Consider the following 263,686-nt stretch of genomic DNA (forward strand, 5'->3'; position numbering starts at 1 on the left):
GTATCTTCCAAGTTTTTTTATAGCGGGCGTCACCAGTGAACACCCAGGGACGGGACATTGAGAGAGTGGACTCATACAAGTACCTGGGTGTTCATCTGAACCACAAACTGGACTGGACTCATGGCACAGGAAGCGCCAGAGTCGGCTCTACCTCCTGAGGAGACTCAGGTCTTTTGGAGTGACAGGGCCACTTCTGAAGACCTTCTACGACTCTGTGGTGGCATCAGCTCCTGTAGGTGTGGCCTGCTGGAGCAGCAGCATCACAGAGAGGGAGAGGAAGAAGCTGGAAAAAAGTCATTAGGAAGTCCTGCTCCGTCTCTGTTTTTTTGCTCTGGACTCGATGCAGGAGGTGGGGGACAGAAGGCTGGACCATGAGTGTCGCCCCCTGCAGGACACTCTGTCCGCTCTGGAGAGCAGCTTCAGTGAGAAACTGATCCACCCTCGTTGTGTGAAAGAGGTTTCACAGGTCTTTCCTTCCTGCTGCTGTCAGACTGTATAACAAACACTGTTAGACCTGAACACGTGCAATACTGACTGACTTAATCATGTGCAATACCGTCATATTCATGTGTAATTACTGTCATACTCAAAAGCAATTAAGGTCATATTCATGTGCATATAACTGATGTAAATAAGAGTGTTTACTTACCATTAATATTAGTATTATTTAGTCTTATGCTTTTTATTCTTTATCTTTATATATATATATTTTTTTTTAAATATTTCTTTATTTTTTATATATTTTTTTGTATTTTTTATTTTTATTTAATTTCATTTATTTTATTTATTTTATTTTATTTATTTTATTTATTTTATTTATTTTATTTATTTTATTTATTTTATTTATTTTATTTATTTTATTTATTTTATTTATTTTATTTATTTTATTTATTTATTTTTTATTTATTTTTCCCTCCATTCCCTATTAAGATATGAGAGGAGTTTTGTTAAAGAGTTTTTTGTTTTGTTTATAAGAGTTCATGAGAGACATCCAAAGACATGCATGTGTTAGGTAAAACATTGGTGACTCTAAATTGGCCCTAGTGAATGAATGTGAGAGTGAACTGTCTGTAATGTCTGTCTCTGTGTCAACCCTGCGACGAGTTGACCACTGTCCAGGATGTACCCCGCCTAAGGCCCAAAGTCACTGGGATAGGCTCCAGTCACCCGCGACCCCGAAAGGGAACAAGCGGTAGAAAATGGATGGATGGATGGAGTTTATGAGAGTGTTTTTTTTTCAAACTATATGTTATCTGTCCTTTCCCCCTGTATCTACTGCGTTGTAACACCGAAATTTCCCCATGTGTGGACAATAAAGGATTATCTTATCTTATACCGGTCAAATCTGATTTTCAAACTGTTATTTTAGAAGTACTTATTTAAAATCTAACTGGTTATTAGAGAGGGAGTTTTGTGGCAGTTTGAACTATGAGCAAAAAATTAGATCTCAGACGGGTCAAAGTCGAGGTCACGTTTGATGTTTTGACTTGCAAATCTTCCCATGTTCCTCCAATTCGAATGTTTATCCAACATATTCCGACCCCTCCTTCACTTTCTATAATTTTACATAGGATGGCTAAAAAAGTAAGTCTAAAGAATAAAGTCTGTTGGTATCAAAGTCTCAAGAATTAATTCTAAAGAATACAGTCTACTACAGTAGGTGGCGGTAATGTATCACTTGGATAGCAACTGCCATAAAACGCCAAAGAAGAAGACTATTCAAGCGAGAAGCGTAAAACACATACTTTGAAGACTTACAACTACAGTAGGTGGCGGTAAATGCACTTTTTCAGTTTGCTGCCAGCCACCATCAAAAGTAACACAACAACGACACGTGTTTTATGGCGGTTGGTATCCAAGTGTTACATTACTGTCACTTACTGTTTTACGTCTTAGACTTTAAGAGTCATTTGTATAAACTTTGGCTGGGATTTTGGAGTCGTTGAGATACTGGACGGCATCTCTATCAAATACAGGGTAGTGTTGGTCCATGCAGATCCATGGGCAGGATTGCATGAGGATGGGCCATACTGGACTCAATTGGTCACTGAGTAGGATCATAGGCAAGCATCAGACCGGTCTGTGTAATCACAGTGTAATTCACTGTGCGGCTTATGAAAGAGAAAGGACCAGGTTGGCCTTAGGGTGTCAGAATAATAGGCAGGAATTCAATCTGCGGAATAGTCTTACATTCCTTACTTCCTTGCTTACTTATATAACACAGGATTGGGTGGACGTTTATGTTGCACTGCTGTGGTTGTTGTTGTTGTTGTTGTTGTTGTTCATCGTCCTCTCCCTCCCCGACGCTCAGTGCCTCCACCGCACAGCTCCACTCCCGAGGCTTCACTCTATAGGCTTCAACATTTCCACTGATGTCGCTGCTTGGCAGTCGCGCATCCACGAGACTGGACCACCCCCACCCCCATCTCGCCACCCCGATCACTCCGACTCCCCAAAAGCAGACCCCCATCACTCCGACTCCTATCCAGCGCCCCCAGCCCGCTCTCTATATCTGCCCAATCAAGCTCCCCCGCTCCAAGGAATCTCCCCGCAGCTCCAGCAACGATCCTGATCCTTTCAGTTCTGCCCCGAGTCTGAGCAGCACAGCCCACAACATCCACCATAAAGAGCACAAAATCCTCTCTATCCACAACCAGGGCGCTGTTTTATGTTGTTGTTGTTGTTGTTGTTTTATGGCGGTTGGCATCCAATTGTTGCATTACCGCCAGACTTTATTCCTCAGACTTTTCGTAGTTGTTGTTGTTGTTGTTGTTGTTGTTTTATGGCGGTTGGCATCCGAGTGTTGCATTACCGCCAGACTTTATTCCTCAGACTTTTCGTAGTCCTCAGACTCTGTCGAAGTCCTCAGACTCTGTCGTAGTCCGTAAAAGTACTCTTTCCATTGCTTTGGTGTTACAAAGCCCATGAGGTCATGATATGTCTTTGTGACTAGAATAGTTGTTGTTTCAGAGACCAACCGGCTTTGTTGTTGTTGTTGTTGTTTTATGGCGGTTGGCATCCAATTGTTGCATTACCGCCAGACTTTATTCCTCAGACTCTGTCGTAGTCCGTAAAAGTACTCCTTCCATTGCTTTGGTGTTACAAAGCCCATGAGGTCATGATATGTCTTTGTGACTAGAATAGTTGTTGTTGTATCAGAGACCAACCGGCGCTTTATTCCAGGCGTGTGGTGGTGGTGTGGCACTAGGGCTTGGAACTCTTGTGCTTTGAACTCATGGGCTTTGAACTGAAGAATGAAGTCTGAAGGATGAAGTCTGGCGGTAATGTAACGCTTGGATACCAGCCGCAGAAGAAGAAGAAGAAGAGCTAGTCTCCGGTCAAGTAACGAGGTTAAAGTAAGAAGAAGAAGAAGAAGAAGAAGAGCTAGTCTCCGGTCTGGAGAGACGGGAGATGGCGGAGGAGAGTGGATCGGTGGTCGAAGACGTTCTGGACGGCGTGGAGGAGCAGCCTTTTCTGGCTGCACGTGCCCGGAAACGTAAAAAGTCCCTTAGCTCGTCCGAGGGTTCTGGGAATGAGCAGCAGGATGAGGCTGAAGCAATTGATATCCGGAGTGAGAGCAGAGACTGTAAGGTGATCATAAAGCTTGCACAGGATAGTGCATCCTTTAAGGAGTGGAATTCAGTGGCATTGTCAAAGAGCCTAACTGTAGCTGTGGGAGTGATCAAGAGTGCGAGTGTCCTTAGAGATGGCTCGCTGCTGGTCGTGTGCAAGGACGCGGCTCAGCAACGGAAGGCGATTGGAACTAAACGTCTGGGTGGAAAGGACATTCTTGTGTCTGATGCTGAAAGAAACACGGTCAGGAGTTATCGTAGGTGTCCCTACGGCGACGTCTGTGGATGAAGTTAAGGAGAATTTGACTGGAGCTACGGTGGTGGACGCTAGGCGGTTGAAGGTGACCCGGTCTGGGGTAAGATGTGACAGCTTGTCGGTAATGGTAACACTTGAAGGGAGGTGCCTGCCTAGTAAGGTGTTCATTGGGTTCATGTGCCATGACGTTAGGCCATATGTTCCACCGCCCCTGCGTTGCTTTAAGTGCCAGCGCTTTGGGCATATTGCAGCGGTCTGTAGAGGGAGGCAAAGATGTGGTAAATGTGCAGGAGATCACGAGTATGGGAAGTGTGACGTGGGAGCAAAACTGAAGTGCTGTAACTGTGGGGAAGAACATAGCTCTGCCTATGGGGGATGCAGGTTTAGCAAAAGAGCTGCTGAGGTGCAGAAAATAATGGTCTCTCAAGGTATATCCTATGCAGATGCAGTCAAGAAAGTTTCAAGTAACGAGTTTAGAGTAAATACAGAGAGAGGAGCCAGCGCTGCTCCCAGCCAGGGCGAAATGAGAAAGGCCAGCGTGGCTCCCAAGAAGTGTGAAGGTTTCAAGAGTGGAGGTCCCAAGTGTGCAGGTTCCAGAATTAATGAGAATACCCTGGTTGTGGATAGAGAGGATTTTGTACTCTTTATGGTGGATGTTGTAAACTGTGCTGCTCAGACTCAAAGCAGAACTGAAAGGATCAGGATCATTGCTAAAGCTGCAGGGAGATTCCTTGGAACAAAGGAGCTTGATTGGGCAGATATAGAAATCAGGCTAAAGGCGCTAAATGGGAGTCGGAGTGATGGGGGTCTGCTTTTGGGGAGTCAGAGTGATCAGAGTGACGAGATGGGGGTGGGGGTGGTCTCCTGTCCTCGTCCAGTCTCGTAGACGCACGGCTACCAAGCAGCGACATCAGTGGAAATATTAAAGCCTATAGAATGAAGCCTAAAGAATAAAGCTGTACGGTGGAAGCACCGAACGTCAAAGAAGGAGAGGAAGATGAAGAAGAGTCTCCCTGGAATAAAGCCGGTCGGTCTCTGAAACAACAACAACTATTCTAGTCACAAAGACATATCATGACCTCATGGGCTTTGTAACACCAAAGCAATGGAAGGAGTTCTTTTACGGACTACGACAGTCTGAGGACTACGAAAAGTCTGAGGAATAAAGTCTGGCGGTAATGCAACAAAAAGCCTATAGAATGAAGCCTGAAGAATAAAGCTGTACGGTGGAAGCACCGAACGTCAAAGAAGGAGAGGAAGATGAAGAAGAGTCTCCCTGGAATAAAGCCGGTTGTTGTTGTTGTTGTTGTTGTTGTTTTATGGCGGTTGGCATCCGAGTGTTGCATTACCGCCAGACTTTATTCCTCAGACGTTTCGTAGTCCTCAGACTCTGTCGTAGTCCGTAAAAGTACTCCTCCCATTGCTTTGGCGTACAAAGCCCATGAGGTCATGATGTGTTTTTGTGACTAGAATAGTTGTTGTGTCAGAGACCAACCGGCCTTATTCCAGGGAGACTCCTCCTCACCTTCCTCGCCCTCTTTGACGCTCGGTTAGAAGTCCTTCTTCCATCACTTTGGCGTTTCTAGGCCCACGAAGTCCAAGCGCGTTAGGACATCCTCTTGCTCCTCATCCTCGGCTCAGTCTCCAACACCCCCCACCTCTATAAACGTTTACCCAGCCCTGTGCTACATAAGTAAGCAACCACAGCCTGACACAAACCCTGTGACTGGATCGCCAGAACGTTCCGCAGATTGAACTCCCGCCCATTATTCCGAAACCACAAGGCCAACCCGGCCCTTTCCCTATCATAAGCCTCACAGCAAATCAGCACATGCTCGACAGTCTCTGGCACCTGACAGTGACCACACAGACCGGTCGGATGTTTGCCTATCCTACTCAGTGACCAATTGAGTCCAGTATGGCCAATCCTCATGCGAACGAAGGCCCTTTCCTCCCACGCGTTCCTGCCCATAGACCCGCAAGGACCCACACTACCCTGTATGTGATAGAGATGCCGTCCAGTAACACAGTGGCTCCAAAATTCCTGCCAAAGGCCGACCACATGACTCTTGATAACGGGCTTGATTTCAGACTTGCCCAACTCAACCGCCACATCAATTGATGGCCGCCGAAGGGAACGTTTAGCCAGTGCATCAGCCATTTCGTTACCATCCACCCCCACATGCGCAGGGACCCAAATGAAGGAAACCCTCACATCCTTCCTGGACAGGGAGAGCATCAGACAGAAGATGCCATTCAACACATCCTGTCTGCAATCCGATTTCCCAGATTTAATGCTTTGCAATGCAGAAAGGCTGTCAGAGGCCACCACAATGCCGCAACACTGCAAAGCAGATTCCGCCCATTCCAACGCCAACCGTATCGCTATGAGTTCCGACGTGAAAACAGAAAGGCGATCTGTCAACCTCTTCTTGACCGCTAGCCCCAGGTCAGGCACAAAATAAGCGGCGCCAGTACGCCCACTCTCAGGATCCCTAGACCCGTCGGTATAAATAAACACATCACCTGAGTGCTTATCGATGATCGCTTGAACGGCAAACTGCGGTGCCCTCCCAGCGACTCCTCTAAGCTTGCCATGCAAGCTAACATCAACAGGAGCCGGGACAAACTTCCACGGAGCTATAGCAGACAAAGCCACCGACGGGCTCACACGCAGATCACCAACCCCCGCAAGCCGCGCCTTCGCATTTCCTACCTGGCTGAAAACCATACCGCCAGCCTCACTCTGCCCCCCATCAACCCTGAGAAAGTCCCTCACCGGGTGAGAGCTCGTATGACCTTGCACATTCACCCAGTAAGCCAACAGAAGTTCTAGCCTCCGGAGCCGTAACGGCAATTCCCCCAACTCAACCTGCAGCGCCGAGACAGGGGAGGTCCTAAAAGCCCTACAGCAGATGCGCAAGGCCTGGGCTTGCTCCACATCAAGCTTCTTTAAGTTAGTCTCAGCCGCAGACATGTAGGCTATACAGCCATAATCAATAGCCGCCCTCATGACGGCCCGATAAATACCCAGGAGCGACCTTCTGCTGGCCCCCCAGTCCTGGCCGGATAGACAACGAAGCAAGTTATTCACCCTTTTGCATTTACCACTGACCTCATCAATGTGCCGACGCCAACTAAGCCTCTCGTCAAAGGTGACCCCCAAGAACCTCACCTCCCTGACCTGTTCGAGCACCTGCCCATGCAGTCGAAGGGAGACGTCCCTATGCCCATTGAAGAAACAGATCACTTGAGACTTCCGTACGGACAGTTTAAACCCCCACTTCAGGGTCCACTGCTCCACCTGCTGTATTGCCCTTTGCAGTTTCGCCTCGTAAAACCGGAGATTCCTCCCTCTCACCCATAGAGCGCCATCGTCAGCATAAAGGCTCCTCCCAACAGACCCATCCACGTCGTCAAAGATGTCCTTAATCATAACATTGAACAAGATAGGGCTACACACACTCCCCTGCGGGATCCCATTCTCCACCCCATAGACCCCAGAGTAAGCAGCGCCCACTCTGGTTTGGATACGCTGGCCAGACAGAAAGCTCCGGACCCAGTTAAACAGTTTACCCTTCACACCACACTTCCGCAGCTTAATGAGGAGCCCATCCTTCCAAACCATATCGTACGCCTTCTCCACATCAAAGAGCACCGCAATAACCTTTTCTTTCTGAGCCCTGGCCAGCTGGATATCAGATTCCAAACACAACACGGAATCCATGGTGTTCCTGCCCCTACGGAAACCACTCTGGTGCGCAGGAAGCAAACCCCGACTCTCCAAGAAGTAATCCAACCGCTCGGTAACCATGCGCTCCATCGTTTTCCCGAGCTGCGACGTCAAGGCAATCGGCCTATAACTTGAAGGGTCAGACGCTGGCCTACCCGGCTTCAGAACCGGCACCACCGTAGACTGTTTCCACGCAGATGGAACACAACCTGAATCCCAAACACGGTTGAAAAGACCCAGGACTAGCCCAAGCGTGTCATCAGTCAAATGAGAGAGCATGTCATAGCACACCTCATCTCTACCCGGGGCTGTCTGTTTCGCCTTAGAAAGTGCTCTCCTTAGCTCAAACAAACTAAACGGAAGGTCAAGGTCATCTTGAGTCGAAGGCTGGTGCCCAATCAGCTCAGAATTCTGGGCCAAAGTACTCTCCCTGTAGTGCCTTTCCGCAGGTGAGAGATTGTCAGAGCTGTGCACCGACACAAAGGTGCTGGCCAACAGTTCAGCTTTGTCAACGTCGCTGACTGCTTCAACACCATTCAGTACTAGGACCGGGGTCCCATGACGGCGCTCAACCCCATGCATCCGCTTAATCATCCCCCAAACATCCCCGAGACGGGTTTCTCTCCCAATTTTGGAACAATACCGCCTCCAATAGGCACTCTTGGCCGTTCTCACAGTTTTCCGCACAACAGCGCGGGCCCTCTTGTAGTCAATGAGGGCACCCTCAGTGTGGGCAACTCTTAGCCGGCGAAACGCCGCATTTCTCGCCCTAACAGCATGACCACATGCTTCAGTCCACCACGGCACCCGCTTCCTATGTCCACTACCACCACTCTTAGGAATCGTGCCTACCGCTGACTGCGTGATGAGCGAGACAATTGCACTATTGAGATCATCCACCTGAGTCAATCCTCCTTCCTGCAGAACCCTAGAACCATCATCAGCTTTCCTCAGGAAAGCCCCCCAGTTCGCCCTTGCCAACTGCCACCTCTGGATCCTCGTCCCCCTGACCACACAGCTCCCAAAGCCAATCACGGTGCGGACTAGATAGTGATCGCTACCAAAAGAAAGATTACCAAGAACCTCCCAACTACAAACACCAGCTAACTCCTTGGACACAAGTGTAAGATCTATTGCACTTTCCGCACCGGTCCCCATATCATAGCGGGTCCCACCCCCATCATTCAGACAAACCAACTCCCTTTGATTGATAAAACCCTCTACCACCTGCCCATGCCTATCGGTACCACTACCGCCCCACAAAGCGCTATGCGCATTAAAATCCCCACACCACACGGCCTTTCCCCGAACATCCTTACCGATACTATGCAAGGACTCTAACGTTAACTCACCACACGGATTATAAAGGTTAACCACAGTAACAGCTTCACCACCCAGCCAGACCCTCACCGCCAGGGCCTCCGGCGCTTTACTCACACTGACAACAACGTAATTTAGGTCATCTCGGACAAACACAGCCACACCTCCGCCTCTACCCTGCTCCCTATCATTCCTAACACACACATACCCTTGTATCCCAAAACCCCACCTAGGTCGTAACCAAGTCTCCTGCACGCACATAACGTGAGGCTTGTTCAACAAGGTAGAGACAAAATGCTTAAATTCCTGGCCATTAGCACGAAGACTACGCGCATTCCATTGCAAGACAACCACCGCCATTATGAGCCCCCGGAACCTGACGGCGCATCGGGAGCCCCCCCACTCCCACTGCCAGAATGGGGCAGGGCGCCCTCCCGCAGCGCATCCTCTATCTCCGTCCACTCGGGGCCCCCAGCTCCAAAGTACTTCCCTGCAGCCTTAGCGATGATCTTAGTCTTTTCGGATCTCTTCTTGGTTTGCCCAGTACAGTTAATCACTTCCACTATAAAGAGGAAGAAATCTTTCCTCTTCACAACCAGTACATCCTCCGCACCCACAGGGCCTCTGCCCGTGGAAGGCACACTCACAGGCATCCCAGTGAGGACCTCCCCCTGGCCGCGGGCAACGCTGCCCCCTCCCCTGTCGCCTAGGACACCAGCAGCACTGGCAGCCCCCACTGCATCCACCGTCACCTGACTACCAGACACCTTCTTGACCGCATCCGCGTAGGATATGCCTTGAGAGGCCCTAACTTTTTGCACCTCAGCAGCCCTCTTGCTGAACACGCATCCCCCGTAGGCAGAGCTATGCTCTCCCCCACAGTTACAGCACTTGAGTTTTGCTCCGTCGTCACACTTCCCATACTCGTGGTCTCCTGCACATTTACCACACTTCTGCTTCCCTCTACAGACCGCTGCAATATGCCCAAAGCGCTGGCACTTGAAGCAACGCAGGGGCGGCAGAACATATGGGCGTACGCCATAGCGCATGTACCCAACGCACACCACACGAGGCAGGATCCCACCTTCAAATCTAATCATTATCGACAGGCTGTCACACCTTACCCCATCCCGGGTCATCTTCAACCGCCTAGCATCCACCACCTTAGCTCCAGTCAAATTCTCCTTTATGTCATCCACAGATGTCGTCGTAGGGACGCCTACTATAACTCCCCTAACCGTGCCTCTTACAGCATCAGACACAAGAATGTCCTTCCCCCCCAGAGACTTAGCTTCAATCGCCTTCCTTTGCTGAGCCACGTCCTTGCACACGACCAGCAGCGAGCCATCCCTAAGGACACTCGCATGCTTGACCACTCCCACAGCTACAGTCAGGCTCCTTGTCAACGCCATCGGATCCCACCCCTTAAAGGACGCATTATCCTGCGCGAGCTTTATGAACACCTTACACTCTGAACTCACATCCCCGACATCTGCAACCCCCTCGCCCTGCTCCTCACTGAGAGAGCCCTCCATAGACGAGCAAGAAGACGCCCTACGCTGCACAGGATCAGTGGCTCCAGGGGGGTCCTCCCCGCTGTTCATATCGTCACCGACCAGGTCACGCTTCCTCTTCTTCTTCCCCGTCATACGGACCGAGGCGTTCCTCTATGTTGCCGTAATATCCAAACTGTTGTCGTTGTTGTTTTTTATAAAGCCGGTTGGTCTCTGAAACAACAACACCTATTCTAGTCACAAAGACATATCATGACCTCATGGGCTTTGTAACTCCCACCCCTTAAAGGACGCATTATCCTGCGCGAGCTTTATGAACACCGTGGATCGGGGATGGAAGACGTTCTAGACGGCGTGGAGGAGCAGCCTTTTCTGCCTGCACGTGCCCGGAAACGTAAAAAGTCCCTTAGCTCGTCCGAGGGTTCTGGGAATGAGCAGCAGGATGAGGCTGAAGCTATTGATGTCCGGGGTGAGAGCAGAGACTGTAAGGTGATCATAAAGCTTGCACAGGATAGTGCATCCTTTAAGGAGTGGAATTCAGTGGCATTGTCAAAGAGCCTAACTGTAGCTGTGGGAGTGATAAAGAGTGCGAGTGTCCTTAGAGATGGCTCGCTGCTGGTCGTGTGCAAGGACGCGGCTCAGCAACGGAAGGCGATTGGAACTAAACGTCTGGGTGGAAAGGACATTCTTGTGTCTAATGCTGAAAGAAACACGGTCAGAGGAGTTATCGTAGGTGTCCCTACGGCGACGTCTGTGGATGAAGTTAAGGAGAATTTGACGGGAGTTACGGTGGTGGACGCTAGGCGTTTGAAGGTGACCCGGTTTGGGGTAAGATGTGACAGCTTGTCGGTAATGGTAACACTTGAAGGGAGGTGCCTGCCTAGTAAGGTGTTCATTGGGTACATGTGCTATAGCGTCAGGCCATATGTTCCGCCGCCCCTGCGTTGCTTTAAGTGCCAGCGCTTTGGGCATATTGCAGCGGTCTGTAGAGGGAGGCAAAGGTGTGGTAAATGTGCAGGAGATCACGAGTATGGGAAGTGTGACGTGGGTGCAAAACTGAAGTGCTGTAACTGTGGGGAAGAACATAGCTCTGCCTACGGGGGATGCAGGTTTAGCAAAAGAGCTGCTGAGGTGCAGAAAATAAAGGTCTCTCAAGGTATATCCTATGCAGATGCAGTCAAGAAAGTTTCAAGTAACGAGTTTAGAGTAAATACAGAGAGAGGAGCCAGCGCTGCTCCCAGCCAGGGCGAAATGAGAGAGGCCAGCGTGGCTCCCAAGAAGTGTGAAGGTTTCAAGAGTGGAGGTCCCAAGTGTGCAGGTTCCAGAATTAATGAGAATACCCTGGTTGTGGATAGAGAGGATTTTGTACTCTTTATGGTGGATGTTGTAAACTGTGCTGCTCAGACTCAAAGCAGAACTGAAAGGATCAGGATCATTGCTAAAGCTGCAGGGAGATTCCTTGGAACAAAGGAGCTTGATTGGGCAGATATAGAAAACAGGCTAAAGGCGCTAAATGGGAGTCGGAGTGATGGGGGTCTGCTTGTGGGGAGTCAGAGTGATCAGAGTGACGAGATGGGGGTGGGGGTGGTCTCCTGTCCTCGCCCAGTCTCGTAGACGCACGGCTACCAAGCGGCGACATCAGTGGACATATTAAAGCCTATAGAATGAAGCCTGAAGAATAAAGCTGTACGGTGGAAGCACCGAACGTCAAAGAAGGAGAGGAAGGTGAAGAAGAGTCTCCCTGGAATAAAGCCGGTCACAAAGACATATCATGACCTCATGGGCTTTGTAGCACCAAGGCAATGGAGGGAGTACTTTTGCGGACTACGACAGAGTCTGAGGACTACGACAAGGTCTGAGGAATAAAGTCTGGCGGTAATGCAACACTTGGATGCCAACCGCCATAAAACAACAACAACAACAACAACAACAACAACACCTTACACTCTGAACTCACATCCCCGACATCTGCAACCCCCCCGCCCTGCTCCTCACTGAGAGAGCCCTCCATAGACGAGCAAGAAGACGCCCTACGCTGCACAGGATCAGTGGCTCCAGGGGAGTCCTCCCCGCTGTTCATATCGTCACCTGGGGATCCGATGGCGTTGACAAGGAGCCTGACTGTAGCTGTGGGAGTGGTCAAGCATGCGAGTGTCCTTAGGGATGGCTCGCTGCTGGTCGTGTGCAAGGACGTGGCTCAGCAAAGGAAGGCGATTGAAGCTAAGTGTCTGGGGGGGAAGGACATTCTTGTGTCTGATGCTGTAAGAGGCACGGTCAGGGGAGTTATAGTAGGCGTCCCTACGACGACATCTGTAGATGACATAAAGGAGAATTTGACTGGAGCTAAGGTGGTGGATGCTAGGCGGTTGAAGATGACCCGGGATGGGGTAAGGTGTGACAGCCTGTCGATAATGATTAGATTTGAAGGTGGGATCCTGCCTCGTGTGGTGTGCGTTGGGTACATGCGCTATGGCGTACGCCCATATGTTCTGCCGCCCCTGCGTTGCTTCAAGTGCCAGCGCTTTGGGCATATTGCAGCGGTCTGTAGAGGGAAGCAGAAGTGTGGTAAATGTGCAGGAGACCACGAGTATGGGAAGTGTGACGACGGAGCAAAACTCAAGTGCTGTAACTGTGGGGGAGAGCATAGCTCTGCCTACGGGGGATGCGTGTTCAGCAAGAGGGCTGCTGAGGTGCAAAAAGTTAGAGCCTCTCAAGGCATATCCTACGCGGATGCGGTCAAGAAGGTGTCTGGTAGTCAGGTGACGGTGGATGCAGTGGGGGCTGCCAGTGCTGCTGGTGTCCTAGGCGACAGGGAAAGGGGCAGCGTTGCCCGCGGCCAGGGGGAGGTCCCCACTGGGATGCCTGTGAGTGTGGCTTCCACGGGCAGAGGCCCTGTGGGTGCGGAGGATGTACTGGTTGTGAAGAGGAAAGATTTCTTCCTCTTTATAGTGGAAGTGATTAACTGTACTGGGCAAACCAAGAAGAGATCCGAAAAGACTAAGATCATCGCTAAGGCTGCAGGGAAGTACTTTGGAGCTGGGGGCCCCAAGTGGACGGAGATAGAGGATGCGCTGCGGGAGGGCGCCCTGCCCCATTCTGGCAGTGGGAGTGGGGGGGCTCCCGATGCGCCGTCAGGTTCCGGGGGCTCATAATGGCGGTGGTTGTCTTGCAATGGAATGCGCGTAGTCTTCGTGCTAATGGCCAGGAATTTAAGCATTTTGTCTCTACCTTGTTGAACAAGCCTCACGTTATGTGCGTGCAGGAGACTTGGTTACGACCTAGGTGGGGTTTTGGGATACAAGGGTATGTGTGTGTTAGGAATGATAGGGAGCAGGGTAGAGGCGGAGGTGTGGCTGTGTTTGTCCGAGATGACCTAAATTACGTTGTTGTCAGTGTGAGTAAAGCGCCGGAGGCCCTGGCGGTGAGGGTCTGGCTGGGTGGTGAAGCTGTTACTGTGGTTAACCTTTATAATCCGTGTGGTGAGTTAACGTTAGAGTCCTTACATAGTATCGGTAAGGATGTTCGGGGAAAGGCCGTGTGGTGTGGGGATTTTAATGCGCATAGCGCTTTGTGGGGCGGTAGTGGTACCGATAGGTATGGGCAGGTGGTAGAGGGTTTTATCAATCAAAGGGAGTTGGTTTGTCTGAATGATGGGGGTGGGACCCGCTATGATATGGGGACCGGTGCGGAAAGTGCAATAGATCTTACACTTGTGTCCAAGGAGTTAGCTGGTGTTTGTAGTTGGGAGGTTCTTGGTAATCTTTCTTTTGGTAGCGATCACTATCTAGTCCGCACCGTGATTGGCTTTGGGAGCTGTGTGGTCAGGGGGACGAGGATCCAGAGGTGGCAGTTGGCAAGGGCGAACTGGGGGGCTTTCCTGAGGAAAGCTGATGATGGTTCTAGGGTTCTGCAGGAAGGAGGATTGACTCAGGTGGATGATCTCAATAGTGCAATTGTCTCGCTCATCACGCAGTCAGCGGTAGGCACGATTCCTAGGAGTGGTGGTAGTGGACATAGGAAGCGGGTGCCGTGGTGGACTGAAGCATGTGGTCATGCTGTTAGGGCGAGAAATGCGGCGTTTCGCCGGCTAAGGGTTGCCCACACTGAGGGTGCCCTCATTGACTACAAGAGGGCCCGCGCTGTTGTGCGGAAAACTGTGAGAACGGCCAAGAGTGCCTATTGGAGGCGGTATTGTTCCAAAATTGGGAGAGAAACGCGTCTCGGGGATGTTTGGGGGATGATTAAGCGGATGCATGGGGTTGAGCGCCGTCATGGGACCCCGGTCCTAATACTGAATGGTGTTGAAGCAGTCAGCGACGTTGACAAAGCTGAACTGTTGGCCAGCACCTTTGTGTCGGTGCACAGCTCTGACAATCTCTCATCTGCGGAAAGGCACTACAGGGAGAGTACTTTGGCCCAGAATTCTGAGCTGATTGGGCACCAGCCTTCGACTCAAGATGACCTTGACCTTCCGTTTAGTTTGTTTGAGCTAAGGAGAGCACTTTCTAAGGCGAAACAGACAGCCCCGGGTAAAGATGAGGTGTGCTATGACATGCTCTCTCATTTGACTGATGACACGCTTGGGCTAGTCCTGGGTCTTTTCAACCGTGTTTGGGATTCAGGTTGTGTTCCATCTGCGTGGAAACAGTCTACGGTGGTGCCGGTTCTGAAGCCGGGTAGGCCAGCGTCTGACCCTTCAAGTTATAGGCCGATTGCCTTGACGTCGCAGCTCGGGAAAACGATGGAGCGCATGGTTACCGAGCGGTTGGATTACTTCTTGGAGAGTCGGGGTTTGCTTCCCGCGCACCAGAGTGGTTTCCGTAGGGGCAGGAACACCATGGATTCCGTGTTGTGTTTGGAATCTGATATCCAGCTGGCCAGGGCTCAGAAAGAAAAGGTTATTGCGGTGCTCTTTGATGTGGAGAAGGCGTACGATATGGTTTGGAAGGATGGGCTCCTCATTAAGCTGCGGAAGTGTGGTGTGAAGGGTAAACTGTTTAACTGGGTCCGGAGCTTTCTGTCTGGCCGGCGTATCCAAACCAGAGTGGGCGCTGCTTACTCTGGGGTCTATGGGGTGGAGAATGGGATCCCGCAGGGGAGTGTGTGTAGCCCTATCTTGTTCAATGTTATGATTAAGGACATCTTTGACGACGTGGATGGGTCTGTTGGGAGGAGCCTTTATGCTGACGATGGCGCTCTATGGGTGAGAGGGAGGAATCTCCGGTTTTACGAGGCGAAACTGCAAAGGGCAATACAGCAGGTGGAGCAGTGGACCCTGAAGTGGGGGTTTAAACTGTCCGTACGGAAGTCTCAAGTGATCTGTTTCTTCAATGGGCATAGGGACGTCTCCCTTCGACTGCATGGGCAGGTACTCGAACAGGTCAGGGAGGTGAGGTTCTTGGGGGTCACCTTTGACGAGAGGCTTAGTTGGCGTCGGCACATTGATGAGGTCAGTGGTAAATGCAAAAGGGTGAATAACTTGCTTCGTTGTCTATCCGGCCAGGACTGGGGGGCCAGCAGAAGGTCGCTCCTGGGTATTTATCGGGCCGTCATGAGGGCGGCTATTGATTACGGCTGCATAGCCTACATGTCTGCGGCTGAGACTAACTTAAAGAAGCTTGATGTGGAGCAAGCCCAGGCCTTGCGCATCTGCTGTAGGGCTTTTAGGACCTCCCCTGTCTCGGCGCTGCAGGTTGAGTTGGGGGAATTGCCGTTACGGCTCCGGAGGCTAGAACTTCTGTTGGCTTACTGGGTGAATGTGCAAGGTCATACGAGCTCTCACCCGGTGAGGGACTTTCTCAGGGTTGATGGGGGGCAGAGTGAGGCTGGCGGTATGGTTTTCAGCCAGGTAGGAAATGCGAAGGCGCGGCTTGCGGGGGTTGGTGATCTGCGTGTGAGCCCGTCGGTGGCTTTGTCTGCTATAGCTCCGTGGAAGTTTGTCCCGGCTCCTGTTGATGTTAGCTTGCATGGCAAGCTTAGAGGAGTCGCTGGGAGGACACCGCAGTTTGCCGTTCAAGCGCTCATCGATAAGCACTCAGGTGATGTGTTTATTTATACCGACGGGTCTAGGGATCCTGAGAGTGGGCGTACTGGCGCCGCTTATTTTGTGCCTGACCTGGGGCTAGCGGTCAAGAAGAGGTTGACAGATCGCCTTTCTGTTTTCACGTCGGAACTTATAGCGATACGGTTGGCATTGGAATGGGCGGAATCTGCTTTGCAGTGTTGCGGCATTGTGGTGGCCTCTGACAGCCTTTCTGCATTGCAAAGCATTAGATCTGGGAAATCGGATTGCAGACAGGATGTGTTGAATGGCATCTTCTGTCTGATGCTCTCCCTGTCCAGGAAGGATGTGAGGGTTTCCTTCATTTGGGTCCCTGCGCATGTGGGGGTGGATGGTAACGAAATGGCTGATGCACTGGCTAAACGTTCCCTTCGGCGGCCATCAATTGATGTGGCGGTTGAGTTGGGCAAGTCTGAAATCAAGCCCGTTATCAAGAGTCATGTGGTCGGCCTTTGGCAGGAATTTTGGAGCCACTGTGTTACTGGACGGCATCTCTATCACATACAGGGTAGTGTGGGTCCTTGCGGGTCTATGGGCAGGAACGCGTGGGAGGAAAGGGCCTTCGCCCGCATGAGGATTGGCCATACTGGACTCAATTGGTCACTGAGTAGGATAGGCAAACATCCGACCGGTCTGTGTGGTCACTGTCGGGTGCCAGAGACTGTCGAGCATGTGCTGATTTGCTGTGAGGCTTATGATAGAGAAAGGGCCGGGTTGGCCTTGTGGTTTCGGAATAATGGGCGGGAGTTCAATCTGCGGAACGTTCTGGCGATCCAGTCACAGGGTTTGTGTCAGGCTGTGGTTGCTTACTTATGTAGCACAGGGCTGGGTAAACGTTTATAGAGTTGGGGGGTGTTGGAGACTGAGCCGAGGATGAGGAGCAAGAGGATGTTCTAACGCGCTTTGACTTCATGGGCCTAGAAACGCCAAAGTGATGGAAGAAGGACTTCTAAAGGATAAAACGACAAAGACGTCCCATGACCTCATGGGCTTTGTAAAACAACAAAGACGTCCCATGACCTCATGGGCTTTGTACTTCCAAAGCAATGGAATAAGAATTTTTAAGGACTACGACAAAGTCTGAGGGGAGGAAGAACTTCTATAGGATACAATGACAAATGCATCTCATGACTTCTTGGGCTTTGTCAAAGCACTGGAAGTCAAAGCACTGGAAGAACAACTTTTAGGACTACGACAAAGTCTGGGGAATAAAGTCTGGCGGTAATACGACACTCGGCTGTCGACTGCCATAAAACAATAACAACAGCAACGACAGTCTAAGGAATAAAGTCTGGCGGTAATGCAACACTCGGATGCCAACCGCCATAAAACAACAACAACAACAACAACAAGAAGAGTCGCCCTGGAATAAAGCCGATCGGTCTCTGAAACAACAACAACAACTATTCTACGACAAGTCACAAAGACACATCATGACCTCATGGGCTTTGTAACACCAAAGCAATGGAAGGAGTACTTTTACGGACTACGACAGAGTCTGAGACATCTCATGACCTCTTGGGCTTAGTCAAAGCACTGGAAGTCAAAGCACTGGAAGAAGAACTTTTAGGACTACGACAAAGTCTAAGGAATAAAGTCTGGCGGTAATGTAACACTCGGATGCCAACCGCTATAAAACAACAACAACAACAACAACAACCATAGAAGAAGAAGAACTGAAGAATGGAGTCTATAGGATAAAGTGTAAAGAATAAAGTCTGGCGGTAATGTAACACTCGGATGCCAACCGCTATAAAACAACAACAACAACAGAGTCTGAGGACTACGACAAAGTCTGAGGAATAAAGTCTGGCGGTAATGCAACACTTGGACGCCAACCGCCATAAAACAACAACAACAACAACAACAACAACAACAACAACAACCATAGAAGAAGAAGAACTGAAGAATGGAGTCTATAGGATAAAGTGTAAAGAATAAAGTCTGGCGGTAATGTAACACTTGGATACCAACCACCATAAAAAACAACAACAACAACAACCATAACAACAACAACCATAGAAGAAGACTATTCTTTAGACTTTATTCTTCTGAAGCACAGAAGTCTTCTTCTTCCTGCTCCTTGGCGCTCCACGGCAGCCGGCATCCGAGAATGAAGTCTAAAAGTGTAAATAATAAAGAATAAAACAAAAGTAAGTCTAGTCTACGTACACGCCCCTGTGATACGTCACTTCCGCTCCGTCTTTCCGTTAAAGCTAGCAGCGTTAGCCTGTTAGCCCCGAGGAGCAGCTGTCGGTGGCACTCACTCCGACCGCCTCTCTCCCGCCGCTGTCAGTCCCCTCGCTCCACCGGGAAACCGCCCTCCGGAGTCGCCACGGTGTTTTGGTCTTGACGACGAGCCTCACCTCGCCTGTCCTTCCGCCGCAAACCTTTCTTCTGGAGGGGAAGAAGCCTGGGACATGGCCAGACCTGATCAAGTCCTGGCGCTAGAGCCGCACGACGAGCTACGATTCCGAGGTACCGCCGCGGGCCGTCCGGGACCGGGGCTCCGAAGCTCGAGACAAACCCCGCGGGAAACGATACGCGCTCGGAGTTGACCGTAGATTGGAGTGTTATTAGCTTTATGTAGCTAATGTTACGTATTTGACACAGGTGTTGCGGCTATGCTAACCGCTAGCCGTCTTTGCAACGTCAGAGCAGGCCCACTATCAACAACCTGTTCAATATTGTCCAATTAACTATTCATAACGTGCCGTGTGCCCCGAGTACTTGGCCATTGCGTTATATTTGTGCGCTATAACTGCATGGTGGGTTATTAATAGGCGTAAGCGTTAAGGCATCTTTAGATTCCATGGATTTCTTGAATGATGAGACATTGAGGACAGTTGCTATAGCGATTAAGACAATATTGGAAGTGTTGGAGGGGAATACGTCCTCCAGAATGTAACGGGAAGCTAAACTCATGAATGTCAAATACAGTCTGTTAAAGTAATCGAGGTTCTCACTCACCCTCGATGTGTAATAATCGATTATAGAATAGAAATGGGACAGGTCCGAGCACGAGGGCTGATGCAGCTATGATTTAATGGTTTGAAGGTGCACCGTGAGGAGGGTCCATCACGTGCTCGTCTCCATGGAGATGTTATTGCTTTGCCTGGAATGTTCCACTGTATGGGAACAATAATATTTACTCGATTTGAAATGTTTTTGGGGCTACAAGATATTCTGTTCACTTGCTTGTTTCCATGGAGATAGCCTAGATGGTTTGTAATGCCATACTGCAGAACATTCCAGATGACCTCTTCACACCCTCTATTAGAGAGGTTGCATAGTGTGACTTTAATATAACTAATCCATGACAAAGAGTCTGCGCTAAAGTCACTGATGCCTCTTGAATCATACACATTTTAGATGCATAATAATGATAATAAATTATTATTATGTTGCCCACTCCTGTGATGGTTTCTGGTTGCATTTGTGATTGAAGGGGAGCTGTAAATAATGGTGTTTATTATATTGGCTTATGATGGCATAATAACAACTTCTTAATCGAGCTGGGACTCCAATAAATATATATATATGCTATAATCAATATATTGCACGTGATGATCTGCAAGATAGCAATATTTGTTGAGAATACAAATTTAAAACGACAGTATTTCTTTGCTGGGCCACAACCTGCACAAACGTAATCTTAAATACATCAGTATTGGCCTGTTATAAAGCTATGAAACATTGTAATATTGTATATCGTTTAAAGTAAAAACTGTCACCACAAGCAGATTAGAAAATAATTGAAAATGGAAAAGTAATGACATTTCACATTTGTCTGATTTAAACCTCATCTAATATGTTTAAAGACATATTTAATATTGTTTTGACATGATATCGTCTGACTATCTGCCCTGTATAAACTATCATTGACAATACTTATAGATTCTTGTTTATAGGTGCCATTTTGAGGACTTTTCACCTTCAAAAGATGACCGCTCATAAATATATTGAGTACAATCTCTGCGCACAGTTGTACGATTCTGACTGTACTTCCTCTCCTCTTTGGCACAGGCCCCTTCACAGACGTGGTCACTGCCACCCTAAAGCTCACCAACCCCACCCACAGAAATGTGTGCTTCAAAGTCAAGACCACAGCGCCGCGCAGGTACTGTGTGCGGCCCAACAGTGGAGTCATCGACGCGGGCGCCTCCATCCACGTGTCCGGTGTGTACCTCTGCACTCACTGCTACTGCTCACAGCAACATTTGAGCTGCACGTGGACATCTCGGGGCTCATGTCAATATTGGTTTTGGGGAAACTTCCACCATGTGTAGGGACAATATTTATGCTAAGCTAAGTCTCCGTGTCCTATGTAATTCCCAGTTTGGACTCACAACCAGTAAGAAAACCACACTGTGTAACAACGCATACATTACATTATATTATGTAAGGGTTTGCCACAGATGCGAGTGTGAAGACCAATCCGAGAAGCCCTCGTCCGGGTCCTCTCCTCTGAAGACTTTCACCTCAAAGACCGTTTACTTTGATGGTTTTGTAACCTTCAGCCTTTGGGCTCACGGATGGTCAAGCGGAGCTGGAATAATGAGGACAAATTCAGCGCCAGGTTGTTAGAAACCATAGCTGCAAAGTGTTGTTGCTAATGCTTAATCACTAGACGACACTCTTGAATGTCTCTCAGCTCCGTTTAGCCTCATTTGTTCTTTTTGCAGCTGTAGACTGGAACCAGAGTGCCCTGACGAGTTTTGTGGTTTAGCACAGTGGTTCTCAACCCTTTTTAGTCTTGACCCCCATAATGACAACTGCTTGCAGCCCCTAAACACAAAACATGGGTTAATAAAGTAGGCTCTCGGATTGATTGATTTATTTTAATAGACCAACAAAACAGAATGTACTAGTGGTGCGCCGATGAGGACATTTTAGGCCGATAACCGATATTAGGCCGATAGTTTCTATACTTTGTTTGGACATTTTTAACACCTGCATTTAAAAATGTATATATGTATAACAAAAATGTTGGTGTTTATTGAAATAAGGATCAAATCTATTTTAAAATGTTAGAACGCATACCCTTCATTTAGGGGAAAAAAGGACAAAGTTTGAAAATTAAAGCTTTATTTAGCTCTGTGTTTAGATATAGTGTTTAGAGTTATTTGTTTCTAAATGCAGCTATATATATTAATATTATATTATATAATATTAAAACGCAACGCCACAAAGCGAAGTAGTCCACATACCCATCGAGTACTTTTTACGGGCAATGTTAATTGGTTGTGTATAGTATATTTTATGTTTTAACAAGACGTGAAGACAGTGTTTTCTGCCTTAAAAACATTAACATGGTCACGACCGAGTCCAGAGAGTTTAGAGTCAACCTTTCCTTTTATTGCCTTTTTTGGCCTCTCGTTCCGTCTCATCGTCGCGTCTCTTTCGAATTGCATCTCTGGTCGTCGAGGCTCTCAGGTCGTCGAGGCTCTCGGGCCGTCGCGGCTCTCGGGCCGTCGCGGCTCTCTCGTTATCGCGTCTCTCTCATCGTTGCGTCTCTCTCATCGTCGCCTCTCTCATATTGCGTCTCTTCTCGCTCAGTGATGCTGCAGCCGTTCGAGTACGACCCCAACGACCGGAGCAGACACAAGTTCATGGTGATGTCGATGCTGGCGCCGGACAACATGACCGACATGGAGGCGGTGGTGAGTTCAGCCTCGTCCCTTTTTCATCGACGCTGCGCACGCGGTAACGCTTAACGATGTCGTGTGTTCGCAGTGGAGAGAAGCCCGGCCCGAGGAGCTGATGGACACCAGGCTGAGGTGCACGTTCGAGATGCCGCCGGAGAACGAAGACGTGAGTGTGTTTCCCGGGGGGATCGCGGCGCCCGCAGGAGACCGTGACCGGGCTCCATATTCCATATTCGGAAGTTTAAAGGGCGTTTCGTAGCATATGATTTCTTATGTAAATGAGTGACGTGGTTTTCATAAGAGTGCGTCAAGAACTCTGCTCCAAACAACATGCTTTTATAGAGGATTGTAATACTTCCTCCTCTGATCTTTGAGGATTTAGAAATTATTGAATTGATCATTTTTATTTTAGATCTTTATTCACTAAACGTCTCTGTAATCCTTTGTATTTGTACTTGAATAGAACCTCTAGTGTCAGGCTGTGCTCTGATCATAACATAACTTTTTATATCATGCATGAAAAGCACATTTATTTGGGCTGAATAATTTCTACTTGATTTGAGATGTTTTGCTGTAACTTTAATTGTTTATAATTATTAATAATTGCACAGCTTAAAATCTAAATGACTAAACGACATTTGACAGAAAAGTAGTTGCAGTCTTGGTGAATTGTTCAGCCCGAACACATTTACAAACATAATGGGACTGATGAGCTCCTTCTGTATTTAAAATATTGTTTTAGAAGTATTCTCACTTTTTCCTCTTAAAGATGAGATGAAGCCCGCATTTCTGTTGTTTGTGAGTCCGTTTCACAAATCAAGTAGAAATAATGTTTAATTCTAGACTCAAATGGGCCAACTCAGTTTCCTGTTCCTCCCCTCGTCTCCTCACTCCTTTCCTGCTGAGGGTTAGCCCCTTGTTCAGAGCTGGGGCCTAAACATCCTATCATTAATTAGAAAAGTACAATTGGTTTGTGGTTACAAAGGGTGTTTTATTATTTAAAAGCCACTTAAAATATTATAGTAATGTTACGTTTCAAACACACATGAATATCACACATGAGGCGTTTCCCTAAAGCAAATGCAGTCATAAGTATAAGTTTGTATTTGAGCATTTGGAGAGTAGTTCTTTTAATTTGACATTTAGTCATTCAGTAAACAAATTAAATAAATGTTATTGGGGCCGTGAGCTCATTTTAACTTGAAGCCTGTCACCACAGTCTGTTACCGTGGTAACTGACTGTGGTCACTTACGATCCCATTATCTCTTCAGGATGTCCACATTCCACACTCCACCTTTTTATTTGCTCATCTGCTATTTTGTTATACTGACATCTCCCTCCCATCTCTGCATGCCCCTCCCCCGCCTCACCTCTGTCTCATCCACCCCTCCCTCCTCCTCCTCCACAGCCTGAGGGCGAAAGCACCAAATCCCTGTCTTCTTCCTCTGCCCCCTCCCTAAAGAGTGAGGCGTCCGCGCTGCCCAAGTCCTCCAGCGCCTCCCTGGACGACGGCGAGGCCAAGAAGATCCTGGAGGAGTGCAAGCGGCTGCAGAGCGAGGTGCAGCGGCTACGGGAGGAGAACAAACAGATACGGGTGAGAGACTCTATGGCGGGCCTTAAAGTTCAGGAAACGACCACAGGAAGGAGGCTGCGAGAGGTAGGGGGGAGTGAGAGAAGGGGGAAAGAGTGAGAGAAGGGAAAAGTTCTTTGAATGTCAAATGTGGAGAGTGAAATTAATCACCAAAGTGCAGAAATATCACATTATGCTCTTATTTTGAAAGAGTGTAAAGTAGATTATTTGAGCTCTTTTGGCCCTTTGTACATTCAAACTTCTAATGCTGCGACTACAGAACAACAAATTAAAACATATTTATATATTTCCCAGTGCAGAAGTGATGTCAAAAAGCACAAAAGTAATTTAGGCACTTTTATAAAATAAAATTTGTATTAACACACCCTTAACTCGACACGGAACGGTGCATCTTAATGGCTTTATAGTACCACTAATCTAAAGATGCAAGATGCCACATCAGCTCCATTCAGGGCCCGGGTCCAAAACTAAACTGTATCTACAAAATGATAGGACTAGGACCAGGACCATGAGCAGCCAAAGTGATTTTTAGCGTTTCTGGCAAGAGAGGAACCAGCTCAGGGCCAGATCTGCGTTGAGTCAGCGTGTGGCAAGGAAAAGGAGAAAAATGTGTATCCACGTAGTGATAATACTTTCATAAAGGCCATTCTAGAGATAGCAGAGATTACAGACCAAATATTTCTTATATAGAAGTGGTTTTGCTTAATGCATCTCAAGAGCCTTGAGGTAGAACTCGATGAAGAAACACGAACGAGTCCAATTTCTTCCTCCCAAAGTCAAAACTCAAACACGGGCCAAACCGGCTCTGTGCACACGACGGGTCATTTTGGTTTTCTAACGTTGACTTTATTTGGTCTTATTTAACATCGATGACAGTTTTACACCAGTAGCAGTTTGTGAAGATGAGCGGTAAATGACAGGAAGTAGAGCCGAGTTCCTAACCATCACACTGGGGAGACCCAGAATTCCATCGTTCCGTGAATTCGGCACAATTTGCGCAAAAGAAACGTGTTTTTCCTGACCCTTCCGAACGCTAACGTCCCGTGTCTCCCAGGAAAACGACGGCCTGAGGAGGAGACACGTGGGCTCCTCCTCCGTCTCCAGCTCGTCCGGCGTGGCCTCCCTCCAAAGCGACTCCATGACCGGACGAATCCTGTGCGTGGTCTTCCTCCTCGTGGGCGTCGTCGTGGGTCGGTTGTTCCTGTAACCGTCGGGGGTCGCCGGCACCGCAAACGTCCCCGGAACGCTCCCGGCCGCCGCCGGGCCAAACGTCGAGGAGGAACTGTCGGGCGCTGGCGTGACGGAGGAGGCATAACCCGCGTCACGTTCTGTTCTTCTTTTTAATGTCACAGGCAATATCCAATTGACGGAAGGCACTTCGGATCATAACTTCAGCCTTTTTGTGAATTAAAACTTGATTTTGCTGTCTGCTTTCTTCCTCAGAGAATCAAAAGTTACGCCGAATGCGGTTGGAATGTCCAGATATTCTTATTTAATACCGATATGTCATTTTCTTAAGGCTCACCTCGTCTTAACTGAGCCGGAAGGAGCTGCATGTTGATTTTCTTTCCCTCTTTCAGGGCGGCTTCTTGCCTGGTGGGAATGTTCTATAGCGAGTTAGATTAAAATTACAGAATGTCTATTAAAAAAAAGTATTTCCTGTATGTTCGACTAGAGGCTGGTTCAACAACTCTTTCTTTTCACAGTCCAAAATGTTTCTGCGGTTAAAAAGTATTGTCGGAATGTTTGTCAGTTTGAAAATGCGCCATGGTAACCTCTGTAAATGACATCTTCTGGTTGCCGTAGTTTCATTTGAATCTCTTTCGCAGATGGCGGCAGGTTTGCGCTTCTTCACGACTGTACAACACTGTGCATCGGTTAAATGAAATATTCACTTGCACTATACGGAAAATGCTGTCTGTATCAACTGACCTCAACAGTTTATTTTGAGTGATAAATATAATAGAAACCATATTCACTTTGAGTTGTTTCTTCTATTCAATGTTTTTTTTCCTTGACTGTCTTTGTGATAAACCATTTATCTCATCCTTTAATTAAAAACGTTCAAACCGTGTGGGATGATGTCTTAACACTTCAATTTGAATACAATTAGTCGAGGTTTGTACTGCGTAATCTGATCATAAATGTTACTTAGTCCAACTTGTATTAACCCCTGTAATGTTTGTAAACGTTTTAATTTCCATTTTATTAGTTTGTTGCTATTACTGCACTACCTTCAGTGTCCAGCAGAGGGAGGCAGACCACTGCACTTAAAGTCAGGCTGTTTTAGCAGTATTCAAAACAAAACATACAATACTCACAGTTCTACAAATGGCCAGAAATAAAATTGATGGAATCCATAATTACATTTTTTAAAAACGGCTTTTATTAATTTTACTAAATATTTGTATTATGTACACTATAAAGAGATTCAGTTGTATCATCTGGACACTGTTTTCATAAACTACAACTGAATCTCTTCTACACTGGAAAACTCCTGAATGAATGAGAATCACAGACTGGTATCTGTATCGGTGCATCCGCAATAATGAGCCACTGAAATGATCCTTGTCACGCTTCACAGATGAAATGTTTGTACGACAGCGTTTCTATTTTTAATATTTAGTCAATATGATTATTGTGACCGAGTTAAGATCCGAGTCAAATCCTTTACACTTCTGTAATCATTCGCTTTTCACTTATTGCTCTTATTTGATTTAAAGTTTTAAAGTGACACTAGTCGAGTTAAATAGAGCTTTTGTTTTTTCATTGAACATTTAATAAAGGAAGTGTCTACCCGCGGCAGTTCTCCTGAAACTGCTGGGTTATTCCTGCAGCTACGGCCTTTTAATAAAACACACTTTACGGCAATTAGCTATTGTACTTTTCTAATTAAACAAATCTTACTATCTACTTCCACTTCCTATGTAAGCGCTGGGTGGTTGTCAGAGTTCACAGTGATTTACGACTGTTTGTTTACATCGGTCAACAGTAATTCCTTGGACACATGATCAGGGGAGAGCGCGGACGCAGTCCCCCACTACCATAAATTATGCAGTCGAGATTCCCACATTTGGGGAATTCGCAGGGGTCAGCACAACCGGAGTGCAATGGCTGAACCTCGCCCTGGGTGAACCACGTTCATGATCATGGTATCTCCCTGCCAGGTAAGTATGAATTGTACACGGACCAAGAGAGAAACAGACTCAGAGACATGTGGTCCTCAGTCAGAGTGCAGCACCGCGCCAACGTTGGCTGACTATAATTTCCCATGATGCTTTGTAAGCTCATATGCCGTTGATGATGCTACTTCCTGTTGGGGGTTAGCCGCGTGTTTAAGTGTTTAAAAGTCACAGCAACTTTTGGTTCTGTGTCAGAAACGACAATAAAAGCATTTACAGATAGTAGAAAGAGGAGCTTTCAGCACCACAAACTTAATTGTATTAATTCTGTAAGAGCAGACCATAGATCCATGGAGCAGACGGAGACCCGAAGTCCGTCCTTCAACTCTGTCCCACTAGAAACAAGCAGCAGAAATCCTCACTCCTCCATGTGCATACCACACTAGTAGAAACAATAAAGCATCTAGCATCTGTATAGTTGAATACAAATATAATTTTGAAAAATGAATTAAAAAAGCTATTTTATGATTTAGTTATGGATTCGATCTATTTTATTTCTAGCCATTTGTAGAACTGTAAACTGGACGGTTTGGACGCCCTAAGTGCAGTTGTCTGCCTCCAGAAGGTAGTGCAGTAATAGAAATAAACTAATAAAATGGAAATAGATGAAAACATTTACAAACATTACAGGGGTTAATAAAAGTTGGACTATGTAACATTCTTGATCGGGGGTCCACCATGTGCTTGTTTCCATGGAGAAGGTATTACTTTGCCGATAAAGTTCCACAGTATGGTGTAATGGTGCAAACTCTTCGTCACTCGAAAGACAGGACACAGTGAGGAGTTGATCAACTTTACCCCTGTAACAGACATAAAAACACTTCAAATTTGTCTTCACATTAGCTCACACTAGCTCCCCTCTGCAGACTGCAACACAGCACTGAGAGGGGGAGCTAACAATATATACTGGCCGTGTTATTACCATGTTATACACAGGATTTACTTATGTTGACTCTTAATTAAAATAAATCACATGAACAATGACACTATTTATAATTTACATTAATGGCAGTTTTGAGTGAGTATGCACAAATAAAAAAGTTTTACCTTGCAAGTAAAAATAAAACATACATGTGACAGAAATAAAAACTTTACAAATATGTCTTCACATACAGCAGGCAGATGAGAACAGCACGTGAGATGGCTGCACACATGTTAGCTGTCCAGATAAAATATATAAAACTTTAAATTAACTCATCAACTTGCACAAAACAACATCCATATCCATGTACAAATGTTGTCCTATCAACATTCGTGTGTGTTTTGTTGGATACAGAGTGTTAATTTATATAATATATTAATTTTCCACGGAACAAAACCCAACAAAACTCACCCTCTGCAACGCAGCATTGAAAGGGGAAGTGAACCTACCGAAATAAAACACCCAGAAGTTGTGTGCACTTCCGTTTTTTTTAAATAAAATGCCAAAATGATCAAATTCACATTTGTATACTAAACACTTAAATGCTCACAGGAAATGAAACCAAACTGTAATACGTGCATTTTAACTCCGTTACAATGGTGTTAAACTAAACTTATATTTATTCAATTACAAGAGGTTTTTTTTGTTCCAAAAAATGCAGAAAAATAGGATCGCCTGTAACTTGCTCTGGTCGTGCCCTGGAGATCGCTAGCTCTAATGCCACACTGTGGAACATCCCTAACAAAGTCTACGAAAACAAGCAGGTTGTGGGCACGCCTCCAGAAAGAGTTATATAGTGCACCTTTTACATGTTTATATCTATTGAATCGCACGATTACAAGAAAGATAATTCTGTTAAATTCAATGTGTAATTCAAATGTGCACTATGTAACTTTTCTGATTCAAAATGCCTTTAAATCACTTCTTTCTTTTTGAGTGCTTCTTCTATACAATAGTCAGACATCCGTAAGTTGACCGATGATCATAAAACATCCAAAGAAATTGAGTTAAACAGCCACGCTCACATTTAAATGCCCCGTGACGTAGAAGGCCTAATGCGGAAGTACAGATCACAACGTCAACAAACCAAACCCCGAGCTCCGAGCTCCCATCGTCGCTGTCGTCACCATCCGCGTGAAATAACGAGCCTGAGAGAGGACACGTTCACCCCGTAAAAACAACTAACTTTACCTCCATAGTCCGAGAGGTGAAGCGTCGTGAAGATGGCGCTGATCGCGAAAATGTTCGGCGGAGGCAAAGGAGGCAAAGGACCGTCCACACAGGAGGCGATCCAGAAGCTCCGAGACACCGAGGAGATGCTCGGCAAGAAGCAGGAATTTCTGGAGAAGAAGATCGAGCACGAACTGGCGCTGGCCAAGAGACACGGCACCAAAAACAAACGCGGTGAGGAGGGATTACGGGACATTCCCCCGTTATCCTGACGTTAGCATCGATGTTAGCTGTGGTCATGGATGTTAGCTGTGGTCATGGATGTTAGCTGTGGTCATGGATGTTAGCTGGTATCATGAATGTTAGCTGTTATCTGTTATCATGGATGTTAGATGTTAGCTGTTATCATGGGTGTTAGCTGTTATCATGGGTGTTAGCTGTTGTCATGGATGTTAGCTGTTGTCATGGATGTTAGCTGTTGTCATGGATGTTAGCTGTTGTCATGAATGTTAGCTGTTGTCATGAATGTTAGCTGTTATCATGGATGTTAGCTGTTATCATGGATGTTAGCTGTTGTCATAGATGTTAGCTGTTGTCATAGATGTTAGCTGTTGTCATAGATGTTAGCTGTTATCATGGGACACCTGCCCGATCTGTCGTTTGCCCACTTTCTAATTCTCTCTGCCATGATTTAGTCCTGGTTCAGATCTGGCTTGAACACGTGTAAATGGAGTCAAACTTTGTCCTCTTTTATATATCAGTATATTAGTAATAAAGATAAGGGTTTACTGGTCAAGGGTTAATCCCGTTTAATCCCCACAGGAAATCAACCTGTGGGGAGATCTTGTTTTTGGTTGAATTAAATTTCAAGTGCGTATGGTAGGTTCTTTTTTTTTCAAATTATGATTTAGTTTGGTGAGATAAAACCCGAGGTAAATGTTTATCATAGTTTTACATCCGTTAAATTGCAGTCTGTGAAGAAAAAAGAAAAAAATAACAGACAGGAAGTACATCTGCGGGAACAAAATCCCCCTGTGATGTCATCAGTGAGCGACACATGCCCTCAAAAATGACAATTTACACAAGGAATAACGTTTGAAGACCACAACAAAACTGATAAATTTTTCTGAGTTTAATCTATCATTTAACAAAGTAAAGGTGTTATCGAGTATTATAATTTGTCAAATCTAAATTATTGTGTGATTGATAGTGGTTGCTAGGTAACGGAAACCTATTACCTCTACCTATGTCAAATAAACGTCACCAAAATTGTCAGACTGTCAAAACTGGGCAAAATGTGGAGTCAAATCTTAAAAATTAAACATGTTCAGTACGTTTTTAGAGACGTGTACTTTCTAACCTGCCATATTCACTTATCGTCAGCTGTGGAAAATACATACACTGTAGGAAAGCGCACGTAAATGTTCTCGTATTTGTGCTTCTGCGTGTTCAGCGGCAATACAGGCCCTGAAGAGGAAACGACGCTACGAGAAGCAGCTGGAGCAGATCGACGGCACATTGTCCACCATCGAGTTCCAGCGCGACTCCCTGGAGAACGCCAACACCAACACGGAGGTGCTCAAGAACATGGGCTACGCTGCCAAGGCCATGAAGGCGGCGCACGACATGTGAGTGACTCGTTTCTGCTGCTATGGCAGCAGTCATCACCATTCCACAAAATGTACCACCGGTGATTTAATATCTTCTCTTTTTTATCACGCCGTGCAATACTTGAACCTCCAAGACATTCGAAGGCGTGTTTTAGCACATCTCTGATAAATTGCAAACGTATATTTTATAATAACAATAATAATATTCATCTCGGGAACCATAACGACTACTAATGATCACTCTAATTCTATTATAATGATAAAAACAGCCCTGGCTCATTAAACAGACTTCATCTTACGTTTTCCCACGTTAAAATGTTTCTGTTGTTATACAGTATATAACTATATTACCTTCTGTCTGATATAATGCTTCCAGTGGGCGGGAAATCTACATCCACCTTTGCTGTAGAAGAACTACACTATTACTTAAGGTTTAAGAGGTCGAAAGGTTCCCCCAAAGCACAGCTCAAATGATGAATGATGTTTGGGGCGAGCTTGTACACGTCGTCCCAGTAGAAACGGCGACACCTGATCCACGGCTGTGTTTGTGTGTGTGATTCAGGGACATCGATAAAGTGGACGATCTGATGGCGGACATTTCCGAGCAGCGGGAACTGGCCCAGGAGATTTCAGAAGCCATTTCCAAGCCTGTGTCCTACGGAGAGGACTTTGACGAGGTCAGTCACAAATACTATCGTATGAAAAACAAGACATGGATAAATGGCACCCTGATGACCAAAGTTAAAAGAAAATAACTATGGAACACTCCTGGACAAATGGGACTACACCTACTGTTAAACCAAAAAACATTTATATTTACTTCATTCATTTTTGCTGTTTTTAGCTGTTGAAAACTGGCTCACTCCCCTCTGTTACCAGCAGAGGGCGTTAGACATCCAACTGCAAGCTTAATTCTTACTCGCACGTTCCTTTATACATAAACAATAATACGGTTTCCAAAAGTATTTTTAAAAGTCACTGTAAAGTTCATGTTTCCCTGTGAAGTGTGGACCTATTAGCTGTTAGCATCGACCAATCCCAGAGCAGCTCTTCTTCACCACAGACACTGATGGACATCTCTCTCTCCTCTCTCCTCTCACTTCTCTTCTTTTCTCTCTTTATTTTCCCTTTCTCCCCCCTATTTCCGCTCTCTCTCTCTCGCTCTCTCTGTCTCTCTTCTCTCTCTCCCCCTCCTTCCCTCTCTCCTCTCTCCCCCTCTTCCCTCCCTCTCTCCCTCTCTCCTCTCTCCCCCTCTTCCCTCCCTCTCTCCCTCTCTCCTCTCTCCCCCTCTTCCCTCCCTCTCTCCCTACTCTCTCTTCTCTCTTTCTCTCTCTTTCTCTCACTCTCACTCTCTCTCTCCCTCTCTCCCCCCCTCTCTCCCTCTCTCCTCTCTCTCAGGATGAGTTACTAGCCGAGCTGGATGACCTGCAGCAGGAGGAGCTGGACAAAGACCTTCTGGAGATCGGCGGTCCAGAGACGACGCCTCTGCCCAACGTGCCTTCGACCTCTCTACCAAACCGACCAGGTCACAGCTTATTTCTTGTTATTGCTGCTAATATAAAAGTGCTAAATAACAGCACTGGCATGGAGTATGTAAAGGGGACATATTATTCTAGATTAATTTAAATGTCGTTTTAGATCAACATGCCGGTTTACTATGAAAACATGTTAAAATGATGATCTACTTTAGTTCTAGTTTGTTATTTAGCACCTAAAAAAGCATAATATGTTTCCTTTATAATACAGTATACACACCCACGATATTATTGAGACTTTTGGCAATATGATGTCACAATGTTTTGGTTATTGCTATTTTATTAAGCGTAGAATTTGAGAGCACTATATTCACACGGATATCATCATTTACCCCCAGTTTTCCGTGACGTTTTTCTCGTCTTCTTCTTTGTTAAAACAGTCAAGAAAGATGAGGATGAGGACGACATGGAGGGTCTGCAGCGCTGGGCTCTGGAGGCCATGTAACTCTCAGCATCCAAATGAACCACACGCGACTTTACACAGAGGAGGAGAGAGAAGAGAGGGTTTCCTTTTCATTTCTCCAGCACAACGCTAGAAGATATCTCTCACCTTTGATATTATTTGATCGTGTTTTAACCCTCTGTGTCTAATACATACTAGCACTTCAAGGCCCGTTCCCCTGGGCCCCTCGAGCACCCGCTGTGGTCGAAAGATGGCAGCTTTTGGACGTTTTGTGCGTCCGAGGAAATGTGAACTAGTATTATTCACCACTTATCTAATTGTATTGTTGTTTCAAACGTTCTGTTCCTTTTTAAGTCTGTGGTTTTTGAACGTTTTACAAAGCGTCGCTCCACTACTTTTTACATTCAACTTAATTTAAGCCTATATCTATCTGGTAAGAGCCATGTTACAAATGTGTATTTATATCCATCCATCCATCCATTTTCTACCGCTTGTTCCCTTTCGGGGTCGCGGGTGACTGGGAGCCTATCCCAGTGACTTCGGGCCTTAGGCGGGGTACACCCTGGACAGTGGCCAACTTGGATGGTGGGAGGTAGCCGGAGAACCCGGAGAGAACCCACGATAACACGGGGAGAACATGCAAACTCCACCCAGAGAGATCATGTGATGTTGGTCTGGTCCAGGAATCGAACCCATGATCTCCTTCTTGGGAGGCAAGAGCGCTAACCGCCTTTGCCACCGTGCACCCCCATATATATTTATATATACATTTTAAATCTAATACTTTGATAGAAACCATTTAGACTCTGCAAATCTCTTGAATGGCAAACACAAATATATTGAATATATTTAGTTTGCTACAATATGAATATCTCCAGGTCAGTTGGGTGACTTTTGCTCTAAAGCCATGGTGTTATGTTAACATGTTGGCATGGTGATTTAGACTTGTGTTGACCTTCTGGTTTGGATGATAATTTCCTGCTCTGACCCTGCTCTGTTCTGCCCTTTGGCAAGACACTTCTCCCTCTGTGCCTGCTCCATTCACAGTCACAGCTTGACTGGTTATGCTGGAAGGGCATCTGACATATAAAAGTGGCATCTTGTTCCCAGACCACTGTGTGAGAACCACTGTCTGATCATTTTGTGACTTCTGAACAAATGAAGCATGCACTTCTTAAATAAGCTAAAACTTAGATTTTACCTTCTGTTTGTGTTTTTATTGTTGTGTCTTTATTTCAAACATTCCTAATGATTGTTTTGTAAATATAATCCATTTTGCCCCTATTTTCAATTATTGTTTGATTTTGATGAACTGTTGGCAACATGCAAAGGCAGATAATGTAACCTACCCTTGGGTCAAATGCACTGCTGGATTAGAAGACATTTTTGATTTGTCATGAAAGAGATCAAATTTGTCACATAAAAAACCTTCTGTTAAACTTGTACAGTGGACATATTTGTTTTAGTTTGTTTAAGCCATAACTATGTCTATTCAAGGTTAATGGACAGACTCATGAGCAAGCATGTTTACAATTCTGTTTGAGAGAGTGTTATTTTCAAAATCATTAAAATAATTTAATTGTTACTGGGGTTTATGTTTCTTTTACCCTTCCCTGTTCTTTCTTAAATTTACAGGGCCATACAACTATAAAATGTATAAAAGAATTATGCAACATTAGGAACTTCACCATAGCAATTCACTATTTAAAACACAATATTTTATGTTTTGAATGGGAAACATTTCCCTAACGTTGCACATAACACGAAGCTGAACCCCCAAGGACTAATATCCTAAACTAAAAACTAACTATATTAATATTTTCATTGTCATTTGAATGATTGTTATATAGTCGGATTGAGGCAAAGTTTAGTCTGGTATATGGATATCTAATAAAACGACGTAAACGATGCTCAACATAATGTAAACCCGGTGTAAACCTGTTGCAACCGCTGGCTCTTGAACGCGCCCTTGCTGACTGACCGTGCGTCGTGCGTCAGGACCGTGGGCACGCACGTGACGCATGCGCACTGGGGCTGTACGCTGATGCAAGACTTCTGCAGCAGCAGTGTGTGTGGACCTGACCTGATCCGGAGCACTAAAAGCGGCACATCCCAGACTTCAAATCGCAGCAAACATGTCCGGAGACGAGGTAAGCGCTTACAGAGGCCCCGGTGTTCTGTTCTTTTGATTTCGGCTCGTATTCCAGGGATATATGCCCCTGATTCCGGCCAAACCGGAGGAGTTCGGGCCTCTCCTCACCGCGGCTCCTCTCACATGGTTGTAGCGCCGTGGTTGCTAACAGCGGCCCAGCCCGACCACTCATCCGCGGAAATGCGACTGAAGACACTCTATTACGATTGTGTCCGTGTAATATTGTGTTAAAACAAATTGGAACTTTATAAATTTGGTCTGACGGAAGCAAAAAATAAATTGAGCCTTGAAAGCTTTGACTCCAGAGAGCTAGAGCTAACGTTAAGTGCTAACAGTTATCTTTATTAGCTTTAGCTGTTACTGCAGCTATTCATTAGCAAAAAGAGCTGTTCTCTGCTTAAATGTATGTCTCCTTGAAAAATGTAACTTATGTTAAAGACGTCATGTTAATAAAAAGCTAGTTTACAACAATATTCAATGTTCTACTTTGGACATGTAGTGTGGAATGTTTTATTTCAGCAGTACTTTTATTCATTTTGGGCTGAAACGACAAGCGTTAATCGATTAATTGTGAACCAATTTAGTAATCGAATTCTAATTGTCGGGTCTATACAAACCCCAAATCTAAACATGTCAGGAGAGGACAGGTTTATGACTTTGTCGAAACAGTAATTGAGTGTCTGCGTCATAAAGCAGACACTATATGACGCAGACATGTTCTTGTTCATGTTCTGTATTCCCATTTATTTTTCCATATCAGGTTTTTTGACGCGTTTCAACCGATTTCAACAAGTTATACCTGTTTTACACAAATTCAAATTTACAGGGGTGCACGGAGCGGTTAGCGCTCTTGCCTCCCAAGAAGGAGATCATGTATTCGATTCCCGGGCCAGACCAACGTCACATGATCTCTGGGTTATCTTGGATTCTCTCCGGGTTCTCCGGCTTCTTCCCACCATCCAAAGACATGCTTACAGTGTTCATTGTAAAGTCGACAGCAGCACAGGAAACAATTTTCTCTATAAATATATTCTATCTGGACATCCTCATTTCATAATATCCGTCTCGGTCAAACTTGTTTTAATTTATATGCACTAGATTAGTGAATTAGCAAATGAATAGTTGGTTGCAGCCCTAGATTCATCCCCAAGGGGCTGCAGAAATAAGAAATAAAGATTAATAAACTAAATTGTATATCAATTTCTCGGTAAAGAGAAAACGCAGTCAATCTTCTTATCAGCTAGTGATAAAAGTTGTGAAGTTAAAAGTTGACGTAAAATGTAAAAAAAAAAAATTGTCATACTAAATTTGGTGATACAGTATTGATATTGTGGGTTGCTGACTGTATGAATATATTGCCTTCATTTATACGTTTCTAAATTATTTAGTTTAGTCCAAATCCTGTTGTTAAAATGTAATTTTGTCTTAAAAAGAGAATAGAATATCATGTGCAATATACTGACAATCGCCTGTATTGCAAAATTGTGATGTCTTCATGTGAGCTGTGTATTGTATGAAATCCTGAGGGACCCTGTGCTTCCCAGCCTCACTGAAGGTCACAAACACTCCATGATGAAATGTTTGGGATGGGTTCTGTCTTTTCCTGAGTAAAACCAGCTTTATTTACAAATCAATGTTGCCTCCTTCAGATGATTTTCGATCCAAACATGACCAAGAAGAAGAAGAAGAAGAAGAAGCCTTTCATGCTGGAGGAAGATGGAGGAGATGGTCCGGGCGCAGCAGAAGAAGCCAAAGAGGTGGAAACCAAGGAGGCGGAGCCCGAGGCTGGAGAGGACAAGGAGATTGACTTTGATGACGATGACGGCAGGAAGAAAGGTTTGGACTAACTACATAGACCCTTTAAAAACGCTTTATAGGCCCTTTAAAACGCTCTGGCATCAGAATGTTACCGATCCCGAATGAAGGCGACTGGGGGGCAAAATTAAGTAAAACATGTTCAGTTATTCATTGACATCAGATCTAAATACTGGTGAATTTCAAGTTTTGCGGAAGTAAAACTAATGCAACAAGCTTCCAGAAGAATAAAATTATATGGATTTCTAGACTCGTCGTATTTGAGCTTCACAAAAAGTATAGTTCATGTTAAAGTACGTAATGTATCTGTAGAAAATATGAATTATTGTGCGCTCAATGTTTTTGTGAATATACGCCCAGTAAAACCTAAAAATCAGGATTTTCTTTCTTAAAATAAAATTGTACTTTCAGAAGTTTAGGGTGTTCACAGGCTTTGAAAGGGTGTCTTGCCATTGTCAGAAAACAAAGTTGACAAAGTAAGATGTGCTGTGGCGATATGATGCAACAGAGAACAATACGTTGTTATGATAAAAATGTAGACGAGGGAAAAAAGCTAGATTAAAGAATGAAATCTTATCCACGGAGGAAATTAGTTTTAAACGAGCAATGACATGAATATAACAATAACAGTGAATTGTTATATCAACGATTTTGTGCAGAAACTTCCAGCTACCAAGTTTGAACGTTTTTGTTTTGTTTTTACACTAACATCAGCCTTAAAGGAGGAACAGGAAATGCCCAACCAAAGAATGTATTTATTGCGCTTGTGTCTATGTAAATGATGACTCAAAACCACAAGAAATTACTTTTTGAGAACTGCGAAATATTGTTGTCTTGGGGTTCCAACAATGTTTCTGAAATTACAACACAAACGCTGCATGACAATGGGACATGTGTAACTGCCTCTAAAACTGTTGTATTCTTCTGTAGAAACCTCAGATGATTTGAACGACCTAAACTTCTTCAATCAAAAGAAAAAGAAGAAGAAGCCGAAAAAAGTCTTTGAGAATGAGGTGGAAGAGGGAATGAAGGTGAGGACATTTTTGAACCATCTTTTCCATCGGTTTCTGTATTTAACCGTAGTCTGTCTTCCCTCACAAGGAGCTGAAAATCGAAGGGGAGCAGACCGAGGCCTTGGAAGAGGACAATTTGGACCTCATGCTTCCCGCCAAGAAAAAGAAGCAGAGGAAAGTAGAATTTGACGAAGGGGAATTGGAGAAGGATGACGGTAAGATGAGCTCACTGCAAAATCCTGTTGTTGTAGTGGCATTTTGTGAAAGTGTTTGCGACCCGTTTCAGCCCTGGAGGACGACGACGGCAAGAACAACGACGGCATCTCCTTCAGCTCGTCCACTGGACCGGCCTGGGCTGGCACCGAGCGGGATTACACCTACGACGAGGTACAACTGCACTTTACCTCAAACAGAATTATTTCGTGACTGTTTTGTCCCTTGCTTGCTTAAAGAAGGGAAACGCGTCCCTCCATTGGTCTAATGTCTGTGTTTTCTGTCTGTTGCTGTTTTTAATTCTTGTAACAATAACAGTAATTTTTTTATATCTACTATTGTTGCTTTTTTGTAATAGAGTCAAATAAAAAGTTTCAAGTTTCTCTTTCTCTTCACAGCTTTTAAATAGAGTCTTCAACATCATGAGAGAGAAGAATCCCGACATGGTGGCAGGGGAGAAGAGGAAGTTTGTAATGAAGCCTCCTCAGGTCGTCAGAGTTGGAACCAAGAAAACCTCCTTCGTCAACTTCACAGATATCTGCAAATTGTACGTTTTCTCCTTCTCCACGCTCCAGTCCATTCACTGAGAGTGCCATTGAATTGCTTTTGTCTCCTTTTCCAGGTTGCATCGTCAGCCCAAACATCTCCTCGCGTTTCTTTTGGCTGAGCTGGGTACAAGGTAAGGAGCCGTTTGTGCCGACACAAACAGTAAGCCCTGGTTTTATGATAATTTTAAGGGATTAATATCACGTGTGTTTCTCTCTCCAACAGTGGCTCCATAGACGGAAACAACCAGCTCGTGATCAAAGGCAGATTTCAACAGAAACAGATTGAAAATGTGTTGAGAAGATATATTAGTAAGTATTCTGATGGAACTAATGTGATCACAATGTACTCGGAGGTCACAATTTACATAATACAGTCTGTATTTTACCGTGACACGTTTTGGCAGATAGCAGCCCAAACATGTTAAGGTGAATACTCACAAAAAGTTGTTTGACTAAAAGAAATAAGATGTATAAAACATTGAAAAGAGATAATTGACCAAATTTACGGCACTCGACAAAGTTTGACATTTCCTGAACATTTTTAGAAAGATTTTTGGCTTTATCCGAACAAGACCAAAAGGTTTTATAAAGAAAGTATCTTTGTGTATTATCTCGTATTAAACAGTTAATTGTCCAAAACCTTGGAAAAAAACATCTTTTTAATTATCATTGTGGTGTCAAAATCGGTATTGAGAATGACGTTGATTCTTTCGTATCGAGTTAGAAATGTTAGTATCGTGTCAACTCTAGCCTGCAAATGAATCAAGCTAATTAGATTTATCACCCAGTTATCTTTATTTAGTTCACACATTGATTGATATAGTTGTGTTTTTCCCCCGCTCACGTCAAACCTTCTCCCCACAGAGGAGTATGTGACGTGTCACACCTGTCGCTCGCCAGAGACCATCCTGCAGAAGGACACTCGCCTCTACTTCCTCCAGTGCGAGACGTGCCACTCCCGCTGCTCCGTCGCCAGCATCAAAACCGGCTTCCAGGCCGTCACTGGCAAAAGGGCACAGCTCCGGGCCAAAGCCACCTAAAAAGCCTGTTGAGCTGGCTACAAGGACTCTCTGTATGGAACTGTGGGGGTTTATCTGGTGTTTGGGGCCTCACCAGACGGGAGTGAGAGAGGATCTGAGGCGCTAACACACACACGTTGGTTGGATGCATTTGTTTTTATGAACCCTGCACCACTTAGTTTTTTTTTTCATTTTGCTGTGAATCTTCGCCTGCAAAAGTTCACATAAACATGGCTTGAATCTTCTCATTCTTTCTTCAAAATGTTGTTAAAAATACATTAATTTCATTTTACATGCAAAATCGACTGTTCAGAGCTTTTAACCTTACAGTGGTATTGGTACATCTTGTATGTGCCCAAAGTGGTTTTTCGATTGATTCCTGCAGTCTTTAGAGAACAATTTCTATCTTTCCCCTCGGATGAGCAGACAAATGGGGGCTACTCAACTGGATGAGTCGCCAGTCCCTGACCGGCGCACGCCTCTGCCTCGGATTACACCCCCCAACATCTACACGCAAGGTTACATCACGTGTTGGGCGGGCGAGGCGGAACGCTCTTTGCGAGGGTGCGGTCGAATCTCAAACTAAGGCATTTACATTTCCGGGTTTGTGAGCGGGGTCCAAGATATGGGTGATATTTTATAACTACTATGTTATGGGTGTTGCACAACACTTAAATATACCACGGGTTAGGGTGTGTCCAAACCTTTTTTTTTACCGAGGGCCGCATTTTGAAACTTTGAAACAACCCGCCAATGTCTAATTTGTCAAATGATGAAGTGAATCATTTGAAATGTAGCATTTGTCATAGTTTCGATGAGCCTCCACACCTTTTAAGACTTGGAACATAAACATCAAATTGCTTGAATATTTCAAATTTTAGAGTAAAAAGTACTGCTTTTCTTTAGTCTGGACCAATTAAGCAGGATGCCAGCGGGCCTACAAAATGGGTCTGAGGGCTGGATTTGGCCCCTGGTCTGCAGTTTGGACATACCTGTAGGGTAGACTATGAAATGGGGGAAAACGGCATAATATAAGATCTTTTAAATAAAGGAATTCTTTTACATGGCTCTTTAAATTTGCTTCTTTAAAATGTACACAATGGACCATGTAGTTTGAGTCTACGGACTAACTGGGATAGAAAAGCTGTTTTTCATAATTTTACAGTACAATTATCAAAAATCTTAAGCTCATATTTGACTTCTGAGCAGGCAATTTGGTTCTATGGCCACTTTCTCATAAAGAATACATCTATAGGATTTAAAAGCAGACCATAAGACTGAACTTGTTTCGTGTGAAGGGAAATTATAAGATCCGGCTGAAGTTCTTTTGAAATGAGATTTTTCCAGAAATAAAATATTAAAATTCCATTTTTGTCTCTGTGGTTAAAGTTAACGGTTAAGCATTTGAGAACAGTTTGTAAACATGTATTAAGTGTTTTTACTGCTCAACCCAATAACAGATTATGCCCAAAAACAAGATATTGCCCCCACAGGTAATATCTTGTTTTTAAATGAAAGATTCAGATTTTGATGAAATGCTAAAATTCAATATGGTTTTTTAAAAGGGATTTACCATGGGCGAAATAAACAAAAGTTAGCTTTGCTCCCCACAGTAATAAGATAATCCTTTATTGTCCACACATGGGAAATTTCATTGTTGCAACACAGGTAGATGCAGAGGAAAAGAACAGATCACTTATAGGAAGATTAAAAAACACTCAAAAACTATAGACAAAACCTCCCATTTCCGAACAAGGGATGGAGGGAAAAATAATAAAGATAAAATAAATAAATACCATTGCATGTGATCACAACAGTAATTGCACATGAATTGCACATGAATCACGACAGTAATTGCACATGAATATGACAGTATTGCAAGTTTTCAGGACTAACAGTGTTTGTTATAAAGTCTGACAGCAGCAGGAAGGAAAGACCTACGAAACCTCTCCTTCACACAGCGAGGGTGGATCAGTCTGAAGCTGCTCTCCAGAGCGGACAGAGTGTCCTGCAGGGGGCGACACTCATGGTCAAGCATAGATGTAAATCTAGCCAGGACCCTCCTGTCCCCCACCTCCTGCACCGAGTCCAGAGCACAGCCCAGGACGGAGCTGGACTTCTTGATGACTTTGTCCAGCTTCTTCCTCTCCCTCTCTGCGATGCTGCTGCTCCAGCAGGCCACACCATACAGGAGGGCTGATGCCACCACAGAGTCGTAGAAGGTCTTCAGGAGTGGCCCTGTCACTCCAAAAGACCTGAGTCTCCTCAGGAGGTAGAGCCGACTCTGGCTCTTCCTGTACAGTGCGTCTGTGTTATGAGTCCAGTCCAGTTTGTGGTTCAGATGAACACCCAGGTACTTGTATGAGTCCACTCTCTCAATGTCCCGTCCCTGGATGTTCACTGGTGAGGGGGCAGTGGGGTGGCGTCTGCGGAAGTCCACCACCATCTCCTTGGTCTTCCCCGCGTTGATGAGGTGGTTCCGCTGACACCAGTCCACAAAGTCCTGCGCCAGTCCTCTGTACTCCGCGTCATCATCGTCCGTGATGAGTCCGATGATGGCAGAGTCGTCAGAGAACTTCTGCAGGACACAGCTGTCCGTGTCATGTCTGAAGTCTGCAGTGTAAAGGGTGAAGAGAAAGGGCGCGAGGACAGTGCCCTGGGGCGCCCCCACACTGCAGGTCCGAGTGTCAGACACACAGTCCCGGGCTCTCACAATCCGGGGTCGGCCCGTGAGGTAGTCCAGGATCCACTCTGCCAGGTCATACTCCACACCAGCCGTCTCCAGCTTGTCCCTCAGGAGCAGCGGCTGATGGTGTTGAAGGCGCTGGAAAGATCGAAGAACAGGATCCTCACAGAGCTGCCAGGCTTCTTCAGGTGAGAGAGAGAGCGGTGCAGCAGGGAGATGACGGCGTCCTCCACTCCGATGCCAGGCCGATATGCAAACCGCAGCGGGTCCATGGCTGAGCTCACAGTGGAGAGGAGGTGGTCCAGGACCAGCCACTCCTGTGTCGCCCTCTGCAGGACACTCTGTCCGCTCTGGAGAGCAGTTTCAGTGTGAGACTGATCCACCCTCGCTGTGTGAAGAAGTTTCGCAGGTCTTTCCTTCCAGCTGCTGTCAGACTTTACAACAAACACTGTTAGTCCTGAACATGTGTCATTCATCTTCATAATCATGTGCAATACTAAGACATAATGTCAATCATCTTGGTGCCACGTTCTCTGTCCATAAGAGTGTCACTTTTGTTATTATTATATAGTATAGGAGCTTTTTTATAAGAGCTTTTCTATAAGAGTTTTTTACAAGTTATCTGTTTTTTATTATTTACTTCTGTACCTACTTTGTGTTGCAACATTGGAATTGCCCCATTGTGGGACAAATAAAAGCTTATCTTATCTTAAAATGAACCCCAAACAGGCTGAAATATTTGGTTGTGTTTCTCTTCATTCTCTTCTCAGCTGTTAAATAGAATCTTCAACAACATGAGACAGACAAAGTTTTTGATTAGGCGTCAGGTCTTCCGAGTTGAAAGAAATAAATCCTTTGTCGTCAAAGTTTTCTCCTCCTCAACGCTCCAGTCCATTCACTGAGAGTGCCATTAAACTGTGTTTGTTTCCTTTTCCAGGTTACATTGTGAGCCTAAACATGTCTCTTTTCTGTCGGCTGAGCTGGGTACGAGGTAAGGATCCGTTTGTACCGACACACACAGTAAGCCCTGGTTCTATGATCATTTTATTACGTGCCTTTTCTCTCTCTCCTTCATCAGTGTCTTCATAGACAGAAATGATCAGCTAGTGATCAAAGGCAGATTTCCACAGAAAGTGATAGAAGATGAAATGAAAAAATATATTGGTAAGTATTCTGATGGAACTAATGTGATCACAGTGTACTCAGAGGTCACAATTTACATAATATAGGCATTATATATTTCATATCTTTTTAGGTTTATTGATTGATAGACTGTTGTGTTTTCCCCCGCTCACGTCAAACCTTCTCCCCAAAGAGAAGTATGTGCTGTGTCATTCCTGTGGCTCGCCCTTGACCAGCCTGCAGAAGGACTCTACTCGCCTCTACTTCCTCCAGTGCGAGACGTGCTACTCCTGCTGCTCCGTCGCCAGTATCAAAACTAAAGCCACCTAAAAGACCAGAGGCTTCCGGACCCCTGCTTCACTTCAGACGGGACAGCAGCCATGGAGAGGCCCGTGGAGTTCTTAAATTGAATTTGACATGTTTTTACAAGTTTTTTAAATTGAATAAAAAAAAAAATCCAAGTTCTTAAATTGAATATTACATATTTTTACAAGGGTGCAGAGAGATCTGGGCGGCAGTCGACGGCAGGGGCCTCCACGACCAGATCTCCGGACACAGAGGCTAACTCTGGAGACATGGAATGTCACCTCGCTGGGGGGGAATGAGCCTGAGCTTGTGCGGAAGGCCGGGCGGAAGGTTGAGCGATATCGACTAGATATAGTCGGCCTCACCTCCATGCACAGTTCGGGCTCTGGAACCCATCTCCTCGAGAAGGGCTGGACGCTCCACTTCTCTGGTGTTGCCCGCGGGGAGAGGCGGCAGGCTGGTGTGGGCTTGCTTTTAGCCCCTCAGCTCAGCCGCCACGTGTTGGAGTTTACCCCGGTGGACGAGAGGGTCGTGTCCCTTCGCCTTCGGGTGGGGGACAGGTCTCTCACTGTTGTGTCGGCAGCAGTGCAAAGTACCCGGCTTTCTTGGAGTCCTTGGGAGGGGTACTGGACAGTGCACTGACCGGGTACTCCGTTTTTCTACTGGGGGACTTCAACGCCCACGTGGGCAATGACAGTGACACCTGGAGAGGGGTGATCGGGAAGAACGGCTTCCCCGATCTGAACCCGAGCGGTGTTCAGTTATTGGACTTCTGTGCTAGCCACGGATTGTCCATAACGAACACCATGTTCAAGCACAAGGGTGTCCATCAGTGCACATGGCACCAGGACACCCTAGGCCGGAGGTCAATGATCGACTTTGTTGTCGTGTCATCAGACCTCCGGCCGCGTGTCTTGGACACTCGGGTGAAGAGAGGGGCAGAGTTGTCAACTGATCACCACCTGGTGGTGAGTTGGATCCGCTGGCGGAGGAGGAAGCCGGACAGACTTGGCAGACCCAAACGCATTGTGAGGGTCTGTTGGGAACGTCTTGCGGAGCCCTCTGTCAGTAGGGTATTCAACTCGCACCTCCGGGAGAGCTTCTCCCATATCCCGGGGGAGGCTGGGGACATTGAGTTTCTTAAATATCAATTTGTATTTTTCTTTTACTGGGCTCTTTAAGTGTACTTCTTTAAAATGTATAGAATGGATCAGATTAACTGGAACAGAAAAGCTGTTGTAACATTGATGGAAGTTTTTCATATTTTTACTGTACAATTATCAAATATCTTTAGCTCTTATTGTTGTTGTTGTTATTGTTATGGCTCTTATTCAAAAGGTACATTTAACGCCATCTACTTTATTCTTTAGACTTCATTCTTTCGTTCCTGGTTGTTTTTTTAGAACCAGAAAGTGCATTCTATAATACAATAATAACCATGAATAACCCGGAAACCCCTCTAGAGTCTCGTCTCTGATTGGTGGATTGCCTCTGCGCCAGGGCTCGTTAAGCTTCCGTTGTTCTTTCTCGGAGTTGGACTTGTGCTGCAGCGTTCGGCGTGAGTCCAGGCCGCCATCATCCACACCGCATCCATTTCCGACCCGAAACATGCCTCGAGTCTACGTCGGCCGACTGAGCTACCAAGTCCGCGAGAAGGACATCCAGAGGTTTTTCAGCGGGTATGGAAAGCTCATGGAGATCGACCTGAAAAATGGGTAAGTTGGGCAACACGCCGTGACTGACTTAGCGTTAGCTTGTTAGCTTCTGCAACGCGAATTCATTCTTGAATGTTCTAATGCTAAGTGGGTATTGGTGTTAAATAATCCGTCATGTGCATGTTTAAAAACGTAACAAAAGTCATATATAGGTTGCATCACACGTCTGGTGTGTTGGACTATTAATTAGTACGAGTTAATTCGGTGTCGCATGGCCAACATGGCGGCTTTGTATCTGCTTTGGAGTTTGTACCGACCACATTTGTAACACTAGCGCAGTGGGGGGGGGGGGGACTTACGTAGCAAACAAACCAAGAATATACTTGCAGCCATAATGGAATTAGAAGACCGGTATTTTTTGTTGATAATCGTGCTAATAAAACTAGTCTTCACGCTACATCACACACGTTGGGTAGCTAACGGGGCCTGGCTAACACATTGGTTAGCCGTCGCACCGTTATCTCGTGTGTGTTTTTAAAAGTAGGGCTGTCGTTGACTAAAGATAGGATCAAGCTTATTCGACTGCACTCGCAAGACTACAGCTGCACACGGGTTCAGTCAAACAACTATTCAAACAGGCAAGATCAGAAAACTTGATATTAAAGGAGACTCATATGGCGTTTGAGGTTACTTTATATTGAACGGGGACAGACCCGGGGTATATGCTGATTTTTTTTTTTTTTTTTTTTTTTTTTTTTTTTTTTTAAATATATATACATATGTATGTGTGTATGTATGCATGCATGCACTATTATTGAGGATATGGAACCAGAACCAGTGTTGGAATTAGCATAGTTCCCATGTTCATAGAAAAGTGGGAACATTGATAATAGGTATATAGGTACCCGTATACAAGTATCGATGATCATTCATTTTTCCCCCTCATTGTAAATCGCAATTGATCTAAACCGTCTTGGTAATAGGATCCAGTGACTTCCTGTTAAAGTCATTTCATGGTTGTTTCAAAATTAAACGTGTTAAACTCCATGACAAATATATGTGCATACAGTGTCCACAAGTAAATTTACGCGCCTACAGACCGCTCTGGGAAAAATGGCAAACAACTCTACGTTTTATTTAATGTCATACGGTCACAGGGACTTTAGATGTACTGTTTTTATCATCATCACTCTTATTTTCATTGTCAATACATCATTTTTAAAGATTGTTTTTTCAACTGAACGAATATGTCATTTGAAATTGTCAACTCTTTTTGGGAAGTTCATGGTTACGCTCAAGTTTACACATTTTCACATGCATTGTTTTTAGCAGTTATAATGGGTATTTGTATCCAAAACATCGAAATGTATTTTTATCATAGACGAGCTAGAATTGTGGCACAGTTTTCACAAATTTGGATAACTTGTTTTCCGAATATACTTTTTGTTACAAAAAGGTCAAAAGCACCACAAGGCCAATTCCTAGAGATCTGAAACTTTACACAGTTGTTGTCAACAATATGAACATGTACAGTAAATAGCATAATTACACAATGAAGTATGTCTTGCAAATTTACAAATTGACAATATTCATGTTTTGTTTTAAATGTTTGAAAGGCTTCTGTAGTGTAAGTTCAATTGACAGTGTTTTTATGCACATCTGCAGAAACTAGAAAGCCTAAGCTTTCTAATGATGCATCACACTAGATACTGTGCACAGGGCAAAATGTTTGTAAAGGGTTAATATCAACGTTGTGGTTTTTAGCCATGGTAAGATGTTTTTTTTTTATGCCGGAGTTGCATCTCTGCAACTAGAAATTACAACATTAATTGGTGTTTGTTAACAATTTACCATAGTAGAAGATACAGTTGTAACTTGCCATAATTCCCATACCACATGAAGGCAGCATTAAGCGGCGTTCACACCGCTGTGACAAAGTAATCAGTTTACATTCAGTATATGTGGGCGTCAGGTGTGAATTTGGACGCCGCAGTCTGAACGCAGCTCTAGGGGGTGGGATAGATAAGGGGACCTTTTTCGTAGGGTGATGTTGATTTTTGAATGTCCCTTTTTAAACTCTCAATTAACTCTCAAACCTTCAGCTTGCTCACGCCATGCAGTCTTTTCTGTTGTAACATTTCTCATCTGAATAGAAGAGAAGGTCAACATGTGCAAATTGAACTAAATGCACTGTTATTTACCATAATCTGTGTTTGTTTGTTTGCAGGTATGGGTTTGTGGAGTTTGAAGACAATCGTGACGCAGATGATGCGGTGTACGAGCTGAATGGGAAGGAGCTGTGTGGGGAGCGGGTGATTGTGGAGCACGCCCGCGGACCGCGCAGAGATCGAGATGGCTACGGTGGGGGTTCATGGGGTGGTGGGCGCAGTAAGTGCGGTTCTTTACATGTTCCTCTCTAGTCCCCTTACCCCTGGGGTGAGGTGTCAATGTGGACTGCATATGCTGTAGAGTGATTCTGTGAAGCAAACCTTTTTCAACAATGAATCGTACGAGAAAGTCTGTATAGTTTGTGGTAGTTCACATCCAATACCTAATGTGACGTATGTAAGAATACATCTTAGAGGCCAAAGTTTTAGATTTACTCTTCCATTCCAGACAAAACTTTTTTTTTTTACTATTATAATTAGCATTTTTCATTTTTTTTTTTTAAGTGGGTTTTCCATTGTTTTAATTCATTCACATTTAAATGACTCCACCATTTTTGAAATTGTCCACACGTTTTCCCAAAATATTGCTAGAGCAGCGTTGGTGTTAGATCACTAGACTACCTGTTGTTGTGGTATGTGTTACTTTTACTGGTCTATATTTTCAACATTAACAAAGTCCTTGATGTTTCAATTTGAAAGAGTCCAGTTGCGGGCTGAGGCTGAGTCCATTGAGGCTAAAGATGACTGGCTAAGATGACTGCCTGTCCCGTTTGGCCTTGGCTTTCACCTTACAATGTGTGTGTGACCTTTGCCCCCCCTTGATCCTTGGCTGACCTAACCGGAAGCCATGATGACATCAGCCTTTTGCCAATAGTCCAGGGGCGATGGTGAGGATTGCCATTGGTTTCTATATTGACATCAAACATAAGTGGAGCGGCTCTTTTTAAAAAGAAAAGAAAGAAAAAAGACAACTTGCAATCCAGATAATTGTTGTAAGTGAAAATTGTAGTATGTGCAGCCTAGAATTTCTGATTGGGCAGCATTTAAAAACTTTCCAAACTGTTGTGGATGCCCCCTTTCTGTTTGTGTTCCAGGATTCAGCAATCTTGAAAGAACATCACTGCCCATTTGTTTACGTGGATTTCTAAAGGCAAGCTTTGAATGGCCAGAAACAGATGCAGTGGTGTTCTTTATAGCAGAAGCCCAATAAATAATACTGAATTAAACTTAAAGCCTCTGGCAATGATACATATTTTACCCAAAGCTCTGTTTGAAAACGGGACTCTAAGTGATCTCGGTGTGGTTCCTTGTTGGTTTTAGTGGGCAGGTGTTCATATGATCCACTTGATTTGTACATCCAGTCATTTTCTTTTTGTAACTTGCTGTTGTTTTTTGTTAAAGGTAGTGGTGGTGGTGGTGGTGGTGGTGGAGGAGGTGGTAGTGGTGGTGGAGGAGCAGGATACAGCAGCAGCAGGAGTCGCACTGGCAGGGACAAGTATGGGCCCCCGGTCCGTACCGAGTACCGCCTCGTTGTGGAAAACCTGTCCAGTCGCTGTAGCTGGCAAGACCTAAAGGCAAGTGGATTAAACTGCATATTACGGACCAGGGCTGGGAGTCACGGGGCCCCTCACGATAATATCATGATTTTTGCGACGCATGCGATAATCAATATATTGCTCATGATATTCTACAATATATCGCGAATTTAATTTTTTTATTTTTTACGAACCCATTATATTTGAAAACGTTTTTCTTTGTTAAACCTTGACCTGCACAAACTGTAAAAAAAAAGCACCAATTTTAACAAGGAAAATGGTCAAATATTTTGCGTAAACAATTGTCTTTTCTATAAACGAGCAACGAAATTGTAGCAGTCAGGAAATTATACCAAAAACTACTCATGGTGATATCAATACAGCAGCCCGCGATATTGATATTTTGGCGCACCCCTATTACGGACACATTTTTCTACTTTGGTCTGAAGTCTGTTTTTGTCCAGGACTTTATGCGACAGGCTGGAGAGGTGACTTATGCAGATGCCCACAAGGAACGCACCAATGAGGGAGTGATCGAGTTCAGAAGTCACTCAGACATGAAGAGGGCTCTGGACAAACTGGATGGCACGGACATCAACGGCAGGAAGATCCGCCTGGTGGAGGACCGTCCCAAGAGGAAAAGGTCGTACTCTGGCAGCCGCTCCAGGTGGGTCCTTCTCACACTCTGCGACTTAAGACTGCTGCCGAGTGCTGCTTTTATTTATTTGTCGTTGTTTTGACTCGTCTGACTTGTCTTCAGATCTCGCAGTCGTCGCCGCTCTCGCAGCAGGAGCCGCTCAAGATCCAGGAGCCGCTCCAGGTCTCGCTCAAGGTAAAGTCCTAATGGACACAGACTTGCACCTCATACTATTGTGAGCCTTCAAAAAGGTTGGAGAAGGATTATAGATGCAGTCTGCAGCGTGCCTTTAGGGGGCGTGCTCTGGTGTGGTGGGGGAAACTCTGTAGGAAACTAGAACTTTTCACTCTTAAGAAGTTTCCTGGCAAATGATGTGTATTTTCAGCACAACTAATTCAAGTAGTCAGAAGTGAGTCTTGATGTAGGTTCTTGACCTGGTATTACTTCAGAAAAATAAACAGATTTCTCTGTAGATTTAAAAACACAGCGGGAGTCGCTAGCATAGCATTTGCCTGAAGCTGCTGTTGGTCTTCTAGGGTTTTTTAAAATTTGGGCTGTTCAGCCACTGACTCGTCTGTGTCTTTGTTTTTATTTGGCTCAATGTCTGTACTAAAGTCTGTTTGAAGCTCTTCTACATTTGAACAAATGGATTGCCAACTGTATCTATTCAACCAAAATATCTGTATATTATTTAAAAACATGTGGTCTGTTTGGCTTTTCTGACTAATTGTATTAAAATATCTTTTTTTCAGATCTCGTTCCCGCAGCAACAAGAGACGCCGCCATTCTCGCTCTAAATCTGGTGGGAAGTCCCGTTCCAAGTCTGCAGGAAGTAAATCTCGCTCCCGCAGGTCCAGGTCTCGTTCCAACAAGTCCCGGTCCGGGTCGCGTAAGTCTAGGTCTGGTTCAGGCGAGCGCAAGTCCAAGTCTCGCTCCAAGAGCCGCTCCAAGGTCAAGTCTGAGCGAGACTCACGCAGCAGGTCCAAGGAGCCTTCAGGAGACAAGAAGTCCCGCAGTCGCTCTGCTTCTCCGATGGAGAATGGTAACGGAGACCACGCGAAGTCCACCTCCCGCTCCCCGTCACCTCAGGAGGCCGAGCGCAGATCCAAGTCCAGAGAGAAGCGCTCTGCTTCACGCTCCAAGTCCAGGTCCAGATCTAGGTCCAGATCAGCTTCTAAGGATTAGTTGGGATTTAACTCTTTTGGTTTTTTATGCTGTATATAATGGGCTGTGCGGTTGAACTAGGTATTGCTTCCCAATTCAACAAACTTTGCCTTGAGGGTGCATTTGACAGAATTTGTCATGGCTCTAATCCATTACATCTGAAATCCTTGTTTTGCTTTCCTAGAGCTTTGCCGCACATGTGCACATTTTCCATCTGGCCTGTCAGGCAAGTGTAATGACGTTACCGAGTGCCCCCTTGCTAACCACTTAAAGTCTAGGTTTCCTTCGCTAAACAGTGTTTTGTACTTCCGATTTGAACGACCTCACACGATTGTTGGGCTCAAATACCCTTAGCCCTTTTTATCTTTGTAGATTGTGTTACGCAGCTAAATGCCTTTTTTTGCTTTTATATTTCAATGAGCTTTGCAATATTCGATAAACTTTGCTTCTCATCTATTGCTCAGATGTAACGGCAGGTCTTGATTAAAATTACCATGTCCTTTTAATTTAGCCATGCCAGTGTAGCTGCATTCATCCTGGGATTACCTAAAACAGGCTTTCACTTCATCTGTGGAATATGTTTTTCATGCGTACATGTCCCATCTCACCGGACATTTTTTTCATTGTATGTTTAAATAAAAAGTCTAAAAGGAAATTGCTGTCTTTTGTGTGACTTGCTTACATATTAACCGCAGTATTGACGTGACCTATATCCAGCTAATTATATAAAAACTCAGCAGCATTTAAGTCTTAGTAAATGTGTATTCATGAGTCACTTATTTTAGTACGCCCAAAAGTAGTAAATCACTCGTAGAATCAAAGGTAAATGTACAATAAATGTGTGTTTACCGCTTTTTGATGGGGACTGTACAATAACGGCGTTGGTGCACGGCTGGTCCGCGCATGCGCAGTGGGAGCTCCGGAGCCGCAGGAGATCAGAGATGGTAAGCCCAAAATTCAGTCCCAAAAACCTGCTCGAAATGCGATTGATTTTCTCATTCATCATCTCGAAGAAGGGTGTGCGATTTAAAGAAGCTCGTGCGCGAAGCCGCCGTCCAAGCAGACAGTGAATTATCTGTCGTTAACACCTCTTTATCGACGCTGTGATGATAAAATACTAAAGCTTTTTCACGTTAAAATACATAGCATTGATCATGGCAATTGTCCCGACTGTCATTAGCTCCGCTCCGTAAATGTCTGTGTAATTAATCCGATAAAAGACGCCGCTTTTTAGAGACGTGAAGCGGGCGTGTGACAGGGAACATTTATCTAGGGGGGAAAAAAAAAGAGAATTTACACATTTTGTTGTCTCAACGTTGTCACATCTTCCGCCATTTTAACCGAATTTCCTTTCTTTAGGATAAATATTGGAGCTTCACCGTGTTTTGTGTTTGCAGGCGCTGTTAAAGTCATTCAGGGTCATGCTTATTAACATTTAATGGCTTTCACTAGACATAAATGAGGGAAAACGTGTTTATTGCATCTGGTTTTCAAAATGAATTGTTTTTCTCATGTGTTTACTCATTTACATTTGTGTAAACTGACTGGGATATCACATTTAGACTTATTATTTCACATTACAAACCACGATTGAATGTAAACAAATGTCCACTAACTCGATAAGTCAAGTCCAACTGTGAATGACCTTGTTACCAATGATTTGCTGCTTTTATTTCATTATTATGATCAATTTCTTATTTACAATGTTGGCCTTAAGTGCAAGAGAGGGACAGAACTGTGTTATTCTTTCTCCCCATGACTTTTTAAACGTTTTCTTCCTCCAAAATTCGACTCAGCGGTGCACAAAAAGGCCTATGTACACTGTTCTTTAGAATGTTCTTTATTTTCAACAAAGACGTGTGTAGAATGAGTCCCTTGTGTCCTAGACTGTTATAAAAGACAAGAAGTATATGGTCTTTACTAAAACCACACCGTTATGCTAAAAAGACGTTAAATGCTTTAATCCAAAGTGTGTATTTCAGTAAACGGCTACACAAATGCCTCATCCGTCATTTATGCTCCAGGACAAGATGCCACAGATCAAAATAAATAATTTTATTACTATTCACTTTACTGCGAAATTCTGCTTTGAACTTGAACTTGCACCGGTTTGATGTCCTGCGGTGTGGTGGCTGTATATGCTGAGGAAAGGACTATTCAAATTGTTACAAATGTCCCTTAGAATGAGAAACGTTACATAATTATTTAACTAAAACCGTAGACTTATGTGAGTTTAGCTTCTTCATTGTGTTGAAATGTTATTTAAATCACAAGCGGCACACACAAAATGATGTAATGCTACCTTTTTCTGCAAAGTAAGAACAAAAGTATATGGACAGTTGTTGTTGTTGTTGTTGTTTTTTGGACAGTAGGAGACAGAGACAGAGTAACAAACACAAAAACATGATGAAAATTGTGCATAAAACAACAACGGTATTGTCAAAAGACTGGACCACAAACACGAGACAAACTAAATCATGTCTTAATATTTGTGCTACTTACAGGCTGAACATCTGGTTTGTCCTTAACCAGTCCACGTGTGTTTGTCAGCGCTCCGGAGTGAGGGACAGTGACGTGGACATGAGTGCCAAAGTGAACGCAGAGGCTCCTCCAAAAGAGCCCGAGCACTCCCCTCTGGACCCGCCTCTTCCTCCTCCGGGCACCTCCTCCTCCTCTACCTCGTCCTCCTCCTGCGCTGAAACCATCCTGCTCTGTGGCACTGACACTGTGGCCAAAAGCAAGCCCAGAGCCCCGCCCCACACCACCACCCTGCCCCACACCACCACCCTGCTCCTCCCAGGTACCAGCATCCGCAATCAGTTATAGGAGACATATTCTGCTAAATCCACTTTAATGAGCTTTAAATCTAGTTACAGCAGTGTTTCTTCATCATTAGTTTACTCAACGTTGTATTTGGATTGATTCCTGCATGTTTGAGTTAACCATTTATGTCCTCCAACTGAGGTTTCAGTTTTAGTAGTTTTTTTATTTAAGAAAAAAATATTTTTTTATATCGTTTACTCGGAATGTTCCTTTAAGCATATATGGCCTTATAAAGTAAAAATATATACATAAAATATACACAGTTCATACATATATGAGTAGAGTGATGCAGAGATCTGAGTTTTGAAAGTAGAAATATTAATCTGTATGGATTAATATTAATATTAAGTCTGTTTAAAAGAGTAAGTCTTCTCCTTCCGAGCCTCAGAAAATGAGATCAATCGAGATCCTCAGTGCACTAAATCATCATCACTTTGTAAATCCCTCTTCTGCCAGTAGATGGAGATCTAACTCCATTCATGAAGTGGGAAACGCCACACTGTTGTGAAGTTAATATTTGTAGACCAATTGTTTAAGGTCTAAAACATGAGATGAGAAGTTAAGAGCGTATTTAAAGGCCAAAGTTTATATCTGTGTTTTCATGGCCTCCTCCACAGCTCCAGTCCCCAGTCATCAGAAAAGAGATTTGACCCAGGCTGTGACTCTGGGGGACCCGACTAAAGCCACGCCCCCCACCCTCAGAGCACATGTGGGAGGAGCCTGCAGCATCGTCCACGTGCTGGAGTGGAAAGAAGGCATGACCATCCTGCCCAGCGCCAACCTCAAGGTGAGCCAAATGCTCAGGAACTGAACTTAAAGGCGTAATGGACGATTTTTCGAGACTCAGATTTGGGCCAAAAAAAATCGTCCATTCCACCTTTAAAGCATACGTACAAAACAGTCCCAGTCAGTGCTAAGTGTAGACGGGAACATACATTTAGAATACAGAATAATAGATACAAATCATACCTGAAGGTGGTAAGGTGTAAGAGTTCGAAACATCTAAAGTTGTTCATATTGTCACTATTGACCGCCACTTTTTCCTCTTTTTGCCACGGATCATGACTTCAGTTGTCATGGCACTTCCGGTCGAGCGAGAACTCCGTTCACTTAAGTGGAGAACGAGGGAAAAGCCTGGCCACTAAAATATGCTCTAAAGTGGATTTATTTGTGTAAAATGTCCAATGTTCATGTGACTAACGAGTCAACAATGCACCGATTCCATGGACCTGAAAACCACTGTTTAGTCTGAGTAGAAGTTATTTTCTCTGGAGGTCGCAGCTCTGTGTTCACGAATACAACCAGAAGGCAGCGCTCAGACGATACGATTACTCACATTTGTAAGAATAAGTAAAAAGAGTAATGTAGTTTTAACACTCTTCAATCAATCAATCAATCAATCACTAAATTAATCCGATTTATTGGCAGTGATAAAACATTTTCGTTGCGATTAATTGCAGGTCAATAAACATTATAATAAGGCTTTTTTGGTCTGTCAATAGCTTTTCTTTTACCTTTTAGACCTAAATATGTTATAGAATTTACCCAGTGCTTATTTTGACTTATTTTGAATATTTGCTTTGTATCTGGGACCAAATTAAATAAAGACACAGATAAACAATGGGCCTTTTTCATGAAACTGAGCGGCTGGTTCATCTTGCCTTAAAAATGCAGAGCTCCTCTTCCTGCTGCATTCATTCCTTTTGGGGGAAATAGCCGAGTCTCACTATAATAAATCAATAATAAATAAACACAAATCAGAGAGTGAGTTACAGAAGGATAATCACAGGCAGCATGTTAAGACCTTTATGTACCATGTAAATACTTCACCTGGAGAAAGTGCTTTTGTCTCTAAAATAAATGCTAACATGCAATAAATGTAATCAATAATAAACAAATAACACCACAAACTGAACTGACCTGTTTACAAAAACACTCCACTTGTGTTCTACTATGTACTTTTATCAAGTTTGTCTGGTTTATATTTAAGTTCATGTATGTTAGCCTTTAGCTTTGAGACAAAACCACTTAAGCCTACTTTTATAAACACGTAGGTTTCCTCAGGTGACATATTTACATTGTACGTAAAAGTCTGTCAGGGATTATCCATCTGTAACTCGCTCTCTACTGTCTTCTCATCTTTTTATTCTGATTTATTTGAGCAAGAATCTGCTAATTTCCACAGAGAATGAATGGAACAGCAACTGGGAACTAGCCAGGTGAGGGTGACACCGGGAAAAGAGCCAAAGTCTATATTCAAATGAGATATTTTTGGATTGGAATGTTCTTTAACCTTTTGAAGTCTAAGTCTAATGCTCACTATCAAGGCAGGCAGAGTCCTGGTTAAGTCCTGGTTTACTCCTGGTTTACTCCTGGTTTATTCCTGGTTTATTCCCGGTGCAGTCCCGGTTTAGTCCTGGTTTAGTCCTGATTTAGTCCTGATTTACTCCTGGTTTAGCCCTGGTTTAGTCCTGGTTTACTCCTGGTTTACTCCTGGTTTAGTCCTGGTTTACTCCTGGTTTAGTTCTGGTTTATTCCTGGTTAAGTCCTGGTTAAGTCCTGGTTAAGTCCTGGTTTACTCCTGGTTTAGTCCTGGTTTAGTCCTGGTGGTTTAGACCTGCCACTGATCGATCGCTGTTGGCAGCCTGCATATTTTTTAACATTTATTTATTAACCTTTATTTAACCAGGTAAGACTGCACACAAATCATAAAAAAACTCAGAGACATTTAAAACAAAAAAAATGTATGGGATGTTGTTGTTTTATGGCGGTTGGCATCCAATTGTTGCATTACCGCCAGACTTTATTCCTCAGACTTTTCGTAGTCCTCAGACTGTCGTAGTCCGTAAAAGAACTCCTTCCATTGTTGTTGTTGTTGTTGTTGTTGTTGTTTTATGGCGGTTGGCATCCAATTGTTGCATTACCGCCAGACTTTATTCCTCAGACTTTTCGTAGTCCTCAGACTGTCGTAGTCCGTAAAAGAACTCCTTCCATTGTTGTTGTTGTTGTTGTTGTTGTTTTATGGCGGTTGGCATCCGAGTGTTGCATTACCGCCAGACTTTATTCCTCAGACGTTTCGTAGTCCTCAGACTCTGTCGTAGTCCGTAAAAGTACTCCTCCCATTGCTTTGGCGTTACAAAGCCCATGAGGTCATGATGTGTTTTTGTGACTAGAATAGTTGTTGTGTTGTTGTTGTTGTTGTTGTTTTATGGCGGTTGGCATCCGAGTGTTGCATTACCGCCAGACTTTATTCCTCAGACGTTTCGTAGTCCTCAGACTCTGTCGTAGTCCGTAAAAGTACTCCTCCCATCGCTTTGGCGTTACAAAGCCCATGAGGTCATGATGTGTTTTTGTGACTAGAATAGTTGTTGTGTCAGAGACCAACCGGCTTTATTCCAGGGAGACTCTTCTTCACCTTCCTCGCCCTCTTTGACGTTCGGTGCTTTGGAAGTACAAAGCCCATGAGGTCATGGGACGTCTTTGTCGTTTTATCCTTTAGAAGTCCTTCTTCCATCACTTTGGCGTTTCTAGGCCCATGAAGTCCAAGCGCGTTAGAACATCCTCTTGCTCCTCATCCTCGGCTCAGTCTCCAACACCCCCCACCTCTATAAACGTTTACCCAGCCCTGTGCTACATAAGTAAGCAACCACAGCCTGACACAAACCCTGTGACTGGATCGCCAGAACGTTCCGCAGATTGAACTCCCGCCCATTATTCCGAAACCACAAGGCCAACCCGGCCCTTTCCCTATCATAAGCCTCACAGCAAATCAGCACATGCTCGACAGTCTCTGGCACCCGACAGTGACCACACAGACCGGTCGGATGTTTGCCTATCCTACTCAGTGACCAATTGAGTCCAGTATGGCCAATCCTCATGCGGGCGAAGGCCCTTTCCTCCCACGCGTTCCTGCCCATAGACCCGCAAGGACCCACACTACCCTGTATGTGATAGAGATGCCGTCCAGTAACACAGTGGCTCCAAAATTCCTGCCAAAGGCCGACCACATGACTCTTGATAACAGGCTTGATTTCAGATTTGCTTAACTCAACCGCCACATCAATTGATGGCCGCCGAAGGGAACGTTTAGCCAGTGCATCAGCCATTTCGTTACCATCCACCCCCACATGCGCAGGGACCCAAATGAAGGAAACCCTCACATCCTTCCTGGACAGGGAGAGCATCAGACAGAAGATGCCATTCAACACATCCTGTCTGCAATCCGATTTCCCAGATTTAATGCTTTGCAATGCAGAAAGGCTGTCAGAGGCCACCACAATGCCGCAACACTGCAAAGCAGATTCCGCCCATTCCAACGCCAACCGTATCGCTATAAGTTCCGACGTGAAAACAGAAAGGCGATCTGTCAACCTCTTCTTGACCGCTAGCCCCAGGTCAGGCACAAAATAAGCGGCGCCAGTACGCCCACTCTCAGGATCCCTAGACCCGTCGGTATAAATAAACACATCACCTGAGTGCTTATCGATGAGCGCTTGAACGGCAAACTGCGGTGCCCTCCCAGCGACTCCTCTAAGCTTGCCATGCAAGCTAACATCAACAGGAGCCGGGACAAACTTCCACGGAGCTATAGCAGACAAAGCCACCGACGGGCTCACACGCAGATCACCAACCCCCGCAAGCCGCGCCTTCGCATTTCCTACCTGGCTGAAAATCATACCGCCAGCCTCACTCTGCCCCCCATCAACCCTGAGAAAGTCCCTCACCGGGTGAGAGCTCGTATGACCTTGCACATTCACCCAGTAAGCCAACAGAAGTTCTAGCCTCCGGAGCCGTAACGGCAATTCCCCCAACTCAACCTGCAGCGCCGAGACAGGGTTGTGTCAGAGACCAACCGGCTTTATTCCAGGGAGACTCTTCTTCACCTTCCTCGCCCTCTTTGACGGTCGGTGCTTTGGAAGTACAAAGCCCATGAGATCATGGGACGTCTTTGTTGTTTTACAAAGCCCATGAGGTCATGGGACGTCTTTGTCGTTTTATCCTTTAGAAGTCCTTCTTCCATCACTTTGGCGTTTCTAGGCCCATGAAGTCCAAGCGCGTTAGAACATCCTCTTGCTCCTCATCCTCGGCTCAGTCTCCAACACCCCCCACCTCTATAAACGTTTACCCAGCCCTGTGCTACATAAGTAAGCAACCACAGCCTGACACAAACCCTGTGACTGGATCGCCAGAACGTTCCGCAGATTGAACTCCCGCCCATTATTCCGAAACCACAAGGCCAACCCGGCCCTTTCCCTATCATAAGCCTCACAGCAAATCAGCACATGCTCGACAGTCTCTGGCACCCGACAGTGACCACACAGACCGGTCGGATGTTTGCCTATCCTACTCAGTGACCAATTGAGTCCAGTATGGCCAATCCTCATGCGGGCGAAGGCCCTTTCCTCCCACGCGTTCCTGCCCATAGACCCGCAAGGACCCACACTACCCTGTATGTGATAGAGATGCCGTCCAGTAACACAGTGGCTCCAAAATTCCTGCCAAAGGCCGACCACATGACTCTTGATAACAGGCTTGATTTCAGATTTGCTTAACTCAACCGCCACATCAATTGATGGCCGCCGAAGGGAACGTTTAGCCAGTGCATCAGCCATTTCGTTACCATCCACCCCCACATGCGCAGGGACCCAAATGAAGGAAACCCTCACATCCTTCCTGGACAGGGAGAGCATCAGACAGAAGATGCCATTCAACACATCCTGTCTGCAATCCGATTTCCCAGATTTAATGCTTTGCAATGCAGAAAGGCTGTCAGAGGCCACCACAATGCCGCAACACTGCAAAGCAGATTCCGCCCATTCCAACGCCAACCGTATCGCTATAAGTTCCGACGTGAAAACAGAAAGGCGATCTGTCAACCTCTTCTTGACCGCTAGCCCCAGGTCAGGCACAAAATAAGCGGCGCCAGTACGCCCACTCTCAGGATCCCTAGACCCGTCGGTATAAATAAACACATCACCTGAGTGCTTATCGATGAGCGCTTGAACGGCAAACTGCGGTGCCCTCCCAGCGACTCCTCTAAGCTTGCCATGCAAGCTAACATCAACAGGAGCCGGGACAAACTTCCACGGAGCTATAGCAGACAAAGCCACCGACGGGCTCACACGCAGATCACCAACCCCCGCAAGCCGCGCCTTCGCATTTCCTACCTGGCTGAAAATCATACCGCCAGCCTCACTCTGCCCCCCATCAACCCTGAGAAAGTCCCTCACCGGGTGAGAGCTCGTATGACCTTGCACATTCACCCAGTAAGCCAACAGAAGTTCTAGCCTCCGGAGCCGTAACGGCAATTCCCCCAACTCAACCTGCAGCGCCGAGACAGGGGAGGTCCTAAAAGCCCTACAGCAGATGCGCAAGGCCTGGGCTTGCTCCACATCAAGCTTCTTTAAGTTAGTCTCAGCCGCAGACATGTAGGCTATACAGCCATAATCAATAGCCGCCCTCATGACGGCCCGATAAATACCCAGGAGCGACCTTCTGCTGGCCCCCCAGTCCTGGCCGGATAGACAACGAAGCAAGTTATTCACCCTTTTGCATTTACCACTGACCTCATCAATGTGCCGACGCCAACTAAGCCTCTCGTCAAAGGTGACCCCCAAGAACCTCACCTCCCTGACCTGTTCGAGCACCTGCCCATGCAGTCGAAGGGAGACGTCCCTATGCCCATTGAAGAAACAGATCACTTGAGACTTCCGTACAGACAGTTTAAACCCCCACTTCAGGGTCCACTGCTCCACCTGCTGTATTGCCCTTTGCAGTTTCGCCTCGTAAAACCGGAGATTCCTCCCTCTCACCCATAGAGCGCCATCGTCAGCATAAAGGCTCCTCCCAACAGACCCATCCACGTCGTCAAAGATGTCCTTAATCATAACATTGAACAAGATAGAACTACACACACTCCCCTGCGGGATCCCATTCTCCACCCCATAGACCCCAGAGTAAGCAGCGCCCACTCTGGTTTGGATACGCCGGCCAGACAGAAAGCTCCGGACCCAGTTAAACAGTTTACCCTTCACACCACACTTCCGCAGCTTAATGAGGAGCCCATCCTTCCAAACCATATCGTACGCCTTCTCCACATCAAAGAGCACCGCAATAACCTTTTCTTTCTGAGCCCTGGCCAGCTGGATATCAGATTCCAAAGACAACACGGAATCCATGGTGTTCCTGCCCCTACGGAAACCACTCTGGTGCGCGGGAAGCAAACCCTGACTCTCCAAGAAGTAATCCAACCGCTCGGTAACCATGCGCTCCATCGTTTTCCCGAGCTGCGACGTCAAGGCAATCGGCCTATAACTTGAAGGGTCAGACGCTGGCCTACCCGGCTTCAGAACCGGCACCACCGTAGACCGTTTCCACGCAGATGGAACACAACCTGAATCCCAAACACGGTTGAAAAGACCCAGGACTAGCCCAAGCGTGTCATCAGTCAAATGAGAGAGCATGTCATAGCACACCTCATCTTTACCCGGGGCTGTCTGTTTCGCCTTAGAAAGTGCTCTCCTTAGCTCAAACAAACTAAACGGAAGGTCAAGGTCATCTTGAGTCGAAGGCTGGTGCCCAATCAGCTCAGAATTCTGGGCCAAAGTACTCTCCCTGTAGTGCCTTTCCGCAGGTGAGAGATTGTCAGAGCTGTGCACCGACACAAAGGTGCTGGCCAACAGTTCAGCTTTGTCAACGTCGCTGACTGCTTCAACACCATTCAGTATTAGGACCGGGGTCCCATGACGGCGCTCAACCCCATGCATCCGCTTAATCATCCCCCAAACATCCCCGAGACGCGTTTCTCTCCCAATTTTGGAACAATACCGCCTCCAATAGGCACTCTTGGCCGTTCTCACAGTTTTCCGCACAACAGCGCGGGCCCTCTTGTAGTCAATGAGGGCACCCTCAGTGTGGGCAACCCTTAGCCGGCGAAACGCCGCATTTCTCGCCCTAACAGCATGACCACATGCTTCAGTCCACCACGGCACCCGCTTCCTATGTCCACTACCACCACTCCTAGGAATCGTGCCTACCGCTGACTGCGTGATGAGCGAGACAATTGCACTATTGAGATCATCCACCTGAGTCAATCCTCCTTCCTGCAGAAACCTAGAACCATCATCAGCTTTCCTCAGGAAAGCCCCCCAGTTCGCCCTTGCCAACTGCCACCTCTGGATCCTCGTCCCCCTGACCACACAGCTCCCAAAGCCAATCACGGTGCGGACTAGATAGTGATCGCTACCAAAAGAAAGATTACCAAGAACCTCCCAACTACAAACACCAGCTAACTCCTTGGACACAAGTGTAAGATCTATTGCACTTTCCGCACCGGTCCCCATATCATAGCGGGTCCCACCCCCATCATTCAGACAAACCAACTCCCTTTGATTGATAAAACCCTCTACCACCTGCCCATACCTATCGGTACCACTACCGCCCCACAAAGCGCTATGCGCATTAAAATCCCCACACCACACGGCCTTTCCCCGAACATCCTTACCGATACTATGTAAGGACTCTAACGTTAACTCACCACACGGATTATAAAGGTTAACCACAGTAACAGCTTCACCACCCAGCCAGACCCTCACCGCCAGGGCCTCCGGCGCTTTACTCACACTGACAACAACGTAATTTAGGTCATCTCGGACAAACACAGCCACACCTCCGCCTCTACCCTGCTCCCTATCATTCCTAACACACACATACCCTTGTATCCCAAAACCCCACCTAGGTCGTAACCAAGTCTCATGCACGCACATAACGTGAAGCTTGTTCAACAAGGTAGAGACAAAACGCTTAAATTCCTGGCCATTAGCACGAAGACTACGCGCATTCCATTGCAAGACAACCACCGCCATTATGAGCCCCCGGAACCTGACGGCGCATCGGGAGCCCCCCCACTCCCACTGCCAGAATGGGGCAGGGCGCCCTCCCGCAGCGCATCCTCTATCTCCGTCCACTCGGGGCCCCCAGCTCCAAAGTACTTCCCTGCAGCCTTAGCGATGATCTTAGTCTTTTCGGATCTCTTCTTGGTTTGCCCAGTACAGTTAATCACTTCCACTATAAAGAGGAAGAAATCTTTCCTCTTCACAACCAGTACATCCTCCGCACCCACAGGGCCTCTGCCCGTGGAAGCCACACTCACAGGCATCCCAGTGGGGACCTCGCCCTGGCCGCGGGCAACGCTGCCCCCTCCCCTGTCGCCTAGGACACCAGCAGCACTGGCAGCCCCCACTGCATCCACCGTCACCTGACTACCAGACACCTTCTTGACCGCATCCGCGTAGGATATGCCTTGAGAGGCTCTAACTTTTTGCACCTCAGCAGCCCTCTTGCTGAACACGCATCCCCCGTAGGCAGAGCTATGCTCTCCCCCACAGTTACAGCACTTGAGTTTTGCTCCGTCGTCACACTTCCCATACTCGTGGTCTCCTGCACATTTACCACACTTCTGCTTCCCTCTACAGACCGCTGCAATATGCCCAAAGCGCTGGCACTTGAAGCAACGCAGGGGCGGCAGAACATATGGGCGTACGCCATAGCGCATGTACCCAACGCACACCACACGAGGCAGGATCCCACCTTCAAATCTAATCATTATCGACAGGCTGTCACACCTTACCCCATCCCGGGTCATCTTCAACCGCCTAGCATCCACCACCTTAGCTCCAGTCAAATTCTCCTTTATGTCATCCACAGATGTCGTCGTAGGGACGCCTACTATAAATCCCCTGACCGTGCCTCTTACAGCATCAGACACAAGAATGTCCTTCCCCCCCAGACACTTAGCTTCAATCGCCTTCCTTTGCTGAGCCACGTCCTTGCACACGACCAGCAGCGAGCCATCCCTAAGGACACTCGCATGCTTGACCACTCCCACAGCTACAGTCAGGCTCCTTGTCAACGCCATCGGATCCCACCCCTTAAAGGACGCATTATCCTGCGCGAGCTTTATGAACACCTTACACTCTGAACTCACATCCCCGACATCTGCAACCCCCCCGCCCTGCTCCTCACTGAGAGAGCCCTCCATAGACGAGCAAGAAGACGCCCTACGCTGCACAGGATCAGTGGCTCCAGGGGAGTCCTCCCCGCTGTTCATATCGTCACCGACCAGGTCACGCTTCCTCTTCTTCTTCCCCGTCATACGGACCGAGGCGTTCCTCTATGTTGCCGTAATATCCAAACTGTTGTCGTTGTTGTTTTTTATGGCAGTTGGCATCCAAGTGCACGAGGTAGTCGTATTGCGAGTGTTCAGGACTAACAGTGTTTGTTATAGTCTGACAGCAGCAGTGTTGTGTCCATGAGGTCATGATATGTCTTTGTGACTAGAATAGTTGTTGTTGTTTCAGAGACCGACCTGCTTTATTCCAGGGAGACTCTTCTTCATCTTCCTCTCCTTCTTTGACGTTCGGTGCTTCCACTGTACAGCTTTATCCTTTAGGCTTCATTCTATAGGCTTTAATATTTCCACTGACGTCGCCGCTTGGTAGCCGTGCGTAAACGAGACTGGACGAGGACAGGAGACCACCCCCACCCCCATCTCGTCACTCTGATCACTCTGACTCCCCAAAAGCAGACCCCCATCACTCCGACTCCCATTTAGCGCCTTTAGCCTGTTTTCTATATCTGCCCAATCAAGCTCCTTTGTTCCAAGGAATCTCCCTGCAGCTTTAGCAATGATCCTGATCCTTTCAGTTCTGCTTTGAGTCTGAGCAGCACAGTTTACAACATCCACCATTAAGAGTACAAAATCCTCTCTATCCACAACCAGGGTATTCTCATTAATTCTGGAACCTGCACACTTGGGACCTCCACTCTTGAAACCTTCACACTTCTTGGGAGCCACGCTGGCCTTTCTCATTTCGCCCTGGCTGGGAGCAGCGCTGGCTCCTCTCTCTGTATTTACTCTAAACTCGTTACTTGAAACTTTCTTGACTGCATCTGCATAGGATATACCTTGAAAGACCTTTATTTTCTGCACCTCAGCAGCTCTTTTGCTAAACCTGCATCCCCCATAGGCAGAGCTATGTTCTTCCCCACAGTTACAGCACTTCAGTTTTGCTCCCACGTCACACTTCCCATACTCGTGATCTCCTGCACATTTACCACATCTTTGCCTCCCTCTACAGACCGCTGCAATATGCCCAAAGCGCTGGCACTTAAAGCAACGCAGGGGCGGTGGAACGTATGGCCTAACGTCATGGCACATGAACCCAATGAACACCTTACTAGGCAGGCACCTCCCTTCAAGTGTTACCATTACCGACAAGCTGTCACATCTTACCCCAGACCGGGTCACCTTCAACCGCCTAGCGTCCACCACCGTAGCTCCAGTCAAATTCTCCTTAACTTCATCCACAGACGTCGCCGTAGGGACACCTACGATAACTCCTCTGACCGTGTTTCTTTCAGCATCAGACACAAGAATGTCCTTTCCACCCAGACGTTTAGTTCCAATCGCCTTCCGTTGCTGAGCCGCGTCCTTGCACACGACCAGCAGCGAGCCATCTCTAAGGACACTCGCACTCTTGACCACTCCCACAGCTACAGTTAGGCTCTTTGACAATGCCACTGAATTCCACTCCTTAAAGGATGCACTATCCTGTGCAAGCTTTATGATCACCTTACAGTCTCTGCTCTCACTCCGGATATCAATTGCTTCAGCCTCATCCTGCTGCTCATTCCCAGAACCCTCGGACGAGCTAAGGGACTTTTTACGTTTCCGGGCACGTGCAGCCAGAAAAGGCTGCTCCTCCACGCCGTCCAGAACGTCTTCGACCACCGATCCACTCTCCTCCGCCATCTCCCGTCTCTCCAGACCGGAGACTAGCTCGTCGTCCTAAAAGTTCTTCTATTCCTCAGACTTTTCGTAGTCCTCAGACTCTGTCGTAGTCCGTAAAAGTACTCCTTCCATTGCTTTGGTGTTACAAAGCCCATGAGGTCATGATATGTCTTTGTGACTAGAATAGTTGTTGTTTCAGAGACCAACTGGCTTTATTCCAGGGAGACTCTTCTTCATCTTCCTCTCCTTCTTTGACGTTCGGTGCTTCCACCGTACAGCTTTATTCTTTAGGCTTCATTCTATAGGCTTTAATATTTCCACTGATGTCGCTGCTTGGTAGCTGTGCGTCTACGAGTCTGGCGGTAATGCAACACTCGGATGCCAACCGCCATAAAACAACAACAACAACAAGTCAACAAGAGAGACGGGGAGAGACGGGAGATGGCGGAGGAGAGTGGATCGGTGGTCGAAGACGTTCTGGACGGCGTGGAGGAGTAGCCTTTTCTGGCTGCACGTGCCCGGAAACGTAAAAAGTCCCTTAGCTCGTCCGAGGGTTCTGGGAATGAGCAGCAGGATGAGGCTGAAGCTATTGATATCCGGGGTGAGAGCAGAGGCTGTAAGGTGATCATAAAGCTTGCACAGGATAGTGCATCCTTTAAGGAGTGGAATTCAGTGGCATTGTCAAAGAGCCTAACTGTAGCTGTGGGAGTGATCAAGAGTGCGAGTGTCCTTAGAGATGGCTCGCTGCTGGTCGTGTGCAAGGACGCGGCTCAGCAACGGAAGGCGATTGGAACTAAACGTCTGGGTGGAAAGGACATTCTTGTGTCTGATGCTGAAAGAAACACGGTCAGAGGAGTTATCGTAGGTGTCCCTACGGCGACGTCTGTGGATGAAGTTAAGGAGAATTTGACTGGAGCTACGGTGGTGGACGCTAGGCGGTTGAAGGTAACCCGGTCTGGGGTAAGATGTGACAGCTTGTCGGTAATGGTAACACTTGAAGGGAGGTGCCTGCCTAGTAAGGTGTTCATTGGGTTCATGTGCCATGACGTTAGGCCATATGTTCCACCGCCCCTGCGTTGCTTTAAGTGCCAGCGCTTTGGGCATATTGCAGCGGTCTGTAGAGGGAGGCAAAGATGTGGTAAATGTGCAGGAGATCACGAGTATGGGAAGTGTGACGTGGGAGCAAAACTGAAGTGCTGTAACTGTGGGGAAGAACATAGCTCTGCCTACGGGGGATGCAGGTTTAGCAAAAGAGCTGCTGAGGTGCAGAAAATAAAGGTCTCTCAAGGTATATCCTATGCAGATGCAGTCAAGAAAGTTTCAAGTAACGAGTTTAGAGTAAATACAGAGAGAGGAGCCAGCGCTGCTCCCAGCCAGGGCGAAATGAGAAAGGCCAGCGTGGCTCCCAAGAAGTGTGAAGGTTTCAAGAGTGGAGGTCCCAAGTGTGCAGGTTCCAGAATCAATGAGAATACCCTGGTTGTGGATAGAGAGGATTTTGTACTCTTTATGGTGGATGTTGTAAACTGTGCTGCTCAGACTCAAAGCAGAACTGAAAGGATCAGGATCATTGCTAAAGCTGCAGGGAGATTCCTTGGAACAAAGGAGCTTGATTGGGCAGATATAGAAAACAGGCTAAAGGCGCTAAATGGGAGTCGGAGTGATGGGGGTCTGCTTTTGGGGAGTCAGAGTGATCAGAGTGACGAGATGGGGGTGGGGGTGGTCTCCTGTCCTCGCCCAGTCTCGTAGACGCACGGCTACCAAGCGGCGACATCAGTGGAAATATTAAAGCCTATAGAATGAAGCCTAAAGAATAAAGCTGTACGGTGGAAGCACCGAACGTCAAAGAAGGAGAGGAAGATGAAGAAGAGTCTCCCTGGAATAAAGCCGGTTGTTGTTGTTGTTGTTGTTTTATGGCAGTTGGCATCCAAGTGTTACATTACCGCCAGACTTTATTGTATAATGGCGGTTGGTATCCAAGTGTTACTTTACCGCCAGACTTTACGTCTAAGACTTTAGACTTTAGTGGTCTCTGAAACAACAACAACTATTCTAGTCACAAAGACATATCATGACCTCATGGGCTTTGTAACACCAAAGCAATGGAAGGAGACATGTCATGACCTCATGGGCTTTGTGGCGCCGGAGCAGTGGAGGGAGTTGTTGTTGTTGTTGTTGTTGTTGTTGTTGTTTTATGGCGGTTGGCATCCAAGTGTTGCATTACCGCCAGACTTTATTCCTCAGACTTTGTCGTAGTCCTCAGACTCTGTCGTAGTCCGTAAAAGTACTCCTTCCATTGCTTTGGTGTTACAAAGCCCATGAGGTCATGATATGTCTTTGTGACTAGAATAGTTGTTGTTGTTTCAGAGACCAACCGGCTTTATTCCAGGGAGACTCTTCTTCATCTTCCTCTCCTTCTTTGACGTTCGGTGCTTCCACCGTACAGCTTTATTCTTTAGGCTTCATTCTATAGGCTTTAATATGTCCACTGATGTCGCTGCTTGGTAGCCGTGCGTCTACGAGACTGGGCGAGGACAGGAGACCACCCCCACCCCCATCTCGTCACTCTGATCACTCTGACTCCCCACAAGCAGACCCCCATCACTCCGACTCCCATTTAGCGCCTTTAGCCTGTTTTCTATATCTGCCCAATCAAGCTCCTTTGTTCCAAGGAATCTCCCTGCAGCTTTAGCAATGATCCTGATCCTTTCAGTTCTGCTTTGAGTCTGAGCAGCACAGTTTACAACATCCACCATAAAGAGTACAAAATCCTCTCTATCCACAACCAGGGTATTCTCATTAATTCTGGAACCTGCACACTTGGGACCTCCACTCTTGAAACCTTCACACTTCTTGGGAGCCACGCTGGCCTTTCTCATTTCGCCCTGGCTGGGAGCAGCGCTGGCTCCCCTCTCTGTATTTACTCTAAACTCGTTACTTGAAACTTTCTTGACTGCATCTGCATAGGATATACCTTGAGAGACCTTTATTTTCTGCACCTCAGCAGCTCTTTTGCTAAACCTGCATCCCCCGAAGGCAGAGCTATGTTCTTCCCCACAGTTACATCACTTCAGTTTTGCACCCACGTCACACTTCCCATACTCGTGGTCTCCTGCACATTTACCACATCTTTGCTTCCCTCTACAGACCGCTGCAATATGTCCAAAACGCTGGCACTTAAAGCAACGCAGGGGCGGCGGAACATATGGCCTGACGCTATAGCACATGTACCCAATGAACACCTTACGAGTGCTTTTGCGGACTGCGACAGAGTCTGAGGACTGCGGAACGTCTGGTGAGTCGAGTCTGGCGGTGGTGCAGCACTCGGATGCCAGCTGCCGTGGAACAACAACAACAACAACACCAAACACCAAAGAAGGAGAGGAAATCGAAGAAGAGTCAACTCTGGAATAAAGCCGGTAGGAATCTGAAGAATGAAATCTAAAGGAAAGAATAAAGTCTAAAGAATAAAGTCTAAAGAATAAAGTCTGGCGGTAATGTAACATGTGGATACAAACTGCCATAAAACAACAACAACAACAACAACAACAACAACAACAACGGACTATGACAGAGCTGAGGACTACGAAAAGTCTGAGGAATAAAGTCTGGCGGTAATTCAACAATTGGATGCCAACCGCCATAAAACAACAACAACAACAACAACTGGGCGAGGACAGGAGACCACCCCCACCCCCATCTCGTCACGATCCTGATCCTTTCAGTTCTGCTTTGAGTCTGAGCAGCACAGTTTACAACATCCACCATAAAGAGTACAAAATTCTCTCTATCCACAACCAGGGTATTCTCATTCATTCTGGAACCTGCACACTTGGGACCTCCACTCTTGAAACCTTCACACTTCTTGGGAGCCACGCTGGCCTTTCTCATTTCGCCCTGGCTGGGAGCAGCGCTGGCTCCTCTCTCTGTATTTACTCTAAACTCGTTACTTGAAACTTTCTTGACTGCATCTGCATAGGATATACCTTGAGAGACCTTTATTTTCTGCACCTCAGCAGCTCTTTTGCTAAACCTGCATCCCCCGTAGGCAGAGCTATGTTCTTCCCAACAGTTACAGCACTTCAGTTTTGCTCCCACGTCACACTTCCCATACTCGTGGTCTCCTGCACATTTACCACATCCCTGCCTCCCTCTACAGACCGCTGCAATATGCCCAAAGCGCTGGCACTTAAAGCAACGCAGGGGCGGTGGAACATATGGCCTAACGTCATGGCACATGAACCCAATGAACACCTTACTAGGCAGGCACCTCCCTTCAAGTGTTACCATTACCGACAAGCTGTCACATCTTACCCCAGACCGGGTCACCTTCAACCGCCTAGCGTCCACCACCGTAGCTCCAGTCAAATTCTCCTTAACTTCATCCACAGACGTCGCCGTAGGGACACCTACGATAACTCCTCTGACCGTGTTTCTTTCAGCATCAGACACAAGAATGTCCTTTCCACCCAGACGTTTAGTTCCAATCGCCTTCCGTTGCTGAGCCGCGTCCTTGCACACGACCAGCAGCGAGCCATCTCTAAGGACACTCGCACTCTTGATCACTCCCACAGCTACAGTTAGACTCTTTGACAATGCCACTGAATTCCACTCCTTAAAGGATGCACTATCCTGTGCAAGCTTTATGATCACCTTACAGTCTCTGCTCTCACCCCGGATATCAATAGCTTCAGCCTCATCCTGCTGCTCATTCCCAGAACCCTCGGACGAGCTAAGGGACTTTTTACGTTTCCGGGCACGTGCAGCCAGAAAAGGCTGCTCCTCCACGCCGTCCAGAACGTCTTCGACCACCGATCCACTCTCCTCCGCCATCTCCCATTCCCAAACTCTCCTGATAGTCAAATCCACCTAAGACTGGGGAGTCCATTCTGAGCTTCTCTTTGCCTGCACTGCTCTCCAGTGACCTCTTCTCTAATGAGCCCTCCTTATTTTAAGAACAAATAAAAGGCTTTAATGGTCTATAGCAGTGGTCCCCAAACTGCGGCCCGCGGGCCACCTCCGGTTTGTTGGGCCTTTCAATCCGGCCTGCCAAGCTTGTCCAAGTTATATTTAAAAAACAACAGAGGCTTTATTAGACAGTAGATGGAATGGGAAAGAAAGGAAGGGAAATGATGAGAGAGAAAGGAGGACATGCAGCAAATGTCGGAGTCGGGATTCAAACTCACGATACTGTGGCTGGCCCTTTACCTTTCGCCTGTAATGCCCACATTTCCCCAAGAGTTGGCCACTGTTCCCTCTAAGCTGCGCGCCTGCGCAGCTGCGCACTGCTCGCACTTAGTGCACTGCTCGCATTTAGTGCACTGCGCGCACAAGAAAATCTATGGCGTGCAGAAAATAAAATTCACCACAAACGGTCAAAGGGGCCAAAAAAGCAGGAAGCGCAAGTGTTTGACACACTGAAGAAGACTCTTGTGGACAGTAGAAGACAGTAGATAATTAATCATTATTTAATGCATTTGGAAAACAATTTGTACATTGAGCCTTGCATTTGTTGCTTTGTTACAAGTTACAGGTCAAATCTTGCGTGGAATTTATAGTAATTCATTAGTTCACACAAACACTCCATATTTTCCTGGCCCGGCCCCTCGGCCAAATTTTAGAACACAATGTGGCCCTCGAGTCAAAAAGTTTGGGGACCACTGGTCTATAGCGTCCTCAGTTTGTATTTTTTGATAATTTAAAGATTCTTTTCTGTGGCGCTGTCTGTAAGAAAATGAGAAGCGTGTGGCATGAAGACAAGAGCAGGGCTCATTCATTCAGGCTTTTGACTGATACACGTGACCTGCCTGCCTGATAAACAATAAAATCACAAAACAAAAGCATACATAATCACAATGACAAAAATATCAGAATATTACTAAGATCATAATTCATGTACAATGTCCTAAAAGAGTGTATTAATAGTATAGTGCAGGGCTATTCAACCTAAGGCCCGGGGGCCAAATCAGGCACTCCAAGCAATTTAATCCGGCCCACTACCCTTTTTACAAATATTGGAAAAAATATTTAGTGATTCAGTGCAACATAAAACAATGAAAAATTATAAAAACAACCTATATACGTAAATACTGCTATGGGATCAAAATAAAAATAGGCTTACTATGTACACACCTCCGGCCATACGAAAAATCTGTCCCTCTGGAAACTAAAGTTGAATAGCCCTGGTATAGTGTTAGTAAATGTCTAATCAGCTTCAGAACAAATGTAGAATGAGACTGATTAGGGGTTGAATAAATATGAATAAAATGTGATTAATATCCAATTAACCATTTGCATGTATGCGGAAAAGCAGAGTAGATGTGAAGTATACCATGAAATAAAGTGTCACTATAACTAATATAGCAGTATTAGACACAATTTCTTGCTTTTCTTCAAAAGATGACTTAAGTACATAAAATGTTATAAATGCATTAGTCATGTAATACATGTGAAATTACACCTGACTTGAACTAGCTCATCAACCCGACAGTGCATTTTAGAATGCACAATCGTTCAGTATGTGAAAGAGAAAACAGTCCCATTGCTGATTGACATGCTATGTTTTTTCTCTTCTTCCAGTTTTGTGTGAGCGATGTAGGGACACTAAGCACACTAATCACTCCAGGGAGCACAAGCATCAAGCCTGAGCCAGCAGCAGCAGCAGCAGCACCAGCAGGGACTTCTGGGAAATCCCATGACTCAGACAAGGCCCAGCTGCAGAAGACAGGTACAGTTGAGAGAATTGGCAGTTTATAGAACAGATTTTTATCAACAGCTCCCTGCGATTTTGAACAGGAAGTTAAGGGACTGGGTTTCTATTATTGAGCCGTTTTTTTTTTATCAATATTGCATTTTACAATGAACAAAATGTGAAATAATGATCTACCTATATTATAGTTTATTAGTAAACAAGAAAAAGGCATAATATGTCCTCTAGCCTCTTAAAGGTTGAATGGACGATTTTTTGGGCCCAAATCTGAGTCTTATTTCCTCGTGGCGTGGACTGCCGATTAGTCCTGCCACACATCATCATAAAACGCACCTACCGCTCACCTGCAGCCGCGTGCGGCTCGTCACACATTTCCGCGTGTCTAAGCGCATTGATCTATCATAATATAGTTCCCTCAGTGTATGGGGCAAAATGAAGAGGGAGAAAGACAGTTCGAGCTGACTCAGAAGTAGACGTAAATCTACGGGAGACGAGAGATGCGATGTGATCCGTCACGCTAATAAACAAACGCACGTGTGTGTTGTATCAGTCCACACGGGGGAGTGGCATGTGCACTTCAGGCTACGTTCTCAAATCGCCGAAAAATCGTCCATTGCGCCTTTAAAATGTCTATTGTTTTATTATTGACTCTCTTTGATATGACAGAAACTGATTACTCACTAAATAAAACCCCTGCTTCAATCTGCTCTTCAAATCCATTATTAAATTAATTAAATATGTTGTGTTTCTCATCCCCAGATGTGTCGGCTACTTTTGTCACTGTGAGGGCCCCGGTTGTGGAGCCAGAGAGACTGGCCCAAAACAGAGCTGAGGTCCAGACCAATGCTGCGTTCCAGACCAAAGCTGCGGTCCAGACCAAAGCTGAGGTCCAGACCAATGCTGAGGTCCAGACCAAAGCTGCGGTCCAAACCAAAGCTGAGGTCCAGACCAAAGCTGCGGTCCAGACCAAAGCTGAGGTCCAGACCAATGCTGAGGTCCAGACCAAAGCTGCGGTCCAAACCAAAGCTGAGGTCCAGACCAAAGCTGCGGTCCAGACCAAAGCTGAGGTCCAGACCAAAGCTGCAGTCCAGATCAAAGCTGCGGTCCAGACCAAAGCTGCGGTCCAGACCAAAGCTGCGGTCCAGATCAAAGCTGAGGTCCAGACCAAAGCTGAGGTCCAGACCAAAGCTGAGGTCCAGACCAAAGCTCAGGTCCAGATCAAAGCTGAGGTCCTGACCAAAGCTGAGGTCCTGACCAAAGCTGAGGTCCAGACCAAAGCTGAGGTCCAGACCAATGCTGAGGTCCAGACCAAAGCTCAGGTCCAGATCAAAGCTGAGGTCCTGACCAAAGCTGAGGTCCTGACCAAAGCTGAGGTCCAGACTAAAGCTGAGGTCCAGACCAAACCTGCGGTCCAGACGAAACCTGCGGTCCAGACCAAACCTGCGGTCCAGACCAAAGCTGAGGTCCTGACCAAACCTGAGATCCAGACCAAAGCTGAGGTCCAGACCAAAGCTGCGGTCCAGACCAAACCAGAGGTCCAGACCAAACCAGAGGTCCAGACCAAAGCTGAGGTCCAGACCAAAGCTGCGGTCCAGACCAAAGCTGCGGTTCAGACCAAAGCTGCGGTTCAGACCAAAGCTGAGGTCCAGACCAAACCAGAGATCCAGACCAAACCAGAGATCCAGACCAAACCAGAGATCCAGACCAAACCCGAGGTCCAAACCAAACCTGAGATCCAGACCAAACCCGAGGTCCAGACCAAACCCGAGGTCCAGACCAAACCTGAGGTTCCTTATAGAGCGCTCCTGCAAAACCATGACCCCAAAACACAGAGGAGCTTCGGGAATGAGCTTCGCAGGGAGCCAATCACAGACAAGTATTATAGATCTGTAACATACTGAGGGTAGAGTCTGAAGGGCGTGAAGGTCTGAAAGTGTCTCCACTGTCTTAAGTGAAATGTACTGGGTCGTTTAAGGGGTCCAACTGAAAAAAGAGAGAAGAGAGAAAGCAATGGAAAAGTTGTTGTCTGCTTTACTACATTTTCACTAATATATTTTAGCTTTTTGGACTAGAATTTGATTTGAAGTTGCTTATTCTCTTGTATGAAATTACTGAAATATTTTTATGCCCTTTAGATTCTTATCTCTTGGTGTATTATGTTTGACTGCTATATTCTCTTATAATAGATGTATACTTATTACTCGCAGGAGGACCATTGTTATTGAGAAGGTACCTGCCGGAGGGAGGGTCTCACTAAATGCGGACCACCTCAAACCAATGAGGAAAAGGAAAAGAAAAGAGTACCTCAGTCCATCCGATGATGACTCTGACTTAGAAGGAACGGTGGGACATGATTTGAAGTTAGTCATTAAATGTTCGATATTGATTTTATGAATATTATTTTTCAAGTACTTGGCATTACATCTGTTCCAGGATGAGAAAATGGACGACTCCAAATCTGACTGCCGACTCATCCGAGGAGGTAGTCTTGAGTAACTGTTTGGTTCTTTTGAAAAGCAAAAACAAAAAACATGATGAATTTGATGTTTTGGTGAAGGTGGTGACAGTAAAACAGAGCTCTGGACTTGGGCTCAGTATCTGGAGGAAACCAAATCTATCGCTGCGCCCACCAAGCTTTTCCAAGAGGTATTCTTTCACTACAACTAAACAGAATGGAGCAACTAGACAGGCCAACTAAATGAGTGTTCTATTTTTGTGAGTTGAAACATTTTACAATTGTCAGTTTTATTTATGTAGCATATCTTATGTATCATGTTAATTATACAATTTATATGTATTCCGGTAATTTATGTGTTTATTAGTGAGTAAGAGACACTGGTGAATCCTTTATTGATCAGAAATCTGGCTACAGTGTACTTTGAATTTGGGAATCATTACAGAAAGAGTAAATTACGGCATCATCAGCGTATAGATGAATTGGAGAAATTTGCCGAAAAGAGCAGAGTACCGTAACACAGTCCTTGTGGTACACCTTTATCTGTGATTTCAAAGTGAGAGGTGCAACCCTTACAGGAAACACATGTGTATCTTTGGCGATACCTGAACACAGTTTTTCACAGTCAAATTAAATTATAGTTCACATTGCAATTCTCAGGGAATCTGGTGTAGAAAACTCTTATACTTGTATAAGGTAGACTTTTGTTTGCGTATGTGTCGTAGGTGCTGGTAGCTCTGTCCTCATAAGGAAAGAAGGCTGCTAATGAGGCGTGATTGAAGTGTGGGACATCTTTAATGCGGGACAGACAGTACAGGCCTTGTTTACACTGTCACAACATTGTCCCATCTGCTCCTAAAGATGTTTTATTATTTAATTCAGTCCACTTGTAGATTTCTATGGGACATTGCAACTTCAAAAGCCCTTTTTTCAAAATATTTTTTTCCACAGAGACATAAAAGCCAGCCCAGCAGCACCTACACACACCAAACTGCACAATCCCGGACCTAAGATTTTGACAAATTCTACAGGGGGATTTTTGAAAACATGATAAAAAAAATGTAACACATTTGACTTTACATCTGTGCAAGTAAACTACAGATGACGTTTCAGATTGATATGCGTAGATTTACGTTTTTTTTCCCATTCACCGGCAGTGTCCCGCTATTATTGTCCGTCTCTTGTCTCCAGTCTCAGAGGGTTCCGACTGTGAAAAACGGCTTCAAGCAGGGCATGAAGCTGGAAGGCATCGACCCGCAGCATCCGTCCATGTACTTTGTCCTGACCGTGGCTGAGGTGAGCGCTGCCCCCCCGCATCGGTCGCGCTCTGTGGGGACGTGACTCAAAGGAACTGCTGTGTTTTTCCCCTCACGTGTGCCTCAGGTCTGTGGATACCGGTTGCGGCTCCACTTTGACGGCTATTCGGACTGCCACGACTTCTGGGTTAACGCCAACTCCTCCGACGTCCACCCCCCCGGCTGGTGCGAGGCCACAGAACACAAGCTGCACACTCCCAAAGGTCAGACGCAACACCGCGCACTGGTACACTGTCATTTACTTCATGACCCTTAAATAATATGTCATGAGAATTTTCAATAAGCTCGAATGGAGGCGACTGGCAACACATTTTAACAATAAACTGACTTCAGATCTAAATTCTATAGAGTTAAAATTTCCAGCGTAGAATTGTCTGCTAATTTGCTTTTATTATACGAAGGATAGGGGGGAAAAAAACATATAGACTTAAAACCGTACATAGAAAGTATAATTCATTGTTAACTATGTAATATATCTGTAGAAAAAACATTTATTGTGGGCTGACAATTTCTGTATTTGTCCTGTAAAACCTAAAAATCGAGGATTTCGCCTTTATGCACATGTATCTGAGTGCTTTAACCACCTGTATGTGTGTGATATTCTGAGGTTAATCCCAGTTTCTACAGTGAAATCACATTACGTCCCGCTTCACTTTTGCCTCCATTCTGAAATTTTGCGTCCATATTACATACGGCATACATTAAATAAAAAATAAACCATAAACATTTTGAATAGTAGCATGATGTTATGCACCAGCACCGTCCATCTGAATATGTGAGTCCCATTGCAGGCTGTAAAGAAGAGGAGTTCACCTGGGCAAACTACTTGAAGATGACTAAAGCACAAGTCGCCCCAAAAGAAGTCTTTGCGAGTCCTGGCAGGGTATTTACGGCTGTAGATCAAATTTTACACCGCATCACATTTGCATGGAAGCTCAAATGTGTTTTTAATTGTTTTTATCTGTGTGTGATTTTGACACAAACTGCTTCCTGTTTGTGTTCAGACTGATGTGAACTGTGGCTTCGAGGTGGGCATGAAGCTGGAGGCGGTGGATCGCATGAACCCGTCTCTCATCTGTGTGGCCACGGTCACTGATGTGGTGGACCAGCGCTTCCTTGTCCACTTCGACAACTGGGACGACACATATGACTACTGGTCAGTTTTTAGACACACTCTGTTTGGGTTTATTTGGGGTCATTAACATGTAAACAAGCTCCACACGACTCAGTGGAGACAAACACTGAAGGTGAGAGGCCAGCAGAGGCCAGCAGGGGGCAGCCTGTGTGCTCACAACTCTGGTTGTCAATGAACCGGTGTATTTTCACTGTTTGCTGTTTGCTACTTTTCTAAGACTGTATTGAGAGGTATGTGGACAGAAAAAGCCTTCACACTATAGTGTTGGCAGCAGAAGGTCTCTGACATCTAACAAACAAATTACTACATGTCTTTTTAAAAACATACAGCTTAATTGTATTACTTACAAAAAGTAAAACATCAATCCATAGGCCTAAAACACAGAATAAAAGTAAAAGCACTCAGGCCACATTTCAGTTGGTAGTAACTGAAGCCGGTTATTAAAGGTAACTTGTTTCTCACAGGTGTGACTCCAGCAGCCCGTACATTCATCCCATTGGCTGGTGCCAGGAGAGGAACCTCCCACTAACTCCACCACAAGGTTTGGTTTCCTGGTTAAGTCCTGGTTTAGTCCTTGTTTTACTCTGATTTAGATCTGGTTTAGTTTAATTCTGGGATAGTACAGGTTTAGACCCGTTTGGTCTAGACCATGTTTAATATTTGGTCAGTACTCAAATGGCATTGTTGGCAAATCTAATATAGCAATTGTTATATTATCAGTAATAATCAGAGATAGTTCGACCTCAAACTGTGTTAAAAATGCTTTTTGTTGAATAGATCTGCCTTAGATGCTCCAAGTTGTCAGCCATAGACCAATGATACATTTAATTTATGTTATTACAAAAGGTTGTGAGTAAGTGGATGTAATAGTTGTTATATTTGTGGCATGATTCTGTAGATTACCCAGACCAGAGCCTCTTCTCCTGGTCACGTTACCTGCAGGAAACTGGAGCCAGAGCCGTGGTCCCTGAAGCTTTTAAAATGGTGAGTTTGTCTCATCAAAATACAATGTGCATTTGGCCTTTTAAGTATAAATAATGTTGGCCTAGTAGTTTTGTAACCCCTGCTGTTCCTGCACAGCGCCCTGCGCACTCTTTTCAAACTCAGATGAAGTTAGAAGCTGTGGACAGAAGGAGTCCAGGGCTGATACGAGTGGCCACAGTCGAGGAGGTCGACACTCATCGCATCAAGGTAGTTTTCTAAGTTCACCTGGCTCTTGCCATATTGATATGTGTAGCTCTCTGAAGTGAGTTCTACGCATTTGTCAAGCTGCAAAGGCTCTCACTGAAAGAAAAAAAAAAAGTAAAAAAATACTTAAAGCTAATTGTTTGAAGCGTTTCAACAGTAGAACAATCAATTTGTGTTAACTCCATTTCACACATCTTTCCCTCCACAAATGCACAACGCGGCTCTATGTGCACGTTTTTGAAAAACAAATAGTATATTTGTATTTGTTGTTAAAATGTTAAAATATTAAAATATTAATATATTTTAACAACTTGTTTTGGCGCTTCATTGGCTCCGCCCATACCACAATGCTGTGCTGTGATTGGTCCAGTCTCCACACCGTTGGTGGTTCAGGCCCAATCACAATCTTATTAGCATGAGCCAAACAGCAGTTTGCGAACACACATCAGAATTCCTCTTGCTTGTTACAACCAATTACCACCTAAGAAAATATTTTGCCTTTCGAGTATCATCTGATCTAAAGCCGTTCTAATAGAACTACTCAATGTCTGGACTGTTCCAAACAAGGACAGGAAGAGGACAGTAATGTGCCTCTAAAGAGCAGAAGAATCCGTTTAGCACTTGAAGGAGCTCGAGACATGTGCCATCAGTGGTGCACGCGCCACCCTTTACCACTGTTTTACCTAGCAACACTAGTCCATCCATCTTCCTCTGCTTCTTCTGTGGAACATGTGTCTTTACCCTTATTAGCCACTAAATCCAGGAAGTGCTCCTGTATTTAAGTCGATTCATCTTCACCAGACGGTTCATTTCTATCTTGGCATCTCTCTTTCAAAATCATGTTGAGGATACCCATGGTGCTAACTTTTCTTTTTATATTTATGACACCTAAGCAATTCAGTGGAAAGTTATAGAGAAATTGTTTCCAAAAACACAATTTTCCTAAACATAAGTTAAACTGCCAATGCAAAGGTTCTCAAAAGTATTTAAACAAAGTCATAAGCGCACATATTATGTCCACTTTACTCAGTCAAATAGGTCCTCTCTGTTGTGAAATGCTTACTTGAATGTCTTTGTGTAGAGAATGTATTTGTGTTGGACAGATCCATTACGATGGCTGGAGTCATGTGTACGACGAGTGGATGGATTCGGATAACCCGGACATCCACCCGGCCGGCTGGTGTGAGGCGACAGGCCACCCACTCAAAGTGCCTCCTCGGGACACAAAAGCTCCACAGCCACATGGTAACTAGCAACAAGCCTTGAGTTAACTAACCTGGGTAAGTTTATGTACAGTGTGCTCTGTGTGCTGTTGTCCTGAGGAGTGAGAGAGCCTCCTGTGATGGGCCCGTCCACATACCCTTCTTCTATTCCCTGTAAACCCATGGGCCACGCAAGAAGCAGCAAGTACAGCTTCCACAATAGGTCAGACCAAACAGCACTAAACTCACGTGACCATTTGTCTTATAAACCACACATTCTGTATATGGCAACAGGAAGTGTCCGACCCCCGGGTGCGACGGCTCAGGCCATGTAACTGGTCGATTCACGGCACATCACTGTATCTCCGGCTGCCCATTGGCAGAGCGTAACCAGGGGCGACTGAAGGCAGACCTGTCAGACTCAGAAGGCAAGAGAAACCTCTTCTTTGGCCAAAGGACTAAGAAAACACACTACCGCGGCAGGTAAACAAATTACATATTTCAATATTACTGTTGTGTTCCAATAGAAAAGATCTGTGATGAGGAAGTTTGTGTCTTTGCAGGATTGGACGTCCTCCAAAATACAGGAAGAACCAGCAAAGAGACTATCAAGGTCTTGAGTTTACATAGAATCAAAGCTGTCCTTCTTTGAAGCTATGAGTGTTCTCAATGTAATGACATGTTTAAACGTTCCCTGCAGGCCTGTCGGCAGAAGACGTGTACCCGTCTCTCTTCATGTCGGCGCTGAGTGGCCAGTCTGACCGCACACTGTCCCTGTGCTGGGAGCAACACTGTAAGCTGCTGCCCGGGGTGCAGGGCATCGATGCCAGTCAGGTGGCAGCATGGAGCGTGGAAGAGGTCAGCTCACGTACTCTGTTTCCAGCTGTCTGTCATTAGCTCTGATCACACTGTGTCTGTTCTGTAGGTCTTCATGTTTGTCCATAACCTCATCGGCTGTGAGGAGCAGGCACTTCTCTTCAAAGAAGAGGTATGGAATAAAATGTAATACTCAATACTGATGGTGTCAGTTCAGTTAGTACTGTTTGTTACTTTGGCCTGCTTTCATGTACACATATTGCTGCTTCCTGAGTCTGACCCCTGACCCCTGCCATCAGATGATTGACGGCGAGGCCTTCCTGCTGCTGACTCAGACGGACATCGTGAAGATCATGAGCATTAAACTTGGCCCCGCTTTGAAGATCTCCAACGCCATCCTCATGTTCAAGAGCACAGACGACGGCCTCAAGTGAATGGCCTCACCATCAACTCTCATCGTGCACCAAGTCATTGTGTTGCAGGGATACGCCCTCCGTTCTTCATGTGTTTGGTGTCCCGTGCCCATCAGAGAGGAGAGGGTCAGAGGAGCTCAGGTAGAGGAGAAAAGCATGAGAGGGTGACGTTTCACATGTGATGCACTGAAGGGGAAGTTCAGTATTTAATGTCGTGCCAGAAAATACATTTGAGTCACTGAAATGGAAGTGATCAGCAACTATATTTGACAATTTAAAAATGTGTCTGAATATTTTCCTTTGCAGAGAGAATAGATACCCCCCTTAGCATCAGAGATGGGAATAAGTGACAGCTGAACCTTCCCGGCATTTTCTGTGGGTAAGATCAGGACAGAACAGGTCAGTGCATGCTCCAGAACACCACTGATACTATGTGAAACTACCCTGATATTCACACCATGTCGTCAATCAAAAATCATTTCAATATTGTACTTGTGGTGGAAAGTAAAGTACAAAAGTAAACGTACAGTACTCAAGTAAAAATGTAGGCGCTTGTACTTTACGTAAAGGACACATGTTGTGCTAAATTAACTTTTCTGAGCTTTTAACCATGTTCTAACAGTGCTCTCTCATCAAAAATGCACCTGAAGTAGCATTTAGCTTAATTCCTGCAAGTTTGATGAATCTGAGCGTCAAAAACGCGATGTGTGACGTTTTCTTCATCTCTGACGTGGCCCTAAGATTTTCTGTGCTGTTTTTAAGTCCATAAATCATTGCCACACTCCTGATCAGTACTACTTCATAGTTTCATTAGCAAAGCAGATGCAAGCCCATGTTTTATCTCTAAAACGTGTAATTCCCTCTGCAGCCAATAAATGGAGCCCTAAGCCCAGTTCCTCCAGTGGGTAAAGGCAGCGACATGGAACTGTTTTTTTTTAAATTCTAAAACATGAAATGCCATAGTAAACGTACTCAAGAGCATGTTTAATGGCTAATAACAACACAGATAATGCCTAATATGAGTCATTTTTAAAGTATTTGTAGTATTTGATTTTACTACATTGGAATTGACTTGAATTGACCTCCTATGACCAAAGATCTGCACAATTCTTTATCAAAATCTCAAAATGTTTCTCTTTTACTCTTAAAGTACATTTTAAATGGGTACTTTAATAATTTCACTGAAGTAATGTTTGTATGTGGTACTTACACTTTTACTTGAGTTTTTCGTTTTTGCTCATGTATCTGTACCTTTACTTAAGTAACAAAACGGAGTGCTTTTCCCACCACAGTATATACAAGCTGTGCTATCAAATAAATGCTACAGTGTTTTGTAAAAGACAATGAAAAACGATGAAACGTACCTGGAGTATTTGCAGACGGGTTTGGAGCAGCAGACGGGTTCAATGCCCCAGACTGGTGCATTTGACGGCACAAAATATGAATGAAATCGTGATTTATAGGTTCAAATTTCCAGCTCAGTCCTAGATACTTACACCTGAACCGCCCTGAAGTCCAATGAGGGTCATTTGGTCAACAGTTCTTTGTTCAGACCATGTTCTGTTTTTGTCCCTCTCCGTACAGTGCCCACACAACTATTCACCTTATTCCAGAAGCCCCGTTGTTGCCACTGGTCCGGAAGTGCCATGACAACGGAAGTGGCGATCGCGAGGGGGGAGAAGTGGGCGGGGCGGAAAAAGGTCAATAAACCAGGACGAGCGTGATTTTTTTACTCTCACGCACCTGTTGTAATGTCCCAAAGAAGCCCAACTGCAGGTGGCGCTGTCGTTCTCTCTCTACTGGTTGGACGATGGCGCCAAAACCTGTGTAAACCAGCCGGCGCGACACACACACACACACACACACGTACAAGTAGTTCTGTCTGCTTTTGCTCCCGTCTGCTTCTCCAAATGGTTCAGCTTTCAACTGACGTCGACCGATCTGTTACTTTCGATGGACGTGGGGTAAAAAAAACGATGACAGATCCTGGCCTGGCCTCTATCGGCTTTTGGAAACGTGCAATAAACGTGCTGGAATTGAGGGACCATACAGGCGGAGCCAGCTCTGAATGGGTCCTTTTCAAATAAGCAACTCTCTGAACCCGAACCCGCTGCGTCGGGTCGTACTGTATCGTGTGTCTGAAAAGGAAGTGTAACGAGAACATTGCATGGGACATTTTCTTTCTATGTTTTTGCTTGGAGTGCATATGACAGGTTCTCTTGTTTTTTCCTCATTTTTATTTCTTTGTTTCTAAATCGAAATATCGAATCATGATCTGACCCCGTGACAATTTTGAGCGTTTCTGTGAAATTGCCACGTTGCGGTTCACTCCTTTTCCGTATAGTGCAGCTTTAAAACGACTGTCGTGCTCTGAGTGACACCATTTGTCTGTATTTTCTTCTAAGAACCCTAGATGTCCCTATTTACACAGTCCCAGTTTTGAGGCATGTGTCCCATGTCCCAGCAAATCTATCCGAAACCATTGACAGTTTTGACCACTTTGAGACCTTCCAACTGTAAATAAATGAATACATTGTTGTTTCTTTAGCCAAACTAAAGAAAAATTGGCTTTTTGAACAAACAAAACACATAAGATGCACTCATTTCCACTGATAAAAGTCTCTCGGATTATACACCGACTCACAAGCGAGCCGTGAAAGAGGTTTGAATGATCCGAGTGCATAAAAATGTACTTAATTTTTACACTTTTATCCATACTTCCCATCCAAACCCAGGTGTGTGGGAAAACCTTGAGAATTACAGGTGCAGAGTTCTAAAAAGGAATGTCGAAATTCAGTCCAAGATGCAGAGACACGAGGTTCTGTGACACGATGAGACACAAACACACTTCATATCGTGTTCTCCTAATTTGTAAAGTCTTTAACACGTTGGCACTGATACCCACCCACAGCTACTATTTATTGATTTTAGTGTGACTTAGTAAAAAACCCTTCGAGATATCATTGGACAGGAAGTACAGAAAGTACCGGTGGTAATGCCAACACGGAGCTAGCGCCGCCGCGCTCAGAGCTCATTTACGCACAATGGAACGTGTTTTTCTGACCGTTTAAACATTCATTGAGCAAATTCAAGCGACGTCATGCATTTATATCTTGTCAAATAATAACTATTGCTTAACTGAGAGGAGCGTAAGCCCTCGTTTGCAGTCAGGCCGCTGTTCCCGCTCTGTCTGAAGCTCCGCGAGTTAGACTTTAATTACTTTCACAAACGTCGTCAAACTCGGCGAAACAAGGCAGTATTCTTTCATGTGTGAAGTACATTTGAGTGAGAGGAGTAGTTGGACCTGTCATATGCACCCGGACGTTTGTCGAACATTCACAAGTACAAACGCGTTGCACTGGTATCTTAGCACAACTGTGAGACGGACACAGATTACATATTGCTTTTATAAAGGAAAAAGAGCTTAAACGAGCTTTTAGCAGTTTACATGTAAAGAAAAAAAACAAGATGTTATTAATTCCACGGTTTGTTAAAGGGCTTGATGGTGGTTCGTCTCTCTGGTGGGACTCTTTTACGCGTGTGTGTGTGTGCGTGTGCACGTGTGAGTGAGCGCGTTCTGTAATGTCTGTCTACCATCATCAAAACGCCATTGACGCCATCTCAAGTAAATAAAACACAAATTTGTCTTGTCCAGCAACGGCCTCTTCGTCGCTTTGTGATGATAACAGTGCATTATTTATCCCTCTATATACTTTTTGGTCTCCTTAGTGACAGCGTGATGATGGGGGGTGATCTTTGCCAAGGACACAACAGTATGATCGGCCATGTTGTTTCGCTCGTGATATTCCCCGATATTCTAAAATTGCGATGCAAATTTGATGCTAATTTGCAAATGCACCGCAGCCTTCGCTAACGCAGCTCCAACACTGACTGGACTGGATCTTTTCACTTATAACCATCACTATTGGTTTTACTCAATTAATAACGTAGTGCTGTGTTAATCTCTTAAAAATTAAAGAAATACATGAAAAAAGGCTGAAACAAGTTAGCGCTAATAGGTTTAAAGGCCGCGGTCAGGGCTCTGCGATTGTGGCAAAATATCGAATTGCCATCTTCTTCCATTCAAAATAAATCATTAAAAAATCGTCCAGTATGATTACCGGATTTGTCTGTGTTCAAGCTCGGAGCTGAAGTCGGTTTTGACATGTCGCGAATGTCCAACGTTATCTCAGTCCGTGTCCTTGACGGTCGGCTCCGTCCCCGTCGTCCGTTTCCTTGTCGTCGTCTTTTTTGCTGCAAACCGAAAGTGCATCCCACAGCTATCCATTCATCCGCTGCATTGCTGGAGCCCTACGTCCCAGGTACATCGTGTTTGAAGTCAAATGGAATGTCGTGTCTCATTGATGTCCGTCCAGTATTTGTGAATAACAGGGCAGTCCCAAACACGTGGCGACGATGAGCCGTTCGACAACCACCGTTTCTCCTGCGGTCGGCGGATCCTGCTGCGTAGTGAGCACTTTCACACGCCGTTATAAAGAAACGAGGTACATTCTTCCAACAGAATCCCCTTCAAAACGTGTGCTTTTGTGGTCCTCCAATGAGATGTACATATGTTCTCTCATCCTCCGTCCGTCAAAACAAAAATGCCCTCTCGTTTCCATTTATTTATTAGGGCAGCTGTACAGTTTATTAATACATTTGAAAGTTCTGATTCTTAAGCCTTAATACATGATGTTTCAGTCAGAGGGTTTTAATGGCAGTTGCTTTGTTTAATGTATTGCTTATAATAACTCCTTATTTGTAAGTACCTCTAAAAGTCCTGCTAGTCTACGCATTTCATTATAACGTTGCGGACATGATTATTTATTTTTAAAATGAGCCTATTTTTCCCAAGATTGACAATTTTGGAGACATTTGGAGACAGAATTATACTCACTGGTCGGAAACGGAAAGAAGAGGCAACGAGTTATGATATCCATTGGTCTGAAGTGAAAACAAATAAAAACGTTAAAGACTACAAAATAAACATATGCAATAGTATGTAAAATAACATGATAAAACAAACATTGCAAAAAAATATTATTACCATTGATTTTAGTCCTTGTTCATAAATTATTAGTTTAAATCTGTTTTGACGCGCAGAAGTGCAGTTCCTGTTAGCGGCCACTAGAAGGCGCATTACAGCAGTATTTAAAAACTGGTAAATATCTTGTTTTTTTAGCATGTTCTTACAAAATCCAAAATATGTGGAAAAGTGAATGAAACCTGACTTTAGACTTGAAGGCTTGTGACTCGAGACAACTTGATGCTTCTCCTGTATCAAAAACACTCTTCTCTTTACAGTTGATGTTAGATACTTTCACTGTTTCATTTCACTAGAACAAGTCCCTCCCACTTTTCTATTTGTGCCCAGGATTTTGTAAAGTAGAACCATTTACACAAGGATTATAAATTGCAAAAATACAAACTGTACTCTGTAGTTTGATATATGACTTGAAAAGACTCGATCTCAAATCATAGTGTATTGACTTGGACTTGAACAAGAGGCAAAACAAGGATCTAACTACAACTTGTCCAGAAATAAGGTGGAAAACACCTGAAGCACTTGATATACAAAGCACTATAAATGAAGTTTGATCTGATCTTGGAGCTGTTTCCCCTATGCAGCAGCAGCAGCAGCAGCAGCCGCCGCCTGTCTGCAGAGTTTAAATGTCTGTGATGGCGTATTGACTATAAACTGTGTGTGTTGTAGTCACAGTATTGTTGCAACAGTTTCCCTGTTGCTGGTGACAGACGTCCCTGTACTTGGTCCACTGAACCCCCTCACCTGCAGTGACTCTCAAATCTACTCACTCACAAGCACTGCTGCCAAAACTGTACTTGAATAAAACTAAAAAGCACATGTGCAAAAATACATCTTAAAGTATTAGTTACATTTTCAACAAGTGTTTTAATTTTTAGTTTTTGTTAAAAAGCTCAATTAAACGAGAATCCACCGTTCCTCAGAGCTCCGTCCAATCAGAGCAGACAATGTTGGTGGGCGTGGAAAGGAGCAGAGACAGCGGCGCATTGGGGCGATTGTGCTGTAGTCAGTGCTCATGTGACTTTAAATACAAGTCAGTTACAAGTACAAGCACATCTAAGATATTCCTTTAGCAGCCCAAGTTTCCTCAGTCACTTCTGTGAAAAGTCGCGCCCGTCTTTGCGTGTATGTGTCATAGTCCCCGCCTGTGTGCATTGTCCAGCCCCTATGTGCTCTTGTTTGTGTTAGGTCTTTTATTGTGGAGGAGCCCGCCGCCCTCTCGTGGCCCCTCCCCTTTCCGAGCCTCACTGCTCCTCGTCAATGATCCACTTTGTTGTGGACGACCTTCTCTTGGCGCTCGGGACGTTTTAAAGACTCACTGATCCCAGAGTCAGCCGCAGTCTGACGGATCGCTCTGCCACACAACCACACAGCAGGTGAGACAATAGCTCTGCCACACAACCACACAGCAGGTGAGACAAACACTCTGCCACACTGCCACACAACCACACAACCACACAGCAGGTGAGACAATAGCTCTGCCACACAACCACACAGCAGGTGAGACAATAGCTCTGCCACACAACCACACAGCAGGTGAGACAATAGCTCTGACACACAACCACACAGCAGGTGAGACAAACACTCTGCCACACTGACACACAACCACACAACCACACAGCAGGTGAGACAATAGCTCTGCCACACAACCACACAGCAGGTGAGACAATAGCTCTGACACACAACCACACAGCAGGTGAGACAATAGCTCTGACACACAACCACACAGCAGGTGAGACAATAGCTCTGCCACACAACCACACAACCACACAACCACACAGCAGGTGAGACAATAGCTCTGCCACACAACAACACAGCAGGTGAGACAATAGCTCTGACACACAACCACACAGCAGGTGAGACAATAGCTCTGACACACAACCACACAGCAGGTGAGACAATAGCTCTGACACACAACCACACAACCACACAACCACACAACCACACAGCAGGTGAGACAATAGCTCTGCCACACAACCACACAGCAGGTGAGACAATAGCTCTGCCACAACCACACAGCAGGTGAGACAATAGCTCTGACACAACCACACAACCACACAGCAGGTGAGACAATAGCTCTGCCACAACCACACAGCAGGTGAGACAATAGCTCTGCCACAACCACACAACCACACAGCAGGTGAGACAATAGCTCTGACACAACCACACAGCAGGTGAGACAATAGCTCTGACACACAACCACACAGCAGGTGAGACACTAGCTCTACCACACAACCACACAGCAGGTGAGACACTAGCTCTACCACACAACCACACAGCAGGTGAGACAATAGCTCTGCCACAACCACACAACCACACAGCAGGTGAGACAATAGCTCTGACACAACCACACAGCAGGTGAGACAATAGCTCTGACACACAACCACACAACCACACAGCAGGTGAGACAATAGCTCTTCCACCTCAACGATGGCTAAAATGATGCTATGCCAGCTGTTTATGAAGTTAGTATGAGCGAGTATTGTATTCATGGGAAACATTCCAATCATTTTGTTATTGTTGTTGTTTGTTCTGGCAAATGCTAAAATTATTTAAACTATGATATTATTCTCCAAATGATCCAATTAAACACATTTATCTCGTGTAACAAACTCTGTGTTAAGTCGACGACCGGACCTTTAAATCTCAGTGTTAAGCATAAACTCAAGAAGGTGGACGGATAACATACAATTGTTCTTTCGGCTCCTTTTCATCGACTATAATAGAAATAAATCAAATAACAATACAATTTTTCCCCATATTTCCTTCACAAAATGTTTACTTTGCACCGGATCTTTGTCAGAATAAAACACCGTTAGAAACACGCGCAAAATTAACGAAACGCAGCAGAAAGAAGCGTAACCTTGTGTTATTGTCACACTGCGAGCTTTAAACATTACATTAGACTCACTTTTACTGTACAATAGATAATTTGTTCACAGCGGAGGATGATACAGCGGCTTGTCTCGTTTTCGCGTTTATGGCAAACACGACAAACTCCACAAAAGATCCGTTTTAGTCTCGTATGTAAAACAAAAACTTAATTCTTGTCATGTTTTTGTCCGTGATTACAGTACACTTGCACCACTGGCATGTCAATGTTTTAGCTGTCATCCATGTAGCTGTCATTTTCAGATTTGTGTTTGTGTTTGTATTTGCTTGGAGGTGTGAAATATAAAATTTTGCCTTTTTCTTTTCTTTTCTTTTCCTTCCTTTTCTTTTTCTTTTTCTTTTTCTTTCTTTTATTCTATTTTATTCATTTTATTTTTTATTTTTTAAAGAAAAAGAGTAAACAGAACAGAGAACCCACAAATTGACTATTACCATTTCTGTCGGTTTTGTGCTCCTTTTAAACATGTCCTTAAACACTAGAGCGGCAGCAATTCATCCTCTGATCACGGCTATGTGTTTGACTATAAAAAATAATCACAGTCATATTTTGATAACCGTAATCTGGACTTTAGACACGTACGAAAATACCTATTTTTATAACACAGCCACTGTTAAATCAAAATGTCAATTGTGCATTTTATTTGTAGATATTCTCTCTCGTTAAGCCTCCAGTCACCATATTTTTAAATCTTTATTTGGTTTGAATTGTGTTAAAAAAGTCTTACAATAGAAATAATCGCCGACTAAATGGAAAACAATTATTGCTGATGTATCGAGTTGTAAAATAAATTGTAGCAGTCTTTTGAGTTAATTTTCAGATTATTTGATAATTTTATTTTCAGATTAGACGAATAGATCAGACGTGCAGATTAGACGTGCAGATGCAGATCAGATGTGCAGATGCATATCAGACGTGCAGACGTGCAGATCAGACGTGCAGATTAGACGTGCAGATTAGACGTGCAGATCAGACGTGCAGATCAGACGTTCAGACGTGCAGATCAGACGTGCAGACGTGCAGATCAGACGTGCAGATTAGACGTGCAGCTGCAGATTAGACGTTTAGATTAGAGTGCGGATTAGAGTGCAGATTAGACGTGCAGATCAGACGTGCAGAGGTGCAGATCAGACGTGCAGATGCAGATTAGACGTGTAGATCAGACGTGCAGACGTGCAGATTAGACGTGCAGATGCAAATCAGACGTGCAGACGTGCAGACCAGACGTGCAGATTAGACGTGCAGCTGCAGATTAGACGTTTAGATTAGAGTGTGGATTAGAGTGCAGATTAGACGTGCAGATCAGACGTGCAGATGCAGATTAGATGTGTAGATCAGACGTGCAGATTAGACGTGCAGATCAGACGTGCAGACGTTCAGATCAAACGCGCAGATTAGACGTGCAGATGCGACGTGCAGATGAGACGTGCAGATGCGACGTGTAGATCAGACGTGTAGATCAGACGTGTAGATCAGACGTGCAGATTAGACTTGCAGACGTGCGGATTAGACGTGCAGATGCAGATTATACGTGCAGATTAGACGTGCAGACGTGTAGATTACACGTTCATATCCAGATTAGACGTGCAGACGTGCGAATTAGACGTGCAGATGCAGATTAGACATGCAGACGTGTAGATTAGACGTGCAGATGCAGATTAGACGTGCAGATCAGACGTGCAGATTAGACGTGCAGATTAGACGTGCAGACGTGCGTATTAGACGTGCAGATCAGACGTGCAGATGCAGATTAGACTGATCTCATCAAAAAGTGAAGAATCAAAACTAGATTTGTTTGGAAGGCGTTTAGTCCCAAATTCAAATGAGATTGGCCGTAACTAGTCTAGTAACATTTATATTTAAACACCAAAACATAAAAAATAAAAATATAAAAAGCATTTGTTTTTGGAACATTTCGGTAGACATTTTCGTTCATTACTTCAAATAATAATTAAGATTGAAAAAATTAAAAACACAAAAAAATGCAAATTGAATAGATTTTTAATTGTATTTAGATTAAGTTGAAAGTTATTTTTCTATTCAAATCTGTCCTGTATCTCATCATAGTTTAATATTTGACTTATTCATTGTTTATGGCTGAAAAGTGTTTTTTTTTTAAATATATTCTGTATATGACCTAGACTCAATCCTTCCTACGTATTTATTCTAAAGAAAAGGAATGAAATTGTCTGCCTCTGCGGTGGTTCATCTAGTGAGAGTTTATTTTTTTACTTTTTATTTTTCATCAGAACTGGAACAACAAAAACTAAAAAACAAAATAAAAGCACGAGCAAAACAAACTAATTTTTTTCAAGTTTATATCCACCTCGACTGCCCTCCACCAGGAAGTAGATCTTTATTTTTCCATGTGTTTCTCTCGAGCCGCTGCAGTTTACTTAATTGAATGTGTTTATGTAATATTTTCATGTCCGAACAAGGCATTGTATGTGGAAAAATGACCCAAATTGCACTTATCTCTGACAAAAAAATATGAAAAAGTGAGTCTGGTTTAATTTTCTGACATATTAGATTTATTTTGTTTAGATCTTATTTGGCCTGAACCTTAATTTTTTTAATTTTTTAGTAAACGTTAGGAGTGCAAACCGAGCGAAGAAAAACAAATTCCAAACAGTTTCTCGCCTCACATAAAACACGTGCTCCGGCTCGACATTTCTGCTTTGTCATTTTGGCTCGGGCTGAAGTCACATGAGGACCAGCGTGAACCCGGCGTCCTCGCAATCCGAGATGCCGCCGTTACCCGCTCGTCCCGTTCGCTGCACGGTCCCCTTTTTTCCTCGATAAGAAAAGGATCCGTACTCTGCGCTCAGGCCCGTCCACGTCGCGATATCAAATATTAGCGGTGCGATTATTGTGAGAACAACGAAAAAAAATTGCGCTTTATCAATTACAACAGTGAAATCTTGAATTTCTTTTGATCTCGTTGTCTGACGTGTGACTTTTCCTCAAGTTGTGAGCGGCGTTTCTGAATGTAACTTTCTGAAACACAAAATAAAGCTAAATGTAACCAAAACTGCCTGATAAGAAAACGTTTTTTTGGAAGCTAGATTTAACTAAAAATACTTAATTTTGCTTCTAAAGTTGTTATTTTTTGGTTCTTTTTGATTATGTTGTGACTTGAATAATCACAATTATTGATTAACCTGATAATCGTGACATCCCTGCTAGTCGACTACTAAAATAATCACGGGTTAAGAGTTGCTCTGCATCAGATTTCACTCTGATAAATGTGTTGGGAAGTACAATACACAAACCGAAAATACTTTTTTAGAGTAACTGTAGTCTGGTACAGTTGTTTTGGAGAACAAAAGATCTCTAAACAGCGATCGAATTAATAAATCAAGCTTTTTTAATCCCACGCCAATCACTGCGCCCTGATTGGACAACGCAAGAAGTGGGGTCACACACATTTGTGACGCTGACAAAAGTAAAAGGATGAATTTTTTTATGCGATATGATTTTATTGTCGTTTCACGTACATCTGAACGTATATCGTAATAGAATATTCCACAGAACGTGTAGCTTGTGTTGCGCTCATATTTGATAAACAGTCGCCTTCTGTGGCTCTGATCATGTGGAACTCAAGGGTCTATTATTAGCAGAGTTTTCATGTCTTCTTTCGTTATCGGATTATCAGTTTGTTACGGTGAATAACACGCAGTCACATGCTCGTCCCCTCGTATCGAGGGTCAAGCACATCGGACGCGGATCGTATGGAGGAACGCACCGAGGTTAGTTAAGCAGGCCAGTTATTTTGTGTTTTAATTTGTGAATTTATTTTACACTGATTTTATAGAACTGTATTATTATTATTATTATTTAGGTCCGAGCTCCACAAGCTGGCGAAAGGCCTATTCGCACTCGGCCGCTTCATAACACTCACTAACGCACTCCTCCACTCATGCACGTCCTGTGCATACTAATTAGTAGTCGGAAAATTTAACAATACTGTTGTAAACGGGCGAAGCCCGTCCGAAAGTGGGCTGCGCCCATTCACTCATTGTTGACAACAGCAGAACGAAGCGCTGCATTCCTCCAAAAACACTCCTGGCATCGTCCTGTATGCAAGAGTTCATGTTGCAGACATGGGCCATATTTGTATCTGCTAAAATGAATGGAAATCTATGGGGAGTGGGTGGGGTACACTGACGGGATGAGGAGTGACGAGCGCATAATGACAATTCCACCCCACGACGGTATGGGGAAGGTTCAGAGCTCGGTTGTAGTGGAAACGGCTATATTGTTTTTGCTCGAAATATTACTATTGACAATTGACCCACTCTCGGACATGTGACCCACTCTTTGACATATGACCCACTCTCGGACATGTGACCCACTCTTTGACATATGACCCACTCTCGGACATGTGACCCACTCTCGGACATGTGACCCACTCTTTGACATATGACCCACTCTCGGACATGTGACCCACTCTTTGACATGTGACCCACTCTCTGACATGTGACCCACTGAGTTCCTGCCAATAGTGGTCACACCGGACACTGACCCTCCCGATAAAACAAAACTAAACATTTCAGAGTGTTCGTTTATTGTGGCCAGCCTAAGGCACACCTGTGCAATATTCATGCCGTCTCATCAGTATCTTGATATGCCACACCTGTGAGGGGGGGTGGATTAATAACAAGAATATGAAAAGCACAAGACAGATTTGTGACCGATATTTGAGAGGAATTGGCTTTGGGTTCAGTTCATGAAAAATGGGAGCAAAGATTAAAATGTTGCGTTCACCTTCTTGTTCAGGTTGCATTGTAGAATCCACTGATAATCCTGTCATTTTGGAGTAGCTCTGGCTCCCTTTGCTCCTCTCGCCTCCATGTTTCCACTCAGGTGAAAAGGACACAACAATATTTGCATTGTAAACACATTCTCTGATACAGTCACCTTCATTCATAAACCGGCCCGTCCGGCTCGCCCCCGTCGTCACGGCAGCAGGCGTAGGTCAGAGCTTTTTTCCGGACACATTGTGAACATGTTGTGCTTCCACATGTTTAGACAGCCACAGTGTCACGCCAACATGGGACTGCTCAGAACCACATGGATCTGAGGCAGTGCGTGCGGCTGGGGAAGAATGTCTCAAACACTCGGACTATCAGCACAGGAGCTCCACAGGGCTGTGTGCTTTCTCCCCTGCTCTTCTCCCTGTACACAAACTGCTGCACCTCCAGCCACGACTCCGTAAAACTGATCAAGTTTTGCGGACGACACCACCGTCATCGGGCTCATTGCGGACGGGGATGATTCTGTCTACAGGAGGGAGGTGGACCGGCTGGTGTCCTGGTGCAGCGGTAACAACCTGGAGTTCAACGCCCTGAAGACAGTGGAGATGATTGTGGACTTCACGAAAGTCACAGCCCCCCAGCCCCCCCTCACCATCATAGACTCCCCCATCACCACTGTGGACTCCCTCCGCTTTCTCTGCACCAACATAACCCGGGACCTCAAGTGGGAGGTCTCTGCAGGACCTGTACGTCTCCAGATTACAGCTGACCCTTCTCACCCTGGACACGGACTATTTGAGCCACTCCCCTCAGGCAGGAGGCCACTCCCCTCAGGCAGGAGTCCATCCGGACCAGAACCTCCCGCCACAAGAACAGTTTCTTTCCCTCTGCCATTGGACTCATGAACACTTCCTAAACACTGCCACTTTAACCATAATTGAATCACTAACTGGCACTGCACTGTTCACTTTCTGCACTACATGTTAACTCGGCTGTATTACATAGTAAGCCTATTTTTATTCTTATTTTTCATCTTATAGCTTGTTGTTATTTTTATCCCATAGCAGATTTAAATTGTTTCTCTTTTTGATTCTTTTGTATTTTTATGTTTCACCGAATCACCAAGACAAGTTCCTATGTTTGTGAATTATGTTCATTGACAATGGCAATACAACTTTTCTGATTCTGAACTGCTCAGAACCGAAGAATGTTGTTATTCAATTTGCTATGGATTTTTTTACATAATGAAAAGGCAATTCACTTTCTAACAAACTGTGTCCAGGAGCGTTCACATTCAGAGAAGAGAGAAATCTGTGTAAGAACTTTGCAGAAGTCTAAACTACAGCGTCAGTAATGGATAGATTTAGTTTGGGTAAATATTGAAAAAGTGGGTTTATGATATATGTACATGCAATTCTGTCTTTTGGAAATTAGGATTTCTTCAGAATATCCAGACTATATATTCCATTCTTAGTCCAGACAAAATGTGTGAGAACTTTAACAGCAAAAGATTGGCTCATTTCAAACCAAATGGAATGATGCATATTAATAACTTGAGGTGATTGTTTGACAAGTGATGGGGAAGGGACGAGCAGGAAATTCGGTCTTCCTGGTTGAAACGGGTTTATCGATGAATGTTTTGTCTTTTTCCACTAGTCAGGTGTGTGAAATGCTGATGCCTGGACTCCATTGGACGTAGCCATGGCGTACTCTAATGTAAGTGAAGCCTTTTAATGCTACAATGCCTCATTTATCCACCCAAAACCCTCTCCTCAGCCACATCGAAACCTGCATCTCTACAATAAAATCATGGCTCACTCAACTTCCTCAAACTGAACAGTGACAAAACAGAGCTCCTCCTCATTGGCACCAAATCCACTCTCAATAAAACTGGTCCCTTTTCACTCAGCATCGACACCTCGACCATCACCCCCTCTACCCTGGTACGCAATCTCGGTGTCATCATGGACCCCACCCTCTCCTTCACTCCCCATGTCAGCCACATCGTCAAGACCTCATACTTCCACCTCCGCCGCATCGCCAAAATCCGACACTGCCTCACCCTCCCCGCTGCTGAATCCCTCATCCATGCCTTCATCTCCTCCCGCCTCGACTACTGCAACTCCCTCCTCACTGGCATCTCCTCCCATTCCCTCCATAGACTCCAAATGGTCCAAAACTCCGCTGCCCGCCTCCTCACCCACACCCGGTCCCGTGATCACATCACTCCCGTTCTCCGCTCTCTCCACTGGCTCCCCATCAAGCAGCGCATAAACTTTAAAATACTCCTCCTCACCTTCAAAGCTCTTCACCACCTTGCCCCCCCCCCTACCTGTCTGACCTCCTCATCCCCCACCGCCCCCACCTGAGCTCTCCGATCCTCCTCCTCTCTCACCCTGACTGCACCAACATCCCGACTCAAAACTTTTGGCGACAGAGCATTCTCCCGAACAGCACCCCGACTCTGGAACTCCCTCCCCCAACCTGTCCGCCACTCTCCCTCACTCACAACATTCAAATCCCGCCTAAAAACATACCTCTTCACCCAAGCCTATGACCTCCCCTACCCCTAGCCTCCTCTACCCCATTGCCTACTCTTCTACCCCGTTACATCCCCATCTTTTTCTCTCTACTTCGTCTGTCTTCATTTTATCTGTATATTAATGTGTATTGTACGTGTTGTCCCCCCCTGTCTGTAAATACCCTCCCCTTTTTTATTATGTTCAGCGTCTTTGGGTCACTGAAAAGCGCTATATAAATAAAAGTTATTATTATTATTATTATTATTTATAGAGCTACTGTACTTCAATGTGTGTTTTTTTAGATGCGGTCGTCCCCTTCTTCCGAACAGGATGAAGTCAACTTGGGCCCTTCAGCCAATCCACAGTCAGTATTTATTACAGACGTTGACAAAAGAGCGAGTGATTGAGTGAGTTGACGGACTTAGACCCTGGACGATTGAGATGTATGATAGCAACGAAAGGTGCAGCCCCGTTTCCACCGGTTCACTTTGGAGAAGATGATCCAAAGTGGGTCGTGAGCGGTCCAGCTTCAGAACCCATCTGGCCCGCGTTGGCTCCCAGAATGCTTTGGGGCAAGATGAATCGATAAGAGAGAAAGCGGACGCAAATATTTTAATATTTTCACCTATGCTAACGTATATGTTTAGCCCACAAAACAACGCTAGAGCATGTTAGCAACAGCCGCTTCCTGTGACTTGCTGAGATCAACATCAAGTAAGTCAACCTAAAGTATGATTCAAGAACAATTAGATATGACTCATTTGGACCCCTATTTCAGCCCAGGAAATGTAGGTTGTGGACCGGCCCACTTTCAGAAAGAGAGTCCACGGTTTGTTTTTATCAATGGTCCCTTCCACTTCACTGACATTTTCGCTCATCGTGAATCCAAGTATAAAACAGTCCCACCTTTAGCACAGACCTCAGAGAGAATGAGCTGCCGTTAGTTCTGTAGCTTTAGTGGTTCTGCTTTAGCTCTTACAGATGATTAAAACCTCTTCTCCGAGCCACTGTTGTACTGCCAACCACAAAATACACAACTTTAATTCACAATATTTAGCTTTTATTTCATGTTTACATTGAGATGGGGCTGTTGTTATCATGTCTATGTCCATCACTTACTTGGTTTTACAGAACATATCCCAAATGTTGATTAGCCAGCACGTCAGAGAGTGCATTTAAATGGAAAGTAGCTTGCAGTGTTTGGTTATCAGCTTTATTGACACATATCTTAACTCTCAGTTTTGATGAGCATAAACATCTGCTAAAAGCTTCTCTCATTGTTTTAGTGCAAGACCCACTGACTTTGACTTCCTGACCGTCATTGGAAAAGGGACATTTGGAAAGGTAACTCACACTTATCTATTTATTGGCTTTCTAATGTTGTCCTCTTCTTATTTTGCAATTAATTATATGTAAGTGAGATATTCATTCTGTATGAATAATACATCTTGTAACAGTCTTAAAATCATGTTTAAGGTCATGTTAAAGGAGACATATTGTGCTTAGTATCGAATTCTAACATAAGTGGATTATCATTTTATATTTTGTTCATTGTAAACCACATTATTGATCTAAAACAACTTTAAAAACTGCAGAACTAATAAGCCTCTTCATAGTGACTTTTCACTGTAACAAAGCTTGTCAGTTACATGCTTTTATTTTTGAAAAGTGGCAAAATGTGTCACTTCATCTCTGAGAATAATCTCAACTACAGGGATGTGGGCGGGGCTAGGGGGTAGGTCATTTTTGTAGCACTTGAGCCTCAGATGCAGGATGCAATACTTTACTCAAAAGTATTAATCAAACATGCAGGAAACGATCCAAATACAACTTTGAATAAATCAATGATGTGGAAATACTGTGGTAGCGAGGTTTAAAGCTCATTAAAATAATGTCTCCTTGAAAGTACAAAGTAAAAATTGCTGCAGTAATCAGTTAACAATATTTTTAAAACTTATGTCATTGCATGAAAAGGTTCAGACAGAGGTCTATAACGTACAGTCTGCTCCCAGTGTGCTGGACGGTCATGAATCATTAACTCTGCACCAAGACACAGGCTATTTCACTTATTTTGGCATCACAGGCTCTATTTCACCAGAAAACACTCCCATATGAACCTAATACTCATCACCGCAAAGGGAAACTTGACTACAAGTAAATTCAATTTTTTTGATTTTGTGTTCAATCATTATTCTACATTTTAAAAAGGAAAATAATAAACACACACTTCAAAAGCTTATGGGACAAAAATAAAATAAAATTCACATACGGTAAAATGCAGAAAACAACTACGTACACACATCTTTATTTTTTAAAAGTTTTATGCTGAAAAATATATATATAATCTTTTAAAAAAAAGGTTGCAATTATTTTTGACCATTATTAAAGGGGCTTTACCTTTAGTTTTTTTTAGTTTTTCACCAGTACAGATGTGGTCAGGCCAATCAAGGCAATGTGATTGACCAATAAAATCTCAAAATTACTGTGTGTCACAATGTGTAAATTGTTCTGAAATATATCCAAATAAGCCTGTTTTCACCTCTCAGTGTATAGTGTCCACTACAGGCTGCTGAGCAGTACTGCAGGAAGCATGGTTCTTCTTCTCCCGCAGCTGCTCAGTCCGTTCATAATCCGCTCTTTTAACATCTTTTAGATGTGTCCCAAGTCCCAAAATTGTGCATGTAACAGGAAGTTGAAACTAGAGAGTTTATTTCCCGCAAAGCTATAAAAGAACTAGTTCTGTTTTTCACGTTTTAAGAGTAAAAACATGGTATAACACCTTTAAATTCCAACTACAATACCTATTTTATATTGCGTTGTTTCATCAAAAATATACCATCTTTGCTTCATGCATGTTTGCTTAAAGGCATAATGGACGATTTTTTTGGCCCAAATCTGAGTCTTATTTCCTCGTGGCGTGGACTGCCGATTAGTCCTGCCACGTATCAATCATAAAACTCACCTACCGCTCACCTGCAGCCGCGTGTGGCTCGTCCCCATGAGAGCAGCACGTTTCCGCGTGTCTAAGCGCATGGATCTATCATAATATAGTCCCCTCAGTGTACGACTTATCAACTTATGTGTATATTTCATTCTCACTTGCAGATTATTTTTTGTGTTGTACAATAAGATTTGAGCTATAGAATAACAAATTAATAACTTATATTGCAAATTTTATGTGTATACTAACTTACCACAGAAGTGTTTCATTCTGCCTTTTATCTATCGCAGCTCGTTTTTTAAAAATGTTAACATTTTACATTTCAAAAAGAGTTTATTGGGGTTTTCTGCTTTACAGTTATTGTGACATGGCCATAACGTCATTTCAAAATGATTGTTTATTATGTTACTTTTCTGTTGCAATATATCGCACTTTAAAATTTTATTATTTAATTGATTAGAAAACTGAATCAGGATGACTTTCTTTTGAGTGAAACTGCTCCTGTATAAACTATACAAACTATAATGTTTGACAAGTGTAGACAGTGCAGACTCATGGTTGCACAATGAACAAAACATAAAATAACAATGTATATTAAAGTTCTATACTAAGTAATAGAAAAACAAGCAAAATATGTCTCCTTTAAGTACAAAAAAGTTCAATTCAGTTTATTTTTGTAATAGTTGGCTTAATGGGCCTGGGTTGATTAAACAAACAGAAAGTCAAAGAACAAACAGCAAATATTTGTATTTGTACAAGTTTAGCACAGGATGAGAAGACAGCGCTTTGACCAGATCAGAGAAGTGTCAAATGATTCTATGTATGTTTCTTTGCAGAAAAGCTTGTGTCATGAACTCTCTTATCACTCGTATGCGATGTGAAGACTCGATCTGCGTTCTGTTGACATGCTGGCATTGTTTACCCAAAATAGGCTGAATAAACAAACAAGGCTTCCCATGCAGGTGCTGCTCGCCAAGCACAAGGACGACAGCAAATTCTACGCCGTCAAAGTTCTGCAGAAGAAAGTCATCCTCAAGAAGAAAGAGGTGAGAAAGACCAGAGAGCATAGGCCTGTTTTTACTACAAAGCTGATTGAGCTCTCCCCTCCGAGCGACAAAAGACTCTGTTCTGAATTTCCTCGTTAGCTGACGTTTTCTTGATCCAAAGTGGGCTCTGAGGGGTCTATTTTTCGAAGCGGTCTGATTCTTTAGGCACGAGATTACTGGACAAGAGAGAACGCAGAAGCTTGATCTTGTGGTCGTATTTCCAATGATGCTTCTATATGTTGAGCCTACATGCTTGGGAAAACAAAGCTAATGCATTAGCCATTTGCTGGTTATTGACAGCTAACATAAAGTGACCAGATTTTAAAATTTAAAAACTGGGACACATCCGAGATGGGATGGGAAATAATAATAAGTGTTAAAGAAACGTGCGTAATTAAGTACATTTGTATGCACTCGGATCATTCATACAAAGTGAGCCGTGAAAGAGGTATATAGTCAGTATATAATCTGAGAGACCTTTATCAGTGGAAATGAGTGCATCTTTTGTCTTTTAGTTATTCTAAAGCCAGATTTCTTCTAGTTTATCCAAAGAAACAACAATATATCCCCTTGTTTACGGTTGGAACGTCTCAAAGTGGTCCAAACTGGGACATGTCTTGAATAAAACTGGGACAAATCAATGGTTTTGGTTTTCTGCTGGGACGTGGGACACAGGGCTCAAAACTGGGACTGTCCCGGGTAAATCAGGGACGTCTGGTCACCCTAAGCTAACATTATTGATAGCTAACATGAGCCAAACCCAACGCGTTACTCAAAGAGAGGTTAAAACATGGTGTGCTGTAGAGGCTTTGCAGAGAAGTAAAATAAAGAAGTTTCCTGTTTAATCTTTGGCCACGTCTTCCGCAGATTTACTAAAGGTCTTTTTGTGAATTGACTGAGATCGGCCCAAAAAAAAAGTATTATCTAGGTACAGCTTGGATTATATTTATGAGCCTGCACCCGAGCAAGGAAAACTATGAGGAAGTAAGTAAAGTAAGTAAGTACATTTGTATGGCAGCTTTCACAGACAGAAGTCACGCCGTGCTTCACAAAAAACAGTTGAAACACAGAGTAAAATAGTGAAGACACAAAGCTATTACGGTGAGCAATACACACACAACAATATACAGCAGAATCGGCCCCTAAAGCGACTGTAATTAAAAGCCCTGACTGAATCAACGATTACCACAGATTCTGTCATAACTAATAATTGTCTTATGCACTTTAACTACCGTTTCAATGCTTTATTGTCACTGTTCAGCAAACCAATATAACCGGGAGTGTGAAGGTAATTGATTATGAAAGGTTACACGTGTCCAGGTTTATGGTTTGTTTGTTTGTTTGTGTAGCCTTTTATTTGAGGACATTGATTCACTAAAGTCTGTTACCGGGCCTGGAGTCGCCGCACGAGCCACACGTAGCCTCCTGGATTAGGTCTGACGTTTGCTGTCGGATCAGTTATTTCAATGATTGCTCGGACTTTGTGTAAAATCCCAAGTTAGAAATGCACGACGAGCTAAAATGTAGCCTTTTCAAATCTGTCAGTCTCAAATTTGGTCACTTGTTTAGGTCTTTAATCCTGGTTTAGTTCTGGCTCGTCCTTGATTAGAAGACAAGAGCAAATATAAGAAAATGCTATATCATCCCGGGAGGGCGAAACCATTTTCTGATGCCGTGCTTGTGGAGTTTAATCATGCATGTATGTACTGGTGTTTTAGTGTGCATGGAATTAGCCGTTGCTGTTGAATTCCCTGAAATTCAAACTTGATTGATTGCATTTTGTGAAGGCCAGTTACACTAACACGATTTTGAAAAGTTATCTCTTGACTTCTCACTGCAAAATACAATCCCCGGTTGTATCATCGCTGCGATTACCCATCTCGCCTTTGCATATTTTAAGGACAATAACTATATGTTGTAGTACGGTTTAGACTACACATTTCTCTAAAATGTAGTGAAGATGATTATATTACAGGTTTTACTCCTTTTGCCTAGTTGTCCCCTGTTTAACCATTTTTGTCAAGTTTATATAATGTTACTTCCGGGTTGGCCACGAGCAGCCGCCGTGACATAGGTAGAGATAATTCCACAACTGTTACCTAGCAACCGTACTCTAAACAAGAGCCGAAATCCATATATGATTTTACAGTAGATATTATGCCTTTATTTAGTTGAATGAAGGTTTTAACTGTTTAAATTGTGTCAGTTAAGTGTAAACTGTCTCTGTGTTTTCAATAGTACGTCGCATATTGATGACATCACAGAGGGATTACATTTTAGGGATTACACTCAGCTCTACTTCCTTTCATTTTTCATTTTAATTTTTCAAAATGTTTTCACAAACTGCAACTTCATGGATGTAAAACTATGATAAATAAAAAACTGAGTCATGATTAGAACAGGAGAACTTTTATATCAGGTGTGTCAAACTCATTTTGGGCCGCGGGCCGAATTTCGACGCTCAGGCGGGCTGAATATAACGTAAATTATAGACTAAGTTATAGTGTATACAGTAACAAAGTGTATTTATTTGGGATATGAATAATTGGAAACATGTTAATTGTTTATAAAGCACTTTCAATTCACCTTTACTCACAAGCATTGGGTATTGAAATAGTTTCGTAAGCAGCTCATTAACATACACATGAGGACAAACCGGGGCTGACACAAGAGCACACATAAACCCAAATATCAGTTACATTTTCCATAGTCAGACTGACCAATCAGACTGAGATGAAGAATCACAGTACAAATGTATTTCTAGTAACTTAATAGGTAGGACATTTTGTGATGATTTGATTAGCTTATGAATCTAAATGGTTGTGTCTGTCTCTCATTATAGTACTTATTACTTGTGCTGTGTATGTGGTACAGATCATAGGTTGTTTCTGTCCCGACCTGTCCTGGGACAACAGATTCTGACATATTTACTTTGTATTTTCATTAATATGCACTGTCCCTTTAAATAAATACATCTACATTCAAAATTTCCAAAAGTGAATTATTATTTCTATCAGTGATTAGCCCCAAGATTTAAAAAAAATCTGCATTTTCGCTGCCCCCTCTATATGAAGTCGTATTGTCCTGAAGAATGTTGTGATGTCATCTGAATATACGGTGATTATTCCGTGATACGATGTTTGCAGTAAACAGTCTTGGTCCTGAGTGTGGGTCTTATCTAATCTACGTGTTCTGTTCAAAGGACAGGTTTTATAACATCAAACAGCCTTATCCAAAAGCCTGTGCTTGGACCGCGCTTCACTGGAAAAAGAAATACGTCACTCAAGTTCTGTGTTGTGGTTTTACATTTGGTGTCAGTCTTGAAATTGCAAGATAAAATTAACTAAAGACACATTTTGATTGGCCGACGTGGCCCCTCGAACCAGTTCATCAACAGTTCTTTTAATGTCTAGTTCCTCGCGCTGGGTCCATAGGCAGAGGTCTGTCTTGTACTTGTACTGAAGTAGCTCTTTTGTGACTAAATACATAGTTCACATGACTGTTCTGAAGCTTGTGCATAATAAGCTGTCTCCTGCTCAAACAATAGGGCCTTAGTTCAACTTGAATATAATATTAGTGAGTGATCATGATTTATTGCTTTATTGTCAGGCATTCTGGTTATGTAATGTTTGTACTCATGCTCAGTACATTTCATTAGTTAATTATCAGGAATAACTGGTTGTATCTGTATAAAGTATAAAATGTTTTATTGTATTTCTTTATATTTCAGCAAAAAAACATCATGGCGGAGAGGAACGTGCTGCTGAAGAGCCTCAAACACCCGTTCCTGGTGCGGCTTCACTACTCGTTTCAGACTCCAGAAAAACTCTACTTTGTGCTCGATTATGTCAACGGAGGAGAGGTAATGCATCTCCTTTTATACTCGCACTGAGAGATAATAAATACCAGATCTACTGCTCCACTACAATGTATTTATCAGAGATAAAACCTAAAGTGCATGTTTTTCTAATTAATACGTCACTTGGTGGTATCTTTTTCTTAAATATTTATTATTATTTTACATCTGTCAAGTCTCTGTTTGTGAAGACATGTTGAAGAGGGAAGAGGGATTATATTTCAAATACAACGTAGACAACATATCAATACAATGTAATTAGTTAGTTAAGTATTTGAACAATTCAGATAGAGACGTACAGTAAAAAACTCCATCACACCAAGCAGAAGGGGAAGGGGCTACATTAGAATAAGTGACATTAACAATAAAACTGAAGTTCATTAAGACGGAATAATAACAAAAGACTCAAACATTTGTTATGTACAGAAAATATAGACAGTAAAATGTGGGAAAGCAATTTTAAAAAGGGAGTGTCTACAGAGCTGCGGTGCGCGGCCGAAACTGCCATGTTATTTTGTGCCGTGGCTCCTGAATTTGCTGCGCTATTTGACTGCGCCGGGTTAGGGTTAGGGTTAAGGTTAGGGTTAGGGTTAGGGTTAGGGTTAGGGTTAGGGTTAAGGTTAGGGTTAGGGTTAGGGTTAGGGTTAGAGTTAGCCATGAGGCTAGGGTTAGGGTTAGGGTTAGGGTTAAGGTTAAGGTTAGGGTTATCCAAGAGGCTATATGGCAGTGCCGCGGTTCCTGAAACTGCTGGGCCATTTGACCGCGCAGCCACGGCCTTTTAAAATACAAGGAAGCACATGCAAGAAGCAACCACAAGATGGCAGCACCTGGGATTGGTTACATAAAATCATCTTTGTGAGTGAGTTTGGAATAATGGTGGTTGTGTTGGTGTTCCATTCCTTGGACTGGCTAAAGGCTGTCTCCTTCTATGACCCCCTTGTAACCCTTCTAGTGTGTTGACTTTCTTCTTTGAGCCTGGAAGAATAAAAGGTTTGACCATTGAAGAGAGTCTGAAGACTACGAAAAGTCTGAGGAATAAAGTCTGGCGGTAATGCAACAATTGGATGCCAACCGCCATAAAACAACAACAACAACAACAACTACGCCAACAAAGCCACTAAGAGGAGGAGGGGCCAGGCCGTGTGAGGTTTATATGTCAAGCTGACATTAATGAATTTAATTGTGGGTCTTGGTGAAAAACATACCAACCGTCTTGGTGAGATTTAACTGGAGACAACATTGGTTAACCAGTCTGTAACTTATTTGATCCGTGTGTGTCCAGTGCAGTACAGTGTCCTCTGCATACATCCGTATGTTCACTTCTGGACACACAGGAGCAGATTATTGGTGTGCATACAAAATAAATGCAGTTTGCGATCTGTGAGAAAGATATGATTTTGCCCAGAAGCAGAAAAGTTAAATGAATTTGGATTGAAGAATTTCATGATTAACCATGTCGAAGGTGATTTGATTTAGTCAATGAAGAAACAATTTGCAATCTCAGTTGAGTGGTTTACTCTAAATCCAAATTGTAACTGCTGGAAAGATAAAATGTGAAGTGAATAGACATTACAGGCAAAATAATGATGGGTCGGAAGTTTGAAATAGATTACAGATCACCTGATTGAAAGATTGGAGTCTGTGCATTTGAGAACTCTCCCTGCAATATGGACTAATTAATAATGTGATTACGTGGTTTTACGTATAGTTGTCCATCCCGGACACATCTTTGGCTTTCGATGGTTTTGAGGATTTGATAATAGTTCTAATCTCTTCAGTTGAAGTGTAAAAAGTTAAACCAGGCCCTGAGGATGGAACATTCAAATGTCACAAATGTCACAAAATTTCATTGAAAATGAAGGGACAATTGATGCATGAAACTACACTTTCATTAACGCAAAGGTGTTATCAGGTATTATTATTTGTCAAATCATTTTTGGACCTTGTTTGCAATATGGTTGCTAGGTAACAGTTGTTGAATTACCAACCTGCAGCTCATATCGAACCAGGAAGTGCAATTATAAACCATAAACCAATGTCAAACTGGAGCAAATGAAGAAAGACGTTTTAGCAAAACCTTAAATATAACAATAATGTTTATGATGATTTAATTAAATTAATAGTGCAACCTGTTATGTGTCATAACATACTGTAACATTCAACAAATTGTATTGTAATACAAAATATAAATTTACCTTGCTTTTGTTTTTAATTAGTTTAGATATATTAACTTCTACTTATTTCACTGGTTTAACTATTAACTATATAAAGAAGTAAACAAATAATAATAAAAAAATCATGTAAAAAAACATATATTGTAGGAGGCTTTCATCTTTCGTCTTTTGGATGTTCATCTTTAACAATCAGAATCAGGTTCAGAAGCCCCCTATGATGACAACACGAACAAGGCAGTTTACGTCGCCCGGATCGGCGTCACCGGGGCCCCATCCTGGAGCCAGGCCTGGGATGGGTGCTCCATGGCGAGCGCCTGGTGGCCGGGTCTTACCCCCCGGGGCCCGGCCGGGCACAGCCCGAAAGAGCGACGTGGGGCCGCCCTCCCTTGGGCCCACCACCCGCAGGAGGATCCATAAGGGGCCGGTGCAGAGAGATCTGGGCGGCAGTCGACGGCAGGGGCCTCGGCGACCAGATCTCCAGACACAGAGACTAACTCTGGGGACATGGAATGTCACCTCGCTGGGGGGGAAAGAGCCTGAGCTTGTGCAGGAGGTTGAGCGATACCGACTAGATATAGTCGGCCTCACCTCCACGCACAGTTTGGGCTCTGGAACCCATCTCCTCGAGAGGGGCTGGACACTCCACTTCTCTGGTGTTGCCCGCGGGGAGAGGCGGCGGGCTGGTGTGGGCTTGCTGATAGCCCCTCAGCTCAGCCGCCACGTGTTGGAGTTTACCCCGGTGAACAAGAGGGTCGCGTCCCTCCGCCTTCGGGTGGGGGACCGGTCTCTCACTGTTGTGGCGGCCTACGGGCCGAACAGCAGTGCAGAGTACCCGGCCTTCTTGGAGTCCTTGGGAGGGGTACTGGACAGTGCACCGACCGGGGACTCCGTTGTTCTACTGGGGGACTTAAACGCCCACGTGGGCAATGACAGTGACACCTGGAGAGGGGTGATCGGGAAGAACGGCTTCCCCGATCTGAACCCGAGCGGTGTTCAGTTATTGGACTTCTGTGCTAGCCACGGATTGTCCATAACGAACACCATGTTCAAGCACAAGGGTGTCCATCAGTGCACATGGCACCAGGACACCCTAGGCCGGAGGTCAATGATCGACTTTGTTGTCGTGTCATCAGACCTCCGGCCGCGTGTCTTGGACACTCGGGTGAAGAGAGGGGCAGAGTTGTCAACTGATCACCACCTGGTGGTGAGTTGGATCCGCTGGCGGAGGAGGAAGCCGGACAGACTTGGCAGACCCAAGCGCATTGTGAGGGTCTGTTGGGAACGTCTAGTGGAGCCCTCTGTCAGTAGGGTATTCAACTCGCACCTCCGGGAGAGCTTCTCCCATGTCCCGGGGGAGGCTGGGGACATTGAGTCCGAGTGGACCATGTTCTCCGCCTCCATTGTTGATGCGGCTGCTCGGAGCTGTGGTCGCAAGGTCTCCGGTGCCTGTCGTGGCGGCAACCCCAGAACCCGGTGGTGGACACCGGAAGTAAGGGATGCCGTCAGACTGAAGAAGGAGGCTTATCAGGCCACTCTGGCTTGTAGGTCTCCGGAGGTCATCGACAGGTATCGGCAGGCCAAGCGAGCCGCGGCTCGTGCTGTCGCAGAGGCAAAAACCCGGGCCTGGGAGGAGTTCAGGGAGGCCATGGAGGAGGACTATCGGTCGGCACCAAAGAAATTCTGGCAAACCGTCCGGCGCCTCAGGAGGGGGAAGCAGTGTCTCACCAACACCGTTTACGGTGCGGGTGGAGGCCTGCTGACCTCGACTGGGGATGTCGTCGGACGGTGGAAGGAATACTCTGAGGATCTCCTTAATCTCTCAGTCACGTCTTCCGAAGAGGAAGTAGAGACCGGGGACTCGGAGGCTGGCTCATCCATCACCCAAGCTGAAGTCACTGAGGTTGTTCGCAAACTCCTCGGTGGCAGGGCTCCGGGGGTGGATGAGATCTGCCCTGAGTACCTAAAGTATCTGGATGTTGTAGGACTGTCTTGGTTGACACGTCTCTGCAACATCGCGTGGCGTTCGGGGACCGTGCCTCTGGACTGGCAGACCGGGGTGGTGGTCCCTCTGTTCAAGAAGGGGGACCGGAGGGTGTGTTCCAACTACAGAGGGATCACACTCCTCAGCCTCCCGGGTAAGGTCTATTCCAAGGTACTGGAGAGGAGAATCCGACCGATAGTCGAACCTCGGATTCAGGAGGAGCAGAGTGGTTTTCGTCCCGGTCGTGGAACACTGGACCAGCTCTATACCCTCCATCGGGTGCTCGAGGGTTCATGGGAGTTTGCCCAACCAGTCCACATGTGCTTTGTGGATCTGGAGAAGGCTTTTGACCGTGTCCCTCGGGGTGTCCTTTGGGGGGTGCTCCGGGAGTACGGGGTCCGGGGCCCTTTGCTCAGGGCTGTCCGGTCCCTGTATGACCGGAGCAGGAGCTGTGTTCGCATTGCCGGCAGTAAGTCAGACCTGTTCCCAGTGCATGTTGGACTCCGCCAGGGCTGCCCTTTGTCACCGGTTCTGTTCATAATTTTTATGGACAGAATTTCTAGGCGCAGTCAGGGGTCGGAGGGTGTCCGGTTTGGGGACCACAGGATCTCATCTCTGCTGTTTGCAGACGATGTTGTCCTGATGGCTCCATCAAACCCGGACCTGCAACATGCACTGGGACGGTTTGCAGCCGAGTGTGAAGCGGCTGGGATGAGAATCAGCACCTCCAAATCCGAGGCCATGGTTCTCGACCGGAAAAAGGTGGCTTGCCCTCTCCAGGTGGGTGGGGTGTCCTTGCCCCAAGTGGAGGAGTTCAAGTATCTCGGCGTCTTGTTCACGAGTGAAGGAAGGATGGAGCGTGAGATCGACAGGCGGATCGGTGCAGCGGCTGCCGTGATGCAGTCGCTGCATCGGACCGTTGTGGTAAAGAGGGAGCTGAGCCGAAAGGCAAAGCTCTCTATTTACCGGTCGGTCTACGTTCCTACCCTCACCTATGGTCATGAGCTTTGGGTAGTGACCGAAAGAACAAGATCGCGGATACAAGCGGTCGAAATGAGTTTCCTCCGCCGTGTGGCTGGGCGCTCCCTTAGAGATAAGGTGAGGAGCTCGGCCACACGGGGGGATCTCGGAGTAGAGCCGCTGCTCCTCCACGTCGAGAGGAGCCAGCTGAGGTGGCTCGGGCATCTGTTCCGGATGCCTCCTGGGCGCCTCCCTCGGGAGGTGTTTCAGGCATGTCCCACCGGGAAGAGGCCCCGGGGAAGACCCAGGACATGCTGGAGAGACTGTCTCTCGGCTGGCCTGGGAACGCCTCGGGATCCCCCCTGAGGAGTTAGAGGAAGTGTCTGGGGAGTAGGAAGTCTGGGAGTCCCTGCTCAGACTGCTGCCCCCGCGACCCGGCCCCGGATAAAGCGGCAGAAGATGGCTGGATGGATGGATGGATCTTTAACAATGAATCATATTTTCTTAATATATTATATTGATTTCTGTCAAAGTTTGTCCATTCTCTCATTTAGTCGCAGTTTATCATCAGCACACACATTATATTCAGCATCATTATTTGTCTCATGTGCAGGGGAGTAGACGGGGGTCCAAGAGTTCTGTTGTCCCGGGCCCCAGGGTCCTACTGCAGGTCCCCAAATTAGCAGTAATAATGCCTTTCATTTGTAGTGTGCTACTATTGTAGCCACAGCTGCCCTGGGGCAGACTGAAGAAACTGAGGTTGCCAATATGCGCCATCGGCCCCTCCGGTCCCCACCATTCATCACACCACTTGCGTGTGTAGCCTAATGTCACAGCGACAGAACATGGGAATCAAACCTGTGACCTTCTGTTTGGTGGTTTCATACAGAACATGTAAAATAAAGTGGTTTTACAGCGCATCAAAAACATTATTTTATTTATGACTTTATTCATTCATTTATTTTTCTACTGCTTGTTCCCTTTCGGGGTCGCGGGTGACTGGAGCCTATCCCAGTGACTTTGGGCCTTAGGCGGGGTACACCCTGGACAGTGGCCAACTTGTCGTCATCATTTATTATATAAATATATATAATATGACACAAAGTGACATAAGTATAAAATACTTGTCACTGGTTTATGGTGCACTTAAGGTTTGTGCTGGAGCATCTGCCACATTTGTCTCTATAGGCTTCACCTGAAATGTTCCACAGTATGATTTTAAACGTCTAAACTATGTTCAGGGAGATGAACATCAGGTGACGGCCCTGCTCACAGTAAGAATGTTTTTCATGCAACAACAATTCTTGTAATTGAATTGAATAATAAGTTTAATGCTGTACTGTGGAACATTCCAGGCCTTTAAAGCAATAACATCTCCATGGAGAGGAAGTCACATTGTTTGAACGATTGTCAGATTAGTGATGGTTTTATCTCCTCATTGTTGGCCACTGGTTTGAACATTGGACTTGAATGACCTGGAGGCAGCAGACCTGAACGTTCATTCACTTCTGACAGTAAAATCTGTGCTTCTGATATTTCCAAAGGTCTGACACAGTTTGTGTGTTTGCAGCTGTTCTTCCACCTGCAGAGGGAGAGGTGCTTCTCCGAGTCCAGAGCTCGTTTCTACGCCGCTGAAGTGGCCAGCGCTGTCGGCTACCTGCACTCTCTCAACATCGTTTACAGGTCCATAACAACGTCAATAACCAGGAACAATCAAGTCATTATTGCCACATAAGCAAACTGATATTTATTTGTGTTTACTGCAGAGATCTGAAGCCAGAAAACATCCTTCTGGACTCACAGGTCTGTCTCTATTTGCATATAAATATATATCCTAAAGGTGAACATGATCATGTATGTTAGCGACAAGGTCCATTATGCCACTTGCAAACAAAACACATGTTTTTATTAGGTTAAAAACACATCCTGTGGTGCAGACCAGTGTTTGTCCATGTGTAGTACGTGTGCCTCTGGTGGAGTTTGTTTTTTTAAAACACAAATCTGTTCATGTTTTATTTTCCTTAGGCTTAATCAATAATCAAAACTACCTGAGTCTCATTTTAGACCTGCTTTAGTCTCCTAGTTTATTCATTCATTCAATAATTTTCATTTTATAGTCTTGCTTGTCCTTTCCTCAGTTTTCCTGTTTGGTGAGGTTAGATAAGTTTTGAAAGGTTTACTTTGGAGCGGATCAGTGCAGTCTGAAAGTGTCATTGTCCTGAGTGAACCGCACTGGTCTAGTTAAGGCAGGCATGTCCAAACTACGGCCCGGGGGGTCAAAACAACAAAATGTAGTACTTTTTACTGTAAAATTGGAAAAATGGAGGCATTTTGATGTTATACCAGCCTAATATTAATGTTCCAAGTCTTATTAAAGGTGGAGGCATCGAAACTATGTCAAATACATCACTTGGAATGATTCATATTGTCCAACCTGAGAACTACTGGAGCTTGTCCCAGTGACTTTGGGCCTTAGGCGGGGCACACCCTGGACAGGGGCGTCGCAGGGTTACCACGGAGACAGAGACACACAGACGTTCACTCTCACAGTCATTCACTAGGGCCCATTTAGAATTGTGGGAGGAACCCAGAGAGAACCCAGAGAGAACCCACGGTAACACGGGGAGAACATGCAGACTAAACCCAGAGAGATCATGTGATGTTGGTCTCTTTATCGGCGGCGAGAGCTCTGACCGCTCTGGTTTAAACTTGGTTTAATTCTGGTTTAGACCTGGTTTAATTTCGGTTTAGTCCCGGGTTCATTACTGGTTTTGCACTTTGGCAGAGCAAAGTCGGTAAAGGCTTTTGCATTTTATCTAATATTTTATTCAACAAAAATCTAATATAATAGTTGTTATTTTATCATCATTGAAACAGATTTAGTGTTTTTGTGCAACCCTTTCTTCTCAATCTGCAAGTTGAGGTGGTCAGGTAACTAGATAGTATTAAAGTATTAAACATTAAATAAAGAACAAATACTAAAAAAAATGAAAGTATAAGCAAGAACGTTTTTAGAAAAATCCAACTCCCTGTTAATTAGTTTTAAAATTTAATTTGACTTTTTTTTTTATTTTTTATTGCGGCCGGGACTGCATGTTGATTACTATAGGTTACCATGGTGATTGTTCCTCTAGTTTTCTCTCTCATCTCATTGGTTTAGCCCTGTTTTTCTATTGTATTCACTGTAATTCTCTCAAATTCCGGAAAACAAGCTCTCAAGTTGAAAACATGATACTGGTAAATTTCGAGAGAAACCCAATGTAATGCAGCAGACTCTGGTGCAATGAACGTCACTGTCCGCTCTGTGCAGACGAACGGAGACAGCCGTAACTTCAGACGTAAAAGGCTCTTTGTTCTCTCTCCAGGGCCACGTGGTGCTCACAGACTTTGGCCTGTGCAAAGAAGGAGTGGAACCTGAAGGAACCACCACAACGTTCTGTGGCACGCCCGAAGTCAGTCCGCCTTCACTTCTCCCCATCCACATTTTACAAGCAAATTCACAACGACATGAACAATCTTGTATTTATTTTATTTCATTTCATTTAATTATTAATAGTTTTAATTTAATGTTTTTAATTTAAAAAAAATATTTTTTTTAATTTATTTTATTTCATTTATTTTATTTTAAACAAATGAAAAAGATAAATATTTTATAATAATAATAATTTAAAAAGGAATAATAGAAAACATAATAATAATAATAGTAATAAAGAAAAAAATTAAAGAAGATTTCCACTCTGACACACTCACACAACATCACACGTGTACAACAACCACACACACATCTCAATCAGCAAATAGCTTCACTTTGTCCTGTAAAACACACATTTACCTACCATTTTCTGCATTTCGCTTATTGCATCAGGGCTTGGATTACATATCACCATTACATATTTAGTCGTGCGTGAAAAAAAATATTATCCATCAACATATACCAGTGTTTGTCACATTGAGCTTATTTTAACTATTCCACAAACACAGTGGCATCAACTCAATCTAATTTGCCTTTTATTCACCAGAATATCCTATGCACAAATTATATTAACAATATCAAAGCCACAGAACTTAACTTTCCGCCCAAAAATTAACTAAAATAAAAGCATGTTGTTGTTGTTTTTTTAATGAATATAATACTTTATGCCACTGACACAAAAACTCAAAAGCAGAATAATCCCAGTAAACGCTTATACAAACAGCAGAACGAAACACTACAGTAGTAATTTAGTCTAGAGTCATTGAAGTTATTCGACCCTCTCCATGACAATAAATATTGAGCCGTTGAATATATTGCTGCATATTGTTGTCCATTGTATTTACCGTTTTACTGAGGCTTTGGTGACGTTGGTGTTTGTGATCTGTGTGCAGTATTTGGCTCCCGAGGTGCTGAGGAAAGAGGCGTACGACCGCACTGTGGACTGGTGGTGCCTGGGGGCCGTGCTTTACGAGATGATCTACAGTCTGGTTAGTGACCTCACTGCGTCATCTTTCCATTGTGTTTGTGCATAAGACGTGAACTTACCAAACAAGAGAGAACCCGGATCGACTATGGTCTAAAACAAGTCTATCGAGGTTAGTGAGTGTCTGTAGTGAGCAAATATAAAAGTTACTACTCTGCTTACTATTTGGTATGTATCTGGCATCTAAAAAAGGAAATTAAGTAAACAGTAGAAAGGCAGGTGTATGTGAATAGTAGCATAATAGCATGGTGAGTTGAAGTGTCCTTTATCTCCCCCGACCATTAGCAAATAAGATGTGCAATTGAGCAAGAACAGAGCTTTTTTCTTTCTTTTTTTTTTAAAGTGAAATTTGACCAAAACAAAAGCTCGAGGGACAAAAAATTAGATAAAACTGTTAAAGTGTTAAACTGGGGTTCTTTTTCTGTTTTTATATCAGTAATAACGTCAAGTAATCCAAGGCAAAACTAAACCTGAAGATAGAACGGGGGAATTATCAACATTTAGATACAACTATTGTGAGAAGAGACATCACATCTTTACCATTATTTGATTGTCCAACACGTTTCCTCTTGTATGCGAGCAGCTTTATCAAATCCAACTTTCTGAAAATCAACTTTTGACATAAACAGCTCTTTTTTCCCTCTTGGTTATTGAAAATAGTTCAGCAAACACTGTATCAATGCTCTTACAAACATTTAGTACAGGGTTTAATCATGAGCACATGTCGTTTTTGTTCATGGCTCAGTAGCGCCCTCTAAAACTGAATCAGATCTAGACTAAAGCCTGAGAAAGGAGCACCAGAATAAGTCCACTTGACCAGGCCTGTCTCCTGTCCCGTGCCCAGCCGCCCTTCTACAGTCGGGACGTGGCAGAGATGTACGACGGGATCCTGCACAAGCCTCTGCCTCTGCCCCCGGGGAAGTCTGACGCCGTGTGTGCCCTGCTCACCGGGCTGCTGCAGAAGGACCAGCACCGCAGGCTGGGCTCCATCGCAGACTTTGTGAGTCACGCCGACACTGACATTTGGACCGTTTTATTGTTGTGATTTTAGCAGACTCGGACGCTTTTGAACGAGACGATCAGACACGAATGAACACATACTCAGGCCAAACCAAGACAAAAGCACAAGATAATCAGAAAATAATAATTTCTCACCAAACACTGACTTGATCTTGTGATAAAGCGCTGTATTTCCACTGATGCTAAACAATATGTTGAGCCCGAGCCTCGGCGGACAAGATGGCGGTCCACTCAAGTCATTGCTTGTGCTCAGTGGCGCATATCGCCAAAAATTACTTACTTCCTAGTAAAAAAAATAGAAAATAAAAAAGACTTCCTAGTTATGGAGCTAGCTCTGGGCCGTTCCTCATGCTGCTTTAAGATAAGATAAGATAAGATATTCCTTTATTGTCCCACATGGGGAAATTTCATTGGTGCAACGCAGGTAGATACAGAGGTAGATCCAGAAGAACAGATCACTTATAGGAAGTCTGACTATAGTTTACGTGACAGGAGTGAACACGCTGACAGCAGTTTACCGTACACTGTTCACTGTGACATGAAAAAAATTATTTTGAGGATTTTAGAAACGGTAAAAGAATGAAATTCCTTCTATTTTATTTTTAAACTAAAACGTGGCGTAGAAACTTTGCAGAGAAATGAAACGAATGCAGAAAACGCTGAGGATAAACCGTAAGTAGTTTCCTGTTTCCTCTAGCTTTAGCCACGTCTCACAGAAACACAAACTTGGACTTACTAACTACTAAGATGGACCTTCTGATTAAAAGTATAATTCAGGTACAATCATTTCATTTAAGAAACTATTCCAAAGTGCTATAAAGTGAACAGATACATTATTACTATTTTAGAAGAATTATCCTGAAGAAAACATAAGAATAATCGCACACTTGTGTTTGAATAATGCCACAATATTTTAACACTATAATGAAAACATAAATATATAGCCCGGGTAAAGCACTACACAGCATCTTCAACATGATGTAATCCGAACCCTGGGACACAACACTCCTGCAATGACAACAATAGATGGATACCTTTCACATGTACTTTTAGCAGCTGAAAAAAAACGATCACAATGAATGATGGATGAGACAGAATGAACCAACGGTCAAGGACATGGCTCAAACAACAACATGAACATTTATAAAATAGAAAAGAAAATACCTGCTCAGTTCCAATGAAACAGGTGAGACAAACATGTTCTAGATCAGGGGTGGGCAAACTTTTTGACTCGAGGGCCACATTGGGTTCTAAAATTTGACCGGGGGGCCGGGCCAGGAAAATATAATGTGTTTGTGTGAACTAATTACTATAAATTACACGCAAGATTTGACCTGTAACTTCAAAGCAAACAAATGTAAGGCTCAATGTACAAATTGTCCGCTTTAGTCCTGCTTTAGACCCGCTTTAGAACAAATCACAGCTGTCTCTAGTGTCCCCTCTGTCCCCTCTGTCCTTGATGACTCTGTGTGAGCTGATATACCTGTGTCTTCACATCAGAATCATCTGCTCCTGAGTGCGTACTCATCGAGTGAGTGTTACGTTGTGACATGAGATATTTACAGAGAAATTGGTCCAGATAATGATGCACATGTGTCTTTTGACTCGTGAGTCAGCTCTGGCCAAAAAAGTCTCATTTACACAATAGTGACATGTCAGTCTTCTGAATGCGCCCGCGGTCCGCTGCACTGCGGGACTAATAAGACTAATTTCTCAGTGAATATGATTCTGATTGTAATAAAACACACAGCGTTTTGAAACTAAAAATATAGAGAACACGACGTGTCCCCTGGACAGTGCTTCTACTGTCCAGGGGACACGTCGCACTGCGCAATTGCGCAGGCGCGCAGTTTAGAGGGAACAGTGCCATCTCTTGGGGAAATGTGGGCATTACAGGCGAAAGGTAAAATGAACGGCCAGCCACAGTATCGTGAATTAAAATCCCAACTCCAACATTTGCGGCATTTCCTTCTTTCTTTCTCATTTCATCTACTGTCTAATAAAGCCTACAGCCAAAAAAATAAATAAAAAAATTTTAATTATATTTTAATATTACTAGGACAAGCTTGGCGGGCCGGATTGAAAGGCCCAACCGGCCGGATGTGGCCCGCGGGCCGTAGTTTGCCCACCCCTGTAAGATCATTTAGCTGCACTTCTGTTTCGTTGTCCGCTCCGTGTGTCATGATTTCAGTCTGACGTTTCTATTTCATCAAATATAAAGAGTATAAAATATAACATCACGTCAATCGCACCACTCAGCTGTAGTATTTTGTTACAGTTGGAAATCAAGAACCACACATTCTTCTCTCCAATCAACTGGGACGACCTTTACCACAAGAGAATCACTCCTCCCTACAACCCGAATGTGGTGAGTTCAGACAGCAACTCGCTGCTTCATTGTTACACAAACCTAATATCATGTGAATATAATGTGAATATAATGTAATATTATGTAATAAGATGCCTGTTCAGAGGAAGGTGGACTGTTTTTGAACCGAATCTCCACACTTATGATCCACAAATGTCCACAAACTCATTCATTGTGACAGATTGGTTCCACAAACTACTCATACTCGTACTCATACATTCATACATTCATACATTCATACATTCATACAAACTTTTGGTACTTTAAAGTCCTTTCAACCGACAACAATCGCATCTTCGGGGCTCGATAATGGCACCACTTTCTGAAGCTAGCGTGCGAAAAGAGAAAACCTGTCGAGCGGAAGGACATTAAACAACGTAGTTTTGGAATGAAATTGTGTTGCATTTCATCGTATTTTTGAGAAAAAACGTGACGTGCTGCAGTGTGACGGGGACACATTTCTGTAACAAAAGTTTAGAATGACTCTAGGTGTTATAAAGTGTACATAAAGTTACTGTAATCATATAAATATATCTTCTGTCAGCATAAAAGGGGAAAAAGGAAATATTTCGTTTTTGTACTAGCCTTATAAAGTGATGGCATAATTTATTACTTAAAGCGCCCCCTACAGGTCGGGCGACTCTCAGAATCTCAGAATAGCTCTTTTTTTTAGGTTCATAATTGCACTTCCTGTTTGTTATCGATGACATCACACTAGGAAATTACCTAGCAACCACTAGGCAAAACTCATCTAATGTCACTTTTTTTTTTGACAAATGAAAATAAACGAGAGCAACTTTATTTTGTTGAATTAATGTTTAGAGAGTCAAAAAAGTTGTTTATTTGTGTAAATTCTGCATAAACTTTGACTGGAATGAGTGTCCCTGGTGTGATGTCACTTCCTGTCATTTTCTGCAGATTTTTTTCCACAAATGCATGCTCGATTGGTGTGAAACTATAACTTATATGTACGACAGGTGTAAATACATCAAATAAGAAGTCAAAATGAGAAAATCGTAAGAACCTGTCATGGGCACTTTAACATCTTGCGTCTGTGAGCGTTTGTGAGCGTTTGTGGGTTTTCAGCTTGTATTTTCCGTTGCAGCGAGGCCCAGCAGACACGCAGCACATTGACCCAGAGTTCACCAGAGAAATGGTCTCAAACTCGGTGAGCCGGACTCCGGACCTGACCGCCGGGACCAGCGCCAACAACGCGTTCAACGGATTCTCCTTTGTCGCCACCGAGGACAGCTTCCTCTGAGCGCCGCCCTCGTCCTGCCCACCAGGGGGCGCAGCGTGCCGCGCCTTTAAAGAAGACCAAACGAGCCGGAGGTGGAACAGACTCCACTTTCTAAAGCCGAACGGACGTTTGCCACGATAGGATTCCATTTTTTAAGACTTTTGTAGCTGATTCATTCACATTGATTTGTAGATTACGCATTGCATAAGGATGAAGGGTTTAGAAGTGACGTTTTTATTTTAAGATGTCTGAAAGATACAAATAAATATAACACATTTTTTATATTTCTGAATGCTAAAGGGCTATTAGTGTGGAATGTTGTGCTTAAGATATGGCTTAAAATTGAAACGTTCTTTCATGTGGCTTTGACTGACAGCTGTCAATCATAGGCTCAGGCTCCTCCCCCTGAGCCTCTGCACAGAGACTAACATTGTCATTAATAAACCAAACAGAGTTACGCTGAGCTGTGCCTAAAATGTAGAAAGTTACACATGTTAGAAAAATAAATAAAAGGCTACACAAAACTTCTGTCCTAAATATGCGATTACATGCAGTACATATATAGTTCATGCAGTACATATATAGTTCATGCTGTACATATATAGTTCATGCAGTACATATATAGTTCATGCAGTACATATATAGTTCATGCAGTACATATATAGTTCATGCAGTACATATATAGTTCATGCTGTACATATATAGTTCATGCAGTACATATATAGTTCATGCAGTACATATATAGTTCATGCAGTACATATATAGTTCATGCAGTACATATATAGTTCATGCAGTACATATATAGTTCATGCTGTACATATATAGTTCATGCAGTACATATATAGTTCATGCTGTACATATATAGTTCATGCAGTACATATATAGTTCATGCTGTACATATATAGTTCATGCAGTACATATATAGTTCATGCTGTACATATATAGTTCATGCTGTACATATATAGTTCATGCTGTACATATACATATATAGTTCATGCAGTACATATACATATATAGTTCATGCAGTACATATATAGTTCATGCTGTACATATATAGTTCATACTGTACATATACATGTATAGTTCATGCAGTACATATATAGTTCATGCAGTACATATACATATATAGTTCATGCAGTACATATATAGTTCATGCAGTACATATATAGTTCAGACATATCTTAAACTATGTGTAATCAGCGGTGGAACATTACAAAGTACAAAAGTAAAAGTATTGCACACCTTTTTTCTGTGTACTTCAATCAAGTAAAAGTTATTAAGATGTTATCACAGAATAGCTCATTTTTTAGGTTTATAAGTTCACTTCCTATTTGTAATTGATGACGTCACAGTAGAAAATTACCCAGAAAACACTGGGCCAAAACTCGTCTAACGTCACATTTTTTTAATTTGACAAATACAAATATATGAGAGCAACTTTAAATAGTTGTTTCTTTGTGTAAATTCTGCATGAACTATGACTGGACAGGCAACACTTTAAGACAAAAACTGGTTCATTCTAAGGACAAGATGCCGACCCAAAAACGGAGCAATGTAGTTTATTCCATCCAATGCAGTGAAGAAAGTTGTAAAGAACGCTACATAAGAGGCTCTATTAGCACAGAAGAAATACTAGTTCTGGACCACAGAGCGCCGTGCATCTCCATCTTGAAGCCTCAAATCACTCGTTTGAAGACGGTGAGGTGAAGATTTTAAGCAGGGAGAAAAGATGGTTTGAAAGCGAAGTTAAGGAAGCTAACAGAAATGGAGGGTTAAGATTCAACCTGCCTTTAGTCTATAATGGAATATTGACACCCTGGAGAGGTAGAGGACCAGGACATTCGGATGCTAATCAGGTCCTCAGGGTGAGTGAGCCAGGGACACACAAAAACAAAGGGGATACTAATAGCCCATTAAAGGACTGATTGTAAACAAGAGACTAGCTCGTTAGAAACAAAGAGGGTAAATATTCTGTTGAAACAACTCTTTCCACTTCAGGAGGCTCCGCCCAATGGGCTGGACTTACCACAGAATAGTATAAATATCTGAGTTCTCGACCTAAATTTGTTTATTGACAATGACTCTTGGATGAGAGTCGAAATGTCTATTTTTTCCAAACGGAGTCCAGATGACTACAACTGAACCCTTTTCAACAATGGAACACATTATCATCATTATTAGGCCCGAGCGCCACAAGCTGGCGAGAGGCCTATCAATCTCGTAAGGCCGTGCGAAGCACGGCTGCGAAAGTGCGCACGTAGTGCGCACGAAATCGAGCGCGAAGCGCTCGCCCACTTCCAAACACTCACTAACGCACTCCTTCACTCATGCACGCCCCGTGCATACTAATTAGTAGTAGGAAAATGGAACATTACCGTTGTAAACCGGCAAAGCCCGTGCAAAAGTGCGCACTAAACGAGCACTTTACATTGGTGCGAAGCGGTCGTCATCCCCATATAAAGCACTCATTTGCCCTAAGTAGCTCACGAATGAGCATATAAGCATGTAATGCAAAAATTTAACATTATTACTGTATAGAGGGCCAAAAACACAAAGTGGGCGGAGCCCACTCAAAATTAACGAAAGTACCCGTCAGTGACCAGGGACCCACACCATGAGGTAGGAAAGCGCGAGCGCTTTCCGAAAATGTATAGTTTATGATATTTGAAAAATGGGAAACATTGTTTTCGCATCGGAATATTATTCTTTCTTCTTCTTTCTTTCTTCTCGGGACCAACCCCCCTATTTTTCACCCAGTGAACATTGACGAAAAGTCAAAAAAATTTGCACACCTCTAAAAATCGTGCCTCTCTACATTCTGGCTATTTCCCTTTTCTAAAATAAAAAAAATTGGCGCGTCAGCGCCCCCAAATGTACCAAAAATGCATTGAGAGATAGGAAATGACCCAAAAAAAATCTGATCATAGAATCATGAAATTTGGCGCAGAGGTAGATGGTGACAAGAGAAGTAAAAAATATGATTACGGCAACGCCGTCAGCCCAACCAAATGTCGGCCATATTGGTTCAAAAATGGCTAAGAAGGACTCGGGAGTTTTTCCAAACGTCGTACTTTTACGAACTGCTCCCAGGGCGTTGGCTCTAAAAAGCTGAAATTTGGTGAAAATGCTACTGAGGAGTGGGACATCAAAAGTTATTCAAATTACATTGATACCTGTCACGGTCTCTGTGCGGCGAAGCCGCAAACTTTAGCTAGAATTTCAGAAATCTCCCAAATTTAAGATTTGTGCCGTTTGCGCAGATAAAGTCCGAATTGCGTCAAATTAGAATAAGTTGTTAAACTCTTTGCGCTAAACGTACCTGAAGTGAAATAAATTCATTTGGCGCCACAGCGCCCCCTACAGATTTTATATGGAGGTTAAATGTTTAGTTTTGCGAAATTTTATGAAATTTGACACACAACTCAATTTTGTTATCCCCATCAAAAAAGTCAATGAGACCCATGTCATAATTGTTATGGTTTTGCCGTAGCGATGACCAAAACCTCCCATGTTATTCCAATGGGGAAATCGCCAGAACATGTTTACACTTTAGACTTTCACAAACTCCTCCCAGGGCGTTAGCCCTATTAACCTGAAATTTGGTGAGACTCATCTTCAGGGGTGGACCGTCAAAAGTTATTCACATTTTTATTCAAAGAGTCACGGTGTCTGTGCGGCAAAGCACATTTTGCCAAGAATTCAAAATAAAATTGCTTTTTGATGGTAAAACAAAGGGGAGAAGATGTGACAGCGTCACAGATTCAGCAGTAGGCGTAATAAAAGGACAATAACGCGCCCCCTCCTCTTGCGGCGGTGTGGAGAGGGCCGATCATTGCCGCTTGCGGCTATATCTATTGTTGTTGTTATTATTATTGTTGTTATTATTACCATTATTATTTTAACTATATATTTTGTATTATTACTATTATATTATCATTTCATTATTATTATCATCATTATTACTATTATTATTATTATTATCATTACTATTATTATTATCATCATTATCATCATTATTATCATCATCATTACTATTATATTATTATTTCATTATTAGTATCATCATTATTACTATTATTATTATCATTATTATCATTACTATTATTATTATTATTATTATTATTATCATCATTAGCATCATTATTATTATCATCATTACTATTATATTATTATCATCATTATCATTATTATTATATTACTATCATCATCGCTCTGCACTCAAACTGTGGGATTCGAGCCACGTGCTAATGTGAGAACAGACAAAATACACTGCTGCATGTTACAGAACAGCGCCACCTTCTGGCCAGTGTTTGAAGTACAGCCAGTGCCGGCCCCAGCACATTTGGTGCCCTAGGCGAGCCACTCCCCTGGCGTCTCTGTTTGTCTCTGTGCGTCCCTGTTTGTCTCTGTGCGTCTCTGTTTGTCTCTGTGCGTCTCTGTTTGTCCCTGTTTGTCTCTGTGCGTCCCTGTTTGTCCCTGTTTGTCTCTGTGCGTCTCTGTTTGTCCCTGTTTGTCTCTGTGCGTCTCTGTTTGTCCCTGTTTGTCTCTGTGCGTCTCTGTTTGTCCCTGTTTGTCTCTGTGCGTATCTGTTTGTCCCTGTGCGTCTCTGTGCGTCTCTGTTCGTCTTAGGTGCGCTTTTCTAAAACCAAAACATGAAATGAAAATCTGCTGCTCGTTAAAGTGAAAAAAGCACTCAAAGTGAAATACCACAACGAAGAGGCGGAGCTTATCACTTCTGCAGTTTTGAACAATAAGTCAATGGACCTGTTTTTTACCGAGACGTTTTAGCTCAATATTGCTATTTACAATGAGCAAAAGGTAAAATAACGATCTACCTATGTTATAGTTCAGAACCGTAGTATCATCATATGTATCCGGTCCTGGAGCTAACTGCCATGGCAACAGCCGTTAGCGACGGCCAGGCTCTTCAGGGGACATTCACGTGCAGTGACTGCAGTCATTTTACATTTGCCCGCAAACCTTGTGTCAGGCGTTTTTTCATCCAAACTTACAAAATGTGAAGCAGAGGCAGCTGCTTCAGAGGGCTGAAGATGTCACGCAGGTATGTGAGGTTTGCAGACAAAACCTACTTTTATCTAAATGACTGTTATGGAAGAGGGAGTGACTGTTGACATGAACATTACGTGACATTACCCGTGATGATGCACGGATCATCTCTCCTTATTCTGGATCTCATGTATGTCGTGGTCTTGCCTCGCTGCAGGGAGCTGTCCAGGCTGGACCCCGCGGTGTTCCAGGAGCAGATTCACAGACTCTATTCTAGGTATGCATAGGTTCCTTTGTACTGTGCATTGCAACTGTGTCGTGCGCTTCCGCTGGTGTAAAAGATGAAGAATATAGAGCGCTCACAGAGCTGGGTGAAGTGTGAAGTGTGTGGGTGCCATGGCGGCCATGTCCGGCAGGGGCGCTGTTCTTGGCGCACACAAGCACCAGCCGCGCGACCGTTGTTTCCTTGGAGGAGAGGGAAAGCAGCCACGTTAGCTTTAGCCTGTTGTCTGCAAACTTTTACAAGCTAATACACTCAAAAGAGTTGCGTATTTTAGACGTTTGAAGCACATTTGTGACTCTCTGCGGAGCGAAGGTGAGCGCGCATTCGCACACTTCACTTGTAAAGGCTAACTGCATGTTTGGAACAGTAGCATGGTTAGCTAGCAGCTCGGGCTCTTTCAGGGGTTACTAAATATGTTTAAAGGAAAATAACAACACAGTCAATGGAAATAACGTGCAGCCGGTGTATTCTGCAGCAAACACGCCTGTGCTGGTTTTACGCCGACTTTGTTGCTAAAACATGTTGACTTCACGTTCTGCAAATCTACAAGTTCGAACTACGAATCATGGTTTGAATGCGAGACACGTGAACAGGACAAATCCTACATTTAGATAAGTGTTACTTCTTATAATGTAAGAAAACATGTACGCGGGTTTCATCCTGTATAATGTTTTCATATATAATTAAATCAGTTTATGTGTAGACTCGGCCAAATTTGCACATATTTAGAACATATAAATCAGATAGATGGATGGAGCCAGGTTTAATTTTTTCATTTTGTTGAAATATTATATAATAAACCGTAAGTGAAAGTTTATTATTTAGTATTTGAGTAAAATAGGTTTCACTGAAAAGCAAGCACATTTAGATTTTGCCTAATGTCTTTTCTAACTCAAAACTGTAATAAATCAGGCTCAGACTGCTACCTTCATGTGCTATGGGATCGATGAGAGTGAAAGGCACATGAACTTAAGTCCTACAGTGTTCTCGCTGGGCTGAGGTTGAAGGCGGTGGGACAAACCGCTTGCCTGGCCCGCCAGCCCCGCCCACATTCTGTTATTCCCAACACAAAACGTGTTAGGAATGGCTGGTCAGGCAAACAAACCGCCGCAGGCAGTGCTCACAAAACGTACTTTAAAAATTACTATGGCGCTCGCTCGCATGGTCGAGCGCCGTAGGCGGCGTGAGCGAAAAGTACTATGGCACCGTAGTACTTTAAGATCACCATGCGAGCGCCGTAGTACTTTTTGCTTGCGCCGCCTACGGCGCTCGCACGCATCTTAATACCTGGCGGTATCTTTTGGGCATGGCGGTGACCAGCCGAAGCACGACGGCCCGCCATGCTAAAACCCCTCAGCGAGAATACTGTCCTACTTTCTACTGGGAAATATTGTTGATGAGATCAAATAACCTTTGACCTCTCACCATGGCGGACAGCAGCGAGAGGGAAACAACTGAAAAATTGTAAATGTTTTTCCACTTGTTGGCGGTTATTTTGATGCCTGCATAATTATGTGGAAGGCACAAGGGGAAAGGTATATTCTCTATTTACACTTGGTTATTTATGTATTTATTATGTATATTCATGTAATTAAATAAAATGTGGTCCTGCGACGAGTTTGCCACTGTCCAGGGTGTACCCCGCCGATTGAATTTGAAATGAAAGGCTTTGATCACCTCGTTGGTTTTTGAACGCTCCTGTTTCTTATTTATTGAGTCAAAGCAGAATTTCTCTTTGCTCACAGCATGGAACAGGATGCAGAGAACCATGCCGCACAAGAAAGCGACTCGGACTCAGACAAGAAGGTCAAATGGACCCCAGAGGAGGTACGTTAAATCAGAAACGACGCCTTTGCAATTATTATCATATTTTCATCACCGCTAACAATACCACTGACGCAAACGATTAATTTTCTTACTAGGACGAAGACCTCAAACTCCTCGTCGGTAAATACGGACAGAAAGACTGGAAAACAATTTCAAGTTTTTTTCCCGTGAGTTTATTCAGTCGATCGTATTTTAAATGTGGAATATGGTTTTGATTTTTTTCTAACGTTCATTCCGACAGGGGCGATCAGAAGCACACTGCATGAACCGATGGAGCAGAAGTGTGAATCCCGTTCTCGTCAAAGGCTACTGGACTGAGGAGGAGGACCAGCAGGTGAGCTAATGGCGCTATTGCTAACAGAAATCTTGAATTCGTTTTTCCATTTGTCTCGACTCATCTCCTTTTTTAATCCCCAAGAGACTTTTTCAAATCAGTAACGCGTTAGTTTCGGTTACGTCGTTTTGCACGTTTTGAAAAGCTCCTCCTTTGTTGCAACCACGGTTTCGTGCTAAAACAAGCGCGTTCTGTTGTCGCGCGCCGCTGCTCTTACTAATCCACAAATTTTTGTTTCGCCGATGTTTTTCATTGCTCGAAGACAGGCCGACACGTGCTTATTGTACGGCATTGTATTGCGGTAATCTGTCGACATAAAAGATGAATAAAGCTCAGTCAAACGCATTTACTTTGCTTATTTGATATTTTAACGATTATGCGACCGTGTTCAGCATCGCAAAGGGATTGTCGGCAAACGATATAAGTTATACGAGCGAACACTGATGTGGGTTTTTTTTGTCTCGCGCGCGCCCCTGGTGGCAGGAAGTGAGTGCAGCAGGTGAGAGCGAGGTCTGTTTTTAAGGACATCTTACTCTGCATGTACTCGCCGTCCGCAGATCATTGACCTCGTGGCCAAGTTCGGGACCAAGAGCTGGCCCTTCATTGCCAAGCATCTGAACGGGCGGGTCGGGAAGCAGTGCCGCGAGCGCTGGGTCAACCACCTGGACCCGCTGGTAAACAAGAGCTGCTGGACCAAAGAGGAGGACCTGATCATCTACAAGGCCCAGTCTGTGATGGGCAACCGCTGGGCCGACATCGCCAGGCTGCTCCCGGGGAGGTCAGGGGCGCCAACAGCCACGGTGCTTAGACAGAATGCCGTAGGGAGACTCGTTCAGATGCAGGTTTTTCTAAAAGCTTTGCTACAGCGAACGGCGTTATCATACATTTTTATTACCGTATTTTCCGGACTACAAGTCACACCTTTATTCATAGCTTTGGTTGGGGTGCGACTTATACTCCAGAGCGACTTATGTGTGATATTATTCGTTATTTTCACACTGGAAACCGCATTTCACATGTTGATTATTTTCTCGCCCTCTTGTGGTTGACAGTGTGAAAATAATCAACATGTGAAATGAAGTTTCCAGTGTGAAGATATATAAGTGGCTCTGGAGTATAAGTTGCACCCCGGCCAAAACTATGAAAAAAGGTGCGACTTATAGTCCGGAAAATACGGTATATTTTGTGATTTTATCTATAAAACACAGTTGTAGATTTTAGGGCAGGGTCAAGTAGAACTAGTGCCCATTATTAATTGTATTTTTAGAAAACACCATTTGAGCAACTGATATGAACCATAATTGCGATAATCATGGTTCAAATGTAATCACACGCACAGCCCGAGCTGCACATGGAAGAAATAGCAACACAAACACAACACAGATTCTACTTGGACTCGACCTGGACTGGACCAGCCCAGGACTAAACTAAACACATGTAGAATATAGGCACATAGCAACGGACTATAAAACAAAAATAATAATGGGTTACATTTGCCTCTGAGGACCGGGAGCAGATGGAACTTCTAACCAATCTTTTTAAAGAATACTGGTCTCATCACATGGTCTAACTATGATCAGTCTTATTCAAAATCCCGGTATCATCTAAATGAGAGCTTTTTGGTATTTTGTAGGACTGACAATTCTGTGAAGAACCACTGGTACTCCACCATCAAACGCCTGGCAGACCAAGGCCTGTTCAAGAAAGAGGCTGAGGGCATCGAGCTGGACTTCAAAAAGCTTAGGGAAGGAGAGGTACTGCCTTTTCTCTCTAATGCACCTCTATACAGATACACACTGCACCTCTATGATACACACTGCACCTCTATACAGATACACACTGCCGGCTCCTCCTCCTACTGGAGAACTGCCGAGATGCCGTGATGATCTGTCAGCTCAAACACGGTATTTGAACCCAAATGAAGCAGTGCGTGGCTTCTCATTCCTGAAACCAAGTGGAAAGACAAATCTCGTGGCCATGGAACAGATGTCGGTGTGCTTGAGAAGAGTCAACTCATTGGCATCGAGCAGAGAAAACATCTAAAGGAGAAGCAGAAATGAATAAGAAGGCTTTATCCATCATCTGTGTGAGGAACAATGACACGCTGAAGATATGTGTGAGGAATAATGACACGCTGAAGATCTGTGTGAGGAATAATGACACGCTGAAGATCTGTGTGAGGAACAATGACACGCTGAAGATCTGTGTGAGGAACAATGACACGCTGAAGATCTGTGTGAGGAACAATGACACGCTGAAGATCTGTGTGAGGAACAATGACACGCTGAAGATCTGTGTGAGGAACAATGACACGCTGAAGATCTGTGTGAGGAACAATGACACGCTGAAGATCTGTGTGAGGAACAATGACACACTGAAGATCTGTGTGAGGAACAATGACACGCTGAAGATCTGTGTGAGGAACAATGACACGCTGGAGATCTGTGTGAGGAACAATGACACACTGAAGATCTGTGTGAGGAACAATGACACGCTGAAGATCTGTGTGAGGAATAATGACACGCTGAAAATCTGAGGAATAATGACACACCCTTGTTTCTGTGGCCATTTCTCGGGAGGACAGATGGTGTCCATGGTCATTCTAGATTACAATATCCATATTGCAGTGCAGTAGTGCTACTCTCTGCAAATGAAAGCAACGTTTTTGAAACATAAATAAGACTTCGTACAAATGCATAACATCTTTGGAGTGCAATTGATTTAATATTTAGCACTGTAAGGTTTAGTCTATGTCTAGACTCCTCAGAGGCGAGGGTCGTCCTCATGTTAAACAGGTTAACCTGTTACCACCCACCTATTTTCGCCCTGTGCACAATGGTTGGACATACCCAAATGGCATTGCTTATTAAAAGAGGATCTTATGTTCCACATGCAAGTGTGATGCATCATTAGAAAGCTTAGGCCTTCTAGTTTCTGCAGATGTGTACATGAACACTGTCAGGGCTTCAGAACTTACAACTACAGAGGCCCAAACATAAACAAAACATCCTTTTTTAGTCTCGCCTGAATATTGTCAATTTGTAATGGTCCTGAGCATGACATATTTCATTGTGTGCATATGCTGTTCACTGTACATGATGTTTATCTTGTTGACAACAACTGTGTAAAGTTTCAGATCTCTAGGAACAGGCATTTTGGTGCTGTTGACCTTTTTGTATCAAAAAGTATATTCGGAACAAGTGATCCAAATATGTGCCAACTGTGCCAAACTGTTTTATTACAATTTTAGCTCCTCTATGATCATAAAACATACATTTTGATGTTTTGTAGGCCACTAATAGCAATTATAACCGCTAAAAAAAAAAATGTGAAAATGTGTAAATATGAGTTTACCCATGAATTTCCCATATAGAGGTTAAAAAAAAATAAAAAATTATAATATTTTTATTTTATTTTTGTATTGGTATAATAATACATATATCTAACAAAATGCACGTCCAAAAGGCTAATAAACTCAGAAAACGTTATGCGCAAAATCCTGCCGAGAAATCTGGCTCTTTACAGCCTTCCCGGAGCCTTACGCACGAGAACAGGGAGAATTCTGTGTAAATAAACCCTTTGTCCCGCCTATCAGGAAAAAGGTCTCCTGATTGGCTAGAATAATATGTCACTCAAAGTCTCCTGCGTGCCTGTTAGCAGAAGCTAAGGGCTAAAAACAAAGATAGACGCGTGCTTCGGAAGCGCCGAATTTTTTTCCTCCGGAGGCTGTAGCAAACAAACCCGGTGACAGAAAAATTCGTGGATGGTCTCATTCTGTAGGTAACAGTCTAAGGAAGAGATCGATGTCAAAGACTATCGTATAAGTCAAACAGGTCATTTGTTATGGACGGAGAAATGCGGCGGACAAGCGCATTCTCGTCCGGCGAGAAACGAAGAAAAGTTTGTTTACTTGACAATATCTCGAAATCGGATAACTTCAGGAAAAATACAAGTGGATATTGTTTTTCAATGGTTCCTTACGGACAGACTGAGTATAAGGATGTACAGAATTAAAGCCGTTTCGTCCGTCATAAACAGCAAACAGGTAGGACATGCGTTTGTAAAAGTTGAGACTTTCTCACAAACTATTGGCAATTGCTTCTTGGGGCATATTATTCAATGTAAATCAATGACATATTCGTTTTGTTGAGAAAATAAGCTTTAAAATGATGTATGGCTTGCTGGTATTGACCACGGAAATAAAAGTGATGATGTAAGAGAATATTTGAGATATAGAAAATGTTCGCCGGCGGACAGGTGGGTGGTAACAGGTTAAAGGGGTTAAACCAGGGATGTCAAACTCATTTTGGGCCGCGGGCCGAATTTCGAAGCTATTACAGGATTAATTAAAAGAAATTACACGTTTGTTCTCATAAACTGAAATGTATTAAGAAAAACAAGTGTAATTTCACCAACACTGTGCTTCAGTTTTTGTGCATTACAACTTCAGAATTGATCTACAGAGATAAACATTTAGTCTATTGTTAAATAGGTATTTGGAACAGAAAAATATTGTATTTGACTTTATAACAAAATAAACTTCAAGATCTAAAAAACCTTTTAAATGTACTCGCTAACATTTCCACGTCTGTATTTATCTGTAGTTCTCTGTACACCTGAACTGACACACCACTAAATACAAACAAATGTGGGAGCGTTTAAGTAGATTAAGTTACTCCTCTGGGCTTGAAAATATAGAATAAGTGCATGAGCCACAGTGTTCCATCAAACCATTTCCAACCTTTTGTCAAATTGTGGGCCAAATATTATTTACAAAATAAAACAATAAAAAATATAAGATATCTTTTTTACAGCCTAGTAATAGTTGTGGAGACTGTTGCGGTGAAAGACTGAGTCCATATTCATGCAGCAGCAGGAACAGGAACATTGACTTTTGATGTGATTTCTGATGTGAAATGTTCATATCACAGACATGTTTCTGCTCAAACTCAATATGAGCTTGCTATTTTCATAGTTCAAGCTGATCTTGGTGACAAAATGATTCATGTAGTGACTCAAATGAGGTCATTGTGTTTGTGTTGTTCACAGTCACATTAGTGACTTTATTACACTCTGACCTCTGTTTTTACCTGTGGCTCTTGATCTGTCCAGGTTTGTAGAGGTTTGGATGTTTTCCTCACAGAGCATCATCACAGAAGTTAGTTTTCTTTTTGTTAGCTCCACATTAGCTCCACTTTTAGCACAACTCTAAACTCCACAAAACCGTCTTCTTTCTTTCTTCCACGTGTTTTCCAAACCACACTTCTCTGTCCTCGCTCAGGCTGTAAAGTGCGCAAACGTGCGTTTTACTTCCCTCAGCACTTCTCCCTCGGCAGTACACACAGCAGTGAAGCGCGGCCGAAAAAGATATGTTGTTTTTGTGCCGGCCGTGCGCCGCGGCTCCTGAAACTGTGCCGCTATTTGACCGCGTTTTAGCGCCGTTTTAGACCGCGCCGGGTCAGGGTTAGGGTTAGCCATGGGGCTATAACGGGCTATAAGGGAAATGCCGCGTTCCCTGAAACTGCGCGGCCATTTGACCGTGCCGCGGCTCTCCGGCCACGGCCCAAAAAAAAAGTTCTGCGGGCCGGATTAAAGCGTTTGGCGGACCGGATGCGGCCCGCGGGCCGTATGTTTGACACCCCTGGGTTAAACAGTCCATCTTCTTGCAACTTGAATCTAGTTTAAATGGCTGTTATTTGCACTTGATGTGTTATTTGTGCCTTTAAGATTATTTGTCTAGTTTACAGATCATGAAAGAGAACACAGTGACCGCTTCTTGTGTTCTCTATGATAAATATGCAACATCAAGATAGTGACATGAGAATATCGCAGTCAAAGTTCACAGCAGCTCCTGTAATTGTGCTTTTGTCTTTGTTTTACAGGTGGAATTCAAGAGTGATGTTGTTTTAGACACTGAACCAATCACACCCAAAGTGAGTTTGAACCGCCCTTCAAACTGATTTAATTTTTTGTATATATATATATATATATATATATATATATATATATATATATATACACATACATATACACACACACACATATACATACACCAAATAATTTTCTATATGTTGGATATCTTTAATATAAATTCAAAGACTTGAGCACAAACTATACTGGGATACAGTAAAGCAGATTATAATACTACTTTATAATCATGTCATATTTAGTTTCAGAACGATGAGCAGCAACAGCCTCAGAAAGCAAAGGAAAAGCTGGTGGTCCATCCTGCCACCTCTAAGAGTCCCCTGTCTGCTCGAGGTCCCAGCTCCAGTCCCAGCTCCAGCTCCAGACCCAGTCCCAGCACGTCTCCAGGATCGGCTCCTTCAGCAGCAGTGGATCAGAAGAAACTAGAAGAGGCTGCACTGAGGATGATCGCTGAGGACATGCTGCCCCTGAGGTCTCTGTCCTCACTCTCTTTTCCCTCCTCATCGCCTCAATTCTTCAGCCGTCAGTCAAATGTGCCATATTGAGTAGTGTCCCAAAGGAGACAAGGGAAGGAAACTACAGAGGAATAACAGGGGTTCAGGAGGCAGACAGAAGGTAGAATAATACAAGTTTGAGGGATCAAGGGCAGGAGGGGTGAGGAAAGACAATGAGACAGAGCCTAAAGTGACATAAGTCAGGGTTAACTCAGTTGGGTGAGAGTGAGGAGGGCCTGGTCACATGCACAAGAACAGACAGAGCCTTATGTTGGTTGTTTTTGGCCCACAGTTTTGTGGAGGGCACTGGCTTCCGTTCCTTCATGAGTACGATGTGCCCTCAGCACAGCAGACTGTCGCAGCGTGCTGTGGGACTGCGGCTGTACGGCGACGTGGAGAGGACCTACAAACCCCAGCTCATTCGGGACCTCAAGGCTTGCCTGGCTCAGTGTCAGGATGGGGAGTGTGTAATCCATGCGTCTGTGGACCTGTGGGCGGGCTCTGGCGCCGCTGCTTTGGACGAGCCCATGGCCGTGGTTCAGCTGCACTTCATCAGTGAGACGTGGCAGCTCCGCCGTCCCATCGTGGCCTTCAGACACCTGAGGCAGCAGGACCTAAGTGCGTCGCTGTCCCGAGAGCTAGAGGGAGTGCTGCTGAGCTACGGCATCTTCCCCCAGCGCATCGGCTATGTCCTCACCAACAACGCCAAGCACGCTCTTGCCACAAACAGCCTCTTCTGCGATTACAAGGTGAGTCTCAGAGCTCTGAGGCAGTCCAGCCCTATTACCACCCACCTGTCTGCCGGCGAGCATTTTCCAAATTACATCATCACTTTTATTTCCGTGGTCAATACCAGCAAGTTATACATCATTTTAAAGCTTATTTTCTCAACAAAACGAATATGTCATTGATTTACATTGAATAATATGCCCCAAGAAGCAATTGCCAATAATTTGTGAGAAAGTCAACTTTTACAAACGCATGTCCTACCTGTTTGCTGTTTATGACGGACGAAACGGCTTTAATTCTGTACATCCTTGTACTCAGTCTGTCCGTAAGGAATCATTGAAAAACAATATCCACTTGTATTTTTCCTGAAGTTATCCAATTTCGAGATATTGTCAAGTAAACAAACTTTTCTTCGTTTCTCGTCGGACGAGAATGCGCTTGTCCGCCGCATTTCTCCGTCCATAACAAATTACCTGTTTGACTTATAAGATAATGTTTTGCATCGATCTCTTCCTCAGACTGTTACCTACAGAATGAGACCATCCATTTTTTCTGTCACCGGGTTTGTTTGCTACAGCCTCCTGAGGAAAAAAATGCGGCGCTTCCGAAGCGGGCGTCCATCTTTGTTTTCAGCCCTTAGCTTCTGCCAACAGTCACGCAGAAGACTTTGAGTGACATATTATTCTAGCCAATAAGGAGACCTTTCGTGAGGTAGGCGGGACAAAGGGTTTATTTACACAGAATTCTCCCTGTTCTCGTGCGTAAGGCTGTCAGAGCCTAGATTTTGTCTGCATTTTGCGGCTAGATTTTACGCATCACCTTTTCTGATCTTATTAGCCTTTGGGACGCGTATTTTGTTAGATATATGTATTATTATATCAATACAATTTTTTTTTTTTTTTTTTTTTTTAACCTCTATATGGGAAATTCATGGGTAAACTCATATTTACACATTTTCACATTTTTTTTTTAGCGGTTATAATTGCTATTAGTGGCCTACAAAACATCAAAATGTATGTTTTATGATCATAGAGGAGCTAAAATTGTAACAAAGCAGTTTGGCATATTTGGATCACTTGTTCCGAATATACTTTTTGATACAAAAAGGTCAACAGCACCAAAATGCCTGTTCTAGAGATCTGAAACTTTACATAGTTGTTGTCAATAAGATAAACGGCAAACTACCCCGAACACCGGCTCCACCACGAGCGGCACGCACCACCACGAGCCGCACGCACCACGAGCGAGCGGCACCGCTTCTCCTCCGCTGCACTGGCGTTTCCACGTCCGAACACCGGCTCCACCACGAGCGGCACGCACCACCACGAGCCGCACGCACCACGAGCGAGCGGCACCGCTTCTCCGCTGCACTGGCGTTTCCACGTCCGATCACCGGCTCCACCACGAGCCGCACGCACCACCACGAGCCGCACGCACCACGAGCGAGCGGCACCGCTTCTCCTCCGCTGCACCGGCGTTTCCACGCCCGAACACCGGCTCCGCGCTCCCGCACCCGCCGCCCCGGAGGTCTGTACCTGGGCGAAGGTGTGACCCCAGCCCGCCACAGGAGCAGACACGGAGAGCGGGGCACCGGCTCCACCCGGAGAAAAGCAGCCCCATACAACCAAGGTACAGCCCCGTTTCTCTGCTTTCCCCGCTCCACAGACGGGGGCGATCTGGTCACAAAACTGGACTCAAATGCGTCTTGATTGGGCTAGAGCAACGCCGGCGTCTGGTATGTGGACTGCCGCTTCTGTCCCAACGTCTTTGTTTTGTTAGTCGTTTCCATTGTTTTGTTTTGTTCCCGCGTCTCTGTGTTGTCTTCTGTCTACATCCCTGTTCCTTAACTTCATCGGACATTACTGCACCGTCCATCGCTCATCTCCTCCCTCACTCCTGGACTATCTACTGCCCTAGCCGCCAGCTAACAGCTGGCTTAACACCTGCTGAGGTCCGTCATGGTATCGCGGGGCCTCCCTGCCGTGCAGACAAGGTCTGGGGCAACCAACGCCACTCACTCCACCAGCTTCAACACCCGGTCCACTGCTGCTTTTTCACAACTCTCTGCCCACCAGCTTCTAGTTAACCAGCTTCTAGCCACCGCCAACATACTAACTGGATTACTCTCATCTGCTACTACGTTCCATCTCCTCCTCGGACTATCACTGCCTCCAGGCCACTGCTCCACCAACTTCTCGCCTACTCACCTACACCGCTGCTGACCTTCACCTCCTCAACCATAACCACCGTCTCCCAGCTGCTGCTGCCTCTGCAGCTAGCTCAGCTGGGATCCTTCGCCGGCCCCGCTACATCCACCGGGGCTCTGGTCTCTCCCATAACCAACACTCCAACGACGGCTCACCTATCCCCTCACTCTGGACTAGTTTTCGCCCCCCTGTCACCCCCACCTGCCGCACTGCCAACCTCAGCAACCTCCGCCCCCCCACCCCTGCGCCCCCATCCATCTCTGCGCCCCCATCCATCTCTGCGCCCCCATCCATCTCCGCGCCCCCATCCATCTCCGCGCCCCCATCCATCTCCCTTGCACTGCTGAACTGCCGCTCCCTCTCCAACAAATCACCTGTTATATCTGAACTGCTACTGGACAATAACATTGATCTGCTTCTCCTCTGTGAAACATGGCAACAGCCCCTGGACTTCTATGCTCTCAACCAAGCCACTCCCTCCAACTACACTTACACTGCCAAACCCCGCCTCTCCGGGCGTGGGGGAGGTCTTGCTGTTATTCATAAAAAATCTACATCCATCACTGAACTGAACCTCAACCTTCCATCCATCTCATCATTTGAATACCTCGCCTTCTCCCTCCCCAACTCTATCACCGCTATCCTGATCTATCGTCCCCCAAAGCCCCACCCTTCTTTCCTCACTGAATTGTCTGAACTCCTCACCATCGCATCCTCTCTCTCTGCCCGCCTCCTACTCACTGGTGACTTCAGCATCCACATTGACTGCCCCAACGCCCCACTGACATCCGACTTCCTCTCTCTCCTGTACTGCTTCCATCTCACCCAACACATTGACTTCCCCACCCATACCAAAGGCCACACTCTGGACTTAGTCTGTTCCTCTCTCCTACCCATATCTAAGCCCCACCCCCTCCCCTTCCCACTCTCTGATCATCTCTGCATCCTTTTCTCCGCCCCCCTACCCTCGCCCCACAACCCCAAAAAACGCACCATCACCTACCGCAATATCAAGTCAGTCAACCCCCTCACGCTCTCCCAGCTCATATCCTCTGCTTTCCCCCCCCCCCCTCTTCCCCCCCTCTTCCCCCGACAACTATGCTGTCATGCTCAACACCACCCTCTCAGACTCCCTTGACTCCCTAGCCCCCTGGAAAACCTCCTCCGTCTCATACATTAACCCCGCCCCCTGGTACACCCCTGAACTCCGCACCATGAAGCAGACTGGCCGCCAACTCGAACGACTCCTCAAAAGAACCCGCCTCACCGTCCACGCCGAAGCTTTCAAATTACACATCTCCTCCTATCGTGACGCTCTCCAAGCCGCCAAATCTGCCCACCTCTCCACCCTCATCAACAGCTCCCACCGGAGCCCTCGCACCCTGTTCTCCACCGTCAACAAGCTGCTCCAGCCACCGGACATCACTCCACCCTCCTCCCCTGACCTCTGCAACTCTTTCCTCCTTGCCTTCAATGACAAAATTTCCAAAATCAACAGCTCCATGACTGCCGTCTCCATTAACTCCATCACCACCCCCACCCCTGCCCACCCTTCCCTCCCCTCACCACCTTCTCCTCTGTTAACTCCTCTCATATCATAGACCTCATCACCGCTTCCAAAACCACCACCTGCTCTCTCGACCCCCTCCCAACGACTCTAACCAAGGCCTGCCTCCCTGCTCTCATCCCCCATCTCACCACCCTCTTCAACCAGTCTTTATCCCTCGGCCATGTTCCTTCCATCTACAAACTGGCCTCCATCACCCCCATCCTCAAAAAACCCACCCTAGAATCCGCCAACCTCTCCAACTACCGCCCCATCTCCAACCTGCCGTTCCTCTCAAAAACGCTGGAACGCATCGTCGCCGCCCAACTTCACACCCACCTCCAGTCAAACAACCTCTATGAACCCCTCCAATCTGGCTTCCGCCCACTTCACAGCACTGAAACAGCCCTGGTCAAAGTACTCAACGATCTCCTCACCTCTGCAGACTCCGGGGCCCTCAACATCCTGTTACTACTAGACCTCAGCGCAGCCTTTGACACTATAAACCATTCCATCCTCCTACAAAGGCTGCGCCAACTGGGTGTTGAGGGCTCTGCACTTGACTGGCTCACATCCTACCTCACCAACAGGCAAGAGTTCATTTCCCTCTCCGGTCACTCATCCACCCTCTCCCCAGTAACGCAGGGGGTCCCCCAGGGCTCAGTCCTCGGCCCCCTCCTCTTCATCTGCTACATCTTCCCCCTTGGTCACATCCTCCGCCAACTCAACCTGGACTTTCACTGCTACGCTGACGACACCCAGATATACCTCACCACCAAATCCACCCAAAACCCTCTCCTCAGCCACATCGAAACCTGCATCTCTACAATAAAATCATGGCTCACTCTCAACTTCCTCAAACTGAACAGTGACACAACAGAGCTCCTCCTCATTGGCACCAAATCCACTCTCAATAAAACTGGTCCCTTTTCACTCAGCATCGACACCTCGACCATCACCCCCTCTACCCTGGTACGCAATCTCGGTGTCATCATGGACCCCACCCTCTCCTTCACTCCCCATGTCAGCCACATCGTCAAGACCTCATACTTCCACCTCCGCCACATCGCCAAAATCCGACACTGCCTCACCCTCCCCGCTGCTGAATCCCTCATCCATGCCTTCATCTCCTCCCGCCTCGACTACTGCAACTCCCTCCTCACTGGCATCTCCTCCCATTCCCTCCATAGACTCCAAATGGTCCAAAACTCTGCTGCCCGCCTCCTCACCCACACCCGGTCCCGTGATCACATCACTCCCGTTCTCCGCTCTCTCCATTGGCTCCCCATCAAGCAGCGCATAAACTTTAAAATACTCCTCCTCACCTTCAAAGCTCTTCACCACCTTGCCCCCCCCTACCTGCCCCCCCCTACCTGACCTCCTCATCCCCCACCGCCCCTCCCGAGCTCTCCGATCCTCCTCCTCTCTCACCCTGACTACACCAACATCCCGACTCAAAAGTTTTGGCGACAGAGCATTCTCCCGAACAGCACCCCGACTCTGGAACTCCCTCCCCCAACCTGTCCGCCACTCTCCCTCACTCACAACATTCAAATCCCGCCTAAAAACATACCTCTTCACCCAAGCCTATGACCTCCCCTACCCCTAGCCTCCTCTACCCCATTGCCTACTCTTCTACCCCCTGTTACATCCCCATCTTTTTCTCTCTACTTCTTCTGTCTTGTTCATTTTATCTGTATATTAATGTGTATTGTACGTGTTGTCCCCCCCTGTCTGTAAATACCCCCCCTTTTTTATATATGTTCAGCGTCTTTGGGTCACTGAAAAGCGCTATATAAATAAAAGTTATTATTATTATTATTATATTATTATGTGCAGTGAACCGCATAAGCACACAATGAAGTATGTCTTGCTCAGAACCATTACAAATTGCCAATATTCAGGTGAGACTGACAGTGTCCATGTGCACAACTACAGAAACTAGAAGGCCTAAGCTTTCTAATGATGCATCACACTTGCATGTGGGCTTTAAAATCCTCTTTTTTATAAGCAATGCCATTTGGGTATGTCCAACCATTGTGCACATGGCGAAAATAGGTGGGTGGTAACAGGTTAACACTCTCACAATGTAACCTACTTGAACTCCAGTGTGGTTTGTCCTGTAGCTGATCCTGAACAGAGCAGAAGCAGAAGGAGAGGAGTTGGTGTCCTTCCTCACAGACCAGCTCTCTGAGGAGGACTCTCCAGTCTGCAGGCTTCAGATGGGCTCCGGCCTGAGCTGTGTGGGCCAGATGCTGCAGCAGGTCATAAAGGAGGCCCTGAGGGACCTCCCTGAGGTAGAGGACCTGCTGTCTCAAGTCCAGAATGTGGTGGCCTTCTTCAGGAGCAAAGCCTGTTGGAGCGAGGTGAGGAACGAGGCCTGCAAATATTTAATTATGAGGGAACAGGTTTTTAACAATGCAGGCTGTGAAATAGACGGGGGCCCGTAGGCCCTCAAATCACCGGCCCCTGTATCGAAATTCCTCGGAAAAAATCAAGATTTAACAAGTAATTTGTCCATTTTTGGGTCATTTTCATCGCTTAAGTTTCATTTTGACAGACATGCCACTTCGCAGTATTCTCGCTTCTCATTGGCCGAGCGGTGTCCGTGATCTAATTTCGATGAAAGCGGGCATCTGATGCGTTCCTGTCACATTCAGGTGTACTGCTGAAATGCCCGGTCTAATTTTGCGCCAAAAGTGATATCTAGGTTGGCGGGCGTCAATCTCTACTCAGTCCACAATTCAGTCTTTTTTTAAAATTGTTTGCAACAAAAGCTGTAGTTTTGCACATTAGGGACAATGTCAATGTGGAAGTATCTGGAAGGGGAAAACCACCAAAAAAAAACAAAAAGTGACAGATTATGATTATGATTGATTATGAGAAGAATGATAGGGACAGGCAGTATATGGAGTCGTGGGACACACCTTTCCCCTGCATCAGTCTGACAAGGAGCAGGGTTATTCTACTGCACCGTGTGTTTGGCCTTTCCTTAAAAGGGATACAAGGCACAGGTATTTATTTGACAAGCTTTGGTATTTAATAGAAGCTACTATTTTAACAATACTGATACTTGATTTGTTCCTTGACAAGAAGATTATGATTCAGAATATTTCATGATCTCTGATTTATAGGAATTCAGTATTTGTGCTCTTCCTTCATATCAAATAAAAGATAAAAGTACTTTAAATTGTTTTACATTCTAATAACCAGGTTTAAAACAACAAATTTATCTTGTTCTTATGACGGCGCGATGCTGCGGGTGCTTGTGAGCCCCTGAAATTGCTGGGGGGCCCCTAACTTTTTTAGATAGGGGCCCCCCCTGGCCCCTAACTTTGAAAATCTATTCTCAACCTGCAATGGTTTTTTACTACAACTCCTGTAAAAATTATCAGCATTAAAGTATTTTTTAAAAAACCCTGAAATAAATATGATGATCTATATTATGACAAACGTTTCAATGTACTGCTGCCTACTTATTCTTCCCTCTCCAGTCTCCACACCAATGTTCTTAAAATGCTGTGCTATGTAGGTTCTGATGAAGCAGTGTGGCGCCCTATTGTGGCCTCCTCCCAGCAGTTGCAGGTGGAACTCCATGCTGATGTCTTTGCGGCGGATGGTGCAGGAGTCCACCTGGAACAGTATGATGTCGGTCCTGGCCCAGGCCCGCACAGAGGCTCACAGTTCCACCAGCGTCCCACCTCTGGTCTCTATCAAACGGGAGCAAGTGCGGGACATCCTACGACTGCTGGAGCCCTTTGAGGTGGCCTTACAGGTACTGTGTGTATAATATAACAATAACAATATATATGACATTTACTTTATTATTCATCTTTGAAAGTTGCTCAAGTTATTTACAGAGTATATGAGTCCTGGATTTTAAGTTGAGTTTTTACAGGTTAAAGGAACCATATGTATCCTGTGCTCTTACCGTTAAAAGTGTCTAACTGCCTGTGTGCAGAGCCTTAACCTGCAGTTAAATGACACGTCCAAGTGTTTGTCCTTCTCAGTTTGTGGACAGGCCATAGCTCATGTTCAGACCAGATGACTAACTTATCTTATCTTAACTTATCAAAACTGTTCCTAAAATGTCAAGAGTTGCTGTCAATAGATTGAAACCATGAATTGGCTTAATCACACTTTTGAAATATGATCCATCATTAATAATTGCACAGCGCGCTTACATTAATGAATGTCTTTAAATGCAACATAAAACTTAGCCATTTCAAACCTCTGTTCGCGATTATTTAAGTCTATTTGAGTCGATGAATCTGCTCTGCTCCTGTGCCGTCCTCCTTCGCCTCGCTGTGTCATCTAAAAGTCTCACACTGCTTTGAACTATTTATCGGTTGTCAGGCTCTCCAGGGAAACGGCGTGTCCATCAGCAGCGTCATCCCGTCTCTGATCCAGTTGGACAAAGCCTTATGCAGCAGTGAGAGCAGCTCCAGTGGCTTCAGCAGGGCCCTGAGGACTGGCCTGCGCACACACGCTCAGAGCCTGCTCCATCACACAGACCTGCTCATGGCCACGGTGCTGGACCCCCGGCTGAGGCTGAAGGTACTGCACAGCACACTTTATACACAACAAGAGAACAGGAAAAGATGCTCTGAAATCCCAGTACAAACCATTACACAACCTCTCTGATCTGATCTGACTGACTAAATTATACTTGCACTTTTCATGCAGGAAATTATGGCACTGCGATTTGCTAATTGTATCCATTAGAATTGCGTTTTTGGTTTGATCTTGATTCCTCTTGCAGCCCTAACACGACCCTAGAAGGTGTTTGATAAAAAGAATTGGCAGATCAATTTGAGTCAAAAGGAAAAAGCTACAAATTGAATACCAACATTTTGCTGTCTGGCTTAATCTTGTACTTTGTGCTTTTCAGCCGTTTGGTGAGACTACAGAGGAGCAGACGGACTTCATAAGTCCACCATCAAAGTCTCAGGTCGTTACCATGATTGAAGCAGCTCTTTGTTCTCTCCCTTCTTCTGTCAGTCTTTTGGAAGAGAAGGGAGAGAGTAGAAGCCCCGCCCCTGAGAGTCAGGAGACAACACAAGCCCCGCCCATTAAAACTTCAGACGATGTAAACATAGAAAATGGACTCAAACGCAAGTCTGCCCGCAGCCTGCCCGAGCCGCCTGACAAGTGTCTGAAAGTGTCCGAGCTGGAGGCGTATCTGTCTGAAGCGCCCTCTACTGGCAGCTCCTGTGTGTCCTTTTGGAAATCGGCACAGCGCTTTCCTGGACTGCAGAGGTGTGTGCGGAGGCTGCTGCCCGTTCCCGTGACCTCAGGGGGCTTCGACAGACTCTACCCCACATCCATGTGCCTCATCCGGGCCAAAAGGAACCGGCTGCCTGCGCACACCACAGAGAGGCTGCTCCTGTACAAGGACTCGATGAAGAGCAGCGTTATGAAGAAGCCTAAAGTCTGAGCGCAAAGGGCAATAGTGATGATTTAATACTGAGTATTACTATGGCAAGTATCATATCAAGCCCATACTGATACAATGAGTTTCCTATTAAATACACTGAAGCTCATCTCTTTTTTTTTTTTTTACCTTGGCTATCATTATTACCTCTCCACTCCAGCTTGAACTATACACAATTCAAAAATATGTCCAGAAAACCTAAAATATAAACAATGTGTTTAAAAAATGTCAATCTTACAAAATGTTGAGTATTGATATATATCGATATATTGATATTTGGTATCAATCGACCCCTCAGTAACCATGACAACTGTCATATTCACAGTAAGTCGTTTCCACTATGTTCTCAGCTGATTCCAGTTGTCTGATCCACAAATGCTTTTACTATATTCTGTGTCAAGTCAAACATTGTGTGGAATAAAAGTCAGGTACAGGTCCTTTTATAAGTCTTTAATGGTTCCAGGTTGTCAAAGTTACATGAACACTGCAAAGTTCCGCTCATTTGTTTGATTTCTGACCTTGAATACTTTTTGTTTGCATGGAAACTGTTAACTGTAGTATATACACTACATCTAGTGGTATTTTGGACCTGTTCATTTCACATTTAGTTTCTCCCTGGTCTATGTAGTTTACTTGTTTTTACACCAGAGACTTTTACCATTTGATGTTTTGTTGAGATACAAAATGGTATTGTGAGAGTTGATAATTAATCACAAATTTGTTGATAATAAAATAGTTATATTTTATACCTCTAAAACGATTTTCTGTGTGATAAATGTATTGAGTAGTAGGTTGTTCAGCGAGATGAACTTGGAAAAATTGCATATAATATTTCTGTTATTCCTAACTGCCAAACCTTAAACTAGAAGAATGAGTCACTGAAGTAGTCGGTGCGCGAATGCGTTTTCCTGGAGTGCGGACACGTGTGCGCCTGTCTGCAGTGCTACAACGCTTTACCCAGGCCCAAGAAATGTCCCATGTGCAGAGGACTCAGAGACCGGGTTGTGCCGCTGTTTAATAGTTAAAACCATAATGTAACGGTTTGGATGCGATTAGAAGGTTGACTTCTCTAAGTCTGAGAAAAATATAAAAAATCATGCGCGTTTCCTTAATGTGTCATTAATTTAAAAGAAAAAAATTGGTAGGTAGAAGATTCAGCGATGCATTTTTTATGGCATTTCAAAGTAGCACAAAGACTCATGCAGCTGTAATTATGTGAGTCTCTTCAGGTCGTGCAGAACAAAAACGCATTTCCAGAGATAATTTCAAAAGAATATTAAGTAATGTGGCTTAATAGGTTTTGTCGGCAGTGACATTGTGAGCAGGGCAAACTCCAGATAACGTAGAAAATGCAAAGCCTTAAAGGGCCCAGAAAGTGTGACATGAGAAGTACTGAAGTAGCAGGATATCACAATGGTAAATTCTTCTGGTAAAGTCTCCATAGAGATGTTTGCCTGGAATGTCCCATTCGGACGCAACCATTACGTGGTTGTTAGCATGTATGCTCATTTCAGCGCTAATCGCTAACAATCTACACAAAACACAAAAGTCTTCTACGTGTGGTAATGTTTTCTAACTCTGCTCTAGTGTTACTTACGGGTCGAGTGGCTTTGTTCATCAAAACTGCCTGCCTAGAATGGCAAAATGTCCACCCAAAAAAAACTTCAAATCATTTGCCTGAAACTCATGACTCATAGCTCTATATCCTACTAGATAGGCTACTTAATGGCTACTTAATTCCATGTTTTAGAAACTAATAAAGAAAATATATGACTGTGTCCTTACCTCATCTTCTTTCAGTTTATCGATGACACACTTGGTTTTGGAGAAAACTGAAACCCTAACCCTAACCCTCATCTTCACTGGGCTCGACCATTTTGCTGTCTGATGCCTATTTGCCTTATGCACAACTTTCTAACTTAGAAGTGCGACTTTAAAACTCAGAGCGGGACTTTAAGACTCAGGAGCGCGACTTACTATCGCAGGAGCTCGAGAAATACCTCTTATTTTAAAATGTTGCAAATGTTACTTTGTGGGTTCCATAGATTTGAAATCTATTTAGCCCTTTGAATAAATATGTCCAGCTAACAGAATCAATAGCCTTCTCTTTTTTTTTTTTTAATCTTTCAGTTTGTCATTTTCCTAACTATTTCCTGTGAAGTCGGATCATTAATTTCTCCACTTATATTTTTAATGTCAGAACATCCCTTTTTGGCATGCTTTTCCTCCAACAATATATATTTTTTTGCAGATCTTTTAGCTTTTTTCGGAGGCTATGGCTATAATTTGTCCTCTCAAGACTGCTTTGGAATCATCCCAAAGGAGGCGGAGATATTTTGCCAGTGTCATTTTCCCCCAGATAAGTCTTAATGTTGTTGGACATTTTTTCCTTAAAGGTCCCATAACATGCAAAATCGACTTTTCAGAGCTTTTAACCTTCTTACATTGCTATTTGTGCTTCACATATGTACTCAGAGTGTTTTTTTGATTGATTCCCGCAGTGTTTAGTTATATTACAGACTATCTCCTTTCTTCGAATCTCCAAACTGACGGGCGGTGGGGCAAGACCGCGTCATAAGGGCAAGCACGCGTCATTATCCCCCCTCAGTGGGGGCGAATATCAAACCAAGCCGTTTGCATTTCCGGGTTGGTGAGGGGGTCCAAGGTCTGGGTGATATTTCTTAAGTTGCACAACCCTTATTATTATCAATTATACACTTAGGATAGACTACGAAACGTGAGAAAAAGCATGTTATGCCATCTTTAAACAAAGGATCATTAAGCCGGTCTGCATTGAACCTCCAGGGTGTCTTTTCATCTTTCCTCCAAATCTACAGAAATGTAGACAGGAGCTTGATCGCTTAGGTCTATTGTCTATTAGATCAGGTCAGTGATTTTAAATGTTTTTATTGAGAACAAAAAAGTTGTCAATTCTGGAATAGAAAAATGGGTGTACTGGTGTGTTCTAGGATTCATTTCCCTCCATGTGTCAATCAATCCTATATCATTCAGTAAGAAACGGAACTTCTTATTTATTGTTCCTCCAGTGCCTTTTGACAAGTCTAATGTAGCTGAAGGCGAAGATTCCAATCGCCGCCACAGATTAGGGTTCCCTCAGAGTGGTTTATTCAATCAGGTCCATGACATCAGCACAGAAAGCAATATGACTCAGTCCCTGGTGGAGCATACACATTTAAAAGAGTGAAAACCTTTCCATTAATATTCCCCTTAACCAGTACATATCTGCCCTCTTATCCTTACATTCAAAACTCTGTTCAAAAACTATTCGGGTTTAAATACATATTGCAACTCCCCTTCCATGTTTACCTTTGTATGATGATTAAAAGGATTTATTACAGAATTTTGTTTGATGTTTCATGTTCAGTGTCATGTAAATGTGTCTCATATAAAAAATATCAATTTTTTTCATATTTGGAAAGATTTGTGGTCGTTTGATTGGGTTCAGTGCCATTCACATTGAAGGATGCTACAATTCTGATGCCATTGGGTTGATTGTATTGATCGTCAATAACTGAATGTTTTCACTCTCTCTGGTCGAAAACAACAAACACACAAGATCCATAGGAACACAAAACAGCTCATTATCTTATGTTTTGAGGACGTATGAAACTTTCTACTATTCAAATAAATAAGAGAAAATTAAATTTAGGTCGATCTCTTGTCCATTGGTTGGTAGTATTTTTGTGATTTTATATGTTTTGATATTGTTCTGCAGCCGGTGTGTTGACTTCCATGAGACTTCCTGGGTTGTGCATGAGGTCCACAACATAATGCTGTGTGGGTCTATTCAACACCAGCACCTCGTTCCAGGCCCGGGTGTACTCGCCTCTGACAAGTGAACAGCTCAGTCCAATAAAGTCTGCCAGGCACTTGAAGAGAAGCGCTCTGTGGTAGTACGTCCCTTTGTTTATGCTTCCAATTGGAACTACATTTGACTCAAGTTGAAATTTGAGCTCTCTGATGTCAAGTGTCCATTCGAATGTGTGCATCATTTCCCTCTCCACCGCTCCACCCATGGCCTGGCTCACCATCCTGGCCAAAGAAGAGTATTGCTCCATGTCATCATCTATAAGCAGGATCGTTTCTTTGGCCTCCTGAACCAAAGCCTCCAGCACTGAGTCATTCGACATCTTACAATCATTCTCAATGGGAGACTTGTCTTTTTTATCCTTATCCCTTTTATTTTCAGCTCCTTGCTTTGTAGTGTTGATTACAATAATTGGCCGGTGCTGGTTGACAGGCTCACAGAAGTGCTCCTCCAGAGTCAGGACTTTGTTACCTGCCACAGTCTTCCCCGCATCATAAAAACCATCAGTGACATGGTCAGTGGGAGACAAAAAGCCCATCAGGCTGTATTTCAGTGGAAGGTTGGAGTTCAGCAGGCTCGTCATTGCCATGTTAATAAAAATGTTTCTTTGGTTATCTAATTGGTTGATCTTTTGAAGCTTTTCCAAAGTTCCCAATGCACACATCTCCAACGCGCATGGCTCATCACAGGCAAATGCTTTGACAGCTATGCAAGCCATCTTCTGAACATCCCTGTAATTAGAATCCAATAAATTGACCAATGGTGGAAGACCTCCAGCAGTTTTAAACTCTGTCCTAGATGCAGTGTCACATGCCAGTGCTGCCACACAGAGTGCTGTGCTGGTCTGAACTTGAGAATTTGTGGACTTCAGAGACTCCACAAGTGCTTGCAGAACATTTTGAGATAAAATGCTGTAGCGGATGTCTTCCTGTCCTGCCATGCTGCTCAGTGTAGCAGCAGAACTGGCCACAGTCATGGGACATTCTTCTGTGAGCAGGTGGACAAGACGTTCATGGCCTCCAGCCTCATACACAGCCATTACATTAAGGAGGTTGTTGTGCGTAAGATCAGAGAGTGCTATTGATGCAACCCTCTTTACAGTCCAAGCCTCACAGCTCAGTAACTCCACCAGTGCAGATATAGCACCAAGCTCCCTGAAAACGTCTTTACTGGCAAGGTTGGTGCTCATGGCAGACACAGCCTGGCTCACTGCTGCTTTTACTCTGTCGTCGCTCACAGAGAAGAGCGCCACTAAAACCTTCTCTGCATTTTGTTCATGGAGCATGGTGCAATTATCTGAGCTCTGAGCCACTCTGGCAATACATGTTACAGCATTGGCTTGGATTTCTGGCAGTGTTGGACTGAGAATAAACTTCATCACCTGGGCCAGACCTCCACCTTTGTGAATAAGATGCAAACACTCACTGTCATTTAAACAGTTGGCAACAACATCTAAGGAGCAAGCATGAAGGTGATGAAGGTCCTCTCTCTTAAGAAAATCTATAAGCTTTTCAAATCCTTGCTCTTTCCTAAATGTAACGCGTGTGTCTTTATCTATTGTGATATTCTGGAGTATTTTCAAAGCAAGTTGTTGAATTACAGGAAATTCTGACTTTAGCTGGGCCAGAAGGTGGGGTATGCCTCCAAGTTCATGTATGGCTGAGCGACTTGGGTAATCCTGAATTTGATTGTAAATGATCTCTAGTGAGTTTTTCACAACATCTGGGTCAGGACTGGAGAGAAGTTGAATCACAGGCAGCAAACCATTATAGTCAAAGATCTGTGCTTTACTGACAAAATCCACAGACAGTGAAGCCAAGCACAGCGTCCCAAACTCATGAACAACTGTCTCCTCTTGAAGAGAGAGCTTGTCAATAATGGATGGAATTATGTTCATTTTCTTCAAGGCCTTTATCACCTCGGCGTGAGTGGACATGACGCCCAGGGCCATGAACACGTTGCGCCTGACCAGCTTGTTTCCATGATTGATGAGCTGGCATAAAGGCTCCAAGGACCCAAGTCCCAGGAGTGAAACCTTGTTTTCATCTCCTTTATTAGCAAACGTATACACGGCTTCACAAGATTTGATCAGGATGTCTTCTTCAGGGGAGCTCAGCAGAAGAACAATTGTGGCTGGAGTTTTGCCTTCAACCTGAAGTGGATCAAACGTTTTGTTTGTTGGAGCTGTGTTGTCTTTTTTACCTTTCTTTACCATTGTGCACGATGTAATAAAACATAAAAGTAGTGTTAGCTTGACAGGCTAAGCTCTGCACACTTAAAAGCCTTGGAAAAAAGCACAGTTCAAAACATGTGCCTGATTTGACGTTCTGTCTGTCTTACTCTAAAGTAGATTCTCGCAAGACTGACCAGACGTCTTCTTCTTTGGTGTTTTATGGCGGTTGGTATCTAAGAGCTACATTACCGCCACCTACTGTAGTTGTACGTCTTAGACTTTATTCTTCAGACTTTATTCAAAGTCTACTTCAACTTCTTCTTCTTCTTCTTTGGTGTTTTATGGCGGTTAGTATCCAAGTGCTACATTACCGCCATTCTTTAGACTCAGTTGTTCACACACTCATAAAGTGAGAGTAGGGCTATATTACATCGTCATTGTAAAGATGACATCATCATTCGAACGATGATTAAGCAACTCTCTTCGTCTTCTTTGGTGTTTTATGGCATCCGACCGGTCTGTGTGATCACTGTCAAGAGCCAGAGACTGTCGAGCATGTGCGGATTCACTGTGCAGCTTATGAAAGAGAAAGGACCGGGTTGTCCTTATGGTTTCAGAATAATAAGCAGGAATTCAATCTGCGGAATATTCTTACATTCCAGTCACAGGGTTTGTTTAAGGCGGTAGTTGCTTACTTATATAACACAGGGTTGGGTGGACGTTTATAGAGTCGGAGGATGTTGCACTGCTGTCGTGGGTGGCCGTGGTGTGGCGCTTGGATGCTGGCCGCCGAGGAGGAGGAGGAAGAGGATCTCGTGTGATTAGAATTTGTGGCCTTGGAACTCATGTGCTTTGAACTCGTGGGCTTTGAACTGAAGAATGAAGTCTAAAGGATAAAGTCTAAAAGATGTCTGAAGAATAAAGTCTAAGAATAAAGTCTGGCAGTAATGTAACACTTGGATACCAGCCCCCATAAAACACCATAGAAGAAGAAGAAGAACTACAGTAGGTGGCGGTAATGTAACACTAGGACACCAACTGCCATAAAACACCAAAGAAGAAGAAGGTGTTTTATGGCAGTTGGTATCCAAATGTTGTTGTTTTTTTACGGTATATCTTAAACACATACTATGAAGACGCACTACAGTAGGTGGCGGTAAATGCGCCTTTCCAGTTGGCTGCCAACCGCCATTAAAAGCCGCCATTAAAAGTAACACAACAACAACAACAACAACAACAACAACAGATCATTGAATCTGGTCACGTGCCCACACCATCACGCAAACACAAACATTGAACAGCTTTTAATTCACATTTAACTCAAACTAAAGTGAGTGTGGGACATTAGGCGGAGAAATGTCCATGTCAAACAATCAAATACAAAAGGGCAATCAAAGGGGAAATGCAGCAAATGTAGCAAAGAAAAGAGATGTTTGGAGGCTGCAGACCTTGGAGAGGATCCGAACCACATGACTGCAGTGAAGCCCAAAGGCCAGCAGAAGCGCTCTGAGGCTCAGCTGAAGGAAGAGCTCACCAGGAGCCTCACGGCCAACAACCCTTACGCTCCAGACAACATCATACGCTACAGCTACAAAGAGTGCTCGTTCACACCCACCACACATCAGCTTGCAGTTCACTTTGTTCTGGAGCCAAGTTTGCTGCACCAGGACTCAGAGGGGGCTCAGAGACTCAGAGCCAATGAAGGACTCACTGTGGCTGTGGAGGCTGGAGTGCAATATGAGGCAGAGAAACCACAGACTCCGGCAGCTCCAGACCTAAATCCAACAGAAAATCTTTTGGAGGGAACTCTGTGTTGCTCAGTGACCTGACAGATCTAGAGAAGATCAGCGTGGAGGAGTGGACCAAAATCCCCGCTGCAGTGTGTGCAAACCTGGTCAAGAACTACAGGAAACTTTTGACCTCAGTAAAAATACAAATACATTATTTAAAAATCATACAATGTGATTGCAGGATGGGATTTTCTCACAGTTGAAATGTACCTATGATGAAAATTTCCGACCGAGAAGTCTCACCCAATCCTGCATCAGACTCATCCCCGTCCACCTCCTGGATCAGGATTTTCCTTCTTCCTTCGTGTTCCTTCTCAGTCATTCCCTTTTCCTGCAACTTAATTTCAGTTTCAGACAGAAGTTGCAGAGCAGCAGGATTCTATGCCCCCCCTTTGAACACTGTCCTCAGATCTTTAGCTGCAGGCTCAAATCTCCCTGTGTTTGTGTAGATAGTAGCGTGACGTAGAAGAGCTTTATTTCCTGGCTCCATGATATTAATACCGTAAATATTCCAAAGAGCTCACAGGCTGATCCAAAATTAGATCAGAGGGTGGAGAGGTGGAGGGAAACCCGTTTAGTTTAAACATTTAAATTGGAACACAATGGCTCTCACATGTTACCAGTACAGTCCAGGTCCCTTTAATTGAAATAAGGGAAAATAAAAGGGAAAAAATGTCAGGTCAGGACCTGTATTGAGTTGGCAAATGCTAATGCCTCATCTGCTGAAATGAACCTTCTTATCTTCCCATTCACGTTGATCCTCAGCGTTGCAGGATAAAGCAGAGCGTATTCTACGTTCTTCTTGCTCAGGCAGGATTTCACCGGATCAAAAGCTTTGCGTTTTTTGACCACTTGAGTCGTCGTTTAAGAAAGAGATCTGGGGCTTGGTTGGTCTGGGTTGGCCCGCAGCGAGATGTCTGAATGATGCCAAAACACGCTGCTTGTCACAGAAATTGTGGAAGTTCAGTATTAGCGAGAGAACGATGCGCACAATCTCACTCTCTCATTTTCCCTGATTTTGTTGAAAGTTTGAGATGTTCAAAAAGTTTGAGGGATTCAGGTATCCATATACTCGATCACATCTTTGCCCTCAGTGTCCTCTGGGATGCCAAAAATCCACATATTACATGTTCACTCTTGGTTCTCCAGGTCGTCCGGTTTGTCTGTCAAAACACGCACCTGGTTTGTCAATTCAGCCGCCTTGGTTTGCAAAGTAGAGACTCTTTCAGGTCAGAGACTTTCTCCTCAGGCGCTGTGGCTCGAGTCTTCAGCTCGCAATTCATGGATTTCAAATCACGCGTTTCCGCCAGGGCCGCGTCTATTTTGGTCTATCGCGCTCTGAGTCTCGTCCGCAGATGAACATGATCTGTGCTGGAGCCAGATCGAGCTTGTTTCAGGAGGAAACATCTAATGTCGGCAATGAGAGTACAGAATGTAAGGTCATAAAACTTTTGCAAGAAAATGCGTCCTTTGGTGAGTGGAATCCAATAACAATAACGTTAAAGGCATTGGGTGAAATCAAACATGCAAAGGTTCTTCGAAATGGCTCGTTGCTGGTTGTGTGTAAAGATGACCGCTAATGCAAATAGCAATTAGGATTAAACGTTTGGATGGAAAGAAGGTTATTGTTTCAGTTGTTGAAAGAAACATGGTCAGAGGAGTTATCACAGGCGTCCTTACGATGGTGACAGTGGGTGAAATAAAGAAGAATTTAATTGGAGCTAAGGTTGAGGATGCCAGGAGCGAGACTCGGCGAGACCCTTTCTCTTTGTTTCTCTTTGTCTTCCAAAGACGATGATTTCAGTCTCGTCTGAGTTTTTTTGCCGCCACAGAGCGAATCCACTGGTCGATGTCAAGAACTAGAAACTGTTGAGCATGTGCTGATTCACTGTACAGCATATGATAGAGAGAGGACTGAATTTGTCTTATGGTTTCAAAATTATAAGCAGGAATTCGGTCTGCTGAATCTGCTTACAATGCAGTCGCAAAAATTATGTAAGGCTAGAGTTGCTTACTTAAAATAACAGGATTAATTGGAAGATTAGAGTTAATAGTGTCTTTGTAGCGATACACTACAGCCCCCTTTTAGTGGTAGGGTTTCTGTTTATCTCCTGTCCACACTCAATCCAGTAAGTGGCGATAAATGCACCTTTTCAGTTGGCTGCCATTAACAACAACAACAACAACAACAACAACAACAACAACAACAACAACAACAACAACAACAACATTTCCATACCCAACCTCCTTAGAAGGATCTATCCATTTAAATTACATAATCCCAAAGATATCTAGGTGTAGTCTTCCATAAAGATTTATCAACAATTTTGGAGAAAGAGTATAGCCCTCTTTTAACTAAAAAACATTCTTTGTGTTTGCTCCGCAGCTTTAAAATGCAGGTTTATTGAGAAGGAGCAGATGTAATGTGTTAAACGTTATTGTTGCACATGTTCACAGTTCATTGAGTAAATCCATTGTATTCCTTAAGTGATTTCAATTTTGTATGTGTGTTTTCACAAGGTCAATGTGCTTTCCTTTAGTTTATTGTATAACACCTTAAACGGCCCCGAGTGTGGTCTGGACCTGGGCCTGAAAGTGGGACAAGTTTGGCAAAGTGGTGAAACAACCACAACATGATACATTTTGGCTTAATATAGATAAAGACTGCTATAAAACCACATTCATTTGAATGTTTATTCTTTTAGAGTTAGCGGTAGATCACATCATATTACAACCCAGAGCGACGGGACCTCCAAAAAGGGCACATTTTTTGCAAGAAATATCTTGTTTTCTATGTAAATCACAGTATTCTACCATTCATGAGGCACCAGTGAAAAGGTAGGACATTCTCTAAATAAGTGGGACGAGGCACAATGGTGTAAATGAATCTGCAGAACAACCAAAAGAGGGACACGTGTAAATCATGTCTCTTTACCTCCCGCTGCCTCGCTAAGCGCAGGGCCACGACCTGTACAACACTGACATCTGCTGGCGCCAGCGCGGTATTACACCAGCCGCTGTTATGCTACGTTTCGAACCGAGCTGCGGAAGCTAACAGCAACACAAGCACATTCCAGGGCTTTTATGTGCATTTTTCGGACTTTGAACATTGTCCGTGGTTCGTACAAATCATAAGATATTTGTATTGTTTAGTAATATTCTCTTGCATTGCCTCATTATCAGTGAATCGGCTTGATTAGCTAACAAGATGTGCTAACAGGCTGTTTGGCATAAGGAAGCAGGCTAATGCTAAGGACAGAAGTGACAGATATTATGCTAACGTCTCATAAAAGTATTTCATAAATCAGTACGACCTTTTAAGAACATGTACACAAAGCTGCATCAAAGTCTTACACTATGTTACAGTAGATTTGACGTCGTTTATTAAATTTATTTTAAAATGAAAGTTAAAGGTAGCTTCCTTCTGCACATCAATCATGTCAACTTTAAAACACTTTAGTTTATGCACTTTCATTTGTTCTAACGTTAGAGTTGCATTTGACGGACACTTAAATGTTATTTGTTATGTTCAACTTCAGATTTTTAACCTTTAACATGAGCATGTTTAAAGGTAAAGGCTGCTGGCCAGAGATATTGCTTAACGTTACTTCATGTTAAAGCAAATACAATAACTAAAAACATCTTGGGAAGAAATACACATGCAAATTCAACCGGCCAAAACCCTTTTCTAAAAATGTTTTTGTTATTGTGAATAAATTGCCTTTAAATGTGTTTAATTGTGAGTATAATAATTAATATAGAGGATCGTTGAACTGAACCTATAATTCCATAAAATTCTTATTTACTATTAACATTGCTACTAATTATTGTTTATATCTTGACGCCTTCAGTTACCATATTTTAACCTTTATTTGGTTTATTTGCTATTAGGTTTTGAGACATCCAGGTATATCGTTTGACTGAAAGAAGTTGAATGAAATCAAACCTAAACAGTTTAGCTCCAAACCAGGACGGCTCCACAGGTTTATACTGGCACTACAGGGGCAAAGCCAAATCCTTAGTTAAGTCATGTTGAATACATAAGATAAGATAAGATAAGATATTCCTTTATTGTCCCACATGGGGAAATTTCATTGGTGCAACGCAGGTAGATACAGAGGTAGATACAGAAGAACAGATCACTTATAGGAAGTCTGAAAAACACTTTCAGTAGAAGATCTCCTATAAATAAATAAAAACTCCCATAGACAAATAAATACAATATTGTGAAGTAAATATAGAAATATTGCCTCTACATCTAAAAAGGCACTGGATAATTGAATGAACACTTAATTTAATAAAATGTCCTGTAACGTGTGTTTTCTTGTGTTTCAAGCAGGATGGATCCGAGCGATGGGATCTCCACAGCTCAGTTTGTGGCTTTGGCCTCGACTTCAGCCCTCACTGCATTGTTTTATTCGGTGTACAGGAACAGAGCCACCACCGCCGACCGACTCAAGGTCAGAACATACACATTTCATATCACAAGCTTTATTTTACTCTGGTGGGTCGTGACATGGAATATGTTATTTAAATGGCTACACTGCGCTACAATGATACTTGGAACAATAATTTTCTCCTCCGTTACATTTTTACCTCCACGTGAGTTATTTTGAATCAACAATATTCCTGGAATACTTTTGACTCCTGTTTAAAGGTGCTGTACTTGAGGTTTACAGACTATAAAACAATGCACACACATGGATCTCATTTCAAGAGCTGCTTTTTCAATATATCTGTCCAGGTTTTGGCTCTGAAAATATTTGGATTGTGTTTTTACAGGAAGCAAAAAAGGTGTCCATTGACCAGGACTTGAAGGGGATTTTGGGTGAAACCCCGGGCAGATGCATCCCTTACGCCGTCGTCGAGGGTGAGCACAGCGCCTTCTTCCTATGCGTTACAGATGATTGTTTTGTCGGTTTACTTTACATTATAACAGGGCGTGTGTTTGATCTCAGGTGCGGTGAAAGCTGTGAAAGAAACCCTGAACAGCCAGTTTGTCGACAACTGCAAAGGCGTGATCGAGCGCCTGACGCTGAAGGAGAATAAGATGGTGTGGAATCGCACCACTCACCTCTGGTACGAGCAACACGACTCGCCAACCGTAACAGTTCAGCTCATTATATCTTATCTGGAGGGAAAAGACTCTGGGGAAATGTCTCCGCCTCCTTTGGGATGATTCCAAAGCAGTCTTGAGAGGACAAATTATAGCCATAGCCTCCGAAATAAGAAACAAAGGGCAAAAAAGCTAAAAGATCTCGCAAGAAAAAAATGAACTGTTGGAGGATAGGATAGAAAGATAAGAGAAATTAATGATCTTACTTCACAGGAAATGCTCTTTACCAAACATGGATATTATGAGAGTGGATCAAAATGTTCTAAATTACTATCTTGGAAACTTATTTTTTTAAAATACGGGACAGGAAAAATTATCTTAATCAAACAAGACCAAATTCAAACAGCATTTGAATCCTTTTATCCATTTTTTTTCTTTAAAAAAAATTTCCAGATGGTAAAGAAGATTATATAATTTCCCTTCTGGACACCCTCAATCTGCCTGTTATGTCAAGAGGAACAAAATAAAAAAGTATGAGCGGAAATAGCTGGAAATACAAAGCGCAATCAAAATATTAAAGGACATAAATCTCCGGAGAGCGCTGGGTTCACCTCAGAGTGGTATAAAGCAGGGGTCCTCAACCTTTTTGCCCCACGGACCGGAATAATGTAGGCTTTATTTTCACGGACCGGTGTGCCAGTTTATGTTGCGGTCAGGTTAACTTGCTCGGAAGTGGGCGGGGCTTAGGCTTCCATTCGATTCAGCTCGGAAAAGACGCGTTTGTACATTATTAAGTGTGCCAAAAGATCCGAATTGGAGTAACATAACGTACAGTTACACGTGTCCTCACTGTTCTTCTGACTGCTGGAAGCTCATCAGAGAAATATGGCAACAATAAGTGCATAAAAATTACGACTCACCACACGCTGAATCAGTGGGGGCCCTGCGCGTGTTTCTGTGCAATGAGACGGTTCCATCTACGAGTGATGGGAGACAATGACACCCGCAGTGTGTTTAAGTCCAGTCTGCTGTAGTTTTGTCTTGTTGCTGTCACGGCACTATAAGTAGCGCTCAAACTCTTGTTAAAGTAAAAATAAGATAAGATAAGATAAGATATTCCTTTATTGTCCCACATGGGGAAATTTCATTGGTGCAACGCAGGTAGATACAGAGGTAGATACAGAAGAACAGATCACTTATAGGAAGTCTGAAAAACACTTTCAGTAGAAGATCTCCTATAAATAAATAAAAACTCCTATAAGGCTTTTCATGATATATCCACAGACGAGCTTATTAGTGTCATGAGGGACAGGCCAAAGTTACGTCAGAGAAGATGCTGTCACTGATACCGGTAGCAAACGCGTTGTGGACCGGTACCGGTCCTCGGCCCGGTGGCTGGGGACCCCTGGTATAAAGCATTAAAAACACACTTCCTCCTTTCCTATTGGCTTTTAACTTTTAACTGAGCACTTAAAACTCAGACCTCTCCTTGTTGTAAAGAAGCCATCATATCCCTGATACCAAAGGAAGGGAAGGACTGATTGGATTGTGCCTCTATTTCCATTCTGAATGTGACTATCATACAAACACCTCAATTATGTCCAAAAGAATGCAACAAATACTCCCAAACTTAATCCACAATGATCAAACAAGATTAATTTTACAAACGACAAACACATAAGACGATCTTATTATGCTCACATAATGAGCCAAATACAGAAAAACCCAAAAACAAAGCCGTAATAATCAGTTTAGACACTGAGAAGGCTTTTGATTCTGTTAGCTGACCAAAGTGCTGAACAAATTTCACATGGACGATTTAATTATAAAAAATATTGGGGCTCTTTACGATGGTCCAACATCAAGAATTAAAATCAATGGCCATCTATCAGATCCGCTGGCCCTGGAAAAGGGGGTCAGGCAGGGTTGTGCCTGGTCTCTCCTCCTGTTTGCTTTGTATTTGGAACCATTGGCCCAATTTATTAAACAATTCATGGTGTTACAATTGATGTAGGCTTTATTAGACAGGAGAGGAACGTGAGAATTGGGCAATAAGGGAGAGGGGAGGACATGCAGTAAATGTTGGAGTCGGTTCTGTTCTGTCTCATCTGTTATTTAAATTTCAAGAATAACTTCAAACAGAAACATCAAGTGTAATCTTCCAAACAAGCGTATAGTGATATTTCTGCGGATTAATTTATTGTTCATTCCGATTTTTTTAATCCTTTACAGGAACATGCACAGACACAATCTTGATGCTTTGTTAAAATATTGTCTGGATATCGTTATGAAGATAATGCAAAAAATCGTCAATATATACTTTTTTGTTGTTGTCAATATCGCCAACGTCTACATACAGTATACTACTTTAAATACCTACATCTAAGTCTTTTTCTTTTATTACTTTCTGGCAGGAACGACACAGAGAAAGTGATCCACCAGCGCACCAACTCCGTCCCCTTCGCCATCGGCTCGCTGGACGAGAACGTCTCCTCCTCCGTGCGAGTCGTACGCCCCCTGGAGGCCACCGAGCTCGAACTGGAGACCACCTACCAGAAGTTTCACCCCACCGTCCAGTCCTTCACCAACGCCATCAGCCACTTTATCAGTGGCGAGAGACCGAAAGGCATCCTGGAGACAGAGGAGATGCTTCGAGTCGGAGAAAGCCTGACCGGCGTCGGCGAGCTAGTTCTCGACAACAGCCTTATCAAGCTACAGCCGCCAAAGGAAGGCTACTGCTACTTTCTCAGCCGCTCAGATTACGACACGTTACTTAGGAAACAAGAGGTTAGCGTTCGGACTTGGAAGTTCATCACTATTCTGTTCGGTGTGGCCACCTGCTCGACCTTGTTTTACATCTTGTGGAAGAAGTACACGCACTACCGGCAGAGCAAGCAAAACCGGAGAGCGATAGACGAGTTCAACGAGCGGCAGAGGCAGAGGCGGCAGGAGCTGGACTTGGACGAGAGCAACGTTTCGCCCACGGCCTGCACGGTGTGTCTGAGTCAGGAGCGCGAATGCGTTTTCCTGGAGTGCGGACACGTGTGCGCCTGTCTGCAGTGCTACAACGCTTTACCCAGGCCCAAGAAATGTCCCATGTGCAGAGGACTCATAGACCGGGTTGTGCCGCTGTTTAATAGTTAAAACCATAATGTAACGGTTTAGAGGCATTTTGAAAAAAGTGCTTTTGATTCAACACTGTAACCCACAAAGTGCTTCACTCGTTTCAATCACTTAATATATTAAAAGCTCCCACATTGTGTTTTAAATCTGTATTTTAAAACCTGCTGAAATGTGTCTTTATTCTGTCCCAGGTGCATCTGTCATTATAGGGGCACTTTTTAAGTTTAGGATTGTTCCATAGTATAGTATAAGCTTTAATTTAATCAATTAATGTATGTTGCTAATAAGGCATTTCTACAAGCTGAATTGCTGATTGTTCACTGTAGATGGCGATGGACATCTACAGGTGGATGGTAAAGTGTAAAATTAGAATAGAATTAATCATCCCAAGGCCAAAGTCACCCCTGCCCTGTCGGAATCCCTCACGATGTCCCGATGTCAGAGAGCCAAATTAGCACCTGCTCCTGTTGCCTTTGGCGTCCACCGTTTCCCTGTTTACACTTCTGTTCAACGTGAATTTGACATACAGCCCTACACTTCTTATACATCTTGGAAACAAGAGCCATCTCCTTGGCATTCACCAATCTCTCCAAATGACTGATGTCCGATGAGGTGACCGTAGAATCTACCAATCTACGACGTAGATCATAATTGGCCACAGAGGGCGGGACTGCAAACCAAAGTGGAAACACCTTAAGTCCCCTTGGAGGGCAGTGTTGTTGATTTGTTTAAGGCCACTCATTGCATCTTAACTGAGTTGCTCTATTTGCTCCGCATCATCTTTCAAAACTCTTGGGCATTGTTGCCATGCCCAAGACTTTTGGATTGTAGGAATCAGCTCCTAGTTGATAGTTCATGCCTCATGTACAAGCCGCCCTCTAACAATGGAGATACTTCAGGACTTGCTGAGTGTCCTGCCTGAGTACTTGATGTTGCTTTGAAGCTTTTCCAACAGCCATTTAGTGCATGGTTATGGTTGTCATGTCATCCATTGTATGCCTGGACTGGGGGCAGTTGAAGACCACTTTCCACGCGCTCTACTCCAACCACCCAGGATGATGCCCTTTTGATCAACTCCATCGCCATGGTAAACGGCCAGAGGAGAAATTGTGCATCCTGCCATTATTGTAAGTTCCAACGGCAGTAGTATCGTCATACAGGCCTCGTAATACTCTCAGGGAAAAGCAAAGGCGGCCCCACTGCACTGACCCAAAGGCGTTAGCAAGGTCAAGAAAGATCACACGAAGGTCCTCCTTGTCTTTCTAGGCCACTTGCAGTTGATGATAAATGATCCAGAGAAAAAAAAAATAGACTCAAAAAAATAAACTCACCAGCAGATGCGCGTCCAAAAAAACTTCCATCAATGTTACAACAGCTTTTCTGTCCCAGTTAATCTATAGAATCCAACTACATGGTCCAATCTATACATTTTAAAGAAGTACATTTAAAGAGCCCAGTAAAAGAATTATGATATTTATTTAAAATACAAATTGATATTTAAGAAACATGTAAAACACTAATAAAGTAAAATTCATTTTAAGAACTTTTAAAGACATGGAACTGGTAAAAACACGGGCTGCTCTGCTCAGGGCTGCTGTCCCGTCTGAAGTGAAGCAGGGGTGCGGCCCGGAGCCTTGGGTCTTTTAGGTGGCTTTAGTTTTGGTGCTGGCGACGGAGCAGCAGGAGTAGCACGTCTCGCACTGGAGGAAGTAGAGGTGAGTAGAGTCCTTCTGCAGGCTGGTCAAGGGCACATACTCTGTGTAGAGGAGTATGTGGGGGGGCGCACTATTGGCCGAGGGGGTGCACCATCAGCCAAGGGGGGGCGCCGTCGGCCGAGGGGGGGGTCACTGACAAATCAGAAGTAAATCCTCTTTAGTCCTCTTTAATTTTGCTTCCTGTTAACAGTATTGGGAAAGTTCACTTTCTACATGAACTAGTTCAGTTCATAGTTCACACATTTTAAAATGAACTAGTTCAGTTCATAGTTCACACATTTTAAAATGAACTAGTTCAGTTCATAGTTCACACATTTTAAAATGAACTAGTTCAGTTCATAGTTCATAATTCAAAATTTTCACAGCTCCAAAAAATGAACTAGTTCAGTTATTTTTTTCAATATTATGCAATAATGTTTCTAAATTATTTCCACAGCCCAAATACAACCACAGGCAGCAATTATTGTATTAGTTTAATGCTGAAACTATGTGTCAGATTTCATCTTCATATCCAATTTTGAATCCTTCCCCAGGATTTACATTCACATTGAAGGGACAGACTTCCCCAGAGGCAAAGTTTGCACTTAGAAATGCAGATTGTTCCCATTCTAACAGACCTTATCATAAAACTCACGTAACTGCTGCTCTGTTGCTGTCGCGTCCATGCGGCTTTTTGTTTTGACGCGCATGCGCAGTGCGAGACGCAAAATCTGTCAACTTAAGCCTCGTACAGACCGCGGCAGCCGAAGCGTCCAGTTTACATACAAAGTCTATGTAAACGCGCGTCGAGCACGTCGTGCGTTTGCCGCCGCGGGATTTTTTCTTTTTTGCAGCGCGATTGGTGCGTTTTCTTACGCTCTCGACTCTTTGGCCGCGCGTATGAGGCGCCCAAAGCGGCTGGCGCGACATGTTCAGGCTTTGTTCAACTTTCTGCGACAGATGCGCAGCAGCAGCCAATCAGAGATGACGTCGATCACGACCCGGAAAAAGACCCAAAACAAACCCGCAAGATAAAAAATATCCTTAAAAAACAGCTCTTGGAGCAAATAATGATATTGACTAAACTCTGCTCAGCTCTGAAGTATCTGCGGGTCCCAGGCGGGCCCCGGAGCCCATCACCTCCGCTTTTGGACTTTGTAAAGTTAATAAACCAAAGCCATGGTCCAACATTAAAGTCCATTTACACCACGAGAAATGCAACACAGCACAACTCCTCCACTGAGCATGTGCAGGATGACTCGACTCCACTGAGCATGTGCAGGATGACTCGACTCCACTGAGCATGTGCAGGATGACTCGACTCCACTGAGCATGTGCAGGATGACTCGACTCCACTGAGCATGTGCAGGACGACTCGACTCCACTGAGCATGTGCAGGACGACTCGACTCCACTGAGCATGTGCAGGACGACTCGACTCCACTGAGCATGTGCAGGACGACTCGACTCCACTGAGCATGTGCAGGACGACTCGACTCCACTGAGCATGTGCAGGACGACTCGACTCCACTGAGCATGTGCAGGACGACTCGACTCCACTGAGCATGTGCAGGACGACTCGACTCCACTGAGCATGTGCAGGACGACTCGACTCCACTGAGCATGTGCAGGACGACTCAGACGGACATGAGTCCGGGGCGTCGAGAACGCGCGTCTGGTGCGTTTGTCTTTCAAATGTACACGTGCTCAAATTTGGCTGCCGCGGTGTGTACGAGGCTTTAGGAGCTCTCACACTTGCCAGACATAGGCTCTGTTTGGGCAACATAATGGTGTGTTTTCGCGGTGTGTCTCTAGAAATCTGACACCTTATTGAATGAAATTAAAAAGAACGAACGTGTCGTTCACAGACACCAGAATGAATGCGTTCACATTATCGTTCGTCGGCAGTAATACAGTGCGTTCGGTTCACGTTCACCAAAATTATGAACGCGTTCATGAACTTTCGTTCATGAACGCTTTCAGGCACTGTTCACAACACTGTTAAAACATAGATAACAGGTTGAAAAAATGTCAGATCCAAATATTTTCAGAGCCAAAACCTGGACAGATATATTGAAAAATTATTTATTAATATTTATTTTTAGGACGCGCGTCTGCTGGTGAGTTTGTTTTTTGAACACGCGTCTGCTGGTGAGTTTATTGTTTTGAATGACTTTTAGGAGGCGCGTCTGGGGCGATTATCGTTAGAACAAATCAAAGTGCATAAACTAAAGTTGACATAATTGATGTGCAGAAGGAAGCTACCTTTAACTTTCATTTTAAAATAAATGAGAAACGTCAAATCTACTGTAACATGACGACACCCAGATATACCTCACCACCAAATCCACCCAAAACCCTCCCCTCAGCCACATTGAAACCTGCATCTCTACAATAAAATCATGGCTCACTCTCAACTTCCTCAAACTGAACAGTGACAAAACAGAGCTCCTCCTCATTGGCACCAAATCCACTCTCAATAAAACTGGTCCCTTTTCACTCAGCATCGACACCTCGACCATCACCCCCTCTACCCTGGTACGCAATCTCGGTGTCATCATGGACCCCACCCTTTCCTTCACTCCCCATGTCAGCCACATCGTCAAGACCTCATACTTCCACCTCCGCCGCATCGCCAAAATCCGACACTGCCTCACCCTCCCCGCTGCTGAATCCCTCATCCATGCCTTCATCTCCTCCCGCCTCGACTACTGCAACTCCCTCCTCACTGGCATCTCCTCCCATTCCCTCCACAGACTCCAAATGGTCCAAAACTCTGCTGCCCGCCTCCTCACCCACACCCGGTCCCGTGATCACATCACTCCCGTTCTCCGCTCTCTCCACTGGCTCCCCATCAAGCAGCGCATAAACTTTTTAAATACTCCTCCTCACCTTCAAAGCTCTTCACCACCTTGCCCCCCCCTACCTGTCTGACCTCCTCATCCCCCACCGCCCCTCCCGAGCTCTCCGATCCTCCTCCTCTCTCACCCTGACTACACCAACATCCCGACTCAAAACTTTTGGCGACAGAGCATTCTCCCGAACAGCACCCCGACTCTGGAACTCCCTCCCCCAACCTGTCCGCCACTCTCCCTCACTCACAACATTCAAATCCCGCCTAAAAACATACCTCTTCACCCAAGCCTATGACCTCCCCTACCCCTAGCCTCCTCTACCCCATTGCCTACTCTTCTACCCCCTGTTACATCCCCATCTTTTTCTCTCTACTTCTTCTGTCTTGTTCATTTTATCTGTATATTAATGTGTATTGTACGTGTTGTCCCCCCTGTCTGTAAATACCCCCCCTTTTTTATATATGTTCAGCGTCTTTGGGTCACTGAAAAGCGCTATATAAATAAAAGTTATTATTATTATTAACATAGTGTAAGACTTTGACGCAGCTTTGTGTACATTTTTCTAAAAGGGCGTACTGATTTATGAAATGCAATTATGAGACTTTAGCATTTAATATCTTTCACTTATTTAAGTTTATTGCACATCAGTTCAAGTATTCACCGTTTGAGGTCTCAGGTCGCATTGTGTCAACACAGACAGGAAAAAAGGCTTTCAACAAAAATACTTTTTAAATTTAATCATTTTATGCCTTTAAATTATTTTAAAGCACTGGTCTAGGACTACCCACAATGCTGATGCACTTCCATCCATCCATTTTCTTCCGCTTTATCCGGGGCCGGGTCGCGGGGGCAGCAGTCTAAGCAGGGACTCCCAGACTTCCCTCTCCCCATACACTTCACTCAACTCCTCCGGGGGGATCCCCAGGCCAGCCGAGAGACAAGAGTCCCTCCAGCGTATCCTGGCCTCTTCCCGGTATGATGCACTTGTTTTATATAATTTTATCTGTGTCTGTGTAAATGTGTCTTTATGCATTGGTTAATTTTATTGAATGTTTCATTTGTTTTAGTATCCTGTGTTTGTTTATTTTGTATGTGTTTGAACAGGGAACCATGAAAAAGAGAACTTTTCTCATTGGGTTCTCCCTGTATAAATAAATAAAATTAATGAATGAAATTAACTTCTGTTCTTAGCATTAGCCCGCTAACGGTTGCCCCCCACTAGTCTGAAGGTTCGCTTGCACGGTGGGGGGAGCTGCCTATTGTATTACAGAATGCACTTTCTGGTTCTAAAAAACAACCAGGAACGAAAGAATAAAACCTAAACAATAAAGTAGACGGCGTTAAATGCACCTTTCAAATAAGAGCCAAAGATGTTTGATAATTGTACAGTAAAATTATGTAAAACTTCCATCAATGTTACAACAGCTTTTCTGTTCCAGTTAATCTGTAGAATCCAACTACATGGTCCATTCTATACATTTTAAAGAAGCACATTTAAAGAGCCCAGTAAAAGAATTGATTTTTTATTGAAAATACAAAATTAATGTAAAAACATGTACATTAATTTTAAGAACTTCTTTTAAGTGCCTTTAATTTCGATGCTGGCGATGGTGCAGCAGGAGTGGCACTTCTTGCACTGGAGGTAGTGGCGGGGAGTGTCTTGGGCGAGCCACAGGAATGACACAGCACATACTTCTCTTTGGGGAGAAGGTTTGACGTGAGCGGGGGAAAACACAACAGTCTATCAATCAATAAACCTAAAAAGATATGAAATATATAATGCCTATATTATGTAAATTGTGACCTCTGAGTACACTGTGATCACATTAGTTCCATCAGAATACTTACCAATATATTTTTTCATTTCATCTTCTATCACTTTCTGTGGAAATCTGCCTTTGATCACTAGCTGATCATTTCTGTCTATGAAGACACTGATGAAGGAGAGAGAGAAAAGGCACGTAATAAAATGATCATAGAACCAGGGCTTACTGTGTGTGTCGGTACAAACGGATCCTTACCTCGTACCCAGCTCAGCCGACAGAAAAGAGACATGTTTAGGCTCACAATGTAACCTGGAAAAGGAAACAAACACAGTTTAATGGCACTCTCAGTGAATGGACTGGAGCGTTGAGGAGAAAACTTACACTTCACAGAAATCGGTGAAATCGATGAACCAGGTTCAGGGTTCAGAATAAGCGGTATCGCATCGCAAAATGCGACGCAATTTCTCTCAAATGCGATGCAATAGTCAGAAAAAAGTGCTTTTGTATCGCAGCTTTTGCGATATAAAAATGTGTGTTCAATTGTATAACCAAAGCGCCTAAAAGTACTGATCACTCGTCAATCGATCGTCAATAACGGCCTGACACATGTAGGACGCTGTGTTGTCATGACGAGTCCCGCTGCTGTCTCAGATTGAGTCTGAAAGTGGGAGGAGCAACGTGCGGTAAAGTTAGCGTCACAGATACAGACTTCCGAGGTCAATAGCTCCTAAACGCAAAAGTCTTTGCAGATCATTCACATGCCAAAATATTCATATTTACACTGCCAAGTGACACAACCTCGTTTTTAACAATCAGATGCGTATTTTGGGCGCAGCGATTTACATGGATCCGAATGTGTAGCAGGAGCCGAGACAAGTGCTTAGGGACCGTCATCAAATGTGCAGCCGGAGCGGTGACGAGAGTACTTAGGGACCGTCATCAAGTAGAAAAACTAAAAATTGAATGGAACGTCAAATAGAGCGATACAATTTGAATAACACATAAAAAACAACATGATGGACGCCACAGCAACATTTATTTTTCCGAGTGTAATGACAATATGTAAATGAGACTCCTGCAAATAGTCATCTGATTGATGATGATATGGAAGAAAGTTGTAAATAAGGCCATCTGACTGTTAATTTGTTCAACAATTAATTTTATTTGCAAGTTTTATTTAAAGAAAAAATGTTTAAAAAGTGTTTAAAAGTTAATTTGTTAAGAGTTTTCTTTAAAATAATGTTTACAAATACATTTAAATAAATGATCGTGTTATATCAACGGAAAATATTGATTGTTAGTCACTTTCGTGTTTTGCTATGCAATTATGAAATTGCTATACAAATTTCGAAAAATTAATAGATTGTTTAGCAGCGCCGATATACAAGTGAAAATCCTTAATCTGAGCCCTGAGGTTTTCCTGTCTCCGATTCGGGCGACCTGAGGACGCTTTATCTTAAATTTTTTGTTCTTGAATATTCTACTTAACACAGCTGAGAAGAGAAAGAAGAGAAACACAACCCAATATTTCAGCCTGTTTGGCGTTCATTTTACAGTCCAGTGATCGAATGAAATATCTGGATAGGGCATTGCTTTCTTAACAAAGCATGAGTGCTCACTTGAAAGTGGAGCACCAGGCTGCCCCAAATTAATTGTATGTTTGCTGTAGGGCTGTGTTCAAAATATCGATACGGCGATATATCGTCACAGGCTCCGTGACGATATATCAATATATACGTTATTGAAAAGTATCGATACGGAGTCGCCGTATCGATACTTTTCAATAACGTTAATTTATTACAAATTGTCCAGGCGGCTGTTTGGAAGCTCCCTCCTGTAGAGGGCGGTAAACAGCGTGGAACTACTGAGACAGACACACACCGTGCACCAGCGTGTACACAGGCCTGAAGAAGAGCTTTTGGCTCGAAACATCGCTGCCGTTACACGCTTCCCTTTTCCATTCTATTTGATTTCCTTTTTCATTGATTTCATTCCTTTCACCCCTTTATTTTATACAAATTCAATGCAGCCCCGGAGCTAACTTAGCCCCGAGACTGCCATTTTAGCCCCGGAGCTAACACAGCCCCGAGGCCACCACAACAGCCGAACCGGAGGCAAAAAACCGGACACAAACCTGACACCAACATCACACACATCTTCCCTACTCTACACTACATAAACCGAACGGTTAAACAATAAAAGCGAGCGGTTAAACAATGCAACTATCCAACATGGCCCCGCTGAGCGCCTGTTAACTTAGCGCTAACCGCGGCCACTTCCGCGCTAGCGCTACTTAGCTTAGTGCCGAGCCCGACCCGAAGAAACGGGATTTTAAGACCAAAACAACAACAAAAAGACAGAGGGTCAACAGACTCCCACGCGTCACACGCATTACACACCTGACATACCAGAAGGCTAATTAAGATAGCCACGTTTACATTCATTCAAGTTACTGCTATTATTTATTTTGTTCAGACCTTGCCAATTGTTTGGCAACTTTACTTGAATGTGTTCTTTGCATAAGCTTTGTGGATAAACATGAAAATTCATGCATTTTCTTATCCGGATTAAAAAAAATGCCCATTTGGTAAACTTTAAGACCCTTTTTTCAAAAAAGTATCGGGATACGTATCGTAATGAGGGAATTGTATCGGGACATACAAGTATCCGGATACGTATCACGACCCCTGTATCGGGATACGTATCGTATCGCAAGGGTCTTTGCAATGTCCTTTTCCTCTGTATCTACTGCGTTGTATCAATGAAATTTCCCCATGTGTGGACAATAAAGGATTATCTTATCTTGTCTTAATACCCAGCCCTAGTTTGCTGTAACCCTACCAACATTTTAAGTGGGTAGGTAGGCAATTTTATTTATTTATTATTTTTTAACTTTGAAGGCATAGAAAAATTCCTAATTCGTATATAAAATCTGTGGTATATTCTGATATTTTTTTTATACTGCAACACTCTAATATACTGCATGGGAGATGAAGCAGATGTTTTTAGAGGACTAAAACTAAGTAACGCAGATCAGCGGGAGTATGATAAAGTCCGAGACGGCTTCCACAAGTTTTTCATTGTCAAGAAAAATGTGGTCTGCGAGCGTGCACGGTTTAATATGCGCAAACAAGAGCCAAATGAGACTGTTGATGCGTTCGCAACTGCCTTACACGCGTTAGCGGAGCACTGCAACTACGGACCGCTCCACGATGAATTAATACGAGACAGAATAGTAGTGGGCGTGGCCGACACAAGACTGTCCGAATGCATCCAGATGGAAAAGAATTTGGACTTGGAAAAAGCCATTAATATGGCCAGGCAGTCTGAGGAGATCAAAAAACAACAGTCTGCTTTGAGAAGTGAAGCAACCATGATGCAAATGAATGCCACCCCAGTGGACAGAGTGGTCAAAAAGGTATGACAAGCCAAAGTTCAACAAGTTTAAGAACAAAGTGTTTAAAACAAACCAACAACAGCACAGCAAAAGCCAAAGTAATAAGTGCCACAAGTGCGGAGGCTCTCCACATCCAAAACACGAGTGCCCAGCCAATGATGCAAAATGTCATTCATGTGGAAGGAAAGGTCACTACCAGCGTGTTTGCAGACAAAGTAAGACTGTACAAAGTATTGAGGAGGAAGAGGACCAAGGCTTCTTTCTTGGCTCAATGTCCACCAACAGCCAGGCATGGACAGCTAATATACAGGTGAGAGACACCCAAATCGCTTTTAAACTAGCGCCTAGCAGACGGCAAAAAGGGCGCGCGCATCTTCACATGCTCTCCCGGCAGGGTCTGTCACTCCAGCAGGAAAATTTGCTTCACGCGCTCTTATCTTTTGACTTAATACCGCTTTTTACATTTCATTTAATGCTATTTTGTCTTGTCAGCGGTACTTTATAAAAAAATAATTTATTTAATTTATATTGTAGAAATCAATAATCTAAGTGCGGCGGATCAGTAAACCAAGTAATAAAATAACTGTGGCCTTATACGTATTTATTTATTTATTTAAAGATAGTATACAGTATGTTGGCATGGGCAATATTGACAAATGTATGGATTTTTTTTTTTTGCATAATCTTAACAATATCCAGGCAATATTTTAACAAAGCATCAGGATTGTGTTTGTAAATGTTCCTGTAAAGTTTAAACAAGAACCACAAAAGAGCAGAAATATCACTTTATACCCTCGTTTGGAAGAATACACTTTAATTTAAATAACAGATGATACACTTGATATTCAAATTTTGCATATCTCCAATAGAACAATTGCGTTATAATTTTTTTTATAAATCCTTACTGTGTTGTATTTTTCTTAAAAGTGTAAGCTTTCTCTTTAAAAGAGGCTCTACTCGATTTCTAAAATAAAGTCAAATCTGTTTTGCCCCAGAACAGATGTATTGTAAAAGCAGCTCTTTATTCTCAGAAATACAGGAAGTGCGCCATAATTAGGACGTTCAGAATGAATTAGGCAAGTGAGCCATAACTTTGGATCAATGCAAACTGTTTGAACCATTTGCATGTTTATTCATCTTACTCTAAACTCTGAAGTGCATTCATTACAACTGCACGCTGACAATAGCATGAAGGAGGCAAGCTAGCTTTGGATTAATACCCTCTCCTGCCAGTAGAGGGAGGGCAGTTCCTGATGAGGGAACACCTGACTGATAAAAATAAGTGTATACATTATTTTAAGTTCTTCAAGATACAATGCCAAGGCACAAGTACCAAGAGTAAGTTTGAAGGCCGAATATCAATAAAAACAAGATATAATGAGCTAAACTGTTATGGTTTGAGAGTCTTATTGCTCGTACCAGAGGTGAAGGATCAAAGACCTCAAACTCTTCTTCACCATCTCGATCACGTCTATGCGGTTGTCAATCAGGGTTTCTTCCATAGCTGTCACCGCACCTGAGAGGAAACACACGCCCTGTTATAATTTTATAAAATGACAACATTTCATCATCATTTGTAACGCACAGGAAGAAGGCGCTGTGCTCACCCTCAACGACGCCGTATGGGATGCATCTGCCCGGGGTTTACGGGGAGCATCGTCAGCCGAGGGGGGCGGGACACCGTCAGCCGAGGAGGGGGGTGCACAATCAATCGGCCGAGGGGGAGCGCCGTCAGCCATGGGGGGTGTGCCGTCAGCCGAGGGGGGGGCCGCGCCGTCGGCCGAGGGGGGGCGCGCCGTCGGCCGAGGGGGGGCGCGCCGTTGGCAGAGGTGGGGTTGCCGTCAGCCGAGGGGGCGCACCATCGGCCGAGGGGGGGGCGCCGTCGGCCGAGGGGGGGCACCATTTGCCGAGAGGGGGGACGCCGAGGGGGGGGGGGGGGGGTTGCGCCGTCGGCCGAGGGGGGCGCACTATAAGCCAATGGGGGGGGGGGTCGCCGTTGGCTGAGCTGGGTACCTCGTGCCCAGCTCAGCCGACAGAAAAGAGCGCAGATGTTCAGGCTGACGATGTGACCTGGAAAAGGAAACAAAAGCAGTTTAATGGCACTCAGTGATTGGACTGGAGCGTTGAGGAGAGAACTTACACTTCACAGAAATCTGTGAAGTCGACAAAGCAGCTTTTATTGGCTCCAACTCTGAAGACATGAGGACGCTTCATCATAAATTTGTTTTTTTGAATATTCTACTTAACACAGCTGAGAAGAGAAAGAAGAGAAACACAACCCAATATGTCAGCCTGTTTGGCATTCATTTTACAGTCCAGTGATTGAATAAAATATCTGGATAGGGCATTGCTTTCTTAACAAAGCCACCAGTCCTGTTCATGTCTCAGATTCAGGAATCAAATTCTCACTCATTTTGAGAGTGGGTGGTCGCCACAACGGACATATAATTTTAGTTACAATCTGTTCCCGAAAGTGGTCAGTATTTAGACAGAACACATCCATTAGGCTTCTAAACTCTCCATACATTTAGATTTATTGATTTTTTAAAAAGTCTATAGGAAGAAATACGTGAAGATGGGATCGAACATTTCCAGCAGATGGGTCAGTGCTTCACCAGTAAGATTATGCTGCAAAACATAAGACATCAGCTTGAGTCTGCTCTTGAAAGTGGAGCACAAGGCTGCCCCAAATTAATTGTATGTTTGCTGTAACCCTACCAACATTTTAAGTGGATAGGTAGGTATTTTTTCTTAAACTTTGAAGGCATAAAAAAATCCTAATTTATATATACAATCCACCCATTTAGTGATAATTTGACTATGAAATTAAGTTATTAAGTTAATATTCTAGGGCCCATACTCAATATTCACAAAAAACATTTAAATACCATCTTTTGAAAATAAAGTCACAACGACAAGTGTGGACGTTAATAAATAAAATATTGATTGATTAAAAAAAAAAGACAAATATCTGTACATTTTTTTCATGTGGCTGGAATTTTGTCAGGGAGAGTTTTAACTGCATCATCGTCATGGGATTCTCCTCTGTAGTAGAATCCTCATTCTCGACGTCTTGGTCATCATACATGACAAAGTCTGAGGTCTGAGGAATAAAGTCTGGCGGTAATGCAACACTCGGATGCCAACCGCCATAAAACAACAACAACAACAACAAAGTCTGCATATTTCAAGCCCCTGTCAAATCCTGTTGCGACCAGAATTTGTTGGTTCAACTCCACTTCGTTGGAATTCTCGGACGCTCGGTTGGCACTCAGCGTCACAGAATAGCGAAAAAAAAAATCGTCAACCTATTCTTAATTCTCACTCTGTTTCCTCGCTTCGACCGATCTGTCAGCGACACACTGAACACCCGTTGTTGTCGCCATTTTAATGGTTCCTGCCAGTGACCCGCAGTGACTGCCAGGCGGCGGGCTTCAACAGTCAATGAGAAGATCATTCCCCCTTCTCGTTTGTTACATTTCTCGATGGTTGTCATGAAATTTTCGGTTTTAAAATATTTCTAGCGAGTTCCAGTGATACAAAATTATTCAAAACAGCGCTTAAAAAAAAAAAAAAAAAAAAAAAAAAAACGGTTGGTGAGTCGGCGAGATATAAAGAGAAAAAAAATGTTTGGCATAACTTTGACTAAAGTTGCTGACATTTTTTTCCCAGCAGGCAATTTTTTTACCAAGTCGGTCGGGTTATGGCAAACTGACATATTTTGGTGGGCAGCCCCAGGATTACAAGGGCTCATCACCAGCATCTTCATTTACCTAAGAAAGGAAAACACACAAATCAGTAAAATAGCAATTCAATTCATAATTACAGATGGATGACTAGGAGCCTTTGCAGTAATATGAATTCTTGCAATATTTGTGAGTTTACAAACAAAATATTGCAGTTTTTGGGCCCTGCAAATCATTCATGTTCAGTCTTTAAACAGTTGTCTCAGTACAAAATAAATAAATAAGGCCACCTTAAGGAAGTAGATTTTTTTTTTTGTCAGATTGCAAATCCAAATAATCTAATAAAATTGTGCAGTAGCTCAGTAATAGAGCTTAGAAAAGAATGCCTTAATCATGGAAACCTGTTAAACAATAGGTTTCCAACATCCATAAAGAGTCAATATAAAAAAGGTACACAAAATAGCTATGGAACAACCAAATAAACTACTATCACACTATAGGATCGGATAACGTTGTAATAAATGCCAAGGTTAATATTTAGCATCTGAAAATATCTCTGACAAATAAATATATTCAGACTCCAGCATCGTGTTCATTTAAAGGTTTTTCTTTTGTAAAATATACACATTTTTACCAGTAATGGAAGTGCAATGGCACCCAAAGAAAACACATTTCAAACAAACATATGTATACGGCTGATTCAAGCACAAAGAGACAATATTAATATCGATGAAATAATAACTAAAGCACAGAGAATGACACGGATTAGCTTAGCATTAGCACTTCGCTCGAAGCTAATACAGGTAATAAGCACATCAAAATTTTGTAACAACTAGCATTGAGATTCTGATCTTGAACCCATAATAGAGCACAGCAGAACACCCACCTGTCTCATGGACGCACCCAAAGCAATAACACATGTCACCCTTAAATCTTGATCTCACCAGTCCCTGAAGGCTGTGAGTATGGCGGGTTATTTTCACGTGTTTTCCCGGGAGTGTCTACAGAGCCGCGGCGCGCGGCCGAAACTGCTGTTATTTTGTTCCGCGTCTCCTGAAACTGCTGGGCTATTTGACCGCGCTGCGGCTCTGCAGCCACGGCCGTTTTTCCATGCGTTTTTCCCCACTCACTTCCTGTGCGTCAATCAAAAACGCTGTACAGAAACAACAAGTTAAATAGGAACCACCTATGAATACATATGCAGCAGGATAAATAAATATAAAATATATTCTAATATATAAAATAAGTGCAACACAACATAAACCCTCAAATCAATATCAAAATATAAATTCCCATCTCCGAAGCGCAGATCAATAATAAAACACACCTCATAGTGGCCGCGCCCCTGGTGGTCAGGTTTGGTACTGCAGCTTACCGTGGTAAATTACTATCACAGCCACAACTTTATAACACTAGTTCTTACAGAATCTGCTCCACCTAATTTCAAGTTTGAATCTGAAATACGTGAAAACAAAAAAGGTGGAGGCGTCCGTGCAGTTTTTAGACATGAAATAGTTACCCACAGGTTGTCCTTTGGGGTGTTTTCTTTAAAGCTACCTTTAACTTTCTTTTTAAAATACAGTAACAAATCTACTGTAACCACATTTGACTTTGACACAACTTTGTGTACATTTCCCTAAAAGGGCATATCGATTTGTGAAATACTTTTATGAGACGTTAGCATAATATCTGTCACTTCGGTCCTTAGCCGGCTACCTGATGCTAATTAGCCTGTTAGCACATTTTATTAGCTAATCAAGCCGATTCACAGATCAGCAGCAAGATAATATTACTAAAAATACGAACCACAGTCAATGCTGAAAGTCAGTAAACTGAACATAAAAGCGCTGGATTTGCTTATATTTCTGTTAGCTTCCGAAACTTAATTTGAAACAGCAAAGCAGCGGCTGGTGTAATACCGCGGTTGCGCCAGCAGATGTCAGTGTATTACAAGGTGTGGCCCTCTGCTTAGCGAGGCAGCGGGAGGTAGAGACATGATTTACAGCAATTGCAACTAGTGCGACCACGTGTCCCTCTTTTGGCTGTTCATGCAGATTCTTTTACACCATTGTCCCTCGTCCCACTTATTTAGAGAATGTCCCACCTTTTCACTGGCGCCTCATGAATGGTAGAATACTGTGATTTACATAGAAAACTGATTTATGAATTATTATTATTATCAATAAAATTAATAGCTGTAAGCCTAGTATTAACATTATCATTAATATTAATAATATGCTATTATAAAGAGGCCCTAGTATTATTTTAAACTTTCTTTATTATACTTTTTTAAATATAAAAAGACAGGCAGATACCATTTGAGAGAAAATTTACTTGACATAAAATTACATTTTACACTTTATAAAATATTGTAAAGAGCAAAACAAACATCTGAGTGATACTGTAACGTATAGTGCATAGCAGCAATTACTACATTTAGAGGAAATAAAAACACAAACAATTGTTGGTGTTTCATAAAACAGTTTCTAAGGACATGCGTAACTGTCAGCCGAGGGGGTCACTGTCAGTTGAGGGGGTTCACTCTGAGCCGAGGGGGGGTCACTGTCAGCTGAGGGGGTTCATTCTGAGCCGAGGGGGTCACTGTCAGTTGAGGAGGTTCACTGTCAGCTGAGGGGGGTCACTGTCAGCCGAGGGGGTTCACTGTCAGCAGAGGGGGGTCACTCTGAGCCGAGGGGGTCACTGTCAGCTGAGGGGGTCACTCTGAGCCGAGGGGGTTCATTCTGAGCTGAGGGGGTCACTGTCAGCCGAGTGGGGTCACTGTCAGCAGAGGGGGGTCACTCTGAGCTGAGGGGGGGTCAAAGTCAGCCGAGGAGGTTCACTGTCAGCCGAGGGGGGTCACTCTAAGCCGAGGGGGTCACTGTCAGCTGAGGGGGTCACTCTGAGCCGAGGGGGTTCATTCTGAGCTGAGGGGGTCACTGTCAGCCGAGTGGGGTCACTGTCAGCAGAGGGGGGTCACTCTGAGCTGAGGGGGGGTCAAAGTCAGCCGAGGAGGTTCACTGTCAGCCGAGGGGGGTCACTCTAAGCCGAGGGGGGTCACTCTAAGCCGAGGGGGTTCACTCAGAGCCGAGGGGGTTCACTGTCAGCCGAGGGGGTTCACTCAGAGCCGAGGGGGTTCACTCTGAGCCGAGGGGGGGTCACTGTCAGCAGAGGGGGGGAAACACAAACACACAAAAGTTAGACACATAAAATCCCCACACACAACCGATGTTAGACACATAGGTTTTCATGCACACTAAAAAACAATTGATTGTTGATTAACATGTTTGTTGATTAATTTTAGTTTGTTCAGTTCTGTCTTGATTTGTCTCATTTATTTGTTTGTTTATCAGGGAAAATGCATATAAAACCACTGACCTACAAACACCCGCAGCCCCCGAGAGGCAGACTAAAATATAAATTACAAGCACTGTTTATTATTTAGTAAACCGTTTATTATTTAGTAAAGCTTGTCCCGCTCCAAAGCACAATCGTACGTGGAGTTCGTGTCGAATGTCGGATGACGCGGGGAATACGGGTGAAAAATGGCCCCCAACTGTTGCATATTAACGTTTAAAAAGACGATCAATACGCTTAATAAATACAAAGTTGACCAGGTGTATCGGAAAATGCCACAAATTGATTAATTTGCGTTGTCTCTCGTGTTTACTTTTTTTTTTTCAAAACGTGTGAAATAGCCAACGTTTTACTTTGAATAACTGTTTTTTGGCTCTTCTTGCTCCATCGTGCACTTTATTTATGTCACAAATCATCATCTGGCCGCCGATCCAAACCGCCTCAAATTTGTTGTTGGTGAATTGAGCTCGATTAGAAGTCGTCATAGCAACTGTGTCGCCGCCGCGTTGGCTTTCCAGAGCAATGATTATGACAGCGACGCAAAGAGAGGGCTTCAGTCACGTAATACGTGCACGACGCGTCACCACAGGGTCACGGGTTCAAGCTCCACACCATGTCACGCTTTATTTATTATTTTTTCAGTTGTGACAAGTGACTATCATATTTTCCGGACTATAAGTTGCACCTTGTTTCATAGTTTTAGCCAGGGTACAACTTATACTCCGGAGTGACTTGTATGTGATATTATTCTGTATTTTGACACTGACAACCACAAGAGGGCGCTCTAGGCTGTAAGCGACGCAGAAGAAGAATCTGCACTTCCTCTTCCTCAGGAGTTTGTGGAGTTGTTTAGAAGTGACACAGAGGAAGATGAATTCAGTGGATTTAGTGATTTGGGGTAAAACTGATGCTTTGGTAAACTTGTTAGCATGTTCTTTATGCTATAGTTATCTGAATAACTGTTCATATGTTACGTTAACATACCAGACACTTACCACAGTTCTGTCTGTGCCTCATGTAGCTGAAGGTGTTAGCGTTAGCATACGTACACCTATTCACCATGTTCTCTCATCTGTTATTATTTTAAACTGCATTTCAAGATGAAATGTCTGTTCTTGGTCCTGGATTTTATCAGATAAATTTGCTCAGCTTGTTGTGTGAGTAAATGAGAGCTGTAATCTGACATTATGTTGTCAGCATGAGACTTGATGTCGTCATAGATTGGTTTAATAAAAAGCAGTAAGATATTAATTAAATAAAGTAAATCAAAAGATGGCGTTAACCCTGCGACGAGGCCCTGTCCAGGGTGCGCCCCGCCTCAGGCCCAAAGTCACTGGGACAGGCTCCGATCACCCGCGAGGCCCAATGGGAAAATTAATTAACTAAGATTAAACATTTGTGTTTTTTGCACTGCTCCATCAGATATGATTTCGTTTTTTCAGCATTATTTAATATTTTGTTTTTCACATTATATTCACTTAAAATACATCAGATATTACGTCCAGTACTTGTACTTATTATGTTGAAGTAGCTCAACTCGTACTTGAAGCTTATGTTTTTCATTGCTGCAAATAGACCTTGAAAAACGTGCATTCTTACTGTGACTGGGCTCGCCTCTCCACGGACCTGACCCGTACGCCGCTGTATGCTGGCTGCTTGTCTGGCGGCGCCTTTGATGTTGAAACAATCGGACGAACGCAACGCTCTTTAAAACGATAATATCAACTTCATAAACCCGCTTCTTTAAATCTGTGAAGGACGTCAATAATAATGGATTAAGTAACTGTTTGCTTCGTTTTTGAGCGGCCTTTGTTTCAGAAGCACTTAATGAAATGAATTCAACAACGACTGGCGCCATGGAAACCTCTGCGGTTCCCGTGGAGCTGTTGCCGAGCTCTGACGGACAGCGTTTGGACTTCAGCGCCTATCGAGTGGATTTTAAAACACGCAACTGTCGTGGAGCGTGATTCTAGGCATGGAACTGTGATCAGCTACAGTTAAAATCGAAGTGCAGTCTCAAAATCTCCCAATTCACGTGCGTCTCCCTGCTGTGTGTGCTCATTTCTGTCCCTAAAAACAAACATAACAACAGCGCATCCGTTTACATACGTATTTAAATTAATAATTAACAGATACCGTATTTTCCGGACTATAAGTCGCACTTTTTTCATTGTTTTGGCCGGGGTGCGACTTGTACTTATGTTTATACTTATTTACTTATGCTTTACTAATACTCCAGTGCAACTTATATATGTTTTTTTCTTCTCTATTCTGCATTTTTTGGCTGGTGCGACTTATACTCCGGTGTGACTTATAGTCCGGAAAATACGGTATTCACAAATCATCGCATGCTCTAATTGGCTCGTGCTCAATATGGCACTTTAAACATCTTAATTCACCATTAAACTGTCAAATAATCACGTTTTGAATTAAAAAAACTGATCTAAAATGCTACTTAAGTATTTTCATGGATACTTTTTACTTGAGTATAAAGTCCTTTTTAATCATCATAATTTATAAAAGTGTAAGTTTTTTGCCCTGTAACTGCACTTTTACTCTTCAGCACTCTTTCCACCACTGGCCGATTGTGTGTTGCGCTTTGTCTGTAATGTTCCACAGCATGGCATTAAGCGGTTGCAATGCTATCGTCATGGAGAGAACGGGGCGACACCGAGCCACGTTACAGGTCAGATCTGTGGAGACGCAATTTTTCAAGGTGTTTGTGAGTGATAAAAAGGAGTTAGAAGCACAAAGCTGCGCAGTTTAGACACTTTTTTGTCCAAATGTTACACGAAAAATAAACCCGCCAATAATGCGTCGACTCCTCGCTAAGTTCTTGTTTCTGAACTGGCCCTGTTTAATTTCTTCTTTTGATCTGACAAATTGGCTTCAGCCGAGAGAGAGAGACGGCGGATTGATTTTTGAGTCAAGCAGGCGAGGCAAATCGTGTTAAAACCAAAAAGCTGGGAAAAGTTTGCAGAAGTTCGGTTCGAACACGAGATGCCGTCACTTACGTGGCCCTGCGCTAATACTTCGCAGACGGGTGCCCGAGCCACCCGTTTGACTTTGCCGTAAGATTTTGTGGTGATTTATAAGAAGCCCAAAAGAGTCTTGAAACTGTCATTTTCCAAACAGGACTTAACAAATATCAATGAGTTTTAAGTCAACTGGATGTATCCTGGTCTCAAAAAGTTCTGTTCCGACCATGCGTTTAGTCCTGGTTTAGTTTAGGCCATTGCCGCTGGGGAACTGTTTAATTAAAGTGAAGGGCACTTTAAATGTCCAATAATCTGTCCAATCGTGCTGCTGAACCGGACACAGTCAACACTTCTCAGCCTTAAAGCTCAACTCTTCTACATTTGACGTTCGGCGTCGTTCCCTTTGCGGCGGCTCGCATCCTGAATACCGATGGCCAAGTGGAAATGCCTGGGTCACAATCAGTAGACGCCCTATCAACAACGTAAAATGGACCGATTACAGTATTGGCCACGCGCGCCTTGTATCTCGCGTCGACGGTGATCCTTTAAATCGCAGGACACAAGAGAACGTTTGCATAAAGCATGGTTTTCAGGGGTTGCGAGCTGGGTCGTGCCGATCGTACACTCGGGCGAACATTTTGACCAAACGGAGTGTCTTGTATCGTTGTGGTTGGTGTTTTTACGAGATGTCAACCCGACAGACATCGCTCGAGTGTCTTCAGCTTGGCAGAAAATACGTGTTTCTCGAAATGGCTAATTGGAGTATGGGATCGGTATCGTGCGATGGGGAATGCATACCCGATCCATTAAGTTCTCTGCACCAATGCCGATGCTGCTAATACCCAAGTTGGGCCGGGTTAGCATTGGGAAAACGGGGGTCTTAAATTGGCGGTGTGTTCGTGAGTGGCGGTGGGTGGATGGACGGGTGGGGGAGCCTGGTATCCGTGGCTACAGCTCTGGCTTTACCCTCAGTCGGTGTTCAGCTTTTTTTTAAACTCTAAATTCATTCAGAGCACACGGTCTGGTGAGTCGTGTTACTTAACAAAGAGCGTTTCAATCAGATGAAGTCGCCTCTATTGTCAGCAAGTCTTCCGTTTTACTTGGAAATGGAGGGAATGGTCTTGTGATTTTGAACAATTACAAATTATTACACACTTTATTCAGAGACGGGCACTTATTTCTCAAGCGACTGGGCGCAATTAACGTTCAATCACACGATGACATACGCAATGTAGAGTTCAGCATTTGAGACTTTGAGTACATTCAGAACTATTATTTGTCTTAACTTAAGGATTTGTCCGTGCCATCGTTACTTACTTGACTCTCTTTGGCGGGGTCAAAGGTCATCTATTTGGGTTCCTGTCGTGCAGCTCCACGTTGTCCTGTCGTCCGACTCCACGTTGTCCTGTCGTCCGGCTCCACGTTGTCCTGTCATTCGGCTCCACCTTGTCCTGTTGTCTGGCTCCACGTTGTCCTGTTGTCTGGCTCCATGTTTGTCCTGTCGTCCGGCTCCACGTCGTCCTGTCGTCCGGCTCCACGTTGGTCCGGCTCCGTGTTGTCCTGTCGTCAGGCTCCACGTCGTCCTGTCGTCCGGCTCCACGTTGGTCCGGCTCCGCGTTGTCCTGTCGTCCGGCTCCACGTCGTCCTGTCGTCCGGCTCCACGTTGGTCCGGCTCCGTGTTGTCCTGTCGTCAGGCTCCACGTCGTCCTGTCGTCCGGCTCCACGTTGGTCCGGCTCCGCGTTGTCCTGTCGTCTGGCTCCACGTCGTCCTGTCGTCCGGCTCCACGTTGGTCCGGCTCCACGTTGGTCCGGCTCCACGTTGGTCCGGCTCCGCGTTGGTCCGGCTCCGCGTTGTCCTGTCGTCTGGCTCCACGTCGTCCTGTCGTCCGGCTCCACGTTGGTCCGGCTCCACGTTGGTCCGGCTCCACGTTGGTCCGGCTCCGCGTTGTCCTGTTGTCCGGCTCCACGTCGTCCCCCTCCATTGATTCCGTTTCCCCCCTGGGTTCGTGTAGAGGGCTAATAAAAGGACACTTCTGCTGTGACCGGACATTCGCCACGAGAACCAAAACACAAAACTGTAAACACATGATTTCCTTTATTTCATGCACCCGTAAAGTGCCCATTCGACAGATAAAAGACACAACAGAAGCTTCGCACAGCCCCAAACGGTCAACACCCAGAGATAAAAGGCACACGATGCAAGTTACTGCACTACACGACCGACCCACTTATATTCAAAGTACACACCGCAGAGCTCACTACAGCTATTACACTCCACGCTATAAATATACTATAGAGCACCACCGTAATGACACTGCGACAGAAAAACGTCATGCAGAAAATAGAATAAAAGGAGCGAAGACAGGACCGTTTTACAATTGTCAAGTGAAGGCAGAAGAAAAGGGTTTGAACTGTAGAGATTTTAGACAACAAATGATGTGTCCAATTTAAAGTCTGGTTCTTTTCCTTTTTTGGTCCAGAAGCTGTTTAACGTGACATATTTTCAGTTTTTTCACTTACAACGCAAGAAGGGTGTTTTGTTCATTAGATATTTGGAACTATTTAACATCAAAATATGATTCAACTCGCAGAATAATTTATTGAAATCACTATCAGGGCATTAGGTTTGATTTAATATAACTGAATGAACTAATCTGTTATCGTGAATGCGTAATATTGTTGTTGTTTTTTGTTAAAGGAGACATATTATGCTTTATTCTGATCTACGCAGAACTTTATGTAATTCAATATAAACCGCAAATTTTGATCGAAAATGACTCAACAGCAACAGGTCCATTGACTTCCTGTTCAAAACTGCACTTGTTTTTATCGTTGAAAAAAAATCATTGTGACATTATGAACCCCACATGTAAGACCCAGAGCCAATTCTTCACTTTTTTCTTCATAATTGCTGTGCAGAGCCATGTTTTCTGAGCCCTCGAGCCTAAAAATCAACAGGATCAACTCAAACATGCGCAAATAAAAATAAATAATCTATGTACATCTTGATGTATATATGTGATTTGGGGTAAAACTGATGCTTTGGTAAACTTGTTAGCATGTTCTTTATGCTGTAGTTATCTGAATAACTGTTAATATGTTACGTTAACATACCAGACACTTACCACAGTTCTGTCTGTGCCTCATGTAGCTGAAGGTGTTAGCGTTAGCATACGTCATGTAGCTGAAGGTGTTAGCGTTAGCATACGTCATGTAGCTGAAGGTGTTAGCGTTAGCATACGTACAGCTATTCACCATGTTCTCTCATCTGTTATTATTTTAAACTGCATTTCAAGATGAAATGTCTGTTCTTGGTCTTGGATTTTATCAAATACATTTTCCCCAAAATGCGACTTATTCTCCGGTACGAAAATAAGGTAAACGTGTACATAATATGTCCCCTTTAATAACCATAACATCTGAAATAGTGACATCCCAAAGCGACGGACGCAAGCCTGAGAGATCAAACGGGTCGATCAAACGGGCTTTAGAGAGCGGGACATCAGGCGGGACGCACGGCTACATCTGCAGATGGGACCTGGAGGCACTTGGGTAAATGAGCTGTGGCGGCTCCTGGCGGAAACACGGAGACGGCGGGGGGCAAACGCGCAGGAGACGCGGACCACCGACTGGGGGCAAACGCGGACCACCGATGGGGGCAAACGCGGACCACCGACGGGGGCAAACGCGGACCACCGACGGGGGCCAGGGGGGCAAACGCGGACCACCGATGTGGGCAAACGCGGACCACCGACGGGGGCAAACGCGGACCACCGACGGGGGCCAGGGGGGCAAACGCGGACCACCGACGGGGGCAAACGCGGACCACCGACGGGGGCAAACGCGGACCACCGATGGGGGCAAACGCGGACCACCGACGGGGGCCAGGGGGGCAAACGCGGACCACCGACGGGGGCAAACGCGGACCACCGACGGGGGCAAACGCGCAGGAGACACGGACCACTGACGAGGGCAAACGTGGACCACCGACAGGGGGCAGCATCACCCCCCGTACATCCCAAACATGTGCCTTTGCATATTCTCGTGATTTTGCTAAAATGGAAAATATGAATAATACAGTCACGGTAAGAAGCCATATAAAAGAGTGATGCTTTTGTTTCCTTTACAGTTCAGAAGATGTAAAAGTACATTATCAGAACGATACATTTGCAGCATTCTCCTCAGAACATCAATATGATGACAATAAGAGCAGCATGCCACGAGATCAACACGCTCTTCAAACGATTCTGTTTCCACGCCACAGTCTGGCACCAGAGTCCAGACATGGCGCCTCTGACGGCGACATGGTTGTTCCATACACGACTGCGGCGGGACTGAGACGAGACAGAGAAGGGCATGGTCTTTATCAGAGTCTGGGCGATGTCGGGTGGTAGCACAGGTTCAGACACTGTCGGATGGTACCAGAGGTTTAGACACTGTCGGGTGGTACCAGAGGTTTAGACACTGTCGGGTGGTACTAGAGGTTTAGACACTGTCGGGGTGGTAGCAGAGGTTTAGACACTGTCGGGGTGGTAGCACAGGTTCAGACACTGTCGGGTGGTACCAGAGGTTTAGACACTGTCGGGTGGTACCAGAGGTTTAGACACTGTCGGGTGGTAGCACAGGTTCAGACACTGTCGGGTGGTACTAGAGGTTTAGACACTGTCGGGGTGGTAGCAGAGGTTTAGACACTGTCGGGGTGGTAGCAGAGGTTTAGACACTGTCGGGATGGTAGCAGAGGTTTAGACACTGTCGGGGTGGTGGCAGAGGTTTAGACACTGTCGGGGTGGTGGCAGAGGTTTAGACACTGTCGGGGTGGTGGCAGAGGTTTAGACACTGTCGGGGTGGTAGCAGAGGTTTAGACACTGTCGGGGTGGTAGCAGAGGTTTAGACACTGTCGGGATGGTAGCAGAGGTTTAGACACTGTCGGGGTGGTGGCAGAGGTTTAGACACTGTCGGGGTGGTGGCAGAGGTTTAGACACTGTCGGGGTGGTGGCAGAGGTTTAGACACTGTCGGGGTGGTGGCAGAGGTTTAGACACTGTCGGGGTGGTAGCAGAGGTTTAGACACTGTCGGGATGGTAGCAGAGGTTTAGACACTGTCGGGTGGTAGCATAGGTTCAGACACTGTCGGGGTGGTGGCAGAGGTTTAGACACTGTCGGGTGGTGGCAGAGGTTTAGACACTGTCGGGTGGTAGCAGAGGTTTAGACACTGTCGGGGTGGTAGCAGAGGTTTAGACACTGTCGGGGTGGTAGCAGAGGTTTAGACACTGTCGGGTGGTAGCAGAGGTTTAGACACTGTCGGGGTGGTAGCAGAGGTTTAGACACTGTCGGGTGGTAGCAGAGGTTTAGACACTGTCGGGGTGGTAGCAGAGGTTTAGACACTGTCGGGTGGTAGCAGAGGTTTAGACACTGTCGGGGTGGTAGCAGAGGTTTAGACACTGTCGGGTGGTAGCAGAGGTTTAGACACTGTCGGGTGGTAGCAGAGGTTTAGACACTGTCGGGGTGGTGGCAGAGGTTTAGACACTGTCGGGGTGGTAGCAGAGGTTTAGACACTGTCGGGTGGTAGCAGAGGTTTAGACACTGTCGGGTGGTGGCAGAGGTTTAGACACTGTCGGGTGGTAGCATAGGTTCAGACACTGTCGGGTGGTAGCAGAGGTTTAGACACTGTCGGGTGGTAGCAGAGGTTTAGACACTGTCGGGTGGTAGCAGAGGTTTAGACACTGTCGGGGTGGTGGCAGAGGTTTAGACACTGTCAGGGTGGTAGCAGAGGTTTAGACACTGTCGGGTGGTAGCAGAGGTTTAGACACTGTCGGGTGGTGGCAGAGGTTTAGACACTGTCGGGTGGTAGCAGAGGTTTAGACACTGTCGGGTGGTAGCAGAGGTTTAGACACTGTCGGGTGGTAGCAGAGGTTTAGACACTGTCGGGGTGGTAGCAGAGCATGTTGAAGTGCAGGTTCTCGTCCCAGTGCCTGAGGATGATGAAGAGTTGATTGGCTGCGGCCTTCACAGAGGCGAGGTCTTTGCCTTCTGGGACGTCCTGAGCTTCTAACCACAGACTGGCTTTGGCAGCCAAAAGCTCCCACTCAATGAAGAAACTGGCTGAGCTGTGCTCCAACCAGGCCAGCGCCACCGCGGTCGCCCAGACCATGCTCTCCACGTCTTGGCCCGCCTTCTGTGGGGCGCGGTCGCACTGGGACATGGGTGACAGGGGCAGCTCGGCGGGTGCAGATGGACTGCCTAAAGAGCAGCTGACCTCGGCCAGGCTGATGGAGGCGTTGGAGGGGCTCTGCACCGAGCGGTCTGTGGGCTTCACACAAGAGTCCAGCTCAGCTCGGCGCTCGTCCTCCAGGCTCTCTGCACGGCATCTCAGGCTGCTGCGATGACACAAGAACGGAGACGTCCACTTCAGCTTCTCCATGGGAACGCTGACCGCCTCACACAGAGAGGAGTCCAGGGGGAAGGCTCCAGAGGCCAGCTGCAGAGACACCTGAGGACACACATCAGGGTTATTCTTATAATCCTTTATATCTATTTCAGCAGTTTAAAAACTAGTACTATTCATGGTAATTCTTTGACATCTAACTTACTTTATAAAAACACTCTTATGATTAAACGTATAAAATTATCAACCTGGTTTTAAATAGATTTTCTGTTTACTTGGTACATTTCTTAATTTGGTTGGCATTTGTTCAAGGCTCCCACGCGCTTTACTGAGCACACCTGAGCCTGTCTCTGCACAGCCGCGCGCTCTGCACAGCCGCGCGGCTCTGCACAAGCGTGGCTCTGCACAAGCGCGGCTCTGCACCAGCGCGGCTATATGCCTATATACACTTATATAATCATTTCTAGTCTTTTTATATTGTTTTGTGACCCAGTACAAAATAATATAAAAAGACTAGAAATGAAAGTTACAGCGGCTTGAAAAAATAATTGTACCTCTGGTATTTGAAGTGGAAGAAAAAATATACATGATTTACAGGTTAAAAAAATATAAAAACTGAAAAGCCACTGTAATAGAGGTTGAGCTGCTTGCATCTTTTAAATAGTCAGGCATTCCCTCATCAGGACTCGATCTAGTGGCAGCAGAGAGAAATAGCATGGAGAGAAAAATAGAAGCTAGCTTGCCCGACATGCTAATGATGTTACAAGCAACATTTTATATCTTAACACCAGTGGCGTGTGGTCAGGGCAATAAAGGTTGCGGTAATACTGCGCAGGAAGCTTGGTTCTTCTTCTCCCCCAGCGGCTCAGTCCGTTCATGCTCCGCTCTCTAACATGAGCTTCTAGAACCAGAGCGGACAGCAGCTTCTTTTAGAGCTCTGCACATGCTCTGAGGACCTTACAGCCTCAAACACATGGATCTGAGCTCAAACACTGAATAAACCTGTAACTAAGGATGTGCAGAGGAGAAGAGGAGCAACAGCAGCTCCAAGTTTCAGCAAACAGACTTAAAAACTATCTTTTAGAGACAAGTCTTTGTCTGTAGCTCAGGCTCTGTTCACGTTTCTAATGATTAGACGTTAGTTAGAAATACAGGCAGTATTTTAACAACATAGAGAGCTAATTTGTGTAGTGAATTGGTCGGTGTGAGTGAGGCTATTTAATCCATTCAGCGTCGACATCAGCTTTGGGCGTTTAGCTCAGTGGGAGAGACATTTGTCCTTCGCGCGGGGGGCCGTCGTTCAAAGCCCCACTTTGCGTATTAGATTATTTTTCCTTTTCCCTTTTGCGTTATCCACTGACCCCGAGTCTCTTTTTCCAGGAACGCTTCTGATGAAGGAATAACGTAACCACAGTTAAAAGCTCAAACAACACCGCACGTACTCTTAATCAAGAGGCGATTTCGCAGGCGCAATATGACTTCTACCCACCAGGGGGATGTAATCCTTGTTCTCGTTCTCGCCGTCGGTGGAATCGCCAGACTTGCTGTGGGTGCGACACATGAACCCTTTGGCGGCTCTGGTCAGGAGGCGTGTCCGGCTGAGGGCCAGTCTGAGCACAAAGAGGAGCAAATGTGAATCACGCTTCAATAAAGCCATTACTGTCTGGGTGACTAGAGCTTCTGTCCATCCATATTATTCCACGACGTAAAGACAATGCAAGGGCAATCAAAGCTCAGTGTGACAGCTACTTTAATAATAATAATAATAACTTTAGCCTTTCAAGCCTCGCAATGGCACGCTGTCAAGTTAGAAGGCCATCAAATCAGAAAATACAAGGGAAAAACAGTAAAAGACTCAAAAATGACAAGATGTTTCATGTTTAAAGGTGCCATAACATGCTTTTTCCACGTTTCGTAGTCTATCCTAAGTGTAAAATTGATAATAATAAGGGTTGTGCAACACCCTTAACATAATAGTTAAGAAATATCACCCAGACCTTGGACCCCCTCACCAACCCGGAAATGCAAACGGCTTGGTTTGATATTCGCCCCCACCCTTGCGAAGAGCGATCTGGCTCCCCCGCCCAACCCGTGACGTAGTCTCAGAGCGCGCGTGTGTGCCCCGCCCACCCGTGACGTAGCCCCACAGCTGTCTGCTCCGCGACGCTCCTGCCGCGCGAGTGAGTGAGAAACGATAGAACCTCAGATCAACACTACTTTGAGCCGAAATAAATCTGGTGTTTATTCTACAGCGTGCGCAGAACAGATATAGATATAGATATATAAGGGATGCGTACCGCTACGACGGACCGGATCCGGACTTGTAAAAACGCTTCGGTTCAGGTCCAAAAAAAACGAAACCCCGGTGATTCGGTTCTGGACTCATTAAAAATCTACCACTCACATTCTATATCCTTTACGTTCTAGAATCTAAACCATCCTAAACCTTCCATAGATCGTGAAATTCGCGCTAGAAAAGACGTAACACTGACCTTGCTGTCAATGGCGCACCCGGAGCCATCAGCGACGCACGCGTCTTCCGCGCGGCAGAAGTTGAAGCCGGCGCAATGAGTTTAAAGAAGCGAGAGACCGAACATTCGGGAAGATCGCTGGCTTAATTGAAGCGTTTTAAGCCGCCGCGTGCGTCGCCGCTTGTGCCGCTCCGTGAGTTAGTTTAACGCTTGTTAAAGGAGCGGGTTGTGCTTTGGTTTGGGTGTAAATATTGTAACTTCTCGCTCAGGTCAGTAATGCTGGTTTAGTGCTCACAAGTTGTCACTTTATTTCTTGAACAGAGTTGGTTACTGTTGGCCGTAACCATGGTGATGGAACAGGAACATCAAAAACTACCTCGTCTTCTGAGCCGCTCTTAGCTCCGCCCCAGAGACCGCGCACGCGCACTAGAGACTAGGGTCGCTACAATATGAATGAAATAACTGTATTATGTTGTGGTGTGATGTAGCATTTATTTAGGTGGGTTAATGTGCAATATACATATTTATACATCTAAGTAAATACTAAGTCAAAGTAATATTGTTTAATTGCTGGATTCATTAATTGGAGCTTATATTTTGTAATAGTATTTGTATTCTACAGTTGTTAAATATGGTCTTGTGTTTAATGCTGTTAATATGATGTATTGTGTGTAGTGTAAAATATTTTCATATTCTATTTTTGATACTGCTAAGTTGATTGATTTATAGTGGTTCTAGTTGACTTTTATGCTAGTTTTTGAAGGTTTTTACCTGACTTTGATGCCAATGGATCTGCAAAATTAAAGAGTGGAAATGTATCTAAAGGCTTTAAACTTCAAGTGTGGGAAACAGCCCAGTCAAACCAGTAATACACTTGACAAACATAGTATCAGCTGAAACAGCTGCCCCAATACCAATACTCAACATGCTTTTGTTCGGGAGTTGTTCCTCTAGTAAAAGAGATGACATGAATGTGTGTTAGCTAGCAGCTTGTGATTTGTAAGTTGTAACTTCTGTTAATAAACAGTGAATAAACCAGATAAATTGAGTTTATTTCAGTCTGCAGTTAAGCCTTGTGTTTGATAGTCGTCCTTGTTCATGTGTCTTCAGCTTAATTGAGCCAAGTAGCTTGTGTTATGCTGTTGTAACATTATGCAAAAATGACATGAGTTCAGCCGGACTCATTAGGTCCGGACCTGAACCTAAACCTCTGGATACGAATCCGGACTTGAACCTGAACGTGGGTTTAGGTATGCATCCCATATTATATATATATATATATATATATATATATATATATATATATATATATATATATATATATATATATATATATATATATCTTCTAAGTCTTATGTCCATCGCAGTCTTATTTCCTGTTTTTTTGGTATCGGATAGAACTTCTCTCCGTTTATTTTCCCAGTTGCTGCATCAAGTGCCACATAAACCTTCACCATTGTGATAATAGTAAAGAGTGCGATATCATTAATGAAGTTTTGGGCCTCTTTGAGCCGTGTTTCGTCGTAAATCGAAGCAGAAAAACTCCGGAATGGGCTTGTAGGGAGACAGCAGCGCGGAGCCGGGGGGAAGGGGGCGGGAGGCGGCAGGCGGGAGTTGAGGGGGGGAGGGGGAGGGGGGGAGGACGACGCCTGCTTGCCCTTATGACGCGGTCTTGCCCCACCGCCCGTCAGTTTGGAGATTCGAGGAAAGGAGATAGTCTGTAATATAGCTAAACACTGCGGGAATCAATCAAAAAAACACTATAGGTACATATATGAAGCACAAATAGCAATGTAAGAAGGTTAAAAGCTCTGAAAAGTCGATTTTGCATGTTATGGAACCTTTAAGAGGTGGTTTGCTACGTTTTAACTTTACATGAACTGGCATATTTTGATGTAATTTCTTTGGTGCATTTGTGCGCCTCTACTTATGATCTAGTTACCATATTTTCTGGACTATAAGCTCCACCCTTTTTCATAGTTTGGCCGGGGTGTGATTTATAATCCGGAACGACTTATATGTGATAATATTAACACATCATTATATATTTTTTTTCAAGAGGGCGCTCTAGGCTCTAAGCGACGCAGAAGAAGAATCTGCACTTCCTCTACCTCTTGAGTTTGTGGAGTTGTTTACAAGTGACACAGAGGAAGAATAATTCAATGGATTTAGTGATTTGGGGTAAAACTGATGCTTTGGTAAACTTGTTAGCATGTTCTTTATGCTATAGTTATCTGAAGAACTGTTCATATGTTACGTTAACATACCAGACACTTACCACAGTTCTGTCTGTGCCTCATGTAGCTGAAGGTGTTAGCGTTAGCATACGTACACCTATTCACCATGTTTTTTAATCTTTTATTATTTAAAATTACATTTCAAGATGAAATGTCTGTTCTTGGTCTTGGATTTTATCAAATAATTTCCCCCAAAAACTGCGACTTATACTCCAATGCGACTTATATATGTTTTTTTCTTCCCTATTATACATTTTTTAGCTGGTGCGACTTACAGTGCATTATTTTTGTATGTCTTTTCTCCCTGAAGCCTGTGTGTTTGTGCCACAGTTGGTCGGTTAAACCCCGGCAGAGTTTACCTGGCTGAGAAAAGGCTCTCCACTGATTTCTGTGACTGGTCCGAGGTCACAGACGGACTCCGCTGGGACACTGGAGGTTCCGGTCGCACGCGGAGGAGGAAACAAGACATAAATACAAGAGTTTAAGCTTCTCTGGAAACAAGGAACCGCAAGAATTTGATCCTGCAATAACTTTAGGCAGGAAAATTAGCTACGAGGGCCGAACGGATTTGTAAAAATGTCTAATTGCATAAGATCCAGACGGGAAAAGTGTTGCTTAAAGAATATACTCCACAGAAGGAAAACAAAATTGATTATTTTACAAGGATAAAGTTCGGCTCCCCGACTTCAATAACCTCATATTCAAATAATATTGGATTTGACTCTTACAACGACATTCCTAGAGGACAGAAAAAGGACAGTCGTAAATTGCTGTCACTTTTAACCCGTGGGACAGACAATCACGTACGGCCTTTGTAAACTCCATGTGGTCTAGTGAGGGAGCATTTCTGCGTAAAACCACGGCACATGAAGTCAATGCGTGGCTTTTAAGAGTCAATACTGTGAGGTCTGAGCACAAAGCCGTAGTGCCGCTCCACATCCCTGTTTACCTTCTGCAAAGCTGCACCGCTCCCAGGTGGAGGACGGCGTGCCGCACGGAGAGGCCGCGTCTTCTCCTGCCGACACACAACACGCCATAAACAACCAGGTACATTTTAAACTAGAACGTCCGATTGTTTTTATGTGAGGATTAGTTCAGTTTGTTATTTTAATTTGTTCTATTTTATTAAACTGTAGAATTAGCATTAGCATTGAGACACAAACACATCCCTTTATAAACACAAAGGTGTCCTTTGGGGAATTATTCTGTTTTATTAAGTGTAACATGACACCACAACTCACTCTTCACTGCCTGATCCTTTTGTATTTATTTATTTTAGACTGACTAAGACTAAGACTAAGAGACAGAATAAGTATCGAGCTAGCACCGAGCTAACACCGAGCTAGCACTGAGCTGAGACCATCGAATAAAGAAAGGATTCAAGGTTTTTATTGACATTGTCATAGAAAACAACATTGTTTAGTTTGGAGCATCAACCAGCACTTAATATTAGTTATATTAATTTTGTTGACTCTGCTATTGGTTTGGTACTAGGCCTGAGTTAGTCCTGGTTTGGTCCTGGTTTAGTCCTGGTTTAGTCCTGGTTTGGTCCTGGTTTGGTCCTGGTTTAGTCCTGGTTTGGTCCTGGTTTGGTCCTGGTTTAGTCCTGGTTTGGTCCTGGTTTAGTCCTGGTTTAGTCCTGGTTTAGTCCTGGTCTGGTCCTGGTTTAGTCCTGGTTTGGTCCTGGTTTAGTCCTGGTTTGGTCCTGGTTTGGTCCTGGTTTAGTCCTGGTTTGGTCCTGGTTTAGTCCTGGTTTGGTCCTGGTTTGGTCCTGGTTTAGTCCTGGTTTAGTCCTGGTTTGGTCCTGGTTTGGTCCTGGTTTAGTCCTGGTTTGGTCCTGGTTTAGTCCTGGTTTGGTCCTGGTTTGGTCCTGGTTTAGTCCTGGTTTAGTCCTGGTTTAGTCCTGGTCTGGTCCTGGTTTAGTCCTGGTTTACTCCTGGTTCAATCCTGGTTTAGACCTGGTTTAGTCCTGGTTTAGTCCTGATTTAGTCCTGGTTTTAACCTGGTTTAGTCTTTGTTTGGTCTTGGTTTAGGTAAATTCACTAAAGATGAGGTTTAGGGACGTGTATAAAGCAAAAATGTCCAGGCTGAATCCATATAAAAGTCCTTTATTTTAGTGTAATTTATTATGTGTGTTTGGAGAACAAACTGAGCCTGATTCTTCCCAGAATGATGGATTTGACTGGAAATAAGTGAGTTACGGCTGTATTTTTATGTGCAGCAGATCAAGCAGATGGAAAAAAATGGAATAAATAAATACCACAACTTAGATGTTAGATACATTTACATTTTGTTTGTTTTTGGACTAATATTGAAAACGACTCAAATGAAATACATGCCATTTCCCTGAAGAATACACTAAATTAAACCCTGGTGTATGTTTCTTATTACCTTAGCAGCCTCGTCTACTGCCCACTGCTAAATCAAAGCACAGATAGAAGACTGCAGCAGTTGCTACGCCACAAATGGAAACAGTATGTTGGAAAAATAATGATAGAACATGATATATGAGTCAATATCCCTATGGATATTGACTCTTATATCATGTTCTATTCACTCTTTTTCTCTTTTCATTCATCTTTCATTTTTATCCTTCTCATGTATAATGTGTGGAATCAATCAAAAAAAGTGAGCTGTAAAATGACAGAATACACGACAACGACAACAACAACAACAACAACAACGACAGCAACAACAAAGATATATTATTCAGCATTAGTCAAACCCTTTCTAATATCAACCAATGCGACCTGAACAATCACGATTATCGATTAACCAAATAATCTTGACATCCCTAAATAAATAACGTGCTTAAAATAGTTAATTAAAAACATGTTTTTAAGCAGTAGCAATAGCCTTGTAGTAGTAGAAGTAGAAGTAGCTGAAGTAGCAATAGAAGAAGTAGCAATAGCCTTGTAGTAGTAGAAGTAGAAGTAGTAAAAGTAGAAGTAGTAATAGCCTTGTAATAGTAGAAGTAGAAGTAGCAGAAGTAGCAATAGTCTTGTAGTAGTAGAAGTAGAAGTAGAAGTAGTAAAAGTAGAGGTAGTAATAGCCTTGTAGTAGTAGAAGTAGAAGTGGCAATAGTCTTGTAGTAGTAGAAGTAGAAGTGGCAATAGTCTTGTAGTAGTAGAAGTAGAAGTGGCAATAGTCTTGTAGTAGTAGAAGTAGAAGTAGCAGAAGTAGCAATAGAAGAAGTATCAATAGAAGAAGTATCAATATAAGAAGTAGCAATAGCCTTGTAGTAGCAGAGGTAGAAGGAGCAGAAGTAGAAGTAGCAATAGTACACAAAGAGATGGAGAAGATTAGTTTGGCTGTAATCGCATAAAGACTTGTCCTGCGCATCGATTAGTCAGCTTAAACGAGACATCAAAACTAATTCGGACCAAATATTTGACCCAAAGCGCGCTCACAAGACAAGAAAAGCGAGAATTGAAAATAAATACACAACAAATCTCTGTCCAAATGATTTCTGCTTTGGTCCTCGTAATTCCTTCACAATCCCAATAGAATAATTAGTAAAATGCTGGTTGATTAAGAAGCCATCATAACGACTAACGCTTTAATTATTATTATAAATATATATAATAATAATAATAATAATAACTTTTATTTATATAGCGCTTTTCAGTGACCCAAAGACGCTGAACATATATAAAAAGGGGGGGGGTATTTACAGACAGGGGGGACAGCACGTACAATACACATTAATATACAGATAAAATGAACAAGACAGAAGAAGTAGAGAGAAAAAGATGGGGATGTAACAGGGGGTAGAAGAGTAGGCAATGGGGTAGAGGAGGCTAGGGGTAGGGGAGGTCATAGGCTTGGGTGAAGAGGTATGTTTTTAGGCGGGATTTGAATGTTGTGAGTGAGGGAGAGTGGCGGACAGGTTGGGGGAGGGAGTTCCAGAGTCGGGGTGCTGTTCGGGAGAATGCTCTGTCGCCAAAACTTTTGAGTCGGGATGTTGGTGTAGTCAGGGTGAGAGAGGAGGAGGATCGGAGAGCTCGGGAGGGGCGGTGGGGGATGAGGAGGTCAGGTAGGGCGGGGCAGGTAGGGGGGGGCAAGGTGGTGAAGAGCTTTGAAGGTGAGGAGGAGTATTTTAAAGTTTATGCGCTGCTTGATGGGGAGCCAATGGAGTTTGGCTTGTCTCAAACTCTCGTCTCAAACTCTCGTCTCAAACTCTCGTCTTAAACTCTTGAGTTTGAGAATTTATGGCCCCATCAGCCTGAATCTGAATGAAATCTTTACCGCTGAATGTCGGCCCCTCCTCTGCGTCCTCGGACACTCCTCCGGACTGCGAGCGTCCCAGTCCAAGGGAGTAGACCCGGTTCTTCCTGCTCCCGGACCGGGAACTGGACCTGGAGCTTCTCTTCAAAACTTCACCTGGAAATGAAAACGCATCGTTCAAACGGGTCGTGCACACGTTTATGACGTTGAGCTACAAAGATGCCGTGTAAAATTATTCTAGACTTTATTTTAGCTCTGGAAAGGTTCTGATGAAGTCCTGTTTTAGTTTAGACTAGGTTGGATCTTCTTCAGTCCTGGTTTGGTCTTAAGCCTCGACTAAAGAGCTTAACCTGTGAGTAACTGCTGTAACTTCTCTGGCGGCTTTTCCGGTCAGATCTGCGTTCTTTTTTTGACCAACAGAAACACCAAAAACATGAATAAAAACAACAAAAAAGAAGCAAGTTCAGTGCAGTACAGTGGACCATTCAAACCACCAGAAAAGTGACATAAAACTTTTTTGTCACTTTTGCCTAGTTAAAATTCCACCATAGAGTTGCTAAAGTGACGTATGACAGATTATTAATGATTTTCTAATTTTGCCTTTATTTGGTGTATTTATTCCTGTTATAAATATCATCGAGCAGGTATTTGTGGGGAAAACGTTGACAAATCTGTAGAAAATAACAGGAAGTGACATCACACCAGGGGCACTCATTCCAGTGAACGTTTATGCAGAATTTACACAACGAAACAATTTTTTGACTCTAAACATGAATTCAACAAAATAAAGTTGCTCTCATATATTTTTAAACTATATTGACATTAGATGAGTTTTGTACCAGTGTTTGCAAGTTAATTTCCTTGTGTGATGTCATCAATTATGAACAGGAAGTACAATTATACAGCAAAAAAATTTGCTGTTCTGGGATAAAATGTGTAGAATTTTTACGCCGAATTTGAATGAGCTCCTCTTTTTATCGAGTCTCGACTTAAACCCTCCTCCGAGTTTAAGACGAGAGTTTAAGACGAGAGTTTGAGACAAGAGTTTGAGACAAGAGTTTGAGACAAGAGTTTGAGACAAGAGTTTGAGACAAGAGTTTGAGACCAGAGTTTGAGACGAGAGTTTAAGACGAGAGTTTGAGACGAGAGTTTGAGAAGAGTTTAAGATGAGAGTTTCAGACGAGAGTTTGAGACGAGAGTTTGAGACGAGAGTTTGAGAAGAGTTTAAGACGAGAGTTTGAGACGAGAGTTTGAGAAGAGTTTAAGATGAGAGTTTCAGACGAGAGTTTGAGACGAGAGTTTGAGAAGAGTTTAAGACGAGAGTTTGAGACGAGAGTTTGAGAAGAGTTTAAGACGAGAGTTTGAGACGAGAGTTTGAGACAAGAGTTTGAGACAAGAGTTTGAGACAAGAGTTTGAGACAAGAGTTTGAGACCAGAGTTTGAGACAAGAGTTTGAGACAAGAGTTTAAGACGAGAGTTTGAGACGAGAGTTTGAGACGAGAGTTTGAGAAGAGTTTAAGACGAGAGTTTGAGACGAGAGTTTGAGACGAGAGTTTGAGAAGAGTTTAAGACGAGAGTTTGAGACGAGAGTTTGAGACGAGAGTTTGAGACGAGAGTTTGAGAAGAGTTTAAGATGAGAGTTTCAGACGAGAGTTTGAGACGAGAGTTTGAGACGAGAGTTTGAGAAGAGTTTAAGACGAGAGTTTGAGACGAGAGTTTGAGAAGAGTTTAAGACGAGAGTTTGAGACGAGAGTTTAAGACGAGAGTTTGAGACGAGAGTTTAAGACGAGAGTTTGAGACGAGAGTTTAAGACGAGAGTTTAAGACGAGAGTTTAAGACGAGAGTTTGAGACGAGAGTTTGAGAAGAGTTTAAGACGAGAGTTTGAGACGAGAGTTTGAGAAGAGTTTAAGACGAGAGTTTGAGACGAGAGTTTAAGACGAGAGTTTGAGACAAGAGTTTGAGACGAGAGTTTGAGACGAGAGTTTAAGACGAGAGTTTGAGACAAGAGTTTAATCCGTGCGACTTACCGCGGCCGACGTGTTCGACGCACGTGGGCAAATACTCGTTCGTGTCCAGGTCGATGGGGACGAAGGCGGTGAATTTGCTCAGGATATTGCAGGACTTGCTGCAGTGGACGGCGTAGGACTGGTACCTCCTCCCGGAGCCTGGGACATACAAGCGTCACACCGGTGAGTGCGTCATGCGTGCTCACATTTACACACGAAAATATAACACTCTCTCGTGTTTTAGAACAAGAGACGTCAAGATTATCAGGTGAATAGATAATCGTCGTTATGCAGGTCACAATATTTTCGTGAGAACTAAAACATGATTATCAATTTTCTCACAATAATCGTAACGCTGACATTTGATAGAACTAAAAAATAAAATATTTATGACAAACAAAATTAATTGTAAGTGTAATTTTCCTTTGCAGCCAGTAGATAGCGCCACCACACAACAGAAAACGCTTTCAGTTCACTTCCTGGTCTCAGTGCGCAGTTGTTCTGATCATGATTAGACAACACTGAGCGAGATTTATGGACTTAAAACAAAAGAGAAGATTCTCAGAGCCATGTTGGTTATTGAGGAAATGTCAGTTATCGAGGAAACGTCGGTAATCGAAGAAATGTTGGTAATTGAAGAAACGTCAGTTATCGAAGAAACGCCTGTTATCGTCGGTAATCGCGATGCTGCAGAAGAGTGTTTTTGACGCTCGGACGGGAGAAGACTATTGAACCAGGATTCCTCAAACTAGCGCGAATGAACCTAATGCTACTAGAAAATGGTTCCCCCTCCAACCTTTGATCCTGTTTTGGATCAAACACTGGGCTTCTTGCAGTTTTTAGGCAAGAGCTCTTTTTTTCCCGTTTATTAGTTTTACCATGTCATGTCTAACCATGTTAGATTATTGTATTGTTTGTGTGTTGGGTATAACCGGAGAACATAGTAACAAGAGCAGAGTAGAAAGAATAATTTTAATTTGACCAATAAAATTACATTAGAAAAAGTAAGAATAGCATCCTTTAATGTAAACTGCATACTGAGCCCAGTTAAACGGACAAAAATAATGACAAAGATGAGAAAAGAAAAAAAGACATTGTATACCTACAAGAAACTCACCTAAATGACCCAGAACACCAAAAACTATCTAAAGCTGGTTACAATAAGCTTTATTACTCCTCATACAGGGGCAAACATAAAAGGGGCGTGGCTATAATTGTCTCAAGTAAAATAACTTTTGAACAGACTTTTGAACATAAAGATAAAGAAGGTCGATTTGTGTTGGTAAAGGGAACAATAAATGGAGCTATGTTTACACTGATAAATGTTTATGCTCCACCTGGAAGCGATCTCACCTTTTACACTAAAGTAATGGACCTTATTGTGAACCATTCTGAGGGAACCCTGATCTGTGGCGGCGACTGGAACATACACGTTCAGCCGTCACTAGATGTCTCAAACTCACCAAGTGCTGGTAGATTGATAAATAATAAATATTGTAAATTAATAAACAACATTGGGCTAATTGACATCTGGAGTGAGATGAACCCTAACGTACGGCAATACACACACTTCTCTAACCCACAAAAGAAATACACAAGAATAGACTATTTCTTCATTTTTAAGATCAAAAATCACTGAGATGGACATTGGAACAATAGATTTAAGTGACCATGCCCCTATCTACATCACAATAGAGCTGGACCAGAAACGGAAAAACACACTCTGGAGACTTAATATGAGTCTTTTCAATGATCCTCAGTTTAAAAAAAAAAATGTACAAAGACTGAAGAATGGATATCTCTGGAGAAGAATGGATATCTCTGGAGGATACTTTTGGCGGCCGGGAAAAAGGCCATCACAAAGAAATGGATGACACAGACTGCACCAACAATAAAGGACTGGACCGAAATCATAATGGACATACATAAAATGGAAAAAAAATAAATCACATATGGACTGAACTTTGAAATGGACAAATTTGACATAAACTGGACGAAATGGGACTCACATTATGGATCGGGTGTGCTCTAACCTTGTGATTTATTTTCATTTGGATGCATTATTCTAAAAATGGTAATCTCAAACAATACACACTTTGTATTTTCTCTGGCTCCGCCCACTCCGCACTTTCTTGTCTTTATTTTTATTTATTTTTTCTCTCTCTTTCTTTTTTTTTTTCTTTCTTTTTTTCTCCTTTCTCTTTTTTTCATTTTTTACAATGTTATTGGACAGTATCCTTATTTACACACAAGTATTGATTGATCTGTGTTTATTCTTTCAATAAATAAAAAAAAATAAAAAAATTGCATGTTCGTGGAGCCAATTCCTTACAAAAAGTAGGATATTTAGCAGGAGATTGACCGAATCTTACGATCAATCTCCCACAGTTAAACAGGCCTCTGCCCTAAATCTGAAAATTGAATTGTGGCTGAATTGTGGCTCTCATTTGGCAAAACTCGTGACTCTGAAGACATTTCTGTTCAGAGACGTTTTTTAAATTGCACGTTTTAACCTTGCCTCGTGTTCTTGTTGCACTTTGCGACATTATCCGCGAATGAAGGTCTATAAATACAACTTACTTACTTACTAATTGCACATTTCCTCTGATAAACATCGCCATGGCAGTAAGCAAAGTCATTAAAAGTTGTCGGGCGAGAACAATGTGCATAACGTTCCTTGTCAAAACCCGCACAGGTGTGAACAATGCCACACAAATCAGATTACACACGTCGGCGTTTGATTACCGCACGAACTGCGTCTTAGAAAACAGAAATATGAACAGTTAAACCGCCACGAGAATCGCACGCTTTTCAGAACGGAGGTCTTAATCACACGGTTCGTTACATAATTAGATAAGACCCCATGGAGACCTGATACATCCGCGGCTAGCAACGTGACGGCTAAATAACTGCGGGGCTTTTGATCAGGGATTATAACCATTCTATTACCGTTCCTGCTGCGATAATTAGCTCATGTTTTGTGTTCTGAGGAATTACGTGGAGGCCTGGGTTTTGGATTGAGTGGTGACGTGGACAGGGGCGGTAAAAACGGTAAAAATGGCGAGTTTTAATGCAGAGAGCGAGTGGAATTGTGCTGGATAAAGCCCTGCAACTACTGACAAGGGGTATGAATTATAGGGTATTTTACACAGAAATATTCAACAGAAATATCTAAAATCATTCCCTTTTGTAATAGTGCATTAAGCTGTTCCATCTCACCAAACACAGCAAACACAAATCTGCACATACGCATACATATATATCTCAAAAAACCACCAATATTTTGAACAATACGCATGTAGAGAAGTAAGTAGAAGTACCACTGCCAAATGTGCAGGGAAAAGTAATTAGGCCTGGCACAACATTGACTAATATGGTAAACGATAATGTTAAACTACTTTAAGACAGACAAGTAACCCTAAAGCAGGAAAATCCCAGAAACTCTCTTCTATATGAACAGTGGTTAAAATCACAAGCTGTAAGAAATAAAAAGCTGAATGAAAGACTTAACTAGTTAGTTAGATAGATATAAATTACTTATTTCACTCTCGACAGCTAAAATACAACAAAAATGTTATGCAAAATGGACTTAGAGCATCAACCAGCACTTAATTACAACTTATATCTCTGTTATTGACTTTGATAATGGTTTAGAACTAAGTTAGTCCTTTCAACCCTGGTTTAGTCCAGAAATAGCCCTCGTTAGTCATCGTTAAGTGCTGGTTTAGTCCTGTTTTAGTCCTGTTTTAGAGTTCTTTAGCTTTGTTTTAGTCTTTGTTTGGATAAAAGACGCAGAATGGACTCGCAATTCTTTAAAAAAAAAACGTAGACACCAGGTGATACACGAATGTCCGAAAATTTAGAAAATAAAAACACCATAAATGCTAACTGCAGGGCTGCCGGGTCAATGATCGTTGGCGTTTTAGTCCACCGGGTTTGTATTCATTGACGTGATTGTAAATCGTGCAGTTGTGGAAGAGATACAGAGAGGTTTGAGAGCTTTTGACCGTCCACGTCTACTTTTGGTCGATACGGTGAAAGCAGAGGATCAGTTCTGCCGTTTAGGATCCTTTTGGGTAAACTCACGACCTGCGACTCACCGTGCTCAATCTCGCACTCCTTGTCGACCATGTGCTCAAAGTCGCTTATGATGGAGCGCCCGGCGAGGTAGTGGAAGTTCTCGTTCCACAGCTCCTCGTGCACCTTCTCCTCGCGCTCGCGCCCCTTCAGGTACGGCTCCACGTCGAACTCCACCTCCCACTTCACCGCCGTGCCGCACAGGAGCCCGGAGACCACGGCCTTGCAGTCGGCTCTGGGCGGCGGGGACGGGGCCGAGGAGGACGGAGCCGTGGAGGGCGGGGCGTCCTGCGGGGTCTCGGCCTGGCAGAGCTGGTGACTGTAGACATCTGGAAGGACACGCGCAGGAAAGTGAGCGTTTGTGTGTGCGGTTTAAGTGTCGCAAAGAATGTGAATGGGCCATAACGTTAACCTGAAAAAAAAAAAATCACAATTACCGTATTTACCACACTATAAGGCGCACAGGATTATAAGACGCTCTATCAATGAATGGTCTATTTTCAATCATTTTTCATAAATAACGTGTATCGGACTATAAGGCACATTAAGTGAAACAAAACAGTCAGATAAGTCCATCAGTTGAACATTATTAATTCAGTATGCATAATTATTCATTTGGCAGTTGCTTTGAGATATCAATGGATCCATATATAAAACGCACTGGATTATCAGGCGCACTTTTGAGAAAATTAAAGGCTTTTAAGTGCGCCTTATAGTCCAGAAATTACGGTACACTAAATATCTCTGTCCCTTTTCCAGAACAGTTGAGATATTATACATTTTTCGATATATCGCACTCCTCTAATGTACACTTTTTATTTTGTAATGCCAGTATAACAGGGGTGGGCAATTATTTTCCTTCGAGGGCCATATTCAAATCCAGACATGTAGTGGAGGGCCGGCCCGCGATCATTGGTGTGAAAAAAAAAAAAAATCAAAAATCAAAAAAATTAAATATCAAATATTGGCTATTTGATTTCTTTCACGTCATATTTATTAAGGATACAAGTGAAGACAGAGCAAAAACGAAAAAAATATTTTTATGGCCATTTTATGTATCATTCTGGAAAGTGGATCAAGCTGAGGAATCAAAATGGCTCTGGTTAAATGTCAAAAATGATTTACGTATTCTCTTTATTGTATTTATTTATTTTCTATATTTGACCAGGATTGTTCCGCTGAAACACGCAGAGAACATGCAAACTCTGCACAGAAAGGCGAGTTCCCGGGTTTTACAACATTTGGATGGGCAAAACTCATGAACAGCGAACCACATACACAATCAGGTCTGAACAGCGTTTGATGCATTTGTGCTTTTGATTTCATCAAAACAAACCTGGCATATCTTTTCATAGTCCAGCATCTGCTGCTCTCGGCCTTACACGACCAAACTCGTACACAAGCTGCTGATTTGTCCCCAGTCAGATACAATAATATTGTATCTGTATATGTTTGAACCGCACAGTCTCTCGTTTTTGATTCCAGCTCAAGATGAAATGCTTTTCTTTTTTTCAGACCTGCCAAATAAGTAAATAAATAAAACATGTGTCACTACTGCAATCACTGTTAGTATCATGAGTTCGAGGCATATTAAAAGAGGAACTATGCTTCTCTAGTTTTACAAAACGTGACATTAAACCTCTGGTGACAAGCAGGTGACGCTACCAGGCCAAGCTACAGGGCGGATCTGTGGAGAGGCGATTTTTTAATTGAATGAATCCAACAAAAGGTTTACTAATGACACACTGAATTTAAGGCATTTAAGGCAAAGCAAAAAAAGCACCAAAACATCTAAGGAGAGAAGCAGCTCCTCCTGAAAAATGACAGAGTGAAACTTTAACTTGTAACAAAAAAATACACTGAAAAAACCAAAAAGTATGAGCACTTTTCTTATTTCAGAAAGCAAAGAGAACCAAACCTTTGTATCACTGCTTTTCAAATGTGACAGTAATAAGCACACATAAAGCTTGTCAGGGCATTTTAGAGGAAAACTAGCAATCAATTACAACACTGCACGTAGATTAGGCTAAAGGAGTGCGCTTGACTATTGTAATTATTGTGTCAAAATGTATGTTCATATGTCGCAATCAATCAATCAATCAATCAATCCAATCAATCTTTATTTATAGAGCCCTTTACAATTCTCAAGTTGACCGAAGTGATTTCCATTAAAAATCTAAACTGCTAAACATAAAACTAAGTAAAAACAAACTGTTGATAAATTGTTGAGAGCTAAAAGCCTGAATAAATACAGTTGAGCCTGGATTTAAAAGGCCACAGTCTGTGATTGAGCACATGTCCAGAGCAGCTTGTTCCAGAGTCCATCACACAGTGTTTGAGTCTGGCTCTGGGGACAAAGCAGAAGCTGCTGGGGCTTTGAGCAGACACGAGCTTGGCCAGATAAGAAGGTGCAAGGCCATTGAGAGCTTTGAAAATAAAAAATAAAATGTTAAATTCTATTCTAAAAGAACGTGTTCATTAGAAAAGGAGCAGCAGCGTTCTGTACAAGTTGAAGGAGGCTGAGGTCAGACTGACCGACATAAATTGCACTGCAATAGTCTATTCATGAAACGTCCTTCAAGGTCGGTGCAATTAAAAAAGGTTTTGCCTTAGATTAAAACATGTAATCGATAAAGACTCACCACACAATCCTTTTCTTTGTCAAATTTAAAATTGTTGTAAAAACAACTTCTTTACGGTCGGTTTGATCATGGATGAAAAGCAATGAAAATTAGACAGCGCAGAATCACAAAAATAAAATGTTCTCTGTCTTCTCGTCATTCAAATAAACGACATTTTGCCCTAAACACATCTTTATGTTTGCAGCAGCATCAGTCAGAGATGGAAGAGCATCACTTCTGTCTGGAAACACAGGAACGTAAATCTGCAGATCGTCTGGATAGCAATGAAAATAATTGACATAATGATTATATATACATGTGGCAACATACAGAGAAAACAGCATGGGGCCCAAAATAGAGCCTTGTGGCACACCACAGAACAGCGAGGCAGCAGAGGACAGGTCCCCCTGAATAATATCAAATCACAGTAATTAGCAGACGTATTACAATCTTAAAGGTTGAATGGACGATTTTTTTGGACCAAATCTGAGTCTTATTTCCTCGTGGCGTGGACTGCCGATTAGTCCTGCCACGTATCAATCATAAAACGCACCTACTGTTCACCTGCAGCCGCGTGTGGCTCGTCCCCACGTTTCCGCGTGTCTAAGCGCATTGATCTATCATAATATAGTTCCCTCAGTGTACGGAACAAAATGAAGACGGAGAAAGACAGTTCGAGCTGACTCAGAAGAAGACGGAAATCTACGGGGGACGAGAGATGCGATGCGATCCGTCGCGCTAATAAACAAACGCACGTGTGTGTTGTATCAGTCCACACGGGGGAGTGGCATGCGCACTTCCGCCTGCGTTCTCAAATCGTCCATTGCGCCTTTAATACTTGCTCAAATGAGTATCTAGTTTCGATAGTAGTTTTTGTATGGATTTGTATCTGATTTGAGACACTTTTGACATCCCTAGTTTAATACAAAACTGTAGCCTTGCAGCCTTTAGTGTCTAAAGCTGGTGTTTTTCTGACCTGTCTCCCCCACGCTGCAGACAGATGGGCTGTCAGTGGACGAGCGTGACCCGTCCTCGGCTCCGGAGGGGCAGGGGGGCGGCGGCTGGGTGCTGGCGGCCGGGTCTGGAGGCTCCTCTGTGGGGCTGCCGTTGGCCTCTGGCCCCTGATGAGCGCTGGGCAGGTGACAGCTGGCCGCGTGCCCTCTGGAAGACGACGCACACAGGCTCGCCAACTGTGGCTGCAAAAGGAAAACCAGAGATGTTTTTCTGTTCATCTCTTCAAATGGATCAAATGGAGAATTGTGTTTCATGTGAAAAAGACACAAAGATCATCCCTTAAAATGGCCCCTACACACACCAAACTTGAAGGTTTCGACAGAATGTACAGAAGGATTTGTTTGTATCTAATTCTAAGCCAGACTTGTAAATGATTTAAGTCTAAAAAAAAGAAGTGAAATTTGAAAATTCAGGCCAATATTCAGTCAGATCGAGTTTAAAATCCCCCTAAATGTTTTTGTAAAAAGAAATTCAAACCTGTCTCTGTCCATTTTTCAGAAAACAATGAAACGAAACATAAAATGCCTTATTTCTAAAGGAAAACATAATGACATAATGAACAAGTTGCGATGCGTGTTTTCTTACATTTACGTGAGCAAAACTACCGGAGCAGTTTTAAATTGGTTTCTTTAAATTGAAGAAGTTTTCCTGTTCACCTGCAGCGTCCTTAACTGTCTGAGTGCAGATTGACCTGGTTTATAGTCCATCTCGCTGTAATCACCGGGCCAATCTACATGGAACAAAAACTGGCACAAAGTTCAACGTGGTTTCTGCCAGCGCAAACAAACCGAAGTGACATTATGTTTTCGGAAAAGTGGCGCTCTTATTCAACTCCACCAGTGTGATTGTTATCAGCTGAAAGAGCTTCACGCGGCCCAACTTTTGTGGAGTTCTGTTCTGTTCTAGAACGCGACCTACATCAAGGCAACTCGATCAAAAATGTGCCAAAACGTGCTTGTAGATGTTGTGATTGAGGTTCAAGTTTCACATAAAAAGCAAATGGACTCAAGAATAAATATGGCTAAAATATCACTGTTTTGTAGCCTTTTTAAATAGTGTCTACGATATGCCGGATATTAACATTTTACACATCTTGAAAATAACAATTGCCATTTAATCAATTGTTCTATATAAGTCCCACTCTCCTTCACACGGTCACTAACGTTTTAAATAAAATAACCCTTTCCTTGTGCTTATTTTGATGATTTGATTGATTGATTGATTGATTGATTAAGGCATTAATTCAACAGTGTGCATAGTGATTACCGTATTTTTCGGATTATAAGTCGCACCTTTTTTTTACATAGTTTTGGCCGGGATGCGATTTATACTCCGGAGCGATTTATAATCCGGAAAACACTGTAAATGGAGTGTCTAGCTCAGAGACACGACAACAGAACGCAAAACTAGCAGTGAGATTACACAATGTTACATTAAAAGTGTCCTTTAATAATAAATCTTTTTCTTCAGTTTTTAAAAAAGAAGAAAAAGAAAAGAAGAAAAACACAGGAATAAAATAAATAACAAACAAGACAGAGCTGGAAAGAATGTACATTGGGTACAATTTAAAATAAGAGTTTTGGAAGGTAATTCAATTCAATTTATTTTTGGCATCCAAATAAAAATTAAGTCCAAAATATAAGCCCCATATAGTTCAGTTTCAATCAAATTTGTCCATTTTCAAGTTGAGTCAAGTTGTGATTTTGTCATAAGTGTAAAGTGTGTATTAAAGTCTGAATTTATGCCATTTCAGTTGACTCTGATCATGCCAGAGGAGATGATCACAACTTAAGGGCCGTTAATGTACCAGTTTTGGTTTATACAAATGCAGATCGGAATGTCGGCATGATTGGTTTAATAGATAACTATGATTATTTATGTCACAATATAATCCTAAGAGCTGTAAACTATAATTAGAAAGCTAAACTAAGTACATTCTATTCAAATTAAACTGGATTTCATAAAACTGTTGGACGTGCCAGAGGAATTGTGATTAAACAGTGTTAATGTTAGACAATGTGAGAAAATTAAGGTTTTCACTGTTGTTTTGGTCGTGGTGTCAATTAATGATGCACAATGGAATCTAATTTTCAACCGGCCCCGCCTCGATTGTGTATTGAAATGCAATTTAATTTGGAGTCTGAAGAGGCCCCTGAAAGTGCTTAACGTGTGACAACATCTGCACCTGAGCGTTTTAGCAAATTAATCTGCCTACAATGACTAACAATCAATTAAAATGAACTCAGGAGCAGAGCCAGACGCGGAGGAAGGCAACAGTGACGTGTTTCCTACATGTTAAGCTACAAAATACAGCATGTTTTGTTACAATCTAATCCATCATTTACGGAAAAAACAGCCAAATGAGGACCTGAATTTAGATGCGACGAAATGCTAAGATACAAGTGCGATATGTTTTGTGATAAATTATAAAATGGTGATGTTTTTTTCTCTCAATAATTGTAACACTAACATTTTATATTGTGACATCTTTAACTGCTTATACTATCTCATAACCTTTAACTTGCTCCAATAGCCTGCACCGCTGTTTGTTTCTGTGTTAAATTCAAAGCCCTGTCAAAATAACATAATTGGAGCTATTCCGATGAATCCACTTTAGCAGCCAAGGTCCTTTTTCCTAGACTAATTCCGATGAATATTTATTGTGTACGGGCCGTCCTTTCACTCCTTTCTGTGTTTCATTTTTTATATTTTGCATTGTTTATAACGAGACCACCGGCCCTTGTTAATCACATTCACCACACATTAATACCACAGGTCAATTAGTCACTTGGATGAATGCTGGCGTCTTTGTGCTTTGGGTTTCTGCCACGTATTGCAATGCTGTATTAGTAATGAAGGTCGGAAAGCAGGAAGGTTGTGCTAGATTGTATGCTCTGGAGGGACATTCGGCTGTGATTGAGCAGCGGTTATAGAGGTTTAGTTAAAATGCATAAAGTTGGGGTTTGGTTACAGGAAGAGGGTTTTAGGGCTCAGAGTGGCATCAGGAGAAGAAGACACTGTGAGGTGCTCCACAGAAGAACAGCCTTTGGACAAAATGCTCTGTCTGTGAGGGCCAGTGAGATCTGGCAGACGTCCTCTTCAAACAAGAGACTTCTGCACTTTAAAACTCAACTTCTGCCTGGATGAACTCCCTCTACACTAGATGAACTGCTCTTCACCTGCCTGGATGAACTTTTTCTACACTAGATGAACTGCTCCTCACCTGCCTGAGTGAATTCTCAATACACTTAAAGAACTGCTCCTCATCTGCCTGATGGACGCTCTCTACACTAGATGAATTGCTCTTCACCTGCCTGGATGAACTCTCACTCCACTAGATGTAGCTCCTCACCTGCCTGGATGAACTCTCACTACACTTAAAACACTGCTCCCCTTCTGCCTGGATGAACTCTCACTACACTTAAATAACTGCTCCTCACCTGCCTGGAGGAACTCTCACAACACTTAAAGAACTGCTCCTCTCCTGCCTGGATGAACGCTCTCTACACTAGATGAATTGCTCTTCGCCTACCTGGATGAACTCTCTCTACACTAGATGAATTGCTCTTCACCTGCCTGGATGAATTCTCTCAACACTAGATGAACGGCTCCTCATCTGCCTGGATGAACTCTCTCTACACTAGATGAATTGCTCTTCACCTGCCTGGATTAACTCTCACTCCACTAGATGTAGCTCATCACCTGCCTGGATGAACTCTCACTACACTTAAAGAACTGCTCCTCTCCTGCCTGGATGAACGCTCTCTACACTAGATGAATTGCTCTTCACCTGCCTGGATGAATTATCTCTACACTAGATGAACTGCTCCTCATCTGCCTGGATGAACTCTTTCTACATTAGAATTAATTGCTCTTCACCTGCCTGGATGAACACTCAACACTAGATGAACTGCTCGTCAGTTCTGGATCATCAACAGCCTGTCTGTGGGAGAAGAATCTCTCCTTCACTGTAGTTCTTTTTTATTAATTGTGGTTATACCTTTGTTTCTGTTTTTAGTTTCCTTTTTTTCCCTGTACAGTTCTTTTTGCTTACAGTTTGGGTGTGACAGTTGGTCACGTCACACCATTAGTTTATTCGACTGCAGCCGTCCCTCCCGAGCAAACCATCAAGCACCAACTAATCTGTCAGACACCATCCGCCCTCAACTACATACTTAGTTTTGGACGATACGTTATTCATATTTACACGATGCCAGGAAAACGGACGCTCCCGCTGTCACCGTCCAGTATAGCAGATGTGGCTCTGTTTGTCGGATTTAAGTGAATTATCCTGGACTGTACTGGAGGCTGAATCGGGGACACACAAATTGCTCGCCTACTTTAGAAAGTGGCCATTTTTGTATCCGAAAATGTGTTTGTCCCTTTTGTAACAGAGGGAAAAAACACTGAAAGATTGAAAAACAAGTACTAAACGAGAACTTGCAAATACAACGAGTCATGAAAATACCATATAACCAGCGAGTATTGATTAGTGAAGTTGTTTTGATACTGAAAATCTAATCCAAAGTACTTTATAAACAGTACTTTAGCTCTAGTTTAGTCCATTAGTGGTTCTTCCTCACCTGTTAGTGGTTCTTCCTCACCTGGTAGTGGTTTGGTAGTGGTTCTTTCTCACCTGGTTCATTCTCACCTGGTAGTCGTTCTTCCTGACCTGGTTCTTCCTCACCTGGTTCTTCCTCACCTGGTTCTTTCTCACCTGGTAATTGTTCTTCCTCACCGTTCTTCCACACCTGGCAGTCATTCTTCCTCACCTGGTTCTTCCTCACCTGGTAGTGGTTCTTTCTCACCTGGTTCTTCCTCACCTGGCAGTGGTTCTTCCTCACCTGGTAGTGGTTCTTCCTCACCTGTTTCTTCCTCACCTGGTTCTCCCTCACCTGGTTCTCCCTCACCTGGTTCTCCCTCACCTGGTAGTGGTTCTCCCTCACCTGGTTCTTCCTCACCTGGTAGTGGTTCTCCCTCACCTGGTTCTTTCTCACCTGGTAGTGGTTCTCCCTCACCTGGTTCTTTCTCACCTGGTAGTGGTTCTCCCTCAGTTGGTTCTTCCTCACCTGGTAGTGGTTCTCCCTCACCTGGTTCTTTCTCACCTGGTAGTGGTTCTCCCTCACCTGGTTCTTCCTCACCTGGTAGTGGTTCTCCCTCACCTGGTTCTTTCTCACCTGGTAGTGGTTCTCCCTCACCTGGTTCTTTCTCACCTGGTAGTGGTTCTCCCTCAGTTGGTTCTTCCTCACCTGGTAGTGGTTCTCCCTCACCTGGTTCTTTCTCACCTGGTAGTGGTTCTCCCTCACCTGGTTCTTCCTCACCTGGTAGTGGTTCTCCCTCACCTGGTTCTTTCTCACCTGGTAATGGTTCTCCCTCACTTGGTTCTTCCTCACCTGGTAGTGGTTCTCCCTCACCTGGTTCTTCCTCATCTGGTAGTGGTTCTCCCTCACCTGGTTCTTTCTCACCTGGTAGTGGTTCTCCCTCACCTGGTTCTTCCTCACCTGGTAGTGGTTCTTCCTCACCTGGTTCTTTCTCACCTGGTAGTGGTTCTCCCTCACCTGGTTCTTTCTCACCTGGTAGTGGTTCTCCCTCACTTGGTTCTTCCTCACCTGGTAGTCGTTCTTCCACTGCGTCTCGTGCTCCGGGCTCATGTGTCCCACCAGCTCCTGCACTTTGGACCTCCTCAGCGGGTTCTTGCCGGTCACGGAGCTCGGGTCGCTCGGGGTGTAGACGCGTTTGGCCGGGTTGAAGTCAACAATCTGGTTTGTGCTGTAGGCGCGTCTCCGTGGCGACATCTTACCATCCATCCCTGTGAATAAGTGTGTCATTAACTGCCAGAGTTCTCCCCCGAAGGCGAAGCAGGTCACGGTATTCACCTTAAACGATATAATTCAATAAATGATGGATGTAACGAATATTCACAATTATTGACACCAAAACAAATGTAAAATACCAAAACATTTTCTCATTCAAATAATCTAATAGATCAATTGTTTTCTTGTATGTGACCAGCTTTATGAATTTAAACTCACATTTACAACTTTAAAAACTCACAAAATTGCATTATACATTTGATGCTATTAATTCACTTGTTTGATGTAAATTTAATGTGACATAAACACAGATACAAAGGCTAGTGTACAGATTGAATTGAAATAACTTCACTTTGCTTCTAAAATGGTCACGATTACATATGTTTTAGACCTTAGAATTATAATAACCACAATTATCTATGAACCGAACAATCTTGACACCCCTGGTGTGTGTTCTCTTTGCAAATTATGCAAATTATTTGTTTGCAGCTTGTGCCTTTAAATTATACTAATTATTTAAAACATTTAAAGGTATTATCTTGCTTCATGGTTACTGTGTCAGTGGCAGAAAGTACCGTATTTACTTTGTAGTTGCACCAGCCAAAAAATGCATAATAGAGAAGAAAAAACATATATAAATGGCACTGGAGTATAAGTTGCATTTTTGGGGAAATGTATTTGATAAAATCCAAGACCAAGAACAGACATTTCATCTTGAAATGCAGTTTCAAATAATAACAGATTAGAGAACATGGTGAATAGGTGTACGTATGCTAATGCTAACACCTTCAGCTACATGAGGCACAGACAGAACTGTGGTAAGTGTCTGGTATGTTAACGTAACATATGAACAGTTATTCAGATAACTATAGCATAAAGAACATGTAACAAGTTTACCAAAGCATCACCTACACCTCCACCCCCTCATCCTCATCCTTAGCCTCCTCCTACACCTCCTCCTCTTCCTCCTCCTCATCCTCCTCTTCCTTCTCACCAAATCATTCAATCCATTGAATTCTTCTTCCTCTGTGCCACTTCTAAACAACTCCACAAACTCCGGAGGTAGAGGAAGTGCAGATTCTTCTTCTGCGTCGCTTAGAGCCTAGAGCGCCCTCTTGTGGTTGCCAGTGTGAAAATAATCAACATGTGAAATGCGTTTTCTATTGTGAAAATAACGAATAATATCACATACAAGTCGCTCTGGAGTATAAGTCGCACCCCGGCCAAAACTATGAAAAAAGGTGCGACTTAGAGTCTGGAAAATACGGTAGTTCCATTATTATCGTTCATCCCCCTATTTTTGTGTAGCAAGATATTGTGCTTCAAAATGTGTTATTGCGACGTGTTGTTTACGTTGCTGTTTCATGTGTTGGTTCTCAATCACACTAAATTATATGATTTTGAGTATTTTCAAGCATGTCCCGTGACTGAATGAAGTCGGTGCGGTAAAGTCTCACTCTCACCTGTGGCGTCTGCGTCGGCGACGATGGGGCTGTACTCCGGGTCTTGGATGGGCGGCGTTTCCCGACGGGACCCGTCGGCGCTGGTTTTGGCCGGATCTTCCTCTTGTGATTGGTAGAACACTGAGCTCGCTGACTCGGTGGAGCGCATCATGCTGTATCGCCTCCGTTTGTCCTGGTTTTTGACAAATCAGACACAAAGACAAAGGGGCTTTTATTTTGAAACTCCCACGGGATTTTTGAAGTATTGACGTATTACCCAGAATCCACTTTAACGCGTGTTTAGAGGACACATATAATGCATAAAAACGTTGAGCTTTTAACCATGTTATAGCACCGTTTCCTCATCAAAAACATAGCTGGAGTTGTTTAGCTTCATTCATGATTGTTGGATGAATCCTAGTGAATAAGTCCTCTCACTCCTCAGAAAATACCCCAGTCTTATGTAGAGATGTCACGATTATTAGGTTAATCGATGATCGTGATTATTCAGGTCACAATAACAGTGAGAACCAAAAAATAATAATTGTGCCGTTTTTTAATCACCATAATCGTAGCACTAAAATTTTATCTTGTGACATCAATATTCAAAACGTACCTTATTTTAAGTTCTAAAACGAGCAAAGCAAAGGTACAAGAGCATGTTTAAATGCCAATCACTTCATAGAATATTCATTATACAGTTTGTGTCCAATAAAGGTGCACTTTGTAGCTTTTCCTCTCCAGATGTTATTGCTCAGCATGGAATATTCCATGCAATATTTGTATTGTTATCAGCCTATAAGCATGCCCTTTAAACATGCCCTTGAGTAAGTTTGGCATTTCATATTTTAAAACAAAAAGATGTTTATAACAAACAAAATCACACTTGGACCGCTGCTGTTTCCCTGGGACCTACTGTGTAATTCCCATTGCAGGCAGTAGATGGCGCCACCGCTCATTTCACGGCATAAACTTGTCTGTTTACCAACTGGTCTCAGCACACAGTTGTACTGATCCTGATGAGACGGGAGAAGACTCTCAGAGCTGCGTCACAGATCGAGAAAAGGGCGGTAATCCAGGAGATTCTGAGTGTTTTTGAGGCTCGGAGGGGAGAGGACTTTCTAACCAGGATTCATCAAACTAGCGTGAATGCAGCTAATGCTACCCCAACTGTGTTTTATGAGGGAGCACTGTTAGAACATGGTAAAAAGCTCAAAAAAGTCAATTGTACATAATATGTGCCCTTAGAACTTATCAATCTTGCTTTTATTCAATTACGGGCACATTTACTGCTAAAACACGTCGATCTGTTTAATGCTATACTGCGGAACATCCCAGACAAAGCATTAACACCACATAGTTACACAGTACGCCCAGGCTAATGGGGATCTCTGTTGCTTGTTTCCCACTGCATAAAACACTCGGCTCAAACACCAATCGCACACCGAAAGCCTCGTGAGCCACAGGGTTCAGGCCACATCGTTTTGTACCTCGGCTAAACGCTTTCGTCAGGAACATTACGGCGGCGGCGGCTTGTGTTTTGGCACTCACAGATCTGGGGTTGGCGTGGTAGCGGGTGGTATCGCAGACCACGCAGTATCCAATCAGACTGTCGCCGGGGAAGAGGAAAGTGCTGCCCACGGGAGAGAGGAGGGCTTCTTTGGTCTCGGGGAAAAGCCACTCGATGGAAATGTCGCTTAGAACCGGGGACATCGTTTTCTTCAGGGATTTGATCATCTGCGGCGCAAAGAGAAAACAGTTAAATGACAGGGTTTTTACTCTGGACGGGAGGCATGAAGTGCCGCTGAGATATGATGCCATAATTATAGACAACGAACGAAATGAAATGACACGTTTCATGCAATGCAAAAAACGACTTCATCGTTCTATTTTATTTATTTGTCAGGATCAAAGTCAAAGCTCATCATCAGACACATTTACGAGGGTTAGGACAATTGGACAAGACGTAGCGTGTTGTGTTTTTGTTCTTAGAGACCGTTCTGTGCTGTGTTCTTTTTCAAACCATTTCATGCGCTCTGGTCATGTTCTGTGTTTTATGTTCTTTATACGTTCTAAAAAAAAAAGAAAAAGCAATATCAACGCAAAGTATTTTAGAAAAACACCTGTAATTGCAATTAAAAATGTCTAGTATTTAATCAGCCTTCATTTTAACCACCAAAAAAGTAATTCAGTTTAAGTCTTAGTCTGTTTTTCTTTTTACATAAAATTAGTTTTTAGTTTTAGTCTTGATTTACTGAAATATTTCCATTTTAGTTTAGTTTCGACTTGACTAAATCGTTGTAAATTGTTTTAATTAGCCAGAAAGTATATATTTATTAACTTTAATAAACTGTTTTGCTTCATGAACACGTTTCTTGGACATGGAGTTTGTTTCTGCTTCGGTTTGAGGTTCTGGGACTGAAAAGTGGAACTTGGACCAAGTAATCTCATTTTTATTATTTCAACGAAAACATTAGTACTTTATTTGACAACATCTATTTTAGTCAGACAAAAATGCGTCTCATTTTGTCCGTCGTCGCCCCCTGCTGTCTCTGAGCGATAAAACCAGACTTGTAAAGTTTGCCGACGTCGACCCGAAGTCGACTCTCCTGAGAAACCCTGACTCTTTTGTTACATTTTGCAACTTGAAATGGGGCTGATCTTTATGTATTTATGTATTAACGTTTGGAGAACACAGCTTTTGAAGTTTTTTAAAGATAAAAAAGTTCAAATGAAATTATAAAACATCTTTAGGCTGGAGAATATTTCCGTTTCCACATTAAAGCTCACGTTGAGAGGGCAAACTGACCAAAACAACTGAAAAAAATGGGTTTTATCTGGCTTTATAGGGCCCGTTGTCGTGGTTACTGCGACCAAAAGCGACGGACGCAAACCTTGGGCTGCAGCCTCTCTCCGTCCGACAGAAACTCCGCCGCTCCTCTGGACACCGTGGCCACGCCCTGTACCAGCCGCCGGCAGGCGCTCTGGCCGATACCGAACGTGAAGCACCTGCACACGACAAGCCGAGGCGCACGAAACCTCCGATAAGTCACCAATAAGTCATTCATATCCACGCATATTACTGCACTGTACACACGCGTCCTCATACTGTATGTAATGGTGTTAATGTGGTGGTGTGGGCTGTGTGAGATAATAACAAATTTATAAACATTATTATTGCAATATTTACATTTTGACACAATGACACAAGTTTATTACAAAAAACACATTTAAAAACTCATATATTTCTCAAGTCAAACGGTGCCAAAATAACCATTAACATGACTTAAAGGGGACATATGCACTTTAATGTGGTTTTAACATCATTACAACAGTGTTTCCTCATCACTCACTCTGAAGTTGTATTTTGATTGATTTCTGCATTTTTTACTTTTTTATTTGTTATTTATTTGGTCGGGACAGTACATGTTCATGAGCTATAAACACGCCGGATTGAGGCGATTGGCTCAATTCCATCCGTTGTCCCGCGTTCACTCTCACAACACTCTCTCATTATAACGCCACAAACCCCCTAGCTCCGCTCACATGAGGGGGAGGAGGAGGAGGAAGAGGAGGATGAGGGGGAGGAGGAGGAGGAAGAGGAGGATGAGGGGGAGGAGGAGGATGAGGGGGAGGAGGTGTAGGAGGAAGAGGAGGGGGAGGAGGAGGAAGAGGAGGATGAGGGGGAGGAGGTGTAGGAGGAGGAGGAAGAGTAGGAGGTGTAGGAGGAGGACAAGGATGAGGGGGTGGAGGTGTAGGAGGAGGACGAGGATGAGGGAGAGGAGGAGGAGGAGGGGGAGGAGGTGTAGGAGGAGGAGGAAGAGGTGTAGGAGGAGGACGAGGATGAGGGGGAGGAGGTGTAGTTGGAGGAGGAGGTGTAGGAGGAGGACGAGGATGAGGAGGAGTTAAACCCACCACAGTTGCCACAGTAAAGGGGGTTACACACCGCGGCGTCCGAAGCATCCAGTTTACATTCAAAGTCTATATAAACGCGCGTCAAATGCGTTCTATGTTTTTGCGGCGCGATTCCTGCGTTTTTGTACGTTTTCGACGCTTTGGCCGCGCGTATGAGGCGTCCAAAGCGGCCGGTGCATCATGTTCAGCTTTGTTCAACTTTCTGCGGCAGATGCGCCGCAGCAGCCAATCAGAGATGACGTGCTACGCACGACCTGGAAAAAGACCCAAAACAAACCCGCAAGATAAAAAAAATCCTTAACAAACAGCTCTTGGAGCAAATAATGATATTGACTAAACTCTGCTCAGCTCTGAAGTATATGCGGGTTGTAAAGTTAATAAACCGAAGCCATGGTCTTCCATTTACACCACGAGAAAAGCAACACAGCAAATGTACAGGCGTCTAACTTCTGCGTCTCACTTCTATTTGATGCCGCGGTGTGTACTAGGCTTTAAACCCGCCACAGTGAAACCCGCCACACTTGCCTGACGTATCGTGCGTGGCTCCGCACCAGCTCGATAACTCTGCCCGTGTTGCTGACCGCTCCGTCGGTCAGCAGGAAGAGCAGGCGCGGGTGGCTGCTGAACGCCGGCTGCCTCAGGATCCAGGAGAGCGGCGCGAGGATGTTGGTGCCGCCCATGTCCGCCCGGATCTTTCTGACGTAATCGCAGGCCAAGGCGAGCGCATCCTGGGAACATCACCATGACGTCATGACATGGCGTTGGACTGCTATCATGAGTTGGCCTTTGTCACTAAAATACCAGGTTCATTGCTTGTGTATTTAGCTTTTTGAATACTTCATATGAAAAAAGTACTTAGGTAATTAGGGGAAAAACAAATCCAAACCGGGAACTGTGCCTTTCAGTTGTTCTATTTATATTTTGACAAGGCTTATTATTATGACTCATGACAAAATAACACATAATAAAGTATCTGTGCTGGATTTTTGTCCATGTGCACGAGCAAACTGGGTTTTGCCCTGGTACAATTTATTGTACAATTATTGCAAGTCAAAATGAGACCGTGTCTCAAATTCAAAGTGCTTTATCATGAGACGGTCTAAATATACTGCACCACATCTCTCACGCAACAGCTACGGCGATGGCGGCTAAGCACATTTAATAATCAAATCAAAGTTAAGCGCAGTACATCCAGAACGCTGCTGCTCGGGACCTGACGAGAACCAGGAAGTACCATCACATTAGTCCTGTGCTCAGGTCTCTGTACTGCCCCCTGTGGCTCAGAGAAGAGACTTTAAAGCGGGTCTCTCCTTACCTGACCAGCCAGTCCCTCCCACATTCTGTTCGAATGCAGAAGGGTCTGGAATCGGACCATTGGGGGGGCATAAAAAAAACTCTCCAAGCATGAACCGGTCCAACCACCGCCGCTAACTTGTGTCATGTGTCTCTCAAATGAGGAAGACTTTGTGTCACGTGTCTCTCAAATGAGGAAGACTTTGTGTCACGTGTCTCTCAAATGCAGAAGACTTTGTGTCACGTGTCTCTCAAATGCAGAAGACTTTGTGTCACGTGTCTCTCAAATGCAGAAGACTTTGTGTCACGTGTCTCTCAAATGCAGAAGACTTTGTGTCACGTTGCTCTCAAATGCAGAAGACTTTATGTCACGTGTCTCTCAAATGCAGAAGACTTTGTGTCACGTGTCTCTCAAATGCAGAAGACTTTGTGTCACGTGTCTCTCAAATGCAGAAGACTTTGTGTCACGTTGCTCTCAAATGCAGAAGACTTTATGTCACGTGTCTCTCAAATGCAGAAGACTTTGTGTCACGTGTCTCTCAAAAACGCAAGACTTTGTGTCACGTGTCTCTCAAATGCAGAAGACTTTGTGTCACGTGTCTCTCAAATATATTCGGAACATTCAGAACAAAATCTATAACTTCATTTACCTGAGAGTTACAGAGTTTAGTGCGTCGCTTGTTGACTCAAAAGAAGTCGATAACGTTTCTCAGTCTGTGTAATTTCATTCTTTCCTCATAATCCACCATGTTTGTTTAGACACGAACGATCAATGCGTTTGTCTGATTGGTCAATCACTTCCTTTGGAAATTGGAGCGACTGGATTGGATCCCAGACCATCACGGTTTTGTAAAGTAGTCTGTCGAAACGTGTTGGGTATGGCTAGTCACGCAATGTCTCTTCATGGCCTAGCACCAAAGTACATCTCAGTCATGTCAGTCCCATACGAACCGGATTTAGAGAGTCCGGATGAATCCTGAAAACCAGGAAGTGCACTGGTAGCATGCTAGTTATTCTTAGCTTTACCGTGACCTCTGAGGTTCAAGGAATGCGTTACGAAAGTGAAGAAAAACTCTTATTCTGTCGGGTTTAGAATTACATTATGTCCATAAAGTCGTCATAACTCATTTGTCTAATGTTGTGGCTTTAATCTGCATTCGTCCGGACAATGTACTGGGACATTTTCCAGTCCTAGTTGTTGGCGTCACCGTTGAAACACGCCTTCTTTTGCCAAACGACACAACAACAGCAGCAAGTAAACAGCGCTGAAAAACGTTTCCATCGGCCGGCGAGTGGCTTTACCTCCTCGTAGTTTTGGCTGACGCTGAAGAGAGACTTGAACGTGGAGCCGAACCCCACCACGTTGAACATGCAGCCGGGCACCAGGCTCTTCAGGATCACCACCATGGCGTCCTGCGAGGGGGGAAACGGAGAGAAACGGGATGGGTCAAAACGCCCATGGCAACGCGTTCGCCAAAACTGGGACGGCACCGTGGCCTTAAGTTTTCAAAGTTTTGTTGGTAGTTTGTGCGATGACAAGCGAAACCAAAATGTATGTATTATCAAATTAAACTGTAGGATGAACTAGAGGAATAAACTATTTCAGATTTTGTATTAATACACACTTTATTCGTAATTAATCTCTATATTTCAACCTTTATAATGTCACAAAGTACAATCGAAATAATAGTTTGATTGGTCGACTAATCGGATAAAAAGTGACAAAACAGTAAATGTAGTAGGGCCAGTGCTATTTACTTAATCGATTATTCTAGCGATTGTTCTTTCGATTAATCGATTAGAGCGGCCAGAAAATATGGGATTTATGGTCAATTTTACCCGGATTGAGCTGAACCGAGGACGTCCCGATGTAGATTATTCACAGATATAAATGGCATTAAAAAGACATGACAGTTGCACATTTCTAGTGTAAATATACGTGATTCTTGCTCTGTCTGAGTCATAAAACCTCTCAGATCGTGGCGTGTTTTGGAGTACTCGATTACTCAATTAGCCGACAACACCGATTGTTTGCGCTGAACTGATTAACGAATAGTGCAGGAGATTGTGAATGAGTAGAAAGAACTCAAAACTCAAACAATGAAATCACAACAAGAAGAACACAACACAAAGAAAACAAAGCCTATTATTTGATTTGGACTTAATTTCATGTTCGATACTGCAAAAAATAACACGACCAGTTCTTTTGTGAATAAAAACAAAATTGTAGATCGACACGTTTCAATCAACAATAATTTCCAAGCCTTTTTCTGTTCGTTAAATCCCCTGATAATTTCCCTGTCGGTCACAAAAGTATTTCTTGGTAGAACTATTATTATTATTATTTTTATATATTTCAATTGTGTGTTATTTAGGTTAACATAAATTACCATCACAATCGAAGAGGAGCAGAGAGAGGGAAAAAAATCGTATGAAAATCTGCCACTTTCTTGAAATTTAAAACAAAAAATACATATAAAAATAAAACACAAAATGGTTCTCAACACATTTTGTTTTTTAAATGTTTTCAATTTACGTTAGCAAAAAATAATCTTTCGCTAATGAGGTGCTAAATGTCTCGTACGGCTAATGTTCTGTAACGTGTCCAAAGGCTGTCGGGACGAGGAAGTGTGCGAGAGTGAAAGAAGGCAATTTATGACGACGACGACGACGACGACGACGACGACGACAACGACGACAACGACAACAACAACACTTTACTCCTTTTAAAACAAGCTCTGTAGTTTTCAAGTTACGAAAAGAGCAAATCAAAATGTTAAGTTGATATTTCAGCGACACACACACAAAACACACTCATAAAATACAGACACAGAGACTAAACCAGGACTAAACCTGGACTATACCAGGACTCAACCAGGACTAAACCAGGACTAAAGCAGGACTAAACCAGGACTAAAGCAGGACTAAAGCAGGACTAAAGCAGGACTAAACCAGGACTAAATCAGGACTAAACCAGGACTAAAACCAGGACTATACCAGGACTATACCAGGACTGAACCAGGACTGAACCAGGACTGAACCAGGACTGAACCAGGACTGAACCAGGACTAAACCAGGACTAAACCAGGACTGAACCAGGACTGAACCAGGACTAAAGCAGGACTAAACCAGGACTAAAGCAGGACTAAAGCAGGACTAAAGCAGGACTAAATCAGGACTAAACCAGGACTAAAACCAGGACTATACCAGGACTGAACCAGGACTGAACCAGGACTAAACCAGGACTGAACCAGGACTGAACCAGGACTAAACCAGGACTAAACCAGGACTAAACCAGGACTATACCAGGTCTGAACCTGGACTAAACCTGGTCTAAACCTGGTCTAAAGTTCCTGTAGAGTCTGTGGTTGTGAGCTGTTGTTGTTTTCTGTCCGTTGCTGCAGAAAGTGGAGCTGCTGCACAGTTTTAACTGAGTCGGGCCTGAATAATGTATTTGAATCTTTTACCCTGTGAGAAAATGAAATGAGCGAAAGTCAATTTGCTTTAACAACACGAGCCAATTCAATATGTAATTCTGAGTGATATTTACAGAGAGATTTCCTGAAAGATGAGTGATTAGAGGCCGCTGCAGCGTCTCTGGCTCCGAGCCCAGACTCTCTCACAGGCAGAAGAAGCACATGCTGAAGTTTAACAGGATTAAAGACCCATTAAACTCAGACTGAAGCAGGGACTGAACCAAGAATATAACTAATCATCACTATTAAACAATAAACATGACCAAATAACAATGAAATATTTAATTTTCTTACATTCCCATTGTCTAATTGTCTACAAAGGAGTAGAAGGGCCATCACAAATAAAATAAATATGCGGCCATTACGAGAATAAACTCGCAATATTTCAACATTAAAGTAATCATTTTACAAGATTAAAGTCAACCCAGGAAAAAGTTTTAATTTTACGAGAATAAAGTCGTAGTCAAAAGAAAGATGTCATTTTCCAAATATAAAGTCGACATTTAAACGTTTAGTTTAGGGGCCGACGTCAATGTTCCGATTCAAAGTCACGTTGACCACCACAGCCAGAGAATGGGCTTTGATGAGTAAAAAGTGTAGAACTACATTAAAAAAGTGTTTGCTGGACTTTAAAACGATGTCCCACGTGTGTAATGATTATAAGACAGATGCCACTGTAGTTTAGCAGCACTTCTTCTGTTACTCAGCGTTCACAAACTGTTGGATCAACCTTCTACTCTCTCCGTGGCGTCGCCGTGCCACAGCCGCCGCAGGCCCGGGCCCGGGGGCCTGTACAGGGTCTGGAGCACCGGGCCTTGTACAGGGTCCGGGGGCCTGTACAGGGTCTGGAGCACCGGGCCCTGTACAGGGTCCGTGGGCCTGTACAGGGTCCACAAGCCCATAGTGCAGAGTTGTAAAACCTATGCACACAAATAGCTCATATAACTTTGAACAAAGTTTAGAAGGATGAAGTCAAGAGGCTGAAGTCGAGGGAGCAGATTATTGGTGAAAATCGTCACCTGCTGCGGCTGTGGCTCTGAGCGCGGTCAGTGTCCTGCCCAGGGTCCAGGAGCTGAGCTCCACACGCAGCAGGACATAGGGTCATGGGGAGAATTATTGTTTGTGATGTTCAAAAGGTTCACATTATAAAGTTCAACATCTATTGTGGGCTTTTGTGTTAACTTCTAACTCATCCAAGACAAGCACCATTTACGTCCTGGTCGTGGTGCTGAAATCGACTCTCGGTTGGTCCCTTATTATCTTTATTCTTGTAGTGCTCTGACTTTATTCTCATAATATGACTTTTAATCTCATAATATTGTGATTGAAATGTTACGACTTTATTCTCGTAGTGCCCATGTATTTTTTAATTTGCAATATTGACCTAATGTGTTGATAAAACTACAATATCTAATTTCTGACTCTTGTAGAAAAACAGCTCCTTTTGGCGGCTGGTTTAAAGTGGTTTAAAAGAGTGGCTTGAGTGGAGGATCCTTGGAGCGCGCTGATGTTACCTGCCTGTTCGTGGACGATCTAATGCCTAGCAACAACCGCAGGAGACCGAGGACTCAAAAGGCTTCTTTGCGCAACTGCCGTCGGCTCAATAGTCAACAACATCAAGTGAACGCAGCGGGAAAAGGAAGCAAATACAACGCAGAGTACAAGCAAGCAGGGCTACTATTGAACGAGGTCAAGCGCTTCAAGGAGATGGATACGTTAAATACTTGTAAGGAAAGTATTACAGGTATATTCTGCTGAAGTTCTGCCATTGCTGTCGTGCATGTGCGGCTCCTACGTTCATACATGGCCCCTGAGAAAATCGCGCACATAACTGCAGGGTGTAAAATCCTGGCATGTTAAAGCGTGTATGGAGGCCGGCATAGTGTACGGGGGGCATCTGCGCGGGGTACGGACTGGAAACCCCAAGGTCAAAGTGGGAAACACCTCCGGAAAAGGCGGTGGAGCCGAGATCCTGTGGGACGTCCCGATACAGGCCGACAGAATGGTCCGCATTTTGTTACGTCACGGCCATATTCCAAAATGCATTCGTCCTTCTGTTGATGCTAGCTGGTCTCCCGTGATCCCGCCGCCGCCAAGCTTCACTGTATGCGTGGCTCCAGATATGACGCTCGTTGTTTGGTCTGAGACTCCTTCAAGCAGCCGTCATGTGCCGTTTTTGACGCAGATAATCCATTTGATACAATAATATAACAAAATGTGGCGAGCACAAGGGTGAAACGACACTCCCAGAACGAAGGTCATCTGCGTCATCTGCGCTTCAAGACGACCGAAGCCAAGAGAGGGGCGGAGCCAAGAGAGGGGCGGAGCTGTCTACTGGTCACCGCCCGATTGGATCCCGGATGAGGAAGTGAAGCACAAAACACTGGTGATTCGAAAGACGTATAACGACGTTCTAAACTCCCACGCATCACTGAAATAAAGGGAACGCCTCTGTTTGACTTGTAGAGGAGGACGTACTCAGACTAGAGCTCTGGATCCCGCGCCACTCGAAACATCGGCACAAAATACCTTGACTCTGTTGATATTGACTCCGCTCATGCTGCCGCTGCGGTCGATGAGGAAGACGAACTCGCCGTGGACCTTCCTCAGATCGGCGCAGACGGACTTCAGGTCGGGACAGAAGTTCAGCATCACCACCGGGTTGTGCAGGATGTCTTTGTGGAGACGTTTGCGAATGACCTCCACCTGTGAAACGGAGAGGTAACGTTTCATAATCATGTTTCTGTGTCTGAATCAAAAGCTTCAGACACAGAAACAAAGACAACCAATAGAGTTTGTGTGAACAGTGGACAATGGCAGTGGAAGATTCAACCAGGGAGAATGTATTTCCGCTTTGAAGGGTCTTAAAAAAAACAATTCCCTGATACATGCAAAATACAAAGACACATCAGAGCTGGCAGTAGCAGACCACATGGTACTCTTAAAGAATGATGTGTTGGTTTCAAATATCAAGCTGTTTCATACACTCCTCTTAAAGTGCATGACAGGTTAAACCACCACTTACTACTGCTTCTACAAGAGATCCTTATAAGGCTACAAGTACTACCCTACGATTTACTACACTTCCACGACTGCTACTGCAAAGACCAGAAACAATCAATCAGAGGACTTAAAACACTATTACTCACAATATATTATTACTGTTAAAGTGAAACAGGTGACGCCAGGGATAGTCAACTAAAGGCCCGGGGGCCAGATCAGGCCGGCCAAAAGATCGAATCCGGCCCACGACCCATCTCCCAATATACAAATATGAAAAAAAAAAAAATCTTGTTTTCTGGTTTATTTCTGGGTTAGTAATGATTCACGGTGTAAAATACACAATAGTTAGACTTTGACAAATAATAATTACTGATAACACTTTTTTTTGTTAAATGATTGTTTTAACTGTTGGAGAAATGTGTAAATTGTCGGAGCTCTCTAAAAGTTTGGCATTTTGTCCATTATTTTATTTATTAGAAAATGTTTATTTTTGACAATCTATGTATCATATTTAGGAGAAGATTTGGGTTAGGATTATACTCATCTTTAGGAATCGTTTATTTGGTTAAAATCAAGGTTAATAATGGGGCTTTTTGGACATGGAATGGCAAATGCTCGTTTTTGACAATATAATAATAATAAAATATGTAACACATGGACAATCACACCAGACAAAGTCATTCTCGCGGCGGATCCACAGCCTCTCCACCGTTTCCTCATCACCACCGCCAATGTTTAGGTGCCAAATTAAGATTTCCCACCAACACATTTCTCCCTCCAATGACATGGAACTGCACCCTTATCTTTCACACAAAAAAGAGCAGCTCTGATGGCTTTGCTCATTTGCCATTCAAAATAACTAGAATCTAAAAAACAAAATGTAATTCAAACAGACGGTTTGCAGCCGAGTGTGAAGCGGCTGGGATGGAAATCAGCAGCTCCACCTCGGGGCCAGGGTTCTCCACCGGAACAACTGACCGAAAGGACAAGATCGTGGATACAAGCGGTCGTTAGAGAAGAGCCTGGACGCCTCCCTTTTGCTTAATCATGTCAAATTAAACTATTAAACTTGACCTCGATGCAGGATAATGCAGCAATAGGAAAAAAATACAGGGGACTGGCTCTGGAGATTTTAAATCATCACAACCAGAGCAGAGCTGAAAAGTGTTTCATAACATGAGCATTGAACAGTGCATGTAGTGCTTATTATGTCCATGGTAACCAACAAGGCAACCAAACAGATCATGTATATAGGAAAATATATAGTCATCTGGACCTTGGAGCCAGGACCCAGATGATTATTGGCCCTTTACATCTACAAGGCCATTTTAGGAAAACTGCACACATATCTGTCAGCTTTCTGGTAAAAATGAAATAAATATAATGAATAAATAAATAAATAAATACAAAATAAAAACAATAAAATAAAAATAAAATAAGAATAAATTAAATTAAAAGGGCACAATGTAAGTTTTCTGGTGGGGGTCTCTATTGTGATTTTATGAGATTGCCGGGAATGTTCAACAGTGTGGCGTTATCAATCTTGCATTCTGAAGATGTTTGACGGCGTTTTTATTGCTCAAAAAACATGCATTCTTACGGTGACAGAGGGTCGCCTCTCCATCGATCTGACCTGTCAATTGGCCCAGTGGCGTCACCTGCTTGTCTCCATGGAGCAATAAGCAATAATAATACCACCTCGGAGTAGAGCAGGTGACGGCCCGCCATGGCAACTGTTCAAAACAAGCCACATTTTGCTGTGAAAACGTAACGCTGCGGTTTATCACACTACACTTTGTTGCGCCTCATTGGTCTGTTCCTCTCCTGGTTGAATGTCAGAGGACTTCGAGTCGGTCGTGGAGCCGGCGGAGCATTGCCATGGAAACACATTTTATGGGTAAGCGCTCTGTGTCCACCGTGGTTCAGGTCGGCGGTCGTCAACAAACGACATCACCCCGCGGCCGCGGGCGCAGGAGCGGGCGAGCGCAGGAGCGGGCGCGGGCACGGGCGAGCGCAGGAGCGGGCGCAGGAGCGGGCGCAGGAGCGGGCGCAGGAGCAGCTCATGTCACAGTCATGAGCGTTTGAAATTAAAAACAGGAAGTTTTCGGCTGCTTGTTCTCCAACCAGCAAGAAATGCATGTGCAAAGTTGTCATTTATGTTGTAAAATTTTAAAAAAGAAGAGTAGATTCAAAACATGCAACAACAAAAAAGCAAAAATCAACTCAAAAACTAGCTTTACAAAAAATAAATAAATGCATTTTTAAAACAAACTCAATTTAAACTACATACTCATAAGAAAGAATGCAGATACTTTAATTATTACTAGAATTATATAATATGGGCCAGTTTTGAACTCAGAAGAATCATGACAACATGATAATATATATATACACACCGTAAAAAACATTGTGTTTTTATTAGGTCCGCAACAATTAATCCACTAATTTCCGCAATAAAAAAAATCATAGTTGTGTTTTGATCATCGTGATTATTAAAGACCTTTTCCTTTATTAAGAGTATAAGAGTTTTTTTATTATTATACTTCTGTACCTAATCTGTGTTGCAACACTGAAATTTCCCCATTGTGGGACAAATAAACCTTATCTTATCTTCTCTAACAGAGACAGTGGCATTATTAGTCACAAAAAAAAAAAGTTTAACACTTTCTAAATGTCATCAATAATACGCTTTATTCATAAATATTATCCATCTAGAAACCTTACATCACCATATTTCAACCTTTACGCAGCTGATAATGTATTTAAAAAGCCGTAATGTACAAATGGGAATAGACATAATCGTGTGCAGTCCTAGTTACCATCATCCTTGTGGGTTTGAAAACATCTCCACCAGCAAATAAATGGACTGCAACTCCGCAACAACTGGAAGAATAAATGCCACGGTTTTACTCCTGCCTCCAGCTCTCATCCAATTACACCCTGCAACCTTTGCCTCGCCACAAATCACCCAAACAGCTCAACATTTGTGGACTGCCCTGTTTGGTCATTTTGCTCAAACGTGTCGTCCGTCTTTCACAGCGCATATAGGCTCCTCCTCCATCCGAAATGTCAACTTAATCGAATCTTAAATCACGAACGCAATCATCCGAAGACTTTCCACCTCGTGCAGCTGGATTAGTAAGCGGTAATATTAAAGATCATTTTCTGCCACCGCACACTCGGCTCCATTAGACGAGATCGGAGCGCCGTTGGTGCCACCTGCTGGTCATTAAGACGCGCTTAATGCCATGCTGTGGAACATTCTGAGCACTTTGGGCTGATTGCATGATCGTGTACACATACAGACATGAGTTCAGTCCTAGTCGCTCGAGTCTGTTCAAAGAGACAAATCTGACGAGGACAAACGGGGAAAGACACTCAAATGGGCACAAAAAACACACACATATCGTCCGATACCGATATCTGGGAAAATGTATTGATATCGGCCGATACTTAAATGCAATACAGCTCGGGATTGTGACGTCACACCTTATTGGCCCTTCCAGTGTTTACATGCACGAGCAGCCTGGTACTCGTTATAGGCTTTATGTAGCATGAAAACATAAAAAATAAACGAGTATAGATGCACTTTTGCCAACAAGACATAATAATATCTAACTTCAACATTTGGTTTCTAAATGTTATGTCTTAATTGTCAAACGGTTGTGGCCCGCAATGTTTCTGGTGCATTAATGTCCAGAATAACCTTGGATTTAAAACCGATTATTACGCGGTTGTTAGCATTTCGGCGCTAATTGCTAACTGCACCCATCTACACAAAACACTTCTACGCCATGTTTGCCAACGAGGCTCTGGCGTTACTCTCGTGTGGTCGAGTGGTTGCCAAAACAGCCCCGGATTTGCATTTTTTCCGTTTGCGATTGTTGGAGGCTAACGCTAACTCTCAAGATAATGCAAATGTCGTGGCTACGATAGGGATATGATGTTTAGGTGGATGTCTTCCACACAAATTCCAATTTATGGGTTAAATGAATAATTATTGACTGTATTAGTTTCCAACAACGCCACCCTGGATTGGTGCCAGGGACACATACACAAGTAAGGCAAGCGCAAATTCTTTGATTGAGTGGACCAGGAGACTCAGATATAGGAAAACAGTTCACAATTTATTAAATCTAAAGACAGAATAAATAAAACATTTGTATTTTTAATAATAAAACTACTACTACTCTCATTCACACATTCACACCTCTAAAACAGTAGACACATTTAAACAATTCACCGAAATAACAAGTAAAATAAAACAGCAGCCCAGATTGTCCCTGCAGGCACTTAGCCCAATTACCCTACCAGGAGGTGGCGCTGGTCCTTAGCAGCAGGCCTGGGACCCGGTACAGTCCCACAGTCCAGCTGGGTGCCAGAGCCGACACTCAAAAACTCCAAACGTTGATATGTTACAGTCTGTCAATGTAGAAAGGGGCCGGTGCGAACGTGCCCAAACCCACCAAGGGCACTTGGAGGGAAGTTCTGGGTTTGGGGTCGGAGGAGAGACCCGCGGGGTTACCAATCCTATAATGTACAATAGTTTGGGAAATTAACTCTCAGATGGATGTCCAGAACCGTGCGCAACAAGCGAGGGAGAGAGGAAAAGAGATACATACCGGTGCTCGAATCTGCACTATGCGCGCTGTGGCTGGGAGGAATCCCGGCGCACAAAGCCTGCACGTAACGTCACGCACTACAAACGGTGCTAAATTAGAGCGAGTTTGATTACAATATCAATCTATGGAAGAGAGACAGCTTACCGGGGGGTTAAACCTGGGGAGCGTGCGGCACGAGTCATACAACAAGGTTTGAGCAGGGTTTGGTGAGCGCACGATGCGCAAACCAACCTGGTTAACACGCTGGTGTGATCACTGGCTTTAAGCCTAAACTTTGGGGTGTTTTTGGGGCGATCAGAACGAATGCTCCGGTCCTCGTGCCGCTTGCACTGCTCCCAGGTGGAGGGTGACGTCAGAGGCGAGAAGGGCCAGCGCAGGTGAGGAAGCCTCCTTTTAAAGGCCCAGGTCACAGGCCATAGGCTGTCAGGGGTAATGAGGGCCTACTGCCACACTAACACACTCCCGTCGAACAGTGCTAACTCCTGGAATTGTACCTGGCTAATGGAACGCAGCGTCTACAGAATAACGTTGGATTTAAAAAGTTTTATTACGCTGTTGTTAGCATTTCGGCGCTAATTGCTAATGGCACCGATCTACATAAAACACTTCTATGCGCGGTCATGTTAGTTAATGAGGCTCTGGCGTTACTCTCGTGAGGTTGAGTGGTCGCCAAAAGAGCCCCGGATTTTCATTTCATTTCCGTTTGCGATGCGCTAACTCTGAAGCTAATGCTAACACACTCGCGTCGAACAGTGCTAACTCCTGGAATGGTACCGGGCTAATGGAACGTTAAACCAACAGAGATTTGAACATGACAAATACAAAATTTACCGCGTATTTATCAGCTCTATTAAATCTCCATGGAGACGAGCAGGGGGCAGACCCTCAACACATTTTTTCTATATTTTGAGTGATTTTTTTGACATATTCCTGTCTGCAGTTCCTCTCTCTTCTCTGTTGAAGCCTCTCCTGTCTGAACCCTTTATCGTCGTGTTGCACATTCGACGCTTCGGCAGGTGCAGCTTTGACACGGGCAGCAGCGGGGGGCGGCGGGCGTGGGTCGTGCTCACTCACCTTCCTCTCGTCGCTGGCGTCCTTCTTCGTGGCTTTGATGAAGTCACTGCGTCCGCGGAGAAGCTCGTCGTACTCCTCCTGGGTCATGTCTCCGCTCTCCAGCAGCACGTGAGGCAGGTGTGGCTCTGCGCGACGGCGGCCGCAAAACGGGAAACAAAGCAACGGGCGTCGCCATTAGAGAAGGGGCAGTAATTACAGCGACAACAAGAAAGCAACTTTTGTCTGGAAAAGCAATCCGCCAAGAAGTCTAAATAGCAGTTGTTTTACCTGCCTGCGAGTCAAATGTATGTCAGAGATGTAAAGAAGAATGAATAACATCAGAATATTAACCATATATTATGAAAATATCGAAAATAACCTCAAAAAAGGGCAAAAGAATTTGATAAATCATAATGTGATATTTTCTGTTGTGGCTAATTTTATAGTACATTCATATTTTGTGATATATTGTTGTTTTTGTGTCTTTTTAAAAATGCTTTATAGTTTGTTTGTCTCAGTAAAAAGAAAAATAGAATTAAAATAAAAAAAAATAAATAAAAAAAAAAATTAAATAATGAAATGTGTACTTTTTATTGCTGTTGTTGTGTGTTCACCTACTGCACATGGAAGGTAGCAGGAGCTAAACCTGGTGCGCATCATCTTTTCTCTTGAAGTTGAATTACTTTAAAATTACCTCAAAAAAGAAAGAAAAAAATGTCAAAACTTCTAAACTAATTTATAATGTGATAATTCAGCTTTTTTATGGCTAATTATATCATCCATTCATATTATGTTTGATACTTGAAACGCAATTAAGACGCTTACCGGGGCATTTTAGCACACTCCTGACGCATTCTTAAAATATCGTCAGAATATTGTACTAAATCCTCAAAAATATTGAGCTCTCCACTTTTCAATACCCTAAAATGTGTTTATGAGCGCTTTTCACAACTTTCACGAGGCCTAGCAAGCGGTCTATCGCCGACGGTAACAACAGCTAGCATGCTAACAGCGCACCGGCCTTACTTCCTGATTCACAGCCAGTTAAAACGTTTTGTACTTAGCGTTTTTTCTCTTTTTCATTCCAATCTCTGCTTTGACAACAAAACAAACACGCTTTTCGTACAGCTCCATGTCAATAATCCCGACAACAAGCGCACACAAACCCGAGTATTTGTCATTGCAGCATCTTTACGCAGAAGTGGCAGCAGCATTAGTCCAAACATGACGGGCCTTGTTAGGAATAATCCTCGACACAAAATGGAAGAAAAGACGGCGAGAGAAAGAACGAGCGGCACGGGTCTCGTTTTGAAGTGGAAATTAATCTTCTCGCAGCTGAGCATCCGGGAGACAAAATGAGCTCGGAGACTGGGAGGACGCGGGAGGATTTGAGGCACTTAATTATGTTTTACGTCACTGTAACAAACATGACATGACGCCAGTTGTTGTTTTTGGATAAACCGGTGAAAGCTGATTTCTGAACGTCATTACCACAACATTAAACGCGGTACAATTTGCTGTGTGTTTTTTGTGCGCAATTTGATGATTTTAAGGCAAACACGTGACTTATTGTTTATTCTATCCGCGCTAACATCTCTCAGATCTCTCTATAACCAAGCATTAAAGGCAATTGACAAAAAAACACTTTATCACCATTTCAACGTCCTTACTAAATTCCAAATGCTTAGTTTTGACAATTTTGTTTCATTTTCAAAGCTAAAAACTGGCTAAAAATACCCAAAAATGTCTTAAATTGTCTGTGGATATTCATAACTTCACACGAAACCTGAAACAGCACGTCCAAGATGATCGACGGCACCGACATCAGCCGAGTTAGAGTTTAGTTGTATTTTTTTATCTTACCTGAACTGATTTTATAGTGTATTTTACTGAGCTAATGTTAATAATGAAATGTACTTTTTTCTTTTGTTTGTTTGGTTGTTTTTGTCTTTTTTGTTGTTGTCTTTTTTGTGTCTTCTATTTTTGTTGTTATTGTTTGTCTCACTAAAAAGCAAAAATATGAATTCTAAAAAATCTATAAAATAAAAAATAAAATTATTATGTCTGTTTTGTTGTTTCTGTCTTTTTTGTGTATTTTTTAAAAATGTTTTTATTATTTGTTTGTCTCACTAAAAAGCAAAAGTATGAATAGTATTTTTTCAATAAAATACAAAAAATATGAAGTGTTTTTTTTTCTTTTTTGTTTGTTTGTTTTGGCCTTTTTGGGTATTTTTTGTGTATTTTTTATGTTATTATTATTTGTTTGTCTCACTAAAAAGCAAAAATATGAATAAATAAAATATAATAATGAAATGTAACGTGTTGTAATAATAAGAATAGTAATGAAACATGTGCTTTTTATTGCTGCTGTTGTGTGTTCACCTGCTGCACATGGAAAGTTTCAGGAGCTAAACCTGGTGCATATCATAATTTCTCTTGAAGTTGAACGACCCCGACAGACTAAACTAAACTCTAGTCGTGGTTATGCTTTCCCGAACGCAGCGCGCAGCCGTGTCCGACTCTCCACCGCCGGCTCTGAAATGTTGCCATTGCTAGAGTTATAGCAGCGGGAGACTAAGCTAAATTGCACGGTGCTGCCGGCCGCGGGTCTGATTGAGAGAAAAACGTTAAACCCACCGTCTCAGCGGATTCAAGTGCCGCCGGTGGGAAAAATACAGGCTGAAACGGCGCGGCGGCTGAAACCGGTGGAGCGGGAGCGGGGCTAAAGCACTCGACCGCCCACACACCGACGTCTCGAGTGAAGAACAAGGGTGACGGGGAAGCTGTCTGGCCGTTGTGAAACACGATTGACTCGCGGCGCACGGGCGTTAGGAGCGGAGGGTAACAACATCGGATTTTAGATCGCGAGCGATTTAATGATTGTTCGCGAAAACTGACAAAAAAAACCAAACACCGGAAACAATATTCTTAAATACCTGAGACTCACATTGTCTTATGGTTCAAAACTCTTCTGGTATGTGCTTGTCGTTGGACTATAAGTCGCACATTTTCTCATAGTTTTGGCCGGGGTGCGACTTATACTCCAGAGCGACTTATAATGATGTGATATTATTCGTTATTTTCACACTGACAACCACAAGAGGGCACTCTAGGCTCTAAGCGACGCAGAAGAAGAATCTGCACTTCCTCTTCCTCTGGAGTTTGTGGAGTTGTTTAGAAGTGACACAGAGGAAGAGGAATTCAATGGATTTAGTGATTTGGGGTAAAACTGATGCTTTGGTAAACTTGTTAGCATGTTCTTTATGCTATAGTTATCTGAAGAACTGTTCATATGTTACGTTAACATACCAGACACTTACCACAGTTCTGTCTGTGCCTCATGTAGCTGAAGGTGTTAGCGTTAGCATACGTACACCTATTTGCCATGTTCTCTCATCTGTTATTATTTTAAACTGCATTTCAAGATTGAATGTCTGTTCTGTACTTATACTCCAGTGCAACTTATATGTTTTTTTCTTCTCTATAATGCATTTTTTGGCTCCTGTAACTGAACTTTATCAGACGGTTTGTGTTGAGGTCATCCAGTCAGACGGATCAACATGACCTTGTTTTGCTGTCAGCGTGTTCCTCTTCCCTTCATGTTCTTTGTACTGCGTTTGTATTTCGGTTGTATATTCACAAGTAACCAGGCCTCTCGGAAACATCGGGAAAAGTTCCATAAATTCTGCACAAACATGGAGCTCTCGCACTCACAGAAGCTTGTGTTCACAGAAGTGTAAAATGTACAATTTGTATCTCGGCATTTGCATGATTATGTGTTTTGACCCTTGCGCCTTGAGGTTGAAGAGCTAATTTTCGATTATTTTCATGTATTTTTTGTCAGGCGCCGCATTGGAAAGCTTGTGTTTGACTCTTTAAAAGCAATCTGCACTCTCTCATGTCGTCCGCACAGGCTGTACTTTTTTAACCTGAGGATCTGTCAAAAAAAAGGCCTTCAGGCTCAAAAAGGTGAATTTTTGACCCGTTTAACAATAATTATTCTCTTGACATCTGAGTAATGAGCTGGAGCTGGCGCTAACAGTTGCTTTTGAGTGCAGGAGTACACAATCGCTACGTATGTGTTTCAGAAGGCGTTGCGCGTTGCCGGGGCGACTCACCGCTCGGGTAGATGAGGATGGTGACCGGGCAGTCGTAGGTGTATTTGTCGGCCAGCGTGATGACGACGCTGGTGGCCGAGCGCGCCGACGGGTCGGCGTCGGCGCGGATGGCGTGAGACGGGCTTTCCACACCTGGAGACGACGGAGAGACAACCAGGGGCAATACATCGTGTGGTTAACGACCGTAGATGAGCGGGTGGGGTCACACTTCGTTAACACCGTCACTGAGATACTTAGAACGGGGACTAAAGCAGGTCTTTAACGTGTCCAGGATTCATTATTATTGACTTGATGCTGGAAAAGTTATGATTGTTTATGGTTTCTTCACGCCAAATGTTAAACTAAATGAGAACGTTAAAGCCCCCCTACAGGTCGGACAACTCGTTGAATTAAAATGCAGTTGAGATAATTATATTTTAAATAAAAAATTGTAAAAACGTTATCCCAGAAAAGCAAATTTTTTAGGTTTATAATTCGACTTCCCGTTTGTAACTGATGACATCACTGGGAAATTACCCAGCAAACACCGGGCCAAAATTCATTTAACGTGACAATGTGTTTCATTTGACAAGTAAAATTACTTTATTTTGTTGAATTAATGTTTAGAGAGTCAAAAAAAGTTGTTTCTTTGTGTAAATTCTGCATAAACTTTGTCTGGAATGAGTGTGATGGTGTGATGTCACTTCCTGTCATTTTTCTACAGATTTTTTGACTTTTCTCCACAAATACCTGCTCGATTGGTGTAAAACTATAATTTATAAGTACAACCGGTATAAATACATCAAATAAAGTAAAAATTTGAAAACTGTAAAAACCTGCCATCTGTCACTTTAAATGTGACATTTGGAGTCTAATTTATAATCAACAATTAAAATATGATTATCTATTTATTTTATAGGGAAAATGCACATTAACGAACAAATATGTAAATATGTGTCAGATTATAGCTCGAAGGCAAATTTACACCTGCTCCCCCTCGGCAAATACGTATGTGTTGATGAAAGAAACACATTTTCAACATTAAGAACGGGTTTTAGATGAATAAGCCATGTTTCCCACAGGCTTTTTATCTTTTTAAATCGTCTGAGTGCCTTGGAAGCTCGGCACATATTTCATCTGCTTGGCAAACTTTAACCTTAATTTGAAATCCACTCACTGTCTATAAAGAGCACGTTCCACTTTTAATAAACCCGCACATCCACACAGCGCCCCGACAAGAACACGTTTGTTTTTTTCAAACTTCCATTAGTCACAACGAGAACTGTCTGACCTGCGAGAAGGTATGGCGCCCTTATCTCCAGAGAACTGACTGACCTGCGAGGAGGTACGGCGCCCGGATCTCCAGAGAACTGTCTGACCTGCGAGGAGGTCTGACCTGCGAGGAGGTACGGCGCCCTGATCTACAGAGAACTGTCTGACCTGCGAGGAGGTACGGCGCCCTGATCTCCAGAGAACTGTCTGACCTGCGAGGAGGTACGGCAACCTGATCTCCAGAGAACGGTCTGACCTGCGAGGAGGTACGGCACCCGGATCTCCAGAGAACGGTCTGACCTGCAAGGAGGTACGGCGCCCTGATCTCCAGAGAATGGTCTGACCTGCGAGGAGGTACGGCGCCCGGATCTCCAGAGAACGGTCTGACCTGCAAGGAGGTACGGCACCCGGATCTCCAGAGAACTGTCTGACCTGCGAGGAGGTACGGCAACCTGATCTCCAGAGAACGGTCTGACCTGCGAGGAGGTACGGCACCCGGATCTCCAGAGAACGGTCTGACCTGCGAGGAGGTACGGCGCCTGGATCTCCAGAGAACTGTCTGACCTGCGAGGAGGTACGGCGCCCGGATCTCCAGAGAACTGTCTGACCTGCGAGGAGGTACGGCGCCCGGATCTCCAGAGAACTGTCTGACCTGCGAGGAGGTACGGCGCCTGGATCTCCAGAGAACTGTCTGACCTGCAAGGAGGTACGGCGCCCGGATCTCCAGCTGGAAGTTGAACTCGTAGTCCATGGAGTTGATGGTCTCCTCCTCCAGCAGCACGGCCAGGCTCTGAGGGGGGCAGCTGGGCGTCGCCTCGTGGGGGCTGGACACACTGGTCTGTCGCTCTCGTCTGTGTGTGGGGGAGAAAGGAGAAGCGGTGGTCCGAGAGGCGTTTGGGGGTGAGAGAGTTAAGAGTCTCGATTTTAAATATGAAACGTAACTGCAGGAGCGGTGATGGAAACAAATGTATACCGTATTTTCAGGACTGTAAGTCGCACCTTTTTTCATAGTTTTGGCCGGGGTGCAACTTATACTTATATTTATACTTATATACTTATACTCCAGAGCAACTTATATGTGATATTATTTGTTATTTTCACATTTGAAACCGCATTTCATACTCCAGTGCGACCTATATATGTTGTATTCTTCTCTATTATGCATTTTTTCGCTTGTGCGACTTAAACTCCAGAAAATACGGTACATCATTTAAGGGACATAAACATGAAACTTTTTTTTTTTTTTAGAATAACAAAACCACCAGAACAACAACACACACAAAAACAACAACAACTGTACCACCAATACACAATATAATATACACACACACACACACACACACACACACTCTGCTTACACTTACACATCCTCCTGATTACAACGCACACGTGAGCCTTGGATGCTCTTTTATCATCGCTCGGATTACCGTACATTTCGTCCATTCATTCGCTCGTCGTTAGCGGCCTTGGCGATGTGGCACGTGGCGAACGTTTAGGACGCTCAGAAGGCATCGGGCAAGCGGGCGATACACGTGCACTTCTGCAAACCGCTTAAAATGAACTGGCTCTTTAGGTTGTGTTTAACGACGGTAAATATCGGGTACAGCACCTTTAAAGTGTATCTAAAGATGTATTAGTTGTATTTCAATGCCTTGTTTAGCAGTAAACCCTGTGACGAGTTGGCCACTGTCCAGGGTGTACCCCGCCTAAGGCCCGAAGTCACTGGGATAGGCTCCAGTTACCCGCGACCCCGAAAGGGAACAAGCGGTAGAAAATGGATGGATGGATGGATGTTTAGCAGTAATTCACCTTTTTTTGCATCTTTCTGTTTGATTTCTGAAATTACGATGACACACGCAACATTATAACTCTTACATATCTCAGGAACAACGATTTTGGGCCCGCCGACGCTTGTACGCTTGCGGCACTTACGTCCTGGAGAAGTTCGGGGACAGGCCCTGCTCCTCGTTGATGCTCCGCTGGACTCGGGGCGTGCACACCGGGGGCGAGCAGACTCGGATGCCGCCGCTGGGCAGAGTGCGGAGCTCCGACGAGGTGCTCACCAGGACGTGAACCGTCTCCAGGGGCGGGATGGAGCCCAGGTTCACCACTAACACCGTCTGCTCCAGGTCCTCGTCCAGAACGATGTGCCCTGCGGAGGCGGGCAGTGGATCACATCGCAATACAGTGATCCATATTCAGTTTGAAGCCGCTTTATCGTACTTCCTCTATGCGGCTCATACTGTTGGAGTGGCTTTTCTACAATAATCCATCTATTGCACAAGAGTCAGTATGGACTATTTTCCTGAAAATACACTGACTGTATTTCAAATTTAATTTGAAATACAGTCAGCGTATTTTCAGGATCATAAGACGCTTTTCCCCCATAGTTTTGGCCGGTGTGCGATTTATAATCCGGAGCGACTTGAATATGATATTATTCGTTATGTTCACATTTTCGTTCTAGGCTCTAAGCGATGCAGAAGAAGAATCTGCACTTCCTCTACCTCCGGAGTTTGAGGAGTTGTTTAGAAGTGACACAGAGGAAGAATAATTCAATGGATAAGCTCAGCACAGACGTGTGCAGTTTGCAGATAGCGCGCTGATATGGGAAAGAATCAATCTAAAAGTGATGTGTCCATCCCGGAGACACCTGTCATGCTGGCAATGTCACATAAATATGGGAAAGAGTGTCTCGAATGCTATGTGTGTGTCTCGAATGCTATGTGTGTGGTCTGTAATTTATCTTTTATTTTAATGCTTTTCCTGTTGAGTGAAGCACTTTGAATTGCCTTGTGTATGAAATGTGCTCTACAAATAAACTTGCCTTGGATTTAGTGATTTGGTAAACTTGTTAGCGTGTTCTTTATGCTATAGTTATCTGAATAACTGTTAATATGTTAACATAACATACAAGACACTTACCACAGTTCTGTCTGTGCGTCATGTAGCTTGAAGGTGTTAGCGTTAGCATACGTACACCTATTCACCATGTTCTCTCATCTGTTATTATTTTAAACTGCATTTCAAGATGAAATGTCTGTTCTTGGTCTTGGATTTTATCAAATAAATTTCCCCAAAAAATAAAACTTATACTCCAGTGCCACTTATATAAGTTTTTTTCTTCTCTATTATGCATTTTTTGGCTGGTGCGACTTATACTCCAGAAAATACGGTGATTCAACTCCATCATAAAGTTGTAATTAATCTATAATAAATTGATCGATATTGCTGTGGGACCAGGCGGCCCTTGGAAATGTGTGTGGGATTAACTTGCTGAAAGAAAGGTTGAATAAATGAATAAAAAAGTATAATGTGACAGGTTCTTAAAGGACACATATTATGCATTATGCATCGTTTGTATTGTTATTGGCCTTTAACGCTCTTAAACCTTTGGTATCTCATGTTTTAGAGCTTAAATTAATCATGTATTGATGAGGAAACAACCTTATAACATGGTTAAAGGCCAAAAAAAGTCAATTTAGGATGATATGTCCTCGAACCAAGATTAGTATCACAAATTCAGAGGCCTGCAAACTATTATATTGCTAATCGACTAATGAATATATTAGCTGTTTAGATCACAAAGGAGATTGTTTCTTAATTTGACCCAGATAAAGCTATTGGATGTCACTGGAGGACATCTTCATGGAGTTAACTTACAGGGGAAAACACTAAATGTTATTCTGCTGTGTATGAAACCACTTCTCCCCCACATAACCATAATTACGACTGACCAATAAAGTCGTTTGAGCCCTACAACAGAAACGTTCCGTAGCCGCACCTCCACAGCTGTGCAGCGCTCCGTTCTGTGTGCTGCAGCAGTCTGACTGACAGTCCTCCATCTTGGCTTTGTCTTTTATCTGCAGAGTGATGATCTGAGAGGAGATCATGGCCTCAAAGCCCACCACGATGGCGTTCTCCTCCAGCGGATAAATGAAGATCCCTGCACGCCACACACACACACTCTTGTCTCAGATGTCACATTACTGTAGGCAATAATGGCATACCGTATATATTTTCTAATAATAATTCATTTTGAGCCAATAAATGCCTTGGTTGAGGTTCAAGTATATTTCTTAACATAATGAAAACATTATTTATATTCAGCTCTTTCTGCAGCTTTCTCCATCGAACATATGAAAGATGAACATGAAGAAAACACATTTAGCCTGATCCATCTCAAATTAACCGAACAGTCGTCTTATGTTTCAATGTCATCGCAAACACAGCGATTCAAACTCCACGAACACTTTTATGTTAAACAAGCCTTATGGGCCTTCTGTTCTGTAGTTCTGAAGGAGGGAGGGAGGGAGAGAGGGGGAGGGAGAGAGGGAGAGAGGGAGGGAGGGAGGGGAGAGAGGGGGAGGGAGAGAGGGAGGGAGGGGAGAGAGGGGGAGGGAGAGAGGGAGGGAGGGGAGAGAGGGAGGGAGCGAGGGGGAGGGAGGGAGAGAGGGAGAGAGGGAGAGAGGGGGAGGGAGAGAGAGAGAGAGAGAGAGAGGGGAGAGGGAGGGAGAGAGAGAGAGGGAGGGAGAGATGGAGGGGGAGAGGGAAAAGAAGGAAGAGCGAGGAAGAGAGAGGAAGCAGGGAGAGGGAGAGATAGAGGGGGAGAAAGGAAGCAGTGAAGGGGGGAGAGAGGGAGGGAGGGGGTGAGAGGGGAGGGAGAGATGGAGGGGGGAGAGGGAAAGGGAAAGGGAGGAAGAGGGAGGAAGAGGGGGAGAGGGAGAGAGGGGGAGAAGGAGGAAAAGAGGGAGAGGGAGGAAGGAAGAGGGAGGAAGGAAGAGGGGGAAAAGGAGGGAGAGAGAGACAGAGGAGCCTAATATAGAAAAGGAGACAAATGTGGACCAATGTAAGTGTCATGTAACTTGTAAATCAAGTAAATTCAGGTGTGACATTTGACACACACTGTGCAGCATGAAGCTCTCACACACTCGTCTAACAGCGCTTTCTCTGGACAGACAGAGGACGGCGGCGAGCGCGGCGGGAGGACGACCTTCTATGGCGTGGTCCTCGATGTTCTCGTAGCTCATGGAGGCGGTCATGGCGAGCGTGTAGCCGCGGACGCAGCACGTGATGTCAGACACGCTGAGGGGCAGAGCGCTCCTGCTCTCCTTGTTTATGAGGCCGGGCATGCTGCTCCTTCTGTTACCACTCTTCTTCTTCTGAGGAGGAGGAGGAGGAGGAGGAGGAGGAGGAGGAGGAGGAGAAGAAGAAGAAGGAGAAAAAGAAGAAGAAGAAGAAGAAGAAGAAGAAGAAGAAGAAGAAGGAGAAGAAGAAGGAGAACAGAGAAGAAGAACAAGAAGAAGAAGGAGAAGGAGAAGAAGAAGAAAAAGAACGGAGAAGAAGAAGAAGGAGAGAAGAAGAACAGAGAAGAAGAAGGAGGAGGAGGAGGAGGAGGAGGAGGAGGAGGAGGAGGAGGAGAAGAAGGAGGAGAAGAAGGAGAAGAAGGACAAAAAGAACGGAGAAGAAGAAGGAGAAGAAGGAGAAGAAGGAGAAGAAGAAGAAGAGCGGAGAAGAAGAAGAAGGAGGAGGAGAAGAAGGAGAAGAAGAAGAAGAGCAGAGAAGAAGAAGGAGAACAGAGAAGAACAGAGAAGAAGAAGAATGGAGGAGAAGAAGAAGAAGGAGAAGAAGAAGAAGAAGAAGAAGGAGAAAAAGAACGGAAAAGAAGGAGGAGGAGGAGAAGAAGGAGAAGAAGGAGAAGAAGAAGAACGGAGAAGAAGAAGAGCGGCGAAGAAGAAGGAGAACGGAGAAGAAGAAGAACAGAGAAGAAGAAGAAGCGAAGGAGAAGAAGGAGAAGAACGGAAAAGAAGAAGAAGAAGAAGCGAAGGAGAAGAAGAAGAAGAACGGAAAAGAAGAAGAAGCGAAGGAGAAGGAGAAGAAGAAAAAGAAGAACAGAGAAGAAAAAGAAGAAGACAGAGAAGATGGAGAAGAAGAAGACAAAGAAGGAGAAGAAGAAGACGAAGAAGGAGAAGAAGAACGGAGAAGAAGGAGAAGAAAAACAGAAAAGAAAAAGATGGAGACGGAGAAGAAGGAGAAGAAGAAGACGAAGAAGGAGAAGAAGAAGACTACAATGACATTTATTGACAGCTCATTTTAAAAACACACACAACAAAATCAGTCAAACATCATCAGACCTGTTTTCATATTTACAAAAGTAAAAGCAGCTCCCCCTCCCTCACTGCACACAGCGCCCTCCTCACTGCACACAGCGCCCTCCTCACTGCACACAGCGCCCTCCTCACTGCACACAGCGCCCTCCTCACTGCACACAGCGCCCTCCTCACTGCACACAGCGCCCTCCTCACTGCACACAGCGCCCTCCTCACTGCACACAGCGCCCTCCTCACTGCACACAGCGCCCTCCTCACTGCAAACAGCGCCCTCCTCACTGCACACAGCGCCCTCCTCACTGCACACAACGCCCTCCTCACTGCAAACAGCGCCCTCCTCACTGCACACGGCGCCCTCCTCCTCACTGCACACAGCGCCCTCCTCCTCACTGTACACAGCGCCCTCCTCACTGCACACAGCGCCCTCCTCACTGCAAACAGCGCCCTCCTCACTGCAAACAGCGCCCTCCTCACTGCACACAGCGCCCTCCTCCTCACTGCACACAGCGCCCTCCTCACTGTACACAGCGCCCTCCTCACTGCACACAGCGCCCTCCTCACTGTACACAGCGCCCTCCTCACTGCACACAGCGCCCTCCTCACTGCAAACAGCGACGGCGGCGGGAAAGAAGCCAATCATGAGAAAAATGGTTGTCACGAACACCACCAACGATCGAGGATGTAGAAACGGACATGAAAAGAACTGAAATTAATAACGGCTTTGATTTGGAACTGGACAAACTTGACGGTCTTGGGACGGGTCAAGAGCGTTTGAAAACTAAAAAAAAAAATATGCAAATTAGAGAAAAGAAAGGAGGAGGAGGAGAAGAAGGAGAAGAAGAACGGAGAAGAAGAAGAGCGGCGAAGAAGAAGGAGAACGGAGAAGAAGAAGAACAGAGAAGAAGAAGAAGCGAAGGAGAAGAAGGAGAAGAACGGAAAAGAAGAAGAAGAAGCGAAGGAGAAGAAGAAGAAGAACGGAAAAGATGGAGAAGAAGAAGACGAAGAAGGAGAAGAAGAACGGAGAAGAAGAAGACTTTACAATGACATTTATTGACAGCTCATTTTAAAAACACACACAACAAAATCAGTCAAACATCATCAGACCTGTTTTCATATTTACAAAAGTAAAAGCAGCTCCCCCTCCCTCACTGCACACAGCGCCCTCCTCACTGCACACAGCGCCCTCCTCACTGCACAGAGCGCCCTCCTCACTGCACACAGCGCCCTCCTCACTGCACACAGCGCCCTCCTCACTGCAAACAGCGCCCTCCTCACTGCACACAGCGCCCTCCTCACTGCACACAGCACCCTCCTCACTGTGCCCTCCTCACTGCACACAGCGCCCTCCTCACTGCACACAGCGCCCTCCTCACTGCACACAGCGCCCTCCTCACTGCAAACAGCGCCCTCCTCACTGCACACAGCGCCCTCCTCACTGCAAACAGCGCCCTCCTCCTCACTGCACACAGCGCCCTCCTCCTCACTGTACACAGCGCCCTCCTCACTGCAAACAGCGCCCTCCTCACTGTACACAGCGCCCTCCTCACTGCACACAGCGCCCTCCTCACTGCAAACAGCGCCCTCTTCACTGCAAACAGCGCCCTCCTCACTGCACACAGCGCCCTCCTCCTCACTGCACACAGCGCCCTCCTCACTGTACACAGCGCCCTCCTCACTGCACACAGCGCCCTCCTCACTGCACACAGCGCCCTCCTCACTGCACACAGCGCCCTCCTCACTGCAAACAGCGACGGCGGCGGGAAAGAAGCCAATCATGAGAAAAATGGTTGTCACGAACACCACCAACGATCGAGGATGTAGAAACGGACATGAAAAGAACTGAAATTAATAACGGCTTTGATTTGGAACTGGACAAACTTGACGGTCTTGGGACGGGTCAAGAGCGTTTGAAAACTAAAAAAAAAAAAATGCAAATTAAAGAAAAGAAAGGAATGTAAAGTATGTTGCGTTGAAAATGGGGCCGCACCATTTATCAAAATCAAATTACATAAAATTGACTTGAACATGAACAAAAACACACCTGGAGTAGCATTTAGCTTCATTCACGCTAGTTTGAGGAATCCTGGGTAGAAAGTCCTCTCCCCTCCGAGCATCAAAAATCCTCTAGTATTCCTTCAAAACATACATCGCAATACTGGCCAGAAAAATTGCAATTCGATTTCCCCCCCCCAATAGAAACAGGTCAGGTCTGCAGTTTGACGGTCAGATTGCAATTTCGTGGACCTGATTTAGAGTTAATATCGCTGTGATTACTGGGCCTCTCCACGAGAAACAAGAAAAACTAAAAAGTAAAATAATTTTTCACAAGCGCTTCAGACGGTGGAGCCATAATTCAACACAAAAGGGGAGATTTTTGCGTTTATGGAGCCAATCCAGGACAAATAATAACATGACAAATAATGTTTGACATTTGCGGCTCATAAATTTGGACTTTTCTTCAAAACAAACACTTATCAGTCATAATTTACTGCCTTAAGATTGTTTATTTGTTCCGTTTTACTAGAGCACATTTATATGTTTCACTCCGTGCAGCGTTTTGGAAGCTTTTGTTTGAAAAATGTGCAATAAAAATAAACTAGATTTGCTTGAATGTGAACGCGACCTGATAACGCAACGTTGAATCATCTTGAGAATTAAACATACATGTGTTTTATAACCAATAATAATAATAACATTTGTGGCTCATAATGTGGATGTTTCTTTCAAACACAGAGAAGAGTCTGGAATTAAGACATCATCGTGTAGAAGTCGCTCACACAACATGCCTTAACATTAACTTGTACGTGACGTTTAATATGGTTCAAACTGAGAGCTTTATTCTGACAAAAATGACCTGTGCTCCATGTTTAGCTCATGAAGCCAATGTCAAAAAGGTCAAAGAATCTAGGTCCAAAATTGCCTGACCCGCGCCAGCCCCGCCCACATTCTGTTCAAATGCATAAGAGTCTGGAACCCGAGTCAGAGCCAATGAAGTCGTCGGACCATAATCTCTCGATCCAATCCCAGTCGGAGGTTTTAATTCGTCACACTGAAGATACGGAAGTTGCGTTTCGTTTTTTTCCCGTTCCAAAACATTCAAGATGGCGGACCCGGCTCGTGACCCAGTGTTTACTTCTGCTCTCGCTTCGGTTTGAACAATCAGGAAAGTCTGCTCTACTCGCCGTGATGAACGTGCGTTAGATGCGGTTATACGAAGGGCATCATCGCGATTCAGGAGACATTTTCTGCGTTCGGGGACGGATAATGCGGAACACACCTTGTTGACATGGGCTACGTAATATCCGGTTAAGCGTGTCGCGTATTTGCGTCACTTCTGGGTTTATGTGACTGGTTCTGTCTCTGCTCTCTAAACTCCGCCCTAGAAATTTAAAGTCTGCGGTCGAGCCCCAGACCCTCACGGTTTTGTAAAGTAGTCTGTCAAAACGTGTTGGGGATGGCTGGTCAGGCAATGTCCAAAATGTATCAAAACCGGGCAAAACTACTGCAATTAGGAATAAAAATCTACTTCGAAAGTCGTTTTATCGTGTGGTTTTTTTTGTGTGCAGCGAGGCGTCTTCCAGGAGGACGGTGACCAGAAAACAAATGAGCTCTTCTCATGCATATTTGATCCCGATCTGAGCGGAGCCTGAGCAGAGCGTCTGAGCAGAGCGAGCGGCGTGCAGCGCGGCTCGGGCAATAAAGCAGCGTGCGAGAGCGACCCAGCGCGCGGTTACAGGTGTGAACGTGATTAAGAAACAACGGGAGATCAGACGGCGTTAGTGGCGACGTTGGAAGGTGAGAATGAAAAGAGTCGAACGTGAGGGTTATTTAATGAACCGCGACGTTACGCTCGGGTTCAACATCATCAGCTCCAATGTCAGAGCGTTTTAGCGTCATTGTGCGGAAAAAAACATCACAATTTAACGATTATGACCAAACGTGACCAAAGGACGGAGACATCTTTAATGTCCTGAGACAAAATCAAGTTGAATGTGACAAAAACAGCCAGATAAAAAAACAATTATTTACATTTAGGTCTATTTTGTGGACGCTAGATTGAACTACAAAGACTGCGTTTTGCATCTAAAATTGTTACGATTCTTATTATTTTTTGGTTCTTTTGATTATATTGTGACCTGATCAGAAGAAACAGTTATAACCACAGCAAGAATACATTTGTTTTTCAAATCGAAACGCCTGAAATTGATCAAATAGAAGCTTTGACAAACTGAGCATTTAAGGTACTTTCACTGGAGACAAATCGACCAAAAAGCTCCCATATTGCACCTAAAACTCCCATAATGCACCTTTAAGTTTTGTGTATCATAGGTTTTCCCGCAGCAGCTTTGAAAAATGGGTCAAACGAAAAGGACAAAATCCACAGGGACAATAAAGTTAATACCTTTAAACGTGTACTTTAAGAACTTAACAATAGGGGATCTGAACAGTGCCATCTACTGGCTGTGAAGGGAAATTACACCGTTTACAGTGTTGGAAATAGGCAGAGATCCCAATGTCATTTTGTCTGTTATAAATATTTTCTAGAGAGGCCCCACTAAAAAGGTATTCAAGAGCATGTTTAAAGGTTAATGACAATAAAACATACTGCATAATGTTTCACCTTTAATTGACAAGAGAAGGGTCCTGGCTAGATTCACATCTATGCTTGACCATGAGTGCCACCCCCTGCAGGACACTCTGGAGAGCAGCTTCAGTGAGACTGATCCACCCTCGCTGTGTGAAGGAGAGGTTTCGTAGGTCTTTCCTTCCTGCTGCTGTCAGACTTTATAACAAACACTGTTAGTCCTGAAAACTCGCAATACTGACCTAACCATGTGCAATTCCGTCATATGTGCAATTACTGTCGTGATTCATGTGCAATTACTGGGAAATTCATGTGCAATCCAAGTGCCGTTGTGACACATATTCATGTGCAATTACTGTCGTGATCACATGCAATGGTATTATGTATTTATTTATTTATTTTTATCTTTATTATTTTTTTCCCCTCCATCCCTTGTTGGGAAATTGAAGGTTTTGTCTATGGGAGTTTTTGTTTATAGGAGATCTTCTACTGAGAGTGTTTCAAACTTCCTATAAGTGATCTGTTCTTTTCTTCTGTATCTACCTGCGTTGCATCAATGAAATTTCCCCATGTGGGACAACAAAGGAATATCTTATCTTATCTTATTTCCTCCACGAACGAGCAAATATCCCAATTCATTCTGCATGAAAACCGCTCGCCGTGTAGTTTAGATCCGTACAAACATGTCAGTTTGTCCGTTAATACACATATTTATACTCTTCAATTCGTTTGGACGTGTTTAAAATCTGAACTTTATCATCAGAACCCTATAATTAAAACATAAATCACAACACTGGACAAAATACTGGCCAAATCGAGTAGAAATATAGACCAAAAAACTACAATAATGCAACTTTAAGTTTTGTGCATCTCTCCTCCGTAAGTTTTCCCGCACCAGCTTTAAAAAACCTATCAAACGACGAGGACAAAATCCACGGGGGACAATAAAGTGCACTCCAACAACTTAACAATAGGGGATCTGAACAGCGCCGACAGCGTTATTAACTCTGAAGAATCGCGGCGAGCACTAAACCCGCGACGACAGACGGGTGAAGTGTTGGGTCAACGCGCGGCAGATTGCCAACGCCGGCAATCTTCTGGAGGGCCACGCGCCGTCGAGGGTCTGTGACTGTGACGGGGGGACGACGTGACGACAGCCATTTCCATAGAGACCGCTCGGCTCGCTCTGCTCCTGCATATATTGACCAGCCGGGCGCGCTCTGAACGGATGATCGGAAACGTGTACAGTCAAAGTCGTATTTCTCTTGATTTTACTATATTTGGCCAATAGAATAAGTTCGTTTTGTTATGTATTCAAGTGTAATGGCATTTTATTCTCGTTTCATGTGAGAAAATGCTTGTCTTTTTTCTTATTTTTGAAGTAAAACCAGAGATTTTGTGCTTTTTCTAGTCCTTTCAATCGTACTTAGGTGGTCAAAACATACCCAAAACGAGAAAAATACTACTTTTTTCAAGCATTTTGTATTTATTTTTTTTCCATTGCACTGTAAAAAAACTAACAATTTATTCAAAAAACTGCTAAAAAACTGCAATTTAAAATCCACAAAATGAAATGCACTTGACGCAAAAATATCAACGGTTGCAATTAGGAAAAATTACTAATCTGGTTGTTATGAAGCTCAACAGCCCCGCCCACTTCACGTTCCCGTTCATTTTCTCCCATGGACTTTTCCCAAAAAGCTACCCAGCTTTAACTACCTTTAACCAGGCAACAAATGTCCTAAACATGGTCGTTTTCAGTCCAAAAAACACTTTAAATTGAGCCAAATGTTTCATTAACTTGGTGGTCTTTTGTTGGAAAGTCTGTGGGGAAAAATGATTGGGAAATGAACTTGCTGAGCTTCGTAAACAGATAACGTTTCGTTTCAGTCCTCGTGGGGTCAATACGACACATCCCTGTAGTTTGAACTGACAAACCAAGGACTCTTCAAAACAGCCAAACTGAGGACAATCCAATCACAATTTGAACGGTGAACGGCTGCAAAGAACAAACGCTGCAATCCTTTAGTTAATACAAACACGCATCCTGTCTCCATGGAGCCTCTCGCTGCTACAAAACCTGCTAAACTTGGAACACCCTCCAAACAATACCTCCTGTCAGAAAATGCGACTCTAGTATTACCGCACCAGCCAAAAAATGCATAATAGAGAAGAAAAAAACATATATAAGTCGCACGGGAGTATGAGTCAGATTTTTGGGGAAATTAATTTGTTAAAATCCATGACCAAGAACAGACTTTTCATCTTGAAATGCAGTTTCAAATAATAACAGATTAGAGAACATGGTGAATAGGTGTACGTATGCTAACGCTAACACCTTCAGCTACATGACGTATGCTAACGCTAACACCTTCAGCTACATGAGGCACAGACAGAACTGTGGTAAGTGTCTGGTATGTTAACGTAACATATGAACAGTTATTCAGATAACTATAGCATAAAGAACATGCTAACAAGTTTACCAAAGCATCAGTTTTACCCCAAATCACTAAATCCATTGAATTCTTCTTCCTCTGTGTCACTTCTAAACAACTCCACAAACTCCAGAGGTAGAGGAAGTGCAGATTCTTCTTCTGCATCGCTTAGAGCCTAGAGCGCCCTCTTGTGGTTGCCAGTGTGAAAATAATCAACATGTGAAATGTGGTTTCCAGTGTGAAAATAACGAATGATATCACATACAAGTCGCTCTGGAGTGTAAGTCGCACCCCGGCCAAAACTATGAAAAAAGGTGCGACTTTGTGACTTCTTCTTTCAGACCTTAAAGCTCCGATACACGGGTTCAAAACGTGCGCCGAGAACTGAATCTTGACTTTTAAACACAATTAACAATCAAATCCCGACATCTGAAAAATTGCAATTGCTGTGTGTCCTTTTTTTTCCAAAATCACTTTGCACAGCGCCACAGTACGGACGCGGGAGATCGAGCGAAAAGCCGCAGCGTCTCCCTCCGCTCAGACATTAGCATAACGCACGGCGGTCGCTTCCGTTCTCTGTCATTACCATAATATATAATGGTGATGGAAACAAATGGAGGCGCGGCGCTGAAAACCCTGGGGGGGAGAGATCGGAGAAGGAACTAAGAGCTCCGGACAAGGCCGCAAACATAAACAAAGGTCGTCGCGCTCGGGTGATGTTGAAATCAGTCACTTTATGTTAAATACAGATGATTTTATGCTGGAAAAAAGGAAGAAAATCCCTTGAAAAACATGTATTCTTACAGTGATCGCGCTTGGTCTGGCGGCAGCTCTGGTCTCCATGGCGATAGATAAGTAAAATGCCATGCTGCGGAACATACCAGGGTGAATAAATCCTCACGGAGACCAAGTTTTGAGTTTTGATTGAGGTCAAGAGTGAGGATGTCAAGTTAATCGATAATCGTGAAGTCGCAATATCATCCGAAGGTACGGAAAGTTTTATGACGTTTTTTCTATTCATGACTTAGTTTGGTGGTGTAGAACCCGTGCTAACTATTTATCACAGTTTTACTTCCGTTAAGTTGCAGTTTGTGAGGAAAACTTGAAAAATGAAAGTTCAAAATCACGGGAAGTAGAGCTGACTCCCTCTGTGATGTCATCAACGTGCGACAGTTTGCGCTTGACTGACACACTTTTCTGACGTTTTACACCATCATGCAACAAAATAAAAGGTGTTATATTATTATTACTATTGTTTGTCAAATCATAACTGTTTGATTTTTATGGATTTGGCTCTTGTTTGCATTCTGGTTGCCAGGTGACAGTTGTGGAATGACCTTTACCTATGTCATATTTGCTGCCCACATCCAACCAGGAAGTACAATTCCAAACATTACAAAAATGGTTCATACTGGGGACAAATAGGCAAAATATGTATTAAAATCTTAAATATAATTGTGTAGTTTTGTCATTTTCACTTGACAAAAACTAATATTTAAATTTTTCTTGTACTATCGCGATAATATTCGTTATTTTGTGGCACAAAACGAGAATGAAGCACAAAATAAATACCAAAAGTGCAGAAATGTCACTTTACACCCTTAGATTAAATGAATGTTTCTGTCTGTTTGCAATTTTAATTTTAGACAATAAACTCAATGTTCTGATTTTGACGATCTAAAAAAAAACAACCATTGCAATATAATCTATTTTTAATACAGAAAAGGAAACTGTGCATTTATATGTTGCCTGATTAAACACACCACTTACTCCCTTCTTCAGCAAACTGTTAATAAATCCTTCTAAATCTAAATAAATGATTAAGTCGACTAATAAAAATGTTGTTCAGCTGAGACTCGAAAGTTTGATTTAATGAGCTACAATCGTGAAAGAAGGAAGAATTAAGTATTTCACTGTTGTAAGTAGGGCTGGGCCAATGAACAACAATATCGTTAATTGTGATAAAAAGGTGGACAATAATTGTTCGTGTATAATTGTGATAAACGCCATAATCCACCAGTTAGTGCCCAAAAAAAGCCACTTATCCATGATGTTCTCGCCAAGATGATTGTCGTTGTCACTTAACAATCACAATTATACGTAACTGTGAATGTATTTTATAACTGAAGTAGATGACTATGTGTATTCATGGGTGTCTACCGCCATCTTGAGGACAAACGCTGCATGTTCACTGTGGGCTGTCTGAAAACAAAGGATTCTTTCTCTTCTGTCACGTCCCCAAAGACCCTGTTTGTCCAGTAATGTGTGACTGTGGTCAGGAGGGCCCAGTGGACTTACAAAACTTACTCCAGACTGAGCCGTTTGTTTCAGTTCGTTAGCAACTGGCTAATGCTAGTGGCTTGCTAATAAACGTTAGCCTACTTGCAGACAGTTTTAACGAGCATTTCCAACTGTCCGAGTGTTATATTTTAGGATCAGACACAAAGGCCACGCTCTTGAAAGCTTTGAGGGCGTGTCCGGCGCAGAGGGCGTGTTTGGTGCAGAGGGCGTGTCCGGCGCAGAGGGCGTGTCCGGCGCAGAGGCAACAGCGCTTGTGACGTCTTCACCACGAAAACAGCAAAAATATGTCACGCAACTCAAACGTATGGACAGTCATTTGAGTACAGTTCCAATTTTTAACATTTTAACAAAAAAACAAGCGCTTTTATCGATACTAATAATAATAGTAATCGCAGTTACTTTTGGCCATGATAATCGTGACGCTATTATGTCAAATCATGTTTCTTCTCACAAAAATAGTGACATTGAAATTAAATAAAACTAATATTGTGACCTCCTCAGGATCCGTCTACCGCTCATCAAAAGAGACGGCGCAATATTTGAAACTGTACAATATCCTCGTTAATTACTGCAATGCCGATAATTTTTGCCATATTTCAACACACCTTTAAACACAATAATTATTTCCTTTGAATCAAAACTGATGAGCTAATTAACAAGTCAATATCTGTCAAAACAAAAGCTTAACATAGACTAAACCAATAAAGATTAATTTAGGATTTGAATAATAAGAATGCCGTTTTCATTTGAAACACACACATTTTAATTAAAAACTGTTGCGTTTCTGTCAGATGGAGAACAAAAAAAAAAAAGAGTTATTTAAGCACTTGGACAACTTTTACTTTATTATATTATGACTTTCACTGTATTTCTCCCCATTTGAAGCTCAATTCTCTAAACGCCAAAGAGAAGAGCCACTTGTATTTATAGATGACATGTTTTTTTCATAAATAATATCTTTCCTGATCATTTCTTTTAGTGATCGGAGCCTGGAACTCGCTAAAGTACAACAAAAATCTGTGTTTTTTTAAGAAGAATGATTGTGCTTTTGTCTGCTACACACCGGTACTGAAAACTAAACCATAACTAAACCCAAACGTTTAATTAAGTGACATTTAATGAGGCTAACAATGCCCGCGTCACCGTCCGGTTCTTTTGGATTCGTAATTGGTCATCGCTTTTTTTTGGTGAAGAGTAAAGAACGTCCAGGACACTTTCTCAGTTAATGCAAAATCAAGGCTTTAACAAACACTAAAAGTCGATTTTGCGTCATAGATCTCCTTTAACGCCGTGCATGATAAGCCGCCGCCCATCCATAGTCCACTTTCTTTGTGCATACTCAGGAGTTTCAGCTTCCTGTTCCTGTTTAAACACACAGACGTCGGTAACGGACGGATGCGGCGCACGTTCCCGAGCGGCGTTTCGACCTTCACGAGCCGCGACCACAGACTGGAAGAACCGCGATGAGCGCCCATGTTTGCACAAATCGCCGCAAAACATTGTTAATATTGCAGTCGTCGTTGTTGTTGTTGTTGTTGTTGTTGTTGTTGTATTGGCAAAATGTGATGATCGAGTTCATCGTCGACAAAAGGAAAAACCAAAAAGGCTGAAAATGCAACAAGCTTGCTGTGTAATCCGTAAAATAATGAAAATAATGTGATATTTCTGCACTTTTTTTTTGCTAAAATCTATGTTTTATGCAATATTTCCTTCCTAAAAACGACATTTACAGACACATTAATTAAAAAATATTCAGTTTTGTATTGATAATCGCTAATCGCCAACCCGTAATCAATCTTCCAAACCGTACGGAGAAGGACGCCGCGCAAACACTACTTTTTTCTGTCTCGTCGCCGTGTCACAAGAGCGGATTTCACACCGGAGTGTCACCTTTCCCACCATCGCCTTGCCGTGACATTAGGCGAACGCGTTGGGCGGGGTCGGCCTTCGCAGTCAAGCCGGGTCTTAGGTGCCCGCGTTCATTAATTACAAAACGGAAAAGGTCAGCGCGACGCAATTAGACAGTTGTGCCGCGACTCGACAGTGCCACCGGGTGTCGGGACGGGCACAGCTGGAGACGACGCCCGCGCAAAGGGAGCGTGGGGAAAAGAGGGGAAAGAGGACGAAGGACGGGTGAAGAGGCGTTAATTAGCCGCGTGCGCGTAATGGTCGCTCTCCGGACTTTGCTTACACTAAAACGCCATTTTTATAACTCAAGCGAGTGCATTTTTACGTCAAATTGTACATATCCTCTTGGCGGAAGTCGACAGTCGCCGCATTTCGACCTTAATTTTGTCGATAATGTATTAAAACAGCGTCAGTGTTCAGTCGAATAACCTTTGAACGCAACGATAAAGACGGCAGATTTGTACCGGTTAAAGCAGCTATTAATGGAAAAATTTAATTTTGAGTTGAAAAGTGAGATACAATGAAGAGGTTTTTGTTTTATTCTGTCAAGTTAAAGTCTGCGAAAGGAGACAGTGATTATTCTGGCAACGTATTGTTCAGTAAATGACGGGGGTAACAGTCGTTTTTAGGTTCTCAGTAATCGTCGTGTTGACTTCTTCGTCGAACTCGAGGAAAACTCTCTTTCCGTTTGTCGCGCACTGACATTCTGAAGCGTCATTTTTTGGGGGGAAATATATATGAATATGAAATAAATTGAATATAAAATAAATTAAATATAACATAAATTAAATCCAAAATAAATAAAATATAACATACATTAAATATAAAAAAATTAAATATGAAATAAATTAAATATGAAATAAATTGAATCCAAAATAAATAAAATATACATTAAATATGAAATAAATGAAATATAAAATAAATTAAATATAACATCAATTAGATCCAAAATAAATTAAATATAACATCAATGAAATATAACGTAAATGAAATATAAAATAAATTAAATATAACATAAATTAAATACAAAATACATTAAATATAAAATAAATTGAATATAAGTTACTCTGCTCTTAAATAGTTCCATAATTTCCATCTTTAAAAGAATCATATCACAGACTAATTGCTTTTTAGAACTAGTTTAATACTTATAACGAGAGAGGAGAAAGAGAAGAGAAGAATGAGAGAAAATGTGAGAGAAAGTGGGACAGAGAGAGAGAGAGTGATGAGAGAGAGAAGAGAAAGGAGGGATGAGAGAAACAACTGAGAGAAATAAAACAACAAAGACGCTGCACACCTGTTGATTTCTGCGCGACAAGACACAGTTTCCACACCGTTTTTTTCCTTCTGTTCGGTTCCTCCTACAATTGCAAGAGCTATAATAATAATAATAATAGTCGTGACCATTTTAGAGGCAAAAGTAATACATTTCACGTCAATAATAGAGATTGCGAGAGTCTGCGGTTCAAACTTAACAATCTACAGCAGATTTTTTTGTTTATTTTGAGAAGTTTTGACCCAATTTACGGTTAATGCCACTGCAATTACTGAAATCTATCCACATGAAAAAAACAGACACAGAGTAGGTACACAGGCAAATACTGACAAAAAGGAAAATCTGAATATTTTTGGGGGATTTGAAATGATATTCAGTCATTTTTGATCATTATGTCAATCCAAAAACATGTCTTTAAAAGTATTAGTATTAAAAGTATCAGACAAATGTGAAAAATGACTGAGTAAAGAGCAGAAATATCACTTTAACCTCTCATTTTGAGGTATAAAACTTCCATTTGTTCCATTTTTTGAATCATAAACGACGCACTTGATAACAACGCTTTGCATAGCTTAAAAAACATCCAGTTTAACGTCAGTATTTTGATCATTTGCACAAACGTCTAAAAGCTGAAAGTCTTATTCTGCCAAAGGTGTGAAAGGTGATGACATATTCACTTAAACAGGAGTGACTGTGCACGGTAAACACGGTAATAAACACGGTAATAAACACGGTAATAAACACAGTAATAAACACGGTAATAAATCAGAAAATCCGCCGTATGCAGAGTTTGTGCTCTCAGTCACTTACAAACAAACAAACAAACAAACAAACAAACGCATTAATCAACGTCCAACACTGACAAAACCTTTATTTTTGCACATTTCATTCAAAAACGGCGCCCGACTCATTGACTGCCACAACATTTTTGACAATTCCTCGCGAATCCTTGACAACGAACCCGCCGTGTTTGCTCTGAAATCCCACTCTTTGGCATTGAGAGTAATTAGACTTACAAGTGGCGTTCCCAGGTCGCCTCTCTCTCTCCCTCTCTCTCTCTTTATCTCTCCCTCCTATGATTCATCCTTTATCCACCCTTGCTGAGAGACCCCTCGACCGCCGCCTCGCGCCCGCCACGTCGCTCCTCGCGCCTCGTTAGCGCCCGAGCTCCGAAACCACCTGTTGGGAAATCTTAGTTTGTTTTCTCCATCCAACTAAGCTTTTCCTCGCCCCCCCCCCACCCACTGCTGCCCCCCACTGCACCCACCGCTGCCCCCCCACTGCACCCACCCCCACCCTCCCGCCATGCACAACGAGCAGCAACAAGTGCGGACGGAGGACGCAAAAGGGAAGGGTCGCCAGCGCAGGCGTCGGACGAGCTTACCTTGCATTTGGGTGCGCGGCGAGCAGCTCTTGTCAGTCAGAAGTCCACTTGTGATGAAAAGATGTTCTCCTCCTCCTCCACCTCCCTCCTTCTCCTCGCGTCCGAGCCCCTGTTTCCTCCCTCTCTCTCTCTCTCTCTTGCTCCTTTTCTCCCTCTCCCTCTTCTGCTGCTGATGCTGCTTCTGCTACAGGTGGCAGCGCTGTACAATGCAAAAAAACAAACAACACAAAAAAGACAATGCGCTTTGCAATGCGGCGACATGTGACCACGGATATAGTTCAATTCTGTTAATTTATCTCTCCGCTAATGTTTCTGGTTGATTTCAGTTGCATGTTTATTCATTTCTTTTTTGGGGGGGAAGAGAGTTGAGGGAGAAAATGAAAAGGTGCAGGGTTGACATGCTCCCTCTGGTGGATGACATTATGTTACTATAGGCACCCTTAGTAATGGCAGCGTACGAGTCAATAAAAAAAGAGGAAGGATTCATTTTAATTTTCATTTATTTAATCAGATCAAACGCTGATAAAATAAAGTCCAAATCAAGACTAAAGAACGAGATGCAAATGATATAAACCAGGGCTGAAGCAGGACAGCAGGTTGGATCGAAACGGGTCTAAACTCTGAATCCTGTCGAGTCCCTTTAACTTCCAGAGCATAAAGCGCAGTGGAAATTACAATTGAACAATTTCAGGACGTTCCAATTACGGCCACGTGTTTCTCAAAACAAAAATTAATCCTTCTTTTTTTTACTCTTACGCTGCCATTACGAAGGGTGTTCCACAGGGGTCGGTCTTAGGACTTCTTCTTTTTAATGTACTATATGTTTGAACCACCATATAGTTCAGGCTCTACCGCTGAAAAAAAAACAGCAAATATCCTCAAGAAACTTTCACCATGTTTTTCAGTCTTCTTAACCAAAAAAACTGTTATAAATTCCTCTAGAACCAAGTGGATGATGTGCTCAAGGGCGAACACTTGTACAGTTCTGCCTGTTATTCACTCTCTTGACAGAAACCACGTTGAAATCAGCACTTACAGGTATTTGGGTATTTGGAAAGACACCAGACTCTCCTGTAATGTTCATGTGGATTAACCAGGAAGCTGAGGTGCAAAACTGTCTTATTGTATAGTAATAAATCAGTTTTTCCTGGCATGGTAGAAAGTATGTTGTACAGTTGTTCATTATGTCCATATTTGTTTACTGTGATGTTATTTATATACATGCTTCCTCCACGGCTCTGAAGCCTCAAGTGCTCTCCCAGAACAAATAAGATTAATTAATGTTTGTTTGGACACAAACAAACTACACTATACTGCAGTGGCGGCTGGTGGTGCAAAATATAGGAAGGGCTATTTGACATGACTGTATTTTTGTTTTTTTTAATGTTCAAAACTGAATATTTAACATTGACTGTATAGGTACATATTTTAAATACACATTTATAACTGAATTAATGAAGTAAACACACTTTATTTCTACTTTTGGTAATGATAATACAATTACTTAGAGGCAGATACTGTTTGTGAGAAAATACATTTGACATAAAATTACATTTTACACTTAATAAAATATCAGATTGAAAAGAGCAAAACAAACATCTCAGTGATACTGTAACTTACAGTGCAGAGTACCAATTTCCTTGTCATGTTACTACATGACGAGGAAATTGCTACTCTGCACTGTACAGAATAAAAACACAATTGTTGGTGTTTCATAAAACAGCTTCTAAGTGGCATTAGTTACCCTTAACTACATGTGTAACATTTACATTTTTATATTTAATCATCACAGCCATTATTGCTGTATGGAAAGTTGTTCTTAAAGACATGTCATTATATCTTTCTTTGATGGGGTTTCTAATAACAAAAGCATATTTTTATGAATAGAAGCTAAGCGATCCTTAATGCTTAGCGTTAGCCTTATCCAGGTAATAAACTAAAAAACACTCCTATTTAATGTGTTTGCTGTCAAGGTAACGGTGTACACAGTTTGACACATCACGTCTCGGATTGCAAACAGTCGAGGAGCTCATTCTGAATAGTTTTGGATGTATCTTTTGTACACAGACTTCACAGACACGCGTGTGGCACTTCCGCGTACAGCGCGCGCACATGTCTGTGTCGCCGCTAATTTGGGCGGTGGAGAAAGCGCCCAAATTCAGAAAGTTTTCCTATGGCTTTTCCCATAGTGACATAGTTGATTGTGATTTGATTGGTACAAAGAAGAGACGCAGACTGCGCCACACAGCAGACCGCCCAGACAAAGTATCATATATATATGTATATACATATATGTATATATATTATTCTTTTACACATTTAAACTAATAAGAATATAAGATACGTCATAAGGCGCTGGTACAGCTGGCAGCCCGGTGTAAACGCTCTCTCTTCTTTCTCACACTTATTGTGCTTTATCTCCTATATTTTGTAAATATAGTTAGTATATTTTTTCTATTTTACTGTACGATCGGGACACGCACTGGAATCGCTTTAAATTAACTTGTTTTGACTTTATTCGGCTGGATTGAGTGTTTTCGTCGTGTCGTTGCGATGTGTCTTGGCTCTGAGTCCCCCGGCTCCGGCCCCGCCCCCCGCCCGGCGCCGTACCGCGTTTACACAAAAGAGGAACTCATGAAACTGCGGAGAACTGTCGTCTTAACCGGAGATCGTCACGTTATCCCGGCGGACATCCTAAGGAAAACGCAACGAGGCAGACGGGCTGGACGTAAACTCCGAGAGAAGAGAGGGACAAACAGGAAGTCGGTTCCCGCCGTAGTCATGGGTAACGTGAGGTCCCTTCAAAATAAAATGATGGAAATAGCGAGCCTCATGCGGTCCCAGAGGATTTATAGGGACAGCAGCGTCCTGGTTAACAGCAGAAATGCCAGACTCTATTGTAGGTTTGGACAATTTTCATCTGCTGCGGGCGGACAGAACGAGAGAATGCTTGAAGAAAAGAGGTGGAGGTCTGGCGGTGTATGTGAACACGAGCTGGTCCAAACCCGAACACTGCACAGTGAGGGAGCAGCTATGTAACAAGGATATTGAACTATTGGCTATTGGCATGAGGCCATATTATCTGCCCCGGGAGTTCTCACATGTGATTTTGATCGCAGTCTATGTGGCCCCGTCTGCCAATGCTGAAAATGCTTGTGAAGCACTGCTCTCCTGCACTTGTAGGCTGCAAACACAGCATCCACAGGCTCTCTTCCTCATCGCTGGTGACTTTAACCACGCTTCTCCCTCTTCTGTTCTACCAACATACACCCAGTATGTTACCTGCCCCACCAGAGAGAATAGAACATTGGACTTGTTTTTTGCCAACACCAAGGAGGCTTATTCTTCTTCCCCCCCTCCCTCCCCTGGGCAGCTCGGACCACAACCTTGTACATCTGAGGCCTGTGTATGAACCCATCGTGCGCAGGCAGCCTGTGATGTCCCGTGAGGTGAGGATGTGGTCTGCTGAGAGCGAGGAGGCTCTGAGGGACTGCTTCAGCACCACTGTCTGGACTGAGCTTTATGACCCACATGGGGAGGACATCAACACCATCACAGAGTGCATCACGGACTACATCAACTTCTGTTTTGAGAACATTGTTCCCTCCCGGACGGTGCGGTGTTTTCCAAACAACAAGCCATGGATTAACCGTGAACTGAAGGCTCTGCTGAAGGAGAAGAAGAGAGCCTTCAGGTCAGGGAACAAGGAGGAGCTGAGGACTGTGCAGAAGGAGCTGAGGAGGAAGATCAGGCAGGCTGAGGCCGGCTACAAGAGGAGGATGGAGGAGCAGCTGCAGCAAAAGAACATTCAGGGAGTGTGGAGGAGCCTGAAAACCATCTCGGGCTTCAAAATCCCCCCTGCCCAGACAGAGGGGGATCTACAGTGGGTGATTGATTTAAATGCTCACTTCTTGAGGTTTGATCGGTCACCCGCCCCTCCCCCTGCACAGCTGCATGCTCCCTCTTCCACAGCTGGAGAATGCCCTGCATCTGTTCCTCTTCGCTTATCTGCCCTGGACCATCAGCTCCCCACTTCGCCTGGACTCACCCATCCCCCCAGCACACGGTCCCCCTGCCAACCACTGACTGTCACAGCAGCACAGGTGAGGAGTGAGCTGAAGAGGATTAAAGTGAGGAAGGCAGCAGGACCTGATGGCATCAGCCCCAGGCTCCTTAAGTCCTGCGCAGATGAACTGTGTGGAGTTATGGAGCATGTCTTCAACATGAGGCTGAAGCTGAGGGTGGTACCACAGGTCTGGAAGACCTCCTGTCTGGTACCTGTGCCTAAGACACCGCGCCCCAAAGACCTCAACAGCTTCAGGCCAGTGGCTCTCACGTCCCACCTGATGAAGACAGGCTAGTCCTGGACCACCTCCGCTCCACCGTGAGCTCAGCCATGGACCCGCTGCAGTTTGCATATCGGTCTGGCATCGGAGTGGAGGACGCCGTCATCTCCCTGCTGCACCGCTCTCTCTCTCGCCTGGAAAAGCCTGGCAGCTCTGTGAGGATTCTGTTCTTCGATCTTTCCAGCGCCTTCAACACCATCCAGCCGCTGCTCCTGAGGGACAAGCTGGAGACGGCTGGTGTGGAGTATGACCTGGCAGAGTGGATCCTGGACTACCTCACAGACCGACCCCAGTTTGTGAGAGCCCGGAACTGTGTGTCTGACACTCGGACCTGCAGTGTGGGGGCGCCCCAGGGCACTGTCCTCGCGCCCTTTCTCTTCACCCTTTACACTGCAGACTTCAGACATGACACGGACAGCTGTGTCCTGCAGAAGTTCTCTGACGACTCTGCCGTCATCGGACTCATCACGGACGACGATGACGCGGAGTACAGAGGACTGGCGCAGGACTTTGTGGACTGGTGTCAGCGGAACCACCTCCTCATCAACGCGGGGAAGACCAAGGAGATGGTGGTGGATTTCCGCAGACGCCACCCCACTGCCCCCTCACCAGTGAACATCCAGGGACGGGACATTGAGAGAGTGGACTCATACAAGTACCTGGGTGTTCATCTGAACCACAAACTGGACTGGACTCATAACACAGACGCACTGTACAGGAAGAGCCAGAGTCGGCTCTACCTCCTGAGGAGACTCAGGTCTTTTGGAGTGACAGGGCCACTCCTGAAGACCTTCTACGACTCTGTGGTGGCATCAGCCCTCCTGTATGGTGTGGCCTGCTGGAGCAGCAGCATCACAGAGAGGGAGAGGAGGAAGCTGGACAGAGTCATCAAGAAGTCCAGCTCCGTCCTGGGCTGCGCTCTGGACTCGGTGCAGGAGGTGGGGGACAGGAGGGTCCTGGCTAGATTCACATATATGCTGGACCATGAGTGTTACCCCCTGCAGGACACTCTCTCCGCTCTGGAGAGCAGCTTCAGTGAGAGACTGATCCACCCTCGATGTGTGAGGGAAAGGTTCCGTAGGTCTTTCCTTCCTGCTGCTGTCAGACTTTATAACAAAAACTGTTAGTACTGAACACTCGCAATACTGACCTAACCATGTGCAATTCTGTCATATGTGCAATTGCTGTTGGAATTCATGTGCAATTCATGTGCAATTACTATGAAATTCATGTGCAATCTATGTGCTGTCGTGACACATATTCATGTGCAATTACTGTCGTGATCACATGCAATGGTATTTATGTATTTATTTATTCATTTGTCTATGGGAGTTTTTATTTATTTATAGGAGATCTTCTACTGAAAGTGTTTTTCAGACTTCCTATAAGTGATCTGTTCTGTTCTTCTGTATCTACCTCTGTATCTACCTGCGTTGCACCAATGAAATTTCCCCATGTGGGACAATAAAGGAATATCTTATCTTAGATCATTCTGAACAAATTATATTGTTTTTAGACACACAAAAATGTATGTACTTGGCTGATTGACAGGGACTGCGGCGCCCCAGCGCCCTTAATGGACCAGCTGCTGCTGCTATACTGTGTTTATTTAATTGGTTAATGCTCCTGTCAATCACGGCCATCAGAAATCGTGGGGACAGGATATGGTTTCAGGCGTAACAGTTTTGTAAAGTATATAATGTAAAACTAATTAAATCAGGACTACTTTATAAGCATCCACACCGCTGTGTTTAACTGTGTTAAGTGAGACTGAGGCTGGTGAAAATCATGCAGGAGTCATAGTTACGGTACTTCCAGAGAGGTCTTTGATGCCGTCTCCAAGCTGAATTTAACATTTGCCAGCTCTAAACCATATCTATCATCAGCTTTATGCTTTAATACTTTACTGGGTTTTTGGTGCTTGGCCTTTTACCACAATCTCTTTTGTCCATTGTTTTGTTTCCTGTTGTCAAAACTAAAACGGGTAAACTGATAGTTCATTATCTAAGGTGCTGGAGAGGATTCTTTTACACAGACCACATCTGTACACGGCTAATCAGTTTAGTTTTAAGCAGGGTCATGGCACAGACGAGATATTGGATAAATATAACTCCCAAAGTTATATTCATGTGTTTTCTGGATGCGTCTAAAGCGTTTGATTAACCGTGGACAATCGTGTCACAGACTAGCTAACAGAGGCGTTCCTAGGTCCCGCACTCAAACACTTCTTTTCTGGCCCTCCTGTCTTGACTGTGAAGGTGAAATGGGGTGAATCTATTTCAGAACCATACAGGGTCAGTGATGGAGCTCGTCAGGGTGGCATCTGGTCCACTCTATAATTTAAAATCTATACTACTCTATACTACACCTGTCCGTGCAACTGGATAAATGTGAATCTGTCTTTTTTGTAGGCGATTATCTGTATAAGCATCTGATGTTTGAGGATGTCCTACCTCTGCTACGCCCCACAGTGCAGGCCTACAGCAGCGTTAGAATATCTGCTCCCAGTACGGAACATGACATGAAACACAATGAGTTAAAACGTCACATTATGAGCGTGAAAACTAAAGAGGATCAAACGTCATTTTTCCCAGATTTCTCTTTGTGTGTAAAATGCTCTCCAGCGCACGGATGAGATCAAATATCTTGGCTAAAAATGCACTTTTTAAATCCTTCCTCTGGCGCAGCTACAAGGAAAGGGGTTTGTGGCGCATTTTATTGAAAGTCCCGAGCCAGTGAAATGTTTGTAAATTGTAAATAAATCTTAAGTTTCTATTGTATATATTCCTTAAAGCGTCAAGTAGGGATGTCATGATTATTCAGTTAATTGATAATCGTGATTGTTCAGGTCATAATATAATGTAAGAATCAAAAAATAATAACTGTGACAGGTCGTCGCTATCCCTTTTTTTCTCTACAATGTATGGCACAAAAAATAGACATACATGTAAAGAACTTTATTTTATCTGGCTTTTTTGTCGTATCCAACTTTATTTTGTCTTTCAGAAAGTTAAATATTATAAAGTTGGTCACAAACTTGAAGTCACATGTCAGACGAGAATGAAAGAAAGTTAAATATTTCACTGTTGTTTGGTCACAGTCTCTATAATCGTGACTAATCGTTTAATCGTGCGTTCTAATCAACAAAACGCTTAAAGTGCCCCCTACAGGTTGGACGACTCAATGAACTAAAATGCAGTTAAGATAAATATAGTTTGAACTTTGCCCAATTTTTTTTTTTTAAATATTCAAGAATGGCTAGTTTTTTATTGTTTATAATTTCACTTCCTGTTTGTATTTGATGACATCACAGTAGGAAATTACCCTGCAAACACTGGGCAAAATTCATCTAACGTCACAATGTTCTTAATTTGACTAATAAAAATATATGAGAGCGACTTTATTCTGTTGAATTAATGTTTAGAGTCAAAAAAGTTGTTTCTTTGTGTAAATTCTGCATAAACTTTGACTGGTGTGAAGTCACTTCCTGTCATTTTCTACAGAGTTTTCACCGTTTTCTCCACAAATACCTGCTTGATTGGTGTATAACTATAATTTATATGTACGACAGGTATAAACACACCAAATTAATGATTTTTTGGGGGGAATATTGTAAAAAAACTGTCATAATCAAATGAATAATCGGCAGACTAATAATCAATTAGCAAAATTAGCGTTAGTAGCGACCCAAATATAATCGTTACCGCACGTTAAACTGCCGGTGTGAGAGAAAGAAGTGGTCGTGGTCAAAACGCCAATCTCGACCGCTCGTCCTTCATGTGAGGCGAGCGCAGACTGACAGACACAATATAGGGTTTACCAATAAACAGCCCGTTTCTCATGCCCTGCCCACGCGTTGGGCCTGGCACCTCCCACACTCCCCGCCCCCCCGCGCCGTCGCCGGGAGGAAACCGCTCGCATTAAATCCTGTTTATGGTCGCCCGGGGAGCAGGGAGCAGACGGGAGAGTGAAGCCGGCACGAAAATACAGCCGGTCTGTTTCTGTCAACTCCACGGTGACAATAATCTAATCGCAAGAGCTGCAAATGACAGTTTATTTCCAGGTGTGGACTGGTCAGGGATTGTTTTTTTCTTCTTCGATTAGTCAACAAATGAATGTATAATGAGATTTTTATTTTTGTAAAACAAATAGATAAAAGATGGTAATACGCCGACTTAAGACTTCAAGAAAGAGAAACAATGACAAATGTGTATAAAATAACAATTAAAAACACAAATTGTCTATTCTTTTGAGGCATATTGATGTAATGCAGTGCGATCTTGTGAGTGTTTTAGAGTCTAGATAACGGTTGTTAAAATGGTCCAAATATTATTTTGTTGCAGCCCTATTTCTATTTTTGTAATCTTTATTTTATTGTTATTCATTCTGGGTTCAGGCTATTACTGCTGCAGTAGTACCTATTCATTCATTTATTTGTATCAGATCTTTTTGCAGCTTTTTGATGCTTAGAATGTAGCCTACTCGCTTTTAAAAGTGCATTATGGAACTTTTCACGAGATGTTCACTCTTAAACTATTAAATGTAAAGTGTTTTTTATTGCTAACAAAAACATGCATTCTTGCCGTATACGGCATTGCCTCCCCACAGATCTGACCTGTGACAGGGCCCGGGGCGTCGTCTGCTTAACACAACACCGTCACATTAAGATAACACGCTAACACAACACTGTCACATTAAGATAACACGCTGACACAACACCGTCACATTAAGATAACACGCTAACACAACACCGTCACATTAAGCTAACACGCTAACACAACACCGTCACATTAAGATAACACGCTAACACAACACCGTCACATTAAGATAACACGCTAACACAACACCGTCACATTAACACGCTAACACAACACCGTCACATTAAGATAACACGCTAACACAACACGGCACATTATGATAACACGCTAACACAACACCGTCACATTAAGATAACGCATTAACACAACACGTCACATTAAGATATCACGCTAACGCAACACCGTCACATTAAGATAACGCATTAACACAACATGTCACATTAAGATAACACGCTAACACAACACTGTTACATTAAGATAACGCATTAACACAACACCGTCACATTAACACAACACCGTCACATTAATACAATGCGGTCACATTAATACAACACCGTCACATTAATACAACACGGTCACATTAACACAACACGGTCACATTAACACAACACGGTCACATTAACACAACACGGTCACATTAACACAACACGGTCCCATTAATACAACACCGTCACATTAACACAACACCGTCATATTAACACAACACCGTCACATTAACACAACATCGTCACATTAACACAACACGGTCCCATTAATACAACACCGTCACATTAACACAACACCGTCACATTAACACAACACCGTCACATTAACACAACACCGTCACATTAACACAACACCGTCACATTGACACAACACCGTCACATTAACACAACATCGTCACATTAACACAACACGTCACATTAACACAACACGGTCCCATTAACACAACACCGTCAAATTAACACAACATCGTCACATTAACACAACACCGTCACATTAACACAACACGGTCCCATTAACACAACACCGTCAAATTAACACAACATCGTCACATTAACACAACACCGTCACATTAACACAACACCGTCCCATTAACACAACACCGTCAAATTAACACAACATCGTCACATTAACACAACACCGTCACATTAACACAACACGGTCCCATTAATACAACACCGTCACATTAACACAACACCGTCACATTAACACAACATCGTCACATTAACACAACACCGTCCCATTAACACAACACCGTCAAATTAACACAACATCGTCACATTAACACAACACCGTCACATTAACACAACACGGTCCCATTAATACAACACCGTCACATTAACACAACACCGTCACATTAACACAACACCGTCACATTAACACAACACGGTCCCATTAATACAACACCGTCACATTAACACAACACCGTCACATTAACACAACACCGTCACATTAACACAACACCGTCACATTAACACAACATCGTCACATTAACACAACACCGTCACATTAACACAACACCGTCACATTAACACAACATCGTCACATTAACACAACACCTTCACAGAGACGAGCAGGTGGCGGACCCTCCAGCAGAAGGTAGGTAGCGCACCTTTCCCCTTCCATCTCCATCTCGCGGCACAGCTTTATTGTAATATTGTGCGGACTCAGTTTTGCACGGATGCTATTTTTATGTCTTTCATCTAACACAAAGAATTGCACTGAAGTATTTAATAACAGTAATTTATTCCCGTCGGCAGCGCTGGAGAGAAGCTGAAGTCCCCTTTGCGTTTTTATTACACCGTCGCAAAGAAAACACCCCAAAAACATGACCTTGCAGTCTCAAGAGGAGTTTACAATTCAACTCAATACATCACAAGTCCATAATTGTGTATTTTGCTAACTCGAGGTGGGAAATATATCTGATTATCCATATATACTATTGTGAATGTTGTTTTGAAGCAGAATTTAAATAAACGGATACAGTATTTTCCAAACTATAAGGCGCACCGGATAAAGCGAAACAAAACGTGTACCACACAAAATCGCTTCGAGGTCAGTAAACACAAGCAGAATTAATCCATATATAAGGAGCGCTGGATTATAAATCGTATTTGGAGAAAACTAAAGGCTTTTAAGTGCGCCTTATAGTGTGGAGAATACAGTATATACTTTATAAAACACTCAGCAGGCATTTGATTACATTTTTTAATTAGTTTGGAATCTTAGTTTGTCCTATCGAAGTCCCACGCCTCTATATTGAATATTTGTGCACTATAGTGAGTAATTTTATTGTCTATAAACATTTCTCTAACACTTCCACCTCAACTAATACACGTAAAACACATTATATTACATTTACGTTGCATTACCAGATCAAATCTTCTAATATCACCATCTGAATACGCCGGAAAAATTATGATATACCGTATTTTCCGGACTATAAGTCGCACCAGCCAAACAATGCATAATAGAGAAGAAAAAAACATATATAAGCCGCACTGGAGTATGAAATGCGGTTGCAAGTGTGAAAATAACAAATAATATCACATATAAGACGCTCCGGAGTATAAGTATAAGTCACACCCCGGCCAAAA

The 263,686-nt window shown here is 43.7% G+C and overlaps 10 protein-coding genes and 1 non-coding gene across 18 annotated transcripts; 8 read left to right on the plus strand and 3 right to left on the minus strand.

Annotated features, from left to right (window-relative positions):
* Positions 1-18,691: 18,691 nt before the first annotated feature.
* Positions 18,692-25,773, plus strand: LOC140362655 (vesicle-associated membrane protein-associated protein B-like). 3 transcript variants are annotated; one of them, XM_072448801.1, is made up of 6 exons: positions 18,692-18,934; positions 20,483-20,635; positions 22,016-22,119; positions 22,193-22,270; positions 23,514-23,709; positions 24,776-25,773. In XM_072448801.1, exons 1-6 carry the CDS (start codon positions 18,877-18,879, stop codon positions 24,901-24,903), a joined length of 717 nt encoding a protein of 238 aa, XP_072304902.1. In that variant the 5' UTR covers positions 18,692-18,876; the 3' UTR covers positions 24,904-25,773. The 3 variants fall into 3 exon arrangements, with proteins under 3 accessions (XP_072304902.1, XP_072304901.1, XP_072304903.1); XM_072448800.1 differs by having other exon boundaries at positions 23,514-23,699; positions 24,751-25,773; XM_072448802.1 differs by having other exon boundaries at positions 23,568-23,699; positions 24,751-25,773.
* Positions 25,774-26,708: 935 nt separating this feature from the next.
* Positions 26,709-26,871, minus strand: LOC140363636 (U1 spliceosomal RNA). The gene has a single exon (XR_011927152.1). It is a non-coding gene; the product is annotated as a U1 spliceosomal RNA (small nuclear RNA).
* A 2,044-nt stretch (positions 26,872-28,915) lies between these two features.
* LOC140362656 (charged multivesicular body protein 4b-like) lies at positions 28,916-34,103 on the plus strand. Its single transcript, XM_072448803.1, has 5 exons — positions 28,916-29,204; positions 30,424-30,598; positions 31,143-31,257; positions 31,979-32,105; positions 32,496-34,103. Exons 1-5 carry the CDS (start codon positions 29,024-29,026, stop codon positions 32,558-32,560), a joined length of 663 nt encoding a protein of 220 aa, XP_072304904.1. The 5' UTR covers positions 28,916-29,023; the 3' UTR covers positions 32,561-34,103.
* Positions 34,104-34,513: 410 nt separating this feature from the next.
* eif2s2 (eukaryotic translation initiation factor 2, subunit 2 beta) lies at positions 34,514-43,445 on the plus strand. 2 transcript variants are annotated; one of them, XM_072448797.1, is made up of 10 exons: positions 34,514-34,668; positions 36,320-36,506; positions 37,416-37,516; positions 37,587-37,713; positions 37,785-37,885; positions 38,110-38,258; positions 38,334-38,390; positions 38,483-38,568; positions 39,124-39,295; positions 43,413-43,445. In XM_072448797.1, exons 1-10 carry the CDS (start codon positions 34,654-34,656, stop codon positions 43,414-43,416), a joined length of 999 nt encoding a protein of 332 aa, XP_072304898.1. In that variant the 5' UTR covers positions 34,514-34,653; the 3' UTR covers positions 43,417-43,445. The 2 variants fall into 2 exon arrangements, with proteins under 2 accessions (XP_072304898.1, XP_072304897.1); XM_072448796.1 differs by lacking the exon at positions 43,413-43,445 and having other exon boundaries at positions 39,124-40,644.
* Positions 43,446-44,892: 1,447 nt separating this feature from the next.
* Positions 44,893-51,206, plus strand: LOC140362650 (serine-arginine protein 55-like). Its single transcript, XM_072448795.1, has 6 exons — positions 44,893-45,107; positions 47,275-47,408; positions 48,617-48,789; positions 49,215-49,417; positions 49,511-49,582; positions 50,140-51,206. Exons 1-6 carry the CDS (start codon positions 45,001-45,003, stop codon positions 50,570-50,572), a joined length of 1,122 nt encoding a protein of 373 aa, XP_072304896.1. The 5' UTR covers positions 44,893-45,000; the 3' UTR covers positions 50,573-51,206.
* A 252-nt stretch (positions 51,207-51,458) lies between these two features.
* On the plus strand, positions 51,459-80,894 carry l3mbtl1 (L3MBTL histone methyl-lysine binding protein 1). The gene is made up of 22 exons (XM_072448809.1): positions 51,459-51,495; positions 53,102-53,351; positions 53,992-54,161; positions 71,742-71,889; positions 72,631-73,747; positions 74,079-74,214; positions 74,305-74,353; positions 74,429-74,517; positions 75,518-75,622; positions 75,710-75,845; positions 76,434-76,525; positions 76,647-76,798; positions 77,242-77,318; positions 77,676-77,761; positions 77,858-77,968; positions 79,069-79,210; positions 79,288-79,390; positions 79,462-79,650; positions 79,731-79,780; positions 79,868-80,025; positions 80,093-80,155; positions 80,283-80,894. The coding sequence occupies exons 1-22, from the start codon at positions 51,493-51,495 to the stop codon at positions 80,415-80,417; spliced, it is 3,561 nt and encodes a 1,186-aa protein (XP_072304910.1). The 5' UTR covers positions 51,459-51,492; the 3' UTR covers positions 80,418-80,894.
* Positions 80,895-86,705: 5,811 nt separating this feature from the next.
* Positions 86,706-118,174, plus strand: sgk2a (serum/glucocorticoid regulated kinase 2a). 2 transcript variants are annotated; one of them, XM_072448810.1, is made up of 13 exons: positions 86,706-86,816; positions 94,748-94,803; positions 95,912-95,973; positions 96,896-96,953; positions 99,513-99,596; positions 103,327-103,458; positions 110,138-110,250; positions 110,334-110,370; positions 111,933-112,019; positions 112,933-113,028; positions 113,869-114,024; positions 116,323-116,412; positions 117,518-118,174. In XM_072448810.1, the coding sequence occupies exons 2-13, from the start codon at positions 94,789-94,791 to the stop codon at positions 117,671-117,673; spliced, it is 1,086 nt and encodes a 361-aa protein (XP_072304911.1). In that variant the 5' UTR covers positions 86,706-86,816; positions 94,748-94,788; the 3' UTR covers positions 117,674-118,174. The 2 variants fall into 2 exon arrangements, with proteins under 2 accessions (XP_072304911.1, XP_072304912.1); XM_072448811.1 differs by lacking the exon at positions 86,706-86,816 and adding an exon at positions 87,403-87,428.
* A 4,947-nt stretch (positions 118,175-123,121) lies between these two features.
* On the plus strand, positions 123,122-141,479 carry mybl2a (v-myb avian myeloblastosis viral oncogene homolog-like 2a). Of its 3 annotated transcripts, XM_072448812.1 has the most exons (13): positions 123,122-123,254; positions 124,688-124,769; positions 124,865-124,936; positions 125,011-125,103; positions 125,661-125,881; positions 126,737-126,857; positions 130,986-131,036; positions 131,274-131,503; positions 131,818-132,274; positions 138,134-138,373; positions 139,540-139,782; positions 140,364-140,564; positions 140,899-141,479. In XM_072448812.1, the coding sequence occupies exons 2-13, from the start codon at positions 124,689-124,691 to the stop codon at positions 141,442-141,444; spliced, it is 2,556 nt and encodes an 851-aa protein (XP_072304913.1). In that variant the 5' UTR covers positions 123,122-123,254; position 124,688; the 3' UTR covers positions 141,445-141,479. The 3 variants fall into 3 exon arrangements, with proteins under 3 accessions (XP_072304913.1, XP_072304914.1, XP_072304915.1); XM_072448813.1 differs by lacking the exons at positions 125,661-125,881; positions 126,737-126,857; XM_072448814.1 differs by lacking the exons at positions 123,122-123,254; positions 124,688-124,769; positions 124,865-124,936; positions 125,011-125,103 and having other exon boundaries at positions 125,786-125,921; positions 140,899-141,478.
* A 3,648-nt stretch (positions 141,480-145,127) lies between these two features.
* On the minus strand, positions 145,128-147,492 carry LOC140362665 (armadillo repeat-containing protein 3-like). Its single transcript, XM_072448815.1, has one exon. It carries the CDS (start codon positions 147,483-147,485, stop codon positions 145,152-145,154), a length of 2,334 nt encoding a protein of 777 aa, XP_072304916.1. The 5' UTR covers positions 147,486-147,492; the 3' UTR covers positions 145,128-145,151.
* A 4,748-nt stretch (positions 147,493-152,240) lies between these two features.
* Positions 152,241-157,582, plus strand: mul1 (mitochondrial E3 ubiquitin protein ligase 1). 2 transcript variants are annotated; one of them, XM_072448818.1, is made up of 5 exons: positions 152,241-152,351; positions 153,570-153,693; positions 154,016-154,103; positions 154,192-154,312; positions 156,704-157,582. In XM_072448818.1, the coding sequence occupies exons 2-5, from the start codon at positions 153,574-153,576 to the stop codon at positions 157,431-157,433; spliced, it is 1,059 nt and encodes a 352-aa protein (XP_072304919.1). In that variant the 5' UTR covers positions 152,241-152,351; positions 153,570-153,573; the 3' UTR covers positions 157,434-157,582. The 2 variants fall into 2 exon arrangements, with proteins under 2 accessions (XP_072304919.1, XP_072304918.1); XM_072448817.1 differs by having other exon boundaries at positions 153,573-153,693.
* Positions 157,583-183,022: 25,440 nt separating this feature from the next.
* vwa5b1 (von Willebrand factor A domain containing 5B1) lies at positions 183,023-252,290 on the minus strand. Its single transcript, XM_072448830.1, has 22 exons — positions 252,164-252,290; positions 237,158-237,320; positions 235,949-236,110; positions 234,097-234,316; positions 232,861-233,015; positions 230,914-231,045; positions 226,817-226,941; positions 220,647-220,823; positions 215,944-216,054; positions 213,874-214,076; positions 212,328-212,442; positions 210,985-211,170; positions 209,455-209,626; positions 207,788-207,987; positions 202,141-202,360; positions 198,567-198,872; positions 194,488-194,625; positions 192,481-192,615; positions 189,182-189,247; positions 188,592-188,661; positions 185,014-185,134; positions 183,023-183,629 (listed from the first exon to the last, which is right to left on the minus strand). The coding sequence occupies exons 2-22, from the start codon at positions 237,294-237,296 to the stop codon at positions 183,054-183,056; spliced, it is 3,729 nt and encodes a 1,242-aa protein (XP_072304931.1). The 5' UTR covers positions 237,297-237,320; positions 252,164-252,290; the 3' UTR covers positions 183,023-183,053.
* Between the last annotated feature and the right edge of the window lie 11,396 nt (positions 252,291-263,686).

This window comes from Eucyclogobius newberryi, unplaced genomic scaffold, assembly GCF_026437365.1.
Source record: "Eucyclogobius newberryi isolate DKJ021-1_F unplaced genomic scaffold, fEucNew1.0.hap1 SCAF_17, whole genome shotgun sequence".
Classification (NCBI taxonomy): domain Eukaryota; kingdom Metazoa; phylum Chordata; class Actinopteri; order Gobiiformes; family Gobiidae; genus Eucyclogobius; species Eucyclogobius newberryi.

Bases quoted from the DNA above. Each gene is read 5' to 3' on its own strand.
- LOC140362655 (XM_072448800.1), top strand. From the start codon at position 18,877: ATGGCCAGACCTGATCAAGTCCTGGCGCTAGAGCCGCACGACGAGCTA. The intron at 20,636-22,015 runs GTGTGTACCTCT...CTTCTCGCTCAG, and splicing joins CGCCTCCATCCACGTGTCCG to TGATGCTGCAGCCGTTCGAG. The intron at 22,120-22,192 runs GTGAGTTCAGCC...GTGTGTTCGCAG, and splicing joins TGACCGACATGGAGGCGGTG to TGGAGAGAAGCCCGGCCCGA.
- LOC140362656 (XM_072448803.1), top strand. From the start codon at position 29,024: ATGGCGCTGATCGCGAAAATGTTCGGCGGAGGCAAAGGAGGCAAAGGA. The intron at 29,205-30,423 runs GTGAGGAGGGAT...CTGCGTGTTCAG, and splicing joins CGGCACCAAAAACAAACGCG to CGGCAATACAGGCCCTGAAG. The intron at 31,258-31,978 runs GTCAGTCACAAA...CCTCTCTCTCAG, and splicing joins ACGGAGAGGACTTTGACGAG to GATGAGTTACTAGCCGAGCT.
- eif2s2 (XM_072448797.1), top strand. The intron at 38,259-38,333 runs GTACGTTTTCTC...CTCCTTTTCCAG, and splicing joins TTCACAGATATCTGCAAATT to GTTGCATCGTCAGCCCAAAC. The intron at 38,391-38,482 runs GTAAGGAGCCGT...TCTCTCCAACAG, and splicing joins TTGGCTGAGCTGGGTACAAG to TGGCTCCATAGACGGAAACA.
- LOC140362650 (XM_072448795.1), top strand. From the start codon at position 45,001: ATGCCTCGAGTCTACGTCGGCCGACTGAGCTACCAAGTCCGCGAGAAG. The intron at 45,108-47,274 runs GTAAGTTGGGCA...GTTTGTTTGCAG, and splicing joins GAGATCGACCTGAAAAATGG to GTATGGGTTTGTGGAGTTTG. The intron at 49,418-49,510 runs GTGGGTCCTTCT...ACTTGTCTTCAG, and splicing joins TACTCTGGCAGCCGCTCCAG to ATCTCGCAGTCGTCGCCGCT.
- l3mbtl1 (XM_072448809.1), top strand. The intron at 75,846-76,433 runs GTCAGACGCAAC...GTCCCATTGCAG, and splicing joins CAAGCTGCACACTCCCAAAG to GCTGTAAAGAAGAGGAGTTC. The intron at 76,526-76,646 runs GTATTTACGGCT...GTTTGTGTTCAG, and splicing joins TCTTTGCGAGTCCTGGCAGG to ACTGATGTGAACTGTGGCTT.
- sgk2a (XM_072448810.1), top strand. The intron at 95,974-96,895 runs GTCAGTATTTAT...TCATTGTTTTAG, and splicing joins GGCCCTTCAGCCAATCCACA to TGCAAGACCCACTGACTTTG. The intron at 103,459-110,137 runs GTAATGCATCTC...GTGTGTTTGCAG, and splicing joins ATTATGTCAACGGAGGAGAG to CTGTTCTTCCACCTGCAGAG.
- mybl2a (XM_072448812.1), top strand. From the start codon at position 124,689: ATGGAACAGGATGCAGAGAACCATGCCGCACAAGAAAGCGACTCGGAC. The intron at 124,937-125,010 runs GTGAGTTTATTC...TCATTCCGACAG, and splicing joins CAATTTCAAGTTTTTTTCCC to GGGCGATCAGAAGCACACTG. The intron at 125,882-126,736 runs GTCAGGGGCGCC...GGTATTTTGTAG, and splicing joins GCCAGGCTGCTCCCGGGGAG to GACTGACAATTCTGTGAAGA.
- LOC140362665 (XM_072448815.1), bottom strand. From the start codon at position 147,485: ATGGTAAAGAAAGGTAAAAAAGACAACACAGCTCCAACAAACAAAACG.
- mul1 (XM_072448818.1), top strand. From the start codon at position 153,574: ATGGATCCGAGCGATGGGATCTCCACAGCTCAGTTTGTGGCTTTGGCC. The intron at 153,694-154,015 runs GTCAGAACATAC...GTGTTTTTACAG, and splicing joins CCACCGCCGACCGACTCAAG to GAAGCAAAAAAGGTGTCCAT. The intron at 154,104-154,191 runs GTGAGCACAGCG...GTTTGATCTCAG, and splicing joins CCCTTACGCCGTCGTCGAGG to GTGCGGTGAAAGCTGTGAAA.
- vwa5b1 (XM_072448830.1), bottom strand. From the start codon at position 237,296: ATGCCCGGCCTCATAAACAAGGAGAGCAGGAGCGCTCTGCCCCTCAGC. The intron at 214,077-215,943 runs GTAAAGCCACTC...TGATGTTCCCAG, and splicing joins TCAGCCAAAACTACGAGGAG to GATGCGCTCGCCTTGGCCTG. The intron at 183,630-185,013 runs GTGGGTAGAAGT...GTGTGTCCTCAG, and splicing joins ACAAGGATTACATCCCCCTG to GTGTCTCTGCAGCTGGCCTC.